Raw genomic sequence first — 283,657 nt, forward strand, 5'->3', positions numbered from 1 at the left:
TCCAGTGGATAAAAAAAAGGGCCTCAGGAAAAGCTTGTTGAAAATGGGAATTCAATTATCCAGCAAAGTCTCCCATTTCCGTCCTATCATTTGATGTCATGTTGTCAGGAGCCCCCTTCGGTGTGATCGTGTGTGTGCAGGACACGAGCCTTGCAGGTTTTCATGTCCCAAAGGGATACGGCGCCATCTATATCAGTCACGCTGTCCACAGGGACCCGCGGGTGTTTGAGCAGCCTGACAGCTTTGTGCCGGAAAGATGGAGCGCAAGGTTAGTCACACAGACCACATTCAACATATTTTTATGAAGAAAGTACATGCCAGTATTGAAGACGAGGGGGGGGGGGGGCATCCCCATCTGAACTCCGATGTGGCCGGTTTATCCGTTCATTCTCGACGGCTGCCGTGCCTCGTTTCATTCATTCATTAACACCCATTCACCTGTTCGGTTTCATTCATACTCCTTCATTCAGCCGCGGAAAGGGGGGGAGGGCAAGAAGCTATGAATGTGTCTATGCCGGAAACTGTTGCCATGGTAGCGGGTCACTTGATGCTGTGTCTGCCAATAAGGTTGCCCCAGTCTGTGTGGTTGGGAGGGGTGTGTGAGGGGGGGTGAATGGAGGAGGGGGGGTCGTTTTCTGGTTACTCTCCCATAATGCCTTGTGGAATGGGATCGGATACAGAAAATGAGTCAGAGCAGATCCTATCTCATTTTTCTTCCTTTTGTGATCACGACTCGGCTCGCAAATGGGGTAATTCCTGTCAAACGTTCTCTATTAATGCGGGATTTCCCCCGCTTATCAGTTCATAAAGCTCCACTGAACAAAACAATTCCAACGTGAACGTTCAAGGGTGAAACACGTTTGTGTGTTTGGACATTTCATCGAGATCTTGCGTAAGGTTTGAAATGTAACGTGCTTTCATTTGTATTTGTGAGTTACTATTGCAAACAAACAAAATTGAAATAGAATGTATTCATTTCCGAACAACGGATTCTTCCGCAGGGAAAAAAAACAAACAAATAATGAATACGGCTGCCATGGCAACGCATGCCACCTCAAGCCCGTTTTTTTTTTAACCGATGGGGATTTCCCCGTGAGTGTTTTATCCTCGAAGATGCATTCTTTCACGTCATTTTTCTCAATGTGAGGACGGTGGATGATGTCTGGCGACGCTACGCATCACGTCATGCACTTCATAGGCCGCTAAAAGCCACTTCGAGGCACCTACAGCCAACCGATTTTTTGAAAAGATTTAGCGCTTCGTTTTGAGGGACAGTGTCAAGAGTCATTCACTCAAAACGGCCCCCGACTGACGTATTTCTCCTTCCAACGGTCTTCCGGTCTAGTTTGCTCTCCTCCCGCTGCGCTCCATCGCTGCTCGTCCATCTGTCAGTCGTCCTGAGGGACCACGTTTGCCTGTCTGCTAGTTTCCAGGCTCCTTTTTCTTGTCACCTGCCCGTCGGCTTGAACGACCGCAGTCCTCTTGCGTAACAGGCCCGCCCACTATCACGACAGTGGAAGCCAATCTGCGTTTTTGTGTGTTTAGTACCATGCGTTGCGCGTATTGTGTGTCCTTGTAGGTATCATCCGCTCGCGTACGTGTGCTTTTCCAGTCCGAAGCAAATAGTAGAGTCGGCGCATTATCGTCCTATCGGCTTGGACGCCCACGCAGACTGTGGACAAAGATACACGCGAGTCGGAAACGCTGCCGCGCGCAGATAAGGAAACCGAGCTACTGCGGCTTGTAATCTTTTTTCGATCTTGCGGCAGGAAGTTTCTTCTGCGCAAGTCGTGACATGCCTCGATTTAATTGAACCCTCTCAGGGACAGCGGTTGCTACAGTGGACAGCTCATCATGTTAGCGGGTTACAGGTCGTCATTTTCGGTGCATGTACAGCGCAATTCAAAAGTGGAAGAACTGCATTGATTATGGAACCTCATCGCCATACAAGATTCGACAAAGACGTGTTCCTTTTCAGCGCTCGACTCGCTCAAGGCAACCGAGCGTCTGGAGATTTTTTTTTTCCTCTCTCAAAAGAAGGAATTGATGTGCCCCAAATTGTTCCACCAAATTTATCCAAGGCTACCATTGTAGCCAAGTCAAGGATTAGACGCGATGGAAAATGTCCATCTCTCTTTCATTTCCTCTCGTTTCCTTTTCTCGGAAGAAAAAAAAAACGTACTCTTGTCTGAGAGTTGGCTAGCGCCCATCCCCGCTTCTTCGCGATCAACCTTCTGGTGCATTAAACTGTTCTTGAGGGCTGCCGAAATGAACACTTAGGCTGGCTCACACACAGGGGCCGCTAATGCTTCCCGTTTGCCTTTAATCAGAGCTCATGTTTCAGGATGCATTAGGAGTGATCGGCCTGCGGGGTGCGGTCTGGTATTAGCACGCTGCATCTGTTTAGTTCCAAAAGTGAACAGTCTAAAGTTGCACTCGAGACGTGGGACCCCGGTGTCACCATTTGACGATCCTCGTTCAGCGCTCTCGCTGCTAGGCCGTTGCTTTTAGGCACATCGGATCACATGCAAGATGGCCGATGGTGGAGTGGAAACATCCTGTAAACAATTACTTCCGAAAAAAAATGAAGCCCGATAACACGATAAGCCGTCCACTGATGTAACCGATGTCCCCGGAAGGGTTAAAGTCATACTTGAACCATCACAATTCTTATGCGACGCAGTCATCATTTTGTAACGAACAATCTCACAGAGATGAAGTGATCGCTGTTCTACCCACGGTAATGAACACGATTCTGATGTGGGCACTCGTGTCGAGCAAAGCATAGAATTCTTTGTCCTCTCGCCACATATTTGACATTTTTGTGCAATCGCGTTTTTTTGCGTAGGAACGCAGAGCACAAGCACTTCCTTTGTACCTTCGGCAGTGGATCTCGAAACTGCATTGGCATGAAACTCACCGATTTCTTCCTCAAGGTGAGCAAGAACCACAAAATATAAATTTGAACATGTGAGGCAGTCTCAAGAATATTGAAAAGGGCCGAAAAACAAAATTGATGTTGAACTGCGAGCGTTTGGTTCATGTGAATGATGCGAGATGACATTAATGGGGGAATGCAGTAGCATGGCGGGGCAAGCTGCAAAGAATGAACTTGCAAAAGAATGATTGCCTTTTCATTGCCCACACCAGTGTAAGATAAGATAAGATAAGATAAGATAAGATAAGATATCATTTATTTGTCCCACACTGGGGAAATTTACAGCCTCCAGCAGCAAGAATGTGGGTAGAAAGAAGAAAACACTCAAATATTTTCGATCAAAGTTTAACTAAGAAATGGGAGAGTGGGAGGGGGGGGGGGGGGGTTGAATTGTATTGTTGGAGTATTGGTTGATAAATATGTTGCAATGCACACTGTTCACTATGAATTATTAAATTTTGAATATCTTGACTTTCCAACGCAAAGAGACTGTTAATTAACTGTTTATTTGATTTATGTGCCAACTCTTCTCCCTGGTCATTTAAATTGTGGTTGAACACGTTTGACCTGACCGTAATCTGGGCAAATTGGGGGCGAAAAAAAAAACAAAAAACACCCACACATCCGTTAGTGGGGCCTTTGCTGACTTTAATTCCAAGGGGGGGGATTTGCAAATTCGGCCTAATTGTTGGGTTGTGTGAAACCCTCCTTTGTTTGTTTTTCATGAATTCAGCGCTTGTGTCTCACTGTTCTGTTGTGGCAATAGAACAGACAGAAGCCTTCCATGCGCACACGCGAGGGCGTGACCAGTGTGAAAAGTAGACCGCGGGGATCTAGGTCATAGATGTGACTCATCGCCTTCCCCATCCTCCATTCCATCACTTCTTTCGCACCCCCCCCCCCCCCCACACCTCCCATTCGTCTTCCCCTGTTGTGTTCGTCCTGCCCCTCCCCTCAATCGGGATAGTTTTCATTCATAAATCAGAGGGTGGTTGGCCAACGGTCATGTGATGGGATCTTTAACCAATAGGGAAGAGTGCCAATGATGTCAGCAGCCTTGATACTCAGCGTTCACTTTTTGTGCAAAGAATAAAACGGGATAAGGCGGGGGGAATTCGGGGGGGGGGGGGTGGCTCTTGTGACATGGAGCAGAGAGCAACACTGTCAATTTATTGAATGAAAGTGTGACTGCTTGCAATCTTATTCGAATAACGTAAACGTAGAAAATAAATATGTGGAGAAAAAAAATGTCACATGTTCTGGTTTGTTGTGGTGCAGGAGGCATGCATGTACCTCTTAAAGCACTATGACTGGTGTCTGGACCCGCCATCACAAAACCTGGACTACAAATGGCTGCCCGTGTCTCGGCCTGCAAATCCCCCAACTGTTTCCTTCACTCGTTTTGGAGGTGGCCAGAGCTGATGGGACCCCGCACCACGTAGAGACGTGCAAAATTTGTGTTAGGTTTGTGCAAAAGGCCGTTTTCTCTCTCTCTCTGTGTCCTACCGTAGGATAACACGGTGAAAGCATTGTTGACTGATATGTCGCATTATTGAACTCATTCACTCCCAAAGACGTTTTTAAACGTCTTTTCAGACTTTGTCTAGAATTGGCTGGTACTGAATGAGTTAATAAGAAGGTTGCAAAAATAAAACTGGAGTTTGCCTCCTTGAGATTGTCACCTTTGTGGAATAGCGTGCCTCGTTCAACGTTTTTGCAGGGAGTGTATGCGTTCACAGAAAGCTCGCAAGCGCGCACACATTGAGGTAAGCCCTCAGATTCCATCAGTGACTGCAAAAGTGTCAACCCGCCCATGCTCCAACCCCTCCCAATATCTCCCTGCTGCACCACCTAGCAACCAGCGCTGCTTAGCAACAGTTCGTCACTCCGACACTGACTTCCTTTTAGTATCCTCACACACACACACACACACACACACACACACACACACTAATCTGGTTATTTGCAGAAACGGATTATTTGCATCTCATGAATCATCACCTCAGCGAGATCAGCTCTTATACTGACAGTTGGAAAACAATTGTTTGTGAACTAAGAATCCAGAATGAATGTTCTTTGTCCAATATTGTTTTTGTCATGTGACATGTCTTTCACCATGCTGTGGACTTACTTTGTGTTGACACTTTTTTTTTCTTGGTATCGTGTTTGGTTATTTAAATATCACTCAAATGTCTTATTTTTGGTTGGGAGAGTAGAATAGACTCCCTGCTTGAAATTAAAGACATTTTTGTATTTAATGAGGTCAGTTCGGTAATGTCACATTGATCCGTGCCCGACAAATATGTTTTTGTCCAACTGTCCTTCGCATGATCACACGCACGCCCTGCAGATGTGAATACTTGGCACACACGCAAACACACACGCGTGCTTGCAGACGTCCGTCACATTACATCTGGCACAGAATGAAGTTGTTGTCAAGAGGATGACTCACCGGCCTTCATCCACCAGCCACGTCTCCCGACAACAATTGACGACAACAGGCCGCAGCCACTCTTCTTCTTGCCTCTTTCTTTCCTTGGTGCTTTTTCCTTCATGTTCAATATTAAAAAAGTGCGAGCGTGATGGCAGAAAAAAGCATTCAGCGCGCCGCACCGTCATCAGAGATGCTGGAAGTGTAACTTTGACGAAATCCCCTCTTGATGCCTTCAGTTACATTTTGACGTGTGGGGAATCGTGGATGGACACAATATTTGCAATTTGTTTGAAAAGTGCTGGAATTTTTGGATCACGTGGGAATGGTTAGTATTCCTTTCGCAAAAAAAAACAACAAATGTGCCCGAGTGATCATTTGCTTATTAAATATGAGATGTGCATGAATGGGGAAACATGTTGCAATTTCAATTGCAATTATTTATATTTTTTGTAGTTATGATCTGCCCGCTTGTCCATCACTGGCTGGTTCATTTTGTGCACAATTTTTACTTTATAATTCTACTAATTGTGTTTACTTTTATTTTCTGTTTTTAATAAATGACTGTAGAAAAATCTGATTTTTATTTTTCACTCATGAAGGCTTCGGTGAATGTGCAGATGAACTGGTTTGGTTCGATACCTCTAACAAGATTAAGAACCACTGCACTATGGTGATGTTGAGTTGAGGAGTTTCATTGACTTTGTAGACAAAGAAAATGTGCTTTGCATCAATCAAGTGGTACATGCAGGCATTTAGAAACCTTTTTGCAGGGGCATCAACTACTCACATACTTAATAAACATTTCACATTTTTATTTTCTGCTTTTGTGTTACAAGCCGTCATTTGAGTAAAATCAGCGTGAAAGACATTAACTCCACCACTTACGACTGAGAAAGTGGAAAACTCAAACTAAATTTGTCATCCACATTGTCTCATGCCTCAGACCATTTGTCTATATAGCAACGGGAACCGTGAAACTGACTCTAATCCCCCGAGAAACACACACACAGACACTCAGTGCTTACTTACTCTGTGTTTGCGTGTCCTCAGACGGGGAGGAAGGAAACATCATTAGTCACTGAGGTGCCATCAAGTTGTGTTTAATTGTCTCATTTATCTTCCTGCGCCGTACAAGCAAACACTCCTGCAACTGCTCTCGTCGACTCCCTGCGCTTAGATCGCGACATTCATTTGACTGCCAAACAGGCTTCTCAGCTTCATTTATTTACAACTTAAAAATAGTTGTGATCACGTACATGACGATGACATCTCATTGATAACTCACATGGTTGAAATGAATGGAAAATGCTAATTAAGACCTCCATAAAACACCAAAAAACATCTTTTTTTCATAAAAAAAGAAAACGCCAAATTGTCCTCCAATTTTGGAATGGCCCAACGATCTACCTGGGACGATCTGTTGATATCCGATAAAATATATATCCGATCAGTTTTAAATTCACGGGTCTCCAAATACACTGAGACCTGCATGCTCTTTAAAGTTAATGCTTGTTCTGTGTCTCTTGCATCTCTCATAGGTCTCCTTTTCGTCAACAGTCCATGCTCCCCTTTCAACATCATGAAGACATTTTTGACCTTTCACACTGCCGGCTCATGCGTCTGTCATGGGAGGGCAACAGGGAAAGACAAGATGGAGATGGCGAGGTAAGAATTATTCAAAGAAAGTCTCGGCGTGTATGTTAGCATTTTAGAAACTGCACTTTGGGACGGTTATGTAAAACGCCCATTTGTGTAAAAGCTCGTCTTATGTTTTGAGCTATGTCTCCAGTGTTGTTTTTTTTTTCCATACTCAAAAAGTGTAATGGCAGGTGACCTTTTTTTAAACTATGACTCATGCATAGGAAGGTTGACCAGATACGTTAGGAAAGAAAACTGGCAGTGTGAGTACTCTGAGCCATCCGATGTAAAACAGGGTTGAGGATGACGCCTTTGAAGCTAATGATGCTTTTAATACTGTACATAAAAAAAGTAATAAAACCGGATTAATTGAGATCTTCAAAGCAATTATCTGTACCAGCCAACATTTACAAGTCAATTCACCATCGCTTTGCACACTTTCGCATACGCAGCAAACATTCCACCAAAGCTACTAAATGTATTTAATGTAAAAGTTTTTTTTTTTCCCCGCTTCTGATTTTTTATATCCAAATTGGAATCGGTGTAGGCAAATTCAGTTCACACTGTGCTGTGCATTTTTGGAGCTCACGGCACCACATGGTGAACCAGACCCCACACTTAAAGACAGAAATGCAAGCTAGGAAAGCCGCGAGGAGTTTCGGTGACCCAGAGGGTCCGAAACCCTTGAAATCCGTAAGGATGAGCTCCTGCCATAACCACAAGAAACTAAGAAAGTCGGGGTGTCAATGGTTTTTTTCCCCCCTCCTCCTCACATTGGAATGTCTTGAGGATTTGCATATTCAGTTGCAGTAGTTTTAGTTGGAAATCCGTCCGTCCGTCCGTTCGTCCATCTGTCCATGCGGTATCTGTCAATGTCGCATGTATTTTTATTTTTTTTTTTAGTCGGTGGTCTCAGTCAGTCAGTCAGTGGTGGGCCCTTAAAAATCGCCATCACATTCCCCACCTCTTGGGGCGCCCCTACCACAAAGTACAGTACATGCGAATGGACACAAATCAGCTTTGTTAGCATTAACTTTGCAGGTCTGCAATCTTCTGGGTGCTGCTCCAGTTTTTTTTTTTTTTGGCAAGTTTTACTGGTGTAATTTTTGTGACAGGCTCTCGGAATAATTCATGCGAATGCTGAGGTTGAGCCCATACACAGCAAGTGCTGGTTAGTAGGACGCATCTAATATAGATGATACTGGACTTTTGTATTTTTAATACATTTCAGTCCTACAAATGAGAATCCAACCTTGAAATGGCACATTGCCACTCTGCCTTTAATTTAACTCGTTCACTCCCAAAGACGTCTTTAAACGTCTTTTCAGACTAGAATTGGCTAGTACTGAATGAGTTTTAATGGCGGTTCTGTCAGCACCTCAGTTTATTAATAAGGGAGTAAAAGTGTCTCTATCCCAGTCATCTTACTCACCGGTTCAACTCTAATGAGGGTAAGCGAAACAGAAAATGGATGGACGGATATAGTGAGCGAAGTGGCTTTCATTTTTTTTCCATTGCCTCATTTTAATTTTCGCTCCAGAGCGGCAATCCAACATCGTTTGAGATGACTTTATTTTTTTGTACAGGTTTGAAAGAATAGCTTCTCTTTTTATTTATTTATTTTTTACAATGCAGTATGAGGCGAAAGCAGGAAGTGTGTGAGGAAGATGAACGTTGCGGCACATTTCATGATATCTCCGGAGAGGTGTTGAGGATGCGGCAGAGTGTGATCGCTCTTCGGGGCTTGTGTTGTTGCCGTGCGCCTTGAAGCAAGCGCACGGGAGGGTGGCGAGTGGGCGTGAGGAAGTGAGCACATTTTTCACTTGAGTGTTGTGTAAGTTCTTACTGCTTGTCGGGCTACTGGGCAATTGACTCATAGCGACACTTCACACAGAGGAAATCCAATCACTTCAATGTGACCGTGTCTCATTAACAAGGACACTCCACTTCCTCTTGTCCCCCTAGCCCGCCTTCATGCCCCTCCTCACCCACTTCATCGGTGTTCTTTGAATCATTGTTTTGTTTTTGTTTGGGGTTTTTTTTCCTGAGGAGGAAGAACAGAAAAGAGAAGAAAAGTCAGCATGAGTTCAAACCTGTTCACTGTTTTGTGTGTGTGCAGACGTGCTCGTGTTATGGGCGAAATTAGCTGTGAATGTTATGTGTTCGTAAGGTTAACCGTTTTGGGCGGTGTCAGACAGAATAAGTCAGAGTAGTGCTATCTGTGTGTGCGTGTGGTCACCTTCGACTACACTAGAAGGGTATCAGTGGAATGACCTTTCATGTGTGTTTGCTCTGTGGCTCCATGGCTGACATGTTGTTGGGTGTATATTACTTATTAACCGGCACAACGGCGACAAACACAATATATAATATAGACCAGAGTTGGGGAAACTACGGCCCGCGGGCCGAATCCGGCCCGTTGGTCTTTTTAATGCGGCCCGCCGAAGGTTGGTCCACAATTAAGGTACGATGTGAATGATTGCATTTATTTCAATTGGACTTGTAATGACAGGCCTTTCACTGCCAGGTGGCGCATTGACTTGAAGTTGCAGAACATGATGTTGATGTTTGATATGGACTGTCAACAAATGCAGTTTTTTTTATGTACCATAGCTTGTGCTGAACTGACCTTTCTGTCAAATTTTAAAAGTCAATGCGGCCCCTGAGCCAAAAAGTTTGCCCACCCCTGATATAGACCTTAGATTAAAAAAAAAAACAAAAAACAAAAACACGCTCACGTCATTATTATGAACCCACCAGCATCTTCGTATGTTTCCATTGCGATGATCAAGCTTGAAGGTATTTACTGCTTCTTTTGTCTCTCTGATCATCAGGCCAAGCGACTGTTAAGCAATGTTTTTTTTTTTTTTTTTAATTGCAACATTCCTTGACCCGTTGCTCTCACCGCATCTCTTCCTCTTACTATTCGGTGTAACGCAAATGCAGCATGCTATTACACGTTGACACGTGAACAACAGAAGCGCTGCGATTGCAGCAATACCCACTCAGGGTTTAATCATTGGGCTTATGGGATTAGCAAGTATAGCACAGATTTAGTGTATATACATGCATGCGCCATCATACAAATCTGTGTTCTTGCTGATGGGATGTGTTGTAGAGAACCCGAACAGAATGTGTCCACCTGCGACCTTTTGACGTATGATTAATGGACAATTTAAGAATCGAATCTCGGATAGGTTGTTCACAAGGATGTCAAACTTTCCAAGATTGTTCTGTTTTATATTTAGATTCTATTTTGGGATGCAAAATCTGTACTCAAAACATAGTGTTTACACATGTTGTACATAAAAGAGAGAGAAACCTCTCACGTAAGCACAATCTATTTCAGGACACCGATTGATCCCAAATAAATCTTCATTAATTATGACCGCCATTTTCACGTGGAACATTTTGACATCCATACAAGTGAAAACGTTGATGTTGATGTGATATGAGGAGAAAAAGTACAGTTTGCATTTGGAAGGTGACTCACATCCCGTAATGATTAAACACCGTACATCAGTGTACATTCCGTTCTACTATTGCAATATTCGACTTAGTCATAATGCACTGAGCACCCAAGATAGAGGCACGCTTGCCACATTCATACATTACAAAAGTTTCATTTGTGATTGAGGGTCATGTACATTTTTTTTTCCTCGTTGCCCTCATTTAGATAAAAGTTGAGAAGCTCAGTCATCCCGGAGGGGCTCAAGAGTTAAGCCGCTTCTCCTCCTCGTTGAAAGTAGCCAGATGAGGTGGCTCGGGCATCAGATTAGGCTGCCTTGTGGGTGCCTCCGTGGTGAGTCGTGACCCACCGGCACGACGCCCAGGGGTTTACCCAGGACACGCCGGAGACATTGTGTCTTCTGGCTGGCCCGAAAACACTTTGGGATCCCTTGGGGAGAGCTGGAAGAAGCGGCTGGGGAAAGGGAAGTCTGGGTTTCCCTGCTAAAACTGTGGCCCTCGCGACCCGACCTCGGATAAATGGTAGAAAATAGATGGAAGATCATGACACTGCAATACTGCAATCCCAAAATGTATGACATTTTTGTGCAGTGTTCCTCATGAAACAGTAAATCAATTACAGTGCCGAGTCAATGTACAATTACAACTCTTTACTGAGCGTTGATTGTAAATCGGCAAACAAAACGGCACCGTGCATGATTTCATGACCTCTATGGTGTCTATTATTAGATCAAAACGGGATGAGGCCCATTATCATCTTTTCACGGCAAATCACCAACAAGCGATTCACTTGTAAAATGTGGGCTGTTGCCTGTCGAACAATATGGAGCATTATGTAACAATTACATAACAAAAAATAGATGGCTGCATTCACAGTTATTTGTGAAAGAAAGCCGATAGACGGTCGAGTTTAATCAAAGGACTTGAGGAACATGACTGGGTGCTTAATTAAGCTCATATTTTTCTTTCACTCTCTTATATGCCATTAAAGTATTAGAAAACAACGCTTTGGACAGAGTGATGCATGACAGTACCTCGTGATCGTGACATTTCATCTGAGAATTATTATCATTGAGGAAGCAGACCTTTTGAGAGGGCTTTTGGGTCGGGGATTGTGGGTATTGACATGTACAGATCCAAGTAGATACTCATTAAAAGTGTACGTAATTACTTACTCGGTGAAGGAATGCTGACTACAGAAGTGTCACGTTTCCGGGGGCTTGCATGCTCATCGCATATAAAAAGGTGTCATGCATAAGGTAAATATCTACCATGACTGCAATAATGACCTTTCAATACTCTTCATCATATCACAAGTTGCATATTTTGCTAGTGATTGTACTACCGCTCTCATTGTTGGTCATTGTTGGTCAAATATTTTCCCGTGCTTGTAGCATTTGTCCAGCCATATGCCCGTACTGCATAAAGTCGTTTCGCACTGCACTTAGTAGGGTGTGCACGCCATCAACCGATCTCTTCATTGCAGTATATAAGTATATATTATATATACTGTATATATAATATAATAAGGATATATTGCACTTTTATTGAACTGTGGACAGTTTTTTCTGAAACATTTATTTTGTGCAATGAAACACTGTTTTTTTTTCTTTCCCTCAATTTTGCTGCTGTAGACTGCAAATTTCCCCAGTGGGGGACAAATAAAATTGATCTTATCTTATTGTGTATGCAGATTGTCACGTTGCGAGGTGGCTGTTTGCCGTCATGGCATAGCACCTCCTGGGGCCTGTGTGTCCACGTGTGTGGACATGACGTCCTTGGCTTTGAAGAGTATACGGTTAAATTTTGGACTATAAGTGCCTGGCGTCCACATATAAGGACGTTTCATCAAGTAAAAAAATAATTCTTTGTTATCTTTGTGAAATAATATGACAATTTAATTGAGGTTCTAATTTAGGGAAGCACGATGAAGTGACTTCTACTGTTGCTATTCTAGATAGTGCTATGCAAAGCATTTCACAATTTTAATTCATTCGCTGAATGTACGTGGACAGTACAGTCATGCAAGAGTTCGGGGTCCAAGGAGGTTAAAAAAAATTCCACTTGGGAGCAATTTAAATGAATGTTTTATCTTAAAATATACCGGTACTGTATGTATACATACCTGTCAACTTTTCGGAGCGCCAACCTGTATAAACTACCCAAAAAATCCTAATAAAGAGCAAAAAAATCCTTATAACATACCAAAGCATTTTATATGTCTAAATAACGGCAGAAAAAAAACCCACGAAATTTTCAATGATATTTACTAAGGATATCCTTTGGAGCACTGGTTGTGTTATCCTTCGTGAATTGCATTATACTTGGCTGCTTTTGTGATTCTTGGGCATTCCTTTGGTGCAAGTTAGACTTCAAATGTTCTTTGACATCATGAACTCCAGATGCAGGAACTTTTACTTTGCGTTTGCAAATTGTGCAATGAGCATATTCTTCTGTCTTACCAGGCATTATTGCGCCATTAAACTGTGCTTTGTTTTACTTCTCTTTCTTGTTGGTTCCATTGCGCAATATGAACGATATCTTTGTTATTCTTTGCTTACTTGTACACTACCGAAGTATGCAATGAATGTTTTCAACTAGGAACCACGTAATTTACTGGAAAGTTACCGGAAATGAAAGCATTTTAGGAAACTAGCACCATTCTGGGCAAAAGCGAACGGAACTACCTGTTCAACTACCGGAAATTTTCAGAATCCGTATGATTTGTGCGATACAGCCATATACGTAAGATTTACCACAAAATCCGTATGAACTATGGCTAAACCGTATGAGTTGACAGGTATGTATATATACACATTGTGGTGTTTTCTGTTGTTTTTCTTTTATAGTGTAGTCGACTCATCACCGAATCAGCTCAGTTCCATGGCCCAAGTAACTCAAATGGTTGCAACTGTCCACAATGTTTCATTAAAAAAATATATTGTGTCGTTTTGCATCATCCGACAAATACGCTCAAAAGCAGTGCAGCATTCTTGTTCCTTGAATGTGGTATTTTTATTTTTATTTTTTCAGTACAATCCGACTAACTATCAACGTCAGGCAGTTGTTTCCATGCTACTCAAAGATAGGTGCTCTGCCAAGCTAGTCCCGGTGGAAAAGCCTGGCAACGCTAGAAACACTCAATAACACAAGCTACCGGAACGTTGCATCACTGTGCTCGCATGTGACAATACAACATGGAGTTGTAGAGCACAGAAATAGAGGAGAGAAAGGTTGAGGGAATGGAAAAGAAATTTCCTAACAGTGACGTGTGCCGATATGAAACAACCCCCTCCCCAATTAAGAGGCTGTATTGACGGATGACGGCATGCGTGCGGGCTACGGACGTGAGGGGATGAATGGCTTGATGGGGGAGAGATGGAGTAGGGAGGGGAGGGATCAGGCAGTGGGAGGGGTGACATCAGCAAAGAATCTCCCCCGGACCAATGGGCACGAATCTGCCTTGCTGCTGTCTCCGCCCCCTCCCACCTCTCCCTTGTTGCTACGGCAGCTGCACCATCCCGCCTGTGTTTTGAGTCGGTAGTAATGCGGCGTGGTGCGTTGGTGTGTTAAAGGAAGCTCCAATCCATCACACGTGATCGCCATTTACTATGCCGTCTGCCTGCCCTTCATCATCCTTTTTCCCTTTTCCATAAACCGTAAACTGCATCTCCAGTTAATGCGCTATACAAGGTCAATCACAATCCAATTGGGCAGCATAAACAGGATTTCAGGGAGGGTTTATGGGCTATCGCACTGACACGGCCTTGCAATTTCTCAGTGCTTTAAAAGTGACTTATGCTCCCCTGACGTTAGCAATTCGCATCATCTCTGAAAGTGCCACAACAGTCAGTCATTTAGCATTGGCGGTGGAATTAAAAAGCTGGCCTCCCAAAATATAAAGCATCGTCAAAATGCTCCAAGAATCATGCGTGAACCTGACCAAAGAACATCTCCACCAACGACATCTTACATTCATTTCACTACAAATCTAAAACTATCTACAGTGAGAACTGATGTCAATTGGCCCTGACTTTCTTAAAAAAAAATAGTAATGATAAAAAATGCCTTCCGAGTTGAAACTGTTGCCATGCATAAGGACAACATGTAACCGTGGTTTTACACACAATGACAACTTAAAATGTTGTTTGTATAAATAGTTTTGATGCAATTAATTAATAAAGATAGTCAAAATAATATTTTGGGCGGCCCGGTAGTCCAGTGGTTAGCACGTCGGCTTCACAGTGCAGAGGTACCGGGTTCGATTCCAGCTCCGGCCTCCCTGTGTGGAGTTTGCATGTTCTCCCCGGGCCTGCGTGGGTTTTCTCCGGGTGCTCCGGTTTCCTCCCACATTCCAAAAACATGCGTGGCAGGCTGATTGAACACTCTAAATTGTCCCTAGGTGTGATTGTGAGTGCGAATGGTTGTTCGTCTCTGTGTGCCCTGCGATTGGCTGGCAATCAGTTCAGGGTGTCCTCCGCCTACTGCCCGAAGACAGCTGGGATAGGCTCCAGCACCCCCCGCGACCCTAGTGAGGATCAAGCGGCTCGGAAGATGAATGAATGAATGAATGAATGAAAATAATATTTTCATTCAATTACTCAACATCCCACATTGTCATATCTGGTTTAGCCTTTGCTGGGGGGGAAAAAAAGCCCGTTAGATGTTTTAGATAAAGTAGTATGACCGTATGGGTATTTGCATGAAAAAAAAGTCCAATAATTTAAAAATGCAGCCTTTGATAACGATGTTTTCACTCATATATGTTGGAATTTCACGTTTGTGTGTGTGTGTGTGTGTGTGTGTGTGCGTGTTTGTCATCTGCTGCACTATTTGGTCTTGTCACCATGGAAATGAGATCAACATGCAAATACCTGAGCACACTCAACAAAGATAGAAGAAGATGCAAATTGCTTCTCTGCTTTTAGAACCACACAGACACACACACACACACACACACACACACACACACACGCCAAAGCACTCCTGCCTTCTGTAGTGCACGCAACCACAATGCAATGTTGTGGAGCTGAATGGGAAATTGTAACGCTGGAGTATTATTAGTTGTCAAGGTCTCGTGAGAACAATTGCACTTTTTTCCCCCCAAGGGATGGAAAGAAAATACAATTGGAAAAATTGACTCATAATTTGGGACCTAATTTTTGAAGTGTCAGTGTGTTCATTTTTATGTTTGTAAACATTTTGCTGCGATTGGCTTGCAACCAGTTCAGGGTCCCCCCCCCCCCCCCCCCCCCCCCGCCTACTCCCCAAAGACAGCTGGAATAGGCTCCAGCATGCCCACGAGACCTCGTGAGAATAAGCGGATTAGAAAATGGATGGATGGAAAATTAACAGACATGCAAGTCTTGTCCTACGCACTGAGAGATTAAATAAAAATGATTTGGAATTGTGAAAAATTAAAGTTTCGGGTCATTGTGCTTTTTAGACATGATTTGAATGACCGGCCCATCGATCACAGTCTGAACAGCTGATCACTTTGATGGGCTGTAGCAGGCAAATCGGTGCGTGAGATCGGAGTAGATTATGAACAAATAAAATGCCATGATCCAGTAAATTAAGCTCAGCAAAATGTTATTTTTTTCCTTTGACTTGTTCCTACCTAATAAAGAGTGTGATCGGGTTTGTTCTGCAGATGTGTGAATCCTGACTGTGGATCAGGGGTCCCCAAACTTTTTCCTGTTAGGGCCACATAACTTTTCCCTTCTCTGATGGGGGGGCCGGTGTCAGTTTGTAACATCAACGATCGTAGAGGAGCTTAAAAAATTTATTGTTTCCCAGAAAGCCACAAATAACCAAATAACCCTTTCCAGGTTCTTTACAGAAAAAAGTCAGGAAACAAATAATAACACTATTAATGAAATAAATAATAACTAAATAACCCTCTCTGAGTTCTTCACAGAAAAAACAGGAAATAAATAACTAAACAACTCTTTCTCTTTATAGCCCCTTGAAATCCACCCCAAAAAAGTTCTGCCATCTACGAAAACGCCACCTATCTTGTCTTTATGTTTGCTACCGTCTTGTTCTACTAATTGATCTGAGACACAACTAAAACACTGAACATTCTATGGCGTGTAAATAACTTTGTGACTTTGATTTCAACCCTATTTGCGTCATGGGTCAATTTGCCCCGAAGACCACCTTTGTACTCTTTTTTTTGTACAGCTTCCATGGAAATGTGAATAAAAACAACATTTCAAATTTTCTGCAGTTGGGGACAATCTATGAAAAGTCATAAAATTTCAAGTTAAAAATTATCATTTAGGGGGTTTTGGGGGCGTTTTTAACACAGTGACGGGTCATTTTGACCCGAGGACAACAAGAGGGTTAGAGGGCCGGGTCAAATGTGCCCGCGGGCCGGATAGGGCCCGCGTGTCGTAGTTTGGGGACCCTTGTGGTGGATGGTATGATGGTAAGCACGACCACCCCTGGCGACCCCTCACAAATATTTTGGCCACGCCCCTGTTTACACGTTCGTGTGACGTTGCACGTTGGGTGTTATTGGTCGACGTGAATCTTTCAGTCACTCATTGCCAATCGAAAGTGAGCACTAAGTTTTTCTTTTCCAAGTCAAGTGTTGTCCACATGACAAGGCGTCGAAGTGCAATTTTCCCCCATCGAGTGCGTTGTGTTGCTTTTTTGTGAATGGACAGCAGAGGAGGAAGGAGGCGCGAGACTACCTGGACTGTGATTGGCCGAAACGGATGACGCCACCTCCGCCGTGACGCCATGCTCCTCATTGATAATGAAAAAAAAAGGAAAACAGTCGAAACAATCGTGAAGAGAAAGCCAGAGTGACAGGAAGAGGGGGTCGCGGTAACAATGAGCTCCACGGGAAGCGAGATGCGCTCTTAGAGGAGCAGCGCTGCGGTGCTGCGGGTGGGCGGCAATCCACGCGGGATCCGGATCCAAAGGCGAGCCGAGCAGCCACAGCCAAGTCGACAGACCAGCAAGCAGCACAGCAGTCCTGAGAACACCCGACCCCGCAATGGAGGATCTTTGCGAGATGGACTGCCCGGTACTAAAGCGGCTTCTGAAGGAGGACGGCTCCCGGTGCCTGCTGCTCGATTGCCGGTCCTTCCTCGCCTACAGCGCGGGGCACATCCGCGGGGCCGTCAACGCCCGCTGCAACACCATCGTGCGCCGCAGGGCCAAGGGCTCCGTGCTGAGTCTGGATCAGGTACTAGCCGGGGACGACGAGGTACGGGCCCGCCTGCGTTCCGGGATGTACTCGGCCGTCGTGTTGTACGACGAGAGGACGCCCGACGCCGACGTGGTGAAGGAGGACAGCACAGCCAGCCTGGTGCTCCACGCGCTGTGCGGGGACTCCACGGCCACCCGCATCTACTTTCTCAAAGGTGAGAACAACTGCACCATTTTCGCTTCCCTCAAATCGGGTGTCAATCAATCACTCGAATTTTCTATCGCCATTGTTATTAATATATGAAGGACCATTGTTATCCAACGATCACCAACGACCGACTGAAATATGAAACATTTGAATGGAACCATTTTGATTGAGACGCAACATGCGTGGTGGAACGCAATTCGCAAGCAAGTTGTGAAACGAATACTAAGCGGGACTCACAACTGAGCACGATTATTTTGAGGATACGATCGACGTTCCCAAAATGAGCCTCCTGCTCGTTTTTGAATCGATACTATTTCAAACATCCCTCCGTCAGAGTTCTATCTTTTTGAGCCAGCATTGTAAATTCTAAACGTAAAGCTGAATTGAATAATTAAAAAAACACAGATGAACAAATACCCGTTCCTGATTGCATTTGCTTTCAATCGCCACATTTTGAAATTGCGCCGTCTTGATGGGCCTGATTCGATCAATAATAAACTATACGCTCTGATATCAGTCCCTTAAAATAAAAATGGAGGATTTTCCGTGAAGAATTGATCGACACAGACACGCGTGTCTGATTTGATATCTTTCCGAGTTTGATTTTCGTCAAATAACATTGTAAAATCTTCACATTCACCTTGAAGATAAGTCAATAATATGTGGTGTACCTCATTCACCTTGAAGCTACGATTGTGCCTCTGCTACTGGATTTCACTCCTTTTTTTTAAACACACACATACCCACTTGACTACTAGCAGAGTGCATGAGGTCATGCTCTTGCATTGATGCTACACAAAGCCAGAGCAACTTCCAGCGCACTCCCATGATCGCTTCCGAGACAGGATGCTTCGGGTAAACGACAGAAGGGAAGCACCGACTTTGAAAATCGCCACTTGATTTAATGGAACTTAGTGTCCACCCAACACGGATGTTTAGACCGCGATGTCCGTGCGTGTGTATGTGTGTGTGTGAGACACGGATGCCTTAGACCACAGGAGGAAATGATGCTCTCAATCCGTGCGTGGTTTGTAAAAATGACATTTCTTCCACCATTTTAGGTGGTTACGACCGGTTCTTCTCCGAGTACCCCGAGTTTTGTTTAAAGACAAAATCCCTGCCTCCGCTCACAAGCCAGTCCAGCGTCGACTCGTCCTGCGGGACGCCGCACAACGACCAGGTAAGAGCCCAAAAGAGGATACTTTGCACTCGGCAACAGTCTAAATAAGAACTTTCAGAATACATGTACTGTAACGACAACGGCTAGGCCCAGGCAGCACAAATTAACTCATTCGCTCCCAAAGACGTTTTTAAACGTCTTTTCAGACTTGGTCTAGAATTGGCTGGTACTGAATGAGTTAATTAATTTGCCACTTATTTGAGTTTCAGAAACACAGCCGCAGTCATGGCTAAACCTTTATTGAATGCTCCAAACAGATAAATGCAAAATGGGAACACTCCGAAGCAAAACTTCAAATGCTTGAACGTGTTGCTCACGAGGCCACGCCCACTCTCAAGTCGCCTCGTACGGGTACACGAATTGTTGTTGTGACGTACATTCATCTTTCTAATCTACAGTAACGACACTTCATAAAAGCTGTGCAAATATCTCCAATGTCTCCAAGAGCTAACCAGAGATGACAATTTTTGTGTGACGGCACCAACCAAGAAATGCAAATTCTGGTTCAACCCGTTGTTCGGCTCCTTATCGCAGCATTCTAGAGATGCAATGATTCATCAGCAATTCATCGATGATCAAATTAATCAAGAGTTATCTTGACCATTGATTAATCGCGTTGCCACAGAGCTTGATGTCACGATGTCCAAATCCTCCGAATCTCGGCCTCTCAGCAGTACATATTGTCAGATTTCGGTCATCCTCCATGAAAGCAGATCTTTGTGTTGAATCAAAATCAGGTATTTTCAGACGTCCGCTTTTATCGACATTCAACATTTAACAACTATCGACATTTTTTGTCATGTTACGGCTCAAACCTGCAAGTGAATCGTAATTTATGTTTGCGCATTGTCAATTTGGAACAAATGTCCTATTTTGGAAAAAGGGGCGGAAATTAAAATGTATTTTTGTAATCTAATTGGTTGATTCGTTGACAACGTAATCCAGAGATTAACTGAAGTGGTTCGTTGCAACCCTGAAGCTGTTTTGCGCGTTTCGTTTTTGTTCTGATGAGTCACTCGCCCCCAACCCCCATACCGAAAAAAAAAGACCCAAATAATTCATTTTGCCGCTTCCGTGTGACATTGAGGATTCCAAAAGACATTAATAGCACCGACCCGTCCTCCGACAAACAGCCCATTTAAGTGGCAGTTGAATTCAAACACAACCGCAGATGTTGTCTATTTGACTTGCTCAAGGGCATCTCAACCGCTGTTTGCTTTCCCACATTCATTCCAAGAGAATTTGCACGTGCCGCGTCGCCACATCAAGCGCGCCGAGCCTCGAGTTGTCGGAAGACGTCGTCAAGCGCCGAGGGCGTTTGTCTCATGACAGCACGGGCCCGGCTCCACTTCACCACTTATCCTCTTCGCCACTTCCTGTCACCCCGCTGGCCTTGTTTTGTTTGTCCGTGTCCATTTCATGCGCATCTCGCAGTCACATGCGGGGCACGGCTTCATTTCCCCCTGGAACACAAGCGGATCGAGTGGAGACAATTGGGCCTCTGTGCCGTTTTGAAGAAAAGAGATAGTCATGGCCGCGCTGTCAGGTGGGCACTGGAAGGCGTCTCGGAGCTTCCGGTGGCGGCGTACAAACAGGATGAGCTAGTTAAGCGTGCAGCCCCCCCTCCACCTCCGCCTCGCATTACATCTCTTAGCAGTATTGATCACTTCCTGAATCTGACAGCGGTGACATAAACCAACACAAGCCTCGTCAATAGGAACCACTGATGCAATGATTAAGGGGTGGGGGCTCTTCCACTGCCACATAGTGGCGTTAAAATTTTAACCACGATTGTTATTGAATTTCTATAGATACTAGGAAGACTGTACTCTACTGTGTGTTTTTTTAACCTTTTATTGTCTGACCCATCAAGGAATAGCCTGAAAAATCTGATTTTTGCCATATTATTTTGTTTAAGATATTTGTTGTATCACATTTATAAGCATTATGTAGATAACATCCAAAACTGAAAATTTGGGGAAAATCACATTTTAAATCTGAAGTATCAAATTTGATACAGGTGATTTAATGTACTATAAAAAATGAGTTACATAAGGAAACTGCATGTATCAAATATGATACAAATGGCATTATAGGGTTAAATAAATATGCTACGCCACACATAAGGCAAGCCCACTGATTCCTGACAAGAAAAGAACCTCAGGGGTGCCTCATGAAATGATCCAATTATACCTCATTCGTCCAAAATTATTAGTTATCACTTCCAAAGACGTCTTTGTTTGTCCATCTATGCCAGTGACGATAGTGACAGAGTGAAAAATGAAATGCTCCTCCAGATAGCCTCAACTTATAATATGTCCCAAAAGTTCCTTTTTTTTTTATTCCACAAGGTCAATTTAAAAAGGGAAACCCCTATGCCGGGTCTAAATACAGATCAATTTAGTCTTGACTATGAGAGCACCACTGCCGCTTATTTTAACGGACATGCTGTTTTTTTTTTTAAAACTCATTCAGTTTCAGCCGATTCTGGACCAAGCCTAAAAAGACATTTAAAAACGTCTTTGGGAGTGAATGAGTTAAACACAAGGGGAAATACTTCTATATTCACATTTGTTGCTAGGTTGAATCTGGGGTTTTGGTTAGCTGCATAAAAAATTCCATTTAAAAATGAAAATTTATGACTTTTTAAATGACTATGATTGCCTTTCTGAGCTGATGGGCTGGCAGAAATCACATACCGTATTTTCACGACCATTCGGCACACCGTATGGTTGGGCGCAGTCTCATTAATGGGTGCTATTTCGGTATTTTACACATAGACAAAACGCACTGTATTACTGGGCGCAGTTTTATAGTGGTAAAACATACGACAGCTTAAACATACGGCATGCATGCGCGCACGCTAAAAACACGTTAGCTTGAAGCATACGGTAGCATGCCAAGACATATAGATACAAGCTAAAAACACAGTTTTAAAAAGGCAACGGAAGCAAAACTGAGTTCCGTTCTATTTTATTTAGCCATCGTACAATGTACTCATGTTTTTCGATCAATCATCACCCAGAAATCCATCAAAGACCGCATCCTCTGTATCAGAATTGAACAATTGCGCAAGTACCGGTAATCCATCAAAAACGCCGTGTTCCCTCTCGTTGTCAGAGTCACTCTCATTGCCATGTGGCTCCACAGAAATGATGCCGGCTTTGCCAAAAACTCGAACAACAGTGCAAGCAGACACGTTCGTCCAAGCAGCCACAATCTTTTCTTTAGTCAAGCCTCCGGGAATAATGGCAAGCTCAGAGTTCATTTGCTTGACTTGGTTTTTCACCGCTGCTGTGAGATGGCCACGCATGCCAAAAGCATAACCGATGGCTTGAAGTTTGAACTGAGCTTCGTAGGCGTGTCTCTTTGTAGAATTTATTTTCGGGGGTTCTTAGAAACCAAAACCGAAGTTGTTTTGCAACAATGCACATAGCCACACTCTATACAGGTGCTGGTACCTGCTTGGGGCGTCCCTTTAGCGTCCACTTACACGCCCACCCTTCACTCATTGGCGGACTTCTTTGCCGCATGCCTGTCCACAGTCACTTCCGCCTTTTTTCTATATAGACAGCGTGTCGGCTGTCAGTCCGGATTTAGAACTCAGCGCATACACAAGACGCTCCACATCATAAGGCGTCCTGTCCATTTTGGAGAAAATTTAAGACTTTTAATGGCGCCTTATAGTCATGAAAATACGGTAATTATGCCGTCTTATAGTGTGATGTATGGCGTCCTTTGTGACCCATGCTGATGTTAGCAAATGCGGTTCCTTGCCCTACAAAGTGCTACGGGCCGCATCGGACGTGAAGTAGGACACCCATTTAATCGAATGGGCATGCGCTGTAATGTTTTAAGAGGAATGCTGTGTGCTTTCGCGGTGGAGCACGAGGAATTTTCATTCGGTGAAAAAGCCAGCAAACCGACAAATTGATTTAGACCTTTTTTTTAATCCCAACTGAGTTTAACAGTTAATATTTCATTGGAGCGGCACGCACATCCATAATAAGCGGAACTGACTTTCACATGCTCCGACCATATGATTACACATTTTGCTCAATGCGTCATTGATAAGCCCCGTCGAAATTTCCTCTCTGCTTCCTCACCGCAATCAATCACACACACACACAGTGACCCTTTACATGACTCGTCCAACTCCTGGCACTAATGCGATTATCCGAATACATAAGTGGAGTCACCCTTGCACTTGCAGTGACATCGCCAAAGTTCGACACAAGCGAATTCTTTGTATTCGTCACCGGGGCTCTTTTCCGCAATACAGGTTGTGTTGCCTATGCTTTAGTTCGAGTTTAATCTTGAAAAAGAAACCAGCTTCAAATTCACTTGCATGCACTCATTTATAATGAGAGGAGCTTCTCATTATCTTAATGCTATCTGCGTTATTTTGGTTGGCCAGCCAGGACATGTCACATGGTGTATTCGCGTTAGCAACAGAGCTTGTGTTACCAAGATTTCTTCAGTTTCTGCCCATGTTTTCTTTCTTTTCTTCTTTTTTGAAACAAAACAAAAAAAAACAATCCAGCAAAAACATTGGTAAACGCTCGATATGCGTTTACTATGCAAAACAGTGGGCGAATGAAAAATTAAGATCAGAGCATCCCGAGTACGCTCTTATCCCGACAACACAACAAAACCATTTTACTGTTTTGTTGAATCAATCGTCTCGATCCTTTTGATTCCAGGGTGGACCCGTCGAGATCCTCCCGTTTCTCTATCTGGGCAGCGCTCTACACGCCTCCAAAAAGGAAGTCCTCGACGCAATCGGCATCTCGGCGCTGCTCAACGTGTCGTCTGACTGCCCCAACCACTTTGAGGGCGCGTACCAATATAAATGTATCCCTGTGGAGGACAACCATAAAGAGGACATCAGCTGTTGGTTTCTGGAGGCCATCGAGTTCATCGGTGAGTTTGGTTTTTTGACAATCTTTGCAGGGCACAAATGACCATATAAATATATATAGTCGTGAAAATACGGTAATTATGCCGCCTTATAGGAGGAGGAGCGGATTAGAAAATGGATGCATATATATATATATATATATATATATATATATATATATATATATATATATATATATGATACATATTATCCATATATCATATATATATGCATCCATTTTCTAATCCGCTCCTCCTCATGAGAGTTGCGGGGAGTGCCGAAGCCTATCCCAGCTGTCTTCACCCTGAACGGGTTGCCAGCCAATCACAGGGCACACAGAGATGAACAATCATCCGCGCTCACACTCACACCTAGCGACAATTTACACTCGTGTTCAATCAGCCTGCCATGCATGTTTTTGAAATGTGGGATGAAACCGGAGTACCCGGAGAAAACCCACGCAGGCACAGGGAGAATATGCAAACTCCACCCAGGCAGGCCAGAGATTGAAACCTGCACCTCTGCACTGTGAGGCCGATGCACTAACCAGTTGACCACTGATCATTAGTATACCAGTAATTTGGGATCGTAAGTAAGCCATAGATAGAGTGTGCATATAGTGCGAGTAGGAGATGATGTCAGATCAGACGTTAACATGTAGCAAAGAGTCGGAGTCACGCTTCAGCAGCCCCTCCCGCTTTCTTGCCCAAAATCCGAAACCAAATCAAAAGGCATGGTTTAAAAAAAACATATATGGTTGCATTGCTTTCATCCGATTGAGCTTCGCGCACATCTTCAACGTCGTGATGCTTTACAGATTTGCGCTGTGCTCTGTGCCGTGTGTGTAGGTGCTGGTATGTGTCATAGTTAGCTGCTTTGGGAGCAGATCGTGACTCATCCACACCGTTACCGGGTGAACAGACACTCTGTTACCTGACATCAGTGCATGAGTCGAAAGGGAACCATAACAAACAAACAAACAAACAAACAAATGTCTTCTCAGTGTTAGGTCATTCAGAAAAAAATTCCTAATAAATTGAGAAGGCCTGAATGTGTCATGTATTATGATAAAAATGCATTATTCGTATTAGTAATTCAATTTAGTCATTATTAATGACCATTTATTTTTCTATTCATGCTTCTCCATTTGAATGTTACAAATAATTGGTGCACAAGTAATCAGCAGAGGGGAAATAAAGCAATTATTAAATGTCTTTTAATTTAGTGCAGGCAGTCTCACATGCTGCAGGATATTTACTTGAGCGTCCAAGCAGTGATGCCGTCGGAGGAAATGGAATTTTCTTCAAATATTTTAATCAGGCTAGTTAGCCAAATGAGGTTATTGGTGGCGACCAAGTGAGAGCGAACGTTTGCGCAGAGAGGAGGAGAGACGAGTGAGGAAGTGGAAAAAACTCAAATGTCTCCGCGTACTCGATGTGTTTTTGGATTCCGGTTTGACCAATAAACAGCCACACCGAGTGATAATATAGCGGTGAAATAGAATCAAGCAATTGTGTTATAATAAAAATGTTAGTTTTGTGCTATTATAGGAAAAATAAACACATTTGCTACTTGCTATTTATTTATTTACTTACTTACTCGTGAGTGTTTATTTGAAACCAAACATGTTTGATAGTCCTGAGTACTTGGCCACACTGTTGTAACTTTCATTTTGTCCCAGTGTGCTGTAATTGGACTTTTTAAAACCACTGGATTTATTTACCTTCTCTCATATCATGTTTCAATTTAATCCAATGCTATTTTTCTTTGTGTCTGGTTTCAGACGCAGTGCGCGACTCGGGCGGTCGCGTCCTGGTCCACTGCCAGGCTGGCATCTCTCGTTCAGCCACCATCTGCCTGGCTTACCTGATGAAGAGGAAGCGCGTGCGTCTGGACGAGGCCTTCGAGTTCGTGCGACGGCGCCGCTCCATCATCTCGCCCAACTTCAGCTTTATGGGCCAGTTGTTGCAATTCGAATCCCAGCTGCTCGCCACCTCATGCGCCGCTGAGGCCGCCGCCACCGCCAGCCCGCTGCTAGCGCCCAAGACTTCGTCGGGAGTGGCCTCGGCCGCAGCCACACCCACCTCGCCCTTCATCTTCAACTTCCCCGTGTCAGTGGTGAACTCCACCTACCTGCACCACAGCCCCCTCACCACGTCGCCGGGCTGCTGATGGCCCGCCGTGACGCTGCAAACGCTTCCCAGCTCACAAACCAGCTTCTTCCAATAAGTGACCCAAAAAATACAACTTGACTTTCAACCAGGTTCATGTGTCGGACTTGAGGTGACACTCACACTATTGACACACACATTAACAATGAACTCATGACTAACAAGTGAACATGCTCGGCATGAAGGCAGGCTCTGTTGCCATTTGGGTTGCAAAGGGCTGGTAAATTTCCATGGGAGGTTAAACCAGGGAGTTTTGAAGACATGTTTCAAGACATTTCGCCTGGGATATAAGGGAATTGAGGGTAACTTAACATAAATGTTTCATATTCAGGAATGCCACGGTTGGCGAGTATTTCCCCATGAAATGTTTGCCTTCCATGATCATACAAACATGTTCTGTTTCAAAGAAGAGGAAAACAAATAACTGACTGATTTAAATGACATCTCAATTCAACAACTTCAAATGATTACCTTGTGAAAGGGCAAACAGGGTGGGCTCTCAGATTGAGCCTTGAGGAATACCGCACATACTGTAGACAGACTAATAGGTCCCACAAGCATAGAAAAACCCCACGGTGAAGATGCAAAGACGGAATGGATGTTTATCTATGGGTGTCCCGTGATGAGATGGTGGCCAGTCTATGGTGTAGACCAGGGGTGCCGATTACGTCAATTGTGATCGACCAGTAGATCGCGGACTGGTCCCAAGTCAATTGCGAGGGTTGTAGAGAAGGAAAACACAAGCAAACAACCATATGTGTGTTGTTGTGCATGTTAATAATATATTTTTTTGTGTGAATGTACACTGCACCCAAATACAATTGCAGCTTGTGATCAGAGCTGTTCCGCTATATCTTTTATCATTTTCATTATTTTCATTCAGTTTGTTTCGTGGCAAAGAATAGACTCTTGAGAGCAGAGGGAAGGACTTTAAAACAGTACGTGTGAGCTACGATAGTTAACAGGCTGCAAAAGTGCGTCGCATGCCTCTGTGTCAGACTGTTGTTCATGGCGTGCGTACGCCTGTGAGTGCGCGGTAACAGGGCAATCGCGGGAGGTTGCTTGATCAAAAAGTCGATCTTTGGTCCAAAAAGTTTGGGCACCCCTGGACTGTAGACTGACGAAGTCCCTGTGAAAAGATTGAGCAAAAGGGCCGCTCAACATACAAATTAAAAAAAAAAAAAGAATGTTTGGCATATTCATTTTCATCTTAGCTTCCATCAGTCTGCTCGTTTTAGTGAATCCTATGATCAAATACATTGACGTTGCCGATCTTCAATTTCCTAAATTCCCATGGAAAGTTTCCAACTTTCAGAATTCCCCGGAGTTTTGCACCCCGAGTTGCCATGGAGACAACAGCTCTTGAAGCCGATGAGATGGATGCAGGAAGGAAGCAGGAATTTTAAGCACTCGCTCCTTCCTCCTTTGGCACTCCTCCTGCTGCCACACAAAAGACATGGACGTCTGTGCGTGTGTGTGAGTGTGTGTGTGGGGGGCGGGGAGGGAGGATCCAAAGCAGGCACTCCTCAGTGACAGGTGCTTGACCATAGTTTCCTGTCCATCCCCTCCTCACACACACACACACGCTTCCACAGGCCTTCCTCTCATCTCCTTTCATGTTCATCCTCTTCTTCTCATCTTCACCACCTCCTCCTCTCAGATGTTCGTCTCTTTCCCCTGACCGTGCGGCATGAGCAAAACCAAGAAAATGAGACACCGGTATTATACCAGGAACTCAATAGGAGGATAATAAGATCATGTGGTGTCACAAAAAAAAGTTCTTCCAATTTTCCGCCATTTAACAGGGAGATAAACTCAGGTTAATTTGTTCTTTTATTCATCCTTTTTCAACTGCCGTTGCTCCTTATGTGGAAGGCCTGTTGTTTTGACTTCACACATACACACATACATACACACACACCCTGAGTGGCATTGTACAGTTTCCTGTTTTTCAGAGATTGCCGACACCTATTTCTGTAGCACTTTGAAGTGATGCAATACCCTCTTTGTGTTTGCTGATTGATCTGCTCATCACGGAGACAGTAGACGGGCTTTTTTGAGGGGTGGGGGTGGGTGGAGAGTGAGAACCAATCAGTCGAGAGGAAAAAAACACGGCAATACTTTTGAGTTGATCTCTTTCTATGCTCTTGATGTCTGCCCAATGCAACTTGAAGCATGACACGGCAAAAGAAAACCTAAACATTTGTACAGAGAAGACAGTGAAAAGGAAAAGAACTTCCCTTCAGTTATACTGTGTGGAATGAATGAACTGTGCATTTATTTATTACAGAAGAACCACTGTTGAATAAAACTTGTTCTTAATTAAACTGTGTATTTTCTTGAGCAAAAAAAAAACCCTAATTTGAAATCCTAAACCTACGTACTTTAAAGCCCTAACCTCAGATTGTCACCCTTACTTGAATTCCAAACATCAATTTACAAGGCAGACCCTATATTCCAGTCCTACTTTGAAACCCTTATCCGATTGTGAAACCCTATCGGAACCGATCTTTACACTCCTGACATAACTTCCAAATTGGAGAACAGTCAAGTGTAAAAAGACGACCATGTATAGAAAGGCGTTTTCTTTTTAAACTTCTAAAAAAGACGACCATTTCTCGGAAGGCGGTTTTAGCCCGAAAAAACAACCACGTAAAGTTTTTACCGAAAGAACCTGACCATGTTAAGGCATTTTTAGCTGAAAAAAAAAAAACGACTATGTGTAGTAAGGCGTTTTTTTAAATGAAAAAAAAACAAAAAACGATGGCGTTTTTCACCGGAAAAAAACAACCATGTATCGAGAGGCATTTTTAGCCGAAAAAAAAAAGGCCATGGATTGGGAAGGTATTTTGGGCCGAAAACAACGACTATGGATATAGAAAGGCGTTTTTAGCCGAAAAAAATGACCATATCGAGTAAGGCATTTTTAGCCGAAAAAAACCGACCATGTATCGTGATCTGTTTTCAGCCGAAAAAAAGACCATGAATAGTCAGGCATTTTTAGCCGAAAAAAACGACCATGTATAGTAAGGCGTTCTTGGCCCCCCAAAAAAAAGACCTGTTATACGAAGGAGTTTTTGGCCGAAAAAAACGACAATGTGTAGTAAGGCGTTTTTGGGCGAAAAAAACAACCATGTTTTGTAAGCCATTTTGAGCCTAAAAAAACGACCATGAATAATGTGAGGCGTTTTTAGCCGAAATAAATGATCATCTATCATAAGGCGTTTTGGGCCAAAAAAAAAAAACGACCATGCCAAGATGTTTTGGGCCGAAAAAAACGACCACGCGTAGTAAGGCGTTTTTGGCCGAAAAAATTACCAATTATAGTAAGGCGCTTTCACAAAAAAAAAAAAAAAAAACGACCATGTATAGTCAGGCGTTTTGGGCCGAAAAAAACAAGCGTTTTTAGCTGGAAAAAAAAACGACCATGTATTGTCAGCCGTTTTGAGCCTAAAAAACAACCATGTAATAAAAGGCGTTTTTAGCCGAAAAAAATGACCATGCCTAGTAAGATGTTTTGTGCCGAAAAAAAAAGACCATGTGTAGTAAGGCGTTTTTAGACGAAAAAAAAAGAACATTTATAGTAAAGCGCTTTCACTTGAAAAAACCCCCAACATGTATCGTGAGGCGTCTTGGGCCGAAAAAAACGACCTCTTATAGTAAGGCGTTTTCGGACGAAAAAAAAAAAAAAAACGACCATGTACAGGCAGGCGTTTTGAGCTGAAAAAAAGGACCATGTGTAGTAAGGCGTTTTTGGACAAAAAACAAGCGACCACGTTTAGTAGGGCGTTTTGGACCAAAGAAAAACGACCATGTGTATATAGTAAGGCGTTTTTAGCCGATAAAAACGACCATGTAATAGAAGGCGTTTTTAGCCCAAAAAAACAAACATGTATAGTAAGGCATTTTTGGCCGAAAAAAAAACGACCATGTGTATGTAGCAAGACGTTTTTGGCCGAAAAAAAACGACCATGTATATATAGTAAGGCGTTTTGGGCTGTTATACTAACCAGATTTTGGCCGAAAAGAACGACAATGTATAGTAAGGCGTTTTTAGTCGGAAAAAAAAACAAGCATGTAAAGGAAGGCATTTTTCGCCTAAAAAAACGACCATGTATATATAGTACGGTGTTTTTAGCCGAAAAAACGACATAGTATAGTAAGATGTTTTAGCCCAAAAAAAACCCGACATTGTATGGTAAGGTGTTTTTAGCCCGAAAAAAAAACGACCATGTATAGTAAGGCGTTTTTAGCCTGAAAAAACGACATAGTATAGTAACGCGTTTTTAGCCCGAAAAAACGACCAAGTATAGTAAGGCGTTTTTAGCCCGAAAAAAACCGACATAGTGTAGTAAGATGTTTTTAGCCGAAAAAAACAACATAATATAGTAAGGCGTTTTTAGCTGAAAAAACGACATAGTACAGTAAGGCGTTTTTAACCCGAAAAAAACGACATAGTATAGTATGATGTTTTTAGCCCGAAAAAAAACAGACAGTATAGTAAGGTGTTTTTAGCCCGAAAAAACGACATAGTACAGTAAGGCGTTTTTAACCCGAAAAAACCGACATAGTATAGTAAGATGTTTTTAGCCCGAAAAAAAACCCGACAGTATAGTAAGGTGTTTTTAGCCCGAAAAAAACCGACCATGTGTAGTAAGGCGTTTTTAGCCCGAAAAAAACGACATTGTATAGTAATATGTTTTTAGCCCGAAAAAACGACATAGTACAGTAAGGCGTTTTTAGCCCGAAAAAACGACATAGTATAGTAAGCCGTTTTTAGCCCGAAAAAAAACAACCATGTACAGTAAGGCGTTTTTAGCCCGAAAAAATGACATAGTATAGTAAGGCGTTTTTAGCCCGAAAAAAACGACATAGTATAGTAAGATGTTTTTAGCCCCCAAAAAACGACATAGTATAGTAAGATGTTTTTAGCCCGCAAAAAACGACCATGTATAGTAAGGCGTTTTTAGCCCGAAAAAACGACAGTACAGTAAGGCGTTTTTAGCCCGAAAAAATGACATAGTATAGTAAGGCGTTTTTAGCCCGAAAAAACGACATAGTATAGTAAGGCGTTTTTAGCCCGAAAAAACGACATAGTATAGTAAGATGTTTTTAGCCCCCCAAAAAACGACATAGTATAGTAAGATGTTTTTAGCCCGCAAAAAACGATATAATATAGTAAGGCGTTTTTAGCCGAAAAAACGACATAGTACAGTAAGGCGTTTTTAACCCGAAAAAACCGACATAGTATAGTAAGATGTTTTTAGCCCGAAAAAAAACCCGACAGTATAGTAAGGTGTTTTTAGCCCGAAAAAAAACGACCATGTATAGTAAGGCGTTTTTAGCCCGAAAAAAATGACATTGTATAGTAAGGCGTTTTTAGCCCGAAAAAAACGACATAGTATAGTAAGGCGTTTTTAGCCCGAAAAAATGACATAGTATAGTAAGGCGTTTTTAGCCCGAAAAAACGACATAGTATAGTAAGGCGTTTTTAGCCCGAAAAAACGACATAGTATAGTAAGATGTTTTTAGCCCCCAAAAAAACGACATAGTATAGTAAGATGTTTTTAGCCCGCAAAAAACGACATAATATAGTAAGGCGTTTTTAGCCGAAAAAACGACATAGTACAGTAAGGCGTTTTTAACCCGAAAAAACCGACATAGTATAGTAAGATGTTTTTAGCCCGAAAAAAAACCCGACAGTATAGTAAGGTGTTTTTAGCCCGAAAAAAAACGACCATGTATAGTAAGGCGTTTTTAGCCCGAAAAAAATGACATTGTATAGTAAGATGTTTTTAGCCCGAAAAAAACGACATAGTATAGTAAGATGTTTTTAGCCCGAAAAAAACCCGATATAGTATAGTAAGGCGTTTTTAGCCCGAAAAAACCGACCATGTATAGTAAGATGTTTTTAGCCCCAAAAAACGACATAGTACAGTAAGGCGTTTTTAGCCCGAAAAAAACGACATAATATAGTGAGGCGTTTTTAGCCGAAAAAACGACATAGTACAGTAAGGCGTTTTTAGCACGAAAAAACAACATAGTATAGTAAGATGTTTTTAGCCCGAAAAAACGACGTAGTATAGTAAGATGTTTTTAGCCCGAAAAAAAACGACCATGTATAGTAAGGCGTTTTTAGCCCAAAAAAACCGACATAATATAGTAAGGCTTTTTAATCCGAAAAAACGACATTGTATAGTAAGATGTTTTAGCCCGAAAAAAACGACCATGTATAGTAAGGCGTTTTTAGCCCGAAAAAACGACATAGTATAGTAAGCCGTTTTTAGCCCGAAAAAAAAGTTTTTTTCGGCCCAAAACGCCTCATGATACATCACGTCATTTATTTCGACTAAAAACGCCTTACTATACATGGTCGTTTATTTTAGGCTCAAAACAGCTTACAAAACATGGTCGATTTTTTCGGCTAAAAACGCCCGACTCTGCCTGGTGTTTTTTTTCAGCCAAAAATGCCTTACTACACATGGGCGTTTTTTTGGCCATAAACCCCCTATTATAGTAGGTCATTTGTTTTGTCCGAAAATGCCTGACTATACATGGTCGTTTTTTTTTTTGGGACTAAAAACGCCTTACTAGATATGGTCGTTTTTTTCGGCTAAAAACGCCTTGCTATACATGGTCGTTTTTTTTCGGCCCAAAACGCCTTACATGGTTATGCTATTTGGCTAGAAACACCTTGCGAAACACATTTTTCGTTTATCTTCGTAACTGTTTCACGCAATTTCAATACCCGCCCGGAATCACATTTGTACAAATAGTACTATAAGCGAATAACCGGTTTTGGTTTATAATAACATTTCACATACAGTAATTCAACTCGCTTTAACGGGTACTGTTCTCTTTATGCATTCTGAGCGTCCTCCGGTGGAAACTTTGTGAATGACATCCATTCTTCACAAGACACCGCTTCGACAACATCCTAAGGTCGTTGTCGCATTTGAGCCTCAGTGATATCGACTTTCAGGTCTGTGACAGCAAATGTTTTCCAGTCATAGGAAAAAAATAACTAAGTGAAATGCAATGAAAATTTGGAGGACTCGCAATCCAAAACCAAGTTGAGTTCTTTAATTCCGTTTTTTTCTGTACAACAACTTGTGTGGACAGAAGTGATGTACAACCAGTTGTACAACAGCAAGTAAAACAAACACTACCAATGAGGAAAACCACATTTTCACCATTTTTTTCTCCGTTCAACAGTTCAAAATGGATAATACAAGTTTAACTCACAAACTCCGTATGTCATTTGATATTTAGATGCATCCCTAAAATGGACATGCAGGTGTATTTTGTTGAATTGTGAGAGCATTTTCAAATATGCGACATTAAACTTCCATCACATTTCTACATTTTTGATTGATATGTCTGTGGCAGGGTTTGTGATAGCGGCCATTTTAATGATATGGCAAACTAATCTGCCGCGTTTGCATGATTAAAAGAAAATCCATAGGTGGCAGTTAGGGTGTGTAAAAGTGTGTGAGTTGAGTATACAACGTAAAAAAAGTATCAACATGAGGCACAAATATTTGTTAGATTTTTTAGCTGCCTGTTTCACAAGAATTGTCTAACAATGAAAAGTGCTCACCGTGTTGGCATTTTCCAACATGGTAAATTGTTTTAATTTACAGACAAACTTTTCGTCTTTTATCTGCTTGCATGTCACCGGATTGACAAAAAGTACTAGTGCCACCTCTGGCTTATTAGTACGCCCTTAAATGGATTTGTCTGATATCAAGGATATCAGACAAATGAGCTTTCCATCCAGAACGGGAAAACAATGGGGGGTGAGGGGATAACCGAAACAAACTGGTCATATACAGTATTGTTAAATGCAAACAGCGTATATTCAACTCCCGAGAAGGTGAGGAAAAGAAGCAAGTTATAAGCAATTGTAAACACCAACATGGACTCACCAGTAGGGGGCGGGGGGCTCTCAGAAATGACAAGAATGCAACTTTTGTAACGACATGTAACAATTTTTTTCTACGCTTATCAGCGCTTCACTGCTCACAAATTCACCTAATTGTGTTTTCCTATTTCGATCCTGAGCGATCTGGTGCTCAATTCACTCATGTGCGAGTGTCTTGTTTGTGCCCTTTCGAACAGGCCCAAAGACTGCCACAAGATGGCGCCAAAGCTCTGGCTAAATAGAACTAGCACTTCATCCGTGCTGAAAAACGGCTGAAATCGCTGGAGCTTCCTTTTTGAGCAGCTGTCTATATTATATCGCCCCCAGGCGGCCAAGGCACACCAGGAGAAGCAAGCGCCACAAGGTGATGAAATGTAACCACAAAAAAAAAAAGAAAATGCGGGAAGAACGGCAATTCTCCACAAAAAAAAAGAGAATGCGGTAACAACGGAAATTCTTGTCATTTCGATGAGTTTTCAAAAGTACAATATGATAGAGGACAATTTTTCTCATTAAAATTACATTCATTTTTGTTGGGTCTTTTGGGGGGAGACTGGAACGGATTCATGGCATTTCCATTCGGTTCAATGGGGGAAACAATGATTAATGATACACATGTATGAGTTACAAACATGGTGACAGAGCAAACCGAACTTGCATCACAAGGCAACAATTTTATGTTCAAGTAATAGATCTTGGCAGAGACAATATTTGTGCATGGGGGAGGGAGCAAAATTTAACCTGGGTTGTTTGTGGCCATATACGAGTGGACACGCACTTTCAGTGGATCACATCATTTGTCAGCCATTTCATGGGAAGCTGAATGATGAAAGATAAATCTGAAATGTTATTGAAGTACACTTACATGTTAAACTAATCACACAGGCCAAACACTTTTACTTCACTAAAATGAATCCTTAAAAGTATTTGCCTCAGGGCTCAAACCGCTATCGGTGAGGGATTGCTGCATATGATGAGAGGGCCTTTCTCTTAACACGGACCAGGTGGCGCTGCTTTGAGTAATATCACATCCATTCATCCCCATATCTCTGTTTAGAAAGCAACAGGTGACTTGAGTTTGTTTAGCGTTGTAAAACGTCTCGTGGTCACGTCGGGAGAGTTTGTTAAAGTCTTGCACAGATGCTACCAGCTCCAAATGTTCTGCTGTGAACAAAGCAATGCTCATTTTGTCTCCATGTTGTTCTTTTCGGATGGGGACGAAGCAGCGCATGATGGTCCTCGTGATGTCGTCATTCATCTGTAAAATAAAACGCTTCCTCGCTCTGCTCAGTAACAGAGTCCAAATCAAATGGCCACTTTGGGGTCAACACTTTGGGCAACGTCGCCTCTTGTCGCTGGGTGGCCCATGCCCATCGGTCCGATCGGCCACTCTGAGTTGGGCTGAGCGGCTTCCAAAAAAGGCTGCTCGCTCGCTTGCTCGGCGTGCATCCTCTCGACTTTGAGATCCTATTTGCAACGTGCAGCGTGCGTTAAGACTTCTGCTCGGCTGGGGCGCTGGGCGTGGCCACGCTTTCTGGTTTGACAATCTGGTACGTGATCAAGTATTCTGGGTAAGCCTGGACAGCAACACAGACAAAATCCATTTTTCTTTTGGTAGAGTCCAAGTCTTGAAATATATATACCTGTGAGGACCAGCTTTCTAATTTTGTGGATGATTTTTTTTGCAGGTTAATTTGCATATTTGCAGTTTTTTTGTCTTATTTATGCCTCATTATTCACTGCAAAGTGTTGCTATGGTGCCAACTTGATACTAAGAAACTATGATGAAGTAAAAAGATGAGCTTCATTTAGTAAGGTCACAGCCGTGTCGGATTTCAGATCCAATGCATAGCGATGAGGTACTGCCTTGCTTATTTATTTTTTTAAATGTACCGTATTTCTGAACTATAATTCACCTCGGATTATAAGGTGCACCTTCAATAAATGGCCTATTTGAAAACAGTTTTCATATATATGGCGCACCGCATTATAAGACGCATGGAATAGAAGCCACATTAGTGGCTGTGGTTCCATTATGCATCCACTCGATGGAGCAACGCTAAAGGGAATACAATACAATACAGGTTTTTTATATTGAGCTTTCACAACCGCTGCAGCTGTAAGGAGACGCTTTACAGAACATTTAAAATACTACGTCCAAGAAATCTGAATAGTGATCCATATATAAGGCGCAATGGATTATATAATTTTTCTTTAGAGAAAATCGAATGTTTTTAGGTGTGCCTTATTATGCGGGAAAATACGGTAGAATTTCCATGCTGGACAACCCTCAGCCAAATTGTGCTTCATAAGCCCCCCAAAAATCTGAACTGTGTCACTTGAAGCATTACAAACCATTAAGGCGTGCATGTACACACCTGCTCTCCTCTGTAGATGACATACTCCGCATAGGCCAGCCCATTGACACTGGGCCGCCCAATGACCGAGTGATGTCCGGGCGGCGCGTGGGCCATCTTCATGGCACTAAATTGAAGAAAGGACTTCCCCAGCGTCACTCTGCAGAACAACATCTGCCTGAAAGGCAACAACACACAGGCCAAATGCGGTATTAGTACACACAATAGAAAAGTCCGCCTTGTCTTGTGACGGAGGAAGGTGAGGGAGATTTTCTTTACCTGTGACAAACGTAGCAGGAGCGATCTTTGTGTGTGGGACAACCCGTGCCTCCGCCTATCCCGTAAACATACTGGTTGCTTTTGGAGGAGTTCTCTGCGAAGTAGATGCCGGCGCCGAACATGCCCCCGATGTAGGCGTGGCGCTCGTCGAAGCCTTTGTGGATGATGGCGTTGATGAAGGGAGAACCTGGCAGGGGCAAGGAAAAGGGGGAGATGACGCTGTGAGGATCCATCTGACACCTAAAAGGCAATTCAACCAAGGACAGCAGCACAGTTCACTAGTGGCGAGCGTGTGTGAGGCTTGGGGATTGAATTGCAGCTATGGGTCTCACTAATAATTATTTTGGCCATGTCGCTTATTGATTCACCCCCCCGCCCCGAAGTTGGGGAACAGTCCACCGGCCCCCACGCGTCGTACCTGTGTGATTACTAGGGTGCCAGAAATTGGCATGTTGCAGTTCATTTCATTCCTTTACCATGAAAAAGCATGCGCTCGTTGTGGTGGTTGTGGTTTTCATCAACGATCTCCTTCTGTCTGTGCGAGTATCTCTCCCGTAACTTCTTGTTCACCACCTTCTGAATCTGCACGCACAAGCAGAAGCACGAGCAGGAATGAGAGGGTTAGCGTGGATTTTCCTGGAAGGGCGCCGCGCTTTGAAGTTGTTAATTGCAGTCAGCTAATGAAGGTGTCACCTTGATGATGTTGTACTGGCTGAAGACGCCGCCGGCGTTGCCGCCATCACGGTGCTCTCTGATGGTGCTCTGCAGCTGAGGACGCAATGAGGAGAAGACAATGAGAATGCTTGTTTTTTTCAACATATTAAAAAGGAGGATACATGGGGACCAAAAAAAAAACATGCTTATGAAGTGCAAATGCTTTTCTTTGTTTCTAAGCACCCTCATGTTTTCCTTTGGGGGACGGGCTGAAATGTCACCTGCATTTCGAATGAAAAGGCCAACACTGAACATTGAAGACTTCCTTTCAAAAGACTGACAAGTGAAGGGGCTGGCGTCAATTGATAAAAACAAAAAGAAAAACTTATTGTATTGTACACAAAAACCCCTGATGATTTTGGTTGCAATGTGGGAGTGGTACGTTATCTGGAGAGCATTCTAGGATGACTGGGACCAAAGCAAGGTCCAAAATGGTTGAAAGACTTTGTATAACTCGTCTCCCGAGTCATTCGCCACAATAAAAATGACAAGAAAAATTTGCAATTGCAATTTATCGTTGCCACAAAAGCTACAAATTAGCCTACCTTCTACTAGCATTACTAACGGTACTCTTTGTATTTTCCGGAGAGATTCTCCCCCCCACAGGTCAGTCTTGGTATTACGGGAGACAGCGCATTCGCAAAGAAAACTCACAATTGCCAATGAAGATACAGTGTCATCAGCTACTGAAAAAATGCAGAGTGTGAGGTTGAGCTGCATTCGTATGTTCCAAATTGTTGTCTGTGTGCTTACTTCTTCCTCCACCGACTGGAACTCCTTGTCGTCCGGGGCCAGGTCGACAAGCACGGTGCCTTGGCTGGAGCAGTGGAACGTCAGGTACGGGTTGGCACCTGCAAACGCAGCGTAGGGCCGTTTAAATGTCTCCAGCTTTTGTAAATGCGACATTTTTTTTCTCCCAATTGTAATGTAATATTAAGTGGCTCATTGCATGAATGGAATCGTTGTTCTTTCTTCAATCACCGACATCGAGTTGTACTGTATTTACTTCTGATGCAATGTCGGCCTGATATTAGTTACACGTCTTAAGCGCCGACAGGCAAATGAGCACCTGAATGTTTTTTGTTGTTTTTTTTCCCCTCACCTTGCTGACCTCCCAGCAGCCGCTCGATGCCCTTGATGAGTTTGTGTCTGTGCCCGTAAGCGTTGATCCCAATCTCCTTTAGCTCCTCGTGGCCCATGTCTGCCAGCACGTCCAGCGAGATCTGCTCGGACAGCACAAAGAAATCTTGAAATCCAACATGCTTTGCACATGTACTGTAGAATGCTACACAGACACCCAAATAAGTATGTATGGTAAAATGCCACAATGAAATTCAACAGACAGTTTGAATATGGATACACAATTTTCTTTTTTCAAAAACACGTCCAGGACAATTGTGCAAGAACCCTTTATCTTCTTTATCTACGGTTTTATCTTCTCATAAGGACGGCAATGCAGTCAGGTAGAATGAAAGGTCTGAGTGTATGACTTCAAGAAAACTTGGGAGATGTCTTCTCTTGTCTTTTTTATGCATTTTTTAAAATATGCTGTACCCTTGTTTTAATTTTTTTTTTAATATGCTGTACTCTTGTTAATGATAGGCTCTGAGCTATGATCCGACAAACATGTGGCCACGCAGCGGCAAGAACTCATCTACAAGCGAGTGGGTAGATCATTGACTCGGGCAATTGGGAGTCTGAATGCGGAGACAATGGCTGACGAATTTTCATGGGAGTCAGTTCAGCGCGGCGTGCTGGAAAGGTTAATGAATGCACGGCGCTCATGGAGCCACAACGATCAAAGCCAGAGCGGTGAAGTTGGCAAGTTTGTTCAGCGGGAAGAGCAGTGGGCGGCGAGTGAACTCTCCAATTTAAATTGCAACCTTAATCTACTCTGATCGGGGTCGCTGTCATCGATGTTTGCCGGGGGGCGTGAAGCAGCTGAATGCACTGGAGAAAAACCGAAGAAGTCATTTGGATGCGGAGGCGGCAGACAGCATCCAAAGAAAATCGTCTCAAGAAAATCTCTCTCTTTCTCCCTCCCTCCCGAAAATCCGATGCGCCTAATATAAAGTGATTTTAACGCTCTGTATATTCCCCATTGAGTTGTTTCCCTGTTAGTGTTCCTATGCCATCGAGTGGTGATTATTCGCAGGAACCACTTATAAACCTAGAAGGGAGGTTGCCCAACACGAATTGACATGTGCATTTGCCTACTTCGTTAGCTCCGCGCAGTCATTACGAAACGAAGACAATACCAAAAGCACAGTTAACTGCTGACTAAACGAAGGAAGAAGGAGACTTCAAAGGATATTTGATCGGCCCCATCGGCAAGCTCTGCAGAAGCCTGATATCGATCCTGTTCATTTGAATCCGGTGTGTTGCAACAGGGAGAAGTAGAAAACATGCAGGACAGTGGGACCGCCGGGAAAGGAGTTTGACACTTATGGTGTAAACAATTGACCCATTTTCCCCATGTCAATCAACGACGACGAGAATCAGTGTGATGTAAAAGCATATGAAACGATCAGATATACAGTGTGAGTAGTTGTTTATGGTGCAAAATATCTATTTTTTTCGCTCCAAACACAGACAACGCTCTCCTCCATCTCACCACTCAGAATACCAATGCAGACCTGCTTCCCTTCATGGGAATTAGGAGAAATACAGAGGCTGCATATGGCATCCACTCCCAATTTTGGTGCTTGGACTTTAGCCAGCAGTCGCTTTCAATTTGACTTTCTGCCTCACTCTCTTTTTTTTCCCTCTGTCTGTCTGCTTCCTTCTCACTCCTTTGTCTCCCTGCTTACCTTGTCTTCAAATTCTTACTATGGATCCGTTTTTCCCTTCGCTTTTGCACTCTATTCTCCCGACCAACTCTTCACATAATCTTTCGGGAAGCCAAGTAAGCATTACCTGTTCTCGCTGGAAAACGTCTCTGAGGTGCTCCAGTCCGAGACTTTTTAAGAACTGGTTGATGGTCATATCCAGTAGAGCTGGAAAAGGTCGAGAGAGATGTCAGAAAGATGATGGATACATTCAAAAGCCCCGCCCCCCCCTCCAAACTTCGGCCCACGCGTGCTTCTGTATTCGTACTCTCTGCTTCCTTCCTGTCTGAGCCGCATGCGCCGTCCGCCGTCCCAGCGGCGCCGCCCACCGCGATGTCCCCGAGGGGCGCCGTCAGGTTGTCGATGCTGCTGGCGGCCGACAGGCAAGAAGATGGTGACGGCGAGGGAGAGATGACCACGCCCCCCGTGGCGCCTGCCGTCACCACACTGGCGCTCACCTGGAAGTGGGAATGGCAGGATTTGGGTTGTGGAAATCCCAAAATGTGAAGTACGTTTTTCTCTTTTGAGAAGACAAAAACTACGTGCCCTCTTTTCACCTCTTCTAAACGTGAAGAAAAACTACATTGAGTGCAACACACTCAATAGCACAGGTGGAAATCAGCTGTCATTTGCAGGTGCTTCACGAGCTAACAAGATGTCAAGTACGAGTTACGTCATGAACCCTGAGCCATTCACAACGAACAGGGTTCTTGCTTTGTCAAAGTACACTTTCCAGATCCTGGCAGAGTGTTGACAAGGAAAAAAAAATGCACCGACAGATGTGATCTTTTGCCAATGGTTGCGTTCTGTCAAATGATAGTTCAAGATCAACATGGCTCTTGTTTGGAAGTTGTCCATCCCCGATCAAAGATAACACTCACCACTGTGGCCTGTGGTTTCAGACAGCTGGGCAGCGCGTCTGGAGGCATGGCATCGATCAGCAGCGCTCTGATGTCATCGGCCTATAACAGAAAGATTTAGTTGATGGTAAATTTACGATGAACAAACAGTTCATGACATATATGTGTGTGTGTGTATATATGTATATACACACACACACATATATATAGGCTATCACAGATGACTTTGAACATAAAATTGTGATGACTCTTTTTCTTTTCCTTTTTACAATTTTTACTTAACTTTGCTTTTGTCAATTTATTATTGTATTATATATTTTATATGTTCAATAAACAAACAAAAAAAACAAACAAACTTTGGGTGAGTGACAGACAACACGTTTTTTCTTTTAATGTGGGCGAGGTGATCGAGCAGCACATCTTCAAAAAGATTCTGCGGCGTTCGTTTCCTTCATACAGTGCGCGAGAAGAGGCGAAAGTTGGAATTGGACAACTCTCCACCGTTTGACAATGATGATGTGCTTGCTTGCTTTTGCCTTAAGCATCCGACGGTTGCTGGCCATGAACGATCATCATGCTGCAGCAATCTCCCTATTCACCCAACCAGGTTCTGTGTAATATTTTTCCGCAGCTTTCCCAATCTCACAGACGTCACCAAGGGGCCAGCTTTTGTAGATGAGGACGCCATCGAGATGGCTGTGACAACAGAGTTGCAAAAGGTCATGGAAGAACTCTCCCACGAAGACTGAGAGAGCGCTTTCGACTCCCGGGGATTTACTTCAAAGGACAAACCTTGTAGCTTGATTTCATCTTCATTCATTTCATCTTTTGTGCCATCACTCCTTTCTGGCTCACCAACACGCATCACTAAAGTCAGTAAGCTGACAGAAGCGTGCCAAAAGATGGCATGCTATGGATCGCAAAATGGTACGGGGCTCAAGAAAGTTTCGTACTGTTGCCAAGTCCAGCGGCGTCTGTCCTTCTTGGTTCTTCATGGTGGGATCAGCTCCATGGGCCAAAAGCAGGGCGCAGAGTTGCGTCCGCCCCTTCTGCGCTGCCTCGTGGAGTGGCGTGAATGCCCATTTGTCGGTGGCGTTGACGCAGGTGTGGTACTTGATGAGAAGGGCGGCTATGTCCACATGCTAGATGTGATCCCGATGGAGAAGACAGAGAAGACAGATGTGGATTAGAAGCAGCCGATAGGGAATGAAATAGATGGAAGTCGAAGGGAATACTCTGGCGACTGGACCTACTCTGTTAATTCATTCCGTGACCCTGCACGTAACTAAGAAAAATATTGCCTCATATCATCTTTCACCAACTGCCAACTCATCTCGCTTGCTGGTGCCACTATGCGCTCAGGAGTCTTGTTGCCAAAAGCACAATGTAGCCTCCCACTGAGAAAGCAGCGGGAGTTGCTAAATCGAGTGTTTGTGGGTCTCTTTGAGAACACACAGATATCCGACCGTTCATTCAACGTGTGCTTCAAGACTCTTTTTATCAGAACAATGGCGCTGAGGACTCCAGGAAGAAAACTATGATGATAATTATTTTGTTCCCTTTCGACGCTTTGTGCTGTGAAGAATTGAAAAGACTTTGTGGGCACACGTGTTGTTGGAGCTCTTACCCCATATGAAGCGGCATTGTGCAAAGGTATCAGACCGCCTTTGTCCTGTGCATTCACGTCAGCTCCGTGCTCCAGCAGATACTCTGCCACCTCTAGGTTGTTGTAGCCAGCTAGACGGTACAGAGGGAAGACGGAAAAAAAAAGAAAAACGTCAGACGTCTACATGCAGTCAGCCATTCGGAAACAAGAGAAACCATGTCAGCTGCGCCACAGACACGTGAAGAGAAACAAACTAAAAGTGCAGCTGCTGTGAAATGCACTCTATCAACAAAGTTGGATGGTATTGTATTGATATAAATCTTCAAATTTAAGATAAGATAAGATATCCTTTATTTGTCCCACACTGGGGAAATTTACAATTTAGCGTACAATCGGGCAAGCAAAGTTTAGAACAATCCAGCCGGATTATTTGGAGAACAATCTGAAAGAGTACGCATTTCGATGTCTGACTCTGGCTACTCGTTGTCATATGAGGCGTAAATCTGTGGCATCATGTCACTACATGTCAGCTTGCAATAATAATAACAACAACAACTACGACAGGAAGTTGAGCTACACCCACACAGACCTCCACTATCTGGAACGTCATGGAAATGGGTGTTGAGAACACATTCAGACAGAGATTCTCCAATCCCAGTAAGATCACATTTCATTTGACACACAGTATATGTTGCAGTTCCACCACTGTAAATCACGATACACCAGCCGGCTCTGCATATATGGACTTCTTTACAGGTTTACGCGGGTAATCGTGAAAACCATCCTTTTCGTCACGACGGGAGCGTGCATTGCAAATGGATCGACAAGTTCTTGTGCCCATAAGATGCTGAAAAAAAGTGGCGGCGCTCAAGATAACTTGGAGATTCCGCATTGATTGTCTATGTGCGTCGCTTAGAGCGCGCAGCCTTTCTGGTAATAGGTTTATGCGCGCCCAAAAGGACACCGCTATCACTCCCTTTGAGCACACTTACCAGCCACATTAGCCACAACCGGCAATGGTTTCCAATATGAGGGATGTGCCAGAAAATCTACCATGACAAAGAGTAATATGACATTTTGAGACCGTCATGACAGTTTTTGATTCAGCTACCTCCCCTTTTGAGATTTCCGTTTGTACCTGGTCATACTCAGGTTGTTTTGAATATTTTAGTTACTTTTTGTCATGGCCAGAACATTATTGAAGTGATTTTAACCATGGGAATGAGCAACTGTTCACAGATGAAAATCGATACTTTGAGCCATGCGAACTACACTCAACTCCTCATCTGGCCATCAACATCGTCAAAACACAGATTGGATTCGAGGCTGACTAAATTGATTGTTACCGGCAAGGTGCAGAGGAGTTGAGTTTCGTCCCTGCGTGTCCCGACAGTTGATGTTGTCTGGGCTACATAACTTCTGCACTCTAGCCAGGCAGCCCTTCTTGGCGGCATCCAGCAAGGCCGCATCGCCTCTCAGGAGGTCCTGGATGTCTGTGTCGCCGTCCTTCACCAGATCCAGGGGCGTGTTTCCATCTCGGTTCTTTTTGCTGGGGTCTGCGCCGTGCTGTGGACAGAATACAGCAACTCAATGAAAAGACAAATGGATGCCTACATTGGGCTAGGGATAACATGAGGGTTGAGAATTATCCACAAGCGACAGCAAACATTTCTTTCACTCAAATATCTCTGCATGTGACGCTTTGAATGCACTATTTTTATGTACACTTTCAAATCTGCTCATTAAATCTGATGTTATAGGACTGCTCCCTTGGGGATGTGCGTCTGGCCGTAAAATGTTAGTATATGAATACATTATTTATTTATTTATTTTTCTCATCTGTGTTACAATGTTTTTGCTCGACTTTCCGCGGTTGCTTTTATGCTAATTTAGCACTCACAGATATTGATTCTTTGAGGAAAAGGAGATTATAAAAAGCAGGGAAGCAATCATAGATATAATGATTGAGGGTGGCTGAGAAGAAAAACGTCAAGGATTCATTCTACAGAGGTGTGCGCGTGCGCGTGTGCGTGTGTGTGTGCGTGCGTGCATGCGTGCGTGTGTGTGTGTGCGTGTGTTGTGTGCGTGTGTGCGTGCGTGCGTGCGTGCGTGCGTGCTCTGGTGCTTAGTCGAAATGAGGCAGCTGATGTCATTTAAAAAGTAGAATTCATGTGGTAAACTGCCACCCACAATGGACCAGAAAGCTAACATAATCTTATCAGCATAAGTGAGGACTTGTCTCCTAAGAAAATAAAAAAATGTGACATTTATCACTGAGACTCCTTTTAGAGGTATATTTTTTTCTTTTACTGGTTATTTGAATATCCTTTGTTATCCCGCATTGAATGGCATTACAGTAGATGCTTAAAGGCTATCGATGTTGCGGATCGTCTTTCTGTTCTGCTTGCTTTTCACCAAGCGCTTCAAGTTCAAGGACAAATGAAGCATGTCCAAAACAACACGTCTTGAGGCACAACATTTCCTGTTGTGACACGGAATGTATGCCCATGTAAGCCCCGCCTCCATCCCACTGCTTGAATTCTTTTGCTCTAATAGTTTGTGCAGCTCCATATAGTAACATTGAAGTGGCGATGTACGCTTGTCTGGAGCTCATTCCGAAAGCAACAAAACAAAAAAAACATTCAAATGAGGAACTGTAACACTTGTTTGCATTACTCATTTAGACTGATCTGAGAGCCGGAGCATCACACAACAGGCGAGGATCAGCAAGCAGAAGCAAAACAGTGTGCCATTTGAAATAACATTCTAATGATTCATGTTCTTTTTAATTGATGAAATGTCAGAAAACGCACAAATTAACCCCCCGGCGGTGCAAAAGAAACTGACGCCTCAAACTGCGTTTTCTTGTTTTGATTCACGACTTTGAAAGGGTTTGAAAAGCACTACTTGAGGTTATCTTTTTGTAAAATGTGTTTGTTCTGCCAACATATAAGACAGAGCTGAGACAGAAAGAGTGTTAATATAGTAATGGTAAGTTTGCTTTTAATGTACCTTGAGCAGCAGTTTACAGATCTCATATTTGCCCTTGGCAGCAGCTTCGTGCAGCGGAGAGAACTTCCAAAGGTCGGCCACATTGACCGAGGCGCCGTGTCTGACCAGCAGCTCGGCGACCTCGTAGTGACCGTACGAGCAGGCGTTATGGAGGGGAACTAAACCGCTGGGGGGGAAAGAGAGGCATTATTGAGCTCCTGCCTATTTGCAGCGATGATCTCATCGGTAGCAATGGCTGCAACGGTGTCAGCAATGTTTATATTTAGGATTTAGTGTCGGACCCTTTGTCCTTGGCGTGAACGTCGGCCCCGTGGTGTAACAGGTACTCCACCACCTGCACTCTGTTGTAGCCGGCCGCAAAGTGAAGAGGAGTGGAGTGCCGCCCCTCCAGATCTCTGCAGTTCACATTCTGAGCCGTGCACAGTGACTGCAGGGAAAAAGGCAAGTGGGACATAGGTTGTGTTTTTTTCACCTGTGCAACAAATGATGATTTTTTTTTTCTTTTAAAACAAGGATTCAAGAGCTGGATGGTTCGGTGCAGCACCCCCTGACTTCGGACACCGGGGACTGTTGGCTCAAAACCCGGTCTGGGTGGACAGTAGCAAGCAGTCGGGCAAGACTGACAATTTTGTGGCTGGGTTGCGTCAGGAAAGGCATGCAGCGTAAAAACTGTGCCAGACATACATGCTAAGAAATTAAATGACAAAAAAAGATCCGCAACGACACTACACACACAAGCACATTACCTTGACGGTGTCCAGGTCTCCGGCTTTAGCAGCTTCTAGAAGTCTGTAGTCCACGTCTGAGTTTCTGACTGGCACATTTTCTACAAAGATGAACAAAAGACAAATCATTTGCATACACTTGTAAACCTTGTGACAGAAGAATAACAAGTCATGACCTTCCGGCTTTTCTCCGACTGGAATTGGGAATGGCATGTCAACCAAAACACAATAATGGCAGCATACCATTGAGTATCTGTTGAACAGCCTCATTCCCCATCTGAGCAGCAGTGAAGCCCTGCAGCGACACAAGCGAGGCGTCTGCCCCGTATCCAAGCAACAGCCGGCAGGTCTGCAGATGGCCCGCCAGCGACGCGCGGTGCAATGCTGTCTGACCCAGCGTGTCAAGAGCGTTCACCTGCCAAAAACCTCGGAGTTATGATTCTCGAGGAACCTTGATCAGCATACTAAAGAGCACTAACACAACAAAATGTTGGATATTGTGTGCGCCGGTTACCAGGATTAGACATGAAATAGTCAACATAGCCAACACTTTCTAATGGCCGTGTCTGAAACGGCCAAGTCTGTAGTCTTGGTGAATGACAAAGCTAGCAGCCGCCCTTAAAGAATTCTCATGCTGCAGGCATGCAACCAAAAAACTAAATAAACCCAATTCTAATATTAATTTTAAGTGGATTGAGACTTGCAAAGGTCAAGAGACATTTACCAACTCTATAAAAGGTGCAAGTAAATGGAATAGAAGTGTCACATTAACAGACCTTGGCGCCATGTTTCTGCAGCACCTCCATGATGTCATTATGAGCGCGCTCTGCAGCCACGTGGAGAGGTGTCATGAAGCTACGAGAAAAGTAAGAGGGAGGGACAAAAATCAAAAATGGGTTTAATGCTGTTGTCGGAGCAATAATAATATTCAAATTGAAATGATCGGAGATGTATCCTGCCTTTCTTTCCTCAAATTACAAAAAAAAAGCTCCCGAATACCTTAGTAGAATGACTGTAACCTGCCCACAGATGAAGATTTGCACCACGATTAAGGTGTTTGAGGTTGTTCGAGCCACAGGTTCTAATGTACATTTCTGCCACTGCTTTGTGAGCTCATCCTATTTCCTCTACGCTCACAAACATATTCCAGTTGCAATGCCATTTGCATTCAGGTAGTTATTGGACACCACAGACCTGGTGGCTGACTCCTTACTTTTGGTTAAGTCTGTATTTTTGTTTTTCTTATTAGCATCATCATCAACATCAAATAATTTGTGTAATTGTGCTTCACTTACTCTTTATTCTTCTCGTTGACATTGGCTCCCTTTCTCAGCAACAACTCTGTCACCTGTTTCCTCTTGGGGTGTGGCGATGCTACTGCACAATGCTAAAAATAAATAAATAAATAAATAAATAAAATGAACACACACACACACACACGTGAACATCCCGGCAGTGCTATTAAGATCAGCGGGTGCAGGGCAATCGCTGCGGGTCTTACCAGCGCCGTCTCGTGTGTGTTAGGGTGTTTGAAGTTGATGATCTCCAGCGCCAGGCTCCTCTTCGCCTTGGCCATGTCGGCTTCCCGAGCGGCTTGAAGCAGTGAGTGGCCCTTAAACTCATCTACACAGAACACAGAAGATGTCAGCCGAAATGAAAACTGCGAAGGTAACTGCGAACAACTAGTTTCTTGCAATGAACACTGTGCAGAGGGCTCCAAAATTGAGAAACGCCACATAATAAGCCTGTAATGGGCAGCATTTTTCACAGCCCCGCTTTGTTCAGCGGAGAGATCAGTGCTGTTGAACGGTCTGCGGCTGGATGAGGAGCCGACGATGAGAAGAAAGGAGCGTTAGCGCGGAGCGCCGATGCGGATTTGGAACTCGCAGTCGCGGCTTGGAGTTTGAAGCGGATTACGTGGGACAGCACAAGTGAAGTAATCTCTTTTTGTCAATGGATGCTACAGCTTCGTGTTTGCTTTCAAAACTTAGCTTATAGCAGACGTGTGCACATTTTCAGCATGACGTCTCTGACCCACTGGTGAAAGGATACTTTGATCCTCTCCTCTTTCATCTATAACTGCTTCAGACAACAAAGTGTATGCAGAAAAGTGGTGAAGATTGCACGACTGTCTGTGTCCTATGTGTTGTGTTGTGTTATTTTTGTTATTTTGACTTCAAAATGGCGCCGCGAGAGTGGCCGCTTTTCCAGCAGCTCCTATATTTTGTTGTTCTACTTGTTCCTTTCATAACTTTGCTGCTGTGAATTGGGAATTTCTCCATTGCGAGACTAATAAAGGTTTATTATAAGAATATCGAGGTGGTGGTGGTTGTGGTGTGTGGGGTGGGGCCGGTAAGCGGAGCTCAAGCTAAACTACAAAAACTGTATTTCTACATTGCAGGGTATTGAGCTCTCACAAATATGAATTCCAAGTTTTGTGTGCCAGCCAGCGGCAAAAGCTGAAACACGCAGTCATCCCCAAGGCTCCAAAAACATTACGATTGAGCATTAAAAAAAAAGTTAAGCTTAGATAAACCCACACAACCAATCGAAAAAAAGAAAGAAAGAAAACACATTACATTTTAAGGTGTCTCTGAGCTCTTGTATGTTGACTGAAAATGGCCAGAACAGTCTCATAGTTAAATCCTCGCCAGTACTCAGTCCTTATTTGTCAGAACAAATGCAAACAAATTTGTCCACTCACATGAGAGCCTCTCCTTGAGCTCAGGGGTGGGCGCCATGTCCACGGAGCTCTTGCTGTGACAGTTGAGCAGTGTGGGGTCGGCACCGTGGCTCAGAAGCAGGGAGCAGACCTCAATGCGGTTTTTGGATGCCGCCTCGTGCAGCGGGGTGAACTGCCACAGGTCCATGGCGTTCACGCAGGCCCCGTGCTGCAAGGAAACACAGACGGGTTTGAAGAATGCGACCTGTGAGTTTGTGTGAATCATGTGTAAGACGATAAATCCTATATACTATAAATAAAGCCTTGGGAGCTTTCTCCATCGAATGAGTGTTCATGTCACCTTCAGCAGCAGCTCGGTAACTTCATAGTGTCCATAGGAGCAGGCGTTATGAAGCGGCACGAGACCACTGAAACACATAAATGGAAAATACTGGATACTGTAATGTATTTGTAATCTGATGACTCTGGAGAAGCTTGACAAAATCATGTCAGCAATAACACACCAATTCTGCCATACAATTTATTAAATGAAACGAACCGCTGAGACACGGTGTGTAAGTGATACGCGGACTTTCAAAATGTGTGTGACGAAATCACTCAGCCAAGTAAATAGCGCAATGGGCAACATATTTTGCGGAAAATCAGATGAATAAACCAAAGTAGCAGGGCTTATTTTATTATGGGCTTTTCGGCTCCATGACTTGAAGCAGAGTTAACTAAACGTGTCTGCGGAATAATGCCAAGTCTTAAAATTAACGTTGTCTGACCATTAGCATTAAAGAGTTTGTGCAACGTTTGTGCACCTTTTAAGTCACACAAATACTGATACGAGTGCTTAGCAACCCCCACGAGATGGTCATTGATGGTTTATTCTAAGATAGTGTACCATGTGCATGACGTGGAAAGTTTCAAGTATTTTTAATTTATTTATTTTGAATAATTTGTTGCTTTAAATAGATTTGGCATGCTGTGGCTCAAAGTACAAACTTTGAGGAAGTAAAAAAATGATAAATGGCAAAAATAATAACAAATAAAGAAATAAATTAATACATGGGCTTCATTAATTATTTTTTGAGCGTGTCCTTCCATTTTAATATCATGAGTACATCTACACTGCTTTGTTTGATTTGTACAACATACCCCTTGTCCTTGGCGTGAACGTCTGCTCCGTGCTGTAGTAACAGCTGAACTATCCTCACCCTGTTGTATCCTGCTGCTAGGTGGAGTGGAGTGGACTGGGGAGGGGGGGGGGGGGGGACAAAGAGGGCAAAGGTGAGTGGAGGAGGCAGCTTGAGACACGTAAGGACATAAAGAAGAGGCAAATGTTAACTGCCGCGTGACGGCTTCGGGTCCTGGGTTCAAGAGCGTTGCTTAGCCAGGTGTTTTCTCATGGCAAACATCTGCATTTGGGGAAGTTAGTGTTTCGTGCCCGAACCAGACTGCGGTGATAAAGAATAGACTTCCGCCATTAAAAAAAATGATGAAAAGCTGGGGTAAGAAATGCTTTAAGAGGGCATACAGATGAGACACTTCACTTTGTTGTGCATTGTCTCACTAAAGGCCATTATTGCCCAAAGATGGACAATTACGCCCCAAAAATAAAATAAATAAAAAATAAAAATCAAGAATTCATTCAAATTAAAAAGTGATGACGTAAAAATACATTTCACAGCTGCGCTCAAACTAAAATCTTGAGTGACAAGTCAATTATTCATTACACTTTGCTTCTGTGATGAAAAGTATGACTCTTATCTTGAAAACCCCACAGAGATAAACTCATATCTCAAAGAACTATTGGATTTTTACTCACACATTGTCTAAAAATAAAGGTGCCATTAAAATGACTAGATGAGGGCTATGCACTAACACTGGATGGTAAATTCAGCCATTTTGTTTTGATAGAACCTGGTCCACTGCGATTGGCTGGCAACCGGTTCAGGGTGTCCCCCGCCTACTGCCAGAGGACAACTGGGATAGGTTCCAGCACACACACCCCCGCGACCCTTGTGAGGATATGCGAATCGGAAAATGGAATTGATGCAACCTGGTCCAAGTGGGCATTTGAAGTTTGATGACAAATATTTATAGGAAATCTTGTAACCTGCATCGTGTTTCGTTTAGGAAGCCCGTGAGGCAGAGTTGAGGCCAAGGCTTTTATGTACAAGATGTGACACAAGCATTCGTAAGGAGCAGGACATGCGAGTCATCATCCTCATTGTAAATGCAGCGTCATTTGCGTGTGTGCGAGTGCGCGCGAGTGTGCGCGTGGGTGGGTGCGTGCCTTCCTGCCCGTGTCCTTATCGGCACACTAAGCTCGTACAAATGTGTGTAAAGATTGAATCAGATTCGGAGTGGGTACATCTTTCCGTGTTATCTCCCAGTAACACGGATGTACTGTTGCATCACGGCAATGTCAGAATGAGGAATTGAAGTCAATCTTGTCTTGCGCATGTTTTCAATGAATGTGGATGAGCTGCCTTGTAGTCCCGTAGTCTATATTTTGATTTTCTCCACAGCAAGAAGCTTTTATACTTGTGCTTGGCAAAGGCAAATTGCAGAGCAGGATTGGGACTGTATGTGTGTGTTTCGTTTATATATACCGGTAAGCCAAACAAACATTTTAGCCACTACAACAATGAAGCTGGCAAGGTTAAGGTCAGCTCAAGCTGTTTACACATGATGAGACCGCATTATTTGCTCTCATCTTGCAATAACAGATGTAACATCCAGAGAGAGATTTGTGAAACACGTGGACAGAAAATAAAATATGCCAGGAAAATCTGGAATAGGAGATGAGAGGAAGGAACCCTGTCTGAATGTCTATTAGGTCTGAACAGATATTTTGAATAGCGACAGATCGCATTTTCCTACTGGCACTTTCTTTTTGGGCTTGCTGTGTGGCGGGGAGAAAGGCTTCAAATGCAGACTGTGAACAAAGGCAATCAAAAGGACACCTTCTCTGGGCTGGTTTTAATCATCTAAAAGCTTTTGTGTAGGCAGTCATGGGTGGAGGAGGGCGAGCACATACCGTGAGAGAACTTACGGCAGCAGGGGAAACGACGTGAACGGTAAGCATCAGGCCAAACGGAATACACTCCTTTCTTTTTCAGCCTTTCTGTGTGAAACTATCCATTTGAAGTCCTTCTCAACAGAAACGTGCATGCAGACGTGATGACTCACACCAGCATTGAAAAAGAAGTTGAAGAATTCCAAGAGAGTGACTGAAAATGGCAGTTACCCAAAACATGAAAATCAAAACAGTGTCACTTCCTGCTTTGTTGTGCCACGGCATTGTTCTTCCTCTCCCTTGCCATTGGCTCCGTTAAATGCACCTGTCAACACGTCCTCAGGACAACAATGACTGCTTGCTTAGCTTTCAGCACTTGCCCAAACAATGCGATGTGATAATATCTTGGAGAGAGAATAATCGTTGGCTTACTTGTGTTCTTGCGTCGAAGTAGGATTACAATACATCATCGTGTGTGATGTCAAGCAACAATTCCAGGAGGTAAAACAAACCCATCTGATTATTTCCCCCCAAATGAATACTTGATATCCATTTTCTGAACCGCTTTATCCTCACAAGGGTCGCGGGGGCTGCTGGATCCATCCCAGCCATCTTCTGGCAGTAGACGGGGGACACCCTGAACCAGCCAATCGCAGGGCACAGAGAGACAAACAACCATCCGCGCTCACACTCACGCCAAGGGGCAATTTTGAGTGTTCAATCAGCCTGCCATGCATGTTTTTGGAATGCGGAAGGAAACCTGAGTACCCGGACAAAACCCACACAGGCCCGGGGAGAACATGCAAACGCCACACAAGCAGGCCAGAGCCGGAACCGAACTCTGCACCTCTGCATTGTGAGGCGGAAGTGCTAACCAGTCAAGAAAACAAAACCATTTCGTATAATACATCTGATATTGCAATGCAGATTAATTTATTGTTTGTTTGAATAAAACTCCACACAGGGAGGCCGACGTGCTAACCACTGGATCAAAGGGGCTGCCCACATGGGGAACAACCAGTGAATATAACAATTTCGATGAACCACGGACAAGAACGGTTGCACCAACACGCAGAGATTTAATTAAATTCACCCGGCGTGAAAGCTAATAGGAAAAATAGTTAGATGTAAAGTGATAATTTAAAACATGTATTACTTAACTGATTACCGTGTAATATTTATGCCGCCATTAATCAAGGAACTTTGTCTGATGCTCACTCCTCGTCTGTGGATGGCAACAGCGGATGGCAACAGCCGGACATTTTTGCCGTATGTTTGACACCACTGGTTTAGACCAAGCAGTGGTCCAATTCAATCTAAATATATGAAACGCTTAATCTGGGTTACTGCAGCGTCCTTTTTTCTCTCGCTTCCAGCCATTCAACTTGAACATCCCCCATTTTCCAAACCCTTTCCCACAGAATGATTGACACGCAAAGCGCTTTTTCGTGACAAACAAAGAACACTGTCAGTCGGCATGGCACTCTTTGGAAGATAAGCGCTCGTAATTAGCATTTGAACATGTCTTCAAGCACAACGATCTTCGGTTACTTTTGTCTACCTGGCTGTCAATCCATCAAGACGCTTTCTGCGAAAACAAGACAATGCAAATTCCCAAAAGATATTTGACGTCATATGTGGGATGTGTTTGCTGAAAGATAATCTGCGAAGAAAGTCTGCCAGTCTTGAAGGGTTTAAGAAGGAAAACATATTGTGTGTGTCTTATTCAGCTGCGGGAATAACATCCTCCCGTATCGGCCCTCAATCACAAGAGTACACACACAAATATTCATGTGTGCACGATACTGATAGCACAATAGCTCAACGCGGCTATAACTTTTCCGGAAAAGGGAGAACACGCGTTACGACATAAACAGGAGCTTCCCAGACGGAATTCTGGTTCATTAAGGCTCTTGATTTGTGTGTTTGTCAACATCATGGCGGTGAATGCGTTTGGTTGAGCACGGCGGCGCTTTGGAGTCTCGGAACAAGTTCCCTCATCATTTATAATGCCGGAAAAACGTCACTGTGAGATCCGGTTGTAAATTCTGGTCGTCTCTGATCTCTATGGTCTTTATATTTATTGCAGAATAAAGTCTGAATTTTGATTCATCTTCGCATACAGTCAAGATCCATAAATATTGGGAAGAGTAACACAATTCTCCATCTTTTTGACTGAAAATGACGTCATTGATGTCACAGAATATGAGCCTACGTGTGTATCTCGGTGCAGTATGAGCTGCGAGCACAGCTTGAGCCTGACAATGATACGTGTCAGTCATCTTTCTTTGCACAATCCGGTGGAGGCCCTCGTTATCGAGGAATGCGGCCCCCAGGACAAGGCGACGGCTCCTGGTGCTTTTGTCTCCGATGACTGTGGAGGCCCAGTCTTCCCCGGAAGCCCCGCCCGCAGGATTGACAGAAGTGGGTGGTGGGGCCGGGCGGTTGCGGGCCCTGTCCTTCCTCTGCGCTCGCCGGTCCTCCTCCGCAGCGACGCGTCGAGTCTCGAGGACCCGGACCCCGCCCCGCACAGCCCCACGCCAGGCCGTCCGATCCGCGGCCAGGTCAGCCCACTGTGCCGGGGGAATCTGGCACCGCTGGAGATAACCCTTTAGCTGGTCTTTAAATCGTCTTTTAACGACGGTCCAACCTCGGGTGCTGCAGACCCCCTAGACCACCACCGTCGGCCACCGCGTTGCCGTGGACCCTGGCCACGGGGTCGAAGTGCGGGGCAGGGTTGCGACCCGTCCCCCTCCCTCACGCTACATAGCCCCCAGCAAGTTTGCACAATGTATCTATACACATTAAGGAGGATTTCCTCCGCAGTTCATGTTCACCGCGGAAAGTAATCCTCCGTCAAGTCATTCATTTTTACCCCGAAGACTATAAGAAGGATAAAATTGCACCGGCGTGAAAATATAGATGTCATCTACTCTGCATGGTTGCTATTAGTCAGAGCAATTTAAAGAGCAATGGAAATACCGCACAAGGTCATTTGAGAAGTTTGGACTGGATGGATACCACGCTGGAGCTTTGCAGTCATCTAATTCAGCCTCAATGAGTCTCGGCTTCCCTTAGTGAACCCTTGTCCTTGTGTTGTGGATTGTGGAGGCAATTTTATGAAGCTAATCGACCCACTTTCTGAAAGATAACGGCCAGAGATGATGACACACAATTACAGGTACGAACCTGTCCTAAATATGAACAGCCTTGACTCAATCATCCCCACCGGTGTCATTTAGTCTGTGCGCTTCCTTATTCCTACGCCGGATTGTTTAAACCTGTTAGTAAGCCATTCAATGTGAACCAGAACTTGAATTTTGGACAACTCGTCCTTTCCTGTTCTGCTGCACGGATGAATTGACATCCTGTGCGTTGGATTTTTTGGAGTGGATTTGGCATTTGGATTTGGGATTCTGACCTGCAAATGAGTCTGTTGTTGCTGTTTCGGTTATTTTGATTTTGAAGCTACTTGATAATGCCACATTACATCTTGCACTTGTCATGAAAATATGCATTTCATTCATTCACCCTCCAAATTGCTTATCCTGATGAGGGTCGCGGACATGTGGTGGGGCACACCGCAGGGCTTCATGATTACATTTCAGTCAGCAAGGCGGCATATTCGGATATTTAAACTAGGGCTGGGCAAGATTGCTGAAAAGTGGGATCACGATATAAGTACAGTATTTCATTTCAGTCGATATCAATAATTATAGATTTTTTTCCCCTCGACCCGATAAAAATGAGAAAACGTTTTATATGGGTTAAAGATAAACTATAGTAACTATCCACAACAACTATCCATCCCTTTCAAAAATGTCCAGTGATAAAACTAATTTTCAAGCAATGTGCATGTTTTTGTGTATTTTGTAATACAGTGTGATGTCGCCGAGTCTTCTTTGTGTGCGGTAAAGAATTGTTCTTACCTTGCGGCCGTCACTCGCGTGGCAGTTGACGTTGAGCGGTGTAAGCAGAGCCATTAGCTTCTCCTCGTTGCCGCTCCTGCCAACGTACATGCGCACACATTAAAGAGCATCCGCCACCGTGGAGGATTAGTGCTGTACCTCAGCAGGAGAGCATGGATTGGGGGGAGGGGGAGGATTTGGTTGGGGGATGACGACAATGAGATAAGAAGCCTGAAGGACTGATGGGAAGAATTTTCATTTGTAGACTGGCAAGATTTGCGTGTGTGCGTGTGTTCGTTTTAGTGTGAAAATGGCAGCAGAAAGGCCGCTCCAGAAGACACGCCTGGAAGAATGAAGATAATGTTCATTTTTCTGATGGCTTTCTTGGTTTGTGGGCTTACTGCCCTGGCATTGCATAACCAGAGGGGAGAGTTGCCATAGCAGCAACCAATCAAACTAGGATTCCTAAAGAAAATTACTGTTGCCTCAATCTATTAGCCATATCTTTTTTTTTTTGTCCAGACGCATCAGCCTCGTTATTGTTTCCAAGTTTCAGCGCTCCTCTTCACCTCGACCTCTCCACGTAGCAGCATCGTCTGCTGTAATTTTCAATCCATCTCCTCTCATCCTCAAGAAACAAAAGCTATTCGCCAGCCTCTTCCTTCTTTGGCCAAGTTACAACATCCCATCGCCCCCGCCACACGAGCCGTGATATTTATCTGAAACATCCGGTTCATCATTTATTCTAAATTTATCTGATACGCCTGACCCTGAGTTATTTAATCACACATTATTTTGGTGAAAATGAATGTAGCTACTTAATCAGAATTGTAACATTAGATTGTAACCCCGAAGCGATACTTTACCGATACTGTACCGAAACACACTACCTGGTCATTGCAATGAATTAACGCAAAACTGTAAAGTTACATTCGCCAATGATCCGATCAAAATCCATACAGAGTGAGCCAAATCAGCCTGACTTGTCTGTGTCAGTTAATTTAGGTTGAACCACTTTATAAGCTGCCACTTCAACTTCCATGCCACTGTGCAGTGTTGATACATGGGCCAAAAACAATAATAATAATAATAATAATAATAATAATAATGCTGTGTGGGAGTTATGCTGCAAAGTAAAAAAAGCTCCTTTGAAAAACTGTGAGAAAAAATATTTGTGGGGTGAATTCGTGGCTCAGCTGTTAGAACGACATGTTGAGACAACCTGCTGACCCCATGTTACAGTGCTCATCCATCCGCACGATGCTCGAGAGAGAGACGGCAACCAAGCACAACAGTAAAAGCCAACTTCTTGTGCCCCGATGCTGGTCCCCTTCTTTTCGACAGTGTGGGTCACGGGGGTGTCGAAAGTGTTCGGCACCTCGTCCATGTTGTGGTTGGGCTGGATGTGTTTGTCGGCATTGTTTATACGGCAGTAGAAGCGGAAGTTGGCCAGCTCGTAGTCCGCCAGAAGTTGCTGCACCACAGGTCCTTGGATAGTTGGCGCCGTTTCATAAAACGAAATCACCACGACGGAGCTCCTTGAAAATGTTCGATTTTCGTTTCGTCTGCAAGACTTTTTGACCTCTGTGGAATGGTGACTGCAGAGACTCTTCTCCCGAATGTTCTTTAACTGTGAATCCATTGCATGCGTTGGTCTTCCAACTCGAACCACGGAAGTCTGTCTTCTTGGCCAGGGTGAAACTCGTTCTCCTGCTTCCTCCGATTGCGAACCACGGATTTGTTTATCTTAAATACTCTCGCTGCTGCTTGATTGCTATGTTCCGCCGCGTAACTGATCGTTGAAGTTTGAACTTTATCGGTGTGTTGCTTCATAGGTGCTGTTTTCCGGGGTCCAAAGTTGTTTTGCCCAATGAACATATCCACCGACTGGTGAGCGTGCCTTTAGTTTCCTCATCAACCAGTTAATGCATTTAAAACATATTGAATGATCTGACCCGATTAACACATGACGGGTCTTAGATTGAGACAAAAGCTGCTCATGTATAAAGTTGCATTCCGTTCTAATTTTTCTCATTTACTTCTTTAAACAGACTTTTTTCCCCCCGCAAGACTCCTTAATTCTCATGCCATTTCAACTTCAGTTTTTCGACACAGTTGTACTTTTTACATTCTTTTTCAGTGTGGCCTTAAAAATTCTTTGCATTACAGAAAACATACCACTTCATCGGGGGTAAGGTGTTCAATGAAGAGAATGGAACAGTGCAAGAAGAAAAAAAAGACACAGGGAAAGGTGGAGCAAGAGGCAATACAAAGGCATAAAGAGGAAACCAGTCAAATGTTAACGTGCGATGGATAAAGAGAAAAGGGAGAATACAAGATGGGGGAGACGTATGGGAGAATAGCGGGGAAGAAAGTACGACTCGGATGAAGGGTGGGCGTCAAAGAGAGGAGAGGACACATCATACATGGGTGCCATAAAGTTGAAGGAAGCGGGAGGAGGCGGAGAGCAAGAAGAAAAGGAGGAGTAGAAACGAAAACAAAAGAGCATCTGGTACTCACCTCGCTGCCTCCAGCAACTCATCCTTCTTGTATTCACCTAGATGGTTACAGAAGATCATGATGTCAGTCAACTGGTCGCGAACACACGTGCACATGCGGAGAACACGCACACAAAGACACACACGTAGACACGGAAAGGATCTATCTATCTCTGGAGAGAAGGAGCTCTCTCAATACCCCCCCCCTTTGCTCTCTGCAACTTGCACATTCCCGCTCAGTGCGCACCCCTCAGGCTCCGGTTGCCGTGACGATGCGTTGCCGGCAGCGACCACCGCACGTTCATTGTTTCGGCGAGGAGCAGCCGACTGGCACACGCTCTGACGCTGTTCGTCCGTGCATCCGTCCATCCATCCCTCGCACCCCCCCCCTCACCCTCTTCGTTGTTGGTATTGCTAACCGTTCTCCATCATCCCCCTTCTTGCACGCGCCGTCTCCCTGCTTTTGTCTCAAACCTTCTCCCGTAGGCTCCGGAGGCGCTGTTACCGTCAGAAAACACAACAGAAATAAACAAACCCCTCCCCCTACCTTAGGCTCCCTCCAGCTCGCACTCTCTGGGAGCCATGCACCCCCCTCCACCCGTCCCCCACACCCCACCTTTCCCTTCTGACGGCCATAACATAATCGACATCCCATATGTGCTTTGTGCATGGGAATTTGCAGCATCACTTGCTTCCTTTGTGCGTGAACCAAACGGCTCTCCTGTTATGCTTGACTATTACATTATGCATTGCCAGCAATTAAAAATGAACGGATACGACTGGTCTTGGGTGAGGGTGAGCCCCATAATGCATCTCATAGCTCTCAAATGCGAGACAGTTTTGCCTGAGCATGAAATGGAAATGTATACTTGGGAGGACTGAGCTAATTACAAGCCACGATAAAAAAAATTAAATAAAAATGGAATGGGCACAACAACAAAAATGGCAAATCGAGGAACAGGCTAAATATAAAGTAAGTTCAGCAAATGAATACAAATATAAGGCAGATTGTGAAAAATAAAAAGTTTCTGACCCACCTATGTACACAAAAAGGAGTACATTTATCAAGGGGAAGAGCAAATTGTGGCGCAACACATTTGTTTTTGGCAATACATATTTCAAGAGGCCATCTCTTGGAGAATGGTGACAAGACTACACCATTTTGGATTGTGGGGCTGGTGAAATGCTTCCAATGGTTTGTGGCTCAAACAACGAGGAAAAAAAAGATAGCTCTCATTGATGTATTTTTAAAAACGATAACACTCTCTATGTATTCATTTATTTAGCCGCACATGCTAGTCAGCATGCTAATGATGTAGGTTTAAAAAGCCCAAATTAATACTTCCATGAAATGAATTTTCAACCGAGTGCGTTCTTGCTCGGCTCACATGCGACCCCTCCCCTGTCTTTTTGTCAGCGGTCGTTCAACAGTTGTAAAGACGTTTGCCTAGATGTTCCCAAACTGTTGTGAATAGTTGCAAACAGTTTTTCTTGCCGCTATGAAATTTTGGTTAAAATTTCTTTGTGGGGGGGAAAAAACTGTGTTGAGACCATTAAAATTTTTGGGTGGAAATACACACGAGCACACACACACATACACAGAAAAGGAACCTTGTGAGGCAAATATGATGGAGCGACATAAGAAGAGACTGAGCAGGATGAGCTTTATGTAGCAGACAGACGAGTGGGGTCGGGGGGAAAGCAGAGGCGCAAGGTTACAGAGAAGGGAAAGCGGGAGTTGGGAGGGGAACAAAGGATTTGCAGATGAAAGAGAGAAGAGATGATTAGGGATCTGGGAGCTGACATGCATGGATTTGACATTATAATTCGTGTTAGCCGCGCGAGTGCGGAACAGTATGACAGGACAAAGGGGAAGCGAGAGAAGAAATTGAAAAGTATGAGTACAAAAAGGAAATGAACAGCGTGAGATCCCCCCCCCCCCCCATTTTTTTTGATGGAATAGTTTGGAGGGTGGCCCGGTGGTCCAGTGGATAGCACATTGACCTCAGAGTGCAGAAGTACCGGGTTCAATTCCAGCTCTGGCCTTCCTGTGTGGAGATTGCATGTTCTCCCAGGGCCTGCGTGGGTTTTCTCCGGGTACTTCGGTTTACTCCCACATTCCAAAAACATGCACGACAGGCAGATTGAACACTCTAAATTGTCCCTCGGTGTGAGTGTGAGCGCGGATGGTTGTTCGTCTCTGTGTGCCCTGCGATTGGCTGGCAACCGCTTCAGGGTGTCCCCCGCCTCCTGCCCGAAGACCGCTGGGATAGGCTCCAGCACCCCCAGCGACCCTCGTGAGGGTCTTTCCACACAATTCAACTTTAAGAAGTTTATGATTTTACTTTATTTGACATAAAGTGCAGTGGTTTCATGCACATGAAACTCCATCTGCGGATTTCACTTTTGTATTTGTCACGTTCATCCAACTCAGAGTTTGCCAACCAGGACGACCCATTTTAAGCTTCAGTCTTAATTTACTCACAAATGTGTGGAGTATCGCGACCGCTGCCCCTTTCCCTGAACACCGCACGGGCGTACAGCAAACCAAACGGGCCTGCTACTTTGTGAAGCTTTTTTGCGATTTGAGAGTGTACGCCTCAAACCATATGATCGGTAATGGAATGGGTATGAGCTGATCTCACTTACGCGTCATCTGTAACGAAATCGGTAGCATAAAACTCCTATCGGAACACCCGTAGTGACGATATCCAACAATCGCTTGAATTTTCAAATCCAGCCGTGACTCTCGGTAAGCAGTCAAAAACATGTGAAGCTTTTTGCGATTTGAGAGTGTACGCCTCAAACCATATGATCGGTAATGGAATGGGTATGAGCTGATCTCACTTACGCGTCATCTGTAACGAAATCGGTAGCATAAAACTCCTATCGGAACACCCGTAGTGACGATATCCAACAATCGCTTGAATTTTCAAATCCAGCCGTGACTCTCGGTAAGCAGTCAAAAACATCTCTGCTAGCGCAATAAGAGGAAATCGAGGACATCAAAGATACAAACGAGAATTGCTATAGTCCCTGTGGAGGGGAGGAAAGTGACTCGGTTATGTGGTTTAAAGTGTGCTGCTACGGTTAGGGTGAAGGCTTTTCACAAAAATATGATATTTTATGGAATAAGAGAAAGTCCTGTTTAGACATGCTTTGTCATCCTCCCCCTCCTGAATAGTAACATCATCATGGGACCACAACATCGGCGATACACATTCAAGACGAAGGAGTTTGGAAGGGGAATGTCTTGCTATGGGGCCTGTGTGGAAGACTTTGATTTGAAACTTTTCCTTTCCTGAGCCTCTTTATCGCCTAAAGCAGTGCATCCACCGAGGAAGTTTTTGTGTTCAGAAACAGTGATGCTGCCATACAACAAAAAAACTAAACCAAAAATAATAATAAATCAGCTTGGGCATCCAGTAGTGCAAAATAGAAACCGTTGACTGGGGATTAACAATCACAGCTAAAATAAGGATATGATGTTGGTGTCCTCGCTGACGAAACACAGAACCAAACATATGAGAGGAGCAACACTGGATTTACTTGCTATCTTCTTTAGAGTTACTATGCCACCAGAGTGAAAAACATTCACCTTTTGGTCTGGAATCAAGCTCACCATGAAAAATACGACTTTCACATAGCATATTTAGCCAATTATCAATTGCACGTTTGTTTCAGGACCGACTTCGATTTTCAATGGTAATTCAATCTGCTTTCACTTTTCCATTTTGATGTGCACGAAATTAGTCTGCGTTTTTTTCCCCTCCCGTTTTTGATTTAGTTCATTAATCAAATTCTGTCAGCCTACTGCAGAGTGGCCGCTTGCCTTCACTAACTGACACGGTGTTGTGGAGCCGAGCACCCATGTGGAAAACTAGGCAATTTCGGCTGCAGGAAATGGTGCTAAAATGGGGACGAGGCAACTTCGGAAGTGCTTCACATCCACACACGGTGTATATACATAAGAGATTTTTCCAGCCTGACCTTTGCTGGTATTTCATCTTGTCTTGGATTAGAAAGCAACAAATCAGAATAATGCATTGATCCTGAGGTGTGAGCGCCGGAGAGAGTGTGAGCGGAAACAAGGTCCAAATCATTCATCACGAGAGACTAATCGAATAGCAGTCACTATGGTAATCAATGAGCGTGTCAGTGATTAGGCCAAGTAGGATGCAGGAATTCACTTAGTCCGCTCCTCGCAGGTAAAAGCTTGTCTTTTTGCTATCTTTGCTGTTATCGCATGGACGTCTCCTAGATTTTTTTTTCCAACCTCTGCCTCTTTAGTACCTTAATCACATACCTTGAGTCTTAAGAATGCATTTACATGACAACAACCAAATGTATTGATTTATTTTGATGACACCGACTGGAGACTCACTGACTTTCCTGTTTGCTGCTTTTCCACTGCAGAGTGAAGGTACAGATTTAGAACTAAATGCAGAATTTCACTTCGAGTAGAAAACAGGGATTTAGTTTCCAAAACGTAGGTGATGGTCCTTGGTCATATTTGCAGCAAAGAGCTAAAACTGCTCCTCGGTGCCTCAATGTTCAAAGTAGTCTTCTTGCAGTGAAAGGCTTTCAGTGTTAGATAATTGCTGCTTTAAAAAAAAAGTTACACATCTCCATTCCAGTTCCTCAGCATCTGAAGAATCCCCAAACTCTTCACTTCTTACCCCATAGTGCCCTACAGATGCTAATAGCATCCAAAGTCCTATTCCTCTGGCTCATCAAGTATTCATTACAGCCCGTTAGTTCACAGAGCAAATCAAAAAAGCAAGACCTGACCTTTCTAATGATGCCAGGCGAAAAATAAACGTTCACTTTTTCATCACAGTGAAAATGTGCGCAGAGCTCAGCGGTGACGACTGCTTTGGAGGGATAAATCAGTCACAGCATCCCAACTAAAATTGGTTATCCTTTCTGGTTCGAGATGTTTTCTGTCCAGCAAAAGCATTTGGAGTAATATATATTTTATATTTTATTACGGCATGATGGAACAATAGTTGATTAAGTAAGCCACAGCTTTAGCAACTTCAACTGAGACTTTCGCGGTGTGGATTTAACTAGACTCATTTTAATTCGATGGTCTAACACTTTGACCATCAAAAGGAATCTGTGACCTTTACTCTGCAGTCTATCAGCAGCAGAATGCTAAAAATGTCCCACAGTTACAGCCTTGCACTTTCTGACCCAAACTGAGCAAGATTCAAGAGAAAAATGAATCAAGACATGCTGGAGAACACACAGGCCTGATAGTGGCCCATCCTTAAAAAAATAAAAAATTAAAAAAAAGTGCCTTTCCGACTGAAATCCAAAGAAATCTAATTTCGCTGTTAATCCCTCAATTTGGATTTATTTCAAGGACAAAAAGATTAACATAATACCAAGACATAAGATGCTTGTCTTGTAAAAATATTCACACAACAGCAAGGAGAGCAAAATTGGTGATGGCAGGCTTCTGGAGTGGCCCTTTTTTTTTTTTTTTAACAAAGATAAACACATCCGATAAGTACTGGTTTAACGGGCCACTTCATCGGAGACCAAATGGAGCCATGTGCAATTTGAAAGTGTACTTTCAAAAATAAAAGAAGGGGATACCACAAATGAGATTATGAGACTCCCATTGTTTTCATACAGAGCTACCAGGGTGCCTAACGTGCAGGACAGCACTGAAAAACACAACTCCCGAACATTTTTCTGGAACCCTTTCATGCACCAATCACCATAACCCGTAACCTGATAACATGAGAGGCTGTCCACGATAGTGACCGCTGTCCCTGAAAGGGTTAAATTCTTTCAAGGTGTAAAGGTTTCAAACGGTTTTGTTGCATGACATAAAAGTGCAAAACCTCATCCTGATTTAAAAAAAAATAATAATAATAATCTGATCGAGGCCTTTGTGTAAATTTATGTTGATGCTGAAGAAGCTCTTCTACGAATAACAATCTGAGGTAATTAATACGGTATCGTTAACGGACTTGCTCTGCGTTGTCGGTTTGTGCGGTTTATCACTTCCACTGCAGGGCATGTTTACAGAAAATGTTCATGGCTCTAAAATTGAAAATTGAACACCTAATCCACGTGATGGGGGATGGGCAGGCTTAAAAGCCTGGTCGGAACATCCGTACAAGAAAGAGTGCCTTGTCGTCTCTGGTTTGCCATTGGAAAAGCAACCGATCGGCTGTTTAACCCTTTGAGGGACAGCGGTTACTCCAGTGGACAGCTTATCATGTTATCAGGTTTCAGGGTGCATGAAAGGGTTAGTAAAATCCCGCCGAAGATTGTGAAGATGAAAAAAGAACCTTTTTAACACTTATAATAAAAGCGATAAAAGGAAGCTTAGGGGGAAATTGGCGGAGATAATGCAACACTTCCAATACTGTCACAGTGCGATTTAAAGCGGATGATTGGGGACTTTTCGGTGAAGGGATGGTGACAGAGGAAAATGGCAAAAATGGGTCACAGCGGGGGGGGGGGGGGCTGGCACGAGGATAATGTGTTTGAAGACAGGTGAGTGACATAAAAGGGGCTTATGGTCGGGCTGGGAGCACTTGCGAGTTCGTAGTCAAGGGAGCGCACACACACACACACAAAACCCGGTCAAAGTGCACTAATAAGTGTGTTGTGACTGCGGCAGGATCAATGACCAATGACAGGAATCTCAGGCAAGAGGGGCAAAAAAAAATAAAAAATCCTTTTGTTCCACAAGGCAGCTCTACGGGGAATTATACGACACGAAAACCTTTATTGGTCTCGCAATGGAGAAATTCCCAATTCACAGCAGCAAAGTTCACTCCACTAATGTGTTTCTTTCCATTATTTCTCTGCAGTCTTCTTATGACAAACCTCTGCCACTAAATCACCCCGTCCCACCACCATATTGTCTTTAATTACTGGTCCATGCGTGACCATTTTCCCTTGTGTTGCCTTTTGATTCCGATTTTTACCACTGGTGGAAATGTGGCTTAAAAAACTGAACCGCATGCCAGTACCTTGGAAAAGGTTATCAAGGATTACACATAAGAAGTCTCGGCTGTGACCATAACGGGATTACATGAGCTGCTGGAACGGGATCTTTATCTTTCAATCAAACAATCCTTGTTTAAAGCTGATGACTTTGCATCAAGACTGGATTCAGATTTTGCGTCCGGTCTGTTTGAAGGTGTCTGAAAAAGTATTTTCCAACTTTTTGACATCTCAAGTCAAGTTAGGAGCCATTTCAAAATTGCAATTATAGTTAGCGTCTCTGAAAAAAAGAGCTTGTTAGCTTCTCCTATCAGTCTGTGCCTCACCAGCAAACAACGGAGGAAGATAAATTCCATAGCAGAAGACGACGAGGACGACAACATAAAAGTGCTGCGAAATAACATAACGGAAGGCAGCCAGTGTGAGTGCAACATTTTTTTTCCCCAACTGTAATAAAGACCAGGGCGGGAAATTGTGCTTTTGAAGATGATTTTTTTTTTACATTTTCAACGTCTTTATTGCCTCCTTGGTGCTGCTCTTTTGTTCATCCTGTTGTTGTTTTTTTCCCATATATTATTAATATGAATGCCTATGTGGGAATAATGTAGCTCGGATAACTTGAGTTCCCTCACATCATTTTTAAGTATATCTACCTATCTATACAAACCTCACACTATTCAGAGTTATACTGTGGATGTTTTATGCTGAAGATGCATAAAAGACAGATCATTCTCTCTTTTTTAAGTCCTGCTACCTGCAAACCCAAAATACTATTTGCAGTAGAAATTGAACTTAAAACAAATAAATAAATGCGGGCACATAAAAACACATTTTAAAGCAATATAGACTTGCTTGACTGAACTGCACAGGGAAGACTTCAATTCTAAGTTCAATGCATCGGTAATAAGCTTTGCTAGCCAAATGTTTATATATTCTCAGTTGATTTGTCAAAGGGAGCTCTGCCTCAAGGTTGTTTCGAACTTTTTGTAACAAAAACTGGTCAAGTATTCCTGACAAATGGTGCATACTAGTTTGAATTCAGAGATGCTGGGAATGGCACGTCCTCACGAAAGCCGCTTCGATTATTTTTTATAAAGCAATCCCGGACACTCCCGTCAAAACATTGCATGCGTGAGTGTGTCCCTGCTGTGGCATTGAGAGTGAGATCTCATGAATAACTGAAGCAGGATTCCATATTATTTATTTCTTCACCTGCACCTTTTCGAAAAATGCTCCAAAATGTCCGGTCTTTGTTTTTCTCTTCTCCAGCTAACAAAGAACAGAGTCAATGATTTCTCAAAGCCGTTTGGATGTGACAGAGCAAGAGAGCTAATTTATGGGTCAATATAAGCTTGACAGAAAGCTGTGCTAGCCTGCGGCAGAAATGAAGACTGGGAGCAGAACCACTAAATCACAGCGGCAGAACATAAAGGACAGGTAGGGGGCGGCGGGGGAATCTGTGCAGGTTGTCACCGTAGAAACGCATATGGCGGTGACAAATATTGTATATATGTTCAGTGCATGTAAAAAGTCTTCACAGCCCGGGGCAAAAACGAGACCAAGAAAAATAATCTTTTTTTTTTTAAATTTAAAATACATCTGACCTATAACATCTCAATGAAAAAAACATAATAATTTAAATATACAGACCCTCAAACGAAAACTTTGATAATAAGAGGGTATCGATGCAAATATTCCACTTTTTTTCCGACTTCTTCAAATGTAACCAGCATACCAGTAGTACAGCAGAACATAGATTTACATTAAGAAAGTAAAAGGGTCCATCGGTCCAACATATGAAAAGAAGGAAATGAGCTCAGATGGTCGGAACTATTCCAAGAACAACTCGAGCACTGGCCACACAAGAAGCGGAAGCCGTTGGGAGCACAGCCTGAACTCAACATCACCAACTAAGGATTCCAAGGCTGACACCTTCAGGTTTGACCGAGGTCTGCAGCTGAGCAAATGGACCAAGCCATGTTTACTAATGCTCAACTGGAGCGTATGCTGGCTTCTTTCGCCACAATCACCAGTACCAACTGTTTAGCGCGCAGGTGGTAGCATCAAGCTGTGCGGCAGAGCCGGCTGCCAGTAGAACTGGTACATGATGTAACGACAATGAAATAGTGATCAAGGACGACATTTGTAATTCTCCGGCATTGTCTAGAATCTGTTGTACTGTACCTTTTTTTTTATTTTTTATTTAGGTCTTCTTGAAGCCACAACTGCGCATGTGAAACGGTCGATCATTCTTTGAGTGGAATTTCACCCTAAGCGATGAAACCCGGATTGAATTTTGGCTATGGTGGCGTAAATGAATCTAGGCTCGACAAGCAGCATCGCCGCGTAAACAGTTTGCATCCACCTTGCTGTCATGACTTTAGTGCTTGGCATAGCATGTGTGTTCAAAATGAGATAAGAGCAATGTGCGGATCGTGGTTGGAGGAAAAAGGTGCGACAGGAGGTGAGTCGCGCTTGAGTTTACAAGTGCAAAATGAAGCGCAACTCGATTTGAGTCTCGCAATTTCTGACGGTTTCTCGCCGTGTCTGTCCGATCTGTCCTTTTATGCCGCGGTCACATCGCTGTCACTTGATCCATGGAGTGTAAATCTAGCCTCGAACAATTAAAACGTGGTTCCCAAAAACGAAAATATGTACATACATTATCTTCAGGTTGTGCTTAAAATCTTGGCATGCTGCGTGAATGAATCTAATGGTTTTAAATTTGTGCGATCAAATTGTGCTCGGGGTTCTGCTGATGATTTTATACATTTTTAATCAGCCACATTACATCGAGCTGGAAGAAATAATGAGAGTGAAAGCAGACAATCGCCTTACGAACATTCTGCTTTACAATTCATAGTATTTGCAGCAGGCAAAATAAACACGGGGGAGTAAGTCGTAGGTGCAATTAAATCCTTATTATGGGAATGGTGTGATAATGTATGGCGGTCCTGTGACAAAGTCCTCATTAAGAATATTAATGACAGAGCAGGAGTTAAACGGTCCACCCTGAAAATCATCCATTTCAGTCCCCTCCTTTTATGTAAATGAACATGCATAATCATTTTTCACAGTATAGGGGTTAAGATTCAGCCATTTTGGGATCTGATATCTGCTTCATGATGTATGTTTCCATTTTTAAAAGGAACCACGGTTCAATGGGTCATTGATGAGCTGCGACCTTTGCCTCACTGTCAGGCAGAAAACTCATAAATAAATGCAAAGTGTGAAAGCAGCGGATGTGTGCAGAATCTAATTTTCGGTGGAGTCTCGCCGCAAAGAGTCAAACAAGAATCAGGCCAGAGAAACATGTTTATAAATGTTGCAGCCATCTTCCACTGACTAAAATTCACTGAATTCATGTCTGGCATTTGAAAAGTGTGTCTGCTGCAGTGAAATTCCCCTCGGGGGTTGGACACAATGCCACTGCTCGCCATGTATCAAAGTTTATCTCATTAGCCGCCGAGGCTGACGAGGGGAATTGATGATGTAAGCCGGTGTTAATATTGAGGTGGGGGGAGCAAAAAGTGATTGAAGTGAGGAAGTGAACAGAGGAGAGAATTTGAGAGGAACACATCTGTGCAGATTTTCTGTCATCCAGGTCCTGCAAGTTAAATTCAGAACTGAGAGAGAGAGAAAGGTGAAATCTCTTCGAAAACCGAGGAGTCTGGTTGCTTCTCTTTAACTTTTGCAGATTCTTTTTTTTTTCATGCATGAAATTGAGTCCAATTCGCTGATGTTTTTCGAAGACGTCATGGTCCCCTAACAGTCGAGCAGGGCTGGATGCAATCGGTGTTTTGCTCATAAGTGGCACGATACAGTCGCGTAAATTGACAAAACGGCATGGAATTGGTTATCCGCAGATGGCAATCAAACCTCTTCCAAACGTGGATAAAAATTGAATGGATCCGCCAATGCAGGCGCTGTATAAACAAACAGATCAAGTCTACTCTTTCAATGCGAGCTTGATACACGCCAGAAGCTACTGAAACAACACATACACTAATAATTCATGAACCACAGTTAATTAATATGAACACGGTCTGAAAACGCAACATTAGAGGTGTGCTGATCCTCATAGCAAAAATATAAATAAATTGCAGAATGCGGCCAGAGGAGTCATGCTGAGGTTTATCGTCATTCAAATGAATGGAGATGGGAGGAGTTTACCCAAGTCAGATCAATAGTATGAACCATTTAAAATTTATATATGAATCTTTGTTACTTGCATGTTTTCAGTGCCAGATGTTGAAGCTTGTGCAGTTTTTTAAAATTGAAAGTTGGGCATAGTTGTTTCATGTGTTTATCATTAGCACATCACTCCATGTGGACCTGCAAGCATCCATTCAGAGACTAAGTGTCACTCTACATCAGAGAACTCATAAGATAGAAACAATAAAGCAATTTGTCTGAAAAATTTGGGTCGTACCCTGGACACTGAAGCATCTGTGAGGATTATTTAGTTTTATATCACGGTGTATAAAGCCACGTTTGGCAGGGTCCGCGAAGAAAAGAAATTATCCTCAACTTTGGACGGCCAGCGCTGGCTGTTGCGGTCAGACAATCATGACAGCCGCAGCCCTAGAATAACACGACTAAACGCGAGGCGTAAAGTCACACCGACGGTAGAGCGTGTGGCGTTTTAACAGACCGAAAGGAATGTGGCACTGACCTGTGAGGACAGCCTTGGCGGAGGGTTCAGCCAGGTCCAAGGCAGACTTTCCGTCAGTGTTGCGGATGTTGGGGTCGGCTCCATGCTGCAGTAGAACTGTGCAACAACAAGGCAGGCAAAGACAGTAGCTCAGCTCCTGGACTGACATGCAAACTCCATGACACACGCTGCGACCCAGTCCTCCCGCTGAACTATATCCTGTTCCGAGCACCGCTCTTCCTGCACCTCCCCATTGCTCCTGAACTATCACTGCTGCCTCGCATCGCTCTCCTGCTCTCGCTGGTCCTCCTCTGTTGCTAGCACTGCTCCCTCGCCTGCCCCTGGTTGCCCCAGTCCTGCGAGCCATGCTGCCGATGTAAACAGACATGCCACCGCAAGAGCAGCGAAGGCACGGCAACGAAACCCTGCCACGCAAACGACGGACCCGGCAAAGCGGCTACGTGAACACCACCAGAACACATTGCACTCATGTGCACTCGCAGGAGGAAGGAAACTAACACCAAAAAAAAAACAACAACAAGAAAACGAGGATGGCGGAAGAAAAGCTCAAAGCAACAACTAATCGAGGGGCCAGCGGTGATGAGGCAGACAGGCAGGCAGTGCGAGTGGAGAGAATCTGGCTCTCGCTGCCTGTGTGAGAGCTGCAGCGGAGAACAAGATGAAAGAGGTTGGAGGGGGGGGCGAGGGGGTTTGAGGGCTGCGAGTCAGCGAGGATAGGCGAAAAGGGCGAGAAGACAGGAGAGAGAGCAAAACAAGCAGAAGAGCTGTTTGGGTAATAAAAAGAAAATGTACATCAAGTATGATTTTATGAGCAGAGATGATAAACCAGAATGAAATTATAAATGGAATCAAAATGATTGCATTGTACAAATGGGAAAATTAAATGCAGATAAAACGTCCGTTGTGGTGACTCTGAGTTTTATAAGCGGTGCTTAACATGTAATGTTGAGTTGTAATGGGGCCGAAGTGTATAACTAAACATGTCTAAACGTGACATACTGTTCCTGTCAGGTCTGCCTAGCAACAAGTGGCCTCACAGCCGTGAGGCAAGCGGGGAAATTCTAAGATCATAAAATGGATCTGGAGAGTTCTTCTTACTCAACAAGTCGCAAAATCCTGAAACATGACTGGGGCTGAAACGGGTCCTCGAGTAATCCGAGTACCTCGCTTCCCAAAAAAGCTTTTTTTCCACCGAGTACCCGCTTATTCCTGTGTACAATGTCACAAAGTATTATTCAAGCTCACCACGGCAACAATTGCTTGCGCTACACATGACAGTGAGATGCCAACAATGCGCGAAAGACGGACAACTTCAAAATAAACCTTACCTGAGCAAATAAGATATGAACATCAATTCCTTGACATGCCTTTTAATTTATAAGTTGTTCCCAGCAACATGTGGTGGCATATTAGGGGAAGCTGAGCTTCCCTTTCAGTCTCGCCACTGGTATCGGTATGGAACTTTATCCTTGAATCACAAGTCACATTGTTATTATGCTTATTTTAATCTGTAAAATGTAACGGCACAGAAATCGTGTGCTTTTTGAAGTTGCCAGCTCGGCTACAAACCACAGTAGCTGCTACAGTATGTAATGCGTGATATTCGTCTTCAGATCAGCTGCTTTCACATCACTTATTATTCAGAGCAGAACGCTAAAGATAAACAAGAAGGCTGCGCGAAGTGGCGATGAAAGCTCTCAACATCCTTCTCATTGTTTGTCTGATTCTGCCGCGGTGTTTGCTCTGAGTCAGTTTAGCGCATCGTTAAATGTGGCGGGGTTTTAAATTGTTCAGCACGTCGCCGTAATTAACGGCTTGGTATATGTTCTTCGGCGGCGTGCTGCCATAATCGAGGGGTTGCAAAATATTCTACGGCTGCTTCCTTTGTACACACAAAATGAATGGGTGATTAGTGAATTCGTTTGCAACATTAGGATGATTGACGTTTTTGTCATTTTGGACGGTTGCGCTGTCAGACGACCAGATAAATGTCATTCTGTGTCTTAGGCCGGGTGACATGTCACACTATAAGTTAGTCACCGACTAGACCCCGCCGAATCGTTGCGTGTTTTCGTCAAGAGTCAGTCCATGGGAGCAGGTCCGTCGGGGAGGCGGGACAAGCAGTTGTCAAAGTCATGTCAGCAGAGGCATTATGTGCATGCGTGTTTGTTCTCTGCTCAGAAAAGGGGGGAAAAAACGAGGAGAAAAAAAAGGAGGGAGGCTATCAGAGACTATGGATAAGATAGGTAGACTAAGAGACTATGGACTATCTCCGTTCGGACATTTTTACTTTCCCGGTGCTATGTAATTGCAGAAAATGTGTAAATGTGTTTGCCAAAGCGCTTCTTGTCTGCTTCGGTCATGCTGCTGTGGATATCCCAAAAGTGAAAGTGAAGTAGCGACCTGGTAGTTAAGCCTCACAGTGAACTGCATTATTGACAGGTGTGAAGACTCCTTGTGAATTATTTGAGGAAATACAGCATCTGCATATAAATCCACGTTCACCGGATTGCTTAGTAAATGAGGTACCAAATCTTAAAGAGTTGAGCTTTGTGTTTGGCCAAAGTGTTAAAAGTCGATATTGCAAATGCTTTTGCTTCAGTCGCTTCCCGCTGTTGTGGCTGCCGAGATGCTCCCAAAACATCTCGGCAGCTTGCACAGCTTTGACAAGTGTGCAAACCAAACAAGTGTACATGCCAACCTATCAAGCGCTGCTGCAGCAGAAAAGCTGCGAGGTGTGTGTGAGTGTGTGTGTGTGTGTGTGTGTGTGTGTGTGTGTGCATGTGTGTGTGTGTGTGTGTGCGCGCACGTTCGTCTCAGCTCAAGCACTGACGCATCCCTTCATCACCCACTCACCTCTCAACATAAATATAATTTTGGGTTAGCAAAGATCCCACTCAAACAGACACTGATACCCACAGAAAAATATCCCGTACAGGCGTAGTGATGCATCAATCATAAAGTCCTCGATAGATTTACGGGTGAATTTTCCCCCCAAAAATCGTTAGAAAATGGCCTGTAACGAAGGTTAACGAAGAAAAAATAAAAATTAAATCATTGAAGGTACGGTTGGTATACATTTTAAATACATATAATTAAACCTAATAAAAACTCCTTGATTCATATTTTTATCCGGGACTATTGATGCATTGTCGTTAGGCTTCCTCTATATTCAACTCAGCCCTGCTGCTGCTGCTGCTCAGACAGTCAAGGCCAGACCGTCTGCCGATGCTCCTGCCCCGTTTTGGCAAGTTATCAACAGGGCCGTTCACACGGCACACATTTGCTCCGGCGCTGCACCGATATATTTTGTTGCGATATATTTTGCACCGCAGCAAATTGTGTGGACCGTTCACACGTACAAAGCCGCTGAGCGGGGCAGCCCCGACACAGTGTCGGGGCTGCCCCACTTGCGTTCACACGGCAGTTTCTGCAGCAGAGCAAAACGACAGAAAACAAACGAGCTGTCGTGTTGGTTCTTTTTAAAACGTACTGTATATACACAACTCAAGCGACTACTGGACCGGCACGTCCTTCTCCTTCTCGGTTTCCGTGCCTTCTGCTCGAGATTGACCGCCCAAGAAAACGTAAATGAACGATGACTTCAATGACACTCAGAAAAGCAAACACTAATGCGCCAAACAGAAAATCAAGAGAGGAAATCACAAAATAAATTCTATGAGGGGTGGGGGGTTGTGAACAAACAACAAAGGAACAAACAACTCAGAGACAGTCCAGTTTCCTACAAAAGGAAAGATGTTACTAGCCAAGTCTTGTGTCGTTATGAATCGTTCATTCATTCATTCATCTTCCGAGCCGCTTGATCCTCACGAGGGTTGCGGGGGGTGCTGGAGCCTATCCCAGCTGTCTTCGGGCAGTAGGCGGGGGACACCCTGAATCGGTTGCCAGCCAATCGCAGGGCACGTTATGAATCAACACATTACGGAAGTCCGACAGAGCACGAAAGCAACGCATTCTCGCCATACGTACTCTTCACAAGCATTTGCTCTGGAGCAAATTTAACCCAGTTGCGTTCACACGTGCAAATTTACAGCGGTGCTGCTTCGCAAACGAGTATTTGCTCCGGAGCAAATATTTGACCCACCTCCCTGAGGTGGGTCAAATTTGGTCCGGTATAAGCTCTTTTCCGGGGCTACGCCGGAGCTAATTTGCACGTGTGAACGCTCTACTGGGGCAGCACCGGACCAAATCTTGCCGTGTAAACAGCCCTAATAATAGGCCGGTGAAGGAAATTGTCGTTTTTCAACGCGCACGTACCATAGGTTGACGTTGTTGTTTGATAGAACTAGACAATAAAAACACACACAGTTTTCGAGGTAAATTAGAACGTCACACTTAACTCATTCAGCACCAGCCAATGCTGGACCAAGTCTGAAAAGACGTTTAAAAACGTCTTTGTGAGTGAATGAGTTAACATATAATCTGGCACACTCCCTATTGCTGCATTATACATACTGACATGTTTCCTACTGAGGTGGTGCTGCTAGACAATTAGTCACATGATACATCGTTTGGTCATATTGAAAATTCAGTGTCTGCTTCCAATGTATTCATGGGACTCTGCTTGTATTTTGTTCTTGATGTCATCTTGCAAATAGAAATTTCATCTTTCAGTCAAACTATTCAAAACATGTGACTGTTCTTACCTATACAGACGTCTATCTTGCCTTTGATTGCCGCCTCGTGTAAAGGCGTGTAGTTCCAGTTATCTCTGGCATTCGGCTCAGCGCCCTGACACAGCAGCAAGGACACCACCTGAAGGCAACAGAGGAGTATTCTTTAATCCCGATTATTAAACTGTAGACAGGAAATGCAGAAAAAGCAGCTCCAAAAACTGGTTTCATGCACTCTAGAGGACACACGGAGTATTACAAGAAACCAATGTGGACCCAGTCATGGGTGTATTCCGCCTACTACTGCTTCAAGTCAGAGATATGATCCAGCTCACCTGCGACTCTGAGAATAAGTGCAAGTGAAAATGGATGCATGGACCTCTATTTGTCTTGTATGTATGTATGTATTAAATAAATACTGCATACAAGCTACTGGTGAGAAACAATCCATTCATCGATCATTCTTCATTGATGGGACTGTGTGGAATTTGTAAATAAATCGCACCTTGAAGCAAATAACGCAAAATATTTGGCTACCAGCAACAAAGGCAGTGGCTAAAAATAATTTCTTCATTTGCATCCTCATCAATTCTTGGTCTTGCCTGTTTACATGTTAGCAACTCCCACCAGAGATGCCATTGATGAGTCGGGGAGAACAACCGAGTGAGGAGCGAGGGACAAATGTTTCAAGAAATGAGAAATTTGCTGCTTGATGTCCCCATTTTATAAAGCCATCACTTAAAAAAACAAATTTAAGAAGTTATTGGCATGTGACTCCGCCTACTGCCCGAAGACGGTTGGAATTGGATGCAGCACGCCCGCGACCCTTTTGAGGATTAGAAAATGGGTGGATGGATGCTACATAAACTTCTTCCTTATAACAGTGTAGCATTTTGAGGCTTGAGATTCCTGGTGTCTGATATTGAATTTCACATTATTTTTCAGAAACCGACAAATCCACCTTGAACAAATATAGCGTGTCCATTCTCACCTCTGAGTGGCCAAAGGAGCATGCATTGTGCAGTGGTATCAGTCCGCCGTCATCCCTTGCGTGGACATTGGCGCCGATCTGAAGCAGGTGGTCAACCACATCTTTACGCCCGAAACCTGACAAGACAGGCGAAAGAATGGTAAAATGAAATTAGAGCAGGAAACAATTTTGTGTTTTGTATTTCTAAACACATGTTTATCACAAGTGCAAGCATTAATGTCATTATGAATGGTGTAAAATGGTGTGCCCTCAAATTAAAGTACTTCTACTCAATCTGAAAAAAAAAATTACAGCGGGGAATCCTGAGTTGTGGGACCGTGGCTATTTACAGCAAAGGTGTCAAACTCAAGGGTTGGGGGCCAGATGTGGCCCGCCACATCATTTTAAGTGGCCAGCAAAAGCAAATAAGATGACAACTTCCAGGATGCTTGCTAAAATGTGTACCAAAATTTCAAATTTTCACATGTAATAAATCTGTGGCATATTGAAAGCATTTTCTTGTTACCAAACCCCTCATTACATTTACTTAAACAATAGTTTAATCAAACGTTATTCTTGACTTGATTCTTGATATAGTTTCAGTAATCAAGGCAAGGGAAACGGTAATTATAATGTGGCCCCTGACAAAAATTAGTTTGACACCCATGATTTCCAGGTACGGCCGGCGAATAGCGAAAATGCTCAGAATTAAAGCTGATTAGAATAGCATTGAGTGGGGCTTGGAAAACGTTTTCCACAAAAGATGGGCGATGCTTTTTTAAAATATTATTATTATAGCGACCAACACATAATATAATAGCACATTTGCCCCAAAACAATTTAGAAACAGTTTACAGTCTACTTTCTGAGTAAGTCTCATGGTGTCGACACTCAGCATAGTGAAACGGTCTAGGTGTGTTTTCGGCGAAAGACGGGCGATCTTTTTTATATATACCGATCTTTTTTATATATACTGTACTGTATTATTATTTTAGCGAGCAACGCCGATAAGCTATTGTCACTGTGATGACAACGTCTTAATGTTATCTCTTTTCGCTAGCATTTGCCAAAAACAGTTTTAAAACAGCTCACTTTGTGAGTAAATGTCATGGGATTTACCTGCGGCAAAGTGTAAGGGTGTAGATTTGCGTCCAGCCATATCTTTAGCGTTCACATTCGCTGTGTCTGCCAACTTTTTCACTCTCAAAACATCTCCATTCCGACAGGCTTCGAACAGCTCCCTGAACGCCCCGTTCGTACCGCTGAAGCCACAGCCACCGTTGCCGCTGCCCGTGTTACCGTCACCCGAATCGGGCGTCGATGCTTCGCTCGTCCCGCTCCCTTCCGTGGTGGTCGGGGAGCTAGCGATGCTGCTAGCAGCGCTGCTCAGGGCCAAAACCGGGGTGCTGCTGGTTGCCGTGGGAGAGGCCGGGGAAACCTCACCGTCCGCGGCTGCTTCGCGAGGGAGAAGCGCGGGATCGTCAGATGGTGTCAGAGGCGAGCCCGACGGGGTGACTGGGAGCGAGGAGGTTCGGGGTGGGGAGGAGAGAAACTGAGGGGAGCGACGAGGCGTCGCCATTTTCACAACACAACAATCCCCAGTAGCAACAAACGCCGCCGACAACTTCCTGTGAAGTCAACCCAAACTTCCGGCTAGTCTTTTTCATGAATTTATTTTTTGTCTTCTTCTTTTTATTCTTTTGTTAATTAAAGAAAATCCAGACATAGTTCTGCTATTTCCTGTCACATCGGGACATTTTTAACCTTTTTTATTTATAAGGGACCAAAAGCGACATAGGAAGCCAAAGGCTCCTTCAGTAATTCATTAGACACATACAAGACAAATTAAAACAAAAACTAAATAATACTGTCCTCTCGTGGTCGTAATGAGGATTGTTACAAAATGAAGTAAAATACTTGACTATGGCTTTCTGGTAAACATAATGAGAATTACTATTCAGTGCCATATCATGTACGGTATTCCCTTAAAAACATTGTCTTGTTTTTAAGAGCACAGACATGATTTTTTTACGATTTTCGATGATTTTTTTTGTTGTTCAAATTCAAATTTGACAAGTTTGTTAATCTATTTTCTGTGGTGTGCCCAATGTATAATACTTATTTCTTTTTATTTTGCAGGTACTTGAATATATTCCTTATCATTTTATTTGGTCTTGTATTAGATATTTATTTGGACAGAATGATGTTTCAGCGGACAGAGAGAGCAGCAAAAAATAAATAAATAAATAAGATTCTGACTGCTATAGGGTCCCGACAAGTGAAAAAGTGGATAGAACAGGACCTCTGCCCACGCAGTGCTACCCGTGTGTCCAATTGGTTTTGTATGCAGTGTCCATGAGCTGGAGGAGTCATGTTTTACCAAGATATTAAATACAGAACCTTAAGCCGGTCACACAGTGACTGTCAGTAATGTCACCAATCAAGAAGCCACTTCAGTACTTTGGCATTTTAAGAGATGAGCAAAGAACAACATAGATATATGATATTCTTAAGACAAAAATAAGTGATAAATATTTAATGACACAATTTGTCAAATGAAACGTCGGCATCACTGCTTCTGTTACACTGTAGACAAGAAGTGATGAATACAAGTCGACCGGGTCGAGACGCCCAATCGTGTCTGGTTGGTTGACATAATTGTCATATTTGTGTTTAAAAAGATCTCTTTTGTGTGTCACTTCTAATGACAACAAAACGTTGTGAGCGGGGACCAGTTCAAACAAAAACAAACACTGTAAATCACAACCATGCAGCCTGGCGAGCCACACAATGAGACACAATGCACGTTATTGTCTAGTATTGTGCACCACAATGAAAGCAGGGGAACCTCAGTACAATTTTGAACTCGACACATTGTTAGAAAGATGAAGCACACTACAACGGTGGCGATGTGTGAGGTGACACCAGATGATCACCTTTGTTTTGTTCCAAATGTTGTGCCAGTGGACCTCAGAAGATCTGAACAAGAAATCAAATGTCGACCATTCGACTCATTACATAAAATGTGAAACGGGCTTTGTCTGTGTGAGTTTCACCACGCAGCCATACTCAGACTGTTTCTCAGAGGCTGATGACGTTGATGACCGTATAACAAAAGAGTGAAAGTGTACCCCCCTTACCCCCCCCCCCCCCAAACCTGGTTGCATGCAGATCCCACAAGGGTTGTAAATCTCCTCGATTACTCTAATATAATGAGTGGATTTTCAAAAGCAGATTTGAACACAAACAAAAAGCTTTGAGGAGGAGTCATTCGGCATGCGTTTTTGATCAGAACTTTCCGGCAGGACAGCATTCTTAAGAGCCTTTCCCCAAGTGTGATTCACATTTAGATTCTCACAAGTCCCTCGTCGTTACTAATGTACTTGTAAGTGCTGTGTTCCAAGAGTGGAGTTTTGTTGACCTGAAAAATATGTCTACAAATATACAGGTGTGTAATATTAAACATACGAGAAAATACTTGACAGAAGGTCGGTTCCTCCCCAATCTCTGTGCTAATAATTAATATCATTATTTCTTATTTAACATTGGTCCACCTTGAGGGTTGGTGAGTTTGTGGTTTCCATTAAGTAAGTAAGAAACCATTTATTAGTCTCGCAATGGAGAAATTCCCAATTCACAGCAGCAAAGTTATGAAAGGAAGAAGCAGAACAACAAAATATAGAAGCTGCTGGAAAGGCAGCCACTCTCGCGGCGCAATTTTGAAGTCAAAATAAAAAAAATAACACAACACAACACATTGGACACAGACAGTCGTGCAATCTTCACCACTTTTCCGCATATACTTTGTTGTCTGTATTAACCGCAATGCTCAAAATTATGAACAGCTTAATGATGATATTCTCATTACCTATTATGTGTATTAGTTTTCAATATTCCTTATGAGCAGAAATTTATGCCCACTTGGTTTTATTCATCTTAAGTGATATTATCTATCATATTGATAGAGACAATTTTACTTAAACCACTGACAATGCTTTTTTAAGGCCTTATTTCTTTCTGACGTAGATGGCGATTGGCGTGAAAACTGTCAAACTGTGCCAAGCTGCTACAGTATATGTACAGTAGCACCAATGGCTGGAGAGGCGGACTTACTTTATGTCAGATTATCTTTTTTTTTTCTTTTTCAAGGTATCAGTGGCTGGTATCAGCAGGTTCCACCAGTATGATACCTTAAAATTAGGCATGCAGTTATCTGAAACAATACCGATACCTGCTCGCCTGTCCATAACTATTACAAAATCAACTCACAAAGAGCAGACACTATCAGTGAACTCAATGTATGACTGTAGCTTCTGATGTCACGTGCTTGGGCCGCACCCCTGAAAGGCACCCAACTCAAATATTACAGTTCACTTTTAAATTACTTTTAAATTCAACACGTGATCTTTAAGTTTTTTGTGATTCTTTGTTTTTAAATCTCAACCTCACCACAATTTACATTTGCATTTTTAGTTTTGAAACATTTATTTTGGTCACATTTCAAGTGAACTATCATGTGCAATACATTTTAATGGGCTCTTTAGCCTGACACTGGATTTTAATTTTGGTCTTACTGGTGATACTGTATAGGGTATTATTTTTTTGGGGGGAGGTGGGGGGGGGGTGTAAAAAGTTGAACCACTGCAAAGTGAAACTGATCTTTCCACTTCAAGAAGAGCACCTGGCAAGCAAGGCCCACACCACGTTACGTCCACGCCCACAGCTGCCAGGTATCGCTCACAAATCTCCTTGATAAACACTTGCAGCGAGCGTCCTCGACTCAGTCGCTGCACTCCTTCGTGTAAAATACACACGCACCCGACTTTCAAAATGCCGAACCGAAACTCGCAGGAGTGGATGCGCCTGTCCCTCCGCACGCCGGGAATCTTCATTTTCGGCTTGGTCATGGCGCCCTGCGGTTGGGTGCTCAATCTGACCGCCACGGTGGCCCCCAACTGGAGGACCCTGGAGGACTTGCCCGACAGGCCGAGCAACGAGTTCATCGAGCAGGGCATCTGGGACATCTGTCGCTCCGTCACCACGTCCACGTCGTCCACGTGCGGCCTGGAGGACAGCACGTATTTCGGTAACGAGATCATCGATGTGGCCCAAGGGCTAATGGTGGCCTCGCTGGTGGTCACCCTCGCGGGCCTGGCCGTGGCCATCCCCGGGATCCGCTGCTGGAAGGAGAGGCCCAACTGGGTGGTGGCCGGCCTTGGGGGGTTGTTAATCTTCATTTCGGGGGTGTTTGTCCTCATCCCCATCTCTTGGTACACCCACATCCTGGAAGACATCAGCACGGTGACACCCAGGGAGAACGTGCGCGTGGGCTACTGCATCGTGCTGGGTTTCATCGGCGGCATTTTCGAGATCCTGGGCGGCTTCGTCATGTTCATCGGTATCTGTCGCTGCTGCGGCGGGAAGAACCGCGGCGAGGTGCGGGTGCAGGAGACCGGGCGCAGCCGCTTCAGCGCGCGCCCGCAATCGCAGCCGAGACGCGTGGACGTACCCTCGCTCAGCCGGGACCGTAGTCCTGCGCCCAGTAGCGTGCCCTACATCCGGGACTCTCTGGACGACGACGTCTCCTTCCCGCGGGCCAAGAGCGCCGGGCCCCGATCCGTCGACACCTCGTTCACGGGGAGGCCCTACGATGCGGACTTGTGAGGGAGAGGGGGGGGGGGACACCGATGTACGCACACGGATACACACTCACACAAGTTGATCAATTGCCGCGTTTCCCAACCATCGCTAAACCAAGAAACATATTTGAACTTGTTGGTTCTTTTTACCTTTTTTTAGGTTATTTAAATGACATGTTTCACATGATGAACATCAGCTGCTAGACGAGTCACCAATCATCACGTGACACTGAAGAAGGCGGAAGACTTAATTATGCCAGGTAAATAACCTTTTTTTTTAAAAAAAAAAACTTGGTCTGAGAGAAATAACCAACAAGTTCAATTATAAATAAAAGACAGAATCAACTTTATTCGGCTATCAAGCCACATATTTTTCCATGAGAAAAATCCAGTGGTGGCAAATAAACTGCTACGTTACTGTACTGTATGTTCTTATGCCAATTCGACTTGAATATTTGTTTTCTGGCAACTTTTTACTTCAACTCTGTGAAAGCTGATATTTTTAAATTGTTATTTTGTCAAAATCATATCCTCCTATGAAGTGACTAAGTACAAATACTTCCTTACTGTACTGCAAGATAGATGTAAGTATCTGCACGCTACTCGAGTATTTTTGACACGTTTTTACTTCCTACACAGTACACACACTTGGTTTCTGTACTTCAGTGGGGTTTACTGGTACCTCTACGTTAGTATTTCTGACTACTTTTTACTTTAACAGTGAGGGTTGACCTAAATGACTCAACAAATCTACACATTTTTGGTTTGGGGTACAGGTCTAAGTCAAATGTAATGTTGTGGCAGTCAACTACTTTGTAAACGTGACTTAAGCATTTCAGGGGGTTTTCTTTTTGGTTTGGACAGATAAAAAACACAAAAAGGGGGGGGGGCACCGTTAACGCCAATGACTCAGCAGATTCTGTGTCGCAAGATGCTCCATTCCCCATCCATTGCCTTGAGAACTTGAATCCACACTTGTACTTTTACCACAATATTCTTTCACGCAAGTATCTCTACTTCTACTTAAGTACAGCGAATGAGTACGTTTGCCACCTCTGGAGAAATCTCATGGCACACCATTGAACAAAAACGTCAGAAAAAGTATGCACAGATGTACACACAAATGAAGTTAAATAGAGCTACTATTATGTTTTATCATTGGCATCAGGTCTGTTGCACATCATCACTGAAGACCGAGACTGCCTCGTTTTATTTTTGCAAGTTAATTGAAGGTTCAAGTGGTGACGAGAGATCAAATAAGTTTATATTGTTGAAGCCAAAGCTGTTGGAGTATTATTGTAATGTTGTACCATGCCGTGAAGGAGTCATTTTTCATTGCTCTTGATTGTCGTTTTGGGGTTTGTGGAGCTATTTGTGCCTGAAAAGCAATGCAATCAAACATTTTATTGAAGGGGAATCAAGTTTTTATGCAAAGAAAATCAGCCACATTAAGTTTGTCTTGTATGTTCATTTGTACATACGGATCATATTTTTCTCGAACTAAGACATCGAACAAGCCTCTCTTCCGTTTTCATGTAAATATTCTTATACGCACTTTACGTTGATGACACGGAGTAACGTGAACAAGAATGTTTTCACTGTTGTGCAAGTGCTTTATTAAACTATACGCCATGGCTAAAAGGTGAATCAAATTTTTTTTCTCCTCGTCATCGCGTGGCTGCTTTCTCAGCTTGTGTTCAGTAAAAGAGCCAGCAGAGCTGCTGTTGCTACTCATATATCGGCCTCTTGAGAGGAGACGTCAGTCCATAGAAGTTTGTGCATGTCACTCCTGATTTACTGAGTAGACAACTCAAAGAAAAACAACGGTTTGGCTTCATTGACATTTACCAGTGTAGGCCACCCTGTTGGTTCACTTCGAAGAGGCTAAGTATACAGACAATGTCACCTGACCGGTCTGCGTGGCTTCTTTGCCGGCGCAGCTCGTCTGGCAACATGGGTTTGTCTGTTTAAACTTTCACAAATCAGGCAACGCGATGGTGAACAATCGGTCCTCTGTAGTTCCACAGAGTTCTTTATAGAACGACACGTTTTCACGTGTTGATATATGTGAAAACACTTCAGCACTTGATGTCTCAGGCTGGATGTACTTTGTGGGTTTTAGGTGACAGAATTCTGAATTTTTTTTGCCCTCTAGTGGCACAGTTCAGATCTGCAGTAAGGCAAAGTAAAAATAATTAAGGGGGCGGGGGGGGGGGATTACAACACACTTAAAATCCCAGGAAAGTGAAAATACCTTGTAAATTTGACACACTCCAGAAAAGAATATTCTTCACAACCGTGCCAAATGCAAATAATTGAAAAAAAAATGTCCAAGGTCAGTGATCCCTCGCTATTTGGCGGTTTGTTTATCGTGGTTTCAGTGCATCGCAGATTTTTTCAAACATTCATTAAAAATATATACAGGTATATATTTTAAGTCTGCAAAAAGTCCGCAAACGGTCCGCAAGAAGCAGCGAAAGTCAGCAAAACACGAGTCACATAGAACAACATATATAGTACTACATGTTTAGGTTTCCTGTATTTTGTTATTCATACACAAACCTAACCTAACATACATGTTTAAATCTATTACTATACAGCATTAAGTAATGTTAATTACTACAAAATTAAATTCTACATGCATATATACCATTAAATTTGGCCTTATATTTTTTATACTCATTTACATGTACTTATAAGGGGGGGGTCGCTACTTCGCAGATCTTCGTTTATCACGGGTGGTTTTGGTCCCCATTAACCGCGATAAACAATGGATTACTGTATACAAAATGAGGCTTCAAAATCATCCGATGATTGTCAAGTCGGTCTACCCCTCACCAATCCTTTTCCCCTTCCTGGCGGTTCAGCCTTTCTCACAGTGACATGCGTGCACTCATGGGTGAGAAGGAGCCAGCCTGAAACTCGGTCCACATGTCAGAAAACCCCCAAATCCTTTCTTACTCCTCCACTGCTTGTTGCGCGACACTCGCACTGATGGCTGACAATGAGGCACTCCAACGCCCTGCCAGCGGATCATCCAAAGGAAAGATGCATTTTTTTGCCATGTGGGCACAGCTGACTGCATGTAGCAATTGTGCTGGATAACTCCAGATGAGAACACAGGTGCTAAGGTTCTTATGTAGTGGGGGCGGTCGGAAAAGCTAGCATCTAGAGAGGTGCTAGGCTTCATGTGCAGCCACTAATGTTCTCAAAGCCAGGGTTTTATGTACCGGTACTCAAATAGATCAGATCGGTAATGTTGTAGTCCTGGCATCTTTGCAATAAGAAAGGGCTGTCCAAAAGTGATGCACCTCTAAATATTATTGTATAAATTTGCAGCTGTGACAGGCTTGAATCTGGTATGCAATTTCATATTTTCACCTCTGGTGCAAAACTTACAGCTCAGGTGTCAAACTCAAGGCACGGGGGCTAGGTCTGGCCCGCCACATCCTTTGATGTGGCCCACGAAAGCAAATCAAACATATCATGTCCATGATTGCCAAAATCTGGACCAAATTTCAACTCCTCATATGTAATAAATACAAGCTATTGTAAAGCATTTTCTTGTTACCAAACCCCTCATTACAGTAACTTCTTGAAATGGTTTCACAATTATAACGGCCCGCCAAGGAACACGGTCACTTCAACGTGGCCCGCGACAAAAATAAGTTTGACACCCCTGAATTACAGTATCTGCACCTTGGTTTAACTTCCATCCATTTTCTAGCATTTGTTTTCATTTGAGTCGCAGGTGTGTCCACACCTGCTTGCTCTGGGCCAAAGGTGGAGTACTGATCTGCCTTACATGCCTTTAGTGACAAAATGGAATACACTGAATGAAACAAACAACCACCTCCCACACCCAAATTTGAAAGCCCAATTCGTCCCTCCAAGAAATGAAGACAATATTCAATCCTGGTGTGGATTCAGATCAAAATTGTAAATCCGGAACTATTTTTGCCACCCTTGTGTACAGTAGCCTGGCAAAGATCTAGCCTTTTACAAACAGGTTGAGTAATTAATGTAGTAATCTGCGTGCACACAGCTGCATTTATGGATTGAGGTCATGACAGTTCTGGCTCAATTTCTTAGTTTTAGGTAGGCGTCATAAGTAAATGACACACGTGGCAATTATTTGGGGCACTGCCTCGATTAGAGCCCTGAGTACTAACCACCATGTCGTGACACATTGGTACGCTGTGAACAATCGGCAGGCGTGTCATTGGAAATGATCAAATTTCAAGTCAAAGCTCGGAGAAAAAAAAATAGTTTGGCCATCTATACCAATGACTTCTCGTGATTGACAGAACAATGACATTTTCTTCCACTAGATGGGAGGTGGAACATATTTTTTTGTGATATTTCTAGTGATGCAACCAGATTTTGGGGAAACCGTATAAGGGACATCTCTTATCTGACTGACCACATACTTTTACACAACGTATTCCCTCTTCGGCTCGGTTGACACCACACATCAATTTAAGTCACAAAGAAAGATTACATAAAAAAAAAAAATCGCAGAAAACCAGTCGAAGAAAGTACGGCAGATACAAAATACAAGACACATCTGAATTGGGTCAAAGTTTTATTATTTGAAAACATCAAAAGTGCAAAATGACAAATAAATCTACCCGATAGAGTTCATGAAAAAAAAATTCTACCTCTGGTGCATCATTTGAAATTGTTAACTCATTTTGCTAAAAATGAACAAGCTGTATAAAAAGCGCTTCAGTAAAAAGTATTTAAAAAGAGGCACTCGCGTTGTGTGCTGCACCTGCACATTGACCAGTTGAAACCGTCTGCCATTTCACACTGCACAGTCAAACCGCAAATGAGCACACTTTGCATGAAGCGACTGTTTGTCTGGCACTCGAGTGCAGTTTCTTTGCCTTGCTTGAAGCAACAGTTGAGCATAAGAAAAACCTAACATAATTTTCTTAATCATGTCTAGAGGCTTGTAGGTAATCCGATTACTCGTGTAAATAATGACAAAACAGAAAAACGGACGGTGCTTCACGACTTTACCCATCACCTTGAGCGGGGAAAAAAAAGGTGCGAACAAGAAATAAAGCAGACTGGTATTCTACTAAAACCTGAAACTGTCAGTGTTTATAGTTCCTAATAAATATTGTTTCTTCTCAAATTTACGCCGTGAGGGAATATGTTTCCATCTGTGTAAAGTTGAAAAGTAAATTAGTGGGTGGGAACAAAAACACTCCCTTCGGTGAGTGTTCGGGCTGCACAACTTGTTGGTTGACAAAAGACAACGTTGCACCACATTGTCAGCACAGTTCGATAGTTAAACTGAGTTCCTGTTCTTTCGATGTGAGGAGGCGTTTTTTTTTTTGAACGGGGGTGGGTGTGACTTGAAGCTGCAGTTGGCCACAAACAGAGGAGTAACTACTTGTGTTAAGTCATTCACAACAATTAAAAAAAAAAAGGGAAAAGTTTGCATCCTGATAAGCTCGTAGGCAAAATATTTCTTTTTGGTTAATTATCATGGGTCAGACATTGCTAAGGTTGGGGGCTCAAAACTCTGTACCAGTTCTTTTGGTTTGCAGGACTGGCACTTATAGCAGGCCTGCAGAGTCACTTTATCTCAGGGTGCAAGCTCCGTAAAGGACGCAATCATCAAAATAAAAAAATAAAGATAGCCGACTGATGCTGAATAGTGACTGTTTGGTTATATTTTACAGATTTTTAAAAGTGGGTTACCGTACCAAAGTGTGCACCACGATTATATTGTGACGGATTTTAGTTAGATCATAAAGTGCACTTCAAGTCCAACTGTAAATTTATTAAAAGGGATTGCACCCGCAACGGTCATTTCCCTTGGCATAAATCTGCAATTTTTGAGATTAGGTTGTGTGTGGTGTTGGTGTGCTCTCTAGGCAATTTCAGGAACATGACGCACTAGCCATTTTTCCCTCATCGCCTTCCTTCCCTTACAAAAAAAATAAGTAAAATAAATCAGGACCACTTAAAAGGAGACGTTTCTATTACCACAAAGGTTTGCTAAAATCTGTTATATAAATATCACCTGCCCCACATATGAGCACAAACATTTTCCAAGTATAACAAACTAAGGGAATAAATATAACAGCATACTTCACTTTCAGCATGTGACAGTGTCGTTTCATCAGAAATGTCAGAAATGGTTAGACGGCCAACTCAATCACAGTAAAGCTTAATTCAGCATTTGTGGATCAGCACTTCAAGGAGCAAAGGTCCATGCTGGTCCATCTTAACGCTTGAATAAAATGAGCGAGGAGGTTGCAGAAGAACATTTGAAGAGGGGTCTCCTTAACTTGCCTGAATGAGAGGGACAATTTTTTTTTTAAGGAACGCTGCTACTCCTTTCAAAAGTGGGAAAAATGTGAATACTCATAAAATGAAAGGCAGAAGATAGAATACAGTGAAATCTAATATCGTAGGACAGGATTGAGCACATAAAGTGGTACCACCAAAGTTCACTGAAATATGACAAACAGTCCATCTTCTGGTCATAACTCAATTTGAAGGTCAAGCCATCATCATGCGTGACAGCAAATAACGTCAGTTCCGGGACGAGCTGTCGGACTGACTTTTGAACTAGATCTTATTTTGACATGCAAAAGTATCGAGTGGTGAAGTACAATATGAAAATTATTTCCAGTTGCAGCTATACTCTGGAACAATTTTGCTCCATCTCCGCTATGTTTCCGTCAGACATCTCCAAAAAGGGCGAGGCGTTTTACTTTTAGATTGATGATACAGGGATTATTTTATTTTTACATTTACATGACAGGGATCTTATTTTGGCCAGTTGCCTGATGAGTTAAAAGGTTTTAGGATGACAAAATTCATTCGCTTGACTTTTTTTTTTTCTATGTCAAAAAAGTGGAAGTTAACCAACGTCAGGAAACCTTGTGCACAACTTTAGAGATTCCTTCGCATTTTTGCTGCATTTCCAAAGCAGTTAAGTTAGGATGAAGAAAGACGCCTCAAAAATGGTAGTACTTTTTAAACCCTTTCATGCACCATGTAACCTGATAAGCTGCCCACTGTCGTAACCGCTGTCCCTGAAAGGGTCTGAAGTAAAATCCAACAAAAGCAGACTCAACTTTCTCACGCGGAAGGTAATTCAACCGGTTTCCCTCAATAGGGCACTCTAGGTAAGAGATCGGCACCAGATCGTGTTTATCAGAGTAAAAGTATCTTTTTTTAATGTTAGTGTGCATGCCTTATGCTGAAATATTTCATTAGCAATATCAAACACATACCTCTGGTGTTAATTTGATGGACCCGCTTCACAAAGGACTTGTTTGGCCATACTTTTCTCCCTGACGATAAAAAAGAGCATATAAAAAGCTTGTCATGTACAGAAAAAGTTCTTAGTTTTGTATCGATATGGATACATGTATATGTACATAGAGCAGATAAACCATTTCTAAAAAAAACTGTCCATGATGAATGTGACCGACAACTTGTATGATTGGCGGAAGAAAAAATAAAAACTGTTTTCATCAGATCGCAACACTTTCCCCACATTTTTTTTTCACATCACATGCACAGATTTCAAGTATGTTTTGACGCCATTTTTGAACTCATGTCAGTCAAGAGCATTACCTCTTCCACTGTTTTTGCTTCTGCCGCAACTTGGCGAAGATGTAAGCCAGAGTCACCAAACCGATAAGGACGGCCACCACACTCAAGGTCAGCGGGAGGCTTAGGGAGCCGTTAAATGTTAACTGGCAGGTTTCGCCCTGGTAGCCCAGGTCACACTCGCACGCGATGCCAGCACCCCCACCTGGGGGGATCACACAAAAACCGTGTCCGCTGCACTTGGTCTCTCCGCAGGTGGGCAGGTCGTAGTCGATGCCTCTCTGTCGGTGATGGGATGGAGCGCTTGTCATCGTCGTCTGGAACGTGGTGCGCGGGGATTAGGAACGAAGGAATTGATAAAAAGGATGAAGAATGAGATAGGATGGGATTAAGATGGGACAATTAACTCATTCACTGCGAAAGACGTTTTTAAACGTCTTTTCAGACTTGGTCTAGAATTGGCTGGTACTGAATGAGTTTTAAAAAAAAACAGCATGTCCGTTAAAATAAGCAGCAGTAGTGCTCTCATAGTCGAGACTAAATTGATCTGTATTTCTTTTTTCTTCAACCCTTCCATGCACCCTGTGTAACCTGATAACAAACTGTCCGCTGTAGTAACCGCTGTCCCCGAAAGGGTTAACGTTAAGGACACGATGTTATGCAGAGCTGTAAACCGACGCCCATACGTTGGATGTCGAGTCGGACTTTAAAAACTAAATCAGTCGAGCTTTTCCGGCTTTCTCTGCTATATAAATTGCACACACGGCCGGCAACATGGCACGTGTATTTTCAGGGTGTGAGGATAGCTAGATAGCTGCACGTAGCGCAATGGATAGGGCGCGATTCTGGGCCCCTTTTTAGACACACCCAGCCCACCTATTACCTCATTCAGTACCAGCCAGTTCTGGACCAAGTCTGAAAAGACGTTTAATAACGTTTTTGGGAGTGAATGAGAAAAAGAAAAAAAAATCTGGAAAATTGTAATGGTGAAAACACTTGAGCAATACATATCAAATCATCTGAATTCACATTATACGGTCTTTAATAGATGGCATACTTAAAAAAAAGTAAGAAAAGTAGCTTTGTATCCATTCCTCAGTGAACACACTTTCCAGTGTTGGTTACAACTCAACTGTGGTGTCTTACAAAGACTTTGATTTGGGCAAAATAATTTTTGCCACATTTGTACAGTATGTGCGCACTGATGAATCTTATTTACAAATACCTGTCCCACATCTGTGGGAGTATCTTGCCTTACAACATTGCAAATGAAAATATCGATTGTGAAAAGAATCGAATAATTCCATTTGGCGTATACGCAGTCATTTACGTTGTCAATGTGTCAAGTGCCTAAAAAAATTGCTCCTTAGTTGGTACATCTTCAATAAGATGCCTCAGATGTTACCTCATCAAGTGACACAAAAATATTGAGTCGTTTTCCGTTGGACGACCACAAGATTTCATCTGTGAGTGGAATAAAGGGATACAGTATAACAACCAATCACATTGTGGATTTTAAAAATATTTAAAATTACCATAATTTGTACTTTGTTTTCCGGCTCTTGTACATTTTAACGACTCAGAATATATTAGAAAACCTACAAGACTTCAAAACTGGGGATGATTGACATACCCCCCCCCCCCCAAAATAAACCAGTCATTTAAAGGAATAATTAAGTCAATTCAAATGATTCGATCAAGACTAGACTTCTTGATGGAAAGCGATTCCTTACTGAAAACGACAACAGCAAAAAGAAAAAATATGACAACAAACCTTGAGTTCCTTCACTTGCAAAGAAGGCCAACCCGTCCGGTCATCAAAAAGTAGATTTGTTTTTCTCGTTAGGTTGGCCTGGCGTCCGCCTGGGATTAAAACTAAATGTCGAGTTCCGCTTTCAGTGCGGGAATCTCCAACAAAAGAGGGAAGGGGAGGAAAGCAGAAACCTGTGAATACATGTCGCTTTTACTTCTCCAACACACAGACGCCACGCCTTCCGGCTCATCTTAGTCACACACGCTCAGTCATACCTGGTGTCCATGTAACAATTTCACAAGAAATTTGAGTAATCATTCATCTAATTGCTGATTAAATTAATAAAAACAATGTCAGATTTTCCGTGTGTGTTTCCAAATGCACAAAGGAAAAAAATAGAACCCCCCCCAGAAAAGTTGGTTGAAAAACAAAGTTAATTTTTTGGGTGATAGACAAACACACACGCGCACGCACACGCGCGCACACACACACACACCTCTTTGGGCTATAATGGAAGATGAGAGGGAGGGCGGCGATAGTGAGAGAAGCTGCAAGTTGGAACAAGACCTGTGTTGAATGAGTCCTTAAATGCCAGTTTGCCAACCCATAAAAAGAAATGCGTCATACATGACTCGAGCAAGTCACTCTGTTGGCTCAATCCAAATGGGCTGCATACATTCGACAATAAAATCAGGCACTTATTGAATTTCCTACCTCAAAGCAAAGTAAAAAAACAAGGGTACAAAATAGCGTACTGTTATGGAGGATTTTCAAAAATCGTTTGAAAATGTGAACATGGTGTAAAAAACGTTTCACGTAAAAAGGTGAAACGTTCACAATGTGAATAAATTCAACTTTTGTTGCAACCTGGGTCCCGTAGTGCAGTAGGACACAGAGGCACATTTCCCTACTTTGTCCGAATGCAATGGCACTAAATCTAAAATGTTGCCATTTCTCAACCCAAGCTTGAACAACTTAAATTGTTTAAGTGAGCCACATTATCCATTCTGTTTCAATGTGACGTTTTTTTTACGTCATCACGTTTTTACATTTAGTTTCACGGTTCTCCATGATGGGTTAAAAAAATTTTTTTTCATAGTGTAGCAGCAATACCGTTCCACACTTCCGTGTACTGGAGAAGTTCACAAAGGCAAACATTTCCCCACAGTGCAAGCACACATTTTCTTCAGGGCACATTCAGATCTGGTGACTTGGACAGAGAGGTGGAGTACAACAACATTGTTTAAAAGAAAACGACTGGTAAAAGTAGCGATTGCACTACACTTAATTTTGCGGGAAAAAAAGAGGTACACTTTTTAGCGTAGATTATATACAACGCCCACTCTGATCCCTCTTTTTAAAGTCCATATAGTGTTTGCACTGAGAGGGAGGGGGAGGGAAAATAATTACTGCACATGCTATCAAAACATGTTCCCATAGCTTTGCTCATGTGACTGGCTAAAAATAATAAAAAAAATTGAGTTAGCAAATGATAACTGTTGAACTAAAAATAACCATGTAGCTGACAATGAATACAAAAGTAGATTAAAAATAAAAAATAAACGTTCCAAAATGCTGCTGTGTGTCAATACAAAACATCACAATCCAGTGTGGATTCTCATCCAAATTTCAACATCTTTTGAAGAGTAAAATATACTGTACATACAAAGGTGGACAGAGGTCGAACTTACCCAAGTTCCTTGGCGGAGGTAAACCGTTCCCCAGCTTCAGCATTTTCCTTGTCCATTCCCTTCAGCGAGGGTGCAGCCCAGCTACAAGAGAGTCTTTGAGAGTAAGTCAACCAGATGATGTTTAAAAGACCGATTAGTTTTGATTCCAGCCCACAAAAGTTCAGAGAGTCAACTCCAAGGACTTTAGAACAGAGGATCCCTGCAAATGCGAGGGTGTGAAAATTGAACCGTGGCTGCAGAATGTGACACGGGGCAAGCATTTCGGTGCAATGCCGCTGCCGCACTGTCAACCATACGGTCTCAATCTGGATTTACTGTTCTGACCCAAATCAGGATGGACCAGGAGGATGTTGACAATAAATTATTAAAATCAAAATATCACCTCATTCATGAAAAAAGGGACTGAAAAATTTCACCAGATTATTTCGCAAGCTAACTGTTTATTTGCCGCCTAGTACCGGTACATTGCAGAAAATTCTGCTTACTCTTCTTCGTGCCAATGGGCCATTTGTCTTTTCGGTAATAACCACAGGACTTCTGTTTTGTTCATTAAGTCTTCTTCAAACAGCCATTTGTCAATAACTGGCTCGAAGCAGAAAGTGATGAAATGGCATGAATCATTACTGTATTTTACGAGATTGACGTTGCAACAAGTCTGGGTGGCTGCACTGCGTGGGTTTTATTTTTAAGCTTGCATTGCATAAGTCTTACATCAATTCTTTGTCATCAACTTTTGGGTCAGTGGTGTCGAAAGCCAACCAGTCTTGTCATCCTTGGGGCAATCGTGGCACCGTTACTGTTGTTGTGCCCATTTTTTCTTTAGTCCCGCAACCCCTCTATGCAGGTTTCTCGGGGGCGGGGGGGTAGTTCCCGAACTTCCATCTTCAAATGCTTGTTCAACATCGGCAAAGTCTGTTTTTTGGACCTTCTCAATGTGCCTGGAAATAATTTCCGTTGGAAATTAGCACAATTTAGTCATTTGACTTGAGATGCATCCAGAAAACTAGGTATTAAGTATAACAGGTAACCACGACTTTCACAGCGAGGTCCTGGCAAGGGAGAAAAAAAAAGTTATAATGCCCACTTGGATTCTTTTATGCATTTCATACAAGAGTGCACATTCCCTCACCAAACTGTTTATTGGCCGCCTAATACCGGTACATTGCAGAAAATTCCGCTTCCTATTCTTCATGCCAATGGGCCATTTGTCTTTTCGGTAATAACCGCAGGACTTCTGTTTTGTTAATTAAGTCTTCTTCAAACAGTTCCTTTGTTCATCAGGATATTTCAACCCACAAATCGCTCTGTGGCTTTCATTATCTAACGAGTAAAAATCTGAAACTCTGCGTGCGACACACCTGGGCAACAGAACACAGCCATACACTAATTTGACTCACGAAACGGATGGATTCAACCTCGAGGCACCATCTGAGTTGAGTGTTGCATCAGGTAGAGCTAATGGAAATAAAAGCCGACGTGTTGAGGTCTCACTCATTTTTTTTCCCCCAGCTGTCTTTGGGCAGTAGGTGGGGGACACCCTGAACTGGTTACCAGCCAATCACAGAGCACACAGACGAACCGCCAGTCACGTTCACACCTGGGGATAATTTAGAGTGTTCAAACAGCCTGCCATGCTCGTTTTTGGAATGTGGGAGGAAACCGGAGTACCCGGCCAAAACCCACACAGGCACGGTGAGAACATGCAAACTCCACACAGGAAGGCCGGAATCGAACCCTGCACTGTGAGGCCAACGTGCTAACCAGTCAACCACCTCATGTGCAACTAAAGATAAACATTGTTTCAATCTGGAGATGTGTATTGTACAAAGTAGTTATCAAACAAAATAGTACAGTAAACAGTGATTCCTTTATTTAGTCAAGTCTTGCAATATAAAACTAAAAAGTTGCATAGCTGCAATAACAGTCTATACATCCGTCCGCCGATGACTGCTACGAAGCTACTGGGGGGTTCTTCAAGTCTATTGGGGACTCAAGCTCCTGCGAGGTGGGGGGAGAAAAAGAGCATTTTAATCAAGTGGAACTGATTAACGATATTTCAGAAAGGTGTCGAAGTTTGTGCAATTCTGATTCAGAATTTATGTATGCCTATTTGGGGGACAACAGCAAATTTGACTTTGAAATGAACTAACTACTTTCGTCGGGAACTTCATGGCCCTCTGAATAAATCTTAATAGTTGAATTCTCTCATTTCTCAAGGTTTTACCTCACTGTCAGCCTCCAGATGTTCAGATTGCAGTACCATGTTTGACATCAATGTTTCTTTGTCAGGTGCTTTTCCTCTGATTGATACCCAAGCCCTGTTTCAAGATGCAAATACAACAAAGAGCTACAGTAACGGTTTGCTGTAATTCACATGCGAACAAAGAACATCCTTGCCTTTTTCCAAAAATGAAAGCGACCCCCATCAATGCAACAAGCAGGCAGAAGACCCCCAGGACCACACCGACATGGCCTCGTCTACTTTCCTTCTCTTGACAGAACTCTCCTCGGTAGCCAGCCACGCAAAGACAGTTAATGACCTTGCCTTGGGTGGCGCAATGGCCATGGCCGCTGCAATGTTGTTGACTACATGAGGAAGTGTCCTTGGAGTTCTGAGGAGGTGGGAGTGGAGACTCGGCAAGATGACCGCCACCGACTTTGGTGCCAGAGGGGGCGTTCATTTGTGCACCTAGAGGAGTTCATACTGCTTACATATTCACACTCAATTATTGCAGAGCATTTGTTCCAGCATTGTGAGAATGGAACATTTGCAGAATATGATACAGTGTAGTCCAATAACTCACAGTCTTGTTCATCTGACTGGTCCGGACAGTCCGCAAGGCCATCGCAAAATTTGCTGCTCAGGATACACTTGCTAGCATCAAGACAAGCTTGCTCTCCTTTGGGACATGGGTGCTCTGGTGCACAGGATGTGGGACTGACGCTGTAGAATCCGCGAGCACATTTGCACGTGCGGCCTCCGGGATAAGGCAGGCACAGATGTTCACAGTCCCCGTTGTTGGAGCACATATTGGATCCTGTATGGGTTGGAGGAAAACTACTACAAACTCTTTGAAAAAGAAACATGGCTAAAATGTCATGGAGAGGACCTGGTTTCGGTCAACTAGTCATTTCTGTCTCAAATGAATTCCGTCTTATCTCTGCCATTTTGAGGCCATATTAGCTATGGCATGGTTTTTGTGACTGTCCACTTAACAGCTTGTAAATGTAGTGGAACATATCCCACCTGTCTGGCTGTCATTACTGTAAGCTTTAATTTCCACAAGGTTGGCTTTTGTCTCAAACCACAGCTGTTTCGGATGATGGCCGTCGCTGAACCACATTTTGGTGACATCTACACAGGTTGGAGACAAGCACAGTACATGTATCAGGAATGAAGATTCCACCCCCGCGCTCACCCCAAAAATTGGGGGCCGTTATGACTGAAAACAAATTAGTTTTTGGAAAAAACTGAATTGACTACAGTTAAGTATATTTCGCTTGATGAACAAGGTGACGCAAGGCCACTGCCAGCTGAAAAGCATTGCATTAATCTGCTGCTGGTTGCCAGTTAATATATCATGCAAATGTGGTCACTCTTACCCTTCTCCAGTGTTATCCAGAGGAGCATGTTCTCAGTGTACGTGATGGATGTAATCAAACCAGTCCCCATTTTGTATTGTTTGTAGCCTGAGCCATCTAGTCCAATAGAGCAGATTAGGCCTTCAACTAAACGGCAGGGGGTGGAAAAAAAGTCAAAAATCAAGGAAGCAGAGCCAGTCAAAAGAAGCGCCGGGATAAACTCAAAACCTGTGTCAGCCCAGTAGAGTGTCGTCCCATTATCGGAAAAGACCACTGACATAGGGAGTGCAGATTTCACCCAAAGCACTGCTTTGTTTCGGCCGTCCATCCAGACACAGCTCAGCTCAGCCTGGTTCTTACTGCCAACAAGGGCTGTGTAGCAAAGTTGACTTGAGGGAGGATGCACTGCAATGGATGTTGTGCGCTGGAGGATCAGACAGACAATCTGTGAGTCCATTGCAAGCTCGGATGATTAGTGGTAGAAATAGCTTCGAGGAGAAAGCGTAGACAGTGTCAAACCTTAACCGTTTCCTGCAATAGAGAGGCGGTGAAACCATTAGGACTGCTGGTCACATGCAGATTAGGTCGTCTGGTGCTGCTCCAGTAGATGTTGGAAGTAACCCAGTCAACAGCCAGAGCTATGACTGAATCATCCTTGAGGATCAGGGAATAAACATTGATGAATCCCAGGGTGTGAGTATTACACTTCAGCCCTAACTCTCAATTCCGACATTCAACATTCCAAAGTGCACATCGTTGAAAATGCACTGTGTAACAGTTATAAGAATGGGGAAATTCATTCCAAATGTTGAAGTTCCTTTTACCTACCTTTAGTTGTATCACTTGCCCAGTTACTGCAAGTGCCTGTCTGGACCTCGGCCCGCTTAAGTTCAGCACATCTACAGTACCTCGTTTGGCATCAGCCACGAACAAGGACATGGGCTGGAGGGCCAGGTCGAGTCCAGAGGCCTCAACAACCCCAGGAACGACCAACACTCGACTGTTTGGCATGTGTTTCAGACCGACTCCATCATGACGCAAGGACTGAAAGTAAACCTGAAAGGTGGGAGAGGGGGAAAAAAAACATTTAATAAAGCATTTAATAAAGAGATCAAAGGATAGCTGACCATCACCTGATAGATTGTTGTAGACGCCAGAAGCAAGATGAAAGTAGAGTCCAAAGGCAGAGAGCAGGTGATCTTGTCCTTAGAAAGGAGCAGCCCCTTCGGACAGCGGCAGACTGCAGCGGGCTGCGTCACAGGAGCGCCAGCTGTCAGAAGGCACAGGTGGGAGCACTGCAGCTGGTCGCAGGGGTTGGCTAAGGCGGGCTGGCAGAGGGCATGCATCAGCTGGAGAGAGGAAACGGTATGAGACAGCGTCATGTCATTATTTGTCTCCAAAGGCCATTTAAAGGACAGTCAAGACTACTGGAACACAAAGCTCATCTTATTTTACTCTCGTAGTCTGAGAGGTTACAAATCTCTGCGGACCAAGAAATGAATGGAATTGCAATTACTGTACCAAAGTGGTTAGTACTACAAAAGGCGAGTGCCAGAAAGTGGTATGGGTCAGTTACTTTGAAAAGAATGCTTTAATGGAAAATGGCAAACCTTCAGGCCAAAAGGCTGTCCTGGTCTTTTGAGAAGAACCTTCTGGTCTTTGCCAGTATTTTTGTCGGCTGAGCGGATGGTTCTTCGCTTCGTGTCGGACCAGAAAACCCGATCATTGAACACTGCCACTGAGAAGGGGCTCGGAGTTTCAGCTAACTGGAGAACCTGGTAAGAGTGGCATTTCCATTCGCACATTCAAATCAATTCGACAGTTTTACAATTTGCATATGCATCGGTGTCCAAAGGCAACCGCCTGCATTCGATGACGTTCACCTTGACATCATCTCCATCCAGGGAGGCCGAGCCAATGCAGCGCAGCTTCTCATCAGCCCAGTAAACGCGCTCGTCCAGGAAATCGTAGGCCAAACTTACAGGCCAGCTCAAACCGCTGGTAACCACCGCCTTCCTCTCTGAGCCATCCATCCCTGAACACTGGATCTGAGGGGTGCTGCCAATCTCGGACCACAACATCAATCTGAGCGAGGGTAATCAAATGGACGATAACAATTCAGTGACAAGTAAATCTCCTGGCTGGCTGGCTGGCTGCCTCACCCTTTGTGTGGTAACAGCACCAGCGAGCGTGGCTGCTCAAGATCTTCAGCCAGCACCACCGTGTAATCCTGAGACTTCAGTGTGGTGTCACCGAGCGGCACCGCTCGAATTTGGCCCACAAGTCCATCCACCCAGTAGAGGTTCTTGCCTACCCAGTCCACCGCAATGAAATCCGACTTCACACCTGTAATTAGATTTGATGTGAACATCTGTGTACCGATTCATTTTGGCGTCTCCAAATTAGAAGTGGACCTTTGACAAGTGTCCCTTTATTGGTGGAGTCCTTTGTCATGTCTGCCCAGCGGATGCTCTGGTAGTCCGGACTGAGCCAGTAAACCCTCTGCTGAGCCCAGTGGTAATCCAACGAAAAGACCGGCCGGTTGGCGGAGGACAGGAGGCGCAAGGAGCCACTTTGAACTCCGAGAAGTAAAAGCTCCGACTGAACAGATGCCACGAGAAGTGGCTCATCTAAAAAAGCACAGGAGACTTATTTGATCTTTTATTTATATTCAAAGAGATGATGGATAAAACTTGATTAACAAAAAAATATATATATCACATCTATTCTAATGCTCATAGCATTGTTCTTTAATTGCCATAATACATATACACACATACCTACTGTATGTTAGAGACTCTGTAAAATGTACCAAGTCCATCTCTTTCCAACGGAACACAATCACGGCATTGTAATTATGCCGTGTTCTTTAGTTTGTGTACGAATGCTTTGCATCACTTACCTTTGGTCTTACAGCTTTTGTTGTCGGGCTCCAGGTAGAAGCCAGGGTGGCATTGGCACACGTAGGACCCACGGGTGTTGAGGCAGCTGTGTTTACATGCATTCTGCTGCATTAAATTGCATTCGTTGGTGTCCACACAGGACACCGCACCGGAATGTAGCGTGAAACCTGCTTCGCAGTAACACCTCTGCAAAAAAAAATGAACATTCAACATCGAGCGGGATTATTTGTCTCAATTACTTGCCTCATGTTGTGAGCGGGGGTATTTATGTGCATGAGCGTGTTAAAAACTACATCTGAAAAGGCTCCCTCTCTCGATTTCCGTTTTACTGACCGGTCCCTTTGGAGTGCTGACACAACTATGATCACAGTGAGGTGCCGATGGGCTCGAGCAGTTGCGCAGTGTGCATCCCACACCCTCATCCGAACTGTCAGCACAGTTGATAAAGCCGTTGCACACCAGTCGCGGGTCCACACACTCACCGCTGCCACACTGGTAAAGGTGAGAGGAGCAACTTCTCCGTTTGCCTGTGGAAACAGGAGGCTGACATTCAAGAGGCTCTTTGGATTGTGGAACAAAACAAGACGCATTAAAGATGGCTTATGTTGGGTCCTTTGGCCTCACTGTAGCAGTTTCAAATGTCGAGCATGAAGATACTTACATTTGTCTTCATCCACCCCATTGTGACAGTCGGCCTTCCCGTCACATCTCCAGAAGAGAGGGATGCATTGAGTGCTGCTTCCACATTGCCACTGGTATTGCCTACACGGTGGTGCTTTAGCCAAACAGTTCTAGGTGCGAGGGGCATTCGTTTTGTTTCAAGTGATGCTGTATCATTTGAATAACCTTCACTGAATTGCAGGCTTACTTTTTCATCCGAGCCGTCCTTGCAATCGTTCTCACCATCGCACAGCCACTCACTCTGCAGGCACTCGTGACTGTGAGGGCATCGCAAGTGCGTGGGGCAGCGTGGTGGTCTTGAGCAGTCGACCTCATCGGAACGGTCACTACAGTCCGCGTAGCCATCACATCGAAGAGCCACAGACACACACTGACCGCTAGTGCAGCGGAACTGCTCAACCTCACAGATCGTCAACCCTGCCAGGAGGAAATTATGTTGCCGTCTGATGGCCTGCTAACCAGTATTTTATATTTTTAATTAACTGCAAACATGTCACATACCACACTTTTCTTCATCCGAACCATCAGCACAGTCTCTCTCGCCATCACACAGGAAGGTCTCCGGTATGCAACGCGACGCATTATCGCAACGGTGATGGCAGCCCAAGAGTTGATTTTCACAGTTCATTTCATCGGAGCGGTCTTGACAGTCATATTGTCCGTCACACACCTGCTCAGTTTGGATGCATCTATTACCGTGATGACATTCAAACTCATCTGGGAAATGAAAAATAAACAGTTAAGGCGATTTCATGGAAGATGGCGCTCCAATGTACAAACCTGTTTTGCATTCAGTAGCACATCCCTCCTCATCCGATCCATCCTGGCAGTCCTCCTCACCGTCACACACGTGGCTGTACATCACACACTTCAGACCGTCTTTACAAGCCTTGAAGCCATTACGGCATTTGAGGGGAACTGGCTTGTCCATGGAGGCTTAGCGAAGAGAAAAATCATTTTAAAGGCTTGATTTAGACGGGTCAAAAAAATATGGAAACGGCAACTTGGTTGCTTGTAAACAGTTTGCTCGCTGGAATAGCTGCCCGCCCATGTGTGTGAGAGAGAAAAATATAGTTTCTCTGCACATGAAACGTCAGTTTAACTGGGTGCTGTAATTCTTCAGTCATGTATTATTTAGACCAAATCATTTCAAAGACCTTTTAAGTGGGCATTGCTTTAAATCATGTGGAAGGGGGGCATCTCATTTGAATGGCTTCAATTACTTTCGTCTCATCTACTTGTATCTTTGAATTGGATTTGTATGCATTTTTTCATGAGTAGCTTACAAGTTGAACCATGATCAGGCGATTTGCACTTCATCTCATCCGAGCCATCTGCACAGTGGGCACGCCCGTCACACACATATATTCTGCGGATGCACTTTCTCCGATCACTGCACAAGAAATCAGCTGACAAGGGGAAAGGTCAATCATTTTGATGTCCGCTTGTCGTTTCTGCCACTCCATCAACAATATGCAAGGACTTACTTGGGCGTTTGCACTTGAAAACACAGTCGCTCTCATCAAATGCATCCGGACAGTCCGTTTTTCCATCGCAGAGCTGTTTTTGAGAGATACACAATGACGAACCTGGGCATACAACTGAAGGAGTGATGCAAACTGGAGCAGAACTCTGAATCAGAGGTGCAATCGTTGGCGTCACAGCATCTGGAAAGAAGAAGTTTCTGAATGACAATCTTTTGCTTATAATTATGGCACATCTGCGATTTTCACAAAGGGACTTACCACATCCCATCTCGTCCGTGCCATCAACGCAGTCTGGCTCACCATCACACAGGAATTTATTTGGGATGCAGCGATGGCCGTCTGCACAGTGATACTCGCAGCTTTTGATTGGTTTTGAGCAGTCCAGCTCATCGGAGCGGTCACTACACTGAGCTCTTCCATCACACACCTGAGCCACAGGTATGCACATCACGCCATGAGCACACTGAAACTCACCTTTGAGAGAGCCAAGAAGAAAAGTAGGAACATTAAAAGGGAAATTGAGTGAGAAAAAAAAATCCCAGCAATATAGCCCAATGAATAAACCACCGACTTCATTTACAGGAAAACCGATGAAATTTTTTTGAAGCAAAAGAACCTTTCGTGCACGTTTCCTGGCATCCTTCTTCATCAGATCCATCCAAACAATCTTTCTCTCCATCACATATATGGCTGTAGAGCACACATTCTGTGCCATCTTCACACAGTTTTGTACCCTTACGGCATTTCACAACATTAGTTGGAGTTGAGCGTGGAACTCCACTCTGACACCCCACCTCATCCGAGCTATCGTGGCAATGAGCCCGGCCATCACACACGAGAGACTTTGAGACGCAGCTCCTACGATCCTTGCACAGAAAGTCAGCTATGGAGGCAAGAAAACGTGATTAAAAAATACATATATCAGTTTAACCACAATATCACTACTTACTCTTATAAGGACATCTTTTCACGCAGTCCTCATCTGATCCATCAGGACAGTCTTTTTTTCCATCACATATTTGTGTGGGGGTAATGCAAAGAAAAGAATTTGGACACAATACTGATGGACTCTTACAGGAAGGCCTATTCAAGGGTGTGGCAAATGAAGGAAATGGATTCAAGTCTGGACTGGAGGTCGACTGGGTTTCTGCAGAAAAAAAGTTGAGAAATGTGAACATTTAGTTTTTAAAGATGGAAATAATAGAGAGCAAACAAATACATTACAAACTGAAACAGCCTCCTTGAAAATGTTGACATACCACATTGAGATTCATCCGACCCATCTCGACAGTCTTTCTCTCCATCACATACGTGACTGTAGAGCACACATTCTGTGCCATCTTCACACAGTTTTGTGCCCTTACGGCATTTCACAACATTAGTTGGAGTTGAGCGAGGAACTCCACTCTGACAGTTCACCTCATCTGAGCTATCGTGGCAATGAGACCGGCCATCACACAGTTGATACTTTGAGACGCAGCTCCTACGATCCTTGCACAGAAAGTCAGCTATGGAGGCAAGAAAACGTGATTAATATGCATTGCATCAGTTTGACCACAATGTCACTACTTACTCTTATAAGGGCATCTTTTCACGCAGTCCTCATCTGATCCATCAGGACAGTCTTTTTTTCCATCACATATTTGTGTGGGGAGAATACAAAGAAAAGAATTTGGACACAATAGAGATGGACTCTTACAGGAAGGCCGATTCAAAGGCGGGGCAAACGAAGGCAGTGGATTTATGCCTGGACTGGAGGTCGACTGGGTTTCTGCATGGAAAAAAAAAAAAGTTGAGAAATGTGAACATTTAAGTTTTTAAAGATGGAAATAGAGAGCAAGCGCAATAAATGCATTACAAACTGAAACATCCTCCTTGAAAATGTTGACATACCACATTGAGATTCATCTGACCCATCTCGACAGTCTTTTTCTCCATCACAAACATGGCTGTAGGGAATGCATTCAGTCTCATCCCAACACAGCTGGAAGCCCACACGGCATTTTAGCATCTTCACTCGGCTGACAGGCGGAGCGATTGTTGGACAATTAACCTCATCCGAGCTGTCGTGGCAATGAGCTCGACCATCACAAACCAGCTTCTTGACAACACAGCTCCGCCTGTCTTTGCAGAGGAAGTCCGCTGTGCAAATAAGGATCAGTTTTGAAAACCAATCACATGTACAACACATGCATTGTTTCATTATGTAAAAGCATCCAACTTACACTTATTTGGGCATCGTTTCACACATTTATACTCATCGGCTCCATCAGGACAATCTTTGATGCCATCACAGATCTGTGTTTGAGGGACACATGAAGAATCTGGACACAGAAATGAAGGACTCCGGCATGATGGCTTGCTGGGAGGATGAGTATTGACAATCGAAGGAGGTGGAGTTAAGTGGACATTTTCCGGAGGAGCCATTGTGACATCTGTAAACATGACATGAACACTTCAGATTTGACATGAGCAACAAAAATATGCCTCTCGAGTCATCACATTGCTTAACCGTGCTACGAGGAATCTCAACATGTAAACTCACCGCAACCTTCCTCATCAGAGCCATCACTGCAATCCGGCTCGCCATCACACACGTGACTGTAGCGAACACACTCACTGCCATCCTGACATAACATCGAGCCCACGAGACACTTCAAGGCCTTTGGTTGACTGGCAGGGATTTTAACACTGGGACAACCGACTTCATCAGAGCTATCGTGGCAATGAGCGCGTCCATCACAGACTAGGTTCTTGGAGACGCAGCTCCTTCGATCCTTGCATAAAAAGTCAGCTATGGAGGCAGGAAAACGTGATGCAAAACAAGAAGCCATTTGCGGTTGAAGCTAAAACCTGAAGACTTACTTTTATAAGGGCATCTTTTCACACAGTTCTCATCTGAGCCGTCAGGACAGTCTTTTGTTCCATCGCACATCTGTGTCGGTTGAATGCAAATAAAGGAGTGTGGACAAAACATTGACGGACTGATACAAGATGGCTTCTCATAGGATTTTGTGGATGAGGGCAATTCATTTGAGTCTGGACTGGGGGAAGACGGTCTTTCTGCAGAGCCGAAAAGGTGAGAAATACAACAGTTGGAAAAGCTAAAAAAAAACCTAGAAGTTTTAGTGTTCTTGACAATGGAAAAAAAATGATTAATTCATCACCGAAATTCCTCAAAAGTCAAACTTTCCCATAAAACTTCAACATACCACATCCCTCTTCATCCGACCCATCCTGGCAGTCTTTTTCACCATCGCACACATGGCTGAAGGAAACGCATTGAGTCTGATCCAGACACAGCCAAAAACCCACACGACATTTTGGCACCTTAACCCGTCTGGCAGGTGGAGCAATGGTTGGACAGTCGACCTCATCTGAGCTGTCGTGGCAATGAGATCGGCCATCGCAAACCAATTTCTTGAGAACACAGCTCCGCCTGTCTTTACAGAGGAAGTCCGCTGTGGAGTACAGAAAGGAGAAAAAAAAAAAAGTAGAATACATGCATTGTTGACTCATCCAAAATGATTGAACTTACACTTATTAGGGCATCGTTTGACACATGTATTCTCATCAGACCCATCAGGACAATGTTTTATGCCATCACATATCTGTGTTTGGAGGATGCATGTAGAATCTGGACACAGAAATGATGGAGTTGCGCATGTTGGCAGCTTGACGGGAGTATTGACTGGCAGCGGAGGTCGATTCAAGCGGCCATTTCCTGGAGGCGTAATTGCAGTGTCTGAATAGGAAATTTCGCATCAGCACAGAACGAACAATGAAAAACGAAAACAAGTTTAATGTTTAAAATGTTGCCTATCTAGGTACCACAGGAAATGTACAACTTGGATGGACAACGCAAATCAATACGTATGCTTACCACAACCTTCTTCATCAGAGCCATCTCTGCAGTCCGGCTCTCCATCACACACGTGACTGAAGAGAACACATTCACTGCCATCTCGACATAACCTGGAGCCCATGAGACACCTCAAGGCCGTTGCTTGGCCGACAGGGACGGCAACACTCGGACAGTCCGCTTCATCAGAGCCATCGTGACAATGAGCGCGCCCGTCGCAAACGAGACTCTTCGAGACGCAGCTCCTACGGTCCTTGCAGCGGAAATCTTCTGGGGTGAAATGAACATTTGAAATTTAAATCAGTGGTTTCGTGTCAAACCAGAGGAATACTGTTGCTCAACTGAAGTGCCAAAGGAGGAAGATAAAAAATGAGAATGTTCTGAAATATTTCACCTCCAAATAAGTCTTGGGGAGCTACAAGTGCCGTTGTATAGCAATGACAGTTAACCAATTTAATGAGCGCCTAAGACAATTTTGCTTTCCTGATAATCTAAGCTATATTCCTTGAGAAAAAAGTCAGTTCTTCCAGAAATAAGTATTTGGGAACAGAAATATTCGTCCACTCAGCCCCTGCAAGAGCATTTGAACAACTTATGATAGCACAAGGTTAACATACTGGGTGGATTTTTGTTCTACATTTCTGACTTACTTTTAGAGGAACATCTCCTCACACAGTTATTCTCGTCAAAGCCGTCGGGACAGTCTTCTCGACCGTCACAAAACTGATTTGGGTAGATGCAAAGACGAACAGAAGGATGGGGACAAAGGACAGATGGTCTGATGCATGCAGGCGGGGCTGGTGTAGCAATTTTGTTCGATGCACCAGGGGCTGGCTGCGCTGGGGTCACATCCTGCTCTGTTGCGTTTAGAAAATATGAATTGGAATTTCACCATGCAGGATTGAAGCCATGAGAAATTTCTAAGTTACTCACCACATTCCTCTTCATCCGAGCCATCCTTGCAGTCTTTCTCCCCATCACACACGTGGCTGTACAGCACACACTCTATGCCGTTCTTACATTGCCTGGAGCCCTTTCGACACTTGAGGGCATTCACCCGAGGCCCAAGTGAGGCGACGGCAGGACACTCGACCTCATCCGAGCCATCGTGGCAATGAGAGCTGCCGTCACACACCAATTCTTTCGACACACAACCCCTCTGGTCATTGCACTTAAAATCATCTAAGAAGTCAAGTTCAGAGAGAGAAGAGACATGACCATCAGAAGCTCTTGAATTCAACAACTATCATGTGGACCGGGTTGAGACTTCACCTTCGGATGGACACGTTTTAACACAAAAACTTTCATCATCTCCTTCAGGACAGTCCTTTTTGCCATCACACAGCTTACTTTGAGGCAGGCAGATGGCTGTGCCCTTGCACTGCATAAATGCGTTAGTGCAGATGGCAGTAACTGGTACTATGGAAACAAAACAATTTTCACCCCATGTAAATCTGCATGCACCTTCTCAAATTGACAGCGAATGAACACAATACAGTGTTGATATGAACCTGCGTGTACATCCCTGAGTGCTGCCACCACAGTGGCCACGGGACCTCTCACTGCCACATCCCCGATAGGGCGCCCATCGCGTCGGTCCGACAGGGTCATAATATCCTCGGACAGAGACAACAGGTAAGGCTCCAGGGCGCCGATCACGGAGCCAGAGACTTTCCATCTTCTTCCTGCTTGGTGTTTATTCCCCTGGAGCAGACTCATTGTCATCAGGCCTGGGAAGTGCAAGAGAAGCACTTGGCATTAGAGAACTCAAGTGGTTCATTTATAATTTTCTCACTAAAACATACTTACAGATCATTTGAAATGTGTCAAATCCTGAATCTGATTACTAACCATCACCCTATGTACAACGTGTAACGTATTTACCATGTTGCACGTCATCTCTGAAGTCAAATCACTAAGGCAGATTGCAAAGTGCAGTACGTTATATAAATGTTGCTGCCAATAGGGTTTCCATGATGCATCGTTGCCCGACGGCAGAATCATCACATCTCCAAAAGTATTTTTCAGGATATTAGAAGAGGGGGCATATTTTAAGTTATGAAATACTGTATTGTAAAAGCTCAAGCAACACTTGATTTGTTAAATTGTATTTTTTTTTAAGTCCGATTGGGGTCTAACCAATGACAATTTGTGGGAAAAACTAAATTGTAAAAAAAAGAAAATTCTATTTTCGTTGTCATGATTTATTTCTATGTAAAATCGTAACAAACCTGCGTCGTTGGAATTCCACAATAGACTACCAGCTCTCAAGTCAAAAGCCATGCCCCCTATGACTCCTGTCAACTGCAACAGCTCTTTGGCTTTGCCTCCAGTCATGCTCATGGTGAAAATCTGCTTCTCCTCAAACCAAATGATTCCACCCCTCAGCCAGTCCAGGAAGAGGCTTCGAATCTCCTTCGTTGTGTGGTACAACTGCTTCTGGTAACGACTGTCCACTTCCACTGAGCCTATGCGGGTTTGGTCATATGACACCCAATACACGCTCCCACTCTTCTGGTCCACTTTAATCAGACAAACTTAAAAAAATAAAATACAAGTAAGGATTGATTAGTTATAAGAAACAAGGCGAAATACCATTATTTCACATTGACCGAAGTACACAAATGCAAAACCTATCACATTTTTTCAGATGACAGATATTTAGGCCTTTAAAAAGCTGAAAATGCCTAAACTCATTCACCTGACACGGTTGTAGGAATCCACTCCGTCTTGACATGGGTTAGGCTGGTGCGTTGGATGTGGCCAGTTTGGTTGACCCAGTACAGCCAATCCGTGTTCCAGTTCACATCAAATGACAAGATGCCCTGGTCCGTAGCAAAGAGCTCAGTTTCTGTGGACAGGCTGTCTTGAAACTCCAACAAGTTAATATTTTTGGAGGTAGCGTACAGGAATCTTGGATCTAAAGCACAAAAGACAAAGAACAAATTTCAACCTTCCTTTTTCACTAAATGATCATAGACCAGAGGTGTCAAACTCATTTTACATTGTGGGCCACATACGGACTTGGTCGATGTCAAGTGGGCCGGACCATTAACATTATACCATACTCTGCTATAAATAGCCAAATATCACGTCTTTCCTTTGTTTTGGTATAAAGTAGTATTGGCACATTGATACCGTCTGCTGTGTTGGTTCTGTCTCAGTGCCAGATTGAGACTGCCATTTTCTGCTCTGATCAAAACAGTCTGCGAACAATCTATGAATTGCATGTTATTAAAAATTATTCATTCTGTGCCTTTCTTTAATGAATTTTAAATTATCCTGGTCGTATGTTTGACACCACTGTTATAGACCATCAAACGGTCTAGCGAGGATTATGTTGACAAGATAGAGAACCTACATTCACATGTGCCGTCAACCATCAGTACTTTGGAGTTGGGACAAGTGCAAGTAAATCCAACAGGGTTGCCTTTGGTGAGCAGGCACATCTGGCACGGGGTCTTGGCACATGCAGATGTACCTAATTGTTGAGGAAAAACTTTGCTTTTCAAAAAAGGCAGACACTTTCAATTTGCATGACGAAAACCATGAACAAGTTGTGAGGAGGAAGACCAAGTTGCCCCCTTACCTTTTGGCTGCTGCAGTTCATGGTAAACGGACAAAAGTGGCAGTGTGGATTTCCCCAGAAACGTCTTCTTGTTTGGTTGATTTTGCGGCATCTGCCAGAGTCCTTTGTCATCCATCCAGAAGAAGGAACTTTCAAACACGGCCAGGTTCAGAGCTGGTCTCTTGTTGAACAGGCCAGTGAAGGTGAACCGGCCGGTTCCATCCACTTTCATCGTCTCAATGGACTGATGGAAAAAGTCAAAGTTAGATCTACTTTCTGCATGAGAAAAGACTATCTTGATGTGTTTTTTTAAGTCACCATCTTGAAGTCACTGATCCAGTACAGTCTCCTGGCAGCCACGTCTGCCGTCAGCCCATGGGCCAATTGAGCTGTGAGCACTGTCAGAGAGCCTCTGTCTGACCCATCCATCCATGACCTCTCTATGGTCACCCTACCACCAGGGCCCATGTTGACCCAAAACATCAAGCTGCCAGAACAAAGAAGCATTTAAGATAATGCTTTTAGGAGATGGAAAAAAAAGAATCAACTCTAATTGCATCCTGTTGAAAATGTTGATCAAGCCCACCTCTCCACCGGAAGGATAACCAATTCTGATGGGCTGATAGATTTGCTCAACAGAGCGGTGTAACTTTGTTCGTCGTCTGCTTGCATGTAGATTGATTCGGTCTTCTGATTTGTCCAGAAAAGGTTTCCGTTCAGCCAATCACAAGCTAGACCTTTGATTCCAGGTTCTCCTATGTGAGCAAACATTTGAAGGACGGGTCAGCTTAGTGCTCATGAAATTAGCAAATGAGACACTAGTATTTTGAATGCTTGCCAAAATTCTATGGATGAAGCGTCACAGCTACTGTCATACTTGTGCATGCTTCATGAGTTTCAATTCATTATAGATGAACATGAGGTACGGGTAAGCGTGTAACAAACCAGTATGAATTGTCCAGCTGCGCTGCCCATCACTTTTATATAGGACTCCCATGTCGTCAGCCCAATAGTAGTGGGCTCGGGCAATGTCATACGTCATGACAACCGGGTTGAACTTTAGAGTCTGGAGCACGTCAAAATGTTGTGACTTCACATTCAGCAGTCCGACAGACGTCCTCAGCACTGTCAGCAGCCGGGTAACATTCCCTGAATGAAGGCAACAGGTGTAACATTTCTTTTGACCCTTGAAAATTCGCATTCAAGATTGTATTCCCCTCTCTCTCTGATTCATAACACTTATTGATGTGGCATGAAGAAGCTATTATAATACAAACATCAAATATGGAAAGAAAGCTTTAAAAGTACCAGTAAATTTAAACAAAAAGGGGGGGGGGGGCGGAAACCAATTGTTTGATCAGTAAATTAATCATAGTTTTATACCATCATCTCATTACCTGTGGCCAGACAGGCAAAGCCTTCATTCTGATTAAAGCCTTCTCTACAGTGGCAAAAGTAAGATCCATCTGTATTGCTGCAGTGATGGAGGCATGGCGCAAAAGGAAGGGCGCATTCATCCACATCTGCGGGCACAAAAGTGGTTCAGCTGTTTTGGGTCCAATCAAGGCAGTGGCACACCACAGCCAGAAGGTGGTGCTGTGGTATAAATTGTCATTTTACTACTGTATACAGTCATGCAATGACACTTCACTCTGTCATAGGTCGACCCCAGAGTTTTATATCATATTTAGCGAATATTATATGGTATAGTTTTTCAACGAGTTATGGTCCCCCATCATTGCAGAGCAAGAAGCTGAAGCCAAGATGAAAGTGTCCACGCTTTGGGCTCATTTTATACATAAAATAATCTATGGCGACTAAAGTATACATTGTTAGCCAGTTTAACAAACTTCCTCCACTAGTTAGAAGGAACTGTAATGCCTCCACCAAGGGTGGAGGCAGTATCGACACTTTTGACCTTGGTGCCTGAAGTCATTCAATTCAACAAAAAATGGTGAATTCAGAGAGTGCGTCACCTTTGCAGACTGCCCCATTGATGTCGAGTTTATATCCAGGAGGACATGTGCACAAAGCACCCCATGGCTGATCCACACACACGTGGCTACAACCGCCATTATTCACAGAACAGGACTGCCCTGCAAGCATAAATGACAAAAATAATTTCATTGCATCACATTACTTTGAGCCTCGAGGTGCAGTGAATGCTGTTGAGCAGCCAAGATTTACGATCATTTTTTTTTGGACCAAACCTACCACAGGTAACAGGCTCATCGCTGCCATCTGAGCAGTGAAACTTTCCATCACACATCTGGTCAGCAGACAGACACACCTGTGCACACTGTAGGCTCCCCTCACTGCACAAAACTGGAAACCAGAGAAGAAATGTCACATTTTAAATGTGCACGGAAAAAAAGTGATTTCACGATACAACATGAAAGCTTCTTTACCACAGCCCTCTTCATCAGAGTTGTCCATGCAGTCGTCGTTTCCGTCGCAGCGCAGTTCTCCTGGGATACAAATGTGGTTCCCACAAGTCCAGTCCGATTCCAAACAGCCATCGGCGACTGCACAGTTCTCCTCATCTGAGCCGGATGGACACTGCTTCTGTCCGTCGCAGCGTGCAGATGCCTCAACACAACCGACAGAGCCCACACATGGAAACTGACCAGGTGGACACTGAGAGGAGCCTTGAGGAACTGAGGGAAATCCATTGTAATTGAATCATCATGTTTTTCTTCGAACCATAGTAATGTTCAAACCATGCATGTTACAGTGGATTGCAATATTAAATATACTTTTTAGGAATAAAGCCTCAATTGTGATGAAGACTAACTCTGCTTCTATATTTTATCGTCATCATGATGGTGGTACTTCGATAGACAATTATTTTTTTTTCTTATATGGTATAAAAACTAACAACCACTTGAACAAATGTGATCTTACTATATTTGAGGCATGTCCATCAATTAGCAAAAAAATAAATTGCAGATCGCATTCAGCAATATAATATGGAGGCGGTCATCATTTCAGTCTATTAAGGATTAGAGTTCGCGCAGGCCAATCAAAAGGTACATCATGTTTCATATTTGTATTACTTATGAATTATTGTTTGCTTGTGTGTTACTACCTGGTGTCGAAGTTTGTCGAGTTAGCTGTGCAATTTGGAGTCTACTTTCAGTGAATGGAAACAGTTTATAATAATAATGCATTTTATTTAAAAGCGCCTTTCATGCTACCCAAGGACACTGTACAGACAAGAAAATACAATGTAAAAATTGGTAAGCGAGATATTGTAAAAACATGACATAAAATCATAGGAAATGGAAGAGCTATGTGTCGTAGGCAATCCTGAACAGGTGTGTTTTTAGATGGGATTTGAAAGTGGAAAGAGGTGTGCAGTTTTGGAGCAGCGCGACTTGTGCATAATTTGAAACCAAATACAGAAGATCCTAAGAGAAATATCACCATTCAAGTTTTATTTAACTTGACAGTTGGACCAACTTTTTTTTTAACAAAACCAGACAACATAAAAATGAAACTGTTACACGACATGTATCGTCTACAGACCAATTCGTGAATATTTAAAACAAGAATGGCATTTAAAAGGTAGCAACCGTGCAACACTAGTTGTCACCGTGTGCACGCTTTTTCACAATCTCGTATCCAGTCCGCGAATTCACTTTGGCCCAGTGCTGATGAGATTAAGACACAAGAGGAACCTACCAGTACAGTCCATCTCATCAGAGCCATCCAGGCAGTCCCCTTCGCCATCACATCTCCATATATCAGCGATGCAAGCTCCATCATCACATTGCCACTGATTTGGGTGACACTGGAAAGTCTGCCCTGAAACGTAACCGGAAACTTATTGCGTTAGTTCGAGTGACGTCAACAACAGCGCGGTGTTGGAAACGCAGGTTTGACGCCAGAGCAACCAACTGCGGTTCGAGAAAACATACAACCAGGTATGCAAAACCGCACGCAATATATGAGAACACCCTGTCAAATGATCAGTTAAACGTCAAGACCAAACGTCAAATTCAAATTAGCCGCCATTTTCTTTGAACGTGATGAGGTAGTCGCCTGAAAACACGCACGAGCAAAAGAAGAGGAAAGGGAGCGGTGGGGGGGACTTTAACTACCAAGTGCTAAATTCAAGAAATACAAGAATGAAAAGTGTCGTTACCTGCGCATAACTTTAAAACTGACAAGACAAGCAAACAAATGAGCTGGCGTGACTTCATGTCGGAGACACGCGACTCATCTGGACGAAGTGCAGCACCTGCAAGGGCAACGCCAATTAAAGCCCCAATTGCACATGCGCACTCCTGCACACGGATGTAAACACAACAAAATCATACGTAGACGGAACACATTTTCATTTGTATAGCGGAGCATACTACATAGTTCAAGAATAATAAAATGGACAGTTGCTTTTCTCTCTCTCTCTCTGTATTTATATATGCAACAAAAAAAAACTCTTAAATATAGCCTATAATTGATGAGTCATGTCATTCAAATAGTCTATTTCAACTTACTTAATGGAGATCAAAATCAATGGCAGGTATTTGATGTTGCCTCTATCAGGACTTTTTGAGCACAAGAACAATTGGAAACCAATAACTCAGGACTCAGGAGCCTTTGTTGTTCCCTGGATCCCTTTCAAGAGTGATTGTGCAATTTGATTAAGTGAAGGGAGCCAAGTGCTCATTAATAACTCTTTGATGCTGCTGTCATTTGTGATGCAGATTTGGCGCTGGAAAACCAGGTCCAAACGAATCCCTTGTACACGTCAAGACATGTATGTGAATTAAATATGAAATTAATGAATATACTGTATGCATTTCACTTTTTCTTAAAAACATTCGAGAATAAGATTTCTGAAATGCCTCATGCATTGCAATTCTGCACAATCGTACAAATACATTAAATACGCTCCAACAATTACAGCAATATAATTTGCTCTGAAAAAAAAACAATTCTAAAAGTATTTTAATATGTATACATGTATGATAAACAGATTAAGAGCATATTTTTGTTTGGGGAGTTTTTAAAATAACGAATCACATTCACAATCATTTATTTGGATAATCGCTATTTTTTTCATTCAGTGACATTGCAGATAAAGGGTTCAATATTGCTGAGCTGATTTTTTAAACGTCAATAAGTATTCATAATTGCGTTTAAGTCAATTACAATTAATATGCAATTTGCCATCATTCTGCGATATTGCTTCTAATAAAACGGTTGCACGATGGTAATCGATCTATCTATCCATATACTCCATTTTTCTTTGTTTTCATTCTGTGATATTGCAGAAAGCAAACGTTCAACCAGTTATTCGTTGATTTTTAAACAGTCATTATTCTAAATAACACGCCTCGCCCCCCCCCCCCCCCACAAAAAAAATACCAGGGGACCATTTTAAAAATCACATCATGTAATATCTCATAATTACATAAAATTGGATAATTGTATTTCAACCTAAACTTGCCTGCGTGTGATGAACTCTGGCATTGCCTGCCCATTAATCACACGGCTCCCTAATCTCCTTAACTCAAATTATTGTGAGGGCTTCTTATCAACAAAAATCAAGTTGTGGCCCGCTCCTCTTTTTTCACACCTCGACCACTTCAAAAGAGCGAAGTGGTTTCGATGCATCATGTCACATTAAAAAAAAAAAGTTTGTGCAAGGACGGCCTGTTATATCTGTACGGAGCGCCGTCCGTGGATCAAAGACGCGCGGATTGTATCATAACCCCTTCAAAGGACGTCACGCATCTGGCGTGGGGGGTATAAATAAAACACCGAGGCATGCGTCTCAGATGCAACATTTGGAAACGACCTGCCAGGAGTGACAAGACTTCGATGGTGCAATTATGGCGAAAGCTGCTGCGTTTCTCCTTCTGGATTTATGCGTCGCCGCGACGCACCCGGACGCGCTTCTGCGCGGTTCGGCCGACCGCTCCACACTCACCAAGGCCGGAGGACTGCCCGTCTTCATGATGCAACTCTACCGGACCATGCTGACCGAGAACTTGCCCGGAGCCAAGAGCTGGACCGAGGATAGCCCTGGACTTCATGGCTCGGATTATGTGACAAGCCTTGTCGCTAAAAGTAAGTGTTTTGTTTTAAAACGGTGATATTTTCAATGTCATTTGGTCAAAGTTTAGATTTTTTTTCTCCTCCACTTTTGTGTTTATTCAAACGTACGAACTCACTTTAAAAACTTTAAGGGAGGGTTTTGTCCATCAAACAAGCAAACACATTTAGTCTGATAGCAAATGTTTTCATTTGATTCATAACTTCAGCAAGTAATGCAGAATTCACAGCTCAGTCCACAAGTATCAAGTTTACGACCTAAAATGACACTCTCAGTTTGAGTGTTTGTATCATGAGATTGCCAATATTGTGCTTTTGGACAAAATCTTCCATTTGCCATGACAAAACTCCATTTTGCATTATTATACTGAACATTTTCCAAATAATCAACTAGAATATGTCATAGAAAAGCATCAATGCTTAACACAAAAGGGGAATCGTGTAATATGACCAGCTGATTTTTCCGGTTCCCACACAAAACATTTTGACTTTGGATCTGTCCGAATTGCTATTCTGTAAACACAGTTCAGCTCAACGTCAGGTGAGCAGATTTCAAGGTTAGCCAAAGCGAGAGCAAATGCCATTGTGAGTGTTTTCAAAGCATAGTAATTCACATTGCTCAGACTGTAACAGTTGCACTTGCCTACAGACTTTATTTCTTTAAAAGCAGAAAAAAAACTATTGATGTTGAATTATCCACTCAAGAAATGATTAAGACGTTCATGTGGTTTCATCAAACCGATCCACTTGGGCCTGCTCATGAAAAGTTTGACAGCCCCGTTGTAGTCCAAATTCAAATCAAATGTGTACCATTTTCTGTCCGTAATCGTGTCAACTCGTCCTTTCGTCTCTTCCAGGCTGCGAGCAGAGAGGCGAAAGGTGGTCCGTCACCTTTGACGTATCCTCCCTGTCCGCCGGCGACCGCATCCAACAGGCCGAGCTTCACATTCGCCTCCCGGACTTCGGCGAGTCCCCCAGAGCCTCGGTAGATGTCTACCGCTCGTGCTCTGATCACAGCTGCTCTTGCGGCAAACTCTTTCTGGGCAGCGTGAGGGCCCATCCCAGCACCATGAGATCGTCCTCTTGGAAGGTGTTCTCCGTGACCCGCATGCTCCATCGCTGGCAAGAGCAGGGACCGTCCACACGTCAGCCGCAGGACGCTAAGGAGGATTTGGAGGCAATTCGGCACAGTCCGACGAACCGGGTTATGATGGTGATTTTTGCAAGGCAGAACCCTGACGTCCAGCAGATGCCCTCTCTCATCCACACGGCCGTTCAGTCCAAGTACGCGAGCCCGGACAGGGAAGCCGGCCCCAGGGCTAAGGGCGGTAGGAACAAAAGATTCTCCCAGCGGCGGGGGAGAGGAAGGATGTCGGTGGCGACACCTGCTGGCGCTGGGAACAAAGACGATCCTCTGTGCAGGAAGGTGGACATGTGGGTAGACTTTGAGAAGTTGGGCTGGAGCCAGTGGATGGTTTACCCCAAACGCTACAACGCTTTCCGCTGTGAGGGCGCCTGTCCCGCACCTGTCGATGAGACCTTCAAGCCCACTAACCACGCCTACGTGCAGGTAAGACTCACTTTTCCCCAGGCGGCCGTTTCAACATCACTGCTCTAACGGAACGCTTCTCTTCTCCTTCCCTCCACAGAGTCTGCTCAGGCTGCACCGCACACCCAAGGTGCCGTGTTTGTCTTGCGCGCCCACCCGTTTGGCGCCGCTGTCCATGCTGTACTACGAGAACGGCAAGATGGTCATGAGGCACCACCGGGACATGGTGGTGGAGGAGTGCGGCTGCCACTGAGCGGCGCCAAGAATCACAGACTATTGACTGAAAATGGCAGTGGGGAAAATGACGTGATCGATTTACGTGACTTAGATTGTGCCAGTTCCAAATATCGCTCAGCAAAAAGCTCAGCTGGGTCACCGAGTGGAGCACTGAAGTTCAAAACATAATAAACCAAAGAGATATCTTAGCCTTTTCAAAGATACTCTAATTGACGTGTAAATGTGAGCGCTTTCGAGTTATGGAGACGTTTGGGCTACATGGCCCCATTTGTATGTTTACCTTGTACAGAAAAACATTAAATTATGCCTTATTTTCAACCAATTGCGCATGAGTCATTATTTACCGGAGGATTCTTTCTACTCCCGAGAATTAAAATGGCGTCATCACCAGTGCAGAGGTAACCACGACGCACTGATGAGAATGCAGTAAAACACAATTCAAGCCTTTTAAATTAGTTTAAATTAGTTATTTGCACATTTAACTTCGATGAGGCGAATGATTTTTTCCCCCCATAATTTAAAACAGTGCCCAAGTGTCTTGATGCGGGTTTGACCTGCTTTTATCAAAATAAGTGTGTGTGTGTGTGTATGTATATATATATATATATATATATATATATGTGTGTGTAGCTATATAGATATAGATATATAGCAATATTCCACTTGAACATTGTAAAAACCGCTGCTGAATCACAATATTACAGTATATATTATAATTAATATTAAGCTAAATTAAAATGGATTATGGCAGCACCCAATACGCCACAACATTTCCAATAAGGCCTGAATGATTCTAGTAAAATCTAATTTTCTTGAAGGAACCTAATTTAAGATTTCACACTCGCCATGTTTTAATTAAACTTTAAAAAAAATTGTCTACACTCACAACGCAACTATGGTGAAGATGCTAAGAATTGTTCTGATCCTCTTCAAATGTCCATGTCAAACTGGGCATCTTCTCCTATGGGCAGAAAAGAGCAGATAGAAGAAAATGTACACAAGGTGTTATGTACAGGTACATATCAATAAATTTGAATCTCGTGGAAGTCCCATTCAAAAAGCAGAACTCGCATATCACAAAAACAAAACAAAAAAACATGAGAGTGGAAGCTCAGTTTACAAACGGCCCAGCTGACAATTCAGTTTGTGAACTCAATTTTTAAAGCAAAATTAGGTTCACACGCTTTTTTTTTTCCGATTCAGAAACAGTCTTGGCATGACTACGGAAGGCTCAGCTGGAATTTTTCTCGTGCGGCGTAAACATCATTGGACCTCAGTATGGCTCCAAAGAAAGGACCAATTGCGAGTGAGTGTTATTCGGAAATCATGCAATTAATTGATTTTTGGAAAGGGAGATCCACTGTTTTTTATATTGATCTCATTTTCATGACAGTAGATTACAGTTCAGAAAACCCCCAAATTCATCATGTGATCAGCTAAAAAAGGGGTGATCACATACCAGCTGTCATTTGGGTTTGCACATGCAATTCTGCATTACATCGCAAAGTCAATGTGTCCAAACAAATGTTTACCTGCACCCTCTGAATGCTGGCTGTGCTCAGTGTGACTGCTCTCACTCATTCCCGGTTCCCAGATCTCAGAGGATTCCCGTTTGTGGGGCCTAGTGACTCCCGGGATGTCTGGGAGCTTTGGGGGCGTGCAAGCCAGGGGAGAGGTGCGACACTGAAGTAGGAACTTCCTGTCGTAGATGATTCGAGTTCCTGCAGAACCAAGAGAGAAAGGCGTACTGGTACTGGTTTTATTTGGTCGAATGTTTCAACTCCAGGGGAAGCACCAAAGCTGAACACATTTCAGCTGGTTGACTTCCAAGTTGTTTTAATTTCAAAACATTTTATTGACAACGGTTTTGGTTATTAACTCATTCAGTACCAGCCAATTCTAGACCAAGTCTGAAAAGACGTTTAAAAACGTCTTTGGGACTGAATGAGTTAAACATGATTGTTTTAACCTTTGTTAAGTAGGCATTTTTACTATTCGTATGTGATGTGCTACATGTTATTTCCATTTGCATCTGCTCCATGGGGTCTATTTGTGGATTTAATGATTGCCCGATTGTGTATGTGCAGGTACAATATATATAAGTGCCCATTTTTGATACAGTCTATGTACATGTAAAATGGGTGCAGTTGTTTGACTCAAGTCCGAGACAAATTTCCCCATTTATCATGATCGAAAGTATTTGCTGGCGTCACTTGATTAAATTTGTGAATCTAATTGATAATCAACTACTTTGCTCACATAGGACTGATCGATAATGACATACTGATGAATTACCATTCACCAACCTGTTGATATTCATTGTGTGCATGCATAATGTTGCACATTGGATGTCCCATTTAAGTACAAATTGGGAGGTGTGAATAATGGCATGCTTTTCCATAACTTTGACCTCTGACTAGAAACTCTTTTTGGACATTCCACTTTGAAGGTTGCACTGCAAATAGAAATGGAATGGACAACCACAATGTAACTCAGCGGGCATCTTATTCTTATGCATTCCGGCATGTAAGCACGAGCTGCTATCTGGCACGATCCGATATTTTGCATTTGTTGACTCTTCTGTTTAAAGTGGCACTATGTTCACCTCACCTATGAGGCTCATCTTGACATCACAGGTGTCCAAATCCGGTCCTTGAGAGGAGCTGTCCGGCACGTTTTAGACCTGTTCCTTCTCCAATACGCCTGGTTCAAATGATCAGCTCATCTGCAAGCTCTTCCGAAGCCTGATAATAATCCTGATCATTTGAATCAGGTGTGTTGGAAGAGGGAAATATCCAAAACATGCAGGACAGCGTCTCTCTAGGACCGGATTTGGACACCCCTGGTCTTCATGCAAGTGCTTGACTGACCTATATTTTGATGCCTTGACACACAGAGTGGGTCAACTGTATTTGTGTGTGTGCTTTATCAGTGCAAATTTGTCCCACCTGCCACATTTACACAACACAAGTATCATTGACTACCAACATGTGAACGTGCCGTCAACTTTCTCACATGTGGACGTGCCGTGAACTTTCTCACTGCTGACAGTGTCAATAAAAAGCAAGTAATTATCTTTGTGAAGACAAATTTTGTGATTCATTTTATTTATTTATTCAGATACTGTGCATGGAGTCATAATATGTCCCCGCTCTGCTGCAGCACATTTTCAAAGGGCTGCAACAGAGTAGTGAATAACTGAACACTATTGATCATTAACATGGGCACATGAGAGGATTGACGATGAAGCCTATAGAATAGATGATTGTCCTAGGGCGGTAATGTGGGGAATGTTATTCCTGTTAAAAATCAAGTTTAAAGTCCTCTGCTTCAGAGCAGTACATTATTTATTATATGTTAGGAACATTTGTGGCTTTTAATGACAGTTTCTCTGATGCTCGCCATGGTCTTGGTTGTATATCCAGGGTTTTTCCTGCGTTGAAGGCCGCTCCCAGCCAGACAAATTGATATCACGCGACCGATTGTGAAATATCACCACGCGCCACATGTCTCGTGCGCGATTGCCGTGTTTGTACGCGGGAGGGAGCCCCTTCACTTTGCTCACTTCGCCTCAAGTGGACGGGAGGAGGAGCACTCGGTCCTCCGTCCAAAAATGTTTATACGTCGCCAGTCTGACCGACTGTGGTTGTGTTGGCAGCGAAATGGCATCTTGTATGACACTGGAACGGATGTAAGCAATTCAAGCCAGCCGGTTCAAAAAGCTGGCTGTGTTAGATGCCCCCTGGTCCCGTCCCAGTCCACAAGTCGGACCAGTCTCTTAGGGCGGGTCATAGGGGGTAGTGCCCGCCCACCATTATACCATTTGAGGCAACGATTTCTAAAAGTAATCTTTGATTATTTTTTAAAAAATCATTGTAGCCATTTTTGTGTTGTGTAAACCTAATGTTGAGTTGCTTATCACTAAGACATTAAAATATGAAGAAATATGGATGTAATTTTATTTTGATCGTTGGCCAGTATTATTTGCAACAAGAAATCACGGCGTTACTAAAAATAAAGTTCGGGATGCAGGCGTAGACGCGATGAATACATCAGTGTTTGCATGCTAGTCCTGCACATTTTTCAAAGTGAGGCACTGTGTAATGTGTCAAGACATGTCATGTGTTTTGTATTTTTTGGACGACGCGTTTCTCTCGTGAAGTGACATGAGCCTTGTAGTGAGCGCCACTATGCAGAAGAAAATATTTAAACAGCACACTGTAATAAGAAAAGTTTTCCTTTGAATTGAAAAGATCCAGTTTGACCCATGGCCGAGTTACCTCCGGGCGTGGTGCTGAACACGGTCCCCCCGGGGGTCGTGGAGTACTCGTGGGGCATGTGGGCAGCCTCCAGGACGGCGACGCGCCTCACTGCCGGTATATCCCGGCTCCCGCTGGTCTGACCTGTAGCTGACATCATTTGGAGGACAATGCGTTCTTGGTAAAAGGGTCGTCCTGAAGTTGCTTCAAATGAGATCCCCCGTTGCCTCCATGTGCTACCTCCGAATCAAAAACAACCCACAAAGCCCTCCTACGCCAGTACGTAGAGCGGCGGGCAGTGATTGGCTGAAAGCAGGGGGCGTCACAAATTACGGAAGTAGTGGGGCGTTTTTTTTATTTTTGTTTTTTTGTCACGGAGAAAGTCAAATGACGACACCAATTATGCGAAATAAAATTACAAACTGCATAGGTACATTGTGTTTTAACATGTACACACGAACGAAGCTGCTTAATACTGTAAGCGTTTACTTAATCAGCCAAATACACACAAAGTTATTTTTGCTGCAGTTTTCTGCCAAGCGCCAGTTCAAGGTTACGAACGGCGCACAACGATCGTACTTACAGTAGATCTTAGCATACATCCCTACATGGTAACAGAAGCACGGTCTCGATCGTATTTATGACCTAGCAGTGTTTCTCATACAAATACATAGAACCACAACATGTTCCGTCGTCTTCGGAACGAAACTCAGACGTAAACCGAAGAATCCCCGTCAAGACTGATCAGACAGCCATTCTTAAATTAAGGGGAACGTCAAGACAAACTCGAATTAGAGTTTTAAAGACAATAACAGAATATTTTACGAATGGAAATGCATCTCAATAAATTTGAATGTTTGGAAATAATTAATCATCATTACTTTGTTAATTTAATTTCAGATTATTTTAAATTAGAGGTAAAAAAGCAACATTAATTCCAGAGAGAACTAACAGTGAGAAATAAAGAAAGAAAAACGTGATTATGAAATTAGAAATTAGGCATAAATTGGCCTTTTAAAAATATTCTCTTTATTTGATTAATCTATTTAAGATGCAAAATTTTTAAAATAATTTCCCATGATGAATTGAATTATTGAAAATACTGCATACTTTTTTACAACATTGAAAATTATTGAGGTGCATGTATACGTAAACACTGAGAATCATTTTGGAATAATACAAAAATTATGTCACATCTTTGTTTATTAAGTCTTGTAAATGGTTTGAGCTGGTGTACAGGGTAAGATGATCTATACATATTTTTAAGTCAGAACAAATCTGATTAAAAGTCCTGTATACATTTTGTTGTTGTTTTTTTCTTCTTTTGGACAGATAGAAAAGAAAAAAGTGGACAATGCTACGTAGCCTCTACATTCCCCATCATGTGGGCATCGGCTAACTAGATAATGCTGAAAGAACATCCAGAACAACTCTATGAGGGTGCATAGCATTCTAATGAAATATATTTTGTCTTATATATTTTATACACATATTTTCATAAAAACATCTTTTCTTGTGCATGGGTGCAGTTGCATTCCTTAGGATAGAGTAATATGATATTGCGTTTACATTGTCATGTATCCATTCTAAAGGAGTATAGGTGAGATCTATTCTTCTTCTCGTCGGTTTACATGTTACAGTACTCTTTAAAATACATTATCGGGCGTTTTGCTACCTTTTCAAGTGACATGCCTGCTTAAAAATTGTGTTCTTCCACATCAAGCTTCATATTTCACCTATATCCCTGGCCAAAAAAAAAAAAAAAAACTAAACAAAAAGACAAAATAGTCACTCACACCCCAAAATACTTACAGCTCTCAATCAATCATCTCACAGAGTAGGGCCTTGCACAAAATAAAAACATTTCATAGTTTCTGAAATAAAAACCTGAGTGGCGTTACCAGTGGAAAACGTGATATGTGGCAAATATAGTCCATGCACTGGCCATGTAAAAATGTGTGAAATGCGTGCAAAATAATGAACTCATTCGTTCAGTCAGTTTCAGGCTACAGTAGCACTTACAGTACTTATGGGATACATAGTTTGTGTTTTCATGGTCAGCGCATGCATGCTACCGTGACATGACAACGTCAGGCTTCTGCATTAATAAAAAAAAAACAACAAAGATTTGAGTTACGTCAAGTTCCCGACAAATTCAGGCATTGGTGGACACAGCCTATGAATTTGGATACAGCCAATGTCCGACCTCAGTTCAATTTCAGGCATGGTTCTTTATGACTTTTTCATGCGCAACCGTGATTCACCCCCTCAAATGGATAAAACGTCCCCTGACCAAACCATCAGAAAAAAAAGGTTCTCCACCACTGCGCTCAACCCACAGGCTCCCACTTAAAGACAAAACCCGACAAATGATACACATTCATTGGATAGGATACTGCAACACAACACTGCTTGATTTGATAAATGTTGTAAAATACAAATGCAAATCTCTCAGGCGTCTACAGTCCCACACTGATATCACACTGGACGATCCTGTGTCAGCGTTTTCTCGCTGACTCACTCACATCAAGGTCGACACAGCACGCAGGATCTTGTGTTATCTAGAAGGTGAAAAAAAAACAAAAAACCCTCCAATGTGTATCTGTGCAGAACTTCCTAGTGGTACCCCTCGCGCTTTTTGGATTTTATTGCTTGTGGTCTGCTTGTCTGTAAGCATCTTGACTGTGTGTGCTTTAGATTGTTACGACTTTAAGGGCCTGGGGACGGGGAGAATGTTGACAATCACAGTGCTGCCTGCACAATCACACGTCATAGTAGCACAATACTGCACTGTACTTCATATTTTCATTTCTAAGATTGGAAATCATCGCATCCTGCGGTCGGTGCGGAAAAGTATTCTGCATATCAAGTGAGGCTACTGCTTTTGGAGAAATTATGTCAGCCAGGTTGAAGAAGGGCCATCAGAATGGAAAAAGTTATGCTCTGCGTTATGAAGAGTGAACAACCCGTTCAACAGAAAAAGGGTTCGGCCACAGCTCTTAAGAAACTAAAAGATTGTGTTTTTTTTCGCTGGGCAAAACAACAATAACAAAAGCAGCAAGGTGAGGCCAATTCAGCACACAAAGACGGGACACTCAAAAGCAGGAGTGCACCGAGGCGCTCTCTTTCCAAGTGCTGACATCACAGGGCCTTTGAGCCAATCAGGGGGAAGGGCTCATCGCCCGGTCAGAAGCAAGGAAGGCATGCGTTAGCAAAGCCACCCCACACATACGCACGGCGACACACATCCACAAAGCTCAGAGTGCATATTTACAAGCGCACAGAACATAAAGGCTCTATTGAAAGAAGCATTGGTAGGCTCAGCAAGAGGCCGTCAGTTGGAGCAGTGGGGGGGAATTACTCCTTTTTTGGGGCTGCAGTGTTACTGGGGTCAACCTGCGCGGGGCAATTGAGTCTTTAAAAGGTCACAGGACCTAAGCATAGGCTGGCCCTCTTTAGCTTGTAGATAATGACAGTTCAAAAGGTGGAAGTCATGCACCAGCAGTCATCATGCATTTACAGTTCACAGGAAGCACTTTTTGTTGTCGTAGTTCAGTGACATTTGTGTTGTTGTTTTTTGGGGTTTTTTTTGGATTGTTTTGTAGACAAAAATGCTCATGCTTTCGTTTTAGTGAGACTTTACAAATGATATAAAACTACAAGTCGAGGTCTTGAACACTTTTTTCTTTCCTCTGGAAGTATGTCACATGTTGAGGGCAATTCCATGTTTGTCATTTTGGTAGACTCTGTCCCGTCGATCACTTTCCTTTGCGCTCTGGACATGGTTTTGTGGAGGAAGCTTTGGCGGTGGCTCTCTTGTCCTAGCAGACACACAATGAAGCAGAAATAGAATTGGTCCCTGCCAAAGCAAAGACGTACCTTGACTTACAAGTAGTGCTCAACAACTCAATCTTCAAACTGACATTGCAACGTAGCAGAATGCAATTCTCAAATCGCAAAATCTGCAATTAGGAATTAAACATATATGAGCTCAGCTTCATTTTGGTCAGTATATATATATATATAATATTTTTTTTTATTAAACCGCTTATCCTCAAGAGTGTTGCAGGTGTGCTGGAGGTGGGGTACACCCTGAACTTAACTGGTTGTCAGCCAATCACAGGGCACACAGACAAAGAACCATTCACGCTCCCAATCACACCTGGGGACAATTTAGAGTGTTCCATTAACCTGCCATGCATGTTTTTGGAATGTGGGAGGAAACCGGAGTACCCGCAGAAAACCCACGGAGGCACAAGGAGAACATGCAAACTCCACACAAGGAGGCCAAAGCCGGAACCGAACTCTGCACCTCTGCATTGTGAGGCGGAAGTGCTAACCAGTCAAGAAAACAAAACCATTTTGTATAATACGTCTGATATTGCCATGCAGATTCATTTATTGTTTGTTTGAATATACGTGGGAAGTGGACCTAAAAACCTAATCACATACATTAATAAATCACAATCGCAATACTGAGTAAAAAAAAAAAAAACGCAATTAGATTATAGCAAACATATACTGTATCCCTTATATTGCTGAAGTCGGGTCGAAACTTCCTAAGTCAATTCTTTTTCCCCACAAATCTATATTACTGGTCCGTTTACATGTGTATGTGCTATTTTTACAAAATTACTGAGTAATGTTAGTTATTGAAAATGGCTTGCTCTTTTCTTTGTCTCCTGGTATGTGGTGAGTTTGGACGTATAAGGATTCAGCCCAGTGCCAGTGATAGACTGTTCAAGTGTGAGCTCCTAAATTTGTACAGCGTCTGTGTTGGTATTTCTCTCCCTCAGAATTGATCAAATGAGATTCACCTGAAACCTCAGTTTAAAAGCTTGTGTTGATATCAAATCCAAAGTGTTGCAATACTGCCATCTACTGTCATCTGTTGGTCATTACAATCAAATAGCTTGAATCTCACCAACAATAATCACGAAAGAAATGATGCCTTTTCAGGGCATGAATGCATTTTTAATTGCTATTCAATAGATTTTCATCCATCATTCATAAATCAAGGTACCCTTGATGTGTAAACAAGGCGTCACTTCCACGCCATGTAATGTAATGTGTATTAAAAAGAACATTAAGGTGCTGCTCCGGGTAAGGTTTTTTTTTCCAAGCACTGGATTGGGAATCAGTGCTTGTGTGGAAGGAATCGCGTACCTCGTGGACCAGGTTGTGTGTGTTGTGTTTCAGTGTTTAACCCTCCGAAGACTGGTGCGCTGCACCGACTGAGCGGCCCTTCTCACATCCGCCCCCACCTGGAGCAAGGAGGGAGGGAGGAGGGACGGAAACAACACTCCTGTTAACGTGTTCAAGCGTCTATGTGGAACCGGAGTAAGAAACGAGCTCGCGGTGCACCGTCGTCCCACAGCGCACCTGTTCGGTACGTAGGTTTGGTCAGGAATGGAACGTGAACGGATGAAAAGAATGTGATTCTGTATGAGTTGGATGCTTTGACATCCTCTCATATGACCACCAATCTGTATGTATACAGAATATATGTTGCTACGGTTGATTTATTTTCATGCTTAGTGTGCATTATCTGTGTTAAAATTTGGCCCCGTTTCAGTTAAAGTCTCTCTGTATACTGCATGTCTCAAGCAACTGTCAAAGATGTCATGTTTTGACATGTGGGTTCTTGTTTCCATTTTGAAGTCATCACTTTTTTTCACATTTTTAGACCAAGGGGACTTCATCGAACATTTTATTGTAAAGAAAAATTTTGGGTTGACTTCCTCTTTAATATGACAGTATATGATTTTGACGCATACAATTCCACTCACCTTTCGATTGAGAGTGCTCCCGCGTTCGTCAGCAGCACAGTCGTCTTTCTCCTCTCTCTGCATGAAGACATTATTTCAGCTATGAATACAGAAATTTCTTTTTAGGCAACAAGAAACGGTCATTTGAGATGTCTGGATAGGAAGAAAATGGCAGACTTTTACCCATGTGTTGAGCCTCGCAACACATTTTTCTGACTGTGGCGTCATCAAAATGACCCATTTTGATGAGAACTGTTCAATGAGACTCAAGTTATTGATGATCACATATGATCACATACTGCTGTGTTCAGAATAATAGCAGTGTTTTGTTATTGTTTTTTTAATGCGTCATATTCAGTTAAATTGAAATTACATACTAGTAGGGCTGAGCGATTATTCGATTTCAGTAACTACCACGAATTGATTTTTTTTTCAGGGTTCAACTTGATCCATCGTACAGTATGTGCCTCCAAGCTAAAAATATTTTGAGGTTGTCTGCCTCACCTGAAAAGTGTCTTTTTTTTTTACAAGATATAAAAAATAGTTTTCAGATCATCTGCAAAATGTATTTCATTTTTAATCATTATAGAATATGCAAGTTAAAGATCTACAAAAAAACTTGAGAAATGGTTTGAATGCCAGTGACAAGAAGTTATTCAAGTCAGTTTTATGACTGAAGTTATGGGATAACATGAAAACAAAAATCCTGTCACTGAGGCCAATCCAAGAATTGATTTCTTTTGAGGAGCATTTCCTCAAAATCAGGGGTGCCCAAGTGTGGCCCTCGAGAGCCGCTCTCCGACCTGTTTCAAACATCTCACTCCTCCACCAAACAGACTGGAAAGGGGCTCTCGAAGACCGGCCTTGGGCTCCCTGCTCTATGACATAAGGCAACGCAACCTCCTCAAGTATTTAAACTGATCCATGGCTCCTGGTATGGCATAAATCGTCCTAAAAGCATAGCATTAGAAACATTCCCATATAATTCATTCACTTTTCAAAACAAACTGCTGTTAATGTGAACACAACAGTATCTAACTACATGGCTGGCTTCTCATCACCTCATTTTAACCCTTTCAGGGACAGCGGTCACTACAGTGGACGGCTTATCGTGTTAACAGGTTACAGGGTGCATGAAAGGGTTAAAAAAAAAGTACAAACAACCAACCAACCAAAAAAAAGCAAACAAACATGGATCGGATGTTCCCACTCCAAAAAAAGCGGCGGCTCGTCGGCCTCAACCTGACCTTGCCCCGCCTCCACTCCTGTTCCCACGCACGCTCCCCTGTCTGCCGGTAAGAGAAGCCCAGCCCCTTGCCCCGCAGGAGGTGCTCACGCAGCACCTGTGAGTAAGCTGTGTCACACACCGGAGTCAGCAGAGCCTCCTGGGCGGCGTGCAGGCCTGGCGCGCTCTTGTTCCGTCCCGTTGATACTGAGCCCACCCAGCCCTGCAAGGAATCCTTGTCAGGTAGGTAAGGTTGAAAAGCTCCGCCCCCAACCAACCTAACATTGGGAGAGAGTAAAAGAAAGTGAGTAGTGGGATGAAGAGATATTTGGAGTAAGTCTATGAGGCCCATTCACACTGCCTAATTAGGATTGATGTTTTTTGTCCCCCCCCCCCACCCCCCTCTGGTCCTGTGTAGAAGTTACTGATAAGAATTGAGGGTGATGTATTTTGGCTGAGAGGCCATCCTGTGTTCACTCGGTGCTTACGGAGGGCTTCTCAATCGAATCAATCTTGCTCCAACATCTCCAGAACATGCATTGTGCACCAAACAAAGGAACTAGGTAGAACGAGACAAATTACAATCTGTGACTGACAACCATCCACCTATCAATGATCGCAAAGTAGATGCAAAAAAAAAAAAAACTTTTTTTTTTAAGTGGGACTTCTGCTTTTTGATCAAGAAAGTGCCACCTGCACTATTTTACTAAATCACAAAAGCTAATTTCATTTCTGACTCAGTAAAAAATAATTAGTTTAAAACCGGAACTTCACCTTCGACTCCAGTGAGGACAAACCGGACAGTTTCTCAGCATTGGAAAATGGTGACATGCAAGAAAAAAAAAGACCATATAAAGTAGTACTAGCAGAATCCTTGTAGTACCATAAATTCACAGAACTGAATGACCGTTTGCCATGTCATGTCCTGCCCCGATGGTTTGTGTGCAGATTGTGCTAGTGTGCCCCCGATGCGGCAATTTTCTGCAAAGGCAGTGTGAAAGGGGTCACAGTAAGAAGTGACATACCGGTTGTCTCCATTGTGCTCGCCCACTCGACTCAACGGAGACGCCTCAGCGTACATCTGCTGGCCTGTAACAACACAAATGCCTTCCACTGAACCAAGCCCTGCCCCGCCTCTTTTGGCTCCTCCTCCCCTCGCGGGAGCTTCCCCTCTCCTCCCGTCCGACCTCTGACCTCCCAGCTGGCCATTCAAGTTGACCTTGGGAACGGCGCCACTGGCTCTGACCCGGTCCCTTTCCGCCAGCGCGCCCACTGGCTCCAGTGGCGCCTCCTCCTCCTCAACCTCCCCTTCCTCCTCCTCCTCCTCCTCCTCTTCCTCCTCCAGCTCCATGAGGGAGCTGCTCGCCCCGCTCGCTCCGCTGCTCGGGCGGCCCAAACTGCAGGGAAGGGAGAGCGTGGCGCCCTCCGAGTCGTCCGCTCGGCTGCTGCCATCCAAAGAAGAGTCTTCCACCGTAACCAGCGAGGGGCTGAGCCCCGTTGGCCACACGTGGACGTCCGACATCTCCATCAAAGTGTCTTCTTCTGTGGCGGCGATGGGGGCGCACTCCAGACTGGATACTTCCTGCCAGTAGGGCTCTGCACCAAGAGGAGAAGGCAAACTGTATTGCATGGAGGCCGGAGACAGCAGCTCCTCCTGAACCAGCCCATAACCTGGAGGGACGACAGGGGCAACACAAGAGAAAGACTAACACCATGCAGGCACAGCCAGGCAAGTATGGGGAGGTGATGGGGAGGGAGCAGGAGTGTTTCTCGTCAAAGATCTAAGGCTTTCCTTCCACCGATCAGTACAGGTCATTTCAGATTGGTACCAATTTGGGTGCTACCAACTATGTGACTGCGCACTGGAGTTGTCCAGGACCACTTTTTAAACCATCATTTGGAAGTAGACCAACCCAAAAGACAAATCGGGTTGGTGATTGGATGAGAGAAAATTGACTGGAAAGAAAATCAAAGATTCCCACACAAAAAAGGCAAATTACCGCAAGGTGCCATTTTTTGGCAGGTTACGTCAAGCATGTGGCGGATGCAGTTATCGCCTTGATCAGGGTTTACAGATCCAAACCGCACCATACTGACGTGAACTGTACCGATTCGTGCAAATGTGTGTGGGGCTCAACCCTGTCCCAATAAATCTGCGAAAGCCTCGAGTTAGCCTTAATCTGTATTCAGAATTTAAATAGCCAGATTAAAAAGACACAACGGTACTCTGACACCAGCAAGTTTCAAACCGCACATCCTTCAGAGTATTCTGACAATGTGACATATACATTATTTATCCCCAAATGGCTGTGAAACTGTTTCAAGAAATGCTGGAAAGAAAGTTACCGTAGGTTCGTGTCATTGGGACACGGTGAGTGAGTTTGAGGGCAAAGGTAAAAGGGTTTAGTGAGTCATCAGTCTCTGTGACAACATGAGGCTATGACTGTCAAAAGAATGTCGAAATGCAACATAGCGGACCAAACTAAGATGAAAAGAAAGTGTTTGTTATTGGGTTGGCACGATATTTGGTCATCTTCAAACATTTGGAGGAATCCTCTGCTGTATCGTCTCGGCAACTCAGGCAGCATTGTAACTCAGGCAGCATTGTTAGTATCGTTCCAACCCATCGAACACACCCCATAGTGGGAGACAATGCAAAGTCACTGCCAGTTTCTGCTGCCCCCGCATTCTCAAAAACTAGCCGTGCATACATACATACTAAGTCTCCTCAAACATGCCATCACACACACACACACACACACGCACACGCACACACACACACACACACACACACACACACACACACACACACACACACACACACACACACACACACACACACACACACACACACACACAAGACAAAGCAGTCACACACTGGCTTAGCATTTGATAAGGGATACCTATTAGAGGCGTTCGTTCATCTAAATATCTTGCACACTAAGTCTAGGCCAGAGGTGGGTAAACTACGGCCCACGGGCCAAATCTGGCCCATTGGTCTTTTTAATCCGGCCCGCCGAAGGTTGGTACACAATTAAGGTTCGATGTCAACGACTGCATTCATTCCATTTGGACTTGTAATGACAGGCATTTCAACGCCAGGTGGCACAGTTACTTGAAGTTGCAGAGCATAGGGAGGAAGGGGGAGACGATACGGAAGCTCAAAGTAGCGCCAAGTCAAGCAAATCCCGTTCGATTACGACGGAATAATGTAATCTTAAAAGTCTGAAAAACGTGCCATAAAATGCTAAATACTTTTTAAAGAAAGAAATCCAATTAATATGTTGAATTTAGTTCACCCTTTTGATCTGGCCCTTCATAATATTTTCTGGTTCTCATTTGGCCCTATGCAAAAAATAATTGCCCACCCCTGGTCTAGGCTCTCCAGACATGGTCAAAAAAAAGATGCTGGAGGCTCAAGGGGAAGTCAGCTTGAAATTCTCAAGGAAAAATGATTTGTGCGGGTCTTTTTGGAATGACAAAAGTCATTTGGCTATGGACGATAAGAATCGTGTTGAACAGCGATTCGTGCCTCGACATTCCAATGGGGGAGTCGGAATTCTGGGTCAATTTCATTGAGCCCTGTATGAACAATTCAGGCTATTAAGCGGCGGATAGATTTTCTTGGCACGATTGTCACAAACTACTTTGTTAAATGTGACAAAGGGGTCACTGGGCTTAAACGGACGACAATGTCACAGGGGTCTCGCCGCAATAGAGAAGCTTTGGGATGTTCCGGGGAAGAATATTGTTGGAGAAAATGACAGTAATTGCCACATTTATATGTGGGAAATAGGCCCATTCTGGCACCTTTTACAAAGAGTGATGGTGACATGCAGCTGTAACTGGGTGCAATTTCACACAGCTTCACACGTTCAGATCGTGATGCCCGCTGCACATCGAGCGACGCGACCAAACTGGATTTGAATTGAGATCAATCTACACTTGGCGACTCTCCCTCGGATACATCTGGCGATTGGCCCTCACGCACATTTCGACTCACCGCTAAACTGAAATCTTTGATGTTCTTATTGGGAAGCGACATTCTTGAGGAACCACATACAATACACGACTGAGTTTTTCTTGTTTTTTTTTTTTTTTTTAATTGAACCACAAACAACATGTCGTGATTGTCGAGGAAAAAGTGGATTTCCCCAGCCAAAGTTGCTATACTGTATTATAATAATACAAAGAGATGAAAAGGAGTGAGTGTGACTATTAGGGAGGCTGCTGGAAGTGGTATCCTCATTCATTGACTGCACTTGTGATTTTAGGACAGAGGCTACACACGCTTTGCTTTTTAGCGACAGGTATGGATGAAATGATACATTTTTGAAAAACACTATGTACTGCATACGATGTACTGATCGGCTTGGCGGAAGCTGGCTCGACCTCACCCAGGAACGTCATTTGGTTGCACAAAATCATGTGATGCACTATGGCACTTTTCATTGGCCGTAACAGGCGACGAGCTGCCAAAAGTCGGCCACTACTGAAAACCACTGACAGATCTCGGTACATTTCAGTCACACACAACCTTGTCGCTTGGTGTGTGGTGGGTCTTGGATGCATGACAACGTCAGCTAACGTCTGGCGTGACATCAATTATATCTCACATTCACACACACAAGCGGTCTGTGCCTTTTTACAGCTCTGGTATGACCTCTGGAAATCTCCAAAATCTAATAGTGGGTTCCACGTTTACACAAGTTTCCTGTCAGCATACGCAACATGGATCAAATTTTGCAGACACCTGGCTATTCTGGCAATAGCAGCTCATTCAGTTAGCAGGTTATGGGACACGTGTGGCTCGAAAGCAACCTCAGAGAGGCCCAAAAGCAGCTGCTGCGGAGTTAGCGGGACTTGGGTCTGGTGAGTATAACATAAAAACATCTTTCACGATCACTGGCTAGTTTTTTTTTTCAAAACCCCAATATTATCACCAGAATAATGCAGTGAACCCACAATGCATTGTGCTGTTGAGGAGACGCGTTTGAAAGGTTGCAAACCTTTAATTTATTATTTTTTTGTTTATTGTTGTATCTATGATATTTGCTCCATGTACACCACTTTGTATACAGCGGGGGTTGTTTTAAAGTGCTCTATAAACACAGTTGAGTTGAGTTTTTCAAGGATAACTCGAAATCAATCCCGTCATTCCACAGCCGTCTACGTGGTTTCAATCCCATGATTGTTTGTTGAGTGAAGCAAGACAACAAGACAATCAAAGCACGGATTCTCGTTTTCACTTGTGGACACAGCAACTAATCATCCAGCTGCCAAAAGGAGGATTTGCTACTTGTCAGATGCCGATAACACTGCTAGCTAACATCAATCAATGCCATGCTTGCATTTGTGCATTCCGGCTGCCGCTTGAAAATGGGGAAAATTCGCTAATAGAGACATTTTCGGGGTCGGGGGGGAGGGGCATTTTGTTTACAAGCAACTGAAAACTCAATTTTCTGTACTGCATCCACCTCAATGTTTTGATTGGTTTTGACAGGTGATTCACCAAAGGGGGAAACGGTTTTAAAGTCAAAATGTTTGGCGCCGATGACGAAGATTACAATCTCTAAGTGTCATGATTAAATCTATGCCCAACGAAACGTCATTGCGGTACACACAGTGTCACGCTGATCAGTTGCTAGATGTATGGATGAAAACCTAACCGACGAATTACCTTGCAGAGTCATCAATGAAATGTATGCATGTATGTGTGTGTGTGTTTCTGGGATGCTGCGGGGCCCAGGAGGATGACAAATGACTTCAGAATGTGAGGTGGCGATGGAGGAATGGATCAGAATTGGAATGAGCATGAGAATGACGAATGCGTTTGACACTTTTCCCACGCAGGTGTCGGAGGCACGGGACGGGGGCAATACGGTGCGACAGAAATCAACCACGACACAAAGACTGTCATCACAAAATGGGAAAAACGAAATACAAATTGCACAGCGTTCAGTCACCGCAGTCACACCCAGTTCGACTGATATTGGAATACGAATGCAGACAAACACGGTTGAGCTAACAGGTGAAAATCATCACAAGCAGATCACGCTAACACAATGATGACTGTTTTCCATCAAACCTGGGCAAAACATTGTGTCACAAAACGGGAAATCTAAAATGAAACTATTGATTCTTCTTACATACTGTACATCACGTTCATAATTGTGTATACATGGAAGCTCGATTGTCAAACACCTTAACTCATTCAGTACCATCCAATTCTGCACCAAGTCTGAAAAGACGTTTAAAAATGTCTTTGGGAGTGAATGAGTTAAAGGCGGCATATTTGGAACTTGATCAGAATGTTCAGACTTGACTTCAAAGTCTGACATACTGCATTGTACCACACCTAATTTCTTTCCACCATATTTTCTTTTTACGGTTTGTGAAACAAAAAAAAAACCCAAAAACTTTTGCCCATGAATGAAAGAGAAGGCGTCACAGTCACCTTGCATGAACATTATCTGCTGCACAGCACACTTCATGTGTCACAGGGGCTCCTCAAAAACACACCTCTGATGTCACAGAAAAAGAAAAGCCACATTTTGTCTGTTAATAAAGCATTAATGTCAAAATACATCGACGAAACAGTTCCAAGACATTGCACACAGTGAAGGAGACCTAATAAAGCCAAAGCACGGCATGCAGATTTTAAACCACGCCCACACCTCTCTCACACACACACACACCTGTTTGCGTTCCCTAAAAATGCACAATCATTCAGGCACATCGATCCTTGCGATACATGATCATGCGGCATGCCCTGCATGCACAAACTGTTGAAGACACACAGAGCTGGACTGAGAGAGGCGGAGGAGGGGGTCCCCCCCCACTCAACTGAATGAGGAAGGAGCGCAGGGGGAATTTAATGACAAGAGAGTGGAGGAGTAGGAGGAGGAGGCCCAGAGGTTCAACATAAGGCCACATGGGGTCAGAGGTCGGACAGGAAGAGCTGTGAGGAAGAAGAGCAGGTGACGAGAGGAGGAAGAGGCAGCAGATATGACATGTCGTAGATTCGGAGATCAGGAGAGCGAAAAGAGAAAGAGGCTGAGCAAAAGACAAATGCAGATCTCTGTCTTGTTCTCAGGCAAAGAGAGAAAGAGGAATAGAAACAAGGTATGAAGGCCCAAAGCACACCGTCTTCCGTGTACTGGTGCCACTTTTGACTCGTGGATTCATCCCAGACACACACGCACACATAAACTAAAAAATAAAAAAAAGACAAGTACAAAAAAAACATTTTCAAACATTCCTCATTCAGAAAATTGTGTCTAAAAAATGTTAAGTAGCTTACAATCAAAAAGGGGAGATAGGTAACCTTTGTTTCTCATGTATGGGCTGTGAAAAAGAATGACTGGTGCTCCAGTGAGGCGGAAAGGTTGACGTGCATGCTGCTACAGAGAATGAGACCATTCCTCAGACCCCCGGACGGCATCCTCCGAGAGTCATTAGCAGACCACCATGCAGCCCCGACTTCCATCCTTCCACTTACCCCTCCTGAAAAACGGGGGTCTAATAACTCGTGGCTTGTGCACCAGGCGCGATGGCCTTGTGTCCGTAACCTCTTGTGAAGCAACAGAGATAAGGTGAAAAAAAATAAAATAAAAATTAATTTTAAAAATTGCTTTTACCCAGACTCAAGGGAAGGGTTGCAGGCGTGTGAAAGAAAAAAATAAAATAAAATAAAAACACAGCTCACCATGACCGCCTCAAGGCTTTTGAAGACTGTGAGCAATGTGGAGGTAGAGTTCACTTCCAATATATTAAAGCAAATAGGCACCCAGATCAGTAACATTAAACTCAAAGATGATGTATATTTTTTAACCGAGTTAAAAATGACAAATTGGTGCTTATTGCTATTTTTACTTCCACTAAAGCAAATGAAAGACGATTTTCACCAGTGTGGGTTCATTTATTCATTTTCCAAACGAATATGGACGCCACCTTTTGTGTCATTAAGTTTGGTCTTTGGTCTGCAATCTCAGAATTAGGTTTGGGGTGGGCATTTTATGGCCCGTGGCCAAATTCGCTCTTTAATCCGGTCTGCAAAGCATTCACGCCTTGTAATATTTGTTGCATTAGTGAAAAACATATTTTTCCCCTCAGATTTCCACGAAGTGAGTTATTTTATTTTTTTATTAATTAAGTTTGTTTTCATTTATCTCATTGAATAATTGTTTTTACTGATTCATTTATGTATGCATTGAATATTTTATTCACACAGAGACACGCACACAGTGCAATGGTCTAAGTCACAGCTCAATTTCAGTAAGTGCAAACCCCCCCCCATAAAATATACCCATAAAAAATACTTAAATTGATATAGAAAACGTTTTTGAAATATATATATAAATCTCAAACAAACAAAAACGACAAAAGGCAAAATGAACAATATGGTATTTGCAAAATGCATAATTTATTGTATTAAATAACTGGTTAAGTAATTAAAATTACACTATAAATAATACAATTAAAACTTTCCATTTAAAATTTAACAATGAATTATTTTCTTACTGAAATGAAATATTTTACAAATGGTCCGTGTTAAAAATCTATACTTTGGAACACAATTAAAAGATTCCATTTAAAATTGAACAATTAATTATTTTATTTCTAAAATTAAATATTTTACTTATGGCCACTGTTAAAAATCTATACTTCTGATGAGTCCCCATTTGGGTCTTTTATTTTTTACAAATATCGATTCATTTCAAGTGTTGAAAATGTCTTGAAATGTTAGTGGTTCAACAAAAGTGTTGCTCTTGGAAATGAGAACATAACTCCCGACGGCAGCAATAATTTACATGCACATTTGATATTTTAGCTCATCAAAAAAATGCCCTGCCTCATCTGTCTGTTTTATACGAAATATGACCTTTGACCACAAAAGTTTGCCTACCCTTGGGTTTTTAGTCATAGTTGCACTACTCTTATTTGTACAAGTAGCAGTCGGATAAAAATAAACATAGCGCTGGGGTTTGGCCATAAATGTTGGCCTTGCAGGAATACCGGAGGCAGCAAACTAATACCGCACAGTATACATTCATGTCTCTTTCTTAATGAGCAATTTTTCATCTGCCCTTTGTGTGTCGGTGTGGGTGTGTCGTACCATTGATGGTACCGGGCGACAGCAAGGTGGAGTCTCGATCGCCCAGTCGGCAAGCGCCCTCCTCTGAAGAGCCGGGCGCCAGTTGTGTAGCCTGAGCCTCCAGGGAGCTTACGATGTCTGCACGGTCAATGTTCTTCAAAGCAGTGTACAGACTCTCCACTGGGGGTCGGGGGGATATTGTGTGTATCAGAACCATCTTATCACCAACCTCCGTTTACACAGTAGTAAAGCCATAACAGTACGTATTTGTTTGAAAAACACTCAATCATGTCGCCTGACCACCTAAAAAAAAAAAATCATTGCGCAATATTTGTACCCTCGAAACATCTCAAGTCAGGACTGTTATAAACCGAGGACCCGCTGTATTAGGAAAGGCGGACATACTCTTTGCCCTCTTGCCCTCTCTAGCAACCCAGAGGTTGAGCAAGGCGAGGCTCTGGTCCAGCAGAGAGTTGGGGTTCTCCACGCGGATCCTGTTGATGTCATCGACGCCAAACTGAAGCTCTCGTGCCAACTCTGAGCGGAGGAATGCCGAGTCAATAAAAAGCGCGCAAACAGTGATCGGGCACTCACGTGGTTCTTTTTGAGTGACACACCTGCCCAACTTAAACCCAGTTGCTCCGATATGATGTTGATCTTGACCTCAGTCCTTTCCATTGCATTCACTGTGGCTGAAGACATGAAAATCGAATCAACTTAAAAACTCGGGGAAACTATGAGGCACACACATGAGGATGCACAAGCATCCGACAGATGAGCTGCATTATATTCCCCGCTCACAAAGATCTTCAGTTTGGAGGTATTATTGTCATGTGACAAATTTCAATGTCTTTATAATTGGGGCCAAAGGGACAAAGCGGAGGTGCTGCAAGAATGTCGCCATGTCGCCGACTGGTTTTATGTTTTTAATGAGTAAATGCGTCTGAAATAATATTATTTGAATCTACAATTTGTATTTGTTTATATATTTTTCATTATTTTTACCATTTGTTGATTTAACTTTTGTTTTTTATCCAGGTAATTGAGAAGATATTCTCTATTATTTGTGTTGTACGCTTTCTGTTCAATGTCATCTACGTTTCAGCTGCCGTTGCTTCTACAGCGGTTCATTATTGCGTTGACAAGGCTTGAGGCCTGAGCACAAAAAACAAAAAATTCGACAAAATATATATATAAAACTCTAGAAATAGGTGAATTTGCAAACAGCAAATATGCAGCACACTGTATTATATTCACTAAAACAGTTTATATGTGCATTTCATCTCCTGTCCTGGATATCATTTTATGGTGGGGTTCCAAATCAGTGCAAACGAGTTTCCATGAAATTTGTTTCCAGTCATCCTTACCTGCACACAACCACTGCTCTGAAAGGAAGGAAATAAGCAATCACGTTGACATCAGATGGACGGACGCATTCAGGTGCCAGTCCCAATAATCATTTAAACATTCTGTACCCAGAAGTGCATTGTAGCTGCGCCGTGTCCAAAACAGACAGAAAAGGCCTTGCTCCAGAGAACCACTTCTGTCCTCCAGCAGCAATAAATCGTGAGGTAATTACTGGGGCTCAGTAAAAGAGCTCCTCTGTCTTACTCCACTGCGAGGTCCTGCCCATTACCAGAGCTAAGCTAAAGAGCTATCTGCCGCCATGCCAGTGGAAATCGCAGTGGAGACACTAGCGCCATGCAAACCAATATCACAGGAGTCATTCGTCGGTTCCAGGGCACCCAGAAAGGCAAGCAAACCAGGTGCCGCAGAGCCTTCGGATGGGTCGGGGGGCATCTTTTGGCACACGTTCAATTCAATTTTCCTCAACTGCCCTGCGAAGAACTTTGGGGAGGTACGGAAGAGCGGTACGTTACATCCAAGGCTCAGTCGTTTGTGCCATGCGTGCAGAGTGGGGAGCAGAGAGCTTTGAGTAAAAGACGGTGCAAGACTTAGTGCCCATCTCCACTGTGGATATTTCAGGAGACGGCTGCGGGTAAGAGAACGAACTCACCCAAACTGGGCTCATTCAGAGCACTGTAGCGCTCCCTCAGGGCGAGAGGTGTTAAAGTTCTCCTGCGTTCTTCACTTCCGACAACCTAGGAAAAAAAAGAAAGAAATAACACAACTCAACAGACAGCCTCCGAGTTCAGGCGCAATGTGCACACACGAAGGTCTCGCCTTGATGCAGGGTGGCATTGCTATGTTGAGGTTGCATAGCACATGCTGAGCATCCTCATACTTGGTGCACTTTCGCAGGAAGGACAAAAACCCTGTGGCATCCTTGTTGCTGTCTCTGACCTAACAGATGCAAAAGGAGTAAGGCGGTAGAGAAGGACAGAGAGTGGAATCCAGAAGAAGTGGAGAAAGCAGTATGGGAGGTGAAAGAGAAAATAGGAGCAAAGAGAAGAGGAAGGGCAGAAGAAAGAAGAAAAAAAATCAAATCAAAGCCGACATGAGACCCCACCACAATGTCGCAGGCACGTGGCGCAGTCGTAACACGGGGGCCAGAAGCAGGGGGTGGAAGCAGTCCACAGGCAGTGCGAGAGGGTGACATTTACCTGCACGCTTTACCTGGACGCCTGTCAGACCAGACAGTTAGAGAGTGACCGCCAGAAAGAGAAAGAGAGACAGTGAGACAGACACAAACAGAAAGGCGAGGCCGCAAGATTGCGAGGAACGTGAGGGAGTCGTGGCACATGCAGACGCGCTCGCAGGAGAGTCGCCGCAAACAAACGGAAGCTGCGCATGTGTCTGGTGCTCAAACAGTACAGCAATCACCGTGACACAAAGACACACATTGCAAACTCAAGAAACAAATCACCAGGATATCAGAACAACATCAATATTGTCAGGAACAACCCCCCCCCCCCCCCGAAAAAAAAGCCCAAAACAGAAGTGATATGACCAACAGACCAAAAAGGCCACAGACCAGTAACAGACAATTATCATGATACATATAATCTATAGGATGACAGAGCTTGACATATGTGAGACGAGTTTGTCATGACATTATTATGTCATGAATAATGTTTTGGCAATTATACGAAACACTGAAGAACGACTCAAAGGACGACTCTCTAAATGCATAAATAACAATAAGGGCCCAACTTCCGTTCCGTCTAACTGTGCGCATGGCTGGAGTTTTGTTTCTTTTGGTATTGTTTGTAGACGGGCGCCCATTTTGTTTGTAGACTGCGCAGAATGGGCGTCTGCGCAGTTTTGGGTGTGAGCACAGTTGACTTGATTCACTCCCCTCATTAACTTTAAATGCAGCTCACGGTCTACATAGTGGAAGCATAATAGATTTGCTGAAGTCCGTGCACGAGATCGGAGCACTTCAAGAACTTTTATAAGCAACTGTGAGAAGATCTCCACTTGCTGATTATGTAAAGATGGCTGCTAGGAAGTGCGCAGTTGGAGAGCGCACCTTCCACCCCCGATCGTGCGTCTGTGTGTGTGTGTGACTGTGAAAAAGAATTAAGATGACTACAGAAATTGGATTAATTTACAGAAGTTAAGTGAAACCTCTTCATTTGTATGCGGGATTGTATTATGCTTCTGCCCGATGGCAAGTCATGCACACCAGAAGGAACTGCTATGAATTAATCATGAGGCAGCGACCGTATAAGTCTTAAATTCTATTTAATTATGTGATTCATGTATGCTTCGATAAAGTACATTAGTACTGTGCTCCTTTTAAACTTAATATCCCAAAAGATGTGACAGCGAACAGACCCAAAATCACCATAGGAGGCTTTGGGGAGGGTCAGCCGAAGCACAGCAGAAGAAGTGATTCGGTCAACGCAGGCAAATTCACTCTACAACATGAACACAACACCGTAATTTAAGTGCCTTTCTAGTCACAAACCTTGACAGAAACGGGCAGCCGGTTATCCCTGAAGGCCTGGAAGCTGAAGGTGCGAGGCTGCTGTGTGGCTTTCCTGATTGGCACCAGGTTCCCGGAGCATTCCAGATGCAGCGGCATACCCTCCATTAGCTTAAAAAAGATATATGCAAATAAAAAATGAGATGACGTCTAAGAACCAATCAACCAAGAAGTTAAACACACACAAAAAAAGGATTTTATCAGAAAATGTATTCTCAGCCCTCTTAGTCCTCAGTAGCTCAATTAGTGCCTAGTCCGCAGACCTGAGGGTGCGTAGGAGCGCAGAGAGGTAAGATGCAGCGAGGCCATTGAAAGATTTGAAAACAAATAATCTGATCTTTTTTGTTTGAACGACTTTATGTCTCAAGCCAGCAGGAAATGGCGCCAGGCTACTACTCGGTCAGTTGCTTAGCAACCAGCGCCAATTATAGACATGCTAGTGCCTGGCTGCCATCCTGTACATCACAGAAATCTAAGTGCAGTGTAACAAGGGCACCGTGGGGTGCTTGCCATATTTTATGCATTCGGGTTATCAATTTAACTGAAAAAAATCCACAATGAATATTGCTGGAATCCCACAAAAATATTTTCAATGCATTTGTTAGCAAGTGACATCAAAATATTCAGGATTAAATTAGAATTTTAAATGTTCTGAACATCAGATTGAAGAAACGCTGCTGAATTGGACACATTTAACTTCTCGGTGCAGTTCCACTGCGACGCTAAAGATTCTTTTTCGACTGAGCACTGACCTCGATGTCTCGACTCCGTGCCACTTCGGTGAAGTTTTCGTGCAACTCCAGCGTCTTGTCCATCTTGTCATCGGTCATGCAGTAACAACGCAGGCGTCCTTCCCGCGCCTCGTTCATCTTTGCAAAGATGACAAACTTTGCCATGTAAGGCACGGCCATCAGTTCCCGGTACAAAAGGTTGGCGAAGGTCACGGCCTCTGCCGTGCGGGGACAATCTGCGAGCCAGAACCTGTGGTAAAAGCAGCAAAATCAGAGAAAACAGATTGCAGCCATTGAACTGGGGAGGGGCGGGGGCTGTGAGGTTCTCAATTTTTTTTTGTCATAATTTTATTTCCTGCCTTAACGTTTCATTCCCATGATGTTCGATGATGACATTTGAATTATGAGGGTATCATTAGACGGGACCTGGAACTCCAAATTTTGAGAACCCCTTGCAATAAATCTATGAAGTGAATGTGACAAGGGAGCTCACACCTTGCAGAGACGTTCGTTGTAAAATTGGCACAGCTGTTTGCATACATCAGCTTGGTTGTTCCGGTGATGTCCTCCCACTGAGCAGGTGCTGTCCCACCTGAGACGCGACAAGCACACAGCGTCATTCATGCCCTGTTAACCTTCTTCACCCCATTTGACGCATTTCTCAATGTAAGAAAGGCCGAGTCATTCCAATGTCATTCCAAAGGAAAAAGTTAGTTGGGTCAACTACCAATGACACTGCAGAGGAGGCGCAGGCTGGTGGTGTCACCCTCGCCGGCATCACGAGGGCTCTCACGCCAGGACGGCGGGAGCGGAATACGCAGTCCGATTGGACGGTGAAATTTGCGCCTGCGTGGTTCGATTGTGACCACGGGACTGAAGGTCGCCTGGTTGCCGAGTTGTCGAGTCAGCAACTCATCGGGGATGGGCTGGGCCTGAGAGGATGAGAGGACGAGCTGATAAAAAGGCTTTGGAATAAAGATCCTTGAACAGAAGAGGTGTATGTCATTGGAAATACCGTGTACCAAAAAACATCAATTATCTCGACGTAAGATTAGGAAAATAGAAAGAAAAAAAATCTGCAAAAAAGGAAGCAAAATATGCTTTTTAACTTGAACATCAAAACGCCCGCCATACTCACACATGCAACCAACTTATAAGTCATTTCAGATCAGTGCATCAGCTCAGTCAGTGTGGCTCACAACTTAAATCAAGGAACTGAGGAGTGAAGAATGGCTGGATAAAAGAAAAAACAAACAGAAACAGAAAGAAAAGCGTAAAAGCAAAGCCGATTTCAGACACATGCCGTTGCCAGTAATCAGTAATGTGACAAACAATGAGGGGAAAAAAATGTACAGTGAATTGACAGAAACAGAACTGGTCATATATCACAATACGGGTGCATGTCAAAAAATTTAAAATTTTTAATTGGTTAAAAAAAAAAAAAAAAACTCATCCAGACCGGACGCATTTTTTTTCATAATATATAAATTAAAACATGTTTTTTTCTTCTGAAACATGAATGAATGAATGAATGGTGAATTTGAAGTTTTCGTTAGCTGCACGCGTTTAAGCTAATCATCACAATTATACACACAAAAAAGTTTCCTACAACTTGATAGAGAAGCACCTCGACGTTTCAAGTCATCTCAATGTGCAAGTCGCTATTTACCTGCAGTCCCAGTCTCACTCTTTTGGTGACAGCCGTCTCGGGAAAAATGGCCTCAACGTGGGGCACCAGTTTACTGCTCAGACGACCGCCCTCTGGACCAATCAGATCGCTCTCTTGCTGAATGCGGGAAACCACGGCAAAGTACAGTGGGAAGTCAGTGGAGATGATCCGACGAATCCGTTTTTTTTCCAACTCCTCTTGACTTTCGAGGTCTACGGATAGATAGAACATTACATTTAAAGGGGACGACGAGGAAGAGGAGATGAATGGGGGCAAGGGCGAGTGTCAGAGAAGGTTACAAAGAAAGTTAATGGTGCATAATTTACTTCAAGTGGGGTAAAAAAAAAGTGCACTCATAAAACTATTCACTCTCAATGTCCCTGTTTTATATTTTAACACCATAAATCACAATAAAGGCTATGTCTTCTTCAAGTGTCTCGTGGAAGGCGTTTCCCATCTTGCTAACCTTCATCCATGCCATTCAGGATGGTTTCCAGCACTTCATCGCCGTAGCGATTCCGGTGTTCTTTCCAGACGGAGCCGTTCTCACTACGGAGGACCACGAGCTCGCGGTCCCCTCGAGCCAGTGAGGCAAAGTGTGGGATCTCCACGATAACTGGCCTGTGAATTAATAATAATACCGCATATCATCATTAGCAACTTCACAGTCATTAAAAAAAGAGAAATTGACATTTCCTAACAGTACATTAATCAAACCTTTTTAAAAAAAATTTTTTTAAGCCCCTCCGAACCACCCTCCCCCACGACTGTCCTAAACTACTTCAGAAATGACAGAACTGATTTTACAATTTGAATGCCCAGATTAGCAGCAATAATTCATCCATCCATCCATCCATTTATCGCAGCTTAGCCGTGGTCGGGTCGCAGGGGCAGCAGCTTTATTCGGGAAACCCAGACTTCCCTCTACCCAGCCACTTCTTCTAGCTGTTCCCGGCGGGTCCCGAGGCGTTCCCAGGCCTAGGTGGGTGACATAGACTCTTCAGCGTGTCCTGGGTCGACCCCGGGGTCGAGTGCCAGTGGGACATGCCCGGAACACCTCAACAGGGAGGATGCCCGAGCCATCTAATCTGGCTCCTCTCGATGTGGAGGAAAAGCGGCTGGACTCCGAGACCCTCCCGGATGACCGAGCTTCTCACCTTATCCCTAAGGGAGAGCCCGGACATGCTGCGGAGAAAACTCACTTCGGCCGCTTGTATCCGGGATCTCGTTTTTTTTCGGTTTGTGGCCATAGATGAGGGTTGGGATGTAGATCGACCGGTAAATTAGATCTTCGCCCTTTGGCTTTATTACGACAGACCGATGCAAAGTCCGCATCACGGCAGACACTGCACCGATCCAACTGTCGATCTCTCGCTCCCTCCTGCCCTTACTCGTGAACAAGACCCCAAGAAACTTAAACTCCTCCACTTGGGGCAAGGTCTCCTCCCCGATCCGGAGAGGGCATGCCACCCTTTTCTGACTGAGGACCATTGTTTCAGATTTTGGGGTGCTTATCCTCATCCCAACCGCTTCACACTCGGCTACGAAATGCTCCAGTGAGAGTTGGAGAGCCCTGCTTGAAGGAGCCAACAGTCAAGTCAAGTCAAGTCAACAGTATTTATAGAGCACTTTCAAACAGCCATCGCTGCATACAAAGTGCTGTACATGGAGCGATTTAACATACAGAATAAACAGTAAGACGAAATGGTAATAAAGGCGGTAGAAAGCACCAAGCGGTAAAATCATGCTGAGTCGAACGCCAAAGAATACAAGTGAGTTTTGAGGAGGGCTTTAAAGATGGGCAGCGAGGAGGCTTGCCGAATGTTCAGTACCACATCATCTGCAAAAAGCAGATATGTAATACTGCAATCATTGAGTTTCTAATTATCCATTGAATGCTAACAGCCTTCGACCCACAAAAATACAGGGGACAAGTCGGAAAAAGTGCACATGTGACTGGTGATGGAAAGAATTGATTTTAACTCTTGTCAAGAATGTATTCGTAACCTGATCAGTCTAATAAATAAAGGCAGATTTCTGGTGAAGCACTGACAAATTTCAAAATCAAACTGCGAGGCGCATTGACTCACCCAAGGAACTGCATGCTGGACGGACCCAGCGAGATGATACGGCTGGCAAGGCCCTCGCCCTCCACCAGTGGAGGGGGTGTGGTCAACTTCTGGGGTTTGACCAGGCGGCAGGTGATGCGTGTCGGTGCGGCGCAGGTCCGAGGAGGGATGATCACTCGCAGGCCGTGATGTCTGCTGCCTCGCATGGAGCCTCCGCGGGCGTCTACCATGAAGCTCACCAGGAAGCTGAGACAGGTGGACAGGTTTACACAATTACTACGCCGTTTTTCTAGCCGTGCAATAAAACAGCCAAAATTCTTTTTGAAAACGTTTTGGGATTGGTGGAAAAAAAAGAGCCAATTGCCCTGTAATAGACACAATTTAGGGATCCAGTGTGGGTGCGCGGGTGTTTGAGTTTCATCTCATGAGTCTCCGTTCATCTCTGTCGTCCCTACTTAACAATCACTTTTACTATGAAAGCTGATTCACAGTGCTGCACAGACACCAAAGAAGTAAGACATATCACATCCGGACCGGGACCGAGTATTGCGCAACGTATTTACTTTTTACTTGTATGACAGTGTTGAAGCGTTACTTAGACGATGACATTGATAACAGTGAAGGTTTCGGGATTGTGACACTCGAGCCTAATCAATAAACTCACCCAGTGTGAATGGGGCTGGCCACAGGGCTGACATTGTCTGAGGTTTCTGTGGCTGGACTGCTCGGGATAAGAGAGTCTTCGTCATACTCCTTCGGCAGCGGAATGGGGGTGTGCTGTGCGGTTCGAGAGACACAGACAGAAGACACGGAGGGAGACGAGTGAAGCATCGGAGAGATATGAGAATTCAGGTACCAGAATGTAAACAAGATATTGAGAAAAATCCAAAAAGAGGAAACGTCAATAACAAAATAAAATTACAATCCACTTGGGGTTTTTTGGGGGGAGTTTTTTTGTGTCAGTTGTCTCTTGCTTGTAATTTTTCCATTTGCCCTTGGCGGCGCAGGGAGAAGTTGAGCAAGAACTTGCTATCAGCTCCCATTCCCCACTGGAGCGCTGACGCCACAACATGAAGATGCCAGATTGTTCTTTTATCTTTGTTGTGCTGCATTCTGTCTCATGCCCATATTGAATGCCGCTCTTAGTTGGATGTTTTTTGGACTCCCGTTTTTCCCTGTAAGTTCTGACATTTTCCTGGTATTCCTCCTTGTTCTACATTTCCTCATTTAATACTCCGTCTGCTTTGGGGACCGGTCGCATTTTGAAGCTCAAAACTTCCTGCCTGTCACGAAAAAGGTTTAATTCTCAGATTCACAAGAGTGGATGGAGATATCGTTACGTGTGTACGGTATGCTGTTTGGTGATGTCTAATCCATCACATACCAAAGGAGCAGTAAGAAGACACTTTTAATCAAATATATATATATTTTTTTTTTAATCGCGATGAATCTTAAATTGTGCGAGCCAATCTTGAGAGGTGTTTTTGACATACCTGATCGAGAAGAACGGTTTCCGGCGACACGCAAGGGATCCTGGGAATGGCGGGAGAGTAGGGACTGTGGCGAGAGAAAATGATGACAAAAGTTAACAACTGAACTCAACTTTAGTGCGGACAAGGAATAAGAATATCAGATGCACAATTTCTTGGCAAATACATTTTTTTGATTCGCGTTTGATCTAGAAAACTGAACTGAGAACTACAGTGGGCCAAACCCACCTATTTTTACATTTTTAAAGTTAGAACTGACTGTAGTAAAGATGAATACTGCTTTTAATTAAGGATCAATTCTAATTTTGATGTTTTTGGGGAAGGCCAAAAAAAAAGTACTTTCCTTAATGTATCAGTGCTCTCTTGTTACCCTACTGCAAAAGGAAAAGTATTGGAGCTAGGTCCAGTGTCTACTGTCTTCCCAGTGTTATTAAAATATGTACAATATATACATACGGTATATTTTAACCCTTTCAAGCAACAATAATGATAACCTGATAACATGATAAGCTGTCCACTGTAGTGACCGTTGTCCCTCTTAGGGTATAATATATTAATATGTTTGAGTCTGGGGGTGCATATGTATTTCTAACGTGGTGAACATACTGATTACTGAAACCATGTATTTTATAAGTGCTTCAAAACTCTACGTAACAAAGTCGAAATAGCCTTCGGATGAATACAAAAACAAACCACACACGATTGGACTTACGTGGTCCCCACACCACCTTCAAAATCTTTAAGCGTCTTCTTAGGAGAGAGGAAGTCATCGTCTTGATCCTTGAAATCATCAAGCTTCAAATAGCGCGCTCCGTCCATTCCGAGCAACTCGTCGCCTGTCGAAATCAAGTTTTTCAAAAGTATGGCAATTATCATTAAAAAAAAAGATGAAAAAAAACAAAGAACATAGAACACAACCAATCAAGACATACGAACAACAGCAGAAATTAAGAAACAGAGTACATTCTTTAATTGACACTTGTCTCAAAAACATTTCCCCACAATGCAAAGTGACAGTGTCTTGAAGTGTGGTTGACTTCTCCACAAACATCAAAATAATGTCACTTGCTCAGATTTTTTTTTAACATATTTTATTATCCTCCTCAATAAAGATGCAATTCAATAAGGGGATGGTTGTTTTCTGTGTAGGAGAAAATAGCTGTTATTAAAGAGAGACAGAAATAGAACAGGAAACCATAAATTGGTATGAGCTGCTCGGGAACAAAGACGAACCAAATTATTTCAAAGAGAAGAGAGCTATTTAAAAAAAAACAACAAAAACAACAACAAAACACACAATCACACAAGCACAGTTAAAAAAATGAAGCTGGATGACCAGAACGCAATTCCAGTTTTGAGATTCCTTCGAGCAGAAAGACGACAGCGTAAACAACGACAGTGCATGCCGTTTTCAGGAATGTGTCGGCAAATGTTGAATTAGCTGGTTGATCAATTAGGTTGTCACTGACACGGACTGCACTGAACAAACAGCTGATTTGGAAGGAAACTAGAGTTTCTGTCAGGTTAATCAGCCCCCCGCCCTGAATAAAAGTGTGTCAAACGCTCGTTTAAGGAAACTGCTGTGACGACATGCTGATGGAAAAACAGGACACTTTTCTTTCTAAATAAATCTCGAAGCAAAAGAGATAAAGCGTGAGGGAATAAAAATAGAGCGGAATAATCATGGCTGAAGTTGAATCAAGAAGAACTGATCAGAAAGACACGAAGTGATGCACAGAGAAAATGAGTGTTGCGACACCGCGATGAAGCCACATGGTTCACGAGCCACCGGAACGCACAAAGCAGAGACACACACAATCCTACCTAACGTTAGCTGGGCGACCCCTACACCAAAAGAAACAACAAGTGGGAAAGGAAGTTATAAACAATCATTCACTGGCTCAATAAAGATATGCGGTGCATATAAACAGCACAGACACCCTTGTTCAAGTGCTAGGTTTTGTTATGTAAAATAAAAATAAAAATGTGAGGAAGATAAATAAGGTAACTTTTGCGCATGTGGGAAAATGTGTTATTGTCTTGTGAAATTAGCCTGAACTTTTTATCATCACCTTCGGACCTGTTTTTCGTCAACTGTAATTGGAGCAAGGTAAAGCGAATTATGAACAGTTCAAAATAGCAGTCAGCGTTAGCACACACACACACAAAAAAAATCCTACTAAATCAAGTGAACCCTTTTCGTGATGAATCGCAGAACTGTGACTGACGTGTGCTGACTCCGATTTAGCGTACGTTTGAATGTGACCGCTTCATTCTGAACACAGCTACATCCCCAGTTATAAGGGGGTGATGCACACTTGTGCAACCACATTACATCAGTTGTTTAATTTTTACTTGCCTTGAAAGAAACCCCATCAATTTCCTCAATTGTATTATACAGGTCACATTAAAGATGAAAAACGTTTTGAAATGATTGATCTTGATATGATTGATGTTTTGATATCCCCAAAAGCTGGCATTTGAACAGGTGTCTTTTAATATCCAGTCTAGATGCCGTTCATATTGCGATATCAGCCTTTTTCTGAAAATAGGATCATCAATACTACATACAGTAGGTAGTGTGTTTAACCGTCAACCCACCTTCATCCTCGGAGACGTCCAAAATCTCATCCACCGTCTCAGGAAAACTCATCCGATGCTTTTCGATGGTGATCTGTGAAGACAAAAATACAAAATGCAAACACCGCAGGAATGGAAAGAGGAAGGCGAGAGGTCCCATTTTTAATATGGTGAACCACACGAAACGCGGTGGCTCACCGCTGAGACGGATTCCTCAGTCACCAGTTTAAGCACGTCGATGACAGAGATGTAACCAAGACGTTTTGCGATGCCCAGTGGAGACGTCCCATTCTGCGTTCAGACGGACACAAAAAATCAATTCAGATTAAAAACATGCGCAGCTATGACATCACGACAGTAGGACAAGGTACAGTGAAACTCCTCTACAACGAAACCTACATGGGCAAAAATACTCCCTAGTGTGAAAAAATGTTCATGCATTAAAGCCATTCCCACTTTTCTGCCCCCCACCACGATGAAAAATCCCCCTATTCCGTGATATGAAATCTTTTTCTCTGCTCTTGCCTCGCGACGAGATTCACGACAGTAATTGTCTTTCATGAGCGATGACTGTGACATCACCAAATGTGAGCCGTCAGTAGACGCAGGTTTGTTGCATTTTAGATGCCATCTACACGTGACGGTTTGTAAATATTTTTCAAATGAGTTACCGGTTCCTGACGGAAGGAAAAGTTATGTGTGACCGCCACTCACCGACGTAATCTCATTGGGCCGGGCCCCGTGTTTTAACAGCAGGGTGACAATATCGGTGTGACCCTGCTGAGCTGCTTGGTGCAACGGTGTGTAGCCCATCTGCATTGGGGGAAGTAAGAGAATGAATTTGCTTTCTTTTTCAGATGACGGCAATGTTTTTTTAAAAGGCTTCTACGATGACTGAAGCGGAAGTCAAACGTAGGTCGAATTTACCCGTGTTTTGCTATTCACATGCGCCTGCTGCTGCAGCAGGAACTTGACCATTTTGATGTTACCATAGTGACAGGCCACGTGAAGGGGTGTGTAACCCATCTGAAACAAACAAGGAGATACTGAATACAATAAAGACACGTCGACGGGGAGCACATAGTGTACACAAGTCCTGAATTGTGTTCATTTACAGTATTTTGACAAAACCCGCTTCAGGCGGACTTTTTTTGTCACTGGTGGGAGCAGTTGGTTTACCCGCGAAGCAGCATAAACAGACGCTCCCTGTTTGACTAGCGTGTCGGCAATGCCCACGTGGCCCTCTTGCGCCACCAGATGGAGAGGGGTCAATCCATTCTGCGGACAATAAGAATTTATGTGGTGAATACAACAACTGCCCGAAGGGTTATGATTTCATATACGAGGCATCTGTGGTCCGTCTTATCTAACAGCCATTCATTCAATCAGCTTGTAATCTGAATTCAAAGACTACCTTGTTTCCTAGATTTACGTTCGCTTGCTTGGAGATGAGTAGAGCCACAATGTCGGGCCGTCCCTCTTGTGAGGCCAAGTGCAGGGGCGTGATGCCTTGGAGGGACTCGGCATTGGGCGATGCCCCGTTCTGCAGCAGGCAACTGGCTACTTCCATCTGATTCTGTTTGGCTGCTATATGGAGAGGAGTGTAACCATTCTGTAGAGAGACACGAGGAAGTACATGAAGGCAGAAGTGGATATTAGCTAACTGGTGGCTTTTTTTGGAGTACCGGTATACAAAGCAACCTCCGTGAAAAAGCACTGACACTCAAATCAGCTAAAAGCTATAAAACTTTCTTGGACATGATACAAAATCTTATACAGTCATCAGAAACGGTTGCAACGTGGCGACCAATAACGTACACGTAATAGTCGTGTCCAAATAGTTTTGTCCACGCTGTGTGTTTGTTTGTGTGTGTTTGCCTGCCTGGGCCTTACCCGAGCGTTGCTATGTGCGGATCCTCCCTTGCTGACCAGGAGCTTAACAACATCCAGGTTGTTGTGGTGAACTGCCACATGCAGGGCTGTCAGACCATTCTGTTGAATATACACATAAATGTACACATTAAAAAAAATAAGACATGCAGTACATATGTACGTACATACATGCGTACTCACCTTGCCCGCCGCATTGGGATTGGCACCTCTCTCAAGAAGGAGCTCCGCTACGTCTACTTTTCCGTATTTAGAGGCCACGTGGAGGGGCGTGAAGCCTTTCTGCTCAAGGGAAAACCAAAAACAATAATGAAAATCATATCAGACACATCATTTTGATTATCCGACTTATTTGGCCCCGTTTCAACCTCACCTTAGTCATTTTGGTCTGCTGTGCTCCAGCGTCCAACAAAATGCGAATCGTGTGGATGTGTCCTTCCCGTGCGGCGATGTGCAAGGGAGTGTGCCCTGCAGTGGTGGACGAGTCAGGGTTAGCCTTGTGTTCAAGAAGTAGCTTGACCAGCTCCTTGTGTCCCATTCGAGCCGCACAGTGAAGGGGGGTTTGGTCGTCCTGGTAAACAGAAAACAATGGGGGCAAGGATAAAGGAAAAATTCAATTTATTTGGACTGCGCTGATCAAAATAAGACTGTGTGTACCTTAGCCCTAGCATCCACTTGTGCTGAGTTCTGCAACAAAAACTGGGCAACTTCACAGTGTCCTGCTCTGGAGGCCATGTGGAGGGGGGTCTCCACCTTCTGGGTAAATACAGTATCGTTCTTGGAATTAGCACTGCTGGGTCACTTGGCGCATGGCTTGCTTAGTGGACTTGTGCCATTGGCACAAAGGAAGTTCTTACCACATTGGAAGCATTAGGTGAAGCCCCTCTCTGGAGCAGGTTCTTCACTATGTTCAAGTGACCCATGAAAGCTGCTACATGGAGAGGAGTGAGGCCAGACTGCACAAATGCAGAAGGAAATAGGAAGATGGCTCAAGGTCATGTTTGTTCAAAAGAATCCTACGCTACACGAATCTAGAGCAGCGTCTCACCTCTGTGACGGCTTCGAGGGAAGCAGAGTGTTTGAGCAGCAAATCCATTGAGCGCATATGGTTCTTCTTGCATGCAATATGGAGTGGTGTGAATCCATTCTGGAGAGAGTCCACAACAGCAAGAAAATTCAGACATCTGTAGAGCTGTGTCTCAATAAACTACAATGCTAGCGAAAAGTATACATTTTAGAAATAACATTTTCCACACTAAAAGGCGCACTGGATTATGAGGCGCACCTTCAATGAATGGCCTATTTTGTCATTTTTGTTCATGCATTGGGCGCACGGCACTATAAGACGCAATCTACAATGCATCCACTAGATGGAGCTACGCTCAAGGAAACACCAACAGAACGATCAAATGTCAGTCAAATTTATTTAAAACTCATTCACTCCCAAAGAGGTTTTTAAACGTCTTTTCAGACTTGGTCTAGAATTGCTGGTACTGAATGAGTTAATAAAGCAGCGACACAGTTGATTTAACCAACAGCAAGTTATAACATTGACTCGTGAATGTTGAACTCTCTTGCCACTGCTCTATTTCCGTGTTCAACTGCGTAACCGATCGCCTTAAGTTTGAACTCTGCGTTGTCAGCATGTCTCGAGCAAGAAGCCATTTTGGGGTTGAAATATTACCGGAATGACCATACACAAGGCACATCCGAATTTGATGTGCACTGTGAGCTTTTAAGAAAATGGAAGGAAAATACGGTAATGCTTATTGTGTGGTTTATATCGTAACTAAAAGGGTTTTTGCATTTTCGTTCTATCTCAAGCGTCACCCTTTTTTAGCTTGATGAACTAAACAACAATAAGTAAACGTTACCAGAGCTCGAGCATTGGCTTTGGCCCCCTTGTCCAGAAGAACTTTGCCCATGCGATGGTGACCACAGTGGGCCGCTACATGAAGAGGGGTTAAATGGTCCAGCGTGATGTCGTCGATCTCGGCGTTGTATTGTAGTAGCTGTCTAACGCAGTCCATGTGATCCCCCTGAGCTGCCATGTGGATGGGGGACAGACCATTCTGGGACGAGAGGGAAAAATAGTGTGAAAAAAGGCAATTGATTGTGAGCTTGACTGAGCTGAGGTTTTGATGAAAGTGATGAATGTAGAAATATCGTTAGCCGAGTAAGGCCGAGTTTACTCAGATTATACCGAAAGACTCATGTGGGAAAATTAGCAGCACTGGATGAAAGAATTTCACTGCGGGCCTAATATAACAAATGGCACCTTGGTTTTAGCTTGGATGGGCGCACCGTGTTCCAGCAGGATCTCAATGATGCGAACGTGTCCATTTCGAGCTGCACAGTGAAGCGGAGTCAATTCATCCTGCACAAACACAAGCAAAAAAAAAAAAAAAAAACAACATTGTGGGCATAAATGGATAAAAAGTCCTCAGTAGAAAAAGCAACTCAGCAGGGGGCGACGACAGATGGGAGCCAATAAATGCTTGGAAAGTAATATGCAGGCATCGGTGATACATTGCCAGACTTGTGCAACAAACGCAACAGGAAGTAGCAGCTGATCTAAAAAAAAAAAAAAAAAAACATTACCTTTGTTTTGGCATCTATCTGGGCCCCTCTGTCCAGCAGGAGTCTGACCATCATCATATTGCCCCTCCTGGAGGCGATATGAAGTGGTGTGATGCCATTCTAGCGATAAGGAGATGAACAGTAAGTCATTTACACAAAGTAATCATCAACCATTCAATTAAAGTAATAGTCAAAAATTCTAGCATCTAAAGACAAGGCGAAAAGGACGTGCATCTTTGCTTGCCACTTGATAACTGAATCACAGCTGAGTCTGCTGACCTTCGGGGTGAAGTGAACGTTGGCTCCTCTGTTAAGTAGCAGCTGGGCTACGCTCATATTCTCATAGTGGGCTGCGATATGTAGAGGGGTGAAACCAGTCTAGAAAGAAAAGGACATAAAAAGAGTGTGTGTGTGTGGGGCGGGGGGTCGTATGTGTGTGCCAGAGGAAGAAAACGGTGAATTGAAAAGTTACCCAGTGTCCCCGAAAAATTATGTAATTTCATCATGGTTTTTGATCTTTTTAAATAGTTAAATAGTTCAGATCATCAAACCAATCGTAACCCTTGACAAAGACAAGCCAAGTTAATTCAGGATTTTATTTTCAAAGGGGGAAAAAAAATTCAAATGAATCCACAAAAGTAATTGGCCACTGAATTTAATAACCACCTATAGCAGGAATAATTTAAATCAAGCATTTGGAGAGAGAATTCAATGTTTCATGAATAACAAGGTGTCCAGGTCCTGAAGGAGCCAATCAGTCCATGATCATCACACTGCCAAAACCATGTTTTGATCAAATGCTGTATTACAGACCTCCCAAAACTTTGTGTTTTTGTCTTGTTGGTCCACAGAATAACGGAGAATGACATTTTTGCTGCATGTCTCTCTTATAGTTGAGTCGTGAACTCAGTAGAAATTATTAACAAAGCCCTGTAGTTCTTTGAGCTACTTCTGTGATCTTCTGTTACCGCCTGGGTGAGTCGTCATTTTCATGCTGGGAGTCATTTTGGTTGGCCAATAACTGCTGGCAAGAGTCACCACTGTTCCAGAGCCTTTAAAATGGCTTTGTAACCTTCACAGACAGATAATACTTCTCTTAATTTCTCATTTGTTCTTGAATTTTTGTAGGATGCTGGCATGATGTTTATTTGAGAGACATTGTAGCCTACTTCACTTTGTCTGTCCGGTACTATTTAAGTGAATTGTTAATTTACCAAATCTGATACTTAGTCTTTTTTTTTCGCACAAAGCCAGATAGGTCGGAAGTTTTTTTTTCACCTTCATGAATAAAATTCTCATTAGGAATTCTCATTACAATTGGCTTAATGATACAAGAACTTTTTTTTTTTGTGGAATAAGCAAAACAAAATAAGTGTGATTACCTTGCTGAGAACATCAGGATTCGGGTCGTTCTGCAGGAGCACAGCGGCGGTGCGCGTGTCGTCATTTCGGGCAGCGATGTGCAGTGCAGGGAGGCGGACCTTGCCTTTGGTGCCATAGTTAATGAGCAGTGCTACAACGTTTTCATGGCCCTGCTGCAGGGCCACCGCCAGAGGGGTGAAGCCGTCCTGGTGACAAGAAAGCAAAATAGGATGCGCAACGACAGAAGAGGAATAATTCATTTGAAATAAGGGTCTTCTTTAGTTTGGTATTTGAGGTGGAATACAATCTTCGTGGCAGCTGTACTCATAAAACATGGACACCAGATGCTTTAGCCATATGTAAATAAATCAAATCTGGAACGCGCTGATGTACACTCACACCTACCTCGGTGGGCAGACTCTGATTGGCGCTGTTCTCAAGCAGGAACTTGACCACCTCGAGATGATTTTCCTGTGCTGCCATGTAGAGAGGACTAAACCCTTTCTATATGAAGCATACAAAGGAAAAAAAATATTAGGGGAAAACTTACCCCGCCCTGTGTGTGAAGATATTATATGTCACGAGAATGTAGTCATATCTAATTAGCATGAACAAATGTATGACTTTGCATGTATCCCCTCACATTTTGTGTGTGTGTGTGTGACTCACATGTGACTGGGCGTTAACGTTTGCGCCATAATTGACCAGCTCAGCCACCACTTTCTCCTGGCCCGCCAGCGCCGCGATATGGAGAGCAGTGTTGCCTTTCTGGAGGTCACACGGAGAAAAGAAAGCCATGTAAACGATACACGCTATAATAATTGTGTACGCACACAAAACGAAACCACTTTGGGTCTCCAAGTTACACTTAACATGGGCACTTCCACCGGTTGACTTCGGCACTTCCATTACGTGCCAGTGCCATCGAGTTTTACCGTACCTTGGTGGTGGCTTCGAGTTCGATGCCCGAGTGAAGGAGCTCCAGGACCATTTTCACGTGACCCTCTTTCGAGGCCAGATGTAAGCCGTTGAGACCGTTCTTTCCGGGCGAAAAAAAAGATGCATTTAGTCTCTGATGGAAGGCCGAGAGTATTACAAATGTATCTGTATCGCAAAATGTGTGGAGTGCCACTGTAATCATCCCGTTAATAATCAGGATTAATATAATCACGGACCGCATTAGTCTAAAGTCATACATCTCTTATGGCAACTTCATGAATTAATCAGCAGCGGTCTTTGAAGTCGCGGCACTAATACACGCTTTTACGCGTTTATCCGCCTAAATCAGACGGGTGGCTGAAAAACAAGGTGCGTTTTAAAAGCCGGAATGTGTGTTGGTGTGCACGGCGTTGAAGGCAAATCACGCGTTCAGCGGCTCGCGTCTGTTACGTTGCGATGATGACGCAACCAGACGAAAGAGTCCAAACTTAAAGGCAGAAGATTGAAAAGATGTTCGTGCGAAATACTGAATCATGCATGTACAGCACTTGACACAAAGATGACGAATCCAGAAGTCTTGAATTTTTCATTCTGTTTTCTCTCTTTTTTTTTTTGATTAGTCCCTGTGAGGACAGCGCACACAGACTTTCCTCTCAGGGTAATGTCACATTATGTGTTCCAATTAAACGATCCACTAAAAACTTAAAGTCAAGGAAAGGTCTGTCCTCTATCACGCAAAATGTATTCTTTAGGTATTTTTTTTCCATTGGGCTGTTTCATAATCAGGACCTCATGACTGTGGGAAATTCTTGTACGTTACTAAGTGTTATGAAACAGCTCCAGAAGCCCGCCCCCAAACTAGTCTATCTATTTACTTCTTGACCCATGCATCTAATTTTTCAAACGCTTGTCTTCAAACCTAAAACCTCATCATATCATACAGTATGTTGATGCCGAGAATTTTCCCACCTGGCGCGAGTCAATTCCACTTCTTGCTTGTTGGCCCAGACTAGACTCAAGTGTACTTTTGCAAGTCGGGTGGCTGATTGCAGATTGGGATCAAAATACTCTGACCTATAATTCCTTCATCATACGAATATGTATTGCACTTGACTTTTAATCCGAACTGCGGGGTGGATAATCTTTTAAGTGAGAATGTTCCACTTCTCACAATGTTTTTTCTTTTTTTTTAATAGGCTTACTTGATTCGCTATATTGATGTCTATTCCATTCTTGATGTGATCCAGAGCTTTGTCCAGGTTGCCTGAGCGAGCGGCGCGCAGGAAGCTGGTGGTTGTGTCAGCCTGCCAAGAAGATAGAGACTGTTAAAAACGAGTCAGCAACAGATGCAAGCAAAACTTTCTGATCAGCGAAAAAACAACCTGTTTGTAAAATGTTTTTAATTAGAAATAAAAACATAAAAATAACTCTTCGAGAATGTACTTTCTAAAAGCTTACAGTGGTGACAATTCAATCAAATGTAAAAAAAATGAATCACTTTTTTTGTGTGTGTGCAAATGTACTGCTTTATTTTGGCGCAGGCACCCGCAGCGGCTCCTCTTGTTGTCTGTGTAAGGGGGAGGAAATTTAATCCGTGCACATTTGACAATAAAGTTGTACTTGATATTTGATACTTGTGCCGGTACTTCGGTTGAACGGACCTTGGCCACCAGGGGCAGTATAAAATAGACATTATTTTATATTGTTTTCTGTATGTTAAACTAGTTATTCTCAATAAAAGGTCTTTTCTTCGTATCCTTTGGTGGTTTTAACCAATTCATTTGATTTAAATGATTTATGGTGGTTAATATTGCTTTGACTTTTGTCCATTGCTATACAAGATGTAGGACAGGCATGTCCAAAGTCCGGCCCGGGGGCCAAATCCGGCCCGCGGTCGAATTTCATCCGGCCCTCGGCCCCTGTCATGAGATCAGTGCTGTCTGACCCGCAGGTTGGGCGCAATGGAACACGTGTTGCATTGACTGAGGTCTCGTAGACTGGTGAGTGATGTTTCATAGAGTACTGCTTCCCTCTAGTGGCTAAATGAGTAATAGCATTCAATAAATGAATAATAGCATTTAGACACTAGAGGGCAGTAGCACTCTACGAGACATCACTCACGAGTTAACAAGACATCACTCCGTGTTTATATTGACTGATATGTCATATTTCAAATGATCCTTGCAGTTGTGGATATGTGTATTGCTTGTTCATTTCCCTGTTGTTCGAGTCAAAGGTTTTGTGACTATTGAAAAGTCATGGTGATACATTTCATGTTTCAAATCAATCAATTTACACTCAGGAGACTTCTGTTTAAGAAAAAGTCAAGTGAATAAGCAGTTGCATGTGATATACCCGTTTCAAATAAACCAAAAGAAATTCTTAAGATTGTTGAAATTAAAATTAAAATGGAAATGTGAAACAGACTGGCTTACTAAAATTTGTTGAACAATATTGTTGTTCAATGTAAAGAATGTCAGCCAAGGTCGGCCCCCCGACATTTTACCACATAAAATCTGGCTCCCTTGGCAAAAAGTTTGGACACCCCTGACGTAGGACAATGCTCTCCCAGTTTATCAAAAGATTCTTACAAGGGAGTGCCGCCCACACAAGTGTGCCATGCAGGCAACGCTGAGCACGCGTTTTTGCCACAAGGCGCGCTGTCTGCCTGCCTGATCTCAGAGGAGAGAGAGAGAGAGAGAGTGTGCGTGCTTTGAGTCTTGCAGCGTGTTTGCATGACTACTCTCCTTTGCGTTCATTCACCAGCCAATACTGTGACACAGCTTCACCTGCCCAATGACAGGCTTCCAATGTCCTCGAGTGAAAACACTGCACAAAATATCCTCGACCCTTTCCTTCGCTCCTCTGAGCGGCCTCGTTATGCGTCCGTCGGTGCCGTTGATTCAAAGGGCTTTGATTAGAGTGAACCTCTCTCCCACACATCTTATCTGCAAAGCACCGGGAGCGGAATCCACGCGCAGTTAGATTGCATCTTCAATCCAATAAGATCATTTGCGCCTCCCTCCTTTTCATGCACTACTCCAATTGAACCTAATTTCAAGCTTGTTCAACAAACACCCATTTATCATTTCCATGATGCACTCTGATGAGGTTCCTGCACCTCCAAAAGCGGGAAATTCAACTCTCCTAACTAAATTACGCCATACCTGGATGTGCTTCATCTGATTTGTGGTGACGTGAAAGCACAAGCCCCAGACATCCATCCATCCATTTTCTGAACCGCTTTATCCTCACAAGAGCCGCAGGGGGTACTGGAGCCTATCCCAGCCATGTTCGGGTAGTAGGCGAGGGACACCCTGAACCGGTTGCCAGCCAATCACAAGGCACACAGAGATGAACAGCCATCCGCGTTCACACTCACACCTAGGAACAATTTGAAATGTTCAATCAGCCTGCCATGCATGTTTTTGGAATGTGGGAGGAAACCGGAGTACCCGGACAAAACCCACACAGGCCTGGGGAGAACATGCAAACTACACAGAGGGAGGTCGGAGCTGGAATTGGTACCTCTGCACTGTAAGCATTGTTGTTCATCGCTAACCAATGCTAATGCGCTAGAAAAGTATGGCACAAATATATTTTCTCACCAATCAAATGAGTTCTTAATGTACGGCAGGAACCTACCGAATTCTTACGACATTGCGCAAACTATAAAGGTGTGTTGTTCTATCCTCGAATTGCAATTATGATCCTTGATGTACAAAATGAATCCATCGACTCACCCGGTAGGATAAAATTAAACCAACATTTGATAGTGATTGGTCTTGGGGCGTAAGTGAAAAAGACAACACAGACTTTGTTTTTCGAGCCAGTGTCATGGCTGGGTTGCGTCAGGGAAAGCATTTGGTGTAAAATGTGCGCAAAACATATCATGTGAGTCACTCGCTGCGGCCACCGCTGACTGAAAAGGACTGCGCAGAGAGTCAAACAACAACACTTAGCAGGGACTAAGTGCGAGGATATGGAAACAAACTCCAAACTGCAGGCTATGCTAACATTTCTGTACAAACTCCATCCTCACACAACAGTCACGATAGTAACATCCATTCACAAACCAAATGTCGTAACTAGACATTTCCATCCAGGAAAGTAGTACGGATCGATGTCAAGATGAAGTCATCCGTGCTGAGAATTAAAAATCAATAGCTTGGCTCCACAGAGTGGCAGCTGCCGCGGCTTCAATGGATATATGCCGATGCCTAGTAGCACTCCAGACTCTTTGTTGCAAGCCGGTTATCGTCATAAGTAGACTACGTTTACATGCGGCAAAGATCTGTAATGCGCCCGCAACGGAACGGATTAAAAACGGGATCCAGAGTGAAAAACTCCCCCATGTTGGTTTTGCCGTCTTGTTGATGTTCGTCTGAATGGGTTGTAACTGCAGTATATTCCTTGAATACTTGGCCAATAAATCTGATTCCGAAAACATCTCAATGTTTGAAAAAGAAAGCCATTTACGACGTGGAATCTTTTGTGCAGAATGCAGAATTTCTCATTGCCTGTGAAACGAACGACGAGACAGATCAAAACGAGGATCTTCCTGTTGTCTCTTCGCTGCCTGCGCTAAAGCGGAGCATCTGAAATATTTATAGCCCGTGTCAGGCCACTGCTTCAGCAAGCCATTACAATCAAATCATGCTTTTTCTGACTTTTATCATGCATCCCGACCCCTTGATATCAATTTTAAGACTGATTTGGGGAGAAAAATCAAAAAGCCTGACGATCATGCAATTTACATTGCAAAGGGCCCGCACACACGCTAAAACATGCGCTCGCATAAGAGTTAATATTAACACAAAATGCATGATGACAGTTTGAGGTCACTTAAAATACTTTCATTGGTACAGTGAAACCTTAAACCCCTGAAAGCCTTGAAGCCCATTTTTTTTCCTTTGACCTTTTGCAACACTTTCTCAGAAAGTCCGAAAGGACCGTTCTCTATGAAGGCAGTTCAAACTCTTGTGACTCAATGTACAGACGTTACCGTTATGTTTGTTTATTTATTTTGACACCCAAACAATGGTCAACCAGCAACACAGGCCAGATTGGGTGTGAAAGTTGCATTGTCTTTCCCTCCAGATGAAATTCTTGACAGACTCGACCTATATATGTTATACTGGTATTAAATTTCTTTGCATTTCAGTAAAATAAATCTTTGATCAGCTACGAAATCCGCATCTCTACAAAACAAAAGTTAATCATGTTATGGAACTTTTTTTTTTTTCCAGGAGCTCTTTCAGAGAATTCTGGGTCTTCATTATGTAACATGCGCTCACCCTGGCTTAATAAAATCTCTGTGCTGATGGTTGATAGTTCGACGCTCTGCCCAGCTTCTTATTGGCTGCATCTATACATTTCCAGATGACCAAACATTATAGTCAACAGTGAGATATATTCTTCATCAATACGCAGCAAAGTGCACGTGGTCTCTTCTGAGCCAAGTTTCACATGATAATTTAAAATCCTTTCTGTTGACTTGCAAAAAAATTAAAAATGAAAAAAAAAACCACGCGGCATCACAATTTGCCCTGCTGTCAACAGGCAGTCACGGGCACCGACATATGCTACGCACAGCAGGATGTGAAGTCACTGCGCTGCTTTCAGCGTGGCGAGAATAGAGCACAGGCAAAATGACATCACTGGGCTTCCATGAAGGAATGGAAACCCTTCCTCCTACGCATAATTAACAAAACAACAATCGACGATTGAGGTTTTGAGTTACGACGGGGTTCTTGAAAGCCGCAAGCAGAGCTCCCGGGAAGTACACCCCAGTCCCTGTGAAGATCACACTACAATTCAATAAACACATGGAAGTCTTAGGCTACTTGCATCTGTTTTTAGTACATACCGGTAGCATGAATGAACCCTAAAAAAAATTTCAAAGGTAGTAGTTTCGAGCCCGCCCCACTGAGGCTTGGCAGGTCATCGGTTAATCACATGGCGGACAAGGAGTCCCATCAGTAAGCAACATGTTGAGACATTTAAGGCACAGGATGGGTTATTGGTGATACTGAACAAATGGAAGATGAATGAAGAGACAAGATCAGAGCAAGGATGGAATGACCACTTTTTGCTGTAACAAAAACAAAACAAAACAAAACAAAAAAAACTAATTTTCTATAGTGTCAACACTATTTAGCGTTTCGGGAAGCTGAAGCCTATTCTACTGGATTTCGGACAAAAACAATGGCAATGCTAGCGTGGTCGCCAGTCAATTACAGGGCGTCTACTGTAGAAAACAAAAACAATCTCACTCACATCACCGCTGAGTGGTAACTGAACCCCCACTCAGGCGGGTGAACTGCGACACCAAAAAAAAAAAGTGAGGAACCTTGTGTTGGTGATAAGAAAAACAATCGCAAGTATGAAGAATGAGCAAATAACCTTGACATGCCACCTCAAGAGACTAATTGTACTGAATCCCACTCCTAGCTCTGATGAATTTCTCGAGGTGACAACAGCTCCCTAAGGTTCGTGCGATTCAGCACTCGGCAATAATCGCTAGGGATGTTTCAGCCCACAACGAGCCATTAATCCATGGGACAAACATTTCCAAGTGTGATATGAAGTCCAGGAAGAGTTAGAGAAAAAATAATAATGTAAAGGAGAATATCCAATTTTCAGATGACTTCATTATGACCACACAAACAAGCACAAATATTTAAAAGACATGCAGAAAAGTGATCATCCCAAAAGAGAGGCCTTTGCTTAATTTTCAGACTGACTAAAATCGATGATCAAGCACCATCTTTCACAGAGAAGCCGTTACCATTTTTTCACACCATGAGAAACCGGCGCCGGGGAAGCTAAAAAATATAAGCCAGACAAGCTGACATATTACATTACCAGGAAGCCGCACTTCATTCAGAGGGACACCAATCAACCTCGTCACTCAAATGCCTCTGATTTTTGTTGACTATACTCAAGCCGTGACATTGAGATACCCAACTATGCACACCACATCTAAAAGCTGTCTGCATCCATTTTCTAAACCGGTCATCTTGTTCAGAGTCACAAGTGAGCTACAGCGTATCCAAGCTGACTTTTGGCAAAAGTCAAATTATCATGATTCTGTCTTGCTTGGTTTGTTTTTTCAGTCTCCAGCTGGAGAATGGGCGTTCCCTTGCGAGTCGCACCTGTTCCTGAATCTGGCCTCAATACTTATCTCTCTTTAGAAACCATACCACACTAACAGTTGGATGTCGGATTATTAAGCCTTGCTCACGACTCCGTCCTCAAGTGCTTCATAACTCTAGACAATCTCTGTATTTTTGCCTCATAGCCTTTGCTTAGTTTTTTGCTGTATTTTTGTCCTGTAAGTATTCTTGTTATGTATTCTTCCAGCATCCTTCATTGTACTTTGTCAGTGTCGTGTTTTTGTATATAAATATATGTTCGTCCTCTTATCTCTGTCTACGCTTGTGGAATCCTCATTCTATCCGGAATCCTTCCGGACACATGACATAAATTAAACCTTGGATGGATCCTCAGTCAAATTCTCACCATAACAGAGTGAGGACTGAGCCCGCAGTCATTATTGCACCGAAGTCAGGCTAGCGGACTACTCACTACGCCATCATTAAACAAAACAAAAAAAAACATACACACCATATATTTTGCCGTGTTTAATGATGCGGGGCAGTTAGTAAGAATAGCACGTACAAGGCATCTGCATCAGGCATAAAAAAATGTGGACTTCATAGACACTATTGCTCACACGCTGATCTTCCAGATGGAAATGAGGAATGCGATTATGCTCCGGAGACACGCTCCTGTTGAGCCGCTAACCATGTCTACCGGCTGCACTTGCAAACTGGGACAAAGCTTGTGGAAATACAGCCCCTCAAAACGCATTTGAAAGGCACTGAAATTAAATAGGTGCGGTGCAGAGTGGGTTCAACATTCCACAAATGCAACCCCCTGCTAATGACATTCTGGGATATTTCAGGCTAAGAAAGTGAACACCGGTTGTGTTCTCTAAATTAAGATAAAAAGCAGGCTGTATTTTCCAGCACCTTAAATTCAGACGGCCCTGCCAGGCCGGTTACGTATTCAACTTTGAAATGTATTGAGACACTGCTCCGTACCACGATGACCATGGCCTTCTTTTTCTTATGGCACACCGTAAGAGTGCCCATCAAAACAACGCATTTTTTTCATGACCATTGGTGTCTTGAGAGAACCGGTGGGAAGCAGAAACAGTGGCCACAGCAACCACAATTTGAGTGTGTGCTGTGAATTGTAAGTGTCCTGACTTGGTCAAATACACTTCTTGATGACATCTATCCATCCATCCATTTTCTGATCCGCTTTATCCTCACAAGGGTCAAGGGGCGTGCTGGAGCATATCCCAGCTGTCTTCGGGCAATAGGCGGAGGACACCCTGAACCGGTTGCCAGTGAATCACAGGGCACACAGGGAAAAACAACCATCCGCGCTCAGACTCATACCTCGGGACGATTTAGAGTGGTCAATCAACCTGCCATACATGTTTTGTGAATGTGGGATGAAACCGGAATACCCGGAGAAAACCCACGTAGGCACGGGGAGAACATGCAAACTCTACACGGGAGGGCCGGAGCTGGAATCTGACCCGGTACCTCTGCACTGTGAGGTCGATGCGCGAACCACTCGACGACCGGGCTCCATTGATGACATCATGTGATGGAGACTATGCACTGAGAGTCAACGATTCCAGGACGAGAGAGCGGATGCCCGGCATTTAAACATGCAGAAGTTGCCTTAGCTTAAAGCTTTGTTTTTAACCCTTTCATGCACCCTGTAACATGATAATCTGTCCACTGTCGTAACTGCTGTCCCCGAAAGGGTTAAAATGTGGACCATGGGCAAATGAAAGGGGTTTTCCCTTCCACCGTAATGTCCCCAATGGAACCGAACAAATGGCCGCTCCGCTGTTTGGGCTTGCTTCACTTGGAAGGGAACGTAAAAGCTTTCACGGTACAATATGTACTTTTCTTTCGAGCCGTTTTCAGGTATGTTCTGCTGTCCTTTTGATACAGCACATGCCGTGACAGTAAAGCAAGATAGCTCCCTATTCAGTATATCTTATGTCAATGTTATATTAATAGCTTGTGCTTAATAACAGTTTTAGATGAGATGACCGATTGTCCAGTAAGAAAAATCATCACGGGGCTAAATGTGCCCACCCAGCAGTAAATTAACATTTACAATATGAGCACAAGCAACACACCCATAACATTAATCAATCTTGTCAGTGGACACACACGTGTGCAAATAATTTGAGATCGAACAAGCTTTATTGACGCTCATACTTGAAATTTAAAACATTGTTATGAAGAATGTGATCAGTCTTTTTAGACGGGATGGTATTTTGGGCATGACAGTGGCTATGCTGGAAGGAAATGACCCGGCTGACATGTTGTGACTCAATGTGAAGTGACTCATTTTGGCTGACAGCGATATGTTGGAGATTTGAGGTGTCAACACTTTTAATATTTTCTGATCCCTGCTTATACGGAAGTTTCGCAAGAGTTTGCGGCGCGATAAATTGACGGTTTAGTGTTACCCGCTGCCAAAAAAGCCTACGTTTGAACTTTATTGGGGGTGGGGGGGGTGAATCTGAGACATATCAAACTGCAGTTGCACATATTACAACTCACATACAGTACATGGTGAAAAAGTTTTAACATTATTTATCTTGGTCTCTTTTTTAAATATAATGATACCTGGGATTTTTTTAATTTATTTTTTTAATATACTGTATCTATTACACGTTTTTGTTATAACAGGTCCTGGCCACCAAGCCATTTCTACCGAGGGAGGACTGACAGTGTGAGAGGATCAAGAAGGAGAGGGGCTGACAAGCTTTGAGAGTCAACTCAGGAGAAGCACTGGCGATTGCTCAGAGCTGTCTCTGCTCGTCGTGATCACACAGATGCAAACACTGCAAAGTGACACCACAGAGGCAACGGCAGCTGGTAATGGCGAGGTTGTATGTTGGGAAACTGCTGATGCTCTGTTTTGCTATTTTTATTGTATTTTCGACAATGGGAATACAGTACGAGAGCTACTTGGGATTCTTATCCGCTGGGACGTCTTATCTACTTTTTATGAGTCCTCCTAATGAGAAAGAAGGTAATGTGTCATTGGCATAGCAGCCAGGCAACCGATGAAATGGCCTATCACTCAATAAATCAATCAATAACGGTCGACGGCATTGAATTAAACTATGCCCCGTGTTATGTCTGCACATTGGCAATAAAAGTCACATTTGCCAGAGCACTTTCAGTTCATCGAGGACGTTTACATTTTTCAATTCAATTTTAGCCCATTCGAGACAAACGTACCCAACGTAAGCTGTGGAGTGGGAGTCTTAAGACCTGGTACACATCAACTTCATCGTGCTGTTTTTTTGTCCCAATTTTACCCCTTCCTAACCAAGCGTAAGACACACCAGACTACACTTACATTTTATCAGACTGTGCTATAAGATTATCTTGTGGTCTGGGGTGTGTTAAAGAATGAAATTGTACTGATGATTGGATCAGAAGCCGGTCAGACCAAAAAGCTTCAAATATTCATTCATTTTCTAATCCAATATTCATTCATTTTCTAATCCACGTAATCCACGTAGGTGCTGGAGCCTAACCCTGCCGTCTTCAGGTAGTAGGCCAGGGACACCCTGAACCGGTTGCCAGCCAATCACAGGGCACACAGAGACGAACAATTATCCGCGCTCACGCTCACACCAAGGGACAATTAAAACTGTTCAATCAGCTTGCCACGCATGTTTTTGGAATGTGGGAGGAAACCGGAGTACCCGGAGAAAACCCACGCAGGCCCGGGGAGAACATACAAGCTCCACAAAGGGAGGCCGTAGCCGGCATCAGACCTATGACCTCTGCACTGTGAGGTCGACGTGCTAACCACTGGTCCACCAGGCCACCAATCTTGCGTGACGCAAAAAGGAATGTAGCCAATTAAAGAAGCGCCATAACTTACGAACAAGGAAGTGGCTGTAAATAAAAACAAGCCCGTCCTACCTGATGTCATTTTTTTCATACCGAAGTGTGTTACCTAGATGGCAAGACGTACAGTATTTTCCAAAACAAGTCCCTTTTTTTTGGGACAACATCGTCATTCTACGTTTCCTTAAAGAATGGAGTTTTTAGGAAAGTGCAAAAGCTAATTTTGCAACTTGATCCGGTGCAAAGCGGAACACCGCAGAAATACATCACGGACCAAGATTATGGAGTCCATTCTAACTTGGGATATTTAATACCACTTTTTTTTTTTTTGCCACAAGAGGAGCCACCGCGAGTACTGATGCCTTGAAATAAGAACGGGTATCAATACTCGCCCATCCATGATCCTAACTATTTAATTGCTTTCCATTGCAAATGTGGGATGGGTTTTTTTTGTCCTCAACAAAATTGAACTGAATGACACTCAAAAAGATTTCAATAGGCCTTTACAAAGATCATCCCAATTTATTTATTTTTTTTTAACAATTAAAACTTTAGGAAATCTTTCATTTTTCGATCACAAGCTGCTGGCGTTATCATGTCAACTTTGTGCGATTGCATCCGGGTGTGCCTGCGAGCTGCTGTTTCAATGCATTAGTGGACTTTTGAAGGCCACACGATGCACACAGACCTTGAGCACCGCTAATTCCATTATATAATGCGCAGTTCCACTTCTAAGTGTGTATGTTCACCGTGTGTGCGCCTATCGTTGTGTATGGCATAGTGCCAGTCTGTATCACTTTCCTTCTCCTTTCTAAAGATTCTTTGGAATTAACAGTGCTCGCTCATCCTGACTTTGCTAATGACCCGTGATGAATCATTAGCACTGGCTACGTCCTGTATCTCGGCCAATTATGTAAGTCAGATGTTTGTTCAGTTTTCTTTGAACATAGTTTATGGAATGTGATTTCAGCGGTTTAAGATGTAACCGACGTCTAAATAAATCTGTGAGGTTGTCATGCATAGCTCAAGCAAGAAGCCCCCCTCCCCCACCCCCACACACCACCACTTCACTTCACATCTGTCTGTGTAAGAAGGCAGCCATTTCGATCAGTGTTCCCGAACCTTTTTTTGCCTCACGGACCGGTTTAATGTCAGACTATATTTTCAGGGACTGGATTTTAAGGTGTGACGGATAAATATGACAAAATAATATGACTTGCATGAAAAGTGTGGTATTTTCTAAACATACTAATAAACACGAATCATGACACGAGGAACATCCTATCTGGCCGCAACTCTGTGGTCGCTATGGTAACATTTAAACGTGCCTTCAAAATAAGATACGGCAATCTCCCTTTGAGATAAATCCATATTTTAAGTAGGTCTATTAGATGTAGCCTTTTTTCCCCCTCATTTTGCTAGCTCCCGGGTTTCATTTTAGCGGTAACCTATCACATGACCAAGAAGCGTGCCTTGACTTGCATCAAGAGCGACGTAGTGAAGACCGGGAGTGCCCATTACGTCGATCGACATCGACCAGTAGATCAGGGACTGGTCCCAAATAGATCTGAGGGTTGTGGAGGAAAAAAAAAATATTTGTGTCTCTGTGCATGTTAGTAATATATTTTTGTGTTAATGTACACTGCACCCTAATCATTCTCTCAGTCTCACTATCACAAAAAGTACTTAAAAAATAAAATAAAATAAAGCAGGTCATCTTTAACCTACGGTGGCGTGTGACTGCGGGAGGTTGGTTGATCGAAAAGTCGATCTTCGGTCAGCACAGATAATCCAGTAATTTTTCAAAATAAAACCCTAATCCTAACTCCTAGTCCTGGTACTGATTCCAAAATAAATAAAACGGAAGTCATGTAAGTTCTTTATTCTTTTTGTGCAGCCCGGTACCAAATGACCCACGGATCGGCACTGATCCGCGGCCCGGTAGTTGGGGACAGCTGACTTAGATGGCTCGTCGATATCCAAGGCATGCCCTCATCCTCGTCCCCTTCATCTTCTCGTAATGTGCCGTGTCATCCTGTAGTCTCCATGGTGACATCAGTCATATCAGACCGCCTGTCACCTGACCCTCGGGGGTTTATAATAAACTTTGCGGCAAGATTTACGTTTCCTAACTCTCCTGCACTTGTGCCACAAGCTTGCCGCTGCTTGGCCTTGCGAGCAATGATGATGGATGCTCCGATTCGTGGATAGAGGGGAAGCCACATGAGATCACAACGATTGCAACATTTAGCGAAAGAGTCTTTGTGTATGGGCTTGTTCTCTCCGTTCGAAACTGTGAAACTGAAAGCAACGGTCATGAGCTTCTCGCAAATACAAATGTGTGCCGCAGCTGTGGATTGATTTGAGTCATGGCTAGAGGAGTACGGTACATTAGCATATGTGCTACCAGGAGGTCCGTCGCTTCGTTAATATTTGATACATTTTAGTCATGATTTCATTAGACATAAAACTGTTCCTTCCATTCCAGTCAAACAAATGAAGTGATTTTACTGAGGAAGAATATCGGTTATTCCAATCATTAGGAATGAGCACGACGTCGTTAGCCTAACAGCACATTTGTCTCAGTCATTTAAAAATGATAAAGACTACATTTGTTCTGACTCGTACACATTTGGGCTACGCCGGTGTCACAAAAGTGTCCCTCGATGCAAACCGAGGAGTACTGCTACCTTAAAAAAAAAAAAAAATTGATTGCTGAGTTTCCTCACTGTCAAGCAAGGACTTTTTCTTCATCCCTTATTTCATCCCTTATCTAGGGAAGGAAGCTTTCTGCAAAACTACACGATCGATCTTAATTAGACTTCATGCCTCACAAGTCTTCAAATTCACCCTGATGGGCCCCCGGGTCCGAGTCAACCATTCAAACTGTATTACAGTATTCAACATTTGTGCCATATTAATGACGCCACCTCAGAGAGATGAATGCACAAAATGAAACCAATGATGTAAAAATAAAAACTGGGTGATGCGGGCCAACAGTAAAACGATGCTTATTGCTAGCATGATGACACAATAGAAAAAAAAAGACATGACTTAGAAGTTAAGGTATTATTGGGGAGTTTCAGAGTAAAGGAGACGTTTACATACGCAAGTTAAACAGATAAATTGTGTTATCATCCAATGCACAAAGCCGCAATCCGAACAAATCATTTTGAAATGAGTCATCGGTTTGGTGTACAGATTCAAAATTTGTCCTGGCTAATCTCATAAACGGATGTGTTAAATATCAGCAATCACACTCGTTTCCTGGAATCACACGAATCCAGTCAGCATCAGATACAGTAACACGGAGGTGGTGTGTGTAGTCTGAGGTGCAGTGTAATCCTAGGCCGGCAGGCAAATATAGCCTATTGCCGCTTTGGGCCGGGTTGAGTGCTGCTCTGCTCTGCTCCGCTCGACCTTGGCTCCATCCTGCCCTCCCTTTCCTCAAACTCTTCTTTTCACAAGGCACCGTCCTCCTACACTCTCATGCCACTTCTTCACGTTGCTTTCACAAACCATCCCAGTCACGTCGAGCTCTCTTGTGGCGATCCGATGTCTTTTTTTTTTTTTAATCTTGCGCAGCAAAGAACTGATGCTAGATGAAACGACAACCATGCTACCACAAACATAGCTTCACTGTTTTTTTTTAGCATTGCAGAGCTTCTCCTCTCAAGTCAATGTTGACGAGAGGGATGCAGCGATTGAATATTTTGGCGTTCGGATATCGTCATACTGAACACTTCTAGTGAATGATCGAGTATTTTGGATGGAAAAAAATATTGTTTTGTCAGATTCAGAATCAGACACACACACACACACACACACACACACACACACACACACACACACACCATCACAAAGAGCACACACTATCCATTAGCAGAACTTCAACTCTATTGCATTAAGTGCATGACTCAAGGCTTATGCAGAGCCGAAGGCAACAAGACGTATGACAAACGACTTTATCCCGTGAACGAGAGACAACTGCAGGTGAACCCCAAACAATGACAAGATGACTGAGATCTGCTCTCAACGTATCGTCGTATTATGACTCCGCATCAAGTCATCATCGGCTTAGCATTCCGTAAGCAGAATTCTCTTTCGCATGAGATTTCTAAAAGGTGAGACACAGGACACAAAATGGTCCCGACAGAGTGTGGTGTACTTCGAGATGACCAACACAGCACACGCACACACACACACGCAAAACAGTATCCATCATCCATTTTCCGATCCGCTTTATCCTCGCATGGGTCGCGGGGGTGCTGGAGCCTATCCCAGCCGTCTTCAGGAAGTAGGCGGGGGACACCCTGAACCAGTTGCCAGCCAATCGCAGGGCACCCACAGACGAATAACCTTCCGGACTCACACTCATACCTAGGGACAATTTTGAGTCTCCAATCAGCCTGCCATGCAAGTTTTTGGAATGTGGGAGGAAACCGGAATACCCGGAGAAAACCCACGCAGGCCCGGGGAGAACATGCAAACTCTTCACAGGGAGGCCGCACCTGGAATTGAACCCGTTTCCTCTGCAATGTGAGGTCAACACGCTAACCACTGGGCCACTGGGCCCCACACAACAGTATTTCCAAAAATATATATATTTTTTTAACAAATGTGGACGGTATGCATTCAAGCTTGAAGTGAAAGTCCCACCGTATTGTGTGACTGCAGTAGGTCCACAAAATGAATTGTGACATTTATCGATTGATGGTAAATTGATCTACTTGCCTAAACGAAAATTTGCAGTTGCACAGCAAGAACCTCACAGAGACTTTAGTGCTTATTAAACTCCTAATACGACGTTGGTGTCCTGCCTATCCGGTGTTATAACATTTTGCTTGGAACTGTAGTGGGTGACCTTTGGACAAAGGAATTTGATTTACAACAAGGTTAATGTGACTTAATTACTATCCTTAGCACCTCCTGATGCCTACTGTTTCGCTCTCTGTCTCACAATCGTCTGGAGGAAGAAGGAGAAAAAGACAATGAGCAGGAAGGTAAATAAAACTACGGGTGAACGTGTTGGTCAACAAGGGTATGAAAGAGGATGAGACAAAGGTTTCTTTTGGTACTTGACATTTAAATGACTAAAACTTACTGTCGACTAGTTTTGTTATTTTTCGGGAACAAGATTTCGTTTGGCCAACATCCCAGATTCTAACGCTTAACGCATCCAAGAGACAATCGTAAAGACGTTTTGCTCTCGCGCTAACGACCAAACGGACTGAGCCTTATTCCGCATATCGACTGTACAGCAATGCCACAGACACTTTACAAGCTTGACAAAGGAAGTACTTAGTATAGGAAGATAAACTGCTTTCTTGCACAAAGTTTGTTGTTTTGCCTCAAGGAAATGGCGAGCTTGCACACGATAAGCACTTGTAAACCTTTTGCATTTACCGTCGCGATATATCTTTCACTAACGTATCTCCTTCATGCTCTGTTTTTTTTCCTCTCTCTTTTCGGAATAAGTTAGAAAACGCTGTAGGAAAAAAAAATAATGGTCATCATCAATTTAATAAGCTCCTGTGAGATTTACTGAGGTCTGTCATGACGCCATGCATGCTGACGGTTCGATTTAGAGGAATAGTTTCCCTGATGGTTCCGCCGCACTTTAGATTTAGTGTACATCAAACTTACAAGTCAAAAACGTCAAACCTGGAAGGCCAAGTCAATGAAAAACAAAAAAAAACCTAAAACAGGAAGCATAATAATAATCATCCAAATTCATCAAGCAAAAGTGGGGAAGAGCCAGGACTAAAATTCTGGAGCAGCATTATTTATGATACCCAAGAAAGATGTCCTAAAAATTTAAACGAGATTACACAACATGCTTACCGCCTGTTTTCAACACACACATACACACACACAGTATGAGAATTTGCCATCAATGTTGGACACAAAAGAACACAAATTCAACCCTCAGCTGTTCAGTGTGGCATCCAAGCTCACAAATCTGTTTCAGGACATCAATCAACCTTAAATTTCAAAATAAAATGTCCTGTTGCGATTCATGAAATTTGGAATAATTATTTCCAGATTTTCAACTTTTCTGAACTGTCCAGGAAGTAATTCAGGTTCCATCTAAATCGTGTCTAGTTTGATGGGCTCACAGCGACCCGATTCGAATTTTGTCCTGTCAGATGGCCTAATAGCTCCCTATTTCGATGTACCACAGTAATGTCATCTGTATAGTAATATTGGGATAAAATAAAATAAAAAATTAGATTTTTGGAGTGGGAAACCTATGAAGCCAGCTGCCACCACTTGTACTGAATATTTGTCATATCTTCTTCTTCTACAGTGAACTAGATTTTTTTTGTTTTGTTTTGTTTTTAAGTTTGCCTTGCAATCCACCCGACAAGCATGCAATATATGAACTAGATTAAAATATGCAATATTCATTCTCATGAATCATTTTGGGGCTGCCAAGGTTGAGTGCACAGGCAGTACAAAGCTCATAAAATGTGCACCGAAAGGCATACCCAGCGTATTAGAGAGTTTCAGCTACGCTGGAGAAAGTGGGGGGACGTTATTTTAAATTGAAATTGTCATTTAATTCTTGATTCACATCGACAGCATGTTACTAAAATATCACGAGGAGGTTCGAATTTCATCTTCAGTATCATCACCTTTCCCTCCATTTTGCACTGGCCCCCCGTTCCAGCAGAAGCAATATGGGGAGAATGCCACGAGCATAAAAAAAAAAAAAAAACGCACCGAAGGGCATCAAACTACACTGGCATGCATTTGAGACGTGACAGCAATAAGATTTAACCCTGGACAACGCTTCAAGTGAGAATTCCATGAAGGGAAAAGCCTTTCAGAGCCACACCTCCACTGACAGAACAATCATACACCCGCGCACACACACACAGACACACACACACACACACACACTTAAACGCACACACCCAGCAGCTGAGGCCCTCGGACCAACTGGGTCATTATGCATGTGGAACTGCACGCTTGCTACCAGTCAAAAAGGAACGCACCACCAGAACGACGGCTGACGATGACGAGCGTGCCGATACCGAGGCGACGCCGTCACCTGCCTCATCGGCGCAGACGTCCTTACCTTGCGCCTGCGATCCCTAGATCGGTTCCTCTTTTTGATCTTCTGCTCCTCCTTCTCCCGCTGCTCCTGGGCGGCGGCCTCGGCGAGGTCCTTGGTCTTGCGGAGCTGCTTGGCGGCTTGCGCCATGGTGCCGCTGCTGCTACAGCTGCTGCTACACTGCTGCTGCTACCGGTGGCCACCCCCCCACCTCCCGGTTTCTTCTTGCCCGCGTTCCCCCCCAGCCCCGTTTTAGCCCCCAGACTATCTCCCCCAGGCTTGCAAAAGCGTCATGCGTGCGCTCTGTTTTTCCTCCACCCCTCCTCTATGTATAGTCAATGGAGATGCTATGGGGAGCCACAAGCCACACGTCAGCTTCAAGATGCTACAGCTAGTGATGCTGATGCAGCCACACTCATCCAGTCGCTCGCACTGCGCTGAATCCCCCCCTCCCCTCCTCCTCTCCCCTCCCCCACTTGCCTACCTCTCCCTCTCGCTCTCCCCTCTTTGCTCCCACAGACCCGTCACGCAGTCCCGTGTTTGGAAGTGCGGGGATGCTGTCGTACATCTCCTTGTTTGTTTTAATCCATCGAGCGTCCCCATTTTACGATCGTCTTTTGCATGCCACCTACTTGTCTTCCGATATAGTCGCTCATCCCAGGTACAAATGACCAAGGCGATACTGCAGGATGCCTTCACATATCTCCCCCCGCTCCTGGTTGTGGAGTTTCCATGGCACCCCTCCCTCCTATAAAGAGCTGGAGGGCAAGAAAATTAAGACGGATGCTTGTCAAATCATGAATGCATTACAGATTACCCCTGGTCTGTTGAGTGACTCTAGTATGACTTTTTTTTCTTACAATTCACTCAAAATGAGACTACACAATCGCTGTAGTTTACTTCAGAAGGTGGCAAGACAAATAGGTTCATAAAAGCGCCTCATTTTGTCACTCCCTGAAAAACATAGGAGGTGCAGTGTTTTCTGCTCTCCACAGACTATTGTTCTACACCTGCAGCAGGGAGAAATAATAACAAACGCTCTCTCTCCCCAACTCATCTGGTCTTCCCCTACTTTCCCCTGCAACATCATCTTTCTTTATACCGTTGCATAACTATGTGCGGCACTGACAGGAGAAAGCGTGAGACAAGAACAATGACTGAGACGAAATATTGATTATAAACATATCAAAATTTGATCCCGCTAATCCAGTCAAGCAGGAGGCAACAACTTCAAAGTGGCCTTGGCTATTCGTAATTCTGATGACAGTTTAATTAATATTGATCAGAATGCTGCGTTTCAACTCACGGGGCTGCATAGGACATATTCTCGAAAGAAAATGTTTGGGTTGAGTTCCACTTTGAAGTGCCTCTGATTAACCTGTTAATTAATTTTAAAAAACGTAATGAAGATCTGGAAATGTATTTTGTGTTAATCAGCCACTTAAAATGGTGGCACGTATTAATATTTACACAAATGTAAATATTATTGGCTAATTTTGAACAGCCACAGTTATAAAGAGGGTGCACACACGTGTACAAATACTGTGTATTTGTAGTTCCCTTCTTGGAAATATGTCAATTATTATTATTTTTTTAATTGAGTTCTACATGTTGTAGGTCGGCGGCCCGGTAGACCAGTGGTTAGCACATTGGCTTCACAGTGCAGAGGTACCGGGTTCGATTCCAGCTACGGCCTCCCTGTGTGAAGTTTGCATGTTCTCCCCGGGCCTGCGTGGGTTTTCTCCGGGTGCTCCGGTTTCCTCCCACATTCCAAAAACATGCGTGGCGGGCTGATTGGACGCTCTAAATTGTCCCTAGGTGTGAGTGTGAATGTGGATGGTTGTTCATCTGTGGGTGCCCTGCGATTGGCTGGCAAACGGTTCAGGGTGTCCCCCGCCTACTGCCCGAAGACAGCTGGGATAGGCTCCAGCACCCCCCGCAACCCTAGTGAGGATCAAGCGGCTCGGCAGATGAATGAATGAATGAATGTTGTAGGTCACATTGCGATTGCACATCCACTACAGTAGGTGGCAGTGATGCTGTCATTGTAAGAGAGTGCACAAGGTGTATTAGCTCCTTGCAGAGACGTACTTACAACAATTTAAAGGACAAATTATACCAATGATAGTCAGGGAGGGGAATTGAGGTGAGGGGGCCGCAACGAAACTTCTAACTGGGGGTGTGGAGGCGTAAAAAAATATGAGAAGTACTTTTTTAGACCATTCTTATCACAACATAATGGCTAGCCTGGTAGCTAACGTCACCACCAGAAAAGCCAAATTCCCCACATATTCAGCAATCATGTTAACTATGTCTGTATCTAAGTCGATATTTCAGCAGGAAGCATTTTGTTTTCAACAGACGCATTCAAACCTTTAAGATGCAGCCCACTGATAAATGCCTTCTCTGTCAACTTCTAATAATTGCAATATGTAATGTGTGATATTATTGTTCGACAGACTGTACTATGTAGAGTGATTGTTTAAATGCCGTTTAAAAGACATGTACTACAACTATAAATAATAATAATGTTGATGACAATAGTGAAAACTGTAAACTGGGTCGTCTTTGGATAAAATGAAAAATAAAAAGGATGACAGGATAGCGCTCAATTGGTGTCACCAAAGACTAATTCAAGTCCCAGGAAACAGTTTTGGCGAAAGACTGTCTCTTGTCGCTTGTTGAAGTTGTTTTGCATCTGCCTTTCTATTATGTTAAGGAGGGCATTAAATCATTTATGATCAACACAAAGGCGCCTTAATTATTTCCTGTCAGCTTCAGAGACACTTTAGCTGGCTCTGGGGGAATTCTCAAGGACAATCGCAAGACACATCTTTGTGCAACCACCGCAAAGTTTCAAGGTTCAGTTTCACATTCAACGTTACTTAGTAAAAACAGAGAGCGAGAGAGCGAGAGAGAGAGAGAGAATACATGCATACAAACCCTGCGACATTCCCACGTCAAGCGTTGTGTGAGCACCCTCTAGTGGCACTTTTAGATTATTACAATTCAGAATCTACGACAGTGCCTTAAAACCAACATCCGTCGATCAGGTCACTCATCTGTCCAATCACTTATGAGTCATTGCTTTCCCAGTTTTCAAGTAATGACAACTGTATGAGAATCTGCACGACTTGGCATGAATCAGAAAAGTAATCAGGAACAGCGTTGTGGTAAATGACATTCTATATAAATCATGCTTATCTAACGTAGAATGTCATTATTTGTTAAATTAATGCACTACAAATGCAACTGAAGCGCAGTGCTGCCTTTGGTTACAACATTGTGGTTATTTTTAGATAATGTTTGATATCAGTGATATGACCAGACTATTTTTCAAGCAGAGTCACATGATTTTTGGCCTAAATCCAACACAGACTGTATGCACCCTGTCCTTGAAAATGACTTCTATTCCTTCTCACGTAACATTGCAAGGTATGAAGGTGAAAGGGTATATCTGTTCTTGGAATTCTAATGACCAAGAGCTGTTTCAGTTCCTTTGGTTTTGAATAATATTGCTGATTCACACACACACACCTACGATCACCTCTATTTTCGCTAATGGTGTAGTGGTACACTTGCACTTTGTGAGTGGGAAGCGCAGGATCGGTTCCCACGCAGTGATGGTGTGGATGTGGGTGTGAATGGTTGTTTGTCTCTCTATATGTGCCTTGTGACTGACGCAGCAGTTCAGGGTGTAGTCTGCCTTCGGTCAGCTGGAAGAGGTTCCAGCAACTCCCCCGCGACCCTGTTCAGGTTAAGCAGTGTTGAAAATGGGTGGATGGAATCGACTATTTCTGTTGCTGCACTTTCACAATCAGGACTTTAGATGTCAGTAAAATTCCAGGATATGAAAATGCTCCACGGGGCCTCCAGGATAAAATTCTTCATCCAATGTAATTTGCCCTGCGGTAAAATGTGACAAATGAAATGTCGATTTACTTTTACTTCATTGGGACATTATTCAGTTTCCATTGTGAACCCACATAATTTGATCTGATACCCTCATATTAAGTAGACAGAAGACATTGATAAAATGCTAGTTTTGAAATCAGAGGCGGCGGCACAATGGACTACTGGTTAGCAGGTTGGCCTTACACTGCATAGGTGCGGGGTTAAATTCCGGCTCCGGTCTTCCTGTGTGGAGTTTGCATGTTCTCCTCGTGCCTGCGTGGGTTTTCTCCGGGTACTCCAGTTTTCTCCCACATTCCCAAAAATTGCGTGGCAGGATGATTGAACACTCTTAACTGTCCGCAGGTATGAATGTAAGTGCAAATGGTTGTTTATCTATCTGTGTTCTGTCTGTGCTCTGATGTTATGATTACAATATTTTGGTTGAGAGCTTTGTATTCCTGAGGCATTTGGCAGTGTTGCAAGTCTGCCAATGATTTGACCGAGACAAAATAACATCCGACGTCTCTAACAGATTCTCATTGTGAACCGTCTTTATTCTGAATCACACCCACCCACAAAAAATTGTATTTTACTCGCAAAACACAATCTTGCAATGCTTTGCACGCCCACCTCTCCATTAGGAGTCATTGATCATTATGGCCGGCCACGCCAGAGACACTCTTGTGAGAAATCAGGAGCTGGAGGGCAAAAAGCAACTTGGCGGTTGTCCAGAAATAATCTCAGCCATGATGGCACGAAAGTGCAGAGTAGCTTTCTGTCAAGAAAAAGAATGGTACAAACCGCTGATGAGAAGCTCACATGAACTACTTCTGTTAGCTGATAGCGATGTATCCAAATCATGCCTCCTCACTGAGATAATGTTATTTCCCATTTTTGGGGTGCTTTTCACTCCACTGAGGAATCTGCTGACCTTCCCAAACGTGCCAGTGAGCAGACTTGGAACACTTGCTCTCCAATCAATGGACATCGACTGGAAGTTGGTTTGCTCTGCAGCTTGTACACCAAACACTTTCTTCCAAATCAGTTTGGTGGTCCAGTGGCTAGCACGTTGACCTCATAGTGCAGGGGTACCGGGTTCAATTCCAGGTCTGGCCTCCCTGTGTGGAGATTGCATGTTCTCCCTGGGCCTGCGTGGGTTTTCTCCCGGTACTCCGGTTCCTTCCCACATTCCACAAAAAAATTGCATGGCAGGTTGATGGAACACTCTAAATTGTGCCTAGGTGTGAGTGTGAGCGTGAATGGTTGTTCATCTATGGGTGCCCTGCGATTGGCTGGCAACCGGTTCAGGGTGTCCCCTGACTTCCGCCCGAAGACAGCTGGGATAGGCTACAGCACCCGCCCCGACCCTTGTGAGGATAAAGTGGATCGGAAAATGGATGATGGATGGATGGGTATTAGGCCCAAATGCAACGCTGTCGGGATTTTAAAAAAATATACATATTTTACAGATTTTCAAGTCACTAAATGGAAAAACACATTTTGCCCCGTTGCAGCATAAATAATAGTGCATGCAAGAGTAGCGAGGAGGCTCAGACTGAGGAGACAGGAAGGAGGATGGGAGCGGGGGGGTCATTTGGATTTAGGTGGAAAAGGAGGAGCAAGCTGCACTGCAGCAACTGGGCGTTGGCTCGAGTGAGTCGGAGGAGAGAGGAAAGCAGGCAGAGGTTGTTGGGACGTCACCGAACGGGACGCAAGCAAAAAATAGACCAATGTGTTGCTATTAGTAGCTGCATGTCTGTGCTATTGATCCAAACAAACATTCGGGGAATTGAGGGGGTCTGGTGATACTACACAGAATTTTACTTGGGTATAATAATTTTCTGTCAACTTTTTACTTTTATTCCTAACATCTGAAAATAGATATCTATATTATGTACTCCTACTTACTTTGGCAAACAAAGGCTAGATGGTATATCTTTTCAACCCCCTGTGGACGACAACACAATTCTCTCATTTGAAAAAAATATCTATATTTGCAAGTTAAGCTACAGCATGTATGCATTTCATTTATTTATTTATGTTGCTGTCGCCATAAGCAAATTTTTTTTTTCTCAGTTCACAAGGTTAGCAAAGCGCGTTCTCATATGAATTAACGGCACAAAAGTAGAGTTGGTGCGGGCTTGCTCGGGTATAAAAAAAAAGTAAAAATTCATTTTTAATGTTTACTTTTATACTTCACTACATTTCAGAGTTTGTACTTTGATGAACACTTAATGAAGGGCAGGTGTCAATTCAGGATTTCTACTTTTATTTTTTTTAATGGAAGTATATGTACTTCTACTTAATTACAGCAAGTGAATATTGTTTGCACCTCTCCAAATGGAAGACAACCAAAGAATTCTTGACTACATGAAAGATTGGCAGTAAATCGGACAAAAATCTACCATCGATGACATATTACAATTGGACCGAGCATATGACATGCTCTCTCGTCCTGAAGCATTCTACAAACATGAAGATCAGGGTTGTCAAACTCATTTCACATTTTGGGCCGCATACAGCCTCGGTAGATGTCAAGTGGGCCGAACCATTTAAATTACACAACATTCTGTTATAAATCATCAAAATGTCATGTCTTTCTTTTGTTTTTGCACAAGAACATTAGGAAAATGTTACAAAACATGTCATGAAACACCTTAGATTTCCTTCGACACGTGCAATTTACTTTTATCATTCACATATATGCATTGCAACTGATCCCACTGATTGTACACAGGCACAAAACTTTAACAAGTAATTGGTATTGAAAAATAGTAATGCACTTTAAGACCATACGAGATTTATAAAGGAAGGAGTTTTAAAACCATTTATGTGCATAGAAAATCTAAATGTAAACCCTGCCTACACTTTACAAACTAAGGGGACAACAGTGTGCCCGTGGCGGATAATCCATGAACTGCATCTTATTAAAAATATTAATTCTGTGTCTTTTATGCATTTTTTCTCTTTTAAATTATCATGCAGGCCAGAACGAACCTCGTCCGAGGGCTGCTTCTGGCCCGCGGGCCGTATGTTTGACACCCTTAGATGCTTGTTTCGCAAAGACACTGAGGGAACACTATTTCTTTCTTTTTTTTTTTCTTTCTAAAACTTAAACATGTCAGTGGTCTACTAATTTCATGATATTACTGATATCAACTTTTTCAGAATGCCCTTGAGGAAATCAAGTTGACTCGATTCACTATGCGGCATCCGCAGTGGCGTGAGCAGGCACTCAAGTCGCACCACTGGCTCGTAGCAATGAAATGAAAAATCCAATGAAAAGCACGGAACGGGCTCAGTGGAAGATGTCCCGGTCGCGTCCCTCCAAACTAGCCTATAGAAACATTGCAATTAAGCTCAACAGCCCATTAAGGATGACATTTCTTCTTGATGAAATCGTGAGTGCCTGCCTGTCTGTCTTCTGCGGTCATCTACGCTTTTAACAAGATTAAAATCTGTGATCTGCGGCCAAGGTGACAGGTCTGCATTCCTAAAAAGTATCTCAGCAGTGAACATGGCGACGCAGCAAATAAAATGAAGAACATGCAACAGATTATCTCAATGGGATGCTACGTGCACAGCACTCTTGCACTACTTTGCATTGAATGATTTGATTAGAAGAGGTGCATTCTTGACAGATGATCTGTCCAAAAGGTTGAAACGCTTTGTAATTAGACACAGACTCCAACCTAATTGTCTGGTCACAAAATTTAGACTCATTGACTCAGCAGTATTTGGCCTGGCATGAGCAGTCGAATTTCAACAAGACAAGAAATAGGATGTGCAAAGTATGCTGTAATTCTTGATTCTTGGGGTTTGGACAAAAAACATGCCATTTAGTCACCCGGATCTGTACACTCAATTAAACAGAATTTAATTAAAGAATTGGACTATTTCCCCTTTGACAAGCTTAGTAATCTTTGTATTGTTAAATTAAGACTGAGCGCCTTATTGTATTTTAACACATGCGACCAAAATTCTGAAGTGCGTGTAAAAGTGTAAAAGGTATTCCACCCCTGTAAATGAAGCTCTGCAGCCAATGTTGATATGAAAACCTAAAAGACTAACGCCCTGTTAAATGATGAGTGACGGCACAGATGCAGCTGGCTCACTTTTTAACATTGTTTCCTGTCATACAAGAACAAAAAGAATTTACACACTGGAGACCACTTTAGATTGTGGCGGGAAAAAATGCATGCATCAACTTATAGAAAGACGTTTCCACAAAGAAAGCAATCCATACGCCTTGAAGTTTTGTAAAGCATGACTCAGCAGATGCTGTACCTAACTTATGACCAATGTTATTGTTTCTGTATTACTGCACATACTGTAAATTGCTCTAGATGCTTTCATTGCTCCACTATAAGTCAATGGCGGCAAAAACTCAATAAATGACCGTTGATCAAATAGTGATTAAGCAATTAATTCATATTTATGGTTATCTCACACACTTTGCATGTGATGAATTTTCTAACATCTGTCTTGTTCCGTCCTCTTAGATACACAGTGTGACAGTTGCACTTTCCGCTCGTGCTTGAGTAGGCGATTGCAGTTTTCCGTAGCCTCATGAAATATACAAGTTGAAGCATTGCCATTGGCCAATTGCGTGTGTGCGTGTTAAAAATTCTAAAAACAAAAAGACCAAAATTAGTGTACACAAAAATGCCCCTTGATTAATACTTGAAGCTTATAAAACCGGTCTCTGCCAAGCTGTGCGGGCTGGTGCAGCAAAAGGAATGTATTAGATACGCACCGGGCAGAGTGACAATTTGGTGGTAGAAAGTAAATCGAAATTTCAGGCTTGCTCAGACCTTTCTAAGAACTGCACAGGGTGGACATTCAATACAACCCAAACTAATTAATTCTTAAATATGTGACCAGCAGACATCAAACCCTCTGAACCACTGCAGTTATTTTTTTCAAATCATCCTCCTGGGTGGCACAGCTATGAGATGACGCAATCCAGCGAATAGATCACACACAAAACTGTCCATGTGACAGAATCTAAGGGTATTTCCGCAGGTTGATTCGGGTGAAAAAGCTTGCCTCCAAAAAGTTTGAGCAAAAGTTGGGAAGCCGGCGCCCAAAGGACGTTTCCACCCTGGAGGCAGAGCTCAGTTAGCAAAAGAAAACAGAGCAGTATAAATTATCATCAACTAGCAATTGAAATGCACACAAGGGGACCCTGTGCAGCGTGCAGGGGAAGCACAATACAAAGGATTGTCATGAATAGAGCCAAAGCTGAGTCACCAAGCTCATCTAAGACTCCTATGAGTCATAACCATGAGGGAAAGCCCCACTTGTTTTCTCCCTTTCATTTTTTTCTCAACCCGAGTGATGATGATAATGCAGTGGAAATAATTTCCATGCATAATGTAGCGTCAGGTGCAGCAGCAAGGCAGAGTCCTCGGGGGGGGGGGGGGGGGGGGGGTAGGATCTGGGGCGAGCTGCAGCTAGCATAAAAAAGAATGACAAGACACTTTGCCTGAAAGCGCATTTGCTAAGCAAGCTGGTTGTTTGGATGCTTTGAGCAATCCTCTCAAGCAGCAAAATTTCTCTCCCTGCAGAAAATAAAAACATGTCCGGTTGCGATAGCATTCACTTTGATTGCTACCTCTGCAGAGTGCAAAATTGTTTAAAAATTTATTTGGGATCACACAAAAATTTTAATTCGATTTTTTAATGCTAATTGACTCCCAGTGGAACTATTCTCCTTGTCTTGACTGTATTATTATTTATTCATATTTGGTCATTTGTCTTGAATTAGTCAGTAACCTACTAGCTAGCATATGGATGGAAAACCCCCCCGCCCCAAAATAAAATTCTCCTTTGAATTAACAAGGAGGTGGCCCAGTGGTTAGCGCTTTGGCCTCGCAGTGCAGAGGTGTAGGGTTCGATTCCAGCTCCGACCTTTCTGTGTGGAGTTTGCATGTTCTGGAGTGCATTTTCTCCGTGTATTAATTGTTTTCGTAAAAATCAATTATTATCCGTTATTATTCTCAGTAGCTCATGGACTTTGAGGCAAATGTCTCAGAACAAGCTGTGCTCAATACTGGGATCCATGGGCCTAACACTGTGCGCTGTTCGTGAAGCAATTATGGTGCGTAAATAAATGTATCTCCTGTCACTCTCAACAATCACTTTCATTCAAAGTGAGACATTGAAACAGATACACGAAAACTCTTCTAAGCTAACCAAAGCAGTCCAGTTGTATTGTAGACGTGGACAAGGCTGGAATGGGTTACAAATCCAACAGTAAAAGGCTTTGGTGAGAAGTTCACAATTGGCGCAATTATCACAACTTTGATACAACTCTCTTCTTTCTGCTGCGACAGCAAACTCGTTTACGTAATGAGAGTTGAATGGAGAGCTCACTCACGCACCATCATTGAGCCGGATTTTGCAGCACAGCCTCTGCAGCATGACTCCACCTTCCACTCTCGTTCGTCAGCAGCTCACTGACCTGCCGCAGAGACATGTTGCCATGCTCGCTCATCACAAAGTAGGTACACCTGTGCTTAACTGTCACTTGTGTCAACAACAGGATTCAAATGCAACTCGGGACCCAAGTAACAGTCCAATAACATGCCAAAATGACAGGTCTATCTATCTATATCAATAATACAAATGAAGTAAACACAAACTAAAGTGACTATTCTGAAGAAAATGCAGAGAAACAGAAAGGGCATACAACAAGGGCAGAAGCCATTTGGGATGATAATCAGTAGAAAAGGCGCCACATCGACATAAGATTATGTTTCACAATGCGAGCGGAATTTGAGTGGAGCATTCCACACTTTGCCTGCAGTTTTGTTTACAACAGAGTTGGCGCCAAACACCATCAACAACCGAAAGCCTGAGGGCCTGTGTGTAAAAAAATCTACATGTGACCTGAGATTGACTGGCAATGAGTCCAGCGAGTACCTTGCTCGCCCTAAATCAGATGAGATAGGTTTCAGCTCACCCATGACTTTATAATAAGAACAGGTGCTGTAGAAAATGTATAGTTGGATCTATCGACAATTTTGTACATCCTCAGCGATAGGAAGTACCTCAAGGCTCTGTCATAGCGCCCATCGAGTTTTCAAAATATACCCTCCTTCACTTACATTCATACACATCATATATTTTTTTGCCTGTTGATGGAAGGCAACTTGCCTAGTCCTATTGACAAAATAATCAATAAATCAATTTTCAATTGTTTTCCAGGTTAGCCAAGGTCGTTTATTCTGCTGCAAAAGGCTCCACGATTCCAGTTAGTGGCAGCATTGGATTTCATGCCATTCATATCAGTCATGATGAGGCCACCCTGCGATACTTGATCCAAAGGCCGAGTGCAGAGAGGCATGTGATCATTACAACACATTGGTGAACAATTGCCTCTCATTCATAATTCACTTTGATATCACTGCAAAGCAGTTAGGGCATTGGAATGAAGTACATTTGCATTGACTCCCAAAAAGAACCTACAGCATATTTAGCGTGTAATGGTTGGTGATAGTGATGGTGTGTGTGTGTGTGCGTGTGTGTGTGTGTGTGTGTGTGTGTGTGTGTGTGTAGGCGGCCACAATTGAATACAGAGGGGGAGGGGAGGGTTGTAGAGTTGTAGGGTGATGAGTGACTCTGCAAATTTCAACAAGCGGCCACACTCCAGGATATTGAAAGCCTCTGGAAATTGAGTTTTTGTTGTTGTTATGACACGGGCCAAGTGATTAAAGTGCATATCATTAGGAAATGCATTGCAGCAGAGGAGATGGCGATATTGATGGATTAAAGACAGGATGCTAATTTAATACATTCTTTTTTTTGTAAGTGGATGGCACAAAAAAAGCAGATCATTTTAGTTTACTCGACAAATCAGATGTATTTAACCCTTTATATGTTCACTAAAATCCGATGGAATTCATTGTTTTGGATCATTTAGATCATCATTTGATGTTGTATAGTTCAGAATGAAACAAGTCACCCAAAATGCTACTATGTAAAATTACAGGAGTGATTAGCACGTCAAATCTCAAACCTCATGATAAGAGTGCAGCGCAAAATAATATAAGCGTGTCTCTTTTGCTTTTTATTTTGATTGTTGCGAGTGCAAACTGTGATGCGCACACAAGCCCCCATAAAGACACAAGTCATTATATTTTGACCTTTCGCCTTCAAACTTACCGCTGCTGTCGTAGTGGCAACGGTGGCCCCCTGCCCCTGCGGACCCCCAAAACAGCTCACCCACATCCTCTGTCTCACCTGTTGTCCCGCCGTCTGCCTAACTTGCAGTCACCGTCAGGGCCGTCTTCTCTTGTTCACACCCATAACATTATTGCTGCTCTGACCTCCACAACAGATCGATCTTCCGTCCGTGGGATCGTTTACCTTCAGGTAGCCGCACTTGTCAGTGAAGCGCCCTGCACAGAACGGGAACATGTCACACAGCAAAGTAACACATTTGGTTGTTTGTTTTTCTAGGCAGAATCTAAGGGGCATGAGTGGGGAGCATATCCAGTAGTACTCCGAGGCATGTTTTGATTCTTCTGCGATTTAACCATCGCCTTCATGTTGACTCTCCATTAAATGTTTGTCAGGGATCTGCAAAATGTGAGTACCGGTAGTTGTATTGGAGTTTTGTGTGTGTGTGTGTGTGTCAACACTTTGGGGTACACCAGGGGTGCCCAAACTTTTTGGATCGAAGATCTACTTTTTGATCAACTAACCTCACGGGATCTACCCTTACCGGCGCGCGCACGCACACGCACACACACACACACACACAAATTTAAGATTTACCTGCTTTATTTTATTTTTTAAACATATTTTTTTAGTGAAAATGAGACTGATTAGTGTGCAGTGTATATTAACACAAAAAATATATTACTAACATGTACAAAGACACACAAATGGTTGTTTGTTTTTTTTCTTCTCGACACTCCTCGGATCTACTTGGGACCTGTCTTAGATTTACCGGTAGATCAGGATCTACCTAATGGGCACCCCTGGGGTACACGATGGCCTGGTGGTTGCGCATTGATCCACTGTGTCCTGGGATGGATGAATAGCAGGGCGGTGTAAAGGTTCCAGAAAGATATGGAGAGGTAAGCAGGGTGTGACAGGATGTTGATGGTGTGGGGTGATGTGAGCGTGTGCGTCTGCGGGACGGTAATGCCGTGTACAGTGTGTGCGGGTGGAGGGGTGTGTTGGGGAGGTTGCATAGGTGAGGAGAAAGGGAGGGGTTACACTGCAGTTTATCTGCAATGCATCACTGACTCTCTTACTCTGCCTCTCTCTGTCTGTGGATTCAAAGGATGCAGACCTTTTCTACACACACACAGTCCGACTCATGTTTTATCTTGCGGGCAACATCACAATTTCTCGGCCGTCCAATTGGTTGCGCAGCAGTGTTCAGGTCGCGTGGTGCAAAAAAAAAAAAAAAAAACAATTTCTCATGGCCAATCAACAAAAAGATGAGACCAATGAATAAAGCTTGGCCAAAAAGTTGTGAGACCAATCTGATCATCACCGTCCACTATGCTGCCTACAAATAGTATACAATTTAAAACAAAATACTTGATTTAACGCAACTCAACATTAATTCATATATATACTGTGTATATATATATATATATATATATATATATATATATATATATATATACACACACACACATACACACACACACACACACACACACTTTATATGGGTGTGTCCCTGTCATGCATCAACACAGTCATGTATGCACTATGCACACCGACCCAGCGCACACATACATAAGAAGCATCGAGAAGAGACCATCAATATGCTGACACGCTCGCCTCTGGACTGAAACCAAACATCAGCAGCTTTTGTCGCCTTGAGCAGGAAGTCAACGTTCAGCAAAAGGCAAGCAGATTAAAATGTTTGAATTAATGGAACACCTGATTACGCCATCAGTATCACACTCTTTATTTAAAAGGAAATCAGTTTGGGTTTTTTTTGTTTTTTTGGTGGCATATTTTTATGTGAAGGAATAATTGACCCGGATAGAAAACTACAGCATTATAAAAGAGGCATATGCAGGCATATACTGATATCTTTTTACAAGTTGGAGGTTCTAAATGCTTACAGAACACCAGAGCATTAGTTTGAAATGCCTTTTTATTCCCTATAGTTGCTGAAAAGTTGTTTCGAATGTACTGCGGAGCATCTAATGTCAAATTGTAAATGTCACTTTACAATTTTATTTGTAAAGTGCTCTACAAATAAAATTGAGTTGAGTTTGTTGTGAGATAAAATAGAAAATGGTGACGATCTTTTCCATTGAATTAAGGCCAAAACGATTCATGCTCAGGTCAAATTTGATTTAAATAGAATTCCGGAGTGGTTGGGAAAAAAAAGATTTCTTTTTGTGGTTGATTCTTTCAAATAATCTCAATTGTAACTCCCGGTATATTGAACGCATTGTAATTCGAGATCAGACAACTACACTAGGCCGTCACGGTGTCAATGTTTCTTCTTAGTCAGCTTATTTGCAACATGGCAAACACTGTGTGGATGGGCTAGTCAGCGGTGCATCAGCTCTCTATGAGGTCACGCTGTCCTTGCCTTTGCTGTACGCAGCATACAATAACAAAAAGCATCTGCATTATAACACGGTTTTGACTTGAGGACCCGTGTGTGTGTGTGTGTGTGCATTTGCCTTTATTCAGCTGCAGTATCATTTCATCACACTTCTGCAGTGCGCTTGAGCCTCAAAGTAACTCCAACTGGCTCACCGGGCTCTTGTTGCAGGACCCCACCCAGTCCCGCTCATCACACCATACTGACTCTCACCCTCTCAGGGCCCGCACAAGAACCAATGCATGACATTCTAAAAGTCTGGCATGCTCACAAAGCAACGCTCAAGGACAATGGGACATTGTGTGGGGGCGTGGCTCCCGGATTTTTTTCATTTACAGTAGATGTAGTGCTAAAAATAGAGACGCCATGCTGCAACTTATTTTGACCTGCACTGTAAAGAGAGGCTTGCTAGCAGATCAGTGATGAAAACCTCCAAACGCCGATGCAGCTGTTTTTGGTTCGGCCCGCACCCGCGCCACAACAGCGGTTAATCGTTGCAGATTGACCACATGGAGGTGAGGGGAGCATTCAGATTGATAGCTGATCAATAGATCCACCCCGCATCGGCCCGCATTGACGCTAAAAGGAGTGGTTAGACCACCCGTCCTGCATATTTCTGTGTGTGACTTGTGGGTAAGTGTTTTTTGAATGTGCATGCAATCATCCATGCCCAATTGCTTGATTTCGGCAACACCGGAGGGTTCTCGAGAATGAACAGCCTTTTAAACGTCAGGTCACAATATTTTTATCAGATTGCTAGTCCAGACTTCACCAAGTCCATTCGGAAAACCTTCACCTTGTTTTTGCTTCTTTTCCTCTAAGTCATTCTAAAGTTGATTTGCTGGTGTGTTTTGTATCGTTGTAATGCTGCAGAAAGCAAGTGGCCAATATTTCTCTCTCAGGACTTTCTGACAAAAGGCAGAATTTTATCAATGACAGCAAGTGGTCCGGGTCCGAAAAAGCAAAGCAACCCCAGACCATCGCATGACCATGATGGATGTTTGACTGTTGGTACAAAATTATTTTACTGAAATCCAGTGTTACATTTACACAAGCTTGAACAAGACACACAAGATTTCTCCAAAGATCATAAGAAGTTTGTTAGTTTTTATTTTTCTCCAAAAATAAGATGACTGATCGATGTTAGTTTAATTCTTATCTGTTCTTGAATTTCAAGAACTTTTATTTTTTCCACACAGGGCCAGGTAGCTTTGAATGGTGGATTTCACTTAATTCCTAAAATAAAATCACCATTTCAAAATTTGCTGAAAACATTTTTTTTTGGGGGGGGGGGCATGAGAATCTGTCCAAGGTGCTGATGTTTTTCTTTCGTCTCAAGGACAAGGACAAAACAGGACCTATTCATTTTGCAGTTTCACTCCCTAACACACACACACACACACATGTATATATGTAGGGAGAGGGAGAGGGAGAAGGAGAGAGAGAGAGAGTGAATGCAAACCTCACAATGCAATCCAGTATTGTAATCAATGTGGTCATGTGGTCGGGACTGGCCAATAGCAGAGGGTGTGATCTCAGCAACGCCCTCCCCTCCCCACCTCCTGGCCGGCGACAATGCCAATTCTCATCATATATAAGGTGCACACAGGGAAGGTTGCAGTCGCTGTGGGAGCTATCCACCCATCACACCCGCACCCCCACGCATACATACACTCCCCGTCGCCACCCCCCGCCCCCTCACAGCCACATACTGTAGAGCACAGCCACAGAGCCAGTTTTCTCTAATTAGTTCCCGCACGCTTGGCCGGATGGATGCCATAGGGAGCCCATTTCGGAGAGTTACGGACAGCAGGGCGAGCAGTTACAGCTACAGCCGCTCCGTAGGCGGCCCCTCCGCCGGCGGATACCGCTCCCAGACGTGGTCGCGGAGCGGCCCGGCTTCAGGCGTGAGCGCGTCGTACAAGAGGGGCGCCAATAAGCCCCACTCGGACATCTTCAAGCTGAGCCAAAGTTCCCTCCTGAGCGCGGAGTCCTCCCGGCGCTCCAACGAGAAGGAGCAACTCCAAGGGCTCAACGACCGCTTCGCCGTGTACATCGATAAGGTGCACTACCTGGAGCAGCAGAACAAGCAGATCGAGGACGAGATCCAAGCCCTGAGGCACCAGCAGGTGTCCCGCTCGCAACTGGGTGACCTGTTCGACCAGGAGCTGCAGGAGCTGCGCGCCACATTGGAGCAGATCCACCGCGACAAGGCGCAGATCCAGCTCGACAGCGACCACCTGGAGGACGACATCCAGAGGATCAGGGAGCGCCTGGATGAGGAAGCCCGCATCCGGGAGGACACCGAGGCCATCATCCGCGTTCTGAAGAAAGAGGCCGGAGACTCGGACATGCTCAAATCCGAGCTGGAAAAGAAAGTGCAGTCGCTGCAGGACGAGATGGCTTTCATCCGCAACAACCACGACGAGGAAGTGAGCGAGCTTCTGGGCCACATCCAGGCGGCACAGGTGACCGTGGAGAGGAGGGACCCGCAGCGGGCCGACATCACGGAGGCTCTGCGCGAGATCCGCAGCGAGCTTGAGGGCCACTCGGACAAGAACCTGGAGCAGGTGGAGAGCTGGTTCATGTGCCACTACGCCAAGTTGAACGAGGCGTCCGAGCAAAACAAAGACGCCATCAAGAATGCTCGCGACGAGATCAGCGATTACCGGCGCCAGCTGCAGTCCAAGACCGTGGAGTTTGAGTCGGTACGCGGCACCAGAGAATCCCTGGAGAGGCAGCTGGGCGACATCGAGGACCGCCACAACAGCGACCTTGCAAGCCTGCAGGTAATGCAAGCGCCGCGACGTGCGCTTCCACAAAACGCAACTCTTCTAAAGTAACGAACGCCTTGAGTGCACTTATGCCTGCGCACAAATTCACTTGAAAACAATTTAGTCCTTGTGTTTACTGTGACGGGTAAATAATATTCCCCCGTGCACAACACTTGTGTTATTTTATTCTATTCCTGCCATTAAAAAACATTAAATGGTAAATGGGTTAATGCCTTATGGAACGTTTCGTATTGTTTGCATTTTCTTTCCTCGTCAGGAGCAGTGACTCCTTTTAAAGTCTAGCAAAAGGGTTCAAAGGGAAGGACTGCGACAGAATCAATCTCTCGGCCTCACTCTCGCGCTGGAATTTTTTTGCTGAGTAAGAATCATGGCGCAATGTCCTCACTGTCCACGTCCTTGCGTCACACCACCTCTCCTCCAGGGTGGGGTGCATATATTGAAAAGAGAAGACATTGGGAGTATTTAAATATCTGCGTCAGAATATATTCAAGTGTCAACTGCAGAGCCAAAATGTCAAAGTCACGTTCTTCTATTCTTTTTCCCTCATCCTGAAACAGAAGCATACAATTTTCCATGACATCCAATGTATGCATCTGTTTTCCAGGAGACCATCCACCAGCTAGACAATGAGCTCAAGAGCACCAAATGGGAGATGGCACGTCACTTACGCGAGTACCAGGATCTGCTCAATGTCAAGATGGCCCTGGACATTGAGATCGCTGCATACAGGTGAAACATTCGCGGCTGCACGTTTAGCACATTTGAAGTGAGAAAAGGCAATCACGAGATGTTTGTTTTGGCAAAAACTGTCATTTTTAAATTGCAATCAACCCGGGACTAGTCCTGGTGGTACTCCAAAATTTGCCTCTATTCAGCTTAGGTTTATGGTCCAACTCACCCGTGATTCAAACAAAAAAGGACAATGAATCTAAATCGAAGGAGGACTAACACTACAACAAAATCTGATATGCAAACACATATATTTCCTCATAATGGAACTAAGTGTGTTTATTTACTCAACTGTAGAGAGTACCAGGCATTTCTTAGCAACAAGGCCATTATAAAAAGAGACAAACATTTTTTTAAGTAACTTAGTGAGCTGGAGCCTTTCCAAATTTAAAGACTTAAAGTAAATATCAGGGAGACCACGCAAACTCAATAAACGATGAGTTAAAATGATGCACAACGTGCTACCAGCTACATCAATTCAGATAAAGAAGACGGTTGCACCTTGTCGCTGCAATAAAAGTCACATTCATCCATTTTTCAGCCTAAAAAATTATTCACGCTGAATTCCGAACTTTTTGACGTTATATTTGTTACACTGTAGAACTTATGATTTGCGCATGCATGTCTTTCACATGAAGTGATTCAGGTCAATGTATCATAAGAAGTGCAATGCGCACCCATGGCCCTTTTTAAGACAAGAAACTAGAGAGGAAAACCTTTTTTAAAATGAAGATGAACAAAAAAGGAGACACTGGAAGAAAAAAAAACTTATTTTAACCCTTTCATGCACCCTGGAACATGATAACATGATAAACTGTCGCTGAAAGGGTTAACAAACAATGTTGCGAAATGTGACAAAGTTAGAAAAAGTAATGCTGTCGTATAATCACAGTGTTGGATTTCGAGACTCGGAACTATGAATTAAGGATTTCAAAGAGTGAGGCAAAAAAACTGTTGATTCAGTCTCAATTAATTAGTCTTGAGATGATAATGATTCTCACATCGTTATGAAAGACAATTCGACAAATGGTAATCCTTGTAACCCACTCATTCACAATCCCGTCAGGAAACTCCTTGAGGGCGAGGAGACCCACTTCAGCACCTTCACCCATCGGCCAGCCGTTTCATCCGCCAGAATCTCATTTACCAAATCAGAACCTCCCAGGATGAAGGTGCAACACAAGTTTGTGGAGGAGATCATCGAGGAGACCAGGGTGGAGGATGACAAGGCCGACATGGAGGACGCCCTGGATCAAATAGCCCAGAAGCTCTCGGCCACACTCGAAGGCAGCGGAGGCGAGGAGGACGAAGAGGAAGGTGAAGAGGACGGCGAGGTGGAGGAAGAGGAAGTCGTAGCTGCAACTGGTGCGAAAGTGAGTTTGAAGGCGCCGGCGAAAGAAGAAGAGGGGGATGATGAAGAGGATGGGGAGGAGGAAGAAGAGGCAGGGGAAGGTGATGAGGAGCAAAATGAAGAAGAGGAGGATGAGGACGATAAAGAAGAGGAGGAGGCGGGCGATGAGGAGGACGGAGTAGAGGAAACTGTCCTGTGCTCCAAATCTCAAGAGTCCAAGACCATTCCTGGGAAAGTGAAGGCCGGAGAGGAGGAAGAGGCCAGTGAAGAGGAAGCTGATGCCGGCGAGGACGAAGACAGAGCATCCAAAGATGGAGACGACGAGGAAGAAAAGGCAGATGCAGACCAGGGGAAGAAAGAAAATGAGAAGGACGCTGTTGAAGACATTGTGACAGAAACAATTGTAGCCAAAGTCCACGTTCAGAAAACAGTAGCTGCAAAACCTGAAGAACTGACAAAACCAGATTCTCTTAAACGAGAATCTCCAAAAGCTGGTTCCCCAAAGTCTGAATCCCCAAAAGCTGGTTCCCCAAAGTCTGAATCCCCAAAAGCTGGTTCCCCAAAGTCTGAATCCCCACAATCTGAATCATTAAAAGCTGCTTCCCCAAAATCTGAATCCCCAAAAGCTCCTTCCCCTAAGACAGAATCTCCAAAAGCTGGTTCCCCCAAGACAGAATCCCCAAAGCCAGAATCACCTAACGCTGAGTCCCCTAAATCAGAATCTCCCAAGCCTGGATCCCCCAAAGAAACCTCTCCAAAAACTACTCCCCCAAAAGCAGAGTCCCCAAAACCGGAAGCCACCAAGCCTGCATCCCCGACAAAAGACTCACCGAAGGTTGGCTCCCCAAAAGAGGAGTCCCCTAAATCTGAATTCCCGAAATCTGTTTCCCCCAAAGAAGGCTCACCGAAGGCTGGCTCCCCAAAAGAGGAGTCCCCTAAATCAGAATCTCCCAAGCCCGGATCCCCCAAGGAAGACTCACCAAAGGCCGGCTCCCCAAACGCAGAGTCCCCTAAATCTGAATCAGCAAAACCGGACTCGCCAAAGACTGAATTGACCCAACCTGATACCTCCAAACCTGCCGAAGACATAAAGAGTGCCACCACAGACGACAAGAAGACGAAAGACGCCGCCATGAATGGTGACCTGGACGAGAGCAGCCCGAAGGAAGAGGAGGAAAAGCGAGGCGAGGGGACCGACGTGATCATCAACGGTGTGGATGAGAGCCCCGCCAAGGACGACGGCAGCCAGAAGGTGGTGATCACCAAAACGGTAGAGACCATCACCACGGGGGGCGACGGCTTGCAGCAGGTCACTAAGTCCGTCACGGTTACCGAGACGGTGAAGGAAGTTGAGGACGTGCTGCAGGAGAAGTTCGTCTCCACCATCAAGACGGAGAAGCACTCCAGCCAGTCCATCAAGCAGGTGACGGAAGGCGATTGAGGAGGCGGGACTCAATGTGGACGGACGGCGGCGGTCGGCGTGACGAACAAGCAATCAAGCAGAACTAACATAAGAGAACACCATACAGCTAGAGCGACTTAATAAAACATACACAAGCCTTAGAGAGAAGCTAAACGCTACAAATGTTAGAAGTGCATGTTTGCAGACGCAGCGAGGGTGGGGGGGGGGGGGGGGCGAGCCATATTTCTCTTTTTCCATTCCTGCCGCAGCTCAACTGATGGGATTGCGGTTTTCGGGGGTGGGTGGGGCTTTGCATGCTGTAGCTCAGGGGCCGAAGGAGGGCGCTTTCCTCTCCTATGTATGTATGGTCAAGAGAGAAGATGCTGTATGCTTGAGGATTCACTATTATGGGATTTTTTTTTTTTTTTTGGAGCGCAAGTAATTGAGGGAAGGATGATGTCGGTGGGGGTGGATGAGGGGAGGAGGGGCTCCTTTCCACGCACGCACATGCCGTGCTGAAGTAGCCTTATTCCTAACGTGAACATAGCAACTCAGCCAAAAAAGAAACCGCAAAGCTGCCGCGGCGAATGACAACAGGACTCTCAAACGACCACAAGCAGTTCCCAACGAAGCCGGACAAAGCGCTAGCCTTAAAATCATGCTTTTGAATCCGTTATTTTTACCCCGGATGCAAACGCAGAAAAATACTGTGCTCGTGCTTCGGGTCTTGCACTCTTGTATATGCATAGGAACCTGACTTGAATTGAAAGATGGAAACTGTATGAGGTGCTACTTGTTTGCAGTCCCATCACCTTACTCATCACCGATGATTTCCCAGCCGCATTTGCTCAATAAACGTCATCATGAAGTTAAACACCACCTTTTCCTGTCTTTTTTTTTGTTGCAATAATTACAAGAAGGTGCACTGCCCCCCCCTCCCCTCACCTCTTTTTGCTTCTTTTCACTTCCCTGCTGCTCTTTCGTGACCTTGTTTGCCCTTCACCACCTCTTCATCCATGGACGAGTGGGACGAGGTGACGGCATCTGTTTACTGGGTGTGGCTGCAATGGGACGATAGTGACTTTGATTCTGAAAAATGCCATTGTTCATTGCAATTGACAGATATGACATTTCGGGGGGGGCGGGGGGGGGGGGGAATGTTCATCCATTGCTGAACCTAACCCTTAATTCATAAATATTACAAAATGTATTCCAAATTATTCTTATCGTGAAAACCTGACACGCTAGAGAAAAATGAGGGCACATTCGGTATCCGTGCAAAAATGTACTTGCCTCTCTGATTTTAAAAAATGTAGTTTAAAAAAAACAAAAAACGATCCATCATTTGCATCACCCTGCATCCTGCAATCTCAATTTCCAGAGCCATCACGACAATGAGATGCTCCGGTTTTTCCTTCAGGTGGTGCCGTTTCCTGTCTGGTCGGGACCAGATGCCCCTCTGACTTTTGCGGTGGCATCCTAAATTGATTTTGGAAAAAAGAACAAAAAAATCACACACAGACAACATTGCCAGGACGTACAAGTCGACATGGAGCATTTCAATTGTAAACGTGGCAATGCGGCTTTCTTTGAAGTGTGCTTCTCAACGAGTATGTGCACTTGATTCGCCTGCAGCCAACGATGACTCTGCATTTAGCAGCCTGCAGCAAGCAGGGCAGGAGCAGCCTGCGGTACTCTCCCGCTACTTTCATCCTTTATACTTTTTCTGCCCTCTCCCTACAACTCAGTCAGCAACTAATCCTCACAGAGATTCTGCAAGGTACCGTCATGTTTTTTTTTTTTTTGTTGTTGTTTCTAAACATCTCAATTGTTTGTCTGTTGTTTTTTTTTGGAGAACGTGAAAGACAGCAAAAAAAAAAGTGCTTCGAATTTGGCATTGACCATTAAAAATACAACTGGTCATTATATAGGATTCACTTTGACACCCAAGGAAAAACGTAATAATAAATAAGGCGCTTCAAATCATCTGTCAGTGCCCAAACTGAGCTATGATGATTGTAGTCGTAATGTTACAGCGGTGTCAAGCTGCACTTGCATCAATATCATATCTCTAAACGAGACAAACTGCAATGTAGCAAGTGTCACCGCTGCAAATGATCAAAGTGTCATTCCCGTTGATGAATGTATACGTCTCGATCTGTGTCAAATCTTTGCATAACGATCCTGGTAAGAACAGGAGCAATTTTATTTCAGAATATGTGATTGCGATCGCTTGCATATAAGACGTGAATGAAGCATCCGGTCCGATACCGTGACACGTTTCCGCGACATTCTGCATCTCTCCACGATTCAAAGTATATGTCGTGTCATCCACGGAATCCCGACCTTGTACACGCTCTGTCCTGCACGCTGAAACTTAACAGACTTACGTTGCAGCCTAAAGGTGACCAAATATCACAGCAATCTCGGTCACTTTTCACCAGAGTTCAACTATCTGAAGCCAAGAGCGTCGTGTCCGATCTTGACACTTTTGCTCGGCAGACCTCACTTGAAAAGTCATGTTGCTATTTTGGCTCAATAGCTAACCTCTGGCCTTCCTAAGCAGCACATTGAAGCGTCTACTCCTATTGGCCGAGTGGGTGTGTCCATCACGGTCGGGAAATCTCCCACGGGTGGAACATGAAGGGGGCTTGCCAGTCACTTGGGGCCTGCCCTCGCTCTGCTATAAAAACAAAGTGGAATGTCAGGCGGGCCTCACTTTGGGTCAGCCGGAGTGTGTGCACAACTTAGAAGGACTGAGGATCACGTCAAGCCGCTCCGAACATGGCCGCTGTTCATCGCCTGGTGATCGTCCGCCACGGGGAGAGCGCCTGGAACCAAGAGAACCGCTTCTGCGGCTGGTTCGACGCCGATCTCAGCGAGAAGGGCGTGGAGGAGGCGACGCGAGGAGCCAAGGCGATCAAAGACGCCGGCATGAAGTTCGACGTCTGCTACACCTCTGTGCTCAAACGTGCAGTCAAGACCTTGTGGACCATCATGGAGGGCACGGACCAGATGTGGCTGCCCGTGATCCGTACGTGGCGCCTCAACGAGCGCCACTACGGGGGCCTCACCGGTCTCAACAAGGCCGAGACAGCCGCCAAACATGGCGAGGAGCAGGTGAAGATCTGGCGTCGTTCCTTCGACATCCCACCTCCACCCATGGATAAGGACCACCCTTACCACTCCATCATCAGCGAGGTGAGCCAACAGAAAATTCAAGTATAAAATTAGGTGCTTGCTTGAAATGTGCGCTAAAGCGTGGCGCGCCGTGGACTCGACCTCCAGTCCAGACGCTACAAGAACCTGAAGCCTGGCGAGCTGCCGACGTGCGAGTCGCTGAAGGACACCATTGCCCGTGCGCTGCCTTTCTGGAACGACGTCATCGTGCCTGAAATCAAAGCCGGAAAAAACGTTATCATCGCGGCCCACGGCAACAGCTTGCGGGGAATCGTCAAGCACCTTGAAGGTGAGCACAAAACAAGGACAAAATAAATTGACAGTTACGTGTAGATGTCAAAGAGTCTTGCGCCATCATGGATAAAGTCATTCTGGCAAACTCACAGACACAAGGACTCAAAAAGACAGTCTCACACACACACAGAGAGTATATAAATAGCAGCTGTGGGCTCTGGGGACAAGTGGGGGGTCACAAGCCTGGTTCCCATTACAGTCGTGACCTTTATCTCGAAAGGTTTTCAGGAGCGGTTGGACAGACTTACACATGCGGAAAGCTACAACGGCAAAATGAAATGTCGTTCAGCACAGACAAAAATAAGGGACAGTAAGAGTCCATTTATGTCCCTTAAGGCACAAGCATTGTTAAAGTACATTTGAAGTCTGAATAGCATTGGACTTTGTCTTCCTGCTATCAATTTCTATTGTTTAAAGTGGCAGAATTAAGTCTTATAAATAGTCAGATTGACAGTTCGACCGATGACTTCCATCCAGTCGTTTTGCAAAGCGCTTGTCCTCATGAGGGTCACGGGTGAGCTGGAGCCTGTGTCAGCTGACTCTGGGCAAGTGGCGGGGTACACCCTGGACTTGTTGCCATAACTATTTCAACTCACATTCACACCTATGGACAATTTTGAGAACCTAGCATGCAAGTGAAAGCCACACCATAAAAAAAAAAAAAAAAAAGAGCGAGAGAGAATAATTGCAAAGGCACACTTGCCTGAGCTGGGATTCAAACACAGAACCTCTCAACAACAAGGCACAAATGCTACCCTCTACACTAGCATTCCAACAACTTTGGTTGAAATTAATTAAATAAATAAATAACCATTGCTCACTTTGCGCTTTTATATAATGTTTATAAGTGTCACACCCCAATCTTAAATTCATATGCCATTTTTCTGGAATTGCATATTGCTTTCGGACAAGCTAAAGTGTACCGTAAAAAGAACGCCTTCCAGATACATTTACTTCTACTGAGTGACTTCTAATGAGTGCAATAGGATCCCAAACACACATTAACATTAAAAGATGTTTGAATGGAAATTGCTGTAGACTGTGCGCAACGCATATTTTGAGGACACCCACTTGACCCCGTGCGTGTGTTTTCTCAGGTATGTCTGACGCCGCCATCATGGAGCTCAACCTTCCCACGGGAATTCCCATCGTGTATGAGCTGGATGCGAACCTGAAGCCCGTGAAGCCCATGTCCTTCTTGGGCGACGAGGAGACCGTGAGGAAGGCCATGGAGGCCGTGGCTGCCCAGGGCAAAGTGAAGAAGTGAGAGCTATGCTGAGAGTGAGAGGCAGACAAACAGAGATGTTCCCATTCGAACATCCATCCCTCTTTGTATTCCATTTCAACATGGGGACACTTGGGTCTTGATATGGACGACCTGTCAACTTAAAAACAAGCCTACAATATACACGACCATCTCAAGCAGTGCACATCCCTCAGTTGTTTTAAGTTGTCACCACCAATAAAGAAACCGAGTTTTATACAGAAAAAAAAATGTCTGGTTCCTTTTGGAAGTTCAATGCAATTACAAGCCCCTTTCCAGGTTACCGGTAGATTATGCCTGTTACCGTATTGGCCCGAAAAGAAGACGGTGTTTATTTCATTCAAATAAGACTGAAAAAGTGGGGGTTGTCTTATAATCGGGGTCTAAACATTATACCCATTCACGACGCAAGATGGCGCCAGATACCATTGAAGCGAATGCTGAACTTGAAGGCCAAAGTGAACCCGTCACGAATAAAAATAAAAATAGCGGTAACACAAAGAATTTTTAAAAAGCGGTAAGAAAGAAAAGAGAAGAAAATAATAGAAGAGATATCAGAAAATGGAGAAACGTAGCAACAATCTGGAGAAAAGTGGGTCGATGATTGGCCAAGTTAACCAGCAGCTCAGGAGAAGTTATGATGTAGTTTACATTTCAAAAACCAGAAGCCATTCATTTACTAATGTGATCGCACTTTACATATTTAAATGTTCAGATATTAAGATTTGAATGAGGCAAAATAACATGCTTTTTCTCTCAAATATATTGTTAGATTCATTTGTTTCAGATGTACTGTCATTATTTTTTGTATAAAAATGTATTTGGTGTTCAAAAAGTATTTTTTCCTACTTGAGTCTTGAAAAAGATGGGGTTGTCTTATAATCAGGGCCGTCTTATATTCGGGCCAACATCGTCCACCTCATATTTTGCTTCACTTGCTCCCCATTTAATAACGGGAGCCTTCAGCAAACTGCTGTGAATTCTTAGCCAGGGCGCTTCGAGATGAGAAGGGAGAGGAGTCACTCGGTTCAACCTGGCAGCATTCCCACGATGCAGGGACAAGGCTGATCGCTGTCATGAAACTGAGTTACTGCACTGCTAGTCTTACATCAAGGAGCGGAGGCAGACAATGGGTGGACACGGTTGAACGAATGTAACGGGACACTGCAAAGGAATAATAATTTTCACTCTTGGTAATACATCTCCTGTATTACGAGTTGAACGTTTCAGGTAACGGCACGCTCAAGAAGCAAGTGTTTTATTTGTTTCCCCCCCCAATTAAAGTACCTGCATTCCATCATGACTGAAATTAAAATGTAACAAGTCACAAACGGAATTAGGAGCTGATTTGTAGACCTGAATGACAGGCTATATAATTATATTTGCAGCGTTGCAAAAAAAATCCTTGCGGAAGGTGACGTGGCCTCGTCTCGCTGTGCTTGTGTTCTTCCGCCACCTATTGGCCAGACAGTGGTATCACAGCACCCCTGGTTGATTTTTTATTTTTTTTTTTGCAGCTTGCGGGTCTCTCAGCGACGGCGCATAAATCCACATCCTTCCTAAAATTTGACCTTGGTGGAGGCCAATGGTTCCAACGGCTCTTGTTTTGAAATGGGAAAGGAGCATTTTGTATTCTTAAACAACGTGTATATTTTTGTCGTTTACTAAACTTGGCCTTAACCACCTTGATTCATGAGTCTTTCAATAGGACTACGGAGACTATTTATTTCAAAAGGAGTATTTTGACCGGTGTGGTTGACAGTGTGAGTCATGGTGTAGTCAGGGTTTAATCAGTATTGTTTCTGTCATTGTGGTTTTGGTCTGAGCCGTTTGGCCCTGTGACTGTGTTGGCTTCCCTTTTCCTCCTGAAGGACTTGAAGAATCTCGGCAGGGACACTATCTTGTAAGGGTTCTTCTTGTACGTCACTGCTTTGTGCGTCTCTTTTCGCGACTCTTCCACATATTCTGCGGCACTTGCCACATTCTTTTCTATGCTGTTCACCAACTCCCCCTGGTGGAAGGTAAAAAAAACACAACTAACGGCTTAACTGATCTCCTTTTGAGATCTTATCGCAAGAGATAACCAGTTTATGACGTCCATCGCACCTGACTCTCCAGAAGCACGGCGGTGTCAGCAAGGATGTCGTGCAGCAGTCGGATGCTTGCCTCCAGTTTAATTATGTCCTCGTGACGAGACTTGATCTCGCTCAGGGCCTTGCTCGAGAGAGAAGCGCCAGAGTCGACGATCTGGAAAGCAAGAAGAGAGAAACTTTTTTTTTTAATCCTATCATCCTCTTGACATTTGAGCTGGTAACGTCTCAGATGCGCCAAGTGTGCAGCTCACATCAGATATGAAGATGGTCACGCTGTGGCAGTTCAGCATCTCCTCCAACTCCTCATCTGTGGTCACTTTGTCCACTGAGCAGGAGACAAAAACACATTCAACTCAAGGAATTTATGATTGTTGCCTATAAACGCCATAAAATGGCAGCAAAGCACTCCCGTCGTAAACAAGGCGATGGCCTGAATGAATAACGCGACGTCCCTCACTTCCACTTAGTGGGTTGGCACCCAGATGCCAAAGCAATACTTTTATACGGCGCTAGACTTTGGCCGGAAAAATGAACCCCCCGACCCCCACACTCACCAATCTGCAGTTGTCTCTGAATACGGGCTTTGCATTTCTCTCTGAAGGTTACTTGTGCGTTGTGGTGACTCGTCATGAGCTCGGCAAAGCAGCGAGTCAGGTGTGCATGCTGGCATCAAGGACGACACCAGTTAAGAAGACGTAACTGGGTTGGGGAGGGCTCACCAAAGCGCATCATCTGTTGTCCATTGGTGCTCGTGACTAACCGTGCACCTGGCTCATGTACGATCAATATATCAATTAAAAAAAAAAAGAACCCGATTGCTGTTCATGCGTTGCATCACGGAGACACCGTTGCCGCTGCAGTCCGCTGGGAAATCATCTTGCAGTGCTAAGACATACACATTCATTCTGTAACTTTGGCTGGTTTTAATTTGAAACATTCACAAAGTTGCAGTGCTTTTCAGGGTACGGACAAATGATGGGCTACTCTCGGTGTGACAGACTCGTTTTCCTTGTCTGGCTGCACTATTTGCAAAACAAATATTGGCTCATTTAATATCGGAACCAAGAATACGAGGAAGTGCAAACCAACGTTGATCACGGTCGTAAACAATGACACCTTGCAAGCACATGCGCATTTTTGAACAAACGGCCCATTTGCTGCATTACGTAAGGCCATGATGCAACGAGTATATTTACTATTAATTAAGATTAAGATATCCTCTATTTATCCCGCAATGGGGAAATTACAATCAGAATTCAGAAAGGAAAACGCTGGGTAGGGAGAGGGAAAAAAAAACACGCTGGAACTATCCTCTTCTGAGGATAATTATATAAAGAGGATAATAAAAAATAGACCCTAGCACATAAATAAGCATATGACAGTTACAACAAGTCACAAGACATAACATGTAATAAGGGGGAGGATAAATGGGGGGGAGGGGGTGACCGCTCCCCACTGCCTGCTCTTTTCGTCGAAAATTTTTTGTCGATTACATCGAGAGACCAGCCAACTAATTCCATGGTTAGTTCTTCGGATGAAAAATACGGTAGGAGACTAGGAAAAAGTTAGACAAAGACAGCACAAAGACTAAGTGTCCGCCTTCGTCGAGAGCCAAGCAAAATATGAATCCTGAGTGTTAGCATTGTAGCAGTCAGCATATCCCACCCTGAGAAATCTACAGGTGCATCTCAAATGAATGTTTTCAAACATTTTATTCATTTTGGGACACTACACAACCTGGAATATTTAATTTTATTTACATTTTTTTTAAAGACAGATTTTTCTTACAATTACGATGATTATAATTACAGCAAAGGAAAATGCAAAATTCACCATCCCAAGAGAATATTAGTTGTTTTTTTTTAAATCGACGAGTTTCAATTTTTGAATCAAACTAATGAAATGAATGACCATTTAAAGATGCACCTGTTATTAGCGCTAAAGCAAGCTAGTTATCGTCAAACACAACACATGTTTACTGCACCAAAATGTATCCATTCCAAGTCACCGCTGCAAGATATACTGAAATCGACACCAACCACTTGTTGTCTCCTGAAAGCAAAAATTGCACCCACTCTTTAACTTGGCTTGGAACAATTTTGCATCCGTCTTGATTTTGTTGTTTAGCAGCTCCAGCTCTTCTCTGCATCCTGTCAGAGTACAACAGTGATGACGTACAAGCCAGTGGACTCAATGCTTCCAGTTTGTTTTCATGTAGTCTCTACGTGCAATTAAGCATCAACAAGGTAAGTGCAAACAAGCGTTGACGAAGTAGAAAAAGACTAATGAATATTTTTGTAACCAACACACGAGCTCTTCACTTCAGTTGACGTCATTCAACAAGTCTGTGGCTGTTGGTTGAATCATTGGATGGAGCGTCAATGTGAGGAAAACATACACAAAAACACATCACTTACTCTTGTCTGCGTTTGAGGAGGCAAGAATGGAACTTTGTCTTTTCTCCACTTCGTCGACTTGGCAGGACATCTTTTGTATGAGGCTCCTCAATTCCTCAACCTGTACACACATAAATGTCAAGACAGCTGAAGAGACAAAAGAGGAAAAACACGAACAGCTGCAGACGAACCGTTTTGAAAAACTCCTCCATGACGACTTCGCCTCTGGCTGCATGTGCCATAATCACCGAATCCTGTCTTCGTTGCAGCTGGAAAGGAGCAAATACAGCCGCAGTCTAAATAGCACCACCTGTTACACCAGACATGGAAGCCAGACGCGACCCTCTTTTGACGACGCTTTCTTCGGCGTACCAAAAATACAACTTAGCTGTCGTTATAACAGAGCCCAACAGAGTCAATAAGACATTAGAATGTGGACTGCCGTCACCTGCACACGAGCGCGTTCATGTGAGCGTGCGGCCGCGACAAAAGGCAAACAAAGGACACGACTTCCGTAAACTTGTTGCCTTCAAAGTGAAAGATGTAGAAAATGAACACCAATTTGTGACCAGTGTGAAGCATATCAAACATAATTGCGTCAGAAAGAAGTTAAGGAAACTCAAGCCTTTTTAAAATTTTGGTTTTGTTTCATAATTTTCACCTGTGAGGGGATCGAGTAAGGGCGGGGTTAGCGGAATGTGACGTCACGACAAGTCACGTTTGCAATGCCTTTTTCATGCAGCCAATCGCAGAAGTACTGAACCATTTTGCATGATTTGATTTAAAATTATACTGTAGTTCATTTCACCAGTTACAGCGACCTCCTCTGGTTAAAATCAAGACTGCATTATTATTTTCACAATGAGCTGGAGAGTAATTTGGTTTTCTGATAAGGCCTTTTTGCCTTTATTACCGACTCCCACTCTCACTTTAAACGTGAGAGAGACAGAATGAGGACCAACAGCGAGAGTAAAAAGCAGATTTATTGTCCATGTGACCTCAAAAAAATTAAGTGACATAAAGTCTAGACTCGAGCAGTGGTTCTTAACCTTATTAGAGGTACGGAACCCAACCAGCTCATATGCACATTCATCGAACCCTTCATTACTGAAAAATAACAATCTGATTCAAGAAGTGTTCTTTCAGTTTTACCGGTGACTAGAGTTGCTCAACTTGGCGTGACACATCATGCGGATAGGATGCTGAGTCCCATTACGTTCTGTGATGCATGTGATTCCACGTTGTAATCATTTAAAATAATGTTTACATGGTTCAGAATTCCCGCTGCTACTGCAAGAAGTGAACATTTAAACAGCTGTAGTGAAATTTCAGCAGTACGTGTCCTGTCCATGGTGGTAGTGTTTGACTGTTTCATGGATGAGCGGTTCAGAAAAGTAAAGTCGAGTAGTAATGCGAATTCCAAAGTGGTGCCAGCTGCTTAAAACGCGGTACGGTATTCATTTTTGCCACAGAGTTATAAATAACTAGCTGGTTCGCCGCCCTCCGGGCAGCTCATCAGCTAGTTCCTGCGGAAGGCTGGTAAGGTGGGCCTTCGGCCCACAAAAGTGTTATTGCTTGGTTCAACTTTTTGTTCATCTTCAGTGCTTATCGCGAAAATAAAGAGATGGATAGCTATACTAAATAACTAACAATTTCATTGCAATGCTTGTGGGTAGACAACATTTTTTTGCTAAGATGCCCGCGCGATCGTAGTGAGCCACTGCCTGAGCGGCGCAGTGGCGGCGCGCAGCGGCGCGGTGAAGTAGGTACGTTTTGAAAAGGGACAGACGGAAGGACAGACTGCGTGCGGGACGACACGCAATATATATATAGAAGAGGGAAACGGTTTTGTTGTGCTCATATGTCAGATAAGCATAACTTTTTTTTGTCATAATGGGCAACACGTGCGTAATGGGCCTCGTCGAAATATTTCTCTATAGTTTGCAAGTGTTTCATCTTGTTTCCTGAGACACCGTAGAAGGAAATGTCAGTTCCGGTAACGTCGAGAAACATTCCTAACATGCCATTGCAGGAAGTTGACCACAACAGAATTGAAACAAAGCAGGTTTCTGCAACTACTTCAAATTTATGGCTTGTCTGTACGTATTCCCCCGGAAATGAACAAATCCATGAATTGTCGATTATGACTCGCTGGCTTTTTCGTTGTCGTCATTTCCCTCTTGTCATTTTCCCTCTGACAGAGTGAAGTTTTTGTTGGCAGTATTTTTCGTCCACTGTGAGCTCAGTAGCATCTGATGGGAAAATAAAAGACCATCATGCTACAGATCACAGTTGGCGTAGATTCATTCGGAAGTGAAAAATGGACAAACCGTGAAGTTGTGTAGAAGGCCGTCTTTGTAATGGTAGACGGAAGATCTCTTGTATTTCATATTAGACATAGCACTTATAGGGGAACTTGATACTGCTGCTATGCTTCAGGGGTTTGCCATATTTAATGAACCCTTGAGCAGATTCTTTCATTTTGATGACGACATCATTTTATTCACCATTTCGTTGCGGCGAGAACTGTTTGAATGTGATGTCAGTTTAAGTCAAAAGCAAATGGCAAAATGGCCATTCCCTGTGTGGAAATTGGGACTGAGCCAAAAGTGAAACAAAAAAAAATGTTTCTTTGGTGATGAACAGCGTGACCTTACCGTTCGAACAAAGTCACTTGCTTGATGCATTGGAGTGGACGTAACCAAAAAGACAGTGAGTGGACATCAATGTAATAAACGGAAGCTGTCTGATGCAAATTCTGCCCCCCCCCCCCCCCAATCAATCCTGTCTTAAAATGATGTTTTGTGTGTGAAATACCAGTTGAAAATTTACATCAGATCACCTTGTTATCAATTTGAATATGATAGATATCATTTGGGCATGTAAAAAAGGAGGAGGAGAAAAAAAATCATTCAAATTTGTGCCGTAGGACAACAATTGGCTTGATTTTGGTTTCACCAAGCAGAGCAGAATTACGTTTTGCTCCTTAAGACAAAAAAAAATTTAAAATATATGCAAATTGTCGCAGTGCAGCCCTAACTTGCTCAGTTCGGACACAAAACCATATTGGATTCCATGCTGTTCAGCAGACGATTGCCTTTTTAATACCATTGCGTTATCACACTCTTAAGTGTCTTGGGATAACACTGATTTTCGCTTACTTAAGGTCACAGAGATAAAAAAATGCTCATCCGCTCAACGGCGGATGAGCATTTTTGGAGCAAGCCTTTTACAGTGTAGAGTGAAAACCAACAACCTCTTGTGGAACTGCAGGGCACAGTACTGCTTTCCTAACGACGTGCTGGAAGCCGGACAAGTAACATGCTCACTAAAACTGATTCAGGTAGTTAATTTTGAAGGCCCAGAGTATAATGTACACCCTTAATTGGTTGCCAACCAAGAAAAGGAAGGGCATTTTAATGCAGCTGTGCCCTGAGATAAAAATTATTTCCATAATCACGCTCATTGCCACTTTTTTTTGTTGTTGCTTGACTTCAATGGACATTGTGCTGCTCCTCCAGTTGTGTAAACTTCAGTCAAACTTCAGTGTTCGATGTCACACTGTACTGTAACTTTTGGTGCGGGGGAAGACTTTTAGTGTTATCATCTTGTCTTTCTACATGTGTTGCTTCTCCCTTTGTGCTCATATACATTCTTTAAAGAGCTATCAAACCTTAACACTGATGCTATTCATTAGCCCATCTATGGCCGTTTTGCGTTGTTTGTCAATCGAGCTAAACCGACTTTATTTTGGCAAAGCCGTGTGACTATTTTTAAATATGTAACATGGAATTGTCTTATGCGGAGTGTAAATTCTCCGTGAAATGACATGTTGTGTATGGATAAAAAGTGAACATGAAAAATGAAGCATAACTAAAAGGAACATTTTATGTGTGAACCCCCGTCAACCTGAGGAGCTTTTCGTATGTATTTTTTAAAGTTGCTTAAAGTATCCCCCTTATTGTGCAAACGACTCAAAACTGAGTGTGTTGGCAACATAAAAACAGAGCAGCTCTCAAAAGTTGCATTAGTGCTGCGCTGGGGGGGAGGGCAAGCGCTGGCATCACCAGCATCCACAAATGCAAACAGCTGTGAAAATAACCTCCATCAAACAAATAAGACTTGCACCAGCGAATCCATCCAGCCTCAGTCTATCGAGCCGTTTTTCTGTTTTGTTTTTTTAAATGAATGTGGTGTGCACAGAAACCTCACTCAATACTGTTTCTTTGTCTAAATGTCATTCGGTGTCACTATTTTTCAGAGACACATCATTATGTGGACATGGTGACATTTTTGCGGACGATGCGAGCTACTTCAGTACTGCGTTTCACTGAAGCTTATGTTGGGTTTGTTATGACACCAAGTTACCCCTGTAAACAGTTATTATAGATTGACTGTCTTCTTGCTTGGGGTTGTGTTCACGTTATGTACTCAACAAGAAAAAAAGGTGAAATAACTGACGATATGTTTTATTATAGTTTCTATAGTTTTATCGTTAGTTTGGAGGTCAATCAAAAATGTGCAAACTCTTGACCACGCATTTTGCAGTCTTATCTCCCCTTCATTTCTGTTATTTCTATTCCCCGTTTCCTGTCAGGAACTGTCTGTCTTGTTTCCCCAATTGAACCGTAATAAAAATAAGCAAGTTTTGTAGGGTGGTTGATGAAGAAGTGGGAGCAAAGCGTGCATGCTGTAAGCCCCAGGGGTGGCCAACCCGCGGCTCGCGAGCCGCATCTGGCTCTTTGGCTGGTTGAATGCGGCTCCCGGGCTTTCACACGACAAGCGTTAAAAACACCTCAGCGGTGGCAATGCATTTCAAACAGCGGCGCTAAATACACAGAACGTAATACGTCAACCTATCATCAATCCCGTGACTTGATTGACATAGAGGGCAGAGGGCAACCAATCAGATGACTGAATCACCACGCATGCGCAAACAACGGCGCCAAACGCTAAACTCGTCGGCGAATTACCTCTGATGTCAAGGCAGGGGTGCCCAATACGTTGATCGCAATTGACCAGGAGCCAGCGAACTGGTCGCAAATCGACCACAAGAGGTGGGAGGAGGAAATGGGGGGGGGGGGATATGTGTGTTTGTGTCTTATGCTTTTGGCCGTTCTGACTGTTGCTCATCGTAGTGTGCAGCGTAGTGCATGGTTGGCTCTTTGCAGTAACACATTTAAAAAAATGTCTCTTTGACTCCGATTGGTTGGCCACCCCTGCCATCTGTGAACCTTCTTTCCGGATGGAATGCTTAAAGCCCCCCCCCCCCCCCGCCCCCCCCCCCAACACACACGTAATTCATCACAATTATCATTCATTAGTTGCATTGAAAAAAAAGCTTGTGTTAATTTGTATGCGCTTTCTCTCAGCGGCATCCCTGTCACTTCTGCCTTCTGCTCATGGCCTGGAAGAAAGATGATGTGATTTAACAAGAGTTGTGATTAGTCGCACACAAATTTGTTATAGACTGACGCCGCAAGTTGCTCCGCTGTGCGGTTGTTACGACCCCTCCACCTGACGTCAGATGGAAAAGTTCTATGGAATTTCTCGATGTCTCAGTAACAAATGTGTTGCTTGGTCATCGCATTCGGAGGACACCATTACTGCCAGACAAAGTGACAGATGTCAAATAACCCAAATTTCAGCATCAAACATTCCATTTGCAAAAGCAAGAAAAATCAAGAAAGAAATACAAGTGTTGAGTCCACAGTTTACGATAGCACAAAGTATACATCAGCCAAGAACTCTTGATAAATTATTCATTTGTTCCTCTCACTAAAAGGAAGATAAAATATTCACATTTCCCCTCTGTCTTAATCCAATTCTTTAGCCTTTCTTCCACCTCAGCCTTAATTTATTATTCCCGTGTTGTTCCGCAACTTCCCCGGTTCTGAAAATATCATCTTCATCGGGAAGCAAATGATATTAAAATTTAGGTGTTAACAAATTATTGCTCTGCCATTCACTCGTCAAAATGACTGAAAAAAAAGTCAAACCAAGACTTGTCATCAGGAAATCACCTAAAATATGTATGATTGAAATGATTAAAACCAAACAAAAGTCATTCATTCATCTTCCGAACTGCTTAATCCTCAATAGGGTCGCGGGGGGGTGCTGGAGCCTATCCCAGCAGTCTTCGGGCAGTAGGCGGGGGACACCCTGAACCGGTTGCCAGCCAATCGCAGGGCACACAGAGACAAACAACCATTCGCATTCACACTCACACCTAGGGACAATTTAGAGCGTTCAATCAGCCTGCCACGCATGTTTTTGGAATGTGGGAGGAAACCAGAGCACCCGGAGAAAACCCACGCCGGCCCGGGAAGAACATGCAAACTCCACACAGGGAGGCCGGAGCTGGAATCGAACCCGGTACCTCTGCACTGTGAAGCCGACGTGCTAACCACTGGACTACCGGGCCGCCCCAAACAAAAGTCATTCGAGATCAATTAAAAGATAACGTGCACACAGGGATTAAAACAAGAGACTAAAGGGGCGAATTCACGAGAATGCTGCAGGAAACAATCAGGTTTTCAGTCCTGATCTAAAACTGTTTGAGCGGACCAAAGATAATCGAAGAGTTTGTTCCACAGGTGAGGAGCATAGTAACTCAATGCTGCTTCACTTCGTTTGGTTCTGGGAACACGTGAGAGACTCGTCCCTGAAGACCCGAGGGGTCTGGAAGCCACATCTTGCACGCATTTTGGTCCGAGACCCTTTAGAGCAGTGTGTCAAACATACGGCCCGTGGGCCGGAACCGACCCCCAATGAGGTTCAATCTGGCCCGCAGGATAATTTAAAAGTGAAAAAATGCATTAAAGACACAGAATGAATATTTTTAATAAAATGCAATTCATGGATTATCCGCTAGGGACAGACCGTTTTGATCAGAGAAGAAAACAGCAGTCTCAATCTGTCCCTGAGACAGACCCTACACAGCAGACAGTATCAATGCGCCAATGCTTCTTTATACTGTACCAAAACAAAGGAAAGACATGATATTTTGGTTATTTATAGTAGAGTATTGTATACTGTAATGTTAATGGTCCGGCCCACTTGTCATCTACCGAGTCCGTATGTGGCCCACAATGTGAAATGAGTTTGACACCCCTGCTTTAGAGACTCATAGACCAACAGCAATATTTGAAAATCTATTCTTTGACTTCACAGGAAGCCATCGTATTGATTTAATTACTGCTGTGATGTGGTTCAGTTTCTTCTTGTTTGTAAGGACTGTGGTGGTAGCAATTTGGATCATCTGCAGCTGCCTGAATGATTTTTTTTTAAAGATTTCATAAGTCACCATTAGAGTAATCTAGCCTATTGAAAATAAAAGCATTACCGGTACATGTTGTTTTTCTGTGTCTTGTTGAGACCAAAAAGAATTAATTAGAGGTACTCTATGTTTTTCGGACGCACTGTATGTTTTTCGGCGGGTAATAGGCGGACTGCAATCGGAAAGTCACACGAGAATATTGCTAAATTGCTCGTGGCTGCTGGTCCAATCTGTTGAACGCGGCATGAATGAACGCATCAGTCTACCCAGTGTCAGCAGCACCAACTTGATTCGGCGGTAACCTGCGTTTCACGACACATACGCCGTGCTTGTCGTTAAGCCCTCAAGCGGAATGCAAGCACGTGAAAGATCATTTCTGAAGTAGGCTCCCCACGACTCGACAAGAACACTGCTTCTCCTTTTTAAGGCCCCTCGGCTCAGTGGAAGGAGCACCTGCTGGAGATAAATGTGGAATCGGATGTGCGGGGCATAAAAGTACTGATGAGATTTCAGAGGCGAGTTGTGCCATTCCACAATAAGAGATTCTAACCCCTCTCCTGGTTACCAGAGCCCAAGCTGTAAGCTCAAAGCTTGTGTAGCCACAGATCAAATTCTTATTAACATTGTAGCTATCGATAAATGCATTGTCGGTATATTTGTAACTGCCGTCGCAGCTGCTGGAGGATGCTGAGAAACTTGGGTGGCACCCCAAGTTTGGAGAGGTGTTTCCAGAGCAACTCACGGTTGATGGTGTCAAAGGCTTTGCTGAGATCGATGAAGGCTATGTACAGGTCCTTGTGATGTTCTCTGCTTTTCTCCATTAGCTGTCTTAAAACAAAGATCATGTCAATGGTGGATCTAGTCTTCCGGTAGCCACACTGAGTTTTTGGAAGCACACTTTCTGAGATGTGCTTGACCAGCCTGCTGAGCATGATTTTGGCCAGAATCTTTCCTGCGGTGGAGAGGAGAGAGATTCCTCGGCTATTCCCACAGGCTGCTCTGTCCCCTTTCTGCTCATAAATAACAACAATGTTAGCATCCTTCCAATCCTGCGGGACGGTCCAATGTTCCCAGATGTTTTGAATCAGGAGGTGCAGTCGGCGCGTGAGGAGATTACCTCCGTGTTTGAAAACCTCTTCAGGGATGCCATCAGGACCAGCGCTTTTGTTGTTCTTTAGGCCCGCAATGGCTTGCTGGGTTTCAGAATAGGATGGTGGGGTGTCGAGGCTCATGATTGTTGGCAGGTCTGGAAGATTGTCCAGAATGTGTGGGTTGACAGGGTTGGTATGGTTGAAAAGATTTTCAAAGTGGTTTGCCCAACGGGCAAGGATCTCATGGTGGTCCTTGAGGAGTGCAGAGCCATCAGCTGATCGGACTGGAGCAATTGCCCGCTTCTTGGGACCATACAGTGCTTTGATGGCATTGTAGAAGCCCTGGGTGTTGTTACAGTCTGCCAGGTTTTGGATCTCATTTGCCTTCTGCACCCACCAGGTGTCCTCCATGATACGGAGTGCTCGCTGGGTCACTGTTCTAACTGCAGAAAAGGTGGCTTTACGGGTGAGAGATGTAAGGCAGGACAGGAGAGCTTTATGGGCCTCATGCTTTGCTTTCAGCAGTGTATGTATCTCGGTTGAGTTGCAGTCAAACCAATACTGGTGGCGCCTCCTTGACTGGCCAAACACCTCCGAAGCTGTGCTCTGGATAGCCTGGTGCAGAGCTGGCCAGTCACCTGATTCCTCCGGGATCTTGTCAAGGTTTTCAGCAAGGAGTCGCCGGAGGTTGGCTCTGGTGGTGGGGTTGTTCAATGCTGGACAGTTGAGCCTTTTGTTGGGAGCTGTCCTTGGATGACGGGGTTGAATGTTCATGAGGAGTTTGGATCTGACCATGAGATGGTCAGTCCAACACTCAGCTCCGCGCATGACACGGGTGATGAGGACATCCCGTATGTCCTTTTGACAGACAATCACATAGTCCAGGAGATGCCAGTGTTTGGGGCGGGGGTGCTGCCAGGTGGTCTTAAACCTGTTCTTCATTTGGAAAATGGTGTTAGTGATGACCAACTGATGTTCTGCACAGAGGGAGAGGAGCCAAAGGCCGTTGCTGTTCATTTTTCCCACTCCATGCTGGCCAATAACTTTGCTCCATACCAGGTGTTCCGTGCCCACCCTAGCATTGAAATCTCCCATGACTATGAGCTTGTCCGTAGCCGGTGTTTGCTGCAGGATGGTGTCCAGAGCTCTGTAGAAATCCTCCTTTATATTGTGCTCGGTATTCAGAGTTGGTGCATAGGCACTGATGAGTGTGGCGAAGCGTCCCTTTGCCAGGGGAATGTGCCATGTCATCAGTCTTTCATTGATGCCAGTGGGGGATTCTGGGATGCGCTTCAACAGTTGGGACTTCACAGCAAAGCCAACTCCATGGTTTCGACGAGTGCCTTCGGGGACTCCTTTCCAGAAAAAGGTATAACCTGCACCAACTTCTGTCAGGGAGTCCTCTCCATGTATTCTGGTCTCGCTGAGAGCTGCGATATCGATGTTATACCTCGCGAGCTCTGTGGCCACAAGTGCTGTCCTCCGGTGGGGCCTGTCAGGAGTTTCAGCCAGGTCCAGCAGTGTGTGGACGTTCCACGAAGCTATGGATAGATTTTTTCTATTTCGTTTATTATCCTTTCGACCGCAAGGGGGATGCTCCGACGATTGCGGTTTACCGTCCGGAGTGTGGAGAGCAGACAATTTTTAGACCATTTTTTCTAGGTCCCTCCCCATCACAGGGGTGAGCAGTGTGCAGCTGCTCAGTCAGAATGGAAGCTGCCGAAGAGATGCGCTGCTCCATCCCGCAGTGTCAACGACCATCACTCCATTGCCGCCTGTGTGCATGGTTTGGCTAGGCACTCCCAGCCACATCCTTGGCCTGTGCCCACCGCCATTCCACATCGCTACAGGACTTTGGGGGATTTAGGGGATGCAGGGTGGGGGATTGGGTGTGGGGTTGGGCCAAGAAGCTTGCGCAGAGGTTCGGATTAAGGTGAGGGTGTGGGTGCACAGTCCTCACTCCCACCATCTTCACTCCTGCCAGGTGGTTTCCGGTGGCATGAGGGTACCCATGACAACCTTCTCCTGTCAATAGTTGCAGGGGGCTGCCGGTAGTCCGGTCTGTTGGACTCCGCCTATGCCTGCCCCCAGGTGCCTGTTTGGGATCACTCTTTGTCTGCCCTCTACCCTTCGACCTGTTCGGCTTGGGTGACCCTGTCAGGAGTGCGAAACTCCTGCTGACATAGCTCCAGGGGTCATGGAGACGCGCAAAGTGCCTCACCACGATAAGGTGGTGATCCCATCGAGGCACAGCAGCTGCATGATGGGATGCAAGCCAGAGTGCTCATTGGAGCACATTTTAGATGCATCCAATGTGTCAGATTACCCATTCATCATTTATCCGAACTGGATCTGATTTCAGTTGGACTAGAGCTGGTGGCCAGTCAATCACAGGGCACCTATAGATTACTATACACACTCACTTCCACGCCGGTGGACAACTTTGAACCTCTAATCAACCACAAAAGTATGAATGTTCATGGAAGGAAGGTGCCGTAAGTCTGCCAATAGCAGAAATCTGATCAAAACTGATGTCCATTGAGGAGAAAAGGGAAAAAACCCGCCCCCCTCCCACACACAAACAAAACAAAACAAAACATAAAAAACCCCGGATAAATATTTAGTATTTTCCTGAAAACAGGGTGGAAATTAAGGAGGAGGAATTGTACATCAAAAATATTAGATTTTTTTTTTCTTTAATTGAGAGCCGTCCACTGTATTTCGAAGAGACCACTGGAACGTTGACCAAAAGAAAAAAATAGAATTCTCATCGTTTCCTCATTCCATTTATTGACACCAACAAGAAATCTTTGAAATATTTCCGTCTGGTTTGATGTGAGTGTAACGTTAAATCAAGCTTGAATCTCGTCGCTAAGAGACTGAACCTACTTCCGTGTTCGCGGCGTTGCTAGGAGACGACAGCGCCATTGCTGCTCCATTTTTTTTCCTCCCCCTTTTTTGAGTTTCGCTGGGTGTTTTTCGGCAGGGTTGAGCGCCATGGAGATTGTTCATGAGTACTCGAAGCCTCGCAGGGATTTTGGCCGCCAATGTCTCTTCTCTGACCGTCCGGCGGAGCTTGTTGCGGACGTGGCTCCTAACCCGGACCTGGCGCTGCAGTTCATGCCGAGGGGGAGCAGCGGTCAGGCGCTTCAGTGTTCTCAGGACATGTCCGAGCATCAGGTGGTCTTCCGGCTTCATCGTGTTTACTTTGAACGCGTACTTACCGTGCTAAATACAGTTCCCGATTGAAGTACTTAATTTCAGTACTTGAATTGAGAAAGTGAAACGCATGCAATTCTCTTGGTTTGGTTTTCTTTAGTATCGTCGCTTTATTGTACGCTGCCCACAGCTTGTGAAAACACACAAAAAAACACAACCTCACAAGGATATTAAGATAAGATAAGATAAGATACGATATAAGATAAGATATCTTTTATTTGTCCCACACTGGGGAAATTTACGCAGCAAGAATGCGGGTAGAAAGAAGAAAGAAGAAAAAACAAACACCGTTCAGTTAAGTGCAATATAAATACAAAGTGGATAAATCGCAGTGCTATTCACAATTGTTTTTCACATCATTTAGTTATTATTATTATTATTAGTGTTATTTTTATTCAGCAGCCTGACAGCAGAATAAAAATATTAAAAATATTACATCAATATTTTTTATCATAAAAATTAGGTAGGAATTGTATATCTGCAAAGTATTTAATGGGTATAATGAGTAACTTATTTTTGTCAAAATTTAGTTAACTTTTAGATCATGTTCTAATTTTTTTAAGAAACACCTAAAACTAACGTAGATTAGAACGAAATAACAATACCATTAATGCAGACACACTACCGCCCACTTTCTTGATTTAAAAAAAGTATTTATTTGTTCATTTTTAAATCATTGTTCAAATGTCATTGAGCATGACCCATGTTTGTGTTGACACAATTTTAATTATGTTTCCAGATAAACACAGAGAGGTTTGAATCAGAAAGCCGAGGAATAAACCACGTGGAAGGGGGCTGGCCTAAAGACATTAACCCCCAAGAGGTGGAGCAAACCATTCGTTTCAGGAAGAAGGTTGAGAAGGATGAGAGTTACTTGAACAGCATCGCGCAACTCGGCAGCGTAAGACCCTCTGTTATCCCACACTGCCTCGATTTAACCCTGAAATCATCCTGCACTCTATTATGTCATCTGTCTGAGGTACAGGTTATAGACCACTGCGTTGGACAGAACACCGCCGTTGACATCTACCAGAAGTACTTTGAGGATGAAGATCTACTGGACGAAATTCAGGATCCACCATTTGCTAATACTATCTATGTTTTCCGGTATCTGATGACAAAACATATCCTGCAGGAGCTCCTTTACCGATTTTGAGATGTCAAACTTCCACTTGTCGATGTCACACTTTGGATTGTTTCAATAGAGATCCAAACCGGGTGAAGCGAACCGTTAGCTGTCTATCCTGGCACCCCGACGGAGGCAGGAAACTGGCCGCTGCCTACTCATGCCTGGACTTCCAGAAAGCTTCCGCAGACATGAGCCCCGATGCATACATCTGGGACCTTGGTAAGCGCGACAAACACAAAGACAGGCCAAGGGGCCAAAATATGACGCAGTCCTGATTGGATATTTCTCTCTTTTCCAGAGAATCCCAACAAACCTGACTTAACTCTGAAGCCGGCGTCTCCTCTTGTCTGTTTGGACTACAACCCAAAAGACTCACACACTCTCGTCGGCGGGAGCTACAATGGCCAGATTGGTGGGTTTGTGCAAAAGATGGATTCATACTTCTCATAGTTATTGAGAAGTTAGCACAGTCCGGCTTCTCAGCAGTCCTGACCAGGATAAGTTAAGCTGTCCGTGCAACTGTCCATCGGACTTCTTGTGTTTATGTTCAATAAGTGTTGGTGTGTTTTAGTGTTCTGGGACACCCGTAAAAGCGGTCAGTCCATGGATGTTTCCTCTCTGGAGCAGAGTCACAGGGATCCGGTCTACAAAACCATTTGGTTACAATCCAAGACCGGGACAGAAGCCTTCTCTGCATCCACCGATGGACAAGTCTGTTGATTTAAATCGACCTTGAAGGGCTGCTGTTTGACAAATCTGAACGCTGCGTTTGGTGCCAGGTTCTGTGGTGGGACGTCCGTCGGCTGAGTGAGCCCACGGAGCGGTTAATTTTGGACCTGGGTCGGGAAGGGAACCTGGACCGGGCTTTGGGAGCTATCTCGTTGGAGTTTGAAGCCACCATGGTGTGTTTCGTTCCAGCTATTCAACGCTGAATGAAAGTAAACGTCTCTCAGTCCGTCCCTTAAAATGTCCTCTTGTCTCTCCAGCCAACCAAGTTCATGGTGGGGACCGAGCAGGGTGTTGTTGTGTCCTGTAACAGGAAGGCAAAGTCTCCGGCCGAGAAGATCGTGGGTACCTACGAATGTCACCATGGACCTGTCTATGCCCTGCAAAGAAATCCCTTCTTCCCCAAAAACTTCCTCACTGTGGGTGACTGGAGGGCTCGAATTTGGTCCGAGGACATAAAGGACTCATCTATCATGTGGACTAAGTAGGCTCCCGATTTATTTCCTCCAACAAGGATGTGAATTGTAATTCTGACTAGATTGTTTCAAAACAACTCATCCGCATTTCCAAGAACACATCTCTTACATTTAGCAGCATTTTTGCTTCTTCTGTGTGTATTCTTGTGGTTCAAGATTGTGCCATTATTACGTATCCTCACTGCTTTTTCTTCTTTTTTTTCTTGGCCATGTCCCATGTCGATATAATTTGACTTTGATCAGATACCAGATGTCATGCCTGACAGATGCCTGCTGGAGTCCGATTAGACCCTCCGTCTTTTTCACGGTGAAGATGGATGGCTTACTGGACATCTGGGACGTCTTGTTTAAGCAGAGCGACCCCACGCTGAGTGTAAAGGTAAAGTCATCCCTTCTGCGTGCGCCTCAAGCCAAACAGCATTTTCCTGTGAGCGGCTCAAACCAAGTGTTGTTTTTTCAGGTCTGTGATGAAGCTCTGTTTAGCCTGCGGCTGCACGAGAACGGTCGCCTGGTGGCTTGCGGATCTCAGCAGGGTGCGGCTACAATACTGGAGGTCTGCCCGGGACTGTCCAACCTCCAGAAGAATGAAAAGAGTCTTATGGCCGAGGTGAGACCCTCAAAGTCAAACTACCTGTAGCTCTGCGGGCACTATGTTGGTGATCTTTGAGTTAAACACACATGCTGACTTTCTCCACTTCAATTAGCAACAAACTAATTTGGCTGAGTTCAGCAGAGACTCAGATTGTAGTCGTGATTGAGAACAGGGGTCCCCAACCACCGGGCCGCGGACCGGTACAGGTCCGTGGGATATTTGGTACCGGGCCACACAGAAAGAATAAAACACTTACATGACTTCCATTTTCCATCCATCCATTTTCCGAACCGCTTCATCCTCACTAGGGTCGCGGGGGGTGCTGGAGCCTATCCCAGCCGTCTTCGGGCAGTAGGCGGGGGACACCCTGAATCAGTTGCCAGCCAATCGCAGTGACTTCCATTTTATATATTTAAAATCTGCAAGATGTTTTATTTTGAAAAATGACCGGAATCTCTGTTACATCTGTCTACAGTACCCCACTCTTGACGCACTTCTCGGTCACGTGATAGGTTAGCACTAAAATGAAACCCAGGAGCTAGCAAAATGAGTAAAAAAAACGTCTTTGGAAAGTTTCTTTGGTAATGGGAAAAGGCCCAGCCAGGAGACAGAAAAGGAGCCTATGACTTTCAAGAAAAAGAAGGCTACATTTAATAGACAGTATCAGGAGTCTGACTTAAAATACGGATTTATCGTATCGGGAGATTCCCACACACCAAGCCCACTCCGCATCATAGGCGGCGATGTTGAGTCGTATTTTTCATGCACTTTGTATTTGTGGTCTATCTTATTTTGAAGTCACGTTTAAACATTACCATAGCAACCACAGAGGCTTGCGGCCAGCTAGGACATTTCTCGTGTCATGATTCGTGTTTATTATTATGTTTCGAAAATACCACCGTTTTTATGCAGTTCACATCATATTATTTTGTTGTATTTTTCTGTCACATTAAAAGCCGGTCCCTGAAAATATTGTCTCACCTTAAACCGGTCCATGGAGGCTGGGGGGAAAAGGTTGGAGACCGCTGATCTCGAATACAGAGCAAAAGTCTCCACTAGATTTTAAAGCTTTATTTAATGTATATGGTTGCTCACACGCTCCATGTTCAAACCATCCATGATTGGCGCGATCCACAAGTATCACCACAATTGTCCGGTGCCCTTCCCGTTTGAGATTCCAGAAGCTTAAGGGGTTTCCTTGTGTCAATTTTGTGCACGTGCAGATGTTGGAGCGCGAGGCGAAGCGCGAGAAGATCCTGGAGGCTCGTCAGAAGGAGCTGCGGCTGAAGGAAAGGAGTCGCTCCGAGCAGAGCCGAGAGGACGAGGCGGGACGAGACGCGGCCGAGCGAGAGGAGTCTCCCGAGCAACTGATCGCCAGAGCTGAACAAGAATTCTTCATCATGGTGGAAGCAGAGAAGAGGAGGAGGAAGGAAAAGGAGGAAGAAAAAAAGCAGGTAAGGACTGATGGCCATCAATTCATCGTAAGCCATATTGTGGATTTATTCACAAAATAACACTTTACCAACACATCCAAGAGCAATGTTGGTGCTTTCTCCGCTTCTCATAATGCGACACCGAGGATCTTATTAAAATCTAATCTTAAACCATCTATTCTCACTTTCATTCATATGTATGTTTTTTTCGTCTGTCCCCTTATCTTAGATTAGCTCGTAGACAGGAGGCGGACAACAAGAGTGGACCAGAAGAGCTCGGCTGGGTGGGAGGCGCAGTTTGTCCTAAATCAGTCTAACCAATGGGACGTAGCATCACCATCCATATTTTTTTCTTTCGTGCCTGACCACACATATCAATCAGCAAGCAGTCACTTTCCGTCATTGCATTACCCGCAATTTTGAACACGCATCGTTACTGTACAATTACAGGAGTTGTGTTTCTGACATGCAGTGAGTGACAAGGCAGCAGAACCTTTTCTTGTCATGGGCTCGGGAAAAAAAAAACAACCTACTATTACAGGCGGCATAAGAGGCACAAATCATCTCACCTGGGCAATTTCCTCATCCATTTCCGTCAAACACATTCTCTGGCATCTGAGTCAGAGAAGAAAGCACAATAGAAAAGTAAATGTTCCATGTTCTTGTGAGAAGCTAGTGCTGCTGATTGCAGAAGCTACATCATCAGTATTGTTTGTGTAGCAATTTTTTTTGACAGTTCAGCCTTGACTCTACTCAATGACATTCTACTTGTGGGATTGTTCTTTATAACCTTGTACAACTTGGACAGGGTGGGCAAACTCCTGTGCTCAAGCGCCACAGATACCTCTATAGTTTTGTCCTTATTTGGGTTGTGTGTATGCCAGGAGACTTTGTGTTAGAATTGGGGTACACTTTTGAATAAGTCACCATGCAGTCATTCATTGGATCCACGCGTAAAGAAAAACAACCCCCATGTTGGCCAGGTTCCAATTGCTTCCAGCAGATGGCGCTTTAGTTTAAACAAAAAAAGTATGGACTGCATTATGATTGATTTCACATATGATGAATAATTTAGGGCCGAAAGAAAACTAATATTGCAAAAAGACTACACATTGACCTGGCGGTTAGCATGTTTGGCTAGTAGTTCTGATGCACCATGAACACAAAGTATGTTCCAAGCCAAGAATGTCCTCATAATAATTGTCTGGTTCCAAGTATGGACGATAAATCTTTTCAAAATGTATTGGTAGCCTGTCTGAATAAATTGACAAGTAATCGGACAGCCGCTCGTGTCTTGTCCAGGTGTTCCTTGTTGTCTTGTTGGTCTGCATCAGTTCATTGTTTCTGTTGCCGGCACACATCATATAGCCTTGGCCTGGTTGTTAAGCTGGAGAATGATTTAGTTTTTAGTGTTACTCTTGATTTTTGATTTGGTGGACTTGGATCATGTCGTATTTTGATTGGTCCCACTATCTGGTTTGCCTTTTTTTCTCCTTCTTTCTTCCCATCATCTGCTGCAAAAAGATGCTGAGGAAACCTCATGATGACTGGTGTAAAAGGTGCCCCCTCCCCCCATCGCATCTATTATTCACAAAAGCATGCGAGAGCAGCTGTTTCCAGCCTCATTAGACGAAGATCACACCAAGACGTGTGAGACAATGGTCCATCTGATTGCGCTTTTTACGTACTTGCCGGGAAGATCAAGCAATTTGCAGTATAACTCCGAGCACGACATCAAGAAGGAATAAATGATTAGAAACAAGAATATTTCTCATATGGCTTGGAAAGCAAATAACTTGAGGAGACACTTTCCAAAAATCTGTCCCAGAAGATTTGAGCGTTGCAGATGCGTCCTTATCGAGCTGGCAATTCCCTTGACTGCCCTGGCCTGTCACTCACTTTGATTTGGCCACTAATTAAGAACATTGCAACAGAAGGGGCTTCTCGGTTCACATCCATACCACACAAATCAATGAGGTTGTCTATTGAGGCTACACAGTAGTCAATATTTAAGAAATATCCTCTGATTTAAATACGGATGAGGGGTGCTTTTTTCTCCCTCCACTTCCATTTAATGCGCGTTGAGTTGGATTCTGCTCATTGACGTCTTTATTGCATCTCAGCATTGATTGTTAGTGCAGATTTGTGGCCTCATTTCTGCTGCTCCACTGCGCAACAGCCACATGCTGGTGAGTGAGATTCATTTCAAAAAGTGGATGAAGATGGAAAACTGGAAGTTGGACGGAATTGGTGAGCATGACGGAAAAGAGGGAGAAAGGAATGACAGAGCATCATCCTAAGGCTGGGTTTTCGTCTCCACAGAGAGTTGGTGCAAACTGAGGCAATTCTTTACTCAGCTGAAAAAGAGTGTGATAATCCAATTAAATGAAAATGGAAACGCCAAATGATCCCCACCCCAGTTCCTTCATATTCTTATAAATCCTCTCTGACACCGACACGGTCACATACACAGTAAATGTTGCGGAAATCATGAATACTGAGTGGGAATAATAACTTATTTAGTTCTGCAAATTTGAAATATTCTGTTGGGGGATCGGAATGATGTTGTGTGGAGGAATTATTATTACAATAATTATTATTATTATTTTCACTTATGGATTTCTGTGTGTACATGGAATTAGAAGGTAATACAAAAATGTGGAAAAAGTTAACCATTTTGATTACTTAATAGATGGGATCTATGTAAAATATGCAAAACGGATCCTTTCCTATGCTATAATATTGTATTTCATTAAAAAAAACGTTATGATAAAGACGCTCCGGTTTCCTCCCACATTCCAAAAACATGCGTGGCAGGCTGATTGAACACTCTAAATTGTCCCTAGGTGTGAGTGTGAGTGCGGATGGTTGTTCGTTTCTGTGTGCCCTGCGATTGGCTGGCAACCGACTCAGGGTGTCCCCCGCCCACTGCCCGAAGACAGCTGGGATAGGCTCCAGCACCCCCCGCGACCCTAGTGAGTTATGATAAAGACGAATGTAAAGCTGCCCCCCCCCCTTTAGACGTACGGATAGACTGCACATACACATCAGTATTGGAATAAATGTAAACATTCTTCACAGAGGATAAAGGATGTATGCCATGTGTTGCTCCACCGTTTGTGTCAAATATGCATTGCTGAAACATTGATGCTCTTCGGAAATCCGTCTATGACCTTTCCTATTATGTGATGAGATAAGGTTAGCGGACGTAAAGACAAAGTTAGGAGTTTATTTTGAATAATAAGTAAGTCTCTTTATGTTTAGCTTGACAGTGAACTTGAAATCAAAGTGAACTGAGATCACTGCCTGATGCAGTACTTATATTTTGTAAGTTTTTACCAGCAGTTCACTCTTCAAGCAGTTCAGTTCAATCTTAAGACACCACTGTCTTTTCTTTTCCTTTTTTTGGATCTAATTCACTTATGCACAGGAATGAATGGTAGTTTTTAAAAAAACGGTGTCTCCGAGAGTTCTACAACAAAGCGCGTGTTTAATTGGGAGTACCTAATAAAGTGTCCCATAGGTGATTAAGGGGAGCCCCCCACCCCCCACCACCACGTCTGTACACGTTAGCGTGTTGGCCAATTTACGATGAAACCAAGGCGATGGATTATCGCTGCAACTACAGTTTTATGAATTAAGAATGTTTTGGCGGAGTAACTGGTTTCGGATTTAGAGGCACAAACTGTACGGTTGCCTGTGCGCCTTGTTCTCCGTGTCTACTTCAGGGTTATCGGAAATTCAAGACTTTTATGGCAGTTGAAGGAACTGAATCTGCACCCAGGCATTACACTGTCAAAGTATTTATGCTTCATTTCTTTCTGTTTGAGCTTCTGGAGCCGTTGTGCGTGCGTGCGTGCGTGCGTGCGTGTGTGTGAGCGCGTGTTTGAAAGGGGGCTGCAATACTTTTCTCCTGTCAATTTTTCCATACAGCACCGTCCTAAAAAATCGTCATGATTTAAAGGTTTGCGGGATTACTGGTGACATTTTAATACCAGCAATAAAAGCAGGGATGGAGGGCCTTGCTCTTTTGCTTTGGGACATCCGCTGAGGCCAGTGAATGAGTGACGGATGTGCACCAGCGTGTCTAGCAGACCTTAGTGCAACTACTGAGAAAAGTTAGTGATCCTTTTTCCCTCCAACAGTGCGAAATCAACTCAAGACTTCATCAAGACAAATCAATAGAATGATCGTGTGTGTGTGTGTGTGTGTGCGTGCGTGTGCGTGTGCGTGTGCGTGCGTGCGTGCGTGCGTGTGTGTGTGTGTGTGTGTGTGTGCGTGCGTGTGCGTGTGCGTGCGTGCGTGCGTGCGTGTGTGTTTGTCTGTGCGTGTGTGTACGCGTGTGTGTTTGTGTGTGCGCGCGCGTGTGTGAGTGTGTGTGTGTGTGTGTGTGGTTTTCTCAGAGAGAAATAATTACCAAATGCACAAGTGAACCCAAACATGCACTGGAAAATAGTGTGTGTTTTAATTTTTCAAGTGGTTACACACACACACAAAAACATCTAGCTCCAGATGCATTTTTAAATTATTCGTACATATTTGAGTGTAACTGTAACAATAGTAAAAATAATGATGAGACAGGGTTGAAATAAAAGACTAAGCAGTTCCCGACACTAAATGTTACTCACTCGTCACTATAATCACAACGCTTCCCCAAATTATGACTTTATGAAGGTGAAGCAGTTCACTTGACTGACTTGGTGGATTTTTAAAAAGCCATCACATAAGTGTCACCACACTGAATGGACATATAAATGCCGCTGCGGCTGATGTTAGGCAGCTGCGGCAAGAGCCAGATGGCTTCTGTCAAAGCTTTTTCGGATATATTCTGCCCCTGCCAAGAGATGCTGAGCAGCTCCATCCCGCCTGCCATTCACGGTGAAGCTCAGCCAGGTTGCGACCTCACTGGCGGGCTCCGGTGTGCAGACGAGGGGAGCGGCTCCGTCGACTTGGACTGACACGCAAAGACGGCTGATGAATGAGAGGAGAGAATGCGATCACGAGGGTATAGATTTAAGAGACATGCTTGGTGTCTCCCTAATGTCCTCTGGCAGCAAGCGAACGGGGGGAGAGGAGAAAGATGTCGGCTCGCAGGTCACGCTAACAAGAGTTTTTCATCTCAAAATTCTCCACGGCGTTGCAGATGGAACAGTTGAAGATAGATTCAAACTATCCCGTTGCATTTGCTCGAGTTAGGCACTGCAAATGACAGAACTTTGTATTGTTTATTGGGATGTGTCAGTCAGTGTACAAATGATTTCATGTTTGTGTTATTTTTCATTTGATGGCTGGGCAAGCAGTACACACTCTTTCTCTTCAACTGTTGGACATGTGGACAATTTTCACAGCTCGGGAATGTACTAATAATAAGTCTAAAAGACACATGGCAGTTCTTGAGTTGACAATAAGTCAATTAAAAAATTGTAAAACGTAAGCTCAGCCAACTTAAAAAAATGAGACAGAGCCCTGCAAATTTTGCCCGCTCAAAGTACAGTTTGAAATCATACTCCCATGATAGCATTTTGTCCATCCATCCATCCATCATCTACCGCTTATCCGGGGCCGGGTCGCGGGGGCAACAGCTTTAGCAGGGAAGCCCAGACTTCCCTCTCCCTAGCCACTTCTTCCAGCTCTCCCCGGGGGATCCCGAGTCGTTCCCAGGCAAGCTGGGTGACATAGTCTCTCCAGCGTGTCCTGGGTCTTCCTCGGGGTCTCCTCCCGGTGGGACATGACCGGAACACCTCACCAGGGAGGCGCTCAGGAGGCATCCGAATCAGATGCCCAAGCCACCTCATCTGGCTCCTCTCGATGTGGAGGAGAAGCGGCTCGACTCTGAGCCCCTCCCGGATGACTGAGCTTCTCACCTTATCTCTAAGGGAGAGCCCGGACACCCTGCGGAGAAAACTCATTTCAGCCGCTTGTATCCGCGATCTCGTTCTTTCGGTCACGACCCATAGCTCGTGACCATAGATGAGGGTTGGGACGTAGATCGACCGGTAAATTGAGAGCTTCGCCCTTTGGCTCAGCTCCTTCTTCACCACGACAGACCGATACAACGTCCGCATCACAGCAGACGCTGCACCGATCCGCCTGTCGATCTCCCGCTCCCTCCTACCCCCACTCGTGAACAAGACCCCAAGATACTTGAACTCCTCCACTTGGGGCAAGATCTCCTCCCCGACCCGTAGGGGGCACTCCACCCTTTTCCGACTGAGGACCATGGTTTCAGATTTGGAGGTGCTGATTTTCATCCCAACCGCTTCACACTCGGCTGTGAAACGCTCCAGTGAGAGTTGGAGAGCCCTGTTTGAAGGAGCCAACAGCACCACATCATCTGCAAAAAGCAGGGATGCAATACTGCGGCCCCCAAAACGGACCCCCTCAACGCTTCGGCTGCGCCTAGAAATTCTGTCCATAAAGGTTATGAACAGAATCGGCGACAAAGGGCAGCCTTGGCGGAGTCCAACCCCCACTGGAAACGATTCCGACTTACTGCCGGCAATGCGAACCAAACTCTGACATCGGTGGTATAGTGACCGAACAGCCCGTATCAGGGGGTTCGGTACCCCATACCCACGAAGCACCCCCCACAGAACTCCCCGAGGGACACGGTCAAACGCCTTCTCCAAGTCCACAAAACACATGTAGACTGGTTGGGCGAATTCCCACATACCCTCGAGAACCCTGCTAAGGGTGTAGAGCTGGTCCACTGTTCCACGGCCGGGACGAAAACCACACTGCTCCTCCTCAATCTGAGGCTCGACTTCCCGACGGACCCTCCTCTCCAGCACCCCTGAATAGACCTTACCAGGGAGGCTGAGGAGTGTGTTCCCTCTGTAGTTGGAACACACCCTCCGGTCCCCCTTTTTAAAAAGAGGGACTACCACCCCGGTCTGCCAATCCAGAGGCACTCTCCCTGTTGACCACGCGATGTTGCAGAGGCGTGTCAACCAGGACAGCCCCACAACATCCAGAGCCTTGAGGAACTCCGGGCGGATCTCATCCACCCCTGGGGCCTTGCCACCGAGGAGCTTTTTAACCACATCGGTGACTTCAACCACAGAGATAGGAGAGCCCACCTCAGAGTCCCCAGGCTCTGCTTCCTCCAAGGAAGGCGTGTTGGTGGAGTTGAGGAGGTCTTCGAAGTACTCTGCCCACCGGTTCACAACGTCCCGAGTCGAAGTCAGCAGCGCCCCATCCCCACTGTACACAGTGTTAGTGGTGCACTGCTTCCCCCTCCTGAGACGTCGGATGGTGGACCAGAATTTCCTCGAAGCCGTCCGGAAGTCGGCTTCCATGGCCTCACCGAACTCTTCCCACGCTCGGGTTTTTGCCTCGGCGACCACCGAAGCCGCGGTCCGCTTGGCCAGTCGATACCCGTCAGCTGCCTCTGGGGTCCCACAGGCCATAAAGGCTCGATAGGACTCCTTCTTCAGCTTGACGGCATCCCTTACTGCTGGTGTCCACCAGCGAGTACGGGGGTTGCCGCCACGACAGGCACCAACCACCTTACCGCCACAACTCAGATTGGCCGCCTCAACAATAGAGGCACGGAACATGGTCCACTCGGGCTCAATGTCCCCCGCCTCCCCCGGAACATGGGAAAAGCTCTGTCGGAGGTGGGAGTTGAAACTCCTTCTGACAGGAGATTCCGCCAGACGCTCCCAACAAACCCTCACTATACGTTTGGGTCTGCCAGGACGGACCGGCATCTTCCCCCACCATCGGAGCCTACTCACCACCAGGTGGTGATCAGTTGACAGCTCCGCCCCTCTCTTCACCCGAGTGTCCAGAACATGCGGCCGCAAATCCGATGATACAACAACAAAGTCGATCATCGAACTGCGACCTAGGGTGTCCTGGTGCCAAGTGCACATATGGACACCCTTATGTTTGAACAAGGTGTTCGTTATGGACAATCCGTGACGAGCACAGAAGTCCAATAACAAAACACCACTCGGGTTCAGATCGGGGGGGCCGTTCCTCCCAATCACGCCCCTCCAGGTCTCACTGTCATTGCCCACGTGAGCATTGAAGTCCCCCAGCAGAACAAGGGAGTCCCCAGCAGGAGTACTCTCCAGCACACCCTCCAAGGACTCCAAAAAGGGTGGGTATGCTGAGCTGCTGTTTGGTGCATATGCACAAACAACAGTCAGGACCCGTCCACCCACCCGAAGGCGGAGGGAGGCAACCCTCTCGTCTACCGGTGTGAACCCCAATGTACAGGCATTGAGCCGGGGGGCAATGTATGCCCACACCTGCTCTGCGCCTCTCACCGTGAGCAACTCCAGAGTGGAAGAGAGTCCAACCCCTCTCGAGAGAACTGGTACCAGAACCCAGGCTGTGTGTGGAGGCAAGTCCGACTATATCCAGTCGGAAATTCTCTGCCTCACACACCAGCTCGGGCTCCTTCCCTGCCAGAGAGGTGACATTCCATGTCCCAAGAGCTAGCTTCTGTAGCCGAGGATCGGACCGCCAGGGTCCCCGCCTTTGGCTGCCGCCCAGCTCACATAGCACCCGACCCCTTTGGCCCCTCTCATGGGTGGTGAGCCCATGGGAAGGGGGACCCACGTTGCCTCTTCGGGCTGTGCCCGACCGGGCCCCATGGGTGTAGGCCCGGCCACCAGGCGCTTGCCAACGAGCCCCACCTCCAGGCCTGGCTCCAGAGGGGGGCCCCGGTGACCCGCGTCCGGGCAAGGGAAACCTAGATCCATTTATTTCATTCATCATAGGGGTCTTTGAGCCGTGCTTTGTCTGGCCCCTCACCTAGAACCTGTTTGCCATGGGTGACCCTGCCAGGGGCATAAAGCCCCAGACAACTTAGCTTCTAGGATCATTGGGACACACAAACCCCTCCACCACGGTAAGGTGACGACTCTCGGAGGGGATAGCATTTTTGTTCAAAATGAAAAGATTTTGTGCATGTGGTTGCTTGATGCAAAATAAATATTTGTCAATGACTGTTGTTTATGATTATGTCGAGAACAGGTGTTTTCAACCAGTCGGAATGGTCCAAATCGATCAAGGGGTGTGGTAAGAAAAAAAAGATGTGATTCCGTGTACGTGTTATTAATATTCATATATTATTTTTGTGATAGTGTACATCGCAGCCTAAGTGCTATTCGTTTCACTTTCCCCAAAAAAACATTTTTAAAAAAATCAAAGATAATAAAAAACAACAACTCCCCTTTAACCTACAGTGGCGCGTGACCAGCAATACCGGAAGTAGTTCGACGTCAGCGCTCGGCAATTGCAGCTTGCGACCAGAGCTGCTGAAATATATCTTTTGTTTGTTATTACGGAATTCCGATTCAAAGTTTGTTTCATGTGCAATTGAATGGGAATTTGCAGTGACATGTGAATAATTTAAAAACGGTTGTTCGTGCCATTAACACGCTGCAAAAGTGCGTCCCATGTCGCCGAGTCAGGTCTCCATGAAGGTAGGCAGGAATTTCCTTTTCACAAACTATTGCATTTTTGTATTTATTTGAATATGTTGCTTTAGGTGTGAAATATCTTATTTAAATGACATGTTCTGAACGGAAAGAACTGAAGCTTCTAATTAATGAGACGTAACTTGAAATGGAGTTCCATGCCTCGCTTTTATCCCTAATAAAATAAGTTAATCACAAAATGAATATGGAGTAAGTCAAAAGAGCAGGACGCTGCATAATAATAAGTGGACATATGTGATTACATCATGTATTTGTTTTGACTTGATGAAGCAGCATGAGGCTCACGGTTATACCTGAATGTTATGTTCCAAGTAACTGCCAACAATTATTTTTGTTTGGGTTTTATCACAAGCTGGTCAAAACAGATCTGGAAGAGAGCAATGTCAATGTCTTGACATAAAGATGTCTCTTGTTATAATGACAAGTTATTGAAATACTGAAAGGGAAGACATTTTGGCCAATTTTTTTTCAGCTTAATGGAACAAGTTTTGGGTTTAATCCTTGCAATAAAACAGTGGTTCTAGAGAACTCCAGGGCGATGTTACGGAATAAAATCACCAGGACACGCACAAGCCCCGGCTCTCCGCTTTTTTGTTCAGTCGCAGTCGGACTGACTGCGTTGAAATTCGTCGCATGCGCGAAGCTGCGCAAATGCTCTCCTAAAACCAACACGGCAGCATCAAGCCCACACACCATCACATTCAGTAGATAGTTGGAGCACCTGAATTACTTTTTCTCTCCACCATCTGCGACCCGGTCTATCCACTGTCACCTAACTCTAAACGGCTGTTTTTTCCCCATGCAAAAGAAATAGTCCTTAGAACAACCAATACTTGTTCTGACATATATACGAAGCACACTTATTTTACCTTGTTGCTATACCCGCAGGAGCAACACGAAAGAACAGGGACAGTTTGTAAACCTGCACACAGCTGAAATGGGTTCCCAAAAAAAACATCAGTCAAATTCTTTGTGGAACTATTAGACTGTTCCAATAGTTCCACTTTTGACTGTTTTGACTGACTGTTCCGATTCAGCTGCCTGTCTTTTTCTCAAGTGGAAGACACAAAATGTTTGGAGTTCCATACAAGTGAAGTGAAAATGAAATCATGGCAGTAACCGCAAGGCCCCATTGTTCAAAAAGGCGCACATAGAGATTTGCCTGAAATGTGCCAGTGAACATCGAAATGACTCACAGAATGCTTTGAAGCGCGTGTTGTAGTCAGATGAAAGCAAAGCTGAGCTTCGGTGCAAAGAATCCCGCACATTGGCTAATTAGGCAACCTGTATTGCAGTCCTCTTTCTTATTTTTTTTTCCTGCATCTCTGACCCCAAACGTCAATTTTTTTTTTTACTGTTCTCTTAAAAGCCTCGATTTTTCACGACAAAGGGAAAAAAACGTCCTTCCCTGCAACAGTGCAAAGGGGTTATTCACATAGTGCAGAAGAGTTAGAAAGGAGCTTGAAATAGAAAAAAAAAGGTATCAGGAAGCACCAGGCACAAAATATTCCCAATGCATCACTCTGCAGAAAAACAAAAAGCACAATACTTGAAGTTATTCCATTTTTTATATTTAATGTTTAAAGTCCAAATGGTAGCTTTTAGACCCATTTTTGCAACTCAGAAGTACCTCTTTTTTCTGATCGATTCAGCTTCTACAAGTACCTCAAAATAATAAAGTGCTGTTTAAATTGCTCTTGCTTTCTCTTTGTATGTTTGGAACACTTGGTGTTTTTGTTGCTGCCTGTCTTGGCCAGGTTTCTCTTGAAAAACATGTTCTTAATCCTTGGGGTGGGGGTGGGGTTGGGGTTCAACCAGAGTCACCAATTTCCAATTGATATATTGGAAATTTTACTGATTTACCGCACATCAAGATAACATACACCCTAATATTCGAGGTCAAAGTGGGGACACAAACGGGAAGCAATTTCCCTTTTCATCCGTCCGTCTCTGCGAATTCTAACATTGACACGGGTCGTCAACCAAATGTCCCGGTCGTAAATTTAGTTCAATTGATGGAAAAATCCCGTTTCTGCAGCAGATAATATGAAAGGCGCGGTTTCTGGTGGTCGATTGAAAGAGCTGAGGAGCAGAGCGGCAAAGAGAACAGCTGAGACATGCAGGGAAAATAAAACGGGTCATCGTGGGAAGCCGCAAAGGTGTTGAAGGGAGACAGCTGGGAGAAGAGATGAGGGGCACGGGGGTGGGGGGCGGGTGAATGCGAAAAAATAAACAAGCCCCCTGGCAGATATTCTGCAAAATGTACAATTTTTACATTGCTATTTTTTTTTGGACCAACAAAATGCAATATCATGAATTATTTAAGGCCCTTTCAAATTCCCGGTTTCAAAACATGTGTCTACCGGGAGGAAACATGACACTTGCGTTCGTGAGGTGAGCTATTTTGAAATCCCGACATCCACGGTGGAAACGTAAACACATACATGACAACGATATACCAGACGGGAGCAAACTTCGATGGAGAAAGCAACGCGCTTTGTTCCTCGACGACTTGACTATATTACCCAAGCATGTAATTGCGGGGATGATAAGTGTCATCAACTTGCCAAAACTGATTGTCACTTCACTTTTTGAGGGGGAGGGCCTCATATTTGAATGTTCAATTCTCATTGTTCAGGTCCACTTGCATCGGGGCCAAAGGAGGCTATAACTGAAAAGACCCGTCGTCTTTTTTCCATATTGCTTACCCATGTTTAGTGTCGCAGGGAGCTGGAGCCTCTTCCAGCTGACTTGACCTTAGAAGTGCCCGCCAATGAATCACAGGAACAGGGGCATACACGGAAACAAGCAACCTTCCATGTCAACCAGACGAAAGGTATTTACTTGGAGGAGAAATCAATTTTTTTTCAATGTCAAGAGAAATCCCTCAAATTAGTATTATATCAAATAAAGCAAGATGTACTTGTTGAAAAAAAGTACAGTATTTTCCGCAGGAAAAGGCGCACTGAAAAGCCTTCCATTTTCTTAAAAGCTCACAGTGCGCCTTAAAATCCGATGCGCCTTGCGTAAGGTCATTACGGTAATATTTTGACCCCCCAAAAAGGCTCCTTGCTCGAGACCTGCTGACAACGCAGAGTTCAAACTTAAGGCGATCGGTTAGGCAGTTGAACACGGATATAGAGCAGCAGCGAGAGAGTTCAACGTTAACGAGTCAATGTTATAACTTGCTGTTGGTTAAGTGAACTGTGTCGCTGCTTTATTAAATACGTTTTACTGACATCTGATCGACATCTGTTGATGTTTCCTTGAGCGTAGCTCCATCTAGTGGATGCATTGTAGATTGCGTCTTATAATGCGGTGCGCCCAATGTATGAAAAAAATGACAAAATAGGCCATTCATTGAAGGTGCGCCTTTTAGTGTGGAAAATACGGTATACACCTTTGCAAATGCCTGGTAGCTCTGCCCCATTAAAATGCACCCAGCGGCTTTGCATTTTCGACTCTCAAGAAGCATCATGTGTTATAATTGATGGATTTAAAAACAAGTCAGGGGTTTGCACGGGGGCATTTTCTTTCACGAGTCGAGTCCAGCAAAAAAAAAAAAAGAAAAAGAAAATGTGCCTTGTTCGGCGCTCAAGCCTTTCATGATCATGATCTGTCTGTCATGATCGACAGTGTCCGGCTCATATTAATTGAACAACATGCTTATTATTACGCTGGTATGAAACGTACACCTGCTATTGGCTGGTAACTAGTTCAAGTTTACGGTGTTTACCCGCCTCCTGCCCGAAGACAGCTCCCCCCTCTCCGCGGCCCTCGTGAGGATATACGAATTCAAAAATAGATGGATGGATGGATGAAACGTTGACATAAATAATCTCACCAAAATGGCAGACCCAGCGCTCTGTATGATAATCTGTCTGTAAATTGCAAACATCGTTTATATTTCCGATCCACCTCTTGTGATTTGTATGCAGAGAACCATGCGTTCGGCGGTCATGTTTATACGGCGGGGGTGAATATTTTTCATGAAAAATACACCGACGTGTATCGTGTGAGGAACGCGCATGACTTCAAGGAAAACAGAAAACCCTCTAAAAGTTTCCGTTTGATTCTTCCGGGGTTGTGTTCGGCGTACGGCTGAACGTATCAGATCTATCTAATTTACAACTCCGCGGCAAAGATCCCGCCAGCTTCAATCTCGGATTCAATCTGTTGCTGCGCGTGAATTTGTACAATTTATTCGAGACACAGCTCTGCCTGTCGGCACTGTGCGAGTACGACGGGAAACTCCAATATGCCTTCAACGGTTTCTATCATGTGGAAAAACACACCGAGACCCAGCGCGTTACACAAAATTGTTTTTTTATTATCTTAATAGCCTCACATTCTTGTAAAATATTATTCAAATTATTTGGAACATCCCAAATTCAAGTTTTCCGGGAATCCTTTTTTTTTTCAACTGGAACTGATGAATAAATTTAATGTGGGAGCCAAGTACGACACATTTCACCAGGAACATCATTCATATTCAAACATGCATATGAATAGGAGGAGTAGAAGCAAGTTCAAACGGAATCAGGAGTTTATTCACGGATGGGTGGATGGAATAGATTGATCGATGGCTAGATGGATGAGTAAACCGTCTCGCCCACATAGAATGAACAATTTCGGGTAGACTGCCTGCGCTTGCCAGAAATCCCTGCGTCCCTTTTCATGTTTTGTTGTCGCCTCGTTCACAGCCCCCTTGACCACTTTTATTCCATCCACCCGCCCGTCTTCACTTGGGTGATCAGGAGCCTCTATTCCAGCTGACCTTATGCAAAAGGTAAGGTACACCCAGGACTGGTCGCCAGCCCTTCCTTCACAGGGCATGTGTACATTTATGATGAATCTTCACCAATAATAATTATAATAATCATAATAATACATTTTATTTATAAGTGCCTTTCAAAATACCCAAGGACACTTTACAATCAAAAAAGAACAATACAACCACAGATAAAATAATAAATAATAAAAAGCGATTAGTTTAAACTGTATATGCAATTTTAAAATGGTGGGTTTTGTGATGAGTTTTGAATATGGGAAGAGAGACAATATTTCGGATGTCGGGTGGGAGTGAGTTCCAGAGTTCACTAAACCTAATCGGCATCCACTCTGCCCCAACCCCCCGCCCCCGCCCAAAAAAGTGAAGTTTAGTACAGTGATCCCTCGCTATTTCGCGGTTCGTTTATCGCGGCTTCAGTGCATCACAGATTTTTTCAAACATATTGTAATTTTTATTTAAGTCCGCAAAAGGTCCGCGAAAAGCAGTGAAGGTCAGCAAAACAACAGCGAGTCACATAGAGCAACTGTATTTTGTTATTCATAAACTAACCTAACTTAAATCTTTAAGTATACAGCATGAAGTCGTGTTAATTACTTCAAAATTTACTTCTACATGCATGTACACCATTAAATTTGGCATTGCAAATATTATGTACATGTACCTATATGGACGGGGGGGCAGGTCGCTACTTCACGGATTTTCGTTTATCGCAGGTGGTTTTGGTCCCTATTAACCGCGATAAACGAGGTTGTAATTGCCTTAGCATGACACACGCCAGTACTATATTTGACGCACGAGCTAAGTCGTGACAAGTAACGATACTTTTGTGTATTTGACATCGTAATCGCATCCGTTTTGCTTCTGGCTGCTCTCTGCAAAACGGGGGCGTGGTGAGATGATGGTGGACGAAAGGTCCCCCAAGGATGAATCATCTGCAAAGAACATTACATGCTGTATTAGCTATTTCTGATTCCTACATCGGCATTCGTATAAGAGGATTTCTGAAGACTGTTCACCTTTGATAAACGGGTTGAATCATAAATGCGACGATGGAGGTGTTTCGAATTCCAAGTCGTGCTCTCGCGACAGCCACGAGAATCCTACAGAGCAAGTTACTACTAGGTGAGTGCGTACTGTGAGTACTCAAAGACAGTTCATAGCGTGGCCTCCACCGGTAATGTTTGAACAGTAAAAAATCAGCTTTTCTCTGAGGGAGAGCTGTCAACGGTGAGAGCCATCGAAAACGCTTCTGACTGAAACCGATTTAACTGGGATTTGTCGACGTCGAAACAGCGCTTGTTTGGATCCGTAGCGTGGCTTTGCAGGGCAGAAGTCGCACAGCAGGTGCTGCAGGGAGGACTTACCATTCGTTTGGGCTTGTTAATGGAACTGATTGAAGGCCTGGCCCAAGCACTGATGAGAAATTGCTGCACTTGCTAACTATTGAACTGCTTGTGTGCAGGGAACACAGCGTCCTCATACGCAATTACACCGTCGCGTGACATGAGGCGGCAGCACGGTGATCGAAATTGTCCCTCGGTGTGATTGTGAGCACGGCTGGTTATTGGTCTGCGTGTGCCCTGCGATTGGCTGGCAACCGATTCAGGGCGTCGCGCGCCTACTGCCCGAAGACAGCTGGGATAGGCTCCAGCGGAGTTGATGACGCTGTTCGACTGTATGTGTTCTTCTCAAAGAAGACTTCTTCAGGAAATAAAATAAAGGAAGATGCTTAGTTGCAATCTCCACCGTGAGGGATATACGGCAAATGAGCTGTGAAGTGTGTCTGCTTTGGAAACAGCGGGGAAATACTGTGAAGTTTGTTTACTTCCGCTCGGATGGTTCCATTAATGGTAATTTAATGGAGGATTCAAAGGGGGGGAATTGAATATTTTTAAATCTCAAAGCAGAGCACATCCATCTGATGTACGTTTCTATGAATTAGTCATCGCAGATAAAAAGAAAAAAAAATCTTTCAAAGGGAACCAACTTTATTGTGCTCTGGTTTTTCTCTTCAAATCATCTTTTCAATTAAAAATGTGGCTTATAAAACATGGGTTAATTCATTCAATACGTACAACTAAGGATGTGTTTTTCCCGATGGCAGATTTTTTTTATATTAAGTATTTCTGATTTCTTTTCCATCTATAATGCAAATATTGCCTGTTTGATTCCCATAGGAAGGAGAATGAATCAGTTCTAGGGCGGCAGCATAAAGTCCAGTTCTGAAGTTGGGGCTTTGAATCTGGGCTCCCGCCTTCCAGTGTATAGTTTGCACATTCCAAGGGCTGAAGCACGCTGAGCAAAACTTGAATCGCAGTTGCACGATGTAGCGCAATTTCGAAGCAGTCAAAATGCATATCAGAAGCTTTCACACAGGCAAAAAATCAATTTCTGGGCCAACCACACGCCGCCAAGTGCTAAAAAGTACAGTATAAGCCGTGTACATTTTTTTTTTACATCAACACTGAACCATATTCATAATTTAATATCTACCCGTGGATGAAATAGTGAATCGTGTGGTAAAAATAGACATGAGTGGCCTACATGCCGTGCCGTTTACATTGGGACCGAGCACCGCTTTTTCATTATCGCCCCATTTTTTCACCTTGATCCACACCCATTTCCTTCGTGTGGCAACCTGCGTCTTCCGAAGTCAAAGTCATCTTTATTGTCAAATATGCTTTGTGTATGACATGCAGCATACACTGACATTCCATATTCTTATGGATTAAAATTGATACGTTATAACATTGTACTTGGGGTTTCAGAACGCAATAAAGCCTCGCGCAGTTCACATTGCAAGGAGTCCATCCATCCATTTTGGGATCTGCTTATCCTCACACGGGTCGCGGGGTGTGTTGGATCCTCTCCCAGGTGTCTTTGGCCACTAGGCAGGGGACACTGTGAATTGGTTGCCAGCCAATAGATAAACAACCATTCACGCTCACACTCACACCTAGGGAAAATTTGGAGTGTTCCATAAACCTGCCACGCATGTTTTTGGAACATGGGAGGAAACCGGAATACCCGGAGAAAACCCACGCAGGCCCGGGGGAGAACATGCAAACTCCACACAGGCCGGCCAGAGCTGGAATTGAACTGTGAAGTCGTTTCACGATGCCTCGTTTGCAAAGAACGTACATTTGTGGGATGTACATCGCAACACAGGATATAAAAGCTGATGTTTTCAGCGGCATCCAGAAACACTGCTTGTTTTTTACTGTATACACAAGGAGTTAGAATTGAGAGCGAGCCGGTAGACTGATCCAAACAGTACATTCGTTCATGATGTACGACTTGGCAGCAACCCCTGCGGTGCACCAATTTGTTTTCTGTCATGGCCACATCACAACTGGACTGCAGAAGTAGCCTCACATATACAAGGATGTCTAAAAACAATATTCTGCTGAACAAAAGGTAGCATCTCAACGAGTTCTTTTTCATTTATTTATACATTCAGACATTGTATGTGACTGTGGGATGTGGACTTTAGGTTGGAAGTTCAAAGATGACATCTCGGAAGACTGTTCATGTGCCTCAGGGGGAGTTTGAGGGGATCACTTCCGATGAAGAATTCTCACTGAGACCAAAGAGGATAAGGTTTGTCCTCCAATCCGATTGCCCTGCAATCGGAGAGCTCATGTTCAACTAAAAGGAGGAAGAAATGAAGAGTTCCAAAGCGAACACATTTTTATTTTACATGCAATGTCACTAATGCAACGGCTAAAACATGCAGCCTTGAGATGTACCATTTCCGAGGTTTTCACGATCCCAATACAATTATGCTGCCTAATTTAATGGGGAATGCTAATCTCTCTGCGTGGAACTCCGTTACATCAAGCATGGAGAATCCAATAGGAATCAAAATGCAGCGAGATATTGTGCTGTCAGAGTAACGTCCGCGCCCTGAGTTGAAAACAGACAAGCAAAAAACAAACAAAAAAAAGCTGTCAACCAAATCAGCAGGGTTGTACTTGCAAGCTAGCGAACTCAGACTGCTTCTTTCCGCATTCCAAACATCCAACATCCTGTGTCGGTGAACTGAACGCTCCAAATCATGCACGGCGACCAGTTCAAAGACTAGCCCACTTCTCTCCCGAATGTCACTTGGTAACCAAGTGCTCAACCGCGATCCAAATGGGGACAGCCGATAGAGAACAAAGTTCATACAGTATCGCAAAAACTTGAATTGAACACCCCCCCCCCCCAAAAAAAACCCAATATACTCTCAATAAATTGCACTGCATCTTTATAGACTTTGACTAATTACAAAGCCTCTTATAAATTGGATTCAATCAAGTCCCTAATCATTTCCTAACCAAAAGGGGATGTGTCGGGAAAATGCATAACATTAAAAAAAATAATAATTAAACATCTCCTACATTGGTTTGTGCTGCTATATTGTACAAACTATAAAGAGTGAACTTTATTGTCTGGAATTAAGCAAATTGCATATTGACTATGTAGTGTTACGAGGAGTACTTAACCAGGATTGGCATTATCCATAAACTGTAGCTTCTGATGTGTATACTCGTTGGAGGCTATTTACCTCAAGGATGACTCACCGTTGTCCCATTTTAATGAAAAAATAATATGCGATGATATCATTGAAATGAATTGCAAACATTTCATACGTGCCTCTCGTTTTGAGGTGTGTGTGAGCGGGGGGGTCTAAATGGATCATTCACACGGTTACGCCACAGAACAAGTTTGAAATTCAGATATAATGTCAAATTGTTGTACAGCACTACAAACACAAAGAAACTACAGAATCTGATTTAACCACTTTTCACTAAGAAATCATCGGTGCCATCTTCATACCAAAACACTTCAATACACCCCCCCCCCCCCACCCCACTGTCAAAGACCCTCTTGACCTCAGCTTCTGCTTTTGTACTCTCAGGTCTCTACGGCACATGTTCGCGTTGCTTCTGGCCGGCTTTCAAAACCATCTTTATGGATGTCTCCGGCGGATTTTCATTGGTGGTACACGGCTCTTCATTCTTTGTCTCTTCCTGCTACCTCCTTTTTCTCAACTCTCAATCCGTCCATTTTTTTTTCTTTAATATATTGTCCTCTCTCCTTTGTGTGCCTACGCTATAGATTTTCTCTTCGCTACTCTCCTAGTAAGGCTCCATGTCTTCTATTTCTACTTCTAAACTAAAGGCCCTGGAGATTTTGTTTCATGGCTGCTCGGTGCTTTAAGTCGATTAAGTCCCTTCGGGGATGCTGTAATACCTGTGATTCGGGAACAGGGGGGCTCCGAGGTCCCTCCTTCGAACAGCGGGTGTCCAGGAGAAGTTCTGAAGTGACTCCGGTCTTTTGAGAAGTGACACTTTGCTTACCAGACTTTTGATTTAGGGCACTGAGCACATCTTGTGAATATACCATACTGGCCCGAGAATAATACTGTGTTTTTTGCATTGAAATAAGACTGAAAAAGTGGGGGTCGTCTTATATTCGGGGTCTAAACATTCTACCCGTTTGCGACGCTAGATGGCGCCAGATATCATTGAAGCGCATGCTGAACTTGACTCCTCTGGCCAAAGTGAACTCCTGTCACGAAGAATAAAAATAAAAATAGTGATAGCATGAAGAAGAGAAATAAAAAAAATAGCCGTAAGAAAGAAAAGAGAAGGAAATAATAGAAGAGATCACAGAAAATGGAGAAACGTAACGACAATCTGGAGAAAAGTGGGTCGAAGATCGGCGAGGTTAAGCGGCAGCTGAGGAGAAGTTATGATGTAATTTACACTTCAAAAACTAGAAATCATTCATTTACAAATGTGATTGCACTTTAGTTTCCATATTTAAATGTTCAGATATTAAGATTTGAATGAGGCAAAATAGCATGCTTTTTCTCTCAAATATAATGTCATAATCATTTTTTTCAGATATACTGGAATTATTTTCTGTATAAAAATGTATTTGGTGTTCAAGAAGTCTTTTTTTCAAACTTGAGTCTTCAAAAAGAGGGCGTCGTCTTATAATCAGGGCTGTCTTATACAGGTATTCGGGCCAAAATGGTATCTCATGCCGAGTGGAAAAAGGGTGATTCACCTGAAATTCAAATGGATTTAAACAATTTAATTCAGGGGACAGATGATAAAACAGCTGCTTTTGAAGACTGTCTGATACACTTTCCTGCTGGGGTAGCTTCAAGTGGAGGACAGCTGACTGATTCAGTGTATTTATCCAGGGAATGTTCATTCATCCCTGAAACTATGGTTCTCCAAAATTGGATGATTTCGTTTTTTGGAAGACACAGGGGGGCCCAGGGTCCTCCTCAGCAAGAGAGAGGTATGTGTCCAGATAAAGCCGTTCTGGCTAGATCACTTTCAGAGTGCGGAGAACTTCCTGAGCTATTGACTACAAGATGTAGACTTACTACACTTGATTTGTCTTGCTTGGTGCTTGTGCTGAGGACCAGAATGATTGTCGCCACAGGCGCCGAAAAAACTGCCTCTGCCATGTGACTCTGTAGTGTTTCCCAGCTGGCGGAGTGTGGAGTGGAGAGGACATGATTGACAAAAAGTAGGCTTAAGAGTTCAGCTGATGAAAAGTGATTGTAATTTGCGGCCATGACACAGGACTGGTTGTGATCTTGCGGAAAAACTTTCTCTGCTCAGCAGTAGGGAGAGTTGTTCTGGTGTCTCTGGAAGTTTCAGGAGAGAACGTCCACTCAGAATCTCAGGATGGCCGGCCTGTTAAGGGCATGGGAGTTCTTATTTTGGATATTTTACAAATCTCATCTCATTTTCCTGCTGCCTCAGTGATTCCATTTTCTTTGGCAACGCTTGTTGCGAGGACATTGTGATTGTTTTTTCTAATATGTCTATCGTTTAGTTTACCTTGGAATTCAACACCTCCGTCTTAATTCCACATTTAATATCCAGTTCTTGTCTCACTTCATTACAATTTCTTTTGAAGCTTTCACCTTTATTTCCATTTTCAACTTGGCAATTTCAACGTCTCCGGGACACCGCATTTTGACATCGACTTCGATCTGTGTCCGCGTTTCAATTTCCTCTCTAAATGCCTCCAATTTGAACTGGGTCAAAAAGTGTTCATGCTCGCTGCCACAATCATATTCCTTTTCAGTCATTTTCATCTTCTCAGAAGGAAACTCATACACACACACCCTCACCCCCTACCCCCATTTGTGACACCGGCTGTCTGAGTTGAAGTGGCTTGTGAAGACAAGGTATATGATAGTGCCCCACGTGTAATAATTTGGATTAAAAATCCTTGATTAATGGCGTCTTCATCCACGAGCAGAGATCTGGAAATGAGTGAAGACTAATTTCAAGAAGCTGAAAAATGTCTTTGTTCCCCCGAAGCTTTAATTTTAGGATAGCGCACAGAAAAAGTGTAGTCATACCTTGACGTATGAAGAGGATTAGCAACAATGCTTTTACCAAAGGAAAGTGTGATTTGACCGGCACTGGCCTACGGGCCGTTTTTTTATTTTTATTTATTTTTGATACATTTCCTATATTTATCCTTAAATCTTTTTGTGGGGAGTGGACATTGCACAATTGAGGTGAGATTTTACTTTTTACTTTTGGGAAATATTTAATACTAAAAGTACTTTTTACTTTTGGGAAATATTTAAGTGTCCACTAATGCCGTTAACAATGCACTGAGGTTTGTCTTTAAAAAAAAAAAGGAGGCATGCAAAGTAATTCAGATTCAAAAATCCACGTTTTTATCTTTTAAAAGACAAGATATAAAATACCATTCACACAGGGAATATGAAATCAGGAAAACCAATGGGAGAGAGCCAAAGTACCGGTAATGAGCTGTCAGCTCACCCTGCTGCATTTTAAAGAGCCTGTCCCTAAGCTCACTGGGAAGATCAAGCATCTTCCCTGGTTGACAACATTTTTATTGTCAAGTGTGATGGGTCCCCAAAGTATACCTTTTGATTTTATAAATGTCAACCAAAAGGATGTTCATTAAAAATGGGAATAGGAATACGCCCGGGAGCCTTCCAGTTGTTTTGATCACTGACCTCAAAGAGATTAAATGTGAAGTGCATCACAAAGTCCAACTTCAAATCAATTTAATGCCACACTGATTTGAAGTTGCATGACTATCCTTGCCATTTTCTGATCAAAAATTATTATTGAGTGAAAAATGGGAAGTTGTGGCCTCCAAGATACCTTTTAAGTAGAAAATTACAGTACTCTTCTGTCATTATAAATCATGTTACAAATTTTGAGGATTGACATTTTATGGCGACTGGAACTGATTAATGGCATTTCCACTAATTCCGGTGGAGAAGGACCATTTGAGATAGACCCTAAGTTGCTGTTGTGTGTTTTTTGTTCGTTTTTGATCTTAACCCACAACCATCTCGCATTACTCAAGAATCCCCCCGCCCACTCACCCCCCACCCCCTCGTTCTCCTCTTGCTCCCCTCTCGTCGAATCCAACCTCCCCAGTCCACTCGTGTGACTTCGAAACGTGTATGAGGCACAAAAAGCCCACGCAGCGCAGCTGCTTCCATTTGCTGCTCCCATTTGCTGCTCGGGAGGCAGAAAGCAACCGAGCCCGCTGCAAGTCGCTCACGATGGCCACTTAGCTCCTCCTCACCCGGAAAGCAAACTTCCTTCGGCCACCTGTTTTTATGTGTTTTATTTGTTTGCGCTCCACAGTGAGGTAGCCGGTGAAGTCTTTATCAATCTTTTTTTTATTTTTTTTTCGGTTTGTACGCGCGTGACGCCGGAGTACTGTCCCGCGACGTGGATGGTGTGCATCGGGGATCAGCCTGGCTCCTGTTATTTTCCGAGTGGACGAGGAATATATTCGCGGGGAGATGCTGCTTCTGGTGCCCCTTCTGTGGCTTCTGCATCTGGGCGGAGCGGCTCCCCCGCAAACCGTGCGGGAGGACACCGGGGTGGTAAGAAGTTTGTACCTTCTTTTTGACGTTCAAGTAGATCCGGAGGCTTTTTCCTTTTTTTTTTTTTTTTTGGCTGGATGTTAGGTGACAAAAAATATTAAGCAACCCGGATGTTGATGAGAGGAGGAATCAAAAGGGCGCTCCAAAGCAAGTGATGGAGAGCCGTGATGTGAGGTCGCGCAATAAATTGGATCTGAAGCTCGGAGTAAATAAATCCACGCACACACGTATGAGATCTTCTATTTGGCTGTCGCGCAGCCCGCTGACACGAAACGAGGCGCATTTCCAGTTCTGTGACAGCGCGAGACAATGCGACTTTATTGGATATGCCATTTTCTCTCAGTCATGCTTGGGAAATGTGTCACGAAGACACTTTGTGCGCGCGCGTGTGTGTGTATGTCCATTTTATCGCGGATCTTAGCGGCAGCCCATGACATTATGTTGATGAGCATGTTCTCAATATTAGTGAAACTGGATTAAATCGTGTTATGTGTGCGTAAATTGGGATCCAAAAGTTGTGATGTAAAATCATTTTTTGAATGCATTGCTGCTTCGACTTGTACAAAGGAGCGTTTGAAACCTCATGGAAAAAAAACGAACGCCATAATAGGGAACTTGTAATTTTATGAGAATAAAACTATACTGAGAACACTGTTCGAGATTTACAAAAACAGCTGCACATTTTCAATGGGCATTGCTTGTTGGACTCAAGCAAAACGTTTGGATCCATCATGATTTTGTAAATGCTGAAATTCAAACATTCAAAGGCGTATACATTACTCCCAAAAGAAAATTCAACATTAAAGTCATAAAATTGTGTATGTAAATGGTATACAGCGTTCCATCGCTACTTTGCGGCTTCACTCAATCGCAGGTTTTCATTTGTGACCAGAATTTAATCTATCGCTGTTTTGTCTCGCTATTTTTCTTGCTATTTTTCCATTCTTATAAATCAGGCTGGTCATTTTTTTTAAAGCGGAATTGTGTTTTACAAAAATCGAGAGCATGAACATGAGAGAGCTCTTCGTTGCGTTCAAAAATGGGAGCTCAGCCTCCGCAGGACACAAGGAAGACAAAGCACCTGCATACTAACCACATGAAAGTATTCCTTTTTAGCTTAAAATGGCTTCCTTTAACCAGAATCTCGCATCACATTGTGGCCAAAACTACAATCCTGATGGATTAACATGCCTCGTGAATCCTTGTGGAACTCGAAAACCAAGTCGCCGTGACTACTGTTCTGTACTTTTCTGTCCTGTACGTTTGCGTCTTCTTCGTCTGCTTTAGAAGAAGCCGGAGAAGAATAAGTCGAAGCGTTTTCAAGTGTTTTAATTTGCATGCAAATGCGATTTTTGCCGTTTTGACCAAACTCTACTTTTGACGCACTCCCATTTTGCTTCAAATGCTTCAAGATGTGATTTGTCGCCACATCACCTGGCATTTATAAACCCAATCGAATGTTTGACTTCTCTTGCAAGAACATGACAGAAAAAGGATCTCGGCCAGTTACGCCTTCGTATTGACGCCCTATAAATAGCGTTTAGAAAATTGCGTTGCGGCAAACCAGATCGAACGTTTGAGCTGCTTCCACTCGGATGGAGCGACTGACTACGATCCGAGCGCTCACACTGTGCGTTGGAGTTCTTCCACTTTTTTTCCCGCGCGCGTCAGTCACGCCTTTGTCAACAGTCGCTGCAAACAAAATATGAAGACGATGCCGAGCGCTCTCAATGCGGCATGCTTCACTTAACACGTCTGCCTTGATATGTGATGTGACTCCAAAGAGACACAGACCCATGCGGGATGTCTATATACGCTTTGTGTTGTAATTCGAAGATCATCTTTTAAAGGAGTTATATCATCCGTTCACTTCTTCAGTTGGTGGTTTTAGCAAATCAACAGCATTCATATAGGATACCCGAGTCCACTGACATTTCGAAATCGTGTCAGGTCATAAGTTTAATAAGGGGACAAAATGTTACGGACTGAACTACTGCAGACATCGCACTTTTCCGAGTCATGGCTTTTGTAGCAGATGCTTTTGTTGAACGAAATCACGCCTCGAGCCACTAGAACGCTGGCCCAGACGCTCTTAAGCATCTGGCTGGGTCTCAGTGTCCCTCCGGTGTCCATCTTTTGTTCCGCCTGCAACCACATTTTGATTACGGACATTGTCTTGGCTCTTTTGCATTGTTTCCAATTCCCAGGGAACTCCTGCCCTGAGATTTTATAGGTCTGTTGCAAAGTTGGCCGAGCCCCAATCACGATGCAATTGTGTTCAATTTAGTCGTGTTAAAAGCGGGGGTGGGTGGGGCGGGGGGGGGGGGGGGTCACAGGAATTTTGCTTTGAGTAACTCCAGCATACTTGTCCTATATTTACGTGGACGCCGACACAAAGAGATTTGTCCTTCCTACCCCCCTCCCCTCATTGTTTGAAGGCATTCACAGCTATGTATCGAGATACACAAAGCTAGATGCAGCAGGCTTTCGAATACAAATGTCAGCAGTTATGATGGGGACACATAATTTACCCTGAACTGTTCTCATTTTATGAGTCATGCAGACTCCACATTGCACCAGGTCTCAGCTTTTTCATCCCCGTTTGAACTGTTTGATTCTCCTCTTTCCAAATATTACTGTAGGAAAGAGAAAACAAATTGTATCAAGACGCAGCTGCGTGATGCCTCGTGTAAAACAGTAAGGCAGATGCCTTACTGTTTTATGGTTTGGGGGGATCGGATATCAGAGTTGTGGATTTTGCATGTTCTGTCTTTCTGTTCTTGCCCATATTCCAAATTCACGTGTTGGGTTAATTGACGACTCAGAACTGTTCGCTGGTATCAATGTCATTTGTTTAATTTGCTTATATGTGTCCTGTGATTGATCGGTGGCCAATCTCGGGGTTCGGCTAACCAGGGCTAGCGGATTTGAAAATGGATGGATGGATGAATTGGAAGACTTGGGGAGGGCGCATGTTTCAACAAAGGCAATTTGTAAATAACAAAAGGAGGATTTTAAGAGCCAGATGGGCTACAGACACCGTCCCTCCCACCGGTGACCTTCTTGATGGATTGATTAAAAAAAAACAAAGACTCCTCCCCACCGATCATGCTAGCCTCAGCTGGTGGGAGCAAGTGGATTTAATTTTCATCGAAGCTTTTAAGGGGTGTTCCTTCATCTCGGCCTAGTGGTGCTCATAACTGTTGTCCATTTGAAACTACCACCCGCCCAAAGAAGCGTGTCGTCCTCCACCTCTTCTGAACCCCCCGCCATTATGATGCATCGCTTCGCTGTTAGCGAAGCTTGTGCGCCGCTGCGCCGCTATCTTTGAAACTAATTAACTGAACCACAAACTTTAAGCACGGCACTGCTGCACGCTTGGCGCTTATCGCCGCGCACCGCTCCGAAGTGTTTATCATCCTTGTGTAGGAAGGGGATTTCAACATAACAGCCCATACACTGTATGATCTAAACTAGTTTTTTTTTCCCATCTTCTCATGTTTCTGGTTGATTCTTTTTGATGGTTCGTTTTAAGGCAAGTTCAGTGATGTACTGTATTTATCAGCTGCAGACGGAAAAAAAAACAACAACAAAAAAAGAGCTTTATGGCTTCATTAAATCACTTGGAACACGTGTTTTAATTAACAGTAGCTGCGTAGTCGTCGGCAGCTTTTACTTGAAGGTCTGTTAGATGCCTGCTGGGAAAATCATCCCAATCTTCTTGATCAGGGCATTTCTGGTCCCTCCATCTGATCGCATGTCCACCGACGTGAAGGAACATGCTGGGTTTTCCTACGAGTCTCGTGTGATATGTCTTTTCAGAACTTGCGCCAGTGCCTCTCATTCGCTTTGCTGTTCGTGATTGTGCAATTTCAAAAGAATCACATTATGCTGCCCGACTTCCTTGAGGTTAGTTCTTCCAATTGTATGTTATACCAACATATTGCAAGTCTTACTTACTTACTTTCTTGTGTTTCTCGAAGGTAGCCCTGTTCAAATGTTAGGATGCTGTCACACCAACAGAGCTTTTTCAACAGGTCCGCAATACGATATTTTGAAGCGTTTTGTTTGTCACTTGAAAGAAAATGTGCAACGTGATATTTAATCAACATATGGCGTTAAAGGGGGTAGTCTGCTGTACTAAAGCTACCTAGCTAGCTAGATTTAAATGTACCATAATTTCACGAACATGCGACACACCGTATGAAAAAGGCGTAGTGTTAGTTACGGCTGCTATTTCGGTAGTGAGCACATACACAAGGCGCATTGTATTACTGGCTGCTAGCAGGGTAAAACATACGCTAGCTTAAAAAAAAACAAAACGGTAGCATGCATGTGTAACCCGTGTTGTCCGACTGCGTTGTGTTTAAGAACATTGATGAAGCACTGCAGGATTTCTTGTGTTGGTTTGAACTTTTTAATGGTCTCGTGGAACTGAGAAACGTTTATTTTGAAAAATAACCGTACTGGAAAATGCCCTTATAACAAAACAAATCGATACATCACATACTAGTCCAAATGCATCCTTCTGAAGAAGTAGGAGACTTTTCCTCTGCCGACATGTTTTTTTTCCCCAAGGAATGTGACCTTTTCTGTGTGCGGTCTTGTGCTATGGTCTGGTTAATGAGGGCACTTTTGTTGAAAAAAATTCTCAGTCACAGCTTCTTACTGTGTACTGATTGACAGTAATGAGTGACAGTTTGGTGTGTAACATGCATCAAATTCACATTCTTCAGTGAAGAGTGCAGAGGAAGCCAAGTAGTTAACACGCTGCTATCCAACTCGTCACAGCTTTAAGTGTGAAACTACTGCAGGGGCTTTTTTTTTTTTGTAATGAGAATGACAGAATTTAGCATATCTTAAAAGAACAATTCGACAAGCATCTGATGTTTAACTGGCTGCCGTTGAGGCGTGGCTGATATTTCCGACTGAATATAAATCCCTTCTTTTGGTTTGGTTGTTCAGATTTGTTTCAGGTCTCATTCCTTCAAATCCCCATTTAAGAATCCTCTATGGCACAAGGGTTCTAAAGGTGTATGGTGAAGGGAAATGTTGGGTCACACGGGTCGCGGGTCGTGCTGGAACCTATCCCAACTCTCTTCGGGCAGTAGGTGGGGGACACCCTGAACCGGTTGCCAGCCAATCGCAGGGCACATAGAGAAAAACAATCATCCGCACTCACACTTACACCTAGGGACAATTTAAAATTTTTCAATCAGCCTGCCATGCATGTTTTTGGAATGTGGGAGGAAACCAGAGTACCTGGACAAAACCCACGCAGGCCTGGTGAGAACATGCAAACTCCATACAGGAAGGCCGGAGCTGTGATCCAACCCACGACCTCTGCACTGTGAGGTCAATGCGCGCTAACCACTCGCCGCCAGCAATATAGCAAAAAATCAAATTGATCATGAAGAATTCTGCCAGTTGTATGGGTTCATTCGTTCAGGCACAAGTGAAGAGCAATGCCTGATTGAAACGAGCACGGGTGCCGGTGCTTCCAATTTTTCAATCAGTTTGCGTTTGAAAGAACATCAGCTGAGGGAAGTTGAGTTGAATCAAGACAAATCTGTCTGTTGCAACTCCTCAGTGCGCCAATATTCTTAGCCCTACGGCACTGGCAGGGTAAACAGGAGATCAGAACATTCTCTCTCTCCTCCCATTTAACAGGATACAGTATTTCTAAGAAATAATTGGTGGTTTCTTCACACAGTGCAGGATCACCGGCATCCTGGATATATTTCATGTACAAGTTCTACTGATTCTTTCTGGGTTGTTTTAACCAGCACTGTGATTATACTACCTCATGAAATATTGCGGGTTCCCTAGTCGAGTTTATTTCAAAGTAAACATCTGAATAAAAGTTTCTTTTGGTCACAAGCTCGGTTTGGCTTTGATTTGTTTCGTTTGATTTGTTTCCCCCAATTCTGTCGCATTTTCATATCGCGAGTGGGGCTTTTCCTTCGGAACTGAGGCTCGCGCAAAAGTTTTTTCCATGGCGACTCCATTACAAGTTGACCCCACTGCAGAGCGGCCCCTATAGGGAAACCTCAAATCAGCTCCATGTGGACGGTTCTATTTTAACTACTGTGGCACCACCCCGCTTCCTCTTTGACAAGATCAAAGTTAGGCTCTGCTGCTGCTTTTCAAACGATTGACCGGATCGTATAAATACGGCGGTTTGTGGTGTTTGCGCTGGCTTCGGTGCGGACGCCCAGAATAATCTATAGCTTTTGCCATCCGAGCTGCCAAATAGGCGCACTTTAATAACACGATCAAGAAAAGCCGAAGGAACGGCAGTGCCGCTCTCAAATTACTCACAGAAACTGGCAGAGCTATCATAGAAGTGGTTTGTCTGTGTGCAAAAACATTTCTGTTTTCCACGTGTCTTTGATATTTGTTCACGTTTGTTTGACCGAGTGCTGCCACGTGATCCGAAACGGTCTTTTCTCGCATGTCTCAGGTGCGCGCATGCGGGGGTGTCGGTCAGGGGAGGTGCTTCGCTGGCAAGCACACAAAGTATATACACTTCTCAAATCTATGGGAAGTACTCGTACATGTTTGATCAAACAATTCTGAAATTAGTTTTGTGCTCAATAAGAAACCGATCAAAATCGTACTTTTTGAAGGAGCCGTCCTCATTTATGTTAAACACCGATTGGACAGGACACATGTATTACCAGGTGCCAATAATAGCCATTTTTTTTTTCAGATGGCACCACCCGTAAACCAATGGCCTTTCACCAAAAGTTGAGCCGTTGCGAAAATAGAGGAAATGGCTCGAATAATTATACAAAAAAAAACTTTCTTCTTTCCCACCATAGTCTGTGAAGCGTCAGTTGGGAAAAAGGATTCAGACAGACCTGATATTTATGTCTAAGGTCAGTAATTACGGGCAAACCTTGATTTTCGAACGTCTCTGTTCACAACCAAGTCGGTTTTTAATCAGAAAATTCGATTCGAAATATTTTTTCACCTCGGATCATGACCGAAAACCGTTTTTTGACCAAACCCGAATATGCCATTTGACTCCTTGGCTTCCTTACATGAGGAAGTAATGCTTGCGAGCGTAGTGTTCATTGTAAGCAGGCGTGTTTGTTTTGATTCACGCAAAGCTGACTGTTTTTATGTTATTTCTGCAGAGTGTATTAGCCCCTAATCATCTGCGAATAAAATAGTTTCGGATTTGAACAAATCGCTTTTCGAACAGCCTTCTGGAACGGATTATGGTCGAAAACCGAGGTATGACTCTATTTGACTTCACCAGAGCAAAGATGGCCATCGTGAATTTTGGGAAAATATTGAAGTTGTTCCGAAATGCAAGCGTATTTACAGGCCGGTCGTGGGCTTCACGCTCCTCTTCGAGGATGATTTTTGGGCACGTTCCAACTGTGGCCGTCGCCGATCACGTTACAGCGCGTGATGGCCCCGTCGATGACTTTTCAATGCTTGACGGCCGCATCCAAATCGACCAAATTTTGTTCCCAGTACGTCCCTGGGCTTGACTGTTGCTTGGATTGATGGCACCAAGGAGAAATGTATTGTGTGACATCACATACTCGCGGAATATTTTGGCATGTGTGTCTGTGATTTTGGACAATTTTGGGTTACGGTTCGAAGAGGCTTACAATCTCTGTCGTTCATGCCAAAGGTGTTTGATGGTCAGAGCTTGAATGATTCAAATATATTTTCCTCCGATTTTTGTTCATGTGGCGTCGGGTTCGGCGGGATAACGGAGCAGCACAAAATGTAGCGCACGGCCAGCGGGAGCACTGTTAAGTTAGCATAATCAACTTTGTGGTCTGAAGATAATAACACATACAGCCGCCATGTCCATGATCACCTCCGCGACAGTGGTCGCACGACTCCGAGCCTCGAAACAAGAGACCAAAGCATTCATGGCAGCGCTTATCCGAGCCGTAACTTGCAAGACTGTGTAAGCTCTAAAAATAAATCCAAACATATATAGACATAAGCCCTTGTGCACGTGCGTTGGCGTATATATGTCTAAGGGTACGTAACAGCTGTCATAATTCCTGAGCTGACACCAGAAGGATGTGCCTCACGGCGAGGAGCACAATGGTCGAATGCATTGTTTGGCCGTACGCAAGGATGCACGATTGTCGCATTCTTAAGCCGCGCGTGTTGGTTCAAGTTCCAGACTTTGCTTAGGCCCTTGCGACAATTTGCTTCAAGATGATGGCGACGATGTTGAGCCTTTCCCAAAACCGTTGAGAAAGTTCAAATTCAGCTTAAAGAGAAAATGGAAACGCTTGCCAAAGTTGGTTCCCAAAAGATTCGATCGATATTTCGAGAATGCTTTGACATTTATGAAGATGATCCTCGACATGATGACGGCTCAGAAAAGTCTATGCGGAAAGAAAGTGGCCGCAATTTCATCAAAGCAGTCATGATTGGAGGAACATTTTTCAACATACCATACGTTGGCCAGGCAATCATATCAAGTTGTCTCGGCAGAAACGGGATGTGGTGAAAAGAAAATGCAGAAAAGTTTATAAATGCGAGAGGGGCAAGCGCTCGCCGAGCTTCATATACATAACCACATTCCAATTATAAAATGTTAGCCACGAATGCGTTTATCGGTTTTCCATCAAATGCAATGAAAATTCAAGGCGAGGTTTTCAAAAATAACACACACCCCCAAAAAAAAGAAATGGAAGGAAGGAATGGATCTACCAGCAGCAGATGGCATCAATGTCCTCTTGGAACTCCAAATTTAATTGGAGGCCCTTGAAATAAATGCCCCTTTATTACTTTTGTCCAGCTGTGGATGAAGGACAGAAATGGTTACGCAGATGGGACTAGATGAGTAATTATTTTTCCATATGAAAATGTTGAGGAAATGCCATTCACAAACTCTGCACGGAACGGCAGAGTGAGCACATTTTTTTTTTCCAAAACCTTCCATATCCTTTTCTCCAAATCAGACTGGTGTCTCATTATACGCACTTTGGTACCGCAGCGCAGCCAAATACTTCCTGGGGTGAAGCGACGGAGTGCTCGGGCAAAAGATGGAGATCGCATTCGGCACACAACATGCACGGAGCAGAAATCGAAACTCACGGCTGCTTCAGAGTCCATCTTCTTTCTCTTTTAGTTCACTTCATATGGTCCAATTAATTCTCATTGATCCTAATGACCAATAAAGTCTCGGTCTAGATTAAAATGGGATGAGATTTGGCCTCAAGCACTGCTTGTGAAAAAGTCTTTCCGAGAGCATTTGATAAATGGAGCTGTCTGCTGGGTATGTGTGGATAGTCCCAATTCTACCCGTGTCTTCCTGTTCTTGATTTGTATGCATTATTTGCTCGTGTGTATCCCTGAGTGCATGTTTGTAGATGCGTGAATGCTTTTAGAAATCAATAAATGTATAACGTGATACATTCCGACACGCCTTTAGTCACTAATAACAGTTCCATGTCAAACTCGCTGTGCTTAAATGTTTTTAAATTTACAATCCATACACCTAAAAGAGTTTTTGTCGAATGTACTCGTTGTATTTTGTCAAGTGGCCGCACGAAATAAAATCATCTGGATACAAATGCGTTTTTTTTTAAAGTAGATTATATGACTACCGTATTTTCCGCACTGTAAGGCGCACCTAAAAGCATTCAATGTTCTCAAAAGCCGACGGTGCGCCTTATAATCCGACGTGCCTTCTATATGGATTAATATACAAATTTCATGGTCGCAGTATTTTAAATGTTCTGCAAAGCGATTGTAAAAGTTCGACATAAATAAAACTGTATTGTATCATTGTATTCCATTTAGCGTAGCTCCATCTAGTGGATGCATAATGTATTGCCACTATTGTAGATTCTATTCCATGCACCTTATAAAGCGGTACGCCCTATAAATGAAAACTGTTTCAAAATAGACCGTTCATTGAAGTTGTGCCTTATAAGTTGTGCGGAATATACGGTACTGAATAAAGGTGTCTGGATCTTGATGATTTTATTTTGTGCAACCACGTGATGAAATAAAATTGAGTACATTCAACCCATTGTTTTTTCAGTGTAGGTATACAACGTACACAATAAACGTGGATGAATTTCCTTTTAAAAAATTGTGCAAATAATTTTACCAATCTCTACTGCTAATACACAATACCCTAAGTCAGTGTTGTTGACTGTCGATGAATTTAATTTCTTGAATTTCACTCCAAGTAATCGAGTGATTCGGTTAATGTGGCTTCCTTAAACCTGCAATCAGGTCTCAATTGTAAAATGTCACATCCACTGGAAAACAAAACAAAACAATATTGTGTCTATTCTGGTGTAGCCCAGTAACATTTCGAAGTGGCTGAGATCACTTGGAACAATGTCAACACATTGATCCACTATGTGGCTCCATGACCCTCTGAGAGTCATCAAGTTCAAAAGGTGAAATTTCTCTGACTGGGTCATTTCCTGTCGGTGAGGACAAACATGAAGGGAGGCAGCAGCTGTGCATCGGGCTTAAACAGGGAGGGGTTTAGGGGCCGGGGAGGTCAGATGCAAGAGAGGACGCTTCACAGAGTAGTTGCCGTGGTGACACCATAGCTACGGAACTTGTTTTTTGCGTGAGTGAGACAGCCATTCATTAAAGGCTATGATGTCAGTGTCACAAACAAAGGTATGAATGTCTGTGTGGTCTGATTCAGTTAGCGCGAACAGAAAAACCATTATCGAAAGGAATTCATGTTTGGGGTGGGGTGGTGGCGGAAGGGGTTCTGTTCATTTTTTAACATATTATTTTACTTTGTAGCCGATTTATTTTCTGCTTGTTCTTTTGAGATGTATTTAAAATTGAGTCTGTAGTTGAATAGATAATACATTTTGATACCAATTAAAAATCACCTTTATTCATTGTGATTTGAATAAAAATCCCCCCCCCAAAAAGTCGCCCAGCGCTAGAGATGACATAGTAACATAATTTTAGGTGATTTTCCGAGCCGATACACAATTTAAAAAAAATTAGCAGAAACAAACCTTACAGCAGGGGTGTCAAACTCATTTTTGACGCGAGCCACATTGGAGTCACCGGTTCCGTTTCCCTTGGACAGCCATTACGACTGTCAAACCATATGAAGAGGTCAAGAACAATGGTTTATTCAACGATTGTTGAAGTGACTGTCATGAGGGCTTTGGTCACAAGAAAATGCTTACAATATATGTTATTTATTACATGTGAGAATTTCAAATTTTGCAAGGTTTTAGCAAGCATCAATCACGGAAGGTGACATGTTTGATTTGTTTTCGCGGGCCACATAAAATGATTTGGCTGGCCAGATTTGGCCCCCGGGCCTCGAGTTTGACGAGGATGCCCTAGAGTATGTACCTTCATTAAAATCCATTTTCCTTCCTGAATAGAGGTGAGAACTCTGGTCAAAGGAAGTAGCCGGTACCACCTTCATATCGACCCGTGACTACCCCGCTGTGCGAAGCATATATGAAGGGATCACTTGCAGATTTCCACTAACTCTTTGGAATTGCTTTTCCCTGCTGCCATAGATTCACAGGGTCGAATAACTTTGGCACTCATTAGACCTTTTCACGGCCAGCCTTCCTCCCAGCGATTCAGCTGTTTTCGAGGGCAAGCCAAAATTCGGATTGCAGTCCCTCAGTAAAAGTCAGGACAAAAAAAAAATCAAAATCCTACTTTCCTCCGTGGTTTCAAACGTGACATTGATGCTCAATTTCAGCACCGCGCCCGCATGAATCGACGTCTCTCTCTCTTTTGCGCACAAAGCATGGGTTTGTTCTTTGGATGCGCTAGCGCTGAACAAGCAGATGTCTCGGCGAACGAAATGTTACATATCAATAAACATTTCAGCTACATATAAATAAACACGTAATGTCAGGGAGAGGATTTCCTTCGATTTTGTATGGGCGATGTCAGGCACCATCGCCTCATGGACTAAAAGCTCTTACGACGTACCTAAATGCGTTTGTACCATAAAATTGCCCCCCCCCCTTTTTTAAGATACCGGTACATGAATGCATCTGCAAATATATAGATCATAATACCATGAGTGTCAACACTCAATGAAGTGTAAGATATACACCTCCATGATTTCAATGCTAAAAGCCCTCTGTGTACTTTTTACACGCATAGGCACTTTGCTCCGTGATTCATCATTTCACTTTGTATGTGAACGTCCTTTTTTTTTTTTCTTGCTTTGGATTTGAAGCTTTTCGCTGATGCCAAACGTTTTTTGGAATTAAAGGATTACAGGTTCCCGTGTCCAAGATTACCGAGGTGCAAACATCCTCCTATCTGAGTACAGTGGCGAAGAATGGGAGTGTGTCAAAGCTTGCAGAGAAGCTGCTTAAGCCTAAATGAGGTGTGGATGTGGAGGAGAGTGCAAGACTGAATATATTTGTGCCCTGTGTGTTTGTGTCGCCGAGATGATTTTATTATTGTCTTATTACTCCTACTACGACTGGTACTATTGTTATGTTACGTTGTATGTGCAGAGAGGAACTATATTATCATGCAATGAAATATAGATTAAAACACAAACACTAACACACACAGCCAAAGCAATGCATGTTTTATTTGAAATGAAAGCTGTATATCATCAGCAATTCGGTTCTTTTGGCACTTGGGAAATGAATTTTCATGTATGTAAGACTCCAAGAAATTCTTTCAAAATGGCAAACAACCAACTTGTCGTCTTGTTCCATTTTTTGCCCTATTTGTAGAAGAAGATCATGTTCCTTTACATTGCCACCTGTGACACTCCATTTTTTTAAAAATGGCATTTTAGGAGGTACTTACCACTCATTTGGTATTTTTAAAACTGTACTTGAGCAAGGCAGCCCGGTGGTCCAATGGTTAGCGCGTCAACCTCACAATTCCAGCTGCGGGCTCCCTGTGTGGAGTTTGCATGTTCTCCCCCTTCCTGCGTGGGTTTTCTCCGGGTACTCCGATTTCCTCCCACATTCCAAAAACATGCATTGCTGGCATTTTTGGGTTTAGGGGGGTTCTCAGATATGTATTCGGTATTTTGTATATGGACTATTAAAAATGTGATGGGTGCGACGTAAAATGTCCTCCAATTCTGGAATCACCCACATATTAAATCACAGTTTTGAATGGGGGGGGGGGGGGTGTAATTTCACTATTTTTCAAAGTTGTTGAGCCCTGCAAGATGGGCATATTTGCAAATGTCACAGTATGACATCTCATAAGATTTTTTTTTTTTTAAAGACAAGATTCCTCTCCCCTGAAGCCAACCAGCCCTAGGAAAGAAGAACACGAAACGAAACACCACCCACCTTCACATGTGACCTTCCATTAAAGAAATTGGCCAATCAGTAGCCGATGAGAGGCGAGGATCAATCTTGTGGATGCTTCGCTAGACCTTCCCGCGAAATTGTGAGGCTTAATACAATTAAAGTCTGAGGAGAAATCAATGAAGATTAGCGGCTCAAAAGTGTCTGCACCCTTCAAGTCACACAAAAAAAACAAAAACATATTTAATAGGGCGTGTGTTGTGTGATCCGCACCCTTGTGTGACCTGTATACAAATTGCAAACAGCTCACGTTTGGCTGCTTTATGTTCTGAAATCTGTCCGCCGTAATTTCATTCCTTCGCAATCTCGATTCACTGACCCTTCTGAGATAGGCGCGCATGAATGTCGTCACTGGATGTCATTCAAGTATTATTGCTTGGTGCAGGCACAACGATGATATCGCTCCACGGATAGGAAAACTCGACTTCAATTTCCATGTTACCACCGCCTCTGGGAGGTGCACAGAAGGTTCGATCTGAATTTGTATTTACCGGTATATTTGAATTGTTTACGGTGTTTCATCACAGTTGTTCAGAGTTCAGGTCATGACCAATCATGGCTCAGCTTGCTAACGGCACATGCCCAAAAGCAGAAAATAGCTGTGCCGTGATTGGTCATTACCTGAGTCCTGTCATGAGTCACCTACCATGTCATTTTCAACTGACATCAAGTGGGCTAAATGGCCACTGACTGAGGTGGATTTTGATGTTTAATTCATATTCCACAAACGCGATATGTCGTAATTAGCCAGTCGCAACAAGACCACGAGCAGCTCTTTTCGATGTGACCACCTGTCAAGCAGCTTTCTTTCTCTCTTTTTTTTAAATATTACAAATTGTACATTTTTTCCTTCTTTTTGTGTATCACATATCTTAGACTTGAAACAGTCTTTACCCAACACACACACATGCAAGTCTTGAGTCCAGTTGTAAATGTCTTTTTATTATGTGGCTGTCTGTGCTGAGATTCTTTTCCGGGTTCATATTGTGCCCCCCCCCCTCCCTTTTAAAAGAGCAAAGCTCAATCCTTGTTTTTGTTTTCTCCTCCCCCTTTATTGTGTTTTCCTTTTTCAACGGGGGCACTGACTTGAGCAGCTCTCCGGGGTTCCTATTCACTTTCATTCATTATGAGTGTCTGTAACATACCTGTACTTGGCGGCACGGTTGTTGACTGCATAGCACGTCGGCCTCACAATTCAGAGGTACAGGGTTCGATTCCGGCTCTGGCCTTCCTGTGTGAAGTTTGCATGTTCTCCCCGGGCCTGCGTGGGTTTTCTCCGGGTACTCCGGTTTCCTCCCACATTCCAAAAACATGCATGGCAGGCCGATTGAACACTCTAAATTGTCCTTAGGTGTGACTGTGAGTGTGACTGGTTGTTTGTCTATGTGTGCCCTGCGATTGGCTCGTAAGCAGTTCAGGGTGTCCCCCGACTTCTGCCCAAAGACAGCTGGGATAGGCTCCAGCATTCCTGTGACCCTTGTGAGGGAAAATTCTATTCGAAAATGGATGGATGTAACCTACACCCCCGCCACCCCGCCCCCGGTGACCAAGACCTGCACACACGAAGACGCAGGCTCACTTGCCGTATAAAATCATGACACAGAAGCTGCTTGATTCTTTACATTCTGTTAAATTAATATTTCCATTTATTTTTATAAAAGGCACAATTCCTGAAAGTAGTAATTTTTTTAGAATACATTTTTGTAACTATTTTCACTGGGTTGGAATGGATTGATGACACTTTGATTTCAAAGGGGAAATGTATTGCCGGTAACACTGTTTTGTGTTACTAGTGTGGTCACAAAGGGAACTAAACTCGTAAGTCAAGGTACTTTTGGATTCACTTGGTGAAAAAGTGCCATTTCAGTATGTGACTTTCTCTTTTATTTGCAGGCAAATTGATCAATTACCAACGTGCCAAGTTGTATTACCGAGAAGAGTTTTTTTTTGTCACTGATTACACCTGAACTCAACTGTGACGCTCCCGTTTGCGAGCCATCTCTTTTTAATTCTGCTTTGATTTAGGAGAATACTTTCAGACGTCCTCTGGTAGAACGTCATCTTTTTGAACCCAAAAAAATATATATAATAATAATTCCTCTCCCGAGGCGAGCCATTTATAGATGTTATTGTGTAACTCAGTGTGTCGACCCCTGCCGGGGCAAGCCAAAAGCCGCAACAAAGTGAAGTGCTTAAAAGCGTATTTAAGGCAAAAAAAAAAAAGTCTCCAAAAGGGGACATCTGTGAGTGCGCTTGTCAGGTCATTTTCTGTTTTATATGGAGGGATTTGGTCCTGTTGACAATATTTTGCGAGGAATAGTAATTATTATTGCTCTGTTTTAATCCCACATATGACTGTACTGTATATATTCTCATATTATGAACAAGCGATTTTTACATTCTTTTTAGTTCATCATCATTATTTAAGATCCAGGAAGTGTTCATTGCAACGTGACACAAGTTTATGAGCTCACTGGCCAGTAGCCAGTGACATTTTCTTTTCTACGGTTCTGTAGGTGCCATTAATGTGTACTTATCGCCGATAGGGCAAAGTTTACAAGCAATTCATTGCAAACTGTGGCCGACCTTATGATTGGAACCTGTTGAGCAACTTTAGGGTACATAAAAAGGATCATAAATAGTTGGGTGGATGCTTTTTTAATTTTTTTTTAAATAAAGATGCCATAAGGTGCTCAGGTCAGGTCCGGTGTTCCACTATATCTGGAGATTGCCGGGTCCAATTTCTGAGTGAATCTTATCGTTTCGCCTTCAGGACTGGCTGAGCAAGTTTGGTTACCTCCCACCGCCTGACCCAGTAACCGGCCAACTTCAGACCAAGGAGGCCCTGACTAAGGCCATCAAAGCCATGCAGAAGTTTGGAGGACTCAAGGAAACTGGAGTTTTTGGCAAGTGGCTGAGTTTTAGCCTTCAGAACCCCCCCGCCACTCCCCAAAAAAGAATCTCAATTCTCTTCAAATCTATCACACTATCATTTTCATTTTTTTTTCTTTCCAGATCAAGCTACATTGGGGCTCATGAAAACACCCAGATGTTCTCTGCCCGATGTCGCTGAAACCGAAGTGACGGTGGGCCGCAGAAAACGAAGTCCGAGTCCTCCCAACAAATGGAAAAAAAGACATTTATCTTGGAGGTGAGAAACCAAAAACACTTTCCTTAAACAAATCAAATGGTATATGTTCAACAAAATGTTTTCATTTTAGGAGGATTATTTTTAAAAGCCCTCGTGCCTTTTAAATTACGTTGCAACCCGTACAATTATCACAGGTTGTATTATGGCCGTAAGAATGGATCCACCGGTGGGTTCAAGTTGTTTGGTGTCAGTGATGGTGTAGTGGTTCAATCGGCGTCAGTGCAGGCAGCATGCGTTCTTTTCCCGCTTTGGGACGGCGAGGCTCTAAGAGTGAATGATTGATGATGATGTCTGTCTCTATAATTTCACTGTGTTATAACTGAAAACTGCATGCAGGGCGTGCCCGCCTTTTGCCTCAGATGGGCTTGGCTCCAGTACCACGCAGTTCCGAAAAAGGATAAATGTTTCAAGAAAATGGACGGATGTCAATTTGGGTGGGTAATTGGATCGCCAGTTTGCTGGGAAAAACAAACAAACAAAAAACATTGTGTGAAATGTTCTGCATTTAACTTTGTTGGTCATCACTGCAATAAGCAACATTTTTATTTTTACCGCAGCTGCTCCAGCTGCGTTTGGACCCAAATTACACAGTTCTTCCATTTGTCTTATCCATAGTGAGCCTTGTGTGTGTGTGAGTGTGTGAGTGTGTGAGTGTGTGAGTGTGTGAGTGAGTGCGTGTCCTGATCTCCTCCCACAAGGCCAGTTCCTTGCAGGTGAGCCACTGTAGCATTAGCTTTTGATGTGTGAGTGACTTGGCTGCAACAAGCAGAGGCGCTTGTCATCGAATCGTCACGCGCATGACGTCCGCTCTGCAAAAAGCTGCGCGACAGACCACCGCCTTGCCCATTACGACACTGGCATGAAAACTGGAGTTCAGAGGACAAAGAGAGAGATCCTCCCATTTTAAAAACCTTTACAAAAAACAAATAAATAAATAAATACTGTACCGTATTGGCCCGAATATAAAACGGCCCTGATTATAAGACGACCCCCTCTTTTTCAAGACTCAAGTTTGAAAAAAGACTTTTTGAACACCAAATTAATTTTTATACAGAAAATAATACAAATCTAAAACAAATGAATATAACAATATATTTGAGAGAAAAAGCATGTCATTTTGCCGCATTCAAATCTTAATATCTGAACATTTAAATTTGTGACATCATAATGACATCATAACTTCTCCTCTGCTGCCGATTAACCTGGCCGATCTTCGACCCACTTTTCTCCAGATTGTTGCTACGTTCTCCATTTTCTGTTATCTCATCTTATTTTCTTCGCTTTTCTTTTTTACCGCTATTTTTTATTTTTCTTCTTCGTGGTACCGCTATTTTTATTCTTTGTGACAGGGGTTCACTTTGGCCTGGGGAGTCTAGTTCAGCATTCGCTTCATGATATCTGCCGCCATCTAGCGTCGTGAATGGGTATAATGTCTAGACCCCGAATATAAGACGACGTCCACTTTTTCAGTCTTATTTGAATGCGAAAAAAACACCATCTTAAATTCGGGCCAACATGGTACCATTCATTTTCCCCATCATCAAGCAAGAAAATTGAGCTCAATGCCATTCCAGAGTAAAAACGGAGCAGGACGTGCCAATTTTACTTTAGTTCTGCATTAGCCTACTTTCCTGGCCAAACCTTGTTTTTTTTTTCCTCCAGGTTGGTTTCTTTGCATCCAAGACTGTTATGTGGGGGAGCTGAATGAGAGTGTGAAGACAGACAGACAGAAAGAAAATCAATTTGATTCTCCCTTTGCGTCCGCTAAAGCCTCCCTTGCATGCCTCAGATTTATAACGTCCCAAATTCATTTCAATTATTACCCTCTGCAAGAGCTTAATGTTAGGAACATTCATTTCAATCAAATGTGGTGACACCAACAAGCCCCCCACCCCACACACCCACACCAGGACCACGATACCGAGCTCAAATCCGACTACTCGCACTTGCCTCTTTAGTCACGCGTTCATTTTCTTAATGAAGCAAATGGGCGGTGCTCCCAGAACATTCGGTCAAGAGAAGGGGTGGGGGGGATACACGGGCTGTCGGTCCGCGGCGATATCGTTGTTTACCTCATTAATGACAGTTCAAGTCGCTCAGGCAAGGACAATTTAAAAAGAAGTCAGACCCGACTGAAAGTCAAAAGTAGTCGCTAATGAGGGAAGGGTAACCACAGTCATAAGTCAGCAGCAGGGGTCCGTCATCATGCTAATTATAGCCATAGCTCACAGCTGTGAGTGACTGTCAGGAAAAGCCACAGCTGTATCCAAAGGGGCCGCTGATATGCCGTCTATGCAACCCTCTCTGACTATCTCAGATAATAACGTGACACCGCTTTCAGTAAGAACCAACACCGGAGCATACAGACATCACTTTCTTCCCTTTGGAACCTGTGCAACATTTAAATGCATATTATCGACGCGTTCGTTATTTTGGGACTGTGTCGGAGCGAGTGAGGGATTTTGTTGGCCTCCAATTGCCGCAAAAATTAAAATTTTAAAGTTTGTCACTACACGTTTCCAATTTTCAAATGATACCCAACACGCACCACAGGCTCTTTTTGAGACATGTTGTGGATAATGAGGCTTGACTTAAAATTCAGCTTGATTATAAAGTCTGTGTGCGCAGCCCAGGAGAAAAAGCCATCATTTTTTTTTCCCCCCGAAGTGTCAACTTTGAATTTGACTTCACGTTGCGCATGACACATCAGACAAAACAACACAAAAAAATGGCCTTATGTTATTCTCATTCATCTGCCTGCTGCTCATCACGAGTGACATTTGTGGTGGAGATTTTTTTAAAAAACGTAATGTTTTTATCTCGCATACCCATCTCCGTTGGTGATGAATAGTGGTGATGGGCGAGGAAACGGCAGAGAGTCAGAAGCAAAAAAAAAAAAAGTGACATGACAAGTGGGAAGATCCATGTGGAGCCTTTAATTTTCGAAACCTTCATCCTCAACCCGAATGATGAGACTTGTGGCTGTGTGTGTGTGTGCATGTGAAACAGGAATGTGCTGACTCTTTACAGACACAGTACAGTCGCATCGCTGTCAGCGGAAGAGTTTCAAATGTGTGAGCGAGAGTGTCATGAGTGGGTGTGGCCTTGCTGTCGCGCTCTCTCCGACGAACTGCACAGCCACGGGAAATAAAAGGGTCCTGATTAGGTGAAGGCCCCTACAAGAGTGTCTCCTGTTCCACTCGGACACTCAAAAGATGAAATGGGAAATTGCATGAAGGAAGTTAACGTCTCCTGTTTAAAAAAAAAAAAATCATAAAAAATGATGAGCAACAACTTCTGGAGATTCTCAGACTCCCTCAGGAGCAGATGTTCACCACTCTGCAAATAAAATGTTAAAAATGGCCGCTGGCTAATTCAACCATATTCGTCATCATATAGCGTGCAGTCATGCAGATTTGATTGTGTTTTCACTTGTGGAGGCAGCGCTTTGTCACCAAGCCACTCAATTAAACTCCGTTAATTAGTTTGCAGAAGCGGCACATTCGGGAGACGCAGCGGTGGGTGCGAACCTCCACATTGAAATCTGAGTATGTGCTGGTTATCAGAAGTTAATGATGCCCACGCTGTTAGCTAAAAGCTGATCTGTGCTGACACTGCAATTCCTGCTGCTTTGTATTGGCGACTGCGTCCCATCGACAATGGCTGATCTAAGAGCCTAGCTGCAGAGTCACATGCGGAGAAAATTAGCGTGGGGTGTGGTTCATATGTAAACAGGACGATCAGAGACATCCCTAATTTGCGATATTCAAAACAGCTCACTCACAGACACACTTTCAGAAATAGGCAGAATCTGATTACTTTCTCTATATACTGTATCTTTGTTCCCTTCTCTTGTCTCAGAGTGAGGACATTCCCCAAGGACTCGGCCTTACTGGGCAGAGACACCGTTCGAGCACTCATGCATTACGCCCTGAAGGTTTGGAGTGACATTGCGCCGCTGAACTTCCACGAGGTGGCAGGAAACGACGCCGACATGCAGATTGACTTCACGAAGGCCGACCACGATGATGGATATCCCTTTGATGGGCCAGGGGGCGCCGTGGCCCATGCCTTTTTCCCTGGGGAGAGGTTCACCGCTGGGGATACGCATTTCGATGACGATGAGGCGTGGACCTTCAGATCACCAGGTGAGAGAGACAGAGGTCATTTCCCAAGCTGTGCTTCTAAAACTTATCACACCAATTGTCACCTCAAATAATTCTTAGCTCTCCAAAAGCCTCTCCAAGAACCTCTCTAAGAACGTACAGTCAAATGTCTCTGTTCACACCCAAAAATGTTTTATGCCTCGGATTATGACTGGAAATCAGTCCTCAACCAAACTGAGCGCACTTGAATGCGCCACTTGACTCCTCTCACCTTCCTTACACGAGGAAGTGACGCTTCCTCGTGTAGCGTTCCATTGTGAGCAGACGTGTTCAATAAAGATTTTTTTTTAAATAGAGCGTGGTTTCGGTTTTCGAACTAATCGGTTTTCGAACAGCCTTCTGGAACGGATTATGGTTGAAAACCGATGTATGACTGTATTTTGTTCCGGAGAATACTGAATGCTAGCTAGTTTTTTCCACATGCAGCAGCGATTGTTCTGGATATGTAAAAACAAAAAAATGATGGGGTCACATTGTTCAAACAGGATCAAAACCAGCAAAGATACTTAATAGTAAATAGTTGTGACATACAGTATATGTTTGACGACTCGCTAATTGGTGTTGGAGTACTCCACCAAACCTGCGCGGTAAAAGCTAGTGGAAGAGTCTGACGTTAGCCAAAAGCTAAAGCTAACAACTAGCCCCAGATGCCACTCGCCTTAATTACTATCACTAGTGAGGAACAAAGGCAGTGACACAAAGTGAAACTTCATCAGCAGATTATTATGTGTTTGATGTGTAATTACTATATGTGATACAAATGCGCGCTTACTGAAATCACTTGAGCATACACACTAGATAAAAGCGCAAGCTTTCAAAGAAAGATGACGACACTCATTTGAATAACTCATTATGCATTTCCACTGAACTCTCGTGGAAATATGTGTAGCTGTCTTCCATAACTGATCATCAACTGTATTCATGTTAATCACATCTTGATTGATTCATCGATTTACAGAAAGACAAATGTTGATGGCCATTTCAAATGTTTTGACGACCGTTGCCATGGACGACAAGCAAATGCCACATGTTAGCACGCTGTCTATACTTACAGCATCGATGCTTTTATATTTAGAACCGGATTATATTTCCCTTGACACAAGTTGATTGTGTGGTTCTGTTCTGAGCATTTATCTTGATTGATCAAGCCAAACTTGTTTCATCCAACACTGCTCGTTTGGAGGAGTGATGACAAAGATGCAAAAGCTTCCCGAAATGGGAGCCTGCCTATTTGTGGTCTGATCTGGAAAGCGCAATATGCTCTTTAAATGTTTGGAGCTTAGAATGTTCTCTTGTCCCTCCGTCATTCGCACTACTTTTGGAATCTGCTATCCCCCTGATGAATTTGTGGCATTTTTCCTGATGTCAAGCACAGAGGCAAAATTTCAGCAGCTTTGGAAAAATATTGTTAGTGGCAGGGAGGAAGTGTTTTCCTTTAATTTTTTTTTAAATAATAGATAACGCCTCACCTGTCACTTGCAGTGTTCCTCATTTTCCTGTCATGAGCCTTTATGTAAAAGAAGAAAAATGAAGGTGCACTATGAGACCACTCATCCAGATGAAATGAGGCGATGGAGTGATCTGTAATCGTTGCCCTGACTGAACTTGTCATGTGGCAACGTCTCGGCGCGGTCACACAAATGACAGCTATACCCTTTTCTTTCCTTTCCTTCCTTTCCCTTTTCTTTCCTTTCCTCTGAATTTGCTATTTTTAGTGTCCTGTTTAGTGAACTTCACTCTGACCTTCAACGTTGGCACCGTCCTCCTTATTGCTCCTGATAAATGATGGAAGGAGAGGCGACGGAAACAAGAACGCTGAGGAAAGTCTGAGAGCAGGATGTCAAAATTTCCTTCTTGAACTCAACAGTGCGCATTTTAAGAAAACAAAAATTTGACTCTTTGTTCTTTCTTGAGTAGAAGTAACACCACAACAAATTCCAACGGTCCTTTTGGCTTGTTTTTCGGCTTGTTTGTCGGTTTTCAGGGCAGATTTGTTAGACACGTGGAAGGTAGGCTTTATGCTGACTTCAGGGTATTTTCAATGATTCTGTAGGCTTTTAAATCACACCGGATTGTTCTGCGCAAAATTATCTTGATTTATCAAGCACAACATGTTTCATCCAAGATTGCCTGCTGCGGGAGAGCTGCTGATTTGTAATGAGGACATGATGCTAGGCGCCTTCTAAACGCAACGCAGCCTGCCAATTCCCGGTCAGTGCTGGAAAACACGACATGTTGTCTTGACGCTTGGAGCTCGGCACCGTTTTATATGATTCCAAAGCATTTATGCTGGACAGCCTCGCAGGGCGATGGGAATTTTGCTGTGTTTCGTATGACTGGGTCGTTATGAACATGACAAACAGAACATGTTCAAAAATGTTTCAAAGGTTTGCCTGTTTGTACTCTCACATTGGATCCACTCTCGGCCACTGGATGTGTGAAGCAAACACTTTTTCCAAACAAACCATCTGGCGTATGATGCCGCAAGGGCTGGGCCGGTGTACAAAAAGACGGAGAGTTGCTAACCCAATGATGGAGGTTGCTCATTAGAGGGGGACAAAACATCTTGGAGACTGACATCAAATGGTTTTGAGTCAAACATCAAATTTAGGAAGCTAGCCTGGCCAACGCTAGTCCTTGAACTCTTGATTGTCACTATTATACCAATCGAAGCTGTCGGAAGTCGCAGCACCGGCTGCACCTGGACGTTTCGTATCCGGCTTTGAAGACATATTGACGGAACTAAGAACCTTACGCTTGCAAGATTAACACTCCTCCCCACTCTGCATAATGTGCGATGATGGTGAATCGTATTTTTCATGCACTTTGTATTTGCGGTATATCTAATTTTGAAGGTACGTTTAACGTTACCATAGCGACCACAGAGTGTTGCGGCCAGATAGGACTTTCCTTGTGTCGTGATTCATGTTTATTATTGTTTAAAAAAAATACCACAGTTTTCATGCAGGTCATATCAAATTAATTTGTTGTATTTATCCGCCACACTTAACTTATTCGGTACCAGCCAATTCTGGACCAAGTCTGAAAAGACGTTTAAACACGTCTTTGGGAGTGAATGAGTTAAATGCCTGTCCCTGAAAATATTGTCTGACATTAAACCGGTTTGTGGGGCAAAAAAGGTTGGGGACCGCTGCTCTAAGGTGTCATTTTGAGCAAATGATCCTTTTTCACGGCGCAAAAACTAGATAAGCTGCCATCAAACAAGATGTGAACCGCATACATGATAAATCAAAGATGTGTTTCGTAGGTCATTAGCCTGTAGTTAGCGCGCCGCCATAAAGCAGGTAAGGAAGTTTGCTTCCTTGACAATTGAATCAGATGAATCGTTTTGCCTCTGTCGTCGCCCACGTTTGATCGTGACCACAGAACCTGCGGTCGAGCTAAATTTGATCAATGGTCAGGTGCCAATGTGAAAGCATCATGAGACAGCTTCGTAACTCGTCTCACAACGCCCCATGCGTCCTTATCAGTCATTTCATTTGGCACTGAGAGTGAATTGATCCCGCGCCAGCTGCACCAAAGTCAGCTATGTAAACAACCACACTGCCAATGACTCCTGGGCAGGATTTTACTGAGTGGTTCATCCCTCTTTTGTCACATTTCTCATGCGACACTTTGTATGCTGGAAACAATTCAGCAAGTGATCCTTCTCCAAGATCAAACTCAGGCTGAAACCATCAGAATGTTGTACGGCTGTGTCTCTGCTGAGAGACATTTGATGCGGAAAACAGTCCTTGAAAGGTGGAGCTACGCTGTCAAAGCACGTGTGTGTGATGAATCCGACTGTACCCAAGGTTGGTGGAGTGCAATGATACAAAGAGCACTCATTATTTCCTCGTTTCTTATTTCTGTCCTGCACTTACTGTATATTCTGGGTTAATGCGGATTCCCACCATGGATGGCTTCATGTCTGACCAGTTCAGTGTGTGGGCGCATCCTCGCCAGCTGCACAAATGGGGGAGGGGCGGAGTAATGAGTGCAATGAAGTGAAGAGTCCAGGGGTCATCGGTGTCCATGACTGTATTCAATTGTTGTCCGACCACTTTGATTTCACTACCACCTCCTGCAAATGAGTCAACTTCAGCATGGTCGAAGAAGAAAAGAAAAGATCCGAAGATGATCTTAGTCAAAGTGCCCCAGTTGCAGCTTTTTCCTCATTCAATTGTGATGGAATTGTTATCGGTGTGGCATTTGGCTCCGGTCCACCGAGTCCATAGAGGTCCCTTTTATCAGGAGTCATTTGAGAAAACAAGGTCCTATTGATTTTTCAATAAAATCTGACACAAAATGGCACAAGAGGCAGCTAAGGGCAGATTGGTCGCCTGTGGACGTTTTTCAAGGCTTTATCGCATCTAAAAGACCGTAGTTGATGTTTGAGCAAGTTAAAAATGAAGGTCAGAACCGTATTTTTCTCTCCCCGTACTATTAAAAAGGCACATTTGTTTTGAATCATTCCCCCACAAATGACAGTTGTTATTTCATGTAAATTTCCGCACACACCGGAACATTGGAATGGTTGCTTCGTCTGTGACTGTTTTCTTGTTAAAGGAACTGAATTGAACGTGAAATGAAAACACAGCGGGCCACAAACCTCCCAAAATGCAGCGCAGCATCTGCGTTGTATCGTGGCATTAAATAGTGATTATAGGCAAAAAAAAAACCAAAACAAAAACAAAGATGCCTGAAGTAGCTCGGTAGCACAAAAGTAATTTTGCCATATCGGTAAACTGAGTCGATGGAAAAATGAGGCTTCACGGTGTAGGGGAAACTCACTTTTCGTATGTCCTCCTTGTCCCGCGAGGATACGTCCCTGGACCAATTCTGTTTTCATTGTCAATGCACCCACTGGGTCCGCTGTTCAGCCCCTTTCATGCTCTGACGATGACACAGAGAACTGTTATCCCTGCCAAACCCAGTAACTCAAATTGATCTCCCTTCTTGAATGTTTAGCTAACAATTAGTGGAGGACTCAACATTTTCTTTATATTCACCCGCACAAAACCAACATTATTTTGATTGAAACCTTTTTCATTGCTGCTACTCCGCATCAAGATCGAGCCAGATGTCACACATTACTGCTGTTCTCGCGTCCTCTATTGGCTTCTTGGGAATTGAGAATAAAATAAAGAAATCGGGGGTGCCTCACTGGCAACCCGTAAATCTTCCCGCTCTTGTCTCGGAAGATCCTGTGGATTGCTTAGGAAACACGACCTGATCTCACACTTAACTCGATTTTGGAGCTGCTGGTTCCTTTTGTTCCTTCCTCCCGTTTTCTTTTATTTTATTCTGGTTCATTTCTGTGTGCCATGTTTACTGCCTTTGTCAACATGCTCGTGTGTTGTCATTTGAATTAAACCTTACTCGCCAGCAAAAAAAAGTAAAACTACAGAATGTGCGCGGCGTTACGAAAAGAAGTGCGTACTTGAACTGAGATGACACTGCGATGTTTGACAATTTTAAGTGCCGTGGGCTCAAAAGTTGATGTTATTCTCATCAGCCTTTAACTATTTAGTGAGAGTCAGTGGAGGTAGGAAATAAAATTCAAGTGGCCTTCACTTTGTGCACGCGCGTGTGGGTGTGCTTGCGTATGAATCATCGAGCTGCGCAAGTGGTTCCCGCTTTTAAGCCTAACCCCCCCGCTGTGTTGGAGCCCCCTCAAGGGTGAAATTTGCATCCGAGTGCATCAGACCTTTCAATCTAAAAAGCAAACACACATCTACGCATGGGTTACGCACTAGTTGGGAGGGGTGGGGGGCCCACATCCTGAAGTCAGCGTATTGTTTGACTTCAGAAGGTGCCATTTTCACCACACTTGGGCTATAGCTGGAAATATAGAAACTTAATAAAAACTTCAGTCATTCAAGCACTGTATCATTTGGACACATTACATGACATTCTAAAACTGTGCGAAAGACTGTTCCACTTTGAAGGCCCCTTCAAAAGTTGGCTTCTTTCGTTTTTGTTTTTTTAAATTAAGGGAATACACTGCTGCTTAACTCCTTATTTGCCTGCCGCTGCTCATTCGCAGAAATATTTCAATATGGTGATACAAGTGGCCGTTATGACGGTGAATTTTGTGAAAATAAAAATGTTGAATCACCTCCACATATGACATAAAGTATACAGTACACAACACATTAATGGATTTAAAATCAAAAGTCAAGAATAATGCTTTGTCTAAACATTGTTTACGTTAATGTAATAAGGGGTTTGGTAATAAGAAAATGATTGCAATATCATATGTTATTATGGATTACATGTGATAATTAGAAATTTTGGTTCAGACTTTGGCAAGGATCATGGAACTTCACATGCTTGATTTGCTTTCATGGGGCACATAAAATGATGTGGCGGACCAGATCTGGTCCCCGGCCCTTGACTTAGTCACCTGTGGTATAGAGAAAAAAACTGTTCAACCTCACATGCCCACCAGTGGACAATATCCACATCCTGAGGTTTGGACCCAGGACCTCTGGACTACCCTGACACAAGCGATAACATGTTAGCGATGCTAACATGTAGCCACCTCGGAAAGCAGACATTAAGGACAATTAACTTTTTGAGGTCTTTTGGCTACATTCAGCGCAGCGGCTCTGTCCTCGAAATGTTGCAACCGCTCAATTGGGGCGTAGCTAATGACTTCAAGTCCCACGCATATTGCAGTCGCATATTCGCTTGCGATCCCACAACGCCCTCCTCCACCGTCACCAGACGTGTTTATCACGGTGTCTGCGGATCCGTCCAGACAACAGATGCGAAACTCAGCTGTGCCGCCGCCGAGCTATCTGAGCCGTAAATTGTTCAACTTTCACAAAAGGCAAGCCGGTGTCTTGAAAAACCTGTTAGGTCATCTGAATGTTAGCGCCTCAGCTCTCTAATCATCTCGAGAGAAATGGACCTTATCGGATAAAATCCAACGCTGAGTAATTGCCTTTGCTAATTCCCTTCCACCCGCTCCCAGTACATTGTTCTCAGCGGGACATTAAATCTTTGGTCCGCTAAGACCAACTCCTAATGTGTGTGATGATGCTGAATAGTGGAATATTAAGCAACGCATTCACTGGACCAATTCACTACTGCTGCTGTATCGGACTCCCATTAAGTCCGACGAGTAACATCACATAAGATGAGATCCAAGACGTGGTCTTTTTGCTCGGATGGCCAACCCGTGAAGCAAACTGCCGTCGACTGCTAATTATCTCGAGTGAAATAAAGGTCTCATTAATAAATAAGCAGATGAATTGTTCTACTCCGGTGTACCTGCATAGAAACTAAAAAAGAAAACTGAGCGGTCATTTCAGTGTGTTATTTATGACTCATCTTCCAACGTCTTTTCACTGGAATCCCGTTGCGATGAGACCATTGATCCAAAGTGGTAACAATGTCGTAATTGTGCCAGCGTCGGGGACAACACTTGGTTTATTTTTTAATTTATTGCATTCATCCTTTTTTTCCCCCCGTAGAAAGTCATCTCATGTTTTGATGATTCTATACAAGGCTTAGAGAGTTCTGGCGTCGTTTCTGCACAATAAAAGCATTCGGGCTGATGTAAGAGCTGCTTAATGACTCACTCGTGAATCTTGTCAGCGCAAAGCTTTTGACTGCTAAATATGAAAGAACTTTGATTGCCTGAAGAACTTTTCAAAGCTCACTCTGTTGTTACGTGCCAAATTCTCTCGGCTTCCACGCTGTCCGCCGGTATGCGCTCCATTCGTTGAGCCTCACATGGGTCCAAAACACGAAGCCCGGTACACGATGAGTTCAAAGCCCTTGTTCTCTCTCAATCCCTTCTTTTGTTCCCTTTTCCTGTCTGCTCCCGTAGATTACAGGTGCTATTTGTCTTGCCATGGGTCCCAAGTGGGAACCGGAAGGATGAAAGTGTGTCCCCTTGTAGTGCCAAACGAAGGTTACAGTCTTCAGGGGCGAGAGGTTAGCTTTGCTTAGCTTGAAATGCAAGTGATCCGCATTTCTGACGAACTTGAGTCGTGTATAATGTGGAATTTGCGAGGCTTTTTCTTTTTAATGGTCGGAAGCCGCTCCCGAGGTGTCTCCCTGCTCTCTGGTTCTGACTGGCAACCCTGAGAGTCAGGCAGGCTTAGCGAAGTTATCTCTCTTCTGCACACTGTGCAGTGTTAGAATCCTCCTCATTGTACCTGCCATGCCTCTTCATTTATTCAGTAAGCAGATGAACGTCCATGACATTTAACACCTGAACTGGGTTTGAAACACGTCAATCTAGGCCACCATCCACAGGAAAAGGTCACATTGTCGGTAACATTCGCACCCAAACTAAGGATATGCCGAAGCGCTTAGTATGGTTCATTTCAGTCGAATGTGAGATGCATTATTTTGGTGTGCCCAAAGTTAAGATGTCCAAAAATATCCGACTTGTACCTGTATTTTATTTGGAATACCACAGTTTTACAGTACAGTAGTTTGCTGGTTTGTTTGAGAAGCGATTGTACGAATGGAATTGGAATTGGAATATTTTTCTTCTCATCTTTACATGTCCTGTAAATTGACTGGCAGCAAGCCCATGGCATAATTAAGCATGAGCTAATTGTGACAGTATGATAACCATGAGAAAAAAAATTCAGTCTTAAAATTACAGCTCGAAAATGTCATCTTAGGAAATATTTGCGTAAATAAAAACAGCCGTGCCAGAGCCTATCCCAGCTGTCTTCGGGCAGTAGGCGGCACCCTGAACTGGTTGCCAGCCAATCGCAGGGCCTTATTTATTTTGTTTAGATGGAAAAGAATACATTTCGGAATTAACATATTTTTCGCACTATAGAGCGCCTCAGAGTATAAGGCGCACCTTCAATGAATGGCCGATTTTAAAGCTGTTTTCATATATAGGGCGCACCGAGCGCATAGAATAGAAGCTACAACAGTGGCTTTCGGTATTCATCAACTAGATGGGGAATATTATACAATACAATAGAGCTTTATTTATATAGACCCCTATCTGCCGTTTTGTTATGCATCCACTAGATGGAGCCAGGTAAAATGGAATACAATACAATACAATACAATACAGCTTTATTTATATAGAGCTTTCACAACCGCTGCAGCTGGAACAAAGCGCTTTACAGAACATTTCAAATACAACGTCCAAGAAATCAGAATATTGATCCAGATCTCATTCACTCCCAAAGACGTTTTGAAACGTCTTTTCAGACTTTGTCTAGGAATTGGCTGGTACTGAATGAGGTATGTAAGGCATGTCGGATTATTAGGCGCAATGTCGGCTTTTGAGAAAATTAAATATTTTTAGGTGCCCTTTATATTGCCAAAAATATGGTAGATGGATATTCTACTTGGAGCAGATGCGTGCACATTTTCAGCATGGCGTCTCTGATCCACTGGTGAAAGGAGACTTTGATCCTCTCTTCTTTCATCTAGTACTGCTTGAAACAACAAAGAGTATGCAGAAAAGGGGTTAAGATTGCCTGACTGTCTGTTTTATGTGTTGTGTTGTATTATTTTGTTATTATAACTTCAAGACGGCGCCGCGAGAGTGGCTGCCTTTACAGCAGCTCCTATACTTTTTCTTCTTCTACTTTGTTCCTTTCATAACTTTGCTGCTGTAAATTGGGAATTTCCATTGTGAGAAGAATAAAGGTTTTCTTATTCTTATTCTTAAAAAAGTATTTGATTTGATCTTTGATGCTCTGAACATGAGATTTTAATCAGGGTTCAAGTCTTTTCCAGTGATTCCAATCATCAGTCACCCATCCGCTCTGCTTTCCTCAGACTCTCACGGGATGGACCTATTTGCGGTCGCCGTCCACGAGTTTGGTCACGCCATTGGCCTTGTCCACACCTCGGCCATGGAGTCCATCATGAGACCGTACTACCAGGGTCCTGTCGGAGACCCTCTGAAGTACAACTTACCTTATGAGGACAAGGTCCGCGTCTGGCAACTCTACGGTATGATGGACGATGCTCGCTTTCATCATGAATGTTTTAGTCCACAGTCTTCACTAGGCCACGGGTGTTACGTTGTCTTGCTCCTCGTCTCGAATAAAATTCCTCACCGTGAGCAACAACCACGTCAAGAAGTCAATAGAGGAGCGCTTGTTTTCCTCCATTCTTATCCTTTGTCGGCGTGTGACCGACTGCGTTCAATGCAGTGTGGTTTACTGCATTTTTCGCACCCGTGTCGGGTCTGAGCACTGGGGGAAAAAAGCCACGTTAGGCAATCTTTCGCTTTACGGAGTTCTTTCTATTGAATAGAACATTCCAGCTGCACAAAGATTAACTCGGACTCATTCACCTTAACCCAGGTGTCCGTGATTCAGTTTCACACACAAATCAGCCAAGCAACCCTTCCCAAACGGCCGAGCCTCCTGTCCTGATGGACGTTCCAGAAAACAAATCCATTCTACAGTAAGTACAACTTTTTTTTTATTTGTTCCCGATTTTAATCTTTGAAGGGAATTGGGGGGCAAAAAACATGGTGTCTCAGCCTACACTCGAGAATATTCACCTCGCAAGCAGTTTAGATTAGATCACATCCCATTAGGATAATGACTTTTGATGTAGTCTGCGATGTCACAGTTTACTGTAAGTTGATTTCGACTTTCGACAAATTTGCCGAGCGGCAGAATCACGCCTGATGAAGCCAATCATACAACTTCACAAACATTGCACTCATAATGGGCTGCTCACGAGGCGAAAAAGTTCGACTTCATTAAAGGGGAATTCACATTTTTATGGCTTTCTGTACTCGGGTTTCCTTTAATTTTTATTTATTTTTTTGCCACCACTCATGCTGAGAAACAGATGTAATGAAGCCATGCAGGAATACTCAACATGGCCTGCAAAATCAGGGTTTGCATCCGAATGCGAATAATGATATACGGAGAGTGCACTGATAAACGCGCTTGGGATCCAGCTTACTTAAGAGATTCCCCCAAAGAAAGTGGAACTTCTTTCCGACTGTATCTTCTTTATTATTAAGGATAATTGGGCTTAAGTTGATCCGTTTATGAATCGCATACACGCCTGAGTCCTAACGTGTGAGTAGGGCACCGCCCGAGTGCAACCGCATGCAATCATGTCAAACTTGTGGGGCCCTTGGATAGATCCGTCAATGGCAATTTCGAGACATGTCATATTCAAAGAATGTGAAAGGTTCCACTCTAGTTCTTTTGGTGTTTCGGATAAATTTCCGTTCATCGAGTCTGGATCCACGAGGGCGGTCTAAGTCATCAAGATGGATTAGTTCCGACAAGCGTGCCGATAGCTACGTTAATCGAGAGCTGACCGCAGATCCTGATTCGTTCGTCGAGGGCCTTTTATTTTCGGCCTTGACAATCGCTGTCGAGGACGTGAGCCACGTCATAAACCCTCTGGTGAAATTCCCCTCGTCAGCCTGATGGCGACCACTCGTTCTCTTAGGTCTGATCGGTCTCCTTCATGCACAATTTGAATAAATCAGGATGGAGAATGAGATCTTGAAAGGGATGAGATGATTCGACCGGAGAAAGGAGCATACGTGTTAAACCTCTGAAAGAGCTGATAAACGTCCACTTTTAGCTCTTGTTTTTTCCCCCTATTTATAACAGTCTCTCTGTTCTTTCCTCTCATCTATCTCAGACTGGCGCGAGATGCCCCAGACAGATGCACCAGCTACTTTGATGCAGTGGCCCAGATTCGAGGGGAGGCCTTTTTTTTCAAAGGTAGCCAAGCACAAAAAAAGACAGAAATGACGGCTGCAGAAGCCGCACCGGGCGGGGCAAATAAATGAGCAGAATGAGCTTAAAAGATGTGGGAGATGGGGTTAAAAAAAGGGGGGGGGGGTTGAGGGAGAGCGCCGGGCGAAAATGGCTGAGATAGCTTTTGGATTGGATGCCCAACTGAGATGCGCTCTGAAGCGTCAGGCTTTCATGTTGGCCCTCTTGAGTGGGCGCAGCCTCCTGCTGACAACAGCAACAGGGAACAACTTTTGTCTCCTCACAAGCACGATGTTTACTTGAGTTGGCATTTCAGCAAACCTTCAAACTGATCCCTGTTACAAATGCGCTGCTACCTTTTAAATTCGAGTGTTTTCGTTCCAGTTCGTTAAAACGGTTCATCTTTAAACAGTCCATGAAAATCGTTTTAAAAACAAAAATGCACGTCTTCATTTTCCACTATCGCCTGCTGTAATTTGAAATCAAAAGCGTCGAGGACAAACGGCTTAAACTTGTGACCCGTTGGGTGTGTTCCAGAGCCAAAAAGGATGCTAGCTTTTCTCATATTGTCGTCTTCCGAAAATAATTGCTAAAGACACTTCTTTTGGGCGGCCCGGTGGTCCAGTGGTGAGCACGTCGACCTCACGGTGCAGAGGTGATGGGTTCCTGTGTGGAGTTTGCATGTTGTCCCTGGGCCTGCATGGGTTTTCTCCGGGTACTTCGGTTTCCTCCCATATTCCATAAACATGAATGGCAGGCTGATTGAACACTCTAAATTGTCCCGAGGTGTGAGTGTGAGCGTGGATGGCTGTTCATCTCTGTATGCCCTCGATTGACTGGCAACCGCTTCAGGGATAGGCTACAGCACCCTCACCCCCACACACACCCTTGTGAGGATAAAGCGGATCGGAAAATGGATGGATGGAAGTCACTTACTGATTGAGAAATCTATGAACAAAATTGTATCATGTTAAAGTTTCGGTTAATTTGGGCATGTCTGGACATGCTTTGTTTATTTTTGCGTCATTTGTCTCCTGCTGATCCTGGCCAGTGCCACCTATGCTAAAATTCCGGATAGCCTCGTTTCCCATGATACCCCTGACATTAAATTGTAATGAAATATTCAGTTTTTTTTCATCACCAACTTATGATGAATAAAATGCTTGAGTGAGATATTTCAAATCTATTGTCTTCATTGAGAAGGTGATTCACTCGTCCCATGAGTAATAAGGTTTGGGGAAGGCGGGGAATAAAACGATTGAGTGTTATTCTTCCTTAAGGAAATCTAGTGAAATACCCATTCTTAATATAATTCTTACTGTTTAATTTTTTCAGTCCCATAATTATTAAAGATTGAAGAGGGAAGAGGAAAGAGAGTTCTTAGTGTGGACGTGTGAAAAAATTGAGTTGAAATGCTGACTTTGAGATACTGCAACACCGAAAACGAATCACTCTGGGTATAAGACTGTAGAGCAGTCAAACTCATTTTTGTTACGGGCCACATTTTAGTTACCGTTATGGCTGAAACCAAATTTGAAAAGTCCAATAATAACAGTTTATTCAACTCTTGTTTAAGTTTCTGTAATGAAGGGGTTGGTAACAAGAAAATGTTGCAATTTGTCTCTTATTTATTACATACGAGAATTTTAAGTTTTGGTCAAGATTTTAGCAAGCATCATGGAAAGTGACATGTTTGATTTGCTTTCGCAGGCCACATAAAATGATGTGGCGGGCCAGATCTGGCTCCCCGGCTTTGAGTTTGACACCTGTGCTGTAGAGACATCCCATAATCAGGCCTTTGTTGAATTTGACTAGAAGAGAGGAAAAAAATGTTCAAATTCGGCCAGATTAGACATTCGACATTTGTTCATGTTGATTGTTGGGGAATTAACGAAGCTTCTATTTTTTTGTTTGTTTTCCTTGTAGGAAAATACTTTTGGCGGCTCACTAGAGAGAAGCACCTGGTTTCTTTGCGTCCCGCTCAGATCCACTGGTTCTGGAGGGGCCTGCCCGCTAGTCTGGACAGCGTGGACGCCGTCTATGAGAGACCGGGCGACCATAAAATCGTCTTTTTTAAAGGTGCACTTGCCAAACTCTTCAACACCTCCTTTGAGTGCCAGTAAAATATCAATACTTCACATCGTCACACTCCCGTACAAGAATCAATTCTCGTTTTTGTGACAATTACTGTAATTATGTTATAGCTGAGTAAAATGAATCAATGCTACCAGCTAGCTTGCTGAAATCTCTGTGAGGGAAGACACAAAGTGCACAGATCTGACTTACTCACGGGAAAATGCACATTTCTAGACAGCGAGTTTCAAGTGTGTTGTAACTTCTGTCTTAGCTGGCATCAAATTGTACATTGTCGTTTGCCCATGTCTTCCGGGAGCTCTAAAGAAAAATGCTCGCTAGCACTGCTGAAACACTCAAACAGAAACTACTTCATAAAAGTTTGTTACTCAAGTATTTTTTGGGGGGGGGGGTTGTTTATGGACCTCTTTTGGTGTGAAACGTTGGAAAAGCCTCTCTTGGTTTGACTGAAAGCTAGTTGGATCCGTAAAACTTGCCAAGCTAACAGTGAACACCTGCTAATCGCGTGGGAAAGGAATCGAGCCCAACCGCAACTTCTGAATTTCCACAAATTATATTTGCTCCCCTTAAAAGCGAATATCAATTGCTTCTATTCACAATTACCGGTACAATAAATAACAACCATAAATGTACCACTAACTAAAGCACTCCAATGGCATTTTTGAAAGTTTATAGATAGCTTACTCAAAATTGTTGCTACCTCCTTAACAATGCACTCCATTAAACCATTTACAGCTCAGCACGCGTAAATATGAATGTGCAGTACCAAGCACGTACATGCTAACAATTCTGATGACGATTTTGACTGGCGCTACACTGATCAGTTGACTGCACAACTAAGCGCACGAGTTAACATCGGTTGTGCCAGTACTCTGGGATGGTTTAACTAGCTACAAGTGACCCAAAAAATGGTTAGCATTTCAGCAGTGACAACATCAACTGCAGGTCGGTAAATAGGTTTAGCGATGGGTCACTGAGCTGTTTTTATGGTTTCCAATGTTTTAGATGCTGTGTTTAGTCCTACTTTGGTGAAATTAGCATGGGCAAAAGTAGCCGCAGCCAATATGGCCACTGCCATTTTATGTATCTACTCCTTCTGCCTTTCGTCAAGGAAAGTTTAGTTCAGCGGACAACTAGGTTTTTAGGTTACTTTTTTTTTGTGTCAACTAAATCGGCAAAACAATGAAAAAATAACAGACAGACGTATAGGCAGAAATTTGCCAGAAATATTACTAAAAATACAGTAATCCCTCGTTTATCGCAGTTAATGGGGACCAAAACCACCAGCGATAAACGAAAATCCGCGAAGTAGCGTCCAATTAACATAAACAAGTTTAAAAAAAACGTTTTTTTTAAAGTCCACAAATGTTCCGCGAGAAGCTGCAAAACAACAGCGAGTCACATAGAGCAACATATACAGTACTGTACTCCATGTATATTAAATCTAATATAAATAAATAGATCTATATATATATATATATATATATATATATATACGTATATATTTCTATTATTTTTTTTTATATGTTTGAAAAAATCTGCGATGCACTGAGGGAGGGATGTAATTGACATTAGGCGATAGACAAGTTTTGCTACAATAAGCGGAGGAGAGGTTCCGGTCGGGGTACACCCTATTTTATCTCATGTTTCCTATTAGCTTAAAGTATTTGCTCAGTGCTAGTGAAAGAATAAAGATTTGTTTCATTCTCTTTGCTTGCCCGTTCAGGACTCAAGTACTGGGTGTTTAAAGACAACGTCATGGAGGAGGGCTTCCCGCGTCCAATCAGTGACTTCGGCCTACCTTTGGAAGGCGTGGACGCGGCCTTTGTGTGGCTCCACAACGAGAAGACTTATTTCTTCAAAGACAGCCGCTACTGGCGCTACGACGACCACCTGAGACGGATGGATCTGGGCTACCCGAAGGACAGCACGCTGTGGAAGGGGCTGCCCCCTCATCTGGATGACGCCATGAGGTGGTCTGATGGTCGGTAGTCCACCATGTGAATTTTAAGAATGCTAACTGTGAATGTGCAAGTGTTCACTGTCTTTGTAACACTGATTTTTATTATTTTAAACACATTTATGCAATTGTAATATTAGCTTGTATGTTTGTTTTCATTCTATTTTCATTCTTTTCTTTTGCAAAGGCCAATTTTTTGATACAAGTATACCAAATGGTGTGGCTGCTGAGTGCATTCGCAGTATGTGATGCGATTGCCACAAAGCAACTTGGGTTACTTCGACAACTAAAAAGATAGCTCACTTACTTCTTACATAAAAGCATGTAGTTTAACTTTTTTTACGCATTTACATGGGCTATATTAAATCGGTTTTTGGGGGGGGGGGAGCGGGGGGGTCATCTCGAAGAACATAAATATGAACTCCAGAAATGAATGAAATTTGTCTTTCTCGATCCAATATTTGCTGAACCATCTAAAATGAATTAAATGCTTCTCAACGCGAGTGAGCGTCTTCATTTCAAATGACACGTGGCCGAATAGACATTTGAAATGAAACCTTCACGTTTGCTCTGAGGAAAAAAAAAACCCTCAAACCCTTGTGAAACTTAAAACATTGACGTTCAGCTAGACCAGTGATCCATTTTCGAGTCAAACAAAGATGTCACGTCGCATCTTGTATGGTGACAGCACCTGCAGCAGCAGCACAAATGCTTTTCACTTCGCGGTCACCGACTTGGATGTTTTCACTATACTCTAGCAAATTAGTAGTCTTTGTCTAGTTAGAAACTTTAGGGAATAAACCTATTGGGCTCACTCGTCCCTGAATAGCAATGGCAAACTATCTATCTATCTATCCATCCATCTATCCATCCATCCATCCATCCATCTATCTATCTATATATATATCTATATATACCCCCTGTGTATATTTCGTAATCTGCCCATGTCGCACACGAATCCAGCCGTATCTGTAACATAAGGCGCACCGCAGGCTGGAGTAATGAGAACGAAAATGTAAACAGTTTGAACGCCGGATCAGTGATTCATGAAATTAAGCCCTTGATGATATGTGTACTGTTTTTGTTGCGAACGCTTTAATGAGAGCAACAGACGACTCAGCATATCTGGCATGCAATTTTTTTTGTCGTCTTTTCATTCTGTTGCGCAAGTAACAGAAACACGATTAAGTTCACCTCAACGTATCCCTCCCTCCGCCCTCAGTTAACGTTTGAGTGAAAAAAACCTCCCTCTCGCATCTACTCCTCTCTCCCCATGCAGGTTCATCTTACTTCTTCAAGGGGAAGGAGTACTGGCGCGTGCCGAACAGCGACATGGAGGTGGAGGCGGACTACCCACGCCTCATCGCCAAGGACTGGCTTCTGTGCACAGACATGCAGTCGGACTCGCCGGGCGCGGAGGCCAAGAGCACCGAGAGCCGGGTCAACGTACACCCTCGCCCGGATCACGCCGAGAACGGCTACGAGGTCTGCTCATGTACGTCGGACGGCGCCCCGCCTTTCGGAGCCCGGCCCTCCCCGTCACCCTTGTGGCTGCTGTCGCCTCTTTGGACCCTCTCGCTGGCCCTCTGCCCTCTAACGCTATGATGCCAAATAAGACCAAATCAGACTTTGGTTGTTATTTATTGCTCAATCCTGAGAGCAACTTCTTGACATTTGGGGCATTTGAATGAAGAAGCACTACGATCACTCTAGCTTCATATATTTGCTCCCCAACATAAAATGTTCTTTTATTGCATCCAGGAAGGAAGGAAAGATATGAGAACTTTCTTGGATGTATTGAGACTGAGCTTCAACAGTGACTTATATTCAAATGAGTTTTAAAATCCTTTTAACGAATGTGTTGTTTTAATTTAAAGTACATATGAAGTACTGTATAGCGATGGCGTTTAGTAGTCACCGTTGAGTTGTCATGGAATTTCAAGAGCTAAGAACAACACCGGTTGGTGTTGCCTTTCGTGTTACCTGTGTCAACAATTTTGTGATTTATTATTTTTTTTAAATGTTCATATGAAAAGACAATAACTGATTAGCAGAACACGAAAATGTTCATCACATTTTTACATACAGTGGAACACTTTAAGATTGAGCACAGTTCAACTGATTTTTAGTTGGGACTGCAATCCGTTTTAGAATGCTTGTAGCAGAGTTCCAAAAATGTTCACTCCCTCGACTGGTCACCAGGCAATCACACATTTCTGACAAGATTTCATTTATTTTTTTAATGTGTGTTAATATAGTAATCATCACTTTTAATCATAAAAGTTAAAAACCAAACACTTCACCTTAAAAACTCATTCACTCCCAAAGACGTTTTTAAACGTCTTTTCAGACTTGGTCTAGAATTGCCTGGTACTGAATGAATGAGTTTTAAAGGAGGAGATTGCCATCAAAAGAAAACCACACTTATTGTCATATTTGCTTAAAAAGTCGTTATGACTTGACAGTAATGCATGATAAAGAGAATCTTTTGCCTCTAATTTGTTGAACAACAAACCACTACACCTTAGGAAAAACAACCAATCAGACGACGGATGATTCACGGATGATCGGAAAATTGCAAACCCCTTTAACTTGATGTGTACGGTGACGCTAGTCTCTGACTGCTTTGAGTTTTATGCGGCTTCTGCTGTAACTTCTCACCATGTGAACCTTGTCGCGGCCCCTTCCTTCTTGTAGGAAGGAGCCGAAGATAAAACCAGTTGAAGCGAATCCTTCCACTCTTGAAGTCCCGTGCATTAAATTCAAATCCGATGACATTTAAATATTCCACTGTGGACTTGAATTTCATGTGACAGTGTCGATATGCTAATTTCGATGCATTGACACCCACCCCCCAAAAAAACAACCTATTAGTTGAATGAGGATTATTATTTCCATCTAAAAAAAATAACACAGTGAGCCAGTGTGAAATCAAATCATGCAATGCTGAATGAATGGACGCTCTGTGTCAACAAGAGCAAAGGATTGTTTTTCTATTGCATGTCGTATGAGTGCGAGAACTCAATCCACAGTAGCAATGTGTGCCAGAACATCTGCCTTCTGCTTTTTGCAGCCAGCCATCAACTTCCTAATGGTGACGAAGGGAAAAGCGCTGTCGCTAACGGATCCCTTGCTAAAAGCCCCTCAACTTCTCTCCTGTTTGGTATTTCCAGCCGTTGATCATTTTCACATCTGCTTCAGCTTTTTGAGTTTTTTTTTGGGGGGGGGGGTGATTATTCCCATCCGCCGAGGTGACAGCACTGCCCCTGTAAAGTTCTATATCTCTATTAGACTGATATACAATATCAGTAATATTAAAAAAATCAAGTGTATATTTTAAGTTGCATTTTGTAATGTAAGATATTTTTGTAAAAAAAAAAGTAAAATGTACGTGATCGACTTGGGTCGACTGAGACGATTTTTTTTTTCTTCATCAAGGCACATGAGCGATGGTGTGGCATCTTGTGGACGCCAAATGGTGGGAGAGGTGTTGGTGGTGGAAGGGGGGCATGGGGTTGTACTTCTCTGTCACAGTCTGTGCTGTGTGTCTTCATCTTGCATGCAGATCTTGTCAATCAGCGCGCGCGCACACACACACACACACACACAAAAGAAGCTTTTGTAGCAGACTTGCTGGCAGAGGATCACACGCAAGTGCATCAAAGTGTTTCTTAAGGGAAACAAATCAGAGGCTGTCACTGTCACACATCTGAGTTCAGATGCTCTTGTTTCTAACAAAGTTATAGTTATATACAGTATATATATTTTTTTCTGTGATATCACGCACACTGAAGGTTTCAAGTTTTGGTTTTGCTTTTGAGGTGTAATTTTCCCGAAAGAATTTACACGCAAACTAAAGCGAAGCAGAGACAAATGATGGACTCATAGCGATGAAAAATGAGACCAAGATAAACAGGGGGAAGCAAACATTTGAGGAAAATGACAAGTCAAGGAAATTAAATGTTTTTTTTTTTCAGGAGAGACAACTGACGGATGAGGAAGTAATTAATAAACTCGAAGTTTACTCTTTTTTTTAAATTTATTTATTTACTACTCAGCCATTGTAATGCATTGTTGGTGGACCCGTTAACTGCTCGTTGCCATTCTTACCGAGTTATTCGGTGAAATGCCTCGGCGCTGGAAACATTAACGGAAACAATATTTCAGTGGCCAAAAGAAAATAACTTATTCATGGGTTTACGGCAAGGTGACTGACTTGTGCTCGATATACGTAAAAGGTGGACTTTTTTTCTTCAAATCAAAT

The 283,657-nt window shown here is 43.7% G+C and overlaps 13 protein-coding genes and 3 long non-coding RNA genes across 39 annotated transcripts in view; 9 read left to right on the plus strand and 7 right to left on the minus strand.

The window, feature by feature from the left end:
- The window catches only part of LOC127591283 (putative cytochrome P450 120), a 14,239-nt gene extending 8,362 nt beyond the window's left edge, over positions 1 to 5,877 (plus strand). Inside the window, exons 9-11 of the mRNA XM_052051260.1 lie at positions 141 to 268; positions 2,849 to 2,936; positions 4,217 to 5,877. Of these exons, the coding sequence (XP_051907220.1) occupies positions 141 to 268; positions 2,849 to 2,936; positions 4,217 to 4,360 (360 nt within the window). The 3' untranslated portion in view covers positions 4,361 to 5,877. The remainder of the gene's footprint in view (positions 1 to 140; positions 269 to 2,848; positions 2,937 to 4,216) is intronic.
- Positions 5,878 to 16,946: 11,069 nt separating this feature from the next.
- On the plus strand, positions 16,947 to 26,859 carry dusp4 (dual specificity phosphatase 4). The gene is made up of 4 exons (XM_052051262.1): positions 16,947 to 17,857; positions 18,912 to 19,030; positions 23,734 to 23,953; positions 25,714 to 26,859. Exons 1-4 carry the CDS (start codon positions 17,488 to 17,490, stop codon positions 26,100 to 26,102), a joined length of 1,098 nt encoding a protein of 365 aa, XP_051907222.1. The 5' UTR covers positions 16,947 to 17,487; the 3' UTR covers positions 26,103 to 26,859.
- Positions 26,860 to 33,162: 6,303 nt separating this feature from the next.
- On the minus strand, positions 33,163 to 77,365 carry tnksa (tankyrase, TRF1-interacting ankyrin-related ADP-ribose polymerase a). Of its 2 annotated transcripts, XM_052051233.1 has the most exons (29): positions 76,873 to 77,365; positions 75,775 to 75,890; positions 74,817 to 74,925; positions 70,150 to 70,245; positions 58,525 to 58,561; positions 56,026 to 56,101; positions 50,230 to 50,324; positions 49,430 to 49,496; positions 49,111 to 49,297; positions 47,908 to 48,029; positions 47,702 to 47,793; positions 47,183 to 47,261; positions 46,650 to 46,821; positions 46,428 to 46,507; positions 45,963 to 46,108; positions 45,682 to 45,847; positions 44,016 to 44,235; positions 42,691 to 42,800; positions 42,017 to 42,205; positions 41,085 to 41,165; positions 40,472 to 40,661; positions 40,292 to 40,371; positions 38,478 to 38,598; positions 38,129 to 38,226; positions 37,355 to 37,429; positions 37,138 to 37,243; positions 36,662 to 36,848; positions 36,404 to 36,560; positions 33,163 to 35,602 (listed from the first exon to the last, which is right to left on the minus strand). In XM_052051233.1, exons 1-29 carry the CDS (start codon positions 77,330 to 77,332, stop codon positions 35,516 to 35,518), a joined length of 3,801 nt encoding a protein of 1,266 aa, XP_051907193.1. In that variant the 5' UTR covers positions 77,333 to 77,365; the 3' UTR covers positions 33,163 to 35,515. The 2 variants fall into 2 exon arrangements, with proteins under 2 accessions (XP_051907193.1, XP_051907194.1); XM_052051234.1 differs by lacking the exons at positions 70,150 to 70,245; positions 74,817 to 74,925; positions 75,775 to 75,890; positions 76,873 to 77,365 and adding an exon at positions 58,750 to 58,944.
- A 909-nt stretch (positions 77,366 to 78,274) lies between these two features.
- Positions 78,275 to 80,487, minus strand: LOC127591301 (uncharacterized). The gene is made up of 2 exons (XR_007959849.1): positions 80,435 to 80,487; positions 78,275 to 79,174 (listed from the first exon to the last, which is right to left on the minus strand). It is a non-coding gene; the product is annotated as an uncharacterized LOC127591301 (long non-coding RNA).
- A 24-nt stretch (positions 80,488 to 80,511) lies between these two features.
- On the plus strand, positions 80,512 to 83,033 carry cldn23.1 (claudin 23.1). The gene has a single exon (XM_052051268.1). It carries the CDS (start codon positions 80,584 to 80,586, stop codon positions 81,415 to 81,417), a length of 834 nt encoding a protein of 277 aa, XP_051907228.1. The 5' UTR covers positions 80,512 to 80,583; the 3' UTR covers positions 81,418 to 83,033.
- A 3,258-nt stretch (positions 83,034 to 86,291) lies between these two features.
- On the minus strand, positions 86,292 to 91,121 carry LOC127591297 (uncharacterized). 2 transcript variants are annotated; one of them, XR_007959845.1, is made up of 4 exons: positions 90,766 to 91,121; positions 89,001 to 89,293; positions 88,655 to 88,714; positions 86,292 to 87,704 (listed from the first exon to the last, which is right to left on the minus strand). It is a non-coding gene; the product is annotated as an uncharacterized LOC127591297 (long non-coding RNA). The 2 variants fall into 2 exon arrangements; XR_007959844.1 differs by having other exon boundaries at positions 90,751 to 90,919.
- A 3,147-nt stretch (positions 91,122 to 94,268) lies between these two features.
- On the minus strand, positions 94,269 to 112,770 carry si:dkey-88l16.3 (low-density lipoprotein receptor-related protein 2). 6 transcript variants are annotated; one of them, XM_052051194.1, is made up of 51 exons: positions 112,651 to 112,770; positions 112,188 to 112,310; positions 110,912 to 111,160; positions 110,718 to 110,828; positions 110,480 to 110,599; positions 109,901 to 110,026; positions 109,449 to 109,652; positions 109,090 to 109,258; positions 108,822 to 108,990; positions 108,525 to 108,747; positions 108,297 to 108,416; positions 107,637 to 107,855; positions 107,167 to 107,472; positions 106,447 to 106,665; positions 106,208 to 106,354; positions 105,869 to 106,117; positions 105,586 to 105,792; positions 104,957 to 105,202; positions 104,612 to 104,818; positions 104,286 to 104,534; positions 103,939 to 104,136; positions 103,619 to 103,867; positions 103,299 to 103,508; positions 102,967 to 103,215; positions 102,647 to 102,844; positions 102,333 to 102,581; positions 102,023 to 102,220; positions 101,690 to 101,956; positions 101,332 to 101,547; positions 101,074 to 101,253; positions 100,873 to 100,995; positions 100,367 to 100,522; positions 100,088 to 100,303; positions 99,774 to 100,003; positions 99,567 to 99,696; positions 99,239 to 99,432; positions 98,905 to 99,091; positions 98,417 to 98,632; positions 98,165 to 98,348; positions 97,886 to 98,087; positions 97,613 to 97,777; positions 97,136 to 97,351; positions 96,831 to 97,058; positions 96,522 to 96,656; positions 96,231 to 96,426; positions 96,024 to 96,149; positions 95,668 to 95,775; positions 95,225 to 95,458; positions 94,818 to 95,109; positions 94,645 to 94,738; positions 94,269 to 94,418 (listed from the first exon to the last, which is right to left on the minus strand). In XM_052051194.1, exons 1-51 carry the CDS (start codon positions 112,706 to 112,708, stop codon positions 94,371 to 94,373), a joined length of 9,615 nt encoding a protein of 3,204 aa, XP_051907154.1. In that variant the 5' UTR covers positions 112,709 to 112,770; the 3' UTR covers positions 94,269 to 94,370. The 6 variants fall into 6 exon arrangements, with proteins under 6 accessions (XP_051907154.1, XP_051907153.1, XP_051907156.1 ...); XM_052051193.1 differs by having other exon boundaries at positions 104,957 to 105,205; XM_052051196.1 differs by lacking the exons at positions 102,333 to 102,581; positions 102,647 to 102,844 and having other exon boundaries at positions 104,957 to 105,205.
- Positions 112,771 to 114,343: 1,573 nt separating this feature from the next.
- On the plus strand, positions 114,344 to 116,368 carry LOC127591648 (nodal homolog 2-A-like). Its single transcript, XM_052051934.1, has 3 exons — positions 114,344 to 114,581; positions 115,424 to 116,136; positions 116,216 to 116,368. Exons 1-3 carry the CDS (start codon positions 114,344 to 114,346, stop codon positions 116,366 to 116,368), a joined length of 1,104 nt encoding a protein of 367 aa, XP_051907894.1.
- Positions 115,194 to 120,891, minus strand: LOC127591293 (eukaryotic translation initiation factor 4E-binding protein 1-like). Its single transcript, XM_052051275.1, has 3 exons — positions 120,633 to 120,891; positions 117,885 to 118,073; positions 115,194 to 117,313 (listed from the first exon to the last, which is right to left on the minus strand). Exons 1-3 carry the CDS (start codon positions 120,769 to 120,771, stop codon positions 117,282 to 117,284), a joined length of 360 nt encoding a protein of 119 aa, XP_051907235.1. The 5' UTR covers positions 120,772 to 120,891; the 3' UTR covers positions 115,194 to 117,281.
- Positions 120,892 to 121,796: 905 nt separating this feature from the next.
- LOC127591266 (ankyrin-1-like) lies at positions 121,797 to 174,357 on the minus strand. 14 transcript variants are annotated; one of them, XM_052051207.1, is made up of 45 exons: positions 173,958 to 174,357; positions 157,106 to 157,207; positions 155,905 to 156,003; positions 155,634 to 155,732; positions 155,370 to 155,468; positions 154,985 to 155,170; positions 153,882 to 153,980; positions 153,624 to 153,722; positions 153,301 to 153,399; positions 152,897 to 153,094; positions 152,071 to 152,169; positions 151,880 to 151,978; positions 151,680 to 151,778; positions 151,396 to 151,593; positions 151,206 to 151,304; positions 151,026 to 151,124; positions 150,547 to 150,744; positions 150,312 to 150,410; positions 150,060 to 150,158; positions 149,847 to 149,945; positions 149,331 to 149,423; positions 149,154 to 149,226; positions 148,377 to 148,397; positions 147,265 to 147,388; positions 146,556 to 146,619; positions 145,727 to 145,839; positions 145,084 to 145,308; positions 143,460 to 143,614; positions 142,994 to 143,205; positions 142,052 to 142,256; positions 141,820 to 141,916; positions 141,346 to 141,574; positions 140,576 to 140,704; positions 138,886 to 139,005; positions 138,719 to 138,803; positions 137,319 to 137,393; positions 137,107 to 137,238; positions 136,723 to 136,881; positions 135,106 to 135,177; positions 128,799 to 129,275; positions 128,630 to 128,693; positions 127,627 to 127,882; positions 126,401 to 126,457; positions 125,778 to 125,875; positions 121,797 to 124,432 (listed from the first exon to the last, which is right to left on the minus strand). In XM_052051207.1, the coding sequence occupies exons 1-44, from the start codon at positions 174,081 to 174,083 to the stop codon at positions 125,807 to 125,809; spliced, it is 5,700 nt and encodes a 1,899-aa protein (XP_051907167.1). In that variant the 5' UTR covers positions 174,084 to 174,357; the 3' UTR covers positions 121,797 to 124,432; positions 125,778 to 125,806. The 14 variants fall into 14 exon arrangements, with proteins under 14 accessions (XP_051907167.1, XP_051907166.1, XP_051907161.1 ...); XM_052051206.1 differs by having other exon boundaries at positions 128,630 to 129,200; XM_052051201.1 differs by having other exon boundaries at positions 128,630 to 129,275.
- A 15,654-nt stretch (positions 174,358 to 190,011) lies between these two features.
- Positions 190,012 to 195,000, plus strand: nefma (neurofilament medium chain a). Of its 2 annotated transcripts, XM_052051240.1 has the most exons (4): positions 190,012 to 191,207; positions 191,818 to 191,942; positions 193,009 to 194,128; positions 194,204 to 195,000. In XM_052051240.1, the coding sequence occupies exons 1-4, from the start codon at positions 190,188 to 190,190 to the stop codon at positions 194,732 to 194,734; spliced, it is 2,796 nt and encodes a 931-aa protein (XP_051907200.1). In that variant the 5' UTR covers positions 190,012 to 190,187; the 3' UTR covers positions 194,735 to 195,000. The 2 variants fall into 2 exon arrangements, with proteins under 2 accessions (XP_051907200.1, XP_051907198.1); XM_052051238.1 differs by having other exon boundaries at positions 190,013 to 191,207; positions 193,009 to 194,993.
- A 2,404-nt stretch (positions 195,001 to 197,404) lies between these two features.
- pgam2 (phosphoglycerate mutase 2 (muscle)) lies at positions 197,405 to 199,546 on the plus strand. The gene is made up of 3 exons (XM_052051272.1): positions 197,405 to 197,896; positions 197,984 to 198,164; positions 199,267 to 199,546. Exons 1-3 carry the CDS (start codon positions 197,480 to 197,482, stop codon positions 199,434 to 199,436), a joined length of 768 nt encoding a protein of 255 aa, XP_051907232.1. The 5' UTR covers positions 197,405 to 197,479; the 3' UTR covers positions 199,437 to 199,546.
- Positions 199,547 to 200,675: 1,129 nt separating this feature from the next.
- Positions 200,676 to 204,600, minus strand: LOC127591287 (syntaxin-2-like). 2 transcript variants are annotated; one of them, XM_052051266.1, is made up of 9 exons: positions 204,371 to 204,600; positions 204,114 to 204,191; positions 203,944 to 204,043; positions 203,602 to 203,676; positions 202,338 to 202,411; positions 202,081 to 202,189; positions 201,778 to 201,851; positions 201,540 to 201,680; positions 200,676 to 201,444 (listed from the first exon to the last, which is right to left on the minus strand). In XM_052051266.1, the coding sequence occupies exons 2-9, from the start codon at positions 204,162 to 204,164 to the stop codon at positions 201,220 to 201,222; spliced, it is 849 nt and encodes a 282-aa protein (XP_051907226.1). In that variant the 5' UTR covers positions 204,165 to 204,191; positions 204,371 to 204,600; the 3' UTR covers positions 200,676 to 201,219. The 2 variants fall into 2 exon arrangements, with proteins under 2 accessions (XP_051907226.1, XP_051907227.1); XM_052051267.1 differs by lacking the exons at positions 203,602 to 203,676; positions 203,944 to 204,043; positions 204,114 to 204,191; positions 204,371 to 204,600 and having other exon boundaries at positions 202,081 to 202,258.
- Positions 204,601 to 215,188: 10,588 nt separating this feature from the next.
- On the plus strand, positions 215,189 to 220,595 carry dnai2b (dynein, axonemal, intermediate chain 2b). Of its 2 annotated transcripts, XM_052051251.1 has the most exons (12): positions 215,190 to 215,472; positions 216,251 to 216,412; positions 216,497 to 216,618; positions 216,717 to 216,859; positions 216,939 to 217,052; positions 217,212 to 217,351; positions 217,420 to 217,542; positions 217,627 to 217,850; positions 218,086 to 218,221; positions 218,303 to 218,449; positions 219,658 to 219,888; positions 220,097 to 220,595. In XM_052051251.1, exons 1-12 carry the CDS (start codon positions 215,290 to 215,292, stop codon positions 220,106 to 220,108), a joined length of 1,737 nt encoding a protein of 578 aa, XP_051907211.1. In that variant the 5' UTR covers positions 215,190 to 215,289; the 3' UTR covers positions 220,109 to 220,595. The 2 variants fall into 2 exon arrangements, with proteins under 2 accessions (XP_051907210.1, XP_051907211.1); XM_052051250.1 differs by having other exon boundaries at positions 215,189 to 215,472; positions 216,251 to 216,618.
- Positions 220,596 to 229,107: 8,512 nt separating this feature from the next.
- On the plus strand, positions 229,108 to 234,454 carry LOC127591300 (uncharacterized). The gene is made up of 3 exons (XR_007959848.1): positions 229,108 to 229,307; positions 231,961 to 232,158; positions 234,026 to 234,454. It is a non-coding gene; the product is annotated as an uncharacterized LOC127591300 (long non-coding RNA).
- Positions 234,455 to 242,795: 8,341 nt separating this feature from the next.
- On the plus strand, positions 242,796 to 282,793 carry mmp17a (matrix metallopeptidase 17a). Its single transcript, XM_052051277.1, has 10 exons — positions 242,796 to 243,019; positions 259,094 to 259,226; positions 259,336 to 259,471; positions 263,333 to 263,619; positions 273,415 to 273,591; positions 273,948 to 274,050; positions 275,263 to 275,345; positions 277,266 to 277,418; positions 279,160 to 279,417; positions 280,673 to 282,793. Exons 1-10 carry the CDS (start codon positions 242,936 to 242,938, stop codon positions 280,996 to 280,998), a joined length of 1,740 nt encoding a protein of 579 aa, XP_051907237.1. The 5' UTR covers positions 242,796 to 242,935; the 3' UTR covers positions 280,999 to 282,793.
- Positions 282,794 to 283,657: the final 864 nt, after the last annotated feature.

The sequence above is a fragment of the Hippocampus zosterae genome, chromosome 18 (genome assembly GCF_025434085.1).
Source record: "Hippocampus zosterae strain Florida chromosome 18, ASM2543408v3, whole genome shotgun sequence".
Classification (NCBI taxonomy): domain Eukaryota; kingdom Metazoa; phylum Chordata; class Actinopteri; order Syngnathiformes; family Syngnathidae; genus Hippocampus; species Hippocampus zosterae.

Excerpts from the sequence above, each read along its gene's own strand:
- dusp4 (XM_052051262.1), top strand. The coding sequence starts at position 17,488 with ATGGAGGATCTTTGCGAGATGGACTGCCCGGTACTAAAGCGGCTTCTG. Across the intron at positions 19,031-23,733 it reads GGACGCCGCACAACGACCAG|GGTGGACCCGTCGAGATCCT; the intron begins GTAAGAGCCCAA and ends TTTTGATTCCAG. Across the intron at positions 23,954-25,713 it reads GGAGGCCATCGAGTTCATCG|ACGCAGTGCGCGACTCGGGC; the intron begins GTGAGTTTGGTT and ends GTCTGGTTTCAG.
- cldn23.1 (XM_052051268.1), top strand. The coding sequence starts at position 80,584 with ATGCCGAACCGAAACTCGCAGGAGTGGATGCGCCTGTCCCTCCGCACG.
- LOC127591287 (XM_052051266.1), bottom strand. The coding sequence starts at position 204,164 with ATGGCACATGCAGCCAGAGGCGAAGTCGTCATGGAGGAGTTTTTCAAA. Across the intron at positions 204,044-204,113 it reads TGGAGGAGTTTTTCAAAACG|GTTGAGGAATTGAGGAGCCT; the intron begins GTTCGTCTGCAG and ends ATGTGTGTACAG. Across the intron at positions 202,190-202,337 it reads AACGCATGAACAGCAATCGG|CATGCACACCTGACTCGCTG; the intron begins GTTCTTTTTTTT and ends CCTTGATGCCAG.
- LOC127591266 (XM_052051201.1), bottom strand. The coding sequence starts at position 174,083 with ATGGCGCAAGCCGCCAAGCAGCTCCGCAAGACCAAGGACCTCGCCGAG. Across the intron at positions 150,411-150,546 it reads ACGTAAATCTAGGAAACAAG|AATGGATTGACCCCTCTCCA; the intron begins GTAGTCTTTGAA and ends TATTGTCCGCAG. Across the intron at positions 125,876-126,400 it reads GGAGCACTCTCAATCGAAAG|GTGGGGGCGGATGTGAGAAG; the intron begins GTGAGTGGAATT and ends TCCTTGCTCCAG.
- mmp17a (XM_052051277.1), top strand. The coding sequence starts at position 242,936 with ATGCTGCTTCTGGTGCCCCTTCTGTGGCTTCTGCATCTGGGCGGAGCG. Across the intron at positions 259,472-263,332 it reads AAAAGACATTTATCTTGGAG|AGTGAGGACATTCCCCAAGG; the intron begins GTGAGAAACCAA and ends CTCTTGTCTCAG. Across the intron at positions 279,418-280,672 it reads CGCCATGAGGTGGTCTGATG|GTTCATCTTACTTCTTCAAG; the intron begins GTCGGTAGTCCA and ends CTCCCCATGCAG.
- dnai2b (XM_052051250.1), top strand. The coding sequence starts at position 215,290 with ATGGAGATTGTTCATGAGTACTCGAAGCCTCGCAGGGATTTTGGCCGC. Across the intron at positions 215,473-216,250 it reads AGGACATGTCCGAGCATCAG|ATAAACACAGAGAGGTTTGA; the intron begins GTGGTCTTCCGG and ends TTATGTTTCCAG. Across the intron at positions 217,053-217,211 it reads GAGCTACAATGGCCAGATTG|TGTTCTGGGACACCCGTAAA; the intron begins GTGGGTTTGTGC and ends GGTGTGTTTTAG.
- si:dkey-88l16.3 (XM_052051193.1), bottom strand. The coding sequence starts at position 112,708 with ATGAAGTCACGCCAGCTCATTTGTTTGCTTGTCTTGTCAGTTTTAAAG. Across the intron at positions 98,633-98,904 it reads CAAAAGCTGTAAGACCAAAG|ATGAGCCACTTCTCGTGGCA; the intron begins GTAAGTGATGCA and ends GTGCTTTTTTAG. Across the intron at positions 97,352-97,612 it reads GACAGCCTTTTGGCCTGAAG|CTGATGCATGCCCTCTGCCA; the intron begins GTTTGCCATTTT and ends TCCTCTCTCCAG.
- tnksa (XM_052051233.1), bottom strand. The coding sequence starts at position 77,332 with ATGGCGACGCCTCGTCGCTCCCCTCAGTTTCTCTCCTCCCCACCCCGA. Across the intron at positions 75,891-76,872 it reads ACCCTTACACTTTGCCGCAG|GTTTCGGGCGTAAAGATGTG; the intron begins GTAAATCCCATG and ends CTGTCTTGTCAG. Across the intron at positions 46,822-47,182 it reads TGCAGAAACATGGCGCCAAG|GTGAACGCTCTTGACACGCT; the intron begins GTCTGTTAATGT and ends GGTTTTTGGCAG.
- pgam2 (XM_052051272.1), top strand. The coding sequence starts at position 197,480 with ATGGCCGCTGTTCATCGCCTGGTGATCGTCCGCCACGGGGAGAGCGCC. Across the intron at positions 197,897-197,983 it reads ACCACTCCATCATCAGCGAG|TCCAGACGCTACAAGAACCT; the intron begins GTGAGCCAACAG and ends CTCGACCTCCAG. Across the intron at positions 198,165-199,266 it reads AATCGTCAAGCACCTTGAAG|GTATGTCTGACGCCGCCATC; the intron begins GTGAGCACAAAA and ends GTGTTTTCTCAG.
- nefma (XM_052051238.1), top strand. The coding sequence starts at position 190,188 with ATGGATGCCATAGGGAGCCCATTTCGGAGAGTTACGGACAGCAGGGCG. Across the intron at positions 191,208-191,817 it reads GCGACCTTGCAAGCCTGCAG|GAGACCATCCACCAGCTAGA; the intron begins GTAATGCAAGCG and ends TCTGTTTTCCAG. Across the intron at positions 191,943-193,008 it reads ATTGAGATCGCTGCATACAG|GAAACTCCTTGAGGGCGAGG; the intron begins GTGAAACATTCG and ends CAATCCCGTCAG.
- LOC127591293 (XM_052051275.1), bottom strand. The coding sequence starts at position 120,771 with ATGATGTCAGCTACAGGTCAGACCAGCGGGAGCCGGGATATACCGGCA. Across the intron at positions 118,074-120,632 it reads GTTCAGCACCACGCCCGGAG|GAACTCGAATCATCTACGAC; the intron begins GTAACTCGGCCA and ends TTGGTTCTGCAG. Across the intron at positions 117,314-117,884 it reads CCAGCATTCAGAGGGTGCAG|GAGAAGATGCCCAGTTTGAC; the intron begins GTAAACATTTGT and ends TTCTGCCCATAG.
- LOC127591648 (XM_052051934.1), top strand. The coding sequence starts at position 114,344 with ATGGCGAAAGCTGCTGCGTTTCTCCTTCTGGATTTATGCGTCGCCGCG. Across the intron at positions 114,582-115,423 it reads GACAAGCCTTGTCGCTAAAA|GCTGCGAGCAGAGAGGCGAA; the intron begins GTAAGTGTTTTG and ends CGTCTCTTCCAG. Across the intron at positions 116,137-116,215 it reads CTAACCACGCCTACGTGCAG|AGTCTGCTCAGGCTGCACCG; the intron begins GTAAGACTCACT and ends TTCCCTCCACAG.